Below are 288,358 nucleotides of genomic sequence, written 5' to 3'. Positions count from 1 at the left end.
CTATCTAGAAATAAATATATATATATAAAAAATAAACACACACATACATACACTGGCGTAGCTATAGCGGTCGCAATTGCGGTCGGGCCCCGAAGCCAGGGGGGCCCACAGCCCCCCGCACCACATCAATAAAAAGTTACTATAGTAACTCGGTCCGCGGGCCCCTGTTAATATAGTAACAGACTGTACTTACCTTCCTGGTTCCGGATCGCAGCGGAGGTCCTGACGTCACAGCGCTATGCGCCGCGCACAACATCGAGAGGACAGGACTTCCGCCGCGGCTGAAGAGGAAGGTAAGATTAGTTGCCCTGACTGGCGGGGTCCGACTCCTGGGACCCGCCAATCAGCTGTTGTGAAGGGGAGCAGCACTCGTACGAGAGCTGCTCCCCTTCATTCCTGCCACTTCATTCCGGTCACACTGTGAATCCGTGTCGGCGATTCATAGTATGAGCGAGTAGTTAAAAGAAGGGGAAGCAGCTCTCGTACGAGTGCTGCGGCCCCTTCACAACAGCTGATTGGCCTATCATCTATTGATGGCCCGTCATCTATTGATGGCCTATCCTGAGGACAGGTGATCAATGTTTAGGGACTGCACAACCCCTTTAAAGGAACAGTGTCATCACAAATTATTTTTTTATATGTTAAAGATGTTAGTGCTTTATTAAAAACGTTTATATTCATTTGTGTGTTTGTGTTTTACTTTTTCTTATTTTTACACTTTTTCTTCCCTATGGGGGCTGCCATTTTTTGTTCCATTTCTGTGTGTGTCGATTAACGACACATACAGACATGGAATACGGCAGCCACAGTCCCATAGGGACTGCGAACGGCTCCCGTCCCATTGACTGCAGTGTACGGCGTCTGTGTGGGAACTGCGCATGCGCCGCTCCCACACAGTCCTATTCGAAATTGGCGCCGTCCGGCGCCATTTTCCTGTGGACCGGAAGTCGCGGCCGGACAGTAATATTACTACTTCCGGTCGCGGCTTCCGGATTTGTGCACTTGCACCAGCGACAGCAAACGGAGCGGACGGGCCGGAGGGAGCCGCGGCGGCAGGAGCAGGTAAGAGATTTCAATGTATGTTCGTGTTTGTGTGTGTTTACTACTGTATGTAAACCTACTACACTGTGGGTTAGCTCAAAAAATGGCGACACACAGTGTAGGAGGTTACATCGTTCAAACCCCTCGTTTATCCCAGCACTAGCCAGGATAAAGGAGGGGGGGATGCTGAGAGCTCACTAGAGCGAGGGCTTTTAACCCAATGTTGCAATGCTGCAATTTTGGGAACAGCTCCATCTAGTGACCAAAAATGGGTAGTATTATAAATTAGAAATAATTTATAATATTTCCTGGACTCGTGCAAAAAAATAAAAAAAATGTGAACAATGTTTAATCACCCACACACTAAATGTTTAATTTTTTTAAAAAAAACATGTTTTTCTGGCAACACATTCCCTTTAAGCCTACGATGTAGCAGGCTTAGGGGGCCCATGAGACAGGATCACAGATTGTGTGATCCTGTCTGCTGGGCCCTGTATCTAAGACAATCACATGGTAGGTTAGATACATGGCCCATGTGTGATCCTGTCTGTGGGACCCTGTATTTAAGCCTACCACACTGTAGGCTTAGATACAGGGCCCCGGCACACAGTAATCTTATACTGTATAACATTACTGTCTGCTGGACCCTGTATCTAAGCCTACCTTGTGGTAGGCTCAGATACAGGGTCCCACAGACAGTATCACACATGGGCCCTGTATCTAAGCCTAACACGTGTTACTAATCGTTTTTTTTGTGTGTTTTCTTACAGGTTCGGTCGTTGGACTACGTCGGATTCCAGGACTACTTCGATGACGGCTTATTTTTTATCAATAAAATGGTTAACGAGGGTTGTGTGTTTTTTTTTTATTTCAATAAAATATTTTTTCTATGTCTTTGTGTTTTTTTTTAAACTATATTACTACCGCCTTAGTAATGGCCGTCGGCTGATTGACAGCGTCCATTGCTAAGGCGGGGCTTAGTGTTAGCCGATGCAGAGGCTAACACTAACCCCCTTTATTACCCCGGTACCCACCGCCACCAGGGGTGCTGGGAAGAGCCGGATACGATCCAGTACCTGACCATCTATAGTGATGGTCGGCCACTGGGGTGGCCGCAGGCTGGTATTATCAGGAGGGGAGAGGCCAAAAACAGTGGCCCTTCCCACCCTGGTGATGCTAGGCTGCTGCTGCTTTATTGTATCTGGCTGGTTATGAAAAATGGGGGGGACCCCACGTCATTTAAAAAATAAATAAATAATTGGAAAGAACGATGTGGGGTCCCCCCCAATTTTCATAACCAGCCAGATACAACACAGCAGCAGCAGGCAGCATTACCAGGGTGGGAAGGGCCACTGTTTTTGGCCTTCCCCAGCCTAATACAACAAGCCTGCGGCCTGCCCGTCACTACAGATGGTCGGGTACCCGGCTCTTCCCAGTACTCCTGGTGGCGGTGGGTAAAGGGGTAATAATGGGGGTTAGTGTTGGCCTCTGCACCTGCCAACATTAAGCCTCACCTTAGTAATGGAGGTTGTCAATCAGCCAGCGGCCATTACTAAGGCGGTGATAATAAAGTTTAAAAAGATACAAGCACATAGAAAAAATATTTTATTGAAATAAAAAAACACAACCCTCATTAACCATTTTATTGAGAATAAAAAAAACGCCGTCATTGAAGTCCTCGAATCCGAAGTCCAACAACCGAACCTGTAAAAAAAACACAAACACACAAAAATAATTAGTAACTCATAAAGAAGCTAAATTATTATTCTTACCTTTCCTGGGTCCAGCGCTGGAGACGCAATGTCAGCGAGCTGGGCCCTGTATCTAATCCAATCATGTGTGATACTGTCTGCTGGGCCCTGTATCTAATCGTATCTTGTGTGATACTGTCTGCTGGGCCCTATATCTAATCCGATCATGTGTGATACTGTCTGCTGAGCCACTGTATCTAATCCTATCATGTGTGATACTGCCTTCTGAGCCACTGTATCTAATCCTATCATGTGTGGTACTGTCTGCTCAGCCACTGTATCTAATCCTATCATGTGTGATACTTTTCTGCTGGGCCACTGTATCTAATCCTATCATGTGTGATACTGTCTGCTGAGCCACTGTATCTAATCCTATCATGTGTGATACTGCCTTCTGAGCCACTGTATCTAATCCTATCATCTGTGATACTGTCTGCTGAGCCAATATATCTAATCCTACCCATAGTTCATAGGGTCGTAGTGCTATAGATATGCTATGCTGTCTCCTATACACACATTTTTTTTGGGTGGACACATATGTATTGGGGCTATTTCCCCTGACATTTTAAGGCCTGAGGGTATGTTCACACGGCATATGGCCACACTACATTGAATAGTATCTGCGTCCTTGAACGCAGATACTATTGAACAGTATGGTATAGCAGGGAGGATTCTCCCTGCTCTGCCATAGGCTAGAGGCCATGTTTGTAATGCATTCTTTATCATGCGCAGATACAGGATCCCTGCGCCGGCCGGCGTGATGCCATCACTGCATCACGCTGGTCTATGCAAGGGTCCCGTTGTCGTTGATGTTGTGGATCAGCTTAGTTCATCGCCTATTTGAGTATAATGTTTTTTTGTTTTATTTGGGTGGTGTGGCTGTATGATGCTATCTAGAGTGGGATCTGTATGGCTCTATCTACAAGAGGTAGGTGGGGTGCGCTATCCACAAGTGGGTTGTGACACTGTCTTCAGGGGGGCTGTTATGGCTGTTTGATAGTGGTGAATGTAAAAAGTTAATTTAAACTTAAAAATTCTTAACCCATTGTGATTTTTTCATTACAGCTATCCTGAGAAGTTTTTAGATTTTATTCGATTAACTATGAGCGTATTTTTTTCTAATAATAAAGGACTTTTCTATTATTTGGAGAGTTTACTTTTTTATTCTTGTACAACATTTTTTTTTACGTTTTTTAATGTTCTTTTTTTTTCTGTTCCACTAGGGACTTGAAGATCCAACTATTTGATTATTTTTATAATACCCTGCAATACTTTCACACTGACAGGCAGCATATTAGGTCCTGCCTCTGGGCTTTGTTAAGCCTCAAGTTGCCATAGCAACCATCGGCAACCCGCAATCGCTAGGGGACTTGAACCAGCGATCATTGAATCGCTTGCACTATATATTGCAATACCAGGGCCATAGCTGTGTTATATCAAGTCCAGAGTTAGCGCAGCCGTCTACCAGGAAATTTTAGAGCACTTCATGCTTCCCTCTGCTGACAAGCTTTATGGAGATGCTGATTTCATTTTTCAGCAGGACTTGGCACCTGCCCACGTTGCCAAAAGTACCAATACCTGGTTTAATAACCACAGTATCACTGCGCTTGATTGGCCAGCAAACTCGCCTGACCTAAACACCTTGACTCTTGTCAAGAAGAAGATGAGAGACACCAGACCCAACAATGCAGACGAGATGAAGGCCGCTATCACAGCAACCTGGGCTTCCATAACACCTCAGCAGTGCCACAGGCTGATCGCCTCCATGCCACGCCGCATTGATGCAGTAATTCATGCAAAAGGAGCCCCGACCAAGTATTGAGGGAATATACTGTACATACTTCTCAGTAGGCCAACAGTTCGGTATTAAAAATCATTTTTGAAATTGGGCTTATATAATATTCTAATTTTCTGAGAGACTAAATTTTGGGTTTTCATTAATTGTTAGTCATAATCATCAACATTAAAATATATGAGTTCCACTTTTTGAATGGAATTACTAAAATAAATTAACTTTTTGATGATATTCTTATTCATTGAGAAGGACTAGTGTGTGTGTGTGTGTGTGTGTGTATATATATATATGTGTATATATATATATGTGTGTGTGTATGTATGTATATGTATATATACAGTGAAGTAAATAAGTATTTGATCCCTTGCTGATTTTGTAAGTTTGCCCACTGTCAAAGACATGAACAGTCTAGAATTTTTAGGCTAGGTTAATTTTACCAGTGAGAGATAGATTATGTAAAAAAAAAAATCATTGTCAAAATTATATATATTTATTTGCATTGTGCACAGAGAAATAAGTATTTGATCCCTTTGGCAAACAAGACTTAATACTTGGTGGCAAAACCCTTGTTGGCAAGCACAGCAGTCAGACATTTTTAGTAGTTGATGATGAGGTTTGCACACATGTTAGATAGAATTTTGGCCCACTCCTCTTTGCAGATCATCTGTAAATCATTACGAATTCGATGCTGTCGCTTAGCAACTCGGATCTTCAGCTCCCTCCATAAGTTTTCGATGGGATTAAGGTCTGGAGACTGGCTAGGCCACTCCATGACCTTAATGTGCTTCTTTTTGAGCCACTCCTTTGTTGCCTTGGCTGTATGTTTTGGGTAATTGTCGTGCTGGAAGACCCAGCCACGAGCCATTTTTAATGTCCTGGTGGAGGGAAGGAGGTTGTCACTCAGGATTTGACGGTACATGGCTCCATCCATTCTCCCATTGATGCGGTGAAGTAGTCCTGTGCCCTTAGCAGAGAAACACCCCCAAAACATAATGTTTCCACCTCCATGCTTGACAGTGGGGACGGTGTTCTTTGGGTCATAGGCAGCATTTCTCTTCCTCCAAAAACGGCGAGTTGAGTTAATGCCAAAGAGCTCAATTTTAGTCTCATCTGACCACAGCACCTTCTCCCAATCACTCTCAGAATCATCCAGATGTTCATTTGCAAACTTCAGATGGGCCTGTACATGTGCCTTCTTGAGCAGGGGGACCTTGCGGGCACTGCAGGATTTTAATCCATTACGGTGTAATGTGTTACCAATGGTTTTCTTGGTGACTGTGGTCTCAGCTGCCTTGAGATCATTAACAAGTTCCCCCCGTGTAGTTTTCGGCTGAGCTCTCACCTTCCTCAGGATCAAGGATACCCCACAAGGTGAGATTTTGCATGGAGCCCCAGATCGATGTCGATTGACAGTCATTTTGTATGTCTTCCATTTTCTTACTATTGCACCAACAGTTGTCTCCTTCTCACCCAGCATCTTACTTATGGTTTTGTCCCCATTCCAGCCTTGTGCAGGTCTATGATCTTGTCCCTGACATCCTTAGAAAGCTCTTTGGTCTTGCCCATGTTGTAGAGGTTAGAGTCAGACTGATTAATTGAGTCTGTGGACAGGAGTCTTTTATACAGGTGACCATGTAAGACAGCTGTCTTTAATGCAGGCACCAAGTTGATTTGGAGCGTGTAACTGGTCTGGAGGAGGCTGAACTCTTAATGGTTGGTAGGGGATCAAATACTTATTTCTCTGTGCACAATGCAAATAAATATATATAATTTTGACAATGTGATTTTCTTTTTTTTTTTTTATATATAATCTATCTCTCACTGGTAAAATTAACCTAGCCTAAAATTTCTAGACTGTTCATGACTTTGACAGTGGGCAAACTTACAAAATCATAAAAGGGATCAAATACTTATTTCCTCCACTGTGTATATATACACACACGCATACATATACACACACTGCCTCCATTTTTGATCTAGCACTCCTCCCATTCTGCCCTGGGTGATTTTAATTAGTTTAATGCTGGTTCCTACCATCCCCAGGTATATATGTAGGCTTATTCCCAGTTCTGGGTGTATGTGCATCGTAGGTTCCCACCTTATAGAGGTCGCCTTGTCGTGGCAGGTGGGCTCAAACATTTTGATCAAAATGTGCGCTAAGAACTTCGCTATTGTAAGTAGGTTTAGCAGTAATGCATATTTATTTATATTTACCGGCTTAGGTGGCATTAGTGTTCGCAATGTGTTGTCACCATTTTCTTGTCTGATGTACAAATTTGCAGTCACAGGCATTCTTGCACCCATATACACGCTTTGTTTCATTTTGTTGGAATGTGCTGTTCAAATTTTTGTGTTTATGTGATTCATATATGTGGGGTTTAGTGACTGCCTCCATTTTTGATCTTGAACTACTCCCATTCTGCCCTGGGTGATTTTAATTAGTTTAATGCTGGTTCCTACCATCCCCAAGTATACGTAGGCTTAGTACTAGTTCTGGGTGTATGTGCAGCGTAGATTCCCACCTTATAGAGGTCGCCTTGTCGTGGCTGGTGGGCTCATAGAATTTGATCAAAATGTGCGCTAAGAACCTCCCTATTGTAAGTAGATTTAGCAATAATGCATATTTATTTATATTTAGCGGCTTAGGTGGCATTAGTGTTCGCAGTGTGCTGTCACCATTTTCTTGTGTGCTATATATATATATATATATATATATATATATATATATATATATATATATATATATATATAGAAAAAGTCCCCAAAAGGTGCAGAATGTTACAAAAGGGGGATAAGAAGGAAAACTGTTTATCAGTGCGACACCGGCCTGTGCATAATGGATCGCTTCACAGCGTAACACACATCTATGGATAATTGTATTATTTACCCCATTATTATACCCTCTTATTATGCCCTGATGTACTAGGCACAGATTACATATGCCCTACATTATAAACTGAAATACCAGCAAAACTCAAACAAAACTACCAAGCAAAATCCATTCTCAAAATGGCGGTCTTTCCCTTCTTAGCCCTACAGAGTGCCCAAACAGCAATTTATGTCCACTAGTAAGGCATTACCATACCCGGTAGAACCAGCTTTACTATTTATGGGGTAAGATTCTCCAGTGACACAAGCTGGGCACAACATATTGTGTGGTGAATTGGCATATCAGTGGAAAAATTGCAATTGCAATTTTGCAATTGCACCATCCACTGCGTATTCATTTCTGAATAACACCTGTGGAGTCTAAATTCTCACTACACCCCTTGATAAATGCCTTTAGGGGTGTAGTTTCTAAAACGGGGTCACTTTTGTTTGGTGCATTAGGGGTTTTGCAAATGCAACATGCTGTCCGCAAACCATTCCAGCAAAATCTACTCTCCAAAAGTTAAATACCGCTCCTTTTCTTCTGGGTGCTCCCATATATGTAAACAGCCGTTTATAACCACATATGGGGTGTTACCGTACTCGGGAGAAATTACTTTACAAATTTTGGGGTGCTTTTTCTCCTTCAGTCCTTGTGGAAATTAAAAAAAATTAGCTAAACCTACATTTTCTTTGAACAAATTTAGATTTTCATTCTTACGGCCTACTTCCAATAAGTTCTGTAAAAAACCTGTGGAGACAAAATGCTCACTATACCCCTAGATAATTTCCTCAAGGGGTATAGTTTCCAAAATGGGTTTACTTGTTGGGGGTTTCCACTGTCTTGTCCCCTCAGGGGCTTTGCAAGTGTGACATGGCCACCGCAAACCATTCCTGCTAAATTTGAGCTCCAAGAACCAAATGGCGCTCTTTCCATTCTCAGCCTCGCAGTGTGTCCAAACAGCCGTTTATGACCACATGTGGGGTATTGTTTTACTCGGGAGAAATTTTTTAAAAATGTTGTGGTGCTTTTTCTACTTTAGTCCTTTTGGAAATGAAAAAAAATTATCTAAAGCTACATTTTATTTGAAAAATGTAGATGGCGGGTCAAAATGCTTGCTACACCCCTAAATAAATTCCTCGAGGGGTGTAGTTTCCCATATTGAGTCACTTTTGGGGGGTTTCCACTGTTTTAGTACCACAAGACCTCTTCAAAGCTGACATGGTACCTAAAATATATTCTAATAAAAAGAAAGTCCAAAATCCACTAGGTGCTCCTTTGCTTCTGAGGCCGGTGTTTCAGTCCATTAGCGCACTAGGGCCACATGTGGGATATTTCCTAAAACTGCAGAACCTGGGCAATAAATATTGAGTTGCATTTCTCTGGTAAAACCTTCTGTGGTACAGAAAAAAATTGATTCAAAATGAATTTCTGGAAAAAAAAATGAACTTTCTCCTCTACCTTGCTTTAATTCCTGCGAAATGTCTAAAAAGTTAAGAAACTTTCTAAATGCTGTTTTGAATACTTTGAGGGTGCAGTTTTTAAACTGAGGTGACTTATTGGGGGTTTCTAATATATAAGGTCCTAAAAGCCACTTCATAACTGAACTGGTCCCTGAAAAAATAGCCTTTTGAAATTTTCTGGAAAATGTGAGAAATTGCAGCTAAAGTTCTAAGCCTTGTAACGTCCTAGAAAAATAAAAGAATGTTCAAAAAATATACAAACATAAAGTAGACATATGGGATATGTGAAATAGTAACTATTTTATGTAGTATTACTATCTGTCTTACCAGCTGATACATTTAAATTTCGAAAAATGCAAATTTTTGCAATTTTTCGCAAAATTTTGGTGTTTAAATACTGAATGTATCGACCAAATTTTACCACTGACTTAAAGTCCAATGTTTCACGAGAAAACACTCTCAGAATCGCTTGGATAGGTAAAAGCATTCCGACGTTGTTACCACATAAAGTGAAACATGTCAGATATGAAAAATGAGGCTCTGTCAGGAAGGTCAAAAGTGGCCAAAGCGGGAAGGGGTAAACAAGTTGGAAACGTTGTATACACGTGGAGCTGGTCTGTTTTTTAGTGAGCAGCCCCCCTGCAGGACTCTACTAAATGTTAAATTTTTGTGATGCTTTTGACTATGTGTTACTGTATTGTATATCACGTTTTTGAAATGGTCTTGTCCTATTTTAGGAATTGTTATATATTCTGATGTTCTTATCCTATTTTAGACATTATTGTGCGCATTGAAGTGGGGCTCTTAGATGAGCTTCACAGATTATCAGGCAGGTCTGATTCAGTTTGGGGTTCGTGCACTTCACAGTGTATCCTATTGTGGATCACTGTTTGTTATCCTTGTATACAACGTTTTTAACTTGTTTGTCTTTATGGTTTTTAATAAACATTTTGGCTATTTTTTATATCTTTTGGATGTGCGTGCCTCTCTTCTTTCTATGGTAGTTTCATAGGGATCAGGCCGTGTAATCCGAAGGCCCTATTCACACGACAGGGATTCTTGGACGTGTGATGGCCGTTCTTTGAAATGGGGCTCTTCACACGGCCGTTTTTTTTTTTGACGGCCCGGTTCTCCCGGCCACACGGCTCCTATAGAGGTTTATGGGGCCGTGTAAAGCACGGCCGTCACTCGGACGTGATCCGAGTGACGGCCGTGCATTCTGCCGATCGCTCTGTTCCCCTCCTCACAGTGCGAAGTGCATGTGAGGAGGATGAGGAGGGTATTTTGTTGCTCCCTGTAGGATCAGAATCCCTAATGCCCAGCCACTGTTTCGGCCAAAGCTGTGGCCGGGGACTCCGCTCCAGGAGAAGTCCGACTTCAATGTCCATATATGGACAGTGACGTCAGGGACTTCTGAAGCGGAATCCCCGGCGCAGTGGCCAGTGATTCCAATCAAGGAGAAGTCTCTGACTTCACTGTCCATATATGGACAGTAAAGTCAGGGACTTCTCCTGATGCGAGCCCCTACAGGAAGGTAGAGAGGGTGCCATCTATGGGGGGTGGTTATGTACAAGGGTGCTGTGTAGCACTACGTACAGGGGGGCTGTGTGGCATTACCTAAAGGGGAACTGTGTGGCACTACCTACAAGGGCTTCTGTGAGGCATTACCTACAAGGGGGTCTATGTGTCCCTACTTACAAGGGGGGGCCTCGTGGCACTACCTACAAAGGGGGCTGCAGCATTATCTACAGAGGGCAGTGTGTGGCATTATCTACAGAGGGCAAAGTGTGGCATTATATACAGAGGGCAGTGTGTGGCATTATCTACCTAGGGCAGGGTGTGGCATTTTCTACAGAGGGAAGTGTGTGGTATAAAATTTACAAATGAAATTCATCCGTTTTTAAAACGGACGGGGAAAAAAAGTATGCAAAACAGGTCAAAATCGGCTGTTAAAAACGGAAACTTGGCCCAGATCGGAAACAGATGCAAAACAACCTGAGAAAAATGAACCAAAACAGATGTTTTGGTCCGTTTTTTTCGGCCGTTTTGCATCCGTTCCGTTTCCTCTTTTAACGGCCGATTCCGACCCGTTTTACATCAGTTTTTTACCCTGTCCATTTTAAAAATGGATGAATTTAATTTGCCAATTTTTTGCCACACGCTTCCCTATGTAGATAATGCCACACAGCCCCCTGTAGATACTGTCAGTCATCCTGTAGATATTACCACAGTCCCCCTGTAGATAATGCCACACACTGCCCTCTGTGGATACTGCCACACAGTCCCCTGTAGATAATGCTACACACTGCCCTACGTAGATAATGCACACAGCCCCCTGCAAATACTGCCACAGCCCACTGTAGTTACTGCCACAACCCACTTTAATTACTGCCAGACACTGCACTCTGTAGAAAATGCCACACAGCCCCTCTCTAGGTAGTGCCACACAGCCCCCTTGTACATAGCTCCCCCGTATATGGCACACCCCCCCCCCCCCCGTAGGTGGCACCCCAATTTCCTGTAAATAGCTCCACTATAGGGGACCGCTCGAGGAGAAGTCCCAGACGTCACTGTCCATATATGGACAGTGACGTTAGGGACTTCTACCTAAGCGGAATCCCCGGCCACAGCGGAGTAAAAAGACACTGTTTGAAGGCGTTTTCCTAGTGCTTTTCAAGGCGTATTTTGGGGCGTTTACTACATGTGAACATACCCTTAGTCTGGAATCCAGGACAGGAGTGGTTTGTGTGTGGACAATATGATTTACCAGCACCTCTACTCAATGAGATTGATAATGCAAGAGCATGGAGATTAATAGTCAGCATGTACAAAAAAAGGGTCACTTACATATTATCTACAGCTGTAATATATAGATGTAGCAGAGCTGAATTTATCATTTAACTTTTCATTTTGTAGACAGTGATAACAGTTAATATAACTCTCTAAGTTTTACCTGCAGTCCTGTGTAAAACCACAGATGTGATATCACCTGTGACTTCTGTATGTGACTGTTAACATAATCAATGTTACCTTCTAATGTATTCTTATTGTTGTATTCAGATACATGATATCTATTACATTTTATCATGTCCTGTTGCGCTATTATCCAGGAAATTTGAATGCCCTGCCAACATTTGAAGACGGGTTATGTCAAAGCTGGCAAAAAGAAGTATGGTGCAGGCTCACGGGCATACTAAGCGGGTTTCAGCTGTATGTTACTGCCGGCACTTCACTGCAATCCCTTTTTACACTGCAACCTCTGTTTAACCTCTTAAATGTTGTGGTCAAAAGCCATTAGAAAAAGGGGCGGCCCCCTCTGACAGCCCATCGACCTCCCGTGATGCGATTACGGAGTGCCAATGGTTGTCATAGCAGCCTGGGGCCTAATGAAGGCCCCCAGGTCTGCCATATTTCTACCCTTATTAATCCCTGACAGATGGCGTAAAAAAAAAATCTAAATTCAAAATGCCAGAATTGCTGATTTTTGGTCACCTCATAACCCACCAAAAAAATTTAATAAAAAGTAATCAAAGTCTCATGTACCCCAAACTTAGTATTCATAAAAATTAAAGCTCACCCTTTCTAGTTTCCCAGTACATTATATGGTACAATAAATGGTGCAGTGAAAGAGCTACAACTACTTCCGCAAAAAACAAGCCCTCATATTGTTAGATCAACCTAAAAATAAAAAAAATATGGCTTTTGGAAAGTGGGTAGAAAAAAACAAGGGGTCAAGGGGTTAATTAAGCTCAAATTAGTCTAAGCGTTGTGTCTATGTCTGAATAAGTCTGGGCGGTAGAGCTCGTAGACTCGTTCTGAGAGGCTTTGACCAAACACATTCCCTGTTACTCAACACATTACATGATAGGCCAGTCAAGTGCAAGTACATAGTGGAATATACTATATTATACATTCTAGGGGGAACGGAAGGGGTGTGTCCTCTTATGAATATTTATAAGAAGTCATTTTAATTTAAAAACTGGTGAAAATGAAGAGAATCCCCCTCACATTGTATAATATATAATTATCATATCTTGATTGGTTTTAAAACATCCAACCATATTTGATGACAAGGGCTCTTTAAATAAGACAATACATCCCTGCAGAAAGTAGTTCTGGCCAGTAAGCGGTGACATCACAAACAGTCTCTATGATGTAACTTTCTAAAAGTTCTATCTCTATGGAAACTAAACATTCCGCCAGTAACCAATATACTTACATAGTGACAGTTTAATATAGCATCACTTCATTTTTACGTCACTGTGAAGTGAGGAGCCAAATACCTCCAGTCGCGATAATGACCGGACGTAGAACTGCCAGACCTAACAAGGGGGCCAGATACCAGGATCTTGTATCCGATGGTTTATTGACCCTTTATTTGGAGAGGGAAAAAAAACGTAAGTGTAAAACATTTTTTAATCAGGTATGAATAGGACCAAAAGCGTAGCTGGCAGGGGGCCGGTGACCCTGGGGCCCTTTATATGGTAATGCCCACCCACCAAGGCTCTGAATAGCAATCAAAATGCTTTCCAATTGCAACAAATAGTTCTGCCTTGTCGCCCTTAGTAACTAGCACCACTGCCTCGTTGTTGCTTTACGACAAAACAAATTGTCCCTGCATCTAGCAGGCGCACCGCACACTAGGCACATCTGCTAGGGGACCTGGACCTGAGGCACGCGCTACCTGCCAGAGATGAGCAGGAGACGAGTGGGGGAATGCCCCCATGTGTTGAACCCTTAGCTGTGCCTTTGTGTGGAACGTAATATGTCTCAGATTATCAGATATTACGGACTACCAGGTGGTTATAGAAAAGTATATAGAACTCACTTATTAGGGTAGAGAAGAATTTCCTAATACTCTCCATTTTTTCCACTATTAGCTGCTCATCCTTATAAACTAAAATTCATAAAGAGAAGACGGAGGCTAAAGTATTATTTAGAATGAGCCGCCATACATCCAGAGATCGGGCAGCCAGGGCTAGACATAGAATGCCTCTACACATTATAATTCCCCAATAGTTGCCCGCCACACAGTATAATGCCCCCATAGCTGCCTCTACCTAGTATAATGCCCCCATAACTGCCTCCACGCTGTATAATGCCTCATAAAATAATAATATACATATTCACTTAAGCCCGTTCCAACGACGAGAAGAGGAGACCCCTATACTCCTCTGGTCTGTGTGGCACGGCGAAGATAGGCGCGATGACATCACTGCCTAGTGTCTTGCGATACATAGTGAACGAGCATAGGAACCTTTCGGTTCCCTGCTCTATCATTGGATTTGACTGTATCTGCGTCCTGAAGATGCAGATACAGTTAAAACCAGGAAAAAATAATTGATAAAACCGAAATTCGCAAGATGACGTTGATTAATTGCGCTGAATTTTTTTTGTTTAATTGCCCAGCCCTACTTCACACTATAACATAACAAGGTCCTGAAATCCTATTTCTTGTCTATTATTCCTATAGAACATTAGGGTTTTTTCTTTTCCAGGCCTGAAAACCAAAAAGGAGAGAAAAAAGAGCCAGGGAGAGCAGCAAGTACCACCAGCGAGCTGCCCCCTGAGAAGAGGACAAAACGCCACTATTAATGATGAGGTGATACAGAGCACTAATAATGTCTTCACATCTGTGCGGGGGAGGGGAGATGACGACGCCACTGTAAAAGCCCACCTGGACAATTACTTGAGCTGATGTAGTCAGGAAACATTCACAAACAGCTCAGTGTATATATCAATAGGAGGAGAACGTATCTTTAACCCCTTAAGGACTGAGTCTTTTATTTATTTTTAATTTCCGTTTTCACTCCCGCTTTCCAAGAGCCATAACTTTTTTGTTTTTCCGTCAATAGAGTGGTGTGAGGGCTTATTTTTTGCGAGAGGAGTTGCAATTTCTAATGGCACCATTTAAAGTACCATATAATGTATTGAAAAAACTGTCTTTGCGGGCTGAAATTAGCAAAAAAACTGCTGTTTCTTCATTTTTTTGTTGTTATTTTGTTATTCTGCAGCTCAATAAGATTACGGTGATATCAGATTTATATATATATATATTATATATGGTTTATTTTATACTTTATAACTTTTTTTTTTTTTAACTTTTTGTTTCATCACATTCCGAGTCATAACTTTTTTATTTTTCCGTGGATTGAGTAGCGTGAGGGCTTATTTTTTGCGGGACGAGCTGTAGTTTTTATTGCTAACAGTTTTTTGTACATAGGACATTTTGATCACTTTTTATTACATTTTTGTTAGCGTTAAGGTAACCAAAAAACAGAGATTTTGGCGGTTTTAATTTTTTGTTTGTTACCGCTTTCACCGTGCGAGTTAAATAATGGTATATTGTAACAGTTCGGACTTTTACAGACTCAGTGATACCAATTTTGTTTATTTTTTACATTACTTTAGAAGAAAAATGGAAAAAGGAGTTCTTTTGAATTTTTAATAGTTTTATTTTTTTTCACTACTAAATAACTTTATTTTGCACATTTCATTAGTACCCCTAGGAGACTTGAACCAGCGAGATGACTGGTACAATACACTGCAATACTAATGTATAATTGTCATTTGTACAGGCTTCTGTTAAGCCGTGCCATACGCAGGGCTTAACAGCGGCAAACAAAAGGCAGTCCTGGAGGCCTTCATTAGGCCCCTGGGCTGCCATGACAACCAACGATCGCATTGTAGGCGGTGACGATCAGCGCAACATTTGAGGGGTTAAATGGCCAGGAACAGCGCGATCGCTATTCCTTCCCGTTAGTCCCGGGTGTGAGCTGTAAGGGTATGTTCACACGCAAACTAAAAAACATCTGAAAATACGGAGCTGTTTTCAAGGGAAAACAGCTACTGATTTTCAGACGTTTTTTAAGCCGCTCGCGATTTTCGCAGCATTTGTTACGGCCTTTGTTACGGCCGTTTTTGGAGCCGTTTTCTATAGAGTCAATGAAAAACAGCTCCAAAAACGACCCAAGAAGTGTCCTGCACTTCTTTTTCGCGGCCGTTTGTTTACGCGGCCGTAAAAAAACAGCTTATCAGAACAGAACGCAGTTTTTCTCATTGAAATCAATGGACAGATGTTTGGAGGCGTTCTGCTTCCGATTTTTCGTCCGTTTTTCGGGCGTTTACAGCCCGGAAAACGGCCGAAAATGGGCCTTGTGAACATACCCTACAAGACAGCGGACACCTGCTGTGTATGGAGTGTGCTCAGCCCGTGGGCACGCTCCATACTTCCCTGTGACGCTTATCACGTACATGTACGTGATAATGCATCAAGAGGTTAATAACAGGTTGTGTCTGATTGGATAAACATAAGACCGTGATATCTTATTAAGCATAAGTTAACAATGGCTGACATCAGAGGGGTCAGGATAGACAATCATAAATATAGATCTGCAGGGAATAAAGGTTTAAGTAAATTGTCTGTAATATGTTTTCTTGTTCCAGGTGGTGACCTCCCCGAAACATCAGGGAGGAAAATCCAAAGTCACCTTAAGTCATACCAACCACCACCTGTCACCATCAAAAACTACCAGACGCCACCAATTATCACCACCACTCAACAGCAACTACCACCAAATGCCACCAATTGCAACCGGTCACCATCAAAAGCTACCAGATGCCATCAATTATCACCACCACTCAACACCAACTACCACCAAATGCCACCAAATGCAACCTGTCACCATCAAAAACTACCAGATGCCACCAATTATCACCACCACTCAACACCAACTACCACCAAATGCCACCAATTGCAACCGGCCACCATCAAGAACTATCAGATGCCAACAATTACCACCAGTCACCAAGAACTACCACCAGATGCCACCAATTTCAACCACCAGTAACCAACTTCGACAAACCAACCACAATGTACCATCATCAGCTACTACTATGTTTGAACTATTAACTATCATAAGCCTTCAAAAACCACCACTACCTGCCATCCGCCAACACCATTTGTAATCAGCTGCTATCAACTTCCAGCAGAAGCCATCACATACCAACAGGAAACATCAAATATCATCAGCTGCCACCACAAAATGCCAGTCAACAGCCGCCAGTCAGCCATCACCTGCTGCCTTTATTTTATTTTTTTGTTTATTTATTTTTTATATTTTTATCTATATATATATATATTAATTTTTTTAATCATTTTTTTACATAGTTCTATATTTATTTTATTATTTATTTAGTTACATTTTTATGTATTTATTTTGTTATTTTTTATAGGTATATATTTTTATCATTTATTTTTATGTATTTATTTGTATATTCATTTTTTTATATAGTTATATATTTATTTTTTATAATTTATTTATTTTTATATTTATTTATTTAGATATATTTTTGTATATAATGTACATATTGTATATATTGTAAATAAGATTTATATATTTTTATACCAGCTCTGGAGTCGGCTGTGTTTATAATATTCCTGTATAAAGCTTATCTGGCCCAGGAGATGGTGATCCTGTTGTCTGATCCAGTAACAAGCATTGATCTACTTCCTGACAAATTGTCATATCGTTTGCCTTCAGTCAACACTACGGGGAGCTTACTCTAAAAAGATTCAATGAGAACTGAAAAAATCCCTATGCAGTTAGCTCTCCCTACTGGTATCTACTTTATCTGAAATCACAGTGAAATATTAATTTCAAATCCACATTAGGCCATGTTCACATCACATTTTGTAAAGTCCACTCAGCGTGTGCACCAGGAAGGTATTAGGTGTACAAGCTAAGCATATTGATCTAGCAACATTAGCCTGACAAAGGCCAAAAGAGTGCCCTTTTGGCCTCTGTCGAGCCTGTAAAACATAAAGTATGGAATAGTTTAATAGACTGTGCTACTTCATGCAACGGGATCAAGTAATAAACATATATACCATGCACATAAAAAACGTATATACCATGCACATAAACGTTATGTGCCGAGCGGCACGGGTCCCCTCATGCCCGGTGGCGTCGCTAGCACCGGAGGGTGCCCCGTTGCTAGCAACTGAGACATTCATTTGTATCTGCATGCTCAGAACGCAGATTCACCTGAATAATATAGGCTGCAGGCCACGTTAATCCTGAAGCCTATCAGACGCTGGGACGAAGTCTCTGTTCAGGCCGGCATTATGACGTCATTGCATCACGCTGGCCTACGCAAGGATCACTTCTTAGACGGTAGAGCGACCCGTCCGTCGCTGGGCTAGGCAAGTAAAGACATTTTTTTTGGGGGGGGGGCTGGCTGTGTGGCACTATCTACTAGGGGGGCAGTGTTGCACTATTTACTAGGGGGCTGTGTGGCACATTCTACTAAGGGGGCTGTGTGGCACAATCTATTAGAGGGGCTGTGTGGCACAATCTACTAGAGGCGGGCTGTGTGCCACTACCTACTAGGGGGCTGTGTGGAGCTATCTAATAGGGGGTTGTGTGGCACTATACAGGGGAGGCTGTGTGGTGCTAACTACTAGAGGGGCTCTGTGGCACTATCTACGGGGGGTCTGTGGCACTATAAAGTAGGGGGCTGCGTGGCGCTATCTACTGTGGGGGCTGCGTGGTGTTATCTACTAGAGGGGCTGTGTGGCACTATCTACTAGGGGGGCTGTGTATTGCACTATCTACAGGGGGCTGTGTGTGGCACTTTCTACAGGGGGCTGTGTGTGGCACTACTATTATTGTGGGGCCTAAAGAGGGTACTATTATAGCGTGTGGCATCGAGGGGGCATTATTTCCATTTGGGGCACTGTAAATGGTGAGGTTTTTGTAGAGTATGGGGAGGTGCTAGAAAAGCGAGAAGCCATAGATGTTTGTGTTGCAAATTCTGCAGAGGCGATGTGTAGTTGGGAGAAGGTGTCAGGGCAATCCGGGCCGGATGAAGAAAAGGAAAAGTGAGCAACTCCAATCTGAGAAGACGTCACTGGGGAGTCACTGGATTTTCCCATCTTAGACATTTATAGCATATCCACAGGAAATGACAAAAACTTCTGATAGATGCGGGTCCCAGCTCTGGGACCTGCACCTATATCTAGAACTGACCGCAGAATCCAGACGGAGACTAGTGTAGTTAGGGTCACGCGTGCACGCAGATCTCATTATTCTGTTGTATGGTTGTTATAAAAACAGCCGAGCAGCTCTCTCTGTGAAGGTGGTAATGTATGGCAGCTCTAACACCGCTAACAATCAGATTTGCACCACTCTAAAGCCCATTCTACCTTCATCAGGTGGAAGAAGATATACCCCATGTCACACCTTTACTTCAAGCCATCACTAAATCCTAGTGACACTTGTTTTTGGAACGTGTCATGGAGATGACACTACAAATATGCCACAGGTCATACTTAATGCCACACAAGTGGCACAGAATGGGTATAAATAAGACAACGGACTGCTTCAAATGTAAGTTCCAAGCTGCAGGGAAATATGATTGTTTATAGAACTGTCCAGTGATCAGATATTTCTGGAATAAAGTCATTGCCATTACTAACTCCTATTTGATCAGTTAATGCCCCCCCTCTATATGGCCCCAACCCATTGTGGACCATATCCGGCTACATTGATCCTGGCAATTTTATTTTCAAACCGATCTGCTGCCGTAAAGTACTGAATTTTATAACAGCAGCCAGAAACAAAAAAAATTTGCAAACGCGGCTTCACCCCACAGCCCCCCATTCAAACTCATTCCAGAAAAACTATATTACAGGAATAGCTTTCAGCTTAACCTCCGAAGAGGCGCATGGGAACAGCCAACCCAAAGCAGCAGCGGAGAACGAAGGATATCGTTCGACCTCTGCTGCGTGGTAAGTGTACTAGACTATTCCCAGAGTACCTCTCTACTATGCCCCATAGGGACAGGAAAAACACTTGATTGAGTTAGGATGAAGAGGGGCTTTTAACCTCTCTGTTTCCTGTCCCTATTAGGGTGTGGAGTCAACCTCCTGTGGTGCTGTCATGGAGGATGACTGGAGAAACCTATGGTTTCTGTTTGTTTCAGTTTGGGTTCCGTTCATGGGTTCCCCTGACAGAAAGCTCAGACGGAACACACGACCGGAGCCCTGACGCAGATGTGAACGAATCCTAAAACAGGAGATAATTATTACAGATCTGAGGCTGGCGCTGTGGCCCACTGCCCCCCTTCCTCTGTGCCCCATGCAGCTGCCCCAGAGCGGGCAGACAACATGTACTCTCACCTTCTAGTTCCTGCAGGGTACTGATGTCTACAGGTTCAGCGGAGGCATCAGTCTGAACCTGCAGTTCTGGTGGAGGACCCCACTGCTCCTTATTGGTGGAGTTCCCAGATGACCTCGCTTTATTCTGGCCCTGGTCATTATATACTATATAGTAATAGGAAAAAACACCAGCAGAAAAAATGGGACATAGATAAATTCAAAACCACAAAAAAGGCCATACTTACTAAGTGGGTGGGTGAAAACCCGTTCCCAGCAGGACGCAGACAGGTCAAAAAATGCTGCAGAAGGAGGGTGCATTAAATAGTGATAGCCACTCCCACTAGATCATACAGGGGTCTCTCAGGTTCCAATGGCCTCAGGTTATGATATTTTTAGGTTACATTGATTTAAAACCAGAAGTGAGACATCTTTATTGACGTGTTTAAGGATTGAGGAGTGCCCTCTCATGCAGCAGGGCCTGGGTGGGGCCGCGACCTTCGCACCCCCTACAGCTTCACCCCTGACCAGAGACATGTGTTGTGTGGAAGACATTGCTGCAGGTTGGTTTTTCGCCACTTTTGCCAGTGTAGGACTTATTTAGAGGAGCTTATTAGACATCCGTGTGCAGTCTGTTAAAAAACCGGACGGCACATGGACCCATGCAATTCAATGGAACTATTCACAAGTCTGTGCTTTTTCACGCAGCGTGTCCTTTGCGTGACATTTCCTGCATGTCCTATTTTAGTCTGTTTTTTGCAGACCACGTCGCCTATTGAAGTCAATGTGTGCGCGAAAAACACGGACTGTACACGGACGACATCTGTGAGCTCTGCGTGTTTTTCATGCACCAGTTGCTAAAGAAATGATGAGAAAAAGAAATAACAGGAACACTGATGCCCCACGGAAAGCACACGGATACCACACGAAATGGAAAAACATAAAGATGGTTTAAGATGGTGATGTTCGCAGTCATGCTTTGGATGGAGATCTGGGGTTCCTTGTACATAATAGGAAGCGATGGAGATTTTTTTCATTTATGGAACAAGAGGAAGAATAAAGGAAACTGACACTTACCTTACCTTATCTGCCATGTCCTTAGTCTTTCCTGCACCTATAAAATAACTGGAATATAGCACATGTATTATCCAGCCCTGAGTCCATAATCCATAAATACACACTGCGCCGCATGTAGAAAATCTTCTAATAGATGTTGATGTTTATAAGGACCAATCAGTCCTCAGTTAACTTTTTGTTGGACAGCTTTAAAAAATGCAGCGAAAAACGCTTGATTTCAATGGGGTGTCAGAGGCGGAAACCACAGAAAGAAAGGACATGCCGCTTTTTTTCCCACGCGAGCGGCTAAAGGCTGCCCGGGAAAAAAAAACACCTTTGCCTCCCATTAAAATCAATGGGGGGGGGGGCGATTTCTGATGTTTTTTGGCGCTGATTCCGACGCAGTGTCCGCGTCAAAATCCGCACCAAAAAACGGTGTGAACTGGGCCAAAAAAATTAGGCCTAATTCTGCACTGCCCTGATTTACATAACACACATATATGACATTATATTATCCATTCTGATGTAGGAGCATAACTACAGGAACATGAAATTTACGAGATGTTAAAATGGGAATTTTATTTACGGAAGTCGTAGACGTGGTTCCGCTATATGAGCCAAAATGAGGAGTCGCTAACAAGCAGCAGCTCCGCTGGACCCAGTCAGTACATGTATTTAACATGGCTGCATGTAATAGGACTTCCCCGACCACTGCAGAAAAATGTATAGCTGGCTGTATCATCGCGTGGAAAATCAGCTGTTTGCCAGTGGTCTCAGGAGCTAGACCCATGGCGATCAGCTGATCACCGCAGCAACTCTTACATCAAGGGGTTGTTTGTGCTAAGGGACCCTTTTAAGTTAACTTATCTAATTTCTGTATAGAACTTTGTCTTGACCTACTGATGTGAGAAGCAAAGGGAAAAAAAACAAAAACACAATTCATGTTGCATACTGTCACTTTATTAACTGTACAATGTGCACACAAAAAGACACAGTATTTCCTGCTCAGTTATTAGATATTGGTTACATAATTATACACCGAGAAAGAAGACAGATTGTCCATTATATAGGTTGGAAAACGCAGCATGACATTTTACACAACAGCTGACACATGCCGTCCACTATCTCATAGGATATCCAGAAAATCTAAGGCTATTTTTGTAGGTGGAATTTCCGCCTAGTAAAATCTGCTCCGATTTTTCCTGAGAGTTTTTTACAGTTGACGCGTTTTCTGAAGCGGTTTCGACGTGGTTTTTTAAGACATCACTCAGGAAGGCTGTACTTCCAAAGAGGGCAAAAACTCCTCCCAGTCTTCATTATACAGATTACTGCTGGAGAAACTGCTATGGACCAAAATCCTGAAGAGCGCAGCAGTGTGGCATTACCACATCCGCGAATAAAGGTGAGGAGGCGTGAGATGCGCCTCCTCATGAAGGTGGTGATCAACGTTGTGCGTCGGCGTAGGTTGGGTCAGGTAAGTTTTGACCAACAGTTTTTCTACACTCTATAAGCTAAATTTAGACAAAGCATTCATTTCTGTTCAACACTTCATTTTTCACAGAAGGAAGAACGACGGAGAGAACGCCACCGTCGGTACTGGGTACACCCCATTAACCCCTTCCCGACATTCGCCGTATATATACGGCGCTGCCAGGAAGGTGTTCCCGCAAAGCGCAGTACAGTTACGGCGCAGTGATGGTGCGGGCTCAGGAGCAGAGCCGGCACCATCACCGCGGGGTGACAGCTGTATTATACAGCTGACACCCTCCTGTAACTGCCAGGACCGGAGCTATTCTCCGATCCGGCAGATTAACCCCTCAGATGCTGCGCTCAATAGAGCGCAGCATCTGATAGGTTTTAACCCGACCGGCAACCCAGTGACGCAATCGCTGGGTTGCTGTGGCAATCGGATGCCAGAAAATGGCGTCCGAGTCTGCCTTGTACGGGAGCCGATGAGGACCCGCCTGCGGCGCGTCCTCATAGGCTTACTGTCAGTGAATAACTGACAGCGCTAATACACTGCACTACATATGTAGTGTAGTGTATTAGAGTAGGGATCGGGGCATCAGGCCCTCATGTCCCCTAGTGGGACAAGTCAAAAAAGTAAAAAAAGTAAATAAAAATGTGGTAAAACAATAAAAACACACACATTTCAAATAAAAATAAAGCTAAACTGACTTTTTTTCCCATTGTAAGTCTTTTATTATGGGAAAAACCGTAAAAATTAAAAAAAAACTATACATAATTGGTATCGCCACGTCCGTAACGACCCAAACTACAAAACTATTATGTAATTTATCCCGCACGGTGAACACCACATTTACTCCAAAATAGTACTAAGAAAAACTACAATCCGTCCCGCAAAAAATAGTCCCTGACACCGCTTTGTGCACGCAAAAATAAAAGTTATGGGACTTAGAATATGGCGACACAGAAAACAAATGATTTTATAAAAAAAGTGATTTTATTGTGCAAAAGCTGCAATACATAAAAAAAACTATATAAATTTGGTATCTCCGTAATCGTATCGACCCGCAGAATAAAGCTAACATGTAATTTAGGGCGCACTGTGGATGGCGAAAAAAAAAAACAATAAAAAACTATTCCAGAATTGCTTGTTTTTGGTAATTTCCTTTACCAAAAAATGAAATAAAAAGTGATCAAAAAGTTATGTGTTCTAAAATGGTACCAATAAAATCTACAGCCCGTCTCGCAAAAAACAAGCTCGCACACTGCTCAATTAACTGAAAAACAAAAAAGTTATGGCACTAGTAATGCGGTGATGAAAAAACATCTCAATGCGCAGGCCGGAGGGGAACATTCCTTCAGTTTCAGGGCCGTAGTATTTAGGAACTAGGAAAGGGAAGGGACATAGCACATCCGCTAGGAAGCGAGGGTGCCCGTATTATACCAGCGCAAAACTTTCCCAGTGATATTTCCCAAACTACGAAGGAGAAAAAGTCCCCAAAAGGTGCAGAGAGTTACAAAAGGGGGATAAGAAAGAAAACTGTTGATCAGTGCGACACCAGCCTGTGCATAATGGATCGCTTCACAGCGTAACACACATCTATGGATAATTGTATTATTTACCCCATTATTATACCCTCTTATTATGCCCTGATGTACTCCGCACAGATTACATATGCCCCCACATTATAAACTGAAATACCTGCAAAACCCCAAACAGAAATCCATGCGCATAATGGCGGTCTTTCCCTTCTTAGCCCTACAGTGTGCCCAAACAGCAATTTATGGCCACAAGTAAGGCATTACCATACCCGGGAGAAGCCACTTAACAATTTATGGGGTAAGATTCTCTAGGGGCACAACATATTGTGCGGTGAATGGGCAGATCAGTGGAGAAATTGCAATTTTCACTTTGCACAATCCACTGCGTATTCATTTCTGAAAAACACCTGTGGAGTCTAAACTCTCACTACACCCCTTGATAAATGCCTTTAGGGGTGTAGTTTCTAAAACGGGGTCACTTTTGTTTGGTACATCAGTGGTTTTGCAAATGCAACATGGCGTCCGCAAACCATTCCAGAAAAATCTACGCTCCAAAAGATAAATACTGCTCCTTTTCTTCTGAATGCTCCCATATATGTAAACAGCTGATTATAACCACATATGGGGTGTTACCGTACTCGGGAGAAATTACTTTACAAATGTTGGGGTGCTTTTTCTTCTCTATTCCTTGTAAAAATGAAAAATGTTGATCTAAAACTACATCTTGTTGAAAAAAAAATATTTTTCATTTTCATGGCTTAATTCTAATTAATACAGCAAAACCTTTGGGGTCAAAATTTTCACTATACCCCTAGATGATTCCTCAGGGGGTGCAGTTTCCCAAATGGAGTCACTTTTGGGGTGTTTCCACTGTACTAGTACTACAGAGGCTCAGCAAATGTGACATGGCGCCCAGAAACCATTCCAAAATCCAAATGGTGCTCCTTCCATTCTGAGCCATACCGTGTGTCCAAACAGATGTTTGTGACCACATGTGGGGTATTGTTTTACTCGGGAGAAGTTGCTTTACAAATCTTACGGTGCTTTTTCTCCTTCAGTCCTTGTGGAAATAAAAAAAAAAATACCTAAACCTACATTTTCTTTGAAAAAATGTAGATTTTAATTTTTACGGCCTACTTCCAATAAGTTCTGTAAAACACCTGTGGGGTCAAACTGCTCACTGTACTCCTAGATAATTTCCTCATGGGGTGTAGTTTCCAAAATAGGGTCACTTGTTGGGGGTTTCCACTGTTTTGTCCCCTCAGGGGCTTTGCAAATGCGACATGGCCTCCGCAAACCATTCCTGCTAAATTTGAGTTCCAAAAGCCAAATGGCGTTCTTTCCCTTCTCAGCCCCGCCGTGTGTCCAAACAGCCGTTTATTACCACATGTGGGGTATTGTTTTACTCGGGAGAAATTTATTTACAAATTTTATGTTGCTTTTTCTCCTTTAGTCCATGTGGAAATGAAAAAAAATTAGCAAAACCTACATTTTATTTGAAAAAATGTAGATTTTCATTTTCACAGCCTACTTCCAAAAATTTCTGCAAGGAACCTGTGGGGTCAAAATGCTCACTATACCCCTAGATAATTTCCTCAAGGGGTATAGTTTCCAAAATGGGGTCACTTGTTGGGGGTTTCCACTGTTTTGTCCCCTCGGGGGCTTTGCAAATGCGACATGGCCTCCGCAAACCATTCTTGCTAAATTTGAGCTCCAAGAGCCAAATGGCGCTCTTTCCATTCTAAGCCCTGCCGTGTGTCCAAACAACCGTTGTTTACCACATGTGTGGTATTGTTTTAGTCGGGAGAAATTTCAATACAAATTTTATGGTGCTTTTTTTCCTTTAGTCCTTGTGGAAGTGAACAAAAATTAGCTAAACCTACATTTTATTTTAAAAAATGGAGATTTTAATTTTCATGGCCTAGTTCCAAAAATTTTTGCAAAAAAACTGGCCGGTCAAAATGCTTGCTACACCCCTAAATAAATTCCTCGAGGGGTGTAGTTTCCCAAATGGGGTCACTTGTTGGGGGTTTCCACTGTTTTAGTTCCACAAGACCTCTTCAAAGCTGACATGGTGCCTAAAATATATTCTAATAAAAAGAAAGTCCAAAATCCACTAGGTGCTCCTTTGCTTCTGAGGCCGGTGTTTCAGTCCATTAGCGCACTAGGGCCACATGTGGGATATTTCCTAAAACTGCAGAACCTGGGCAATAAATATTGAGTTGCATTTCTCTGGTAAAACCTTCTGTTGTACAGAAAAAAATTGATTCAAAATGAATTTCTGGAAAAAAAAATGAACTTTCTCCTCTACCTTGCTTTAATTCCTGCGAAATGTCTAAAAAGTTAAGAAACTTTCTAAATGCTGTTTTGAATACTTTGAGGGGTGCAGTTTTTAAACTGAGGTGACTTATTGGGGGTTTCTAATATATAAGGTCCTAAAAGCCACTTCACAACTGAACTGGTCCCTGAAAAAATAGCCTTTTGAAATTTTCTTGAAAATGTGAGAAATTGCAGCTAAAGTTCTAAGCCTTGTAACGTCCTAGAAAAATAAAAGAATGTTCAAAAAATAGTAACTATTTTATGTAGTATTACTATCTGTCTTACCAGCTGATACATTTAAATTTCGAAAAATGCAAATTTTTGCAATTTTTCGCAAAATTTTGGTGTTTAAATACTGAATGTATCAACCAAATTTTACCACTTAAAGTCCAATGTGTCACGAGAAAACACTCTCAGAATCGCTTGGATAGGTAAAAGCATTCCGACGTTGTTACCACATAAAGTGAAACATGTCAGATATGAAAAATGAGGCTCTGTCAGGAAGGTCAAAAGTGGCCAAAGCGGGAAGGGGTTAACACCAAAAAGATAAACAAGTTGGAAACGTTGTATACACGTGGAGCTGGTCTGTTTTTTAGTGAGCAGCCCCCCTGCAGGACTCTACTAAATGTTACATTTTTGTGATGCTTTTGACTATGTGTTACTGTATTGTATATCACGTTTTTGAAATGGTCTTGTCCTATTTTAGGAATTGTTATATATTCTGATGTTCTTATCCTATTTTAGACATTTTTGTGCGCATTGAAGTGGCGCTCTTAGATGAGCTTCACAGATTATCAGGCAGGTCTGATTCAGTTTGGGGTTCGTGCACTTCACAGTGTATCCTATTGTGGATCACTGTTTGTTATCTTTGTATACAACGTTTTTAACTTGTTTGTCTTATGGTTTTTAATAAACATTTTGGCTATTTTTTATATCTTTTGGATGTGCGTGCCTCTCTTCTTTCTATGGTAGTTTCATAGGGATCAGGCCGTGCAATCCGAAGGCCCTATTCACACGACAGGGATTCTTGGACGTGTGATGGTCGTTTTTTGAAATGGTGCTCTTCACACGGCCGTTTTTTTTTTGACAGCCCGGTTCTCCCGGCCACACGTTACTCCTATAGAAGTTTATGGGGCCGTGTAAAGCACGGCCGTCACTCGGACGTGATCCGAGTGACGGCCGTGCGTTCTGCCGATCGCTCTCTTCCCCTCCTCACAGTGCGAAGTGCATGTGAGGAGGATGAGGAGGGTATTTTGTTGCTCCCTGTAGGATCAGAATCCCTAATGCCCGGCCACTGCTTCGGCCGAAGCTGTGGCCGGGGACTCCGCTCCAGGAGAAGTCCGACTTCAATGTCCATATATGGACAGTGACGTCAGGGACTTCTGAAGCGGAATCCCCGGCGCAGTGGCCAGTGATTCCGATCAAGGAGAAGTCTCTGACTTCACTGTCCATATATGGACAGTGAAGTCATGGACTTCTCCTGATGCGGGCCCCTACAGGAAGGTAGAGAGGGTGCCATCTATGGGGGGTGGTTATGTACAAGGGTGCTGTGTAGCACTACCTACAGGGGGGCTGTGTGGCATTACCTACTAGGGGGCTTTGTGGCATTACCTACAGGGGGGCTGTGTGGCATTACCTAAAGGGGAACTGTGTGGCACTACCTACAAGGTCTTCTGTGCGGCATTACCTACAAGGGGGTCTATGTGGCCCTACCTACAAGGGGGGCCTCGTGGCACTACCTACAAAGGGGGCTGCGGCATTATCTACAGAGGGCAGTGTGTGGCATTATCTACAGAGGGCAGTGTGTGGCATTATCTACAGAGGGCAAAGTGTGGCATTATCTACAGAGGGCAGTGTGTGGCATTATCTACCTAGGGCAGGGTGTGGCATTTTCTACAGAGGGAAGTGTGTGGCATAAAATTTACAAATGAAATTCATCCGTTTTTAAAACGGACGGGGAAAAAAAGTATGCAAAACAGGTCAAAATCGGCCATTAAAAACGGAAACTTGGCCCAGATCGGAAACAGATGCAAAACAACCTGAGAAAAACGAACCAAAACAGAAGTTTTGGTCCGTTTTTTTCGGCCGTTTTGCATCCGTTCCGTTTCTTCTTTTAACGGCCGATTCCGACCCGTTTTACATCAGTTTTTTACCCTGTCCATTTTAAAAATGGATGAATTTAATTTGCCAATTTTTTGCCACACGCTTCCCTATGTAGATAATGCCACACAGCCCCCTGTAGATACTGTCAGTCATCCTGTAGATATTACCACAGTCCCCCTGTAGATAATGCCACACACTGCCCTCTGTGGATACTGCCACACAGTCCCCTGTAGATAATGCTACACACTGCCCTATGTAGATAATGCACACAGCCCCCTGCAAATACTGCCACAGCCCACTGTAGTTACTGCCACAACCCACTTTAATTACTGCCACACACTGCACTCTGTAGAAAATGCCACACAGCCCCTCTCTAGGTAGTGCCACACAGCCCCCTTGTACATAGCTCCCCCGTATATGGCACACCCCCCCCCCCCCCCCCGTAGGTGGCACCCCAATTTCCTGTAAATAGCTCCACTATAGGGGACCGCTCGAGGAGAAGACCCAGACGTCACTGTCCATATATGGACAGTGACGTTAGGGACTTCTACCTAAGCGGAATCCCCGGCCACAGCGGAGTAAAAAGAGACTGTTTGAAGGCGTTTTCCTAGTGCTTTTCAAGGCGTATTTTGGGGCGTTTACTACATGTGAACATACCCTTAGTCTGGAATCCAGGACAGGAGTGGTTTGTGTGTGGACAATATGATTTACCAGCACCTCTACTCAATGAGATTGATAATGCAAGAGCATGGAGATTAATAGCCAGCATGTACAAAAAAAGGGTCACTTACATATTATCTACAGCTGTAATATATAGATGTAGCAGAGCTGAATTTATCATTTAACTTTTCATTTTGTAGACAGTGATAACAGTTAATATAACTCTCTAAGTTTTACCTGCAGTCCTGTGTAAAACCACAGATGTGATATCACCTGTGACTTCTGTATGTGACTGTTAACATAATCAATGTTACCTTCTAATGTATTCTTATTGTTGTATTCAGATACATGATATCTATTACATTTTATCATGTCCTGTTGCGCTATTATCCAGGAAATTTGAATGCCCTGCCAACATTTGAAGACGGGTTACTTCACAGCTGGCAAAAAGAAGTATTGTGCAGGCTGACGGGCATACTAAGCGGGTTTCAGCTGTATGTTACTGCCGGCACTTCACTGCAATCACTTTTTACACTGCAACCTCTGTTTAACCTCTTAAATGTTGTGGTCAAAAGCCATTAGAAAAAGGGGCGGCCCCCTCTGACAGCCCATCGACCTCCCGCGATGCGATTACGGAGTGCCAATGGTTGTCATAGCAGCCTGGGGCCTAATGAAGGCCCCCAGGTTTGCCATATTTCTACCCTTATTAATCCCTGACAGATGGCGTAAGAAAAAAATATCAAAATTCAAAATGCCAGTATTGCGGTTTTTTGGTCACCTCATATCCCACCAAAAAATGTAATAAAAAGTAATCAAAGTCTCATGTACCCCAAACTTAGTATTCATAAAAATTAACGCTCACCCTTTCTAGTTTCCCAGTACATTATATGGTACAATAAATGGTGCAGTGAAAGAGCTACAACTAGTTCCGCAAAAAACAAGCCCTCATATAGTTAGATCAACAGAAAAATAAAAAAGGTTATGGCTTTTGGAAAGTGGGAAGAAAAAAACAAGCGGTCAAGGGGTTAATTAAGCTCAAATTAGTCTAAGCGTTGTGTCTATGTCTGAATAAGTCTGGCCGGTAGAGCTCGTAGACTCGTTCTGAGAGGCTTTGACCAAACACATTCCCTGTTACTCAACACATTACATGATAGGCCAGTCAAGTGCAAGTACATAGTGGAATATACTATATTATACATTCTAGGGGGAACGCAAGGGGTGTGTCCTCTTATGAATATTTATGAGAAGTCATTTTAATTTAAAAACTGGTAAATGAAGAGAATCCCCCTCATATTGTATAATATATAATTATCATATCTTGATTGGTTTTAAAACATCCAACAGTATTTTGATGACAAGGGCTCTTTAAATAAGAGAATACATCCCAGCAGAAAGTAGTTCTGGCCAGTAAGCGATGACATCACAAACAGTCTCTATGATGTAACTTTCTAAAAGTTCTATCTCTATGGAAACTAAACATTCCGCCAGTAACCAATATACTTACATAGTGACAGTTTAATATAGCATCACTTCATTTTCACGTCATTGTGAAGTGAGGAGCCAAATACCTCCAGTCGCGATAATGACCGGACGTAGAACTGCCAGACCTAACAAGGGGGCCAGATACCAGGAGCCTATATCCAATGGTTTATTGACCCTTGTATTGGAGAAGGAAAACAAACGTAAGTGTAAAACATTTTTTAATCAGGTATGAATAGGACCAAAAGCGTAGCTGGCAGGGGGCCGGTGACCCTGGGGCCCTTTATATGGTAATGCCCACCCACCAAGGCTCTGAATAGCAATCAAAATGCTTTCCAATTGCAACAAATAGTTCTGCCTTGTCGCCCTTAGTAACTAGCACCGCCGCCTCGTTGTTGCTTTACGACAAAACAAATTGTCCCTGCATCTAGCAGGCGCACCGCACACTAGGCACATCTGCTAGAGGACTTGGACCTGAGGCGCGCGCTACCTGCCAGAGATGAGCAGGATACGAGTGGGGGAATGCCCCCATGTGTTGAACCCTTAGCTGTGCCTTTGTGTGGAACGTAATATGTCTCAGATTATCAGATATTACGGACTACCAGGTGGTTGTAGAAAAGTATATAGAACTCACTTATTAGGGTAGAGAAGAATTTCCTAATACTCTACATTTTTTCCACTATTAGCTGCTCATCCTTATAAACTAAAATTCATAAAGAGAAGACGGAGGCTAAAGTATTATTTAGAAAGAGCCGCCATACATCCAGAGATCGGGCAGCCAGGGCTAGACATAGAATGCCTCTACACATTATAATTCCCCAATAGTTGGCCGCCACACAGTATAATGCCCCCATAGCTGCCTCTACCTAGTATAATGCCCCCATAACTGCTCCACGCTGTATAATGCCTCATAAAATAATAATATACATATTCACTTAAGCCCGTTCCAACGACGAGAAGAGGAGACCCCTATACTCCTCTTGTCTGTGTGGCACGGCGAAAATAGGCGCGATGACATCACTGCCTAGTGTCTTGCGATACATAGTGAACGAGCATAGGAACCTTTCGGTTCCCTGCTCTATCATTGGATTCGACTGTATCTGCGTCCTGAAGATGCAGATACAGTTTAAACCAGGAAAAAATAATTGATAAAACCGAAATTCGCAAGATGACGTCGATTAATTGTGCTGAATTTTTTTAGTTTAATTGCCCAGCCCTACTTCACACTATAACATAACAAGGTCCTGAAATCCTATTTCTTGTCTATTATTCCTATAGAACATAAGGGTTTTTTCTTTTTCAGGCCTGAAAACCAAAAAGGAGAGAAAAAAGAGCCAGGGAGAGCAGCAAGTACCACCAGCGAGCTGCCCCCTGAGAAGAGGACAAAACGCCACTATTAATGATGAGGTGATACAGAGCACTAATAATGTCTTCACTTCTGTGCGGGGGAGGGGAGATGACGACCCCACTGTAACAGCCCACCTGGACAATTACTTGAGGGGATGTAGTCAGGAAACATTCACAAACAGCTCAGTGTATATATCAATAGGAGGAGAACGTCTCTTTAACCCCTTAAGGACTGAGTCATTTGTTTATTTTTCATTTCCGTTTTTCACTCCCGCCTTCCAAGAGCCATAACTTTTTTGTTTTTCCTTCAATAGTGTGGTGTGAGGGCTTATTTTTTTGCGAGAGGAGTTGCAATTTCTAATGGCACCATTTAAAGTACCATATAATGTATTGAAAAAACTGTCTTTGGGGGCTGAAATTAGAAAAAAAAACTGCTGTTTCTAAAAAAAAATTGTTATTCTGCAGCTCAATACGATTACGGTGATATCAGATTTATATATATATATATATATATATATATATATATATATATATATATATATATATATATATATGGTTTATTTTATAACTTTTTTTTTTTCAACTTTTTGTTTCATCACATTCCGAGAGTCATAACTTTTTTGTTTTTCCGTGCATTGAGTAGCGTGAGGGCTTATTTTTTGCGTGACGAGCTGTAGTTTTTATTGGTAACACTTTTTTGTACATAGGACATTTTGATCACTTTTTATTACATTTTTGTTACAGTTAAGGTAAACAAAAAACAGCGATTTTGGCGGTTTACATTTTTTGTTTGTTACCGCATTCACCGTGCGAGTTAAATAATGGTATAATGTAACAGTTTGGACTTTTACGGACACATCGATACCAATTTTGTTTATTTTTTACATTACTTTATTAAAAATTCAAAAATAACTCCTTTTTCCATTTTTCTTCTAGTTTTATTTTTTTTCACTACTAAATAACTTTATTTTACACATTTCATTAGTCCCCCCAGGGGACTTGAACCAGCGATTGTGAGATCACTGGTACAATACACTGCAATACTAATGTATAATTGTCATTTGTACAATCTTCTGTTAAGCCGTGCCAGAGGCAGGGGTTAACAGTGGCAAACAAACGGCAGTCCTGGAGGCCTTCATTAGGCCCCTGGGCTGCCATAACAACCAACGATCGCATTGTGGGGGGGGCCAATCAGCGCAACATTTGAGGGGTTAAATGGCAAGGCACAGCGCGAACGCTATTCCTTCCTGTTAGTCCCGGGTGTGAGCTGTAAGGGTATGTTCACACGCAAACTAAAAAACGTCTGAAAATACGGAGCTGTTTTCAAGGGAAAACAGCTCCTGATTTTCAGACGTTTTTTAAGCCGCTCACGATTTTCACAGCGATTTTTACGGCCGTTTTTGGAGCCGTTTTCTATAGAGTCAATGAAAAACAGCTCCAAAAACGACCCAAAATGGCCGCGTAAAAAAACAGCCCATCGGAACAGAACGCCATTTGTCCCATTGAAATCAATGGACAGATGTTTGGAGGCGTACTGCTTCCGATTTTTCGGCTATTTTTCGGGCATTTACAGCCAGAGAAATGGCCGAAAATTGGCCGTGTGAACATACCCTAATACACAGCGGACACCTGCTGAGTATGGATCGTGCTCAGCCTGTGGGCACGCTCCATACTTCCCTGTGACGCTTATCACGTACATGTACGTGATAATGCATCAAGGGGTTAATAACAGGTTGTGTCTGATTGGATAAACATAAGACAGTGACATCTTATGCTGCATAGGTTAACAATGGCTGACATCAGAGGGGTCAGGATAGACAATCCTAAATATAGATCTGCAGGGAATAAAGGTTTAAGTAAATTGTCTGTAATATGTTTTCTTGTTCCAGGTGGTGACCTCCCCGGAACATCAGGGGAGAAAATCCAAAGTCATCTTAAGTCATACAAACCACCACCTATCACAATCAAAAACTACCAGATGCCACCAATTATCACCACCAGTCAACATCAACTACCACCAAATGCCACCAATTGCAACCGGTCACCATCAAAAGCTACCAGATGTGACCACCAATTATCACCACCACTCAACACCAACTACCACCAAATGCCACCAAATGCAACCTGTCACCATCAAAAACTACCAGATGCCACCAATTATCACCACCACTCAACACCAACTACCACCAAATGCCACCAATTGCAACCGGCGACCATCCAAAACTATCAGATGCCAACAATTTCCACCAGTCACCAAGAACTACCACCAGATGCCACCAATTTCAACCACCAGGAACCAACTTCGACAAACCAACCACAATGTACCATCATCAGCTACTACTATGTTTGAGCTATTAACTATCATAAGCCTTCAAAAACCACCACTACCTGCCATCCGCCAACACCATTTGTAATCAGCTGCTATCAACTTCCAGCAGAAGCCATCACATACCAACAGAAAACATCAAATATCATCAGCTGCCACCACAAAATGCCAGTCAACAGCCGCCAGTCAGCCATCACCTGCTGCCTTTATTTTATTTTTTTGTTTATTTATTTTTGATATTTTTATCTATATATATATAAATTTTTTGTAATAATTTTTTTACAGTTATATATTTATTTTATTATTTATTTAGTTAATTTTTATGTATTTATTTTGTTATTATTTATAGGTATATATTTTTATCATTTATTTTTATGTATTTATTTGTATATTCATTTTTATTTTTAGCATTGATTTATATTTATTTTTATGTATATATTCAGAAATATTTTTTTATTTATTTTCTTATATAGTTCTAGATTTATTTGTATTATTTATATTTATTTTTTTGATGTATTTATTTTTTATCATGTATTTTTAATAGTTTTATATTTATTTGTTATGTATTTATTCATATATTTATTTTTTTTAATTTATTTATTTATATATATATATTTTTATATATAATGTACATATTGTATATATTGTAAATAAGATTTATATATTTTTATACCAGCTCTGGAGTCGGCTGTGTTTATAATATTCCTGTATAAAGCTTATCTGGCCCAGGAGATGGTGATCCTGTTGTCTGATCCAGTAACAAGCATTGATCTACTTCCTGACAAATTGTCATATCGTTTGCCTTCAGTCAACACTACGGGGAGCTTACTCTAAAAAGATTCAATGAGAACTGAAAAAATCCCTATGCAGTTAGCTCTCCCTACTGGTGTCTACTTTATCTGAAATCACAGTGAAATATTAATTTCAAATCCACATTAGGCCCTGTTCACATCACATTTTGTAAAGTCCACTCAGCGTGTGCGCCAGGAAAGTATTATAAGCTAAGCATATTGATCTGGCAACATCAGCCTGATAAAGGCCAAAAGAGTGCCCTTTTGGCCTCTGTCGAGCCTGTAAAACATAAAGTATGGAATAGTATTGTAGACTGTGCTATTTTATGCAACGGGATCAAGTAAAAAACATATATACCATGCACATAAATAACGTATACACCATGCACATAAATGTTATGTGTCAAGCGGCACGGGCCCCCGTCATGTCAGGTGGCGTCGCTAGCACCGGAGGGTGCCCCGTTGCTTGCGACTGAGACATTAATTTGTATCTGCATCCTCAGAACGCAGATTCGCTTGAATAATATAGGCTGCAGGCCACGTTAATCCTGAAGCCTATCAGACGCTGGGACGAAGTCCCTGTTCAGGCCGGCATTATGACGTCATTGCATCACGCTGGCCTACGCAAGGATCCCTTCTTAGACGGTAGAGCGACCCGTCCATTGCTGGACTAGGCAAGTAGAGAATTTTTTTTGGAGGGGGGGGGGTGGCTGGCTGTGTGGCACAATCTACTAGAGGCGGGCTGTGTGGCACTACCTACTAGGGGGGCTGTGTAGCGCTATCTGATAGGGGTGCTGTGTGACCCTATCTACTAGGGGGCTGTGTGGCGCTATCTACTAGGGGGCTGTGTGGCACTATACAGGGGAGGCTGCGTGGTGCTATCTACTAGAGGGGCTGTGTGCCACTATCTACGGGGGGGGGGGGCTGTGTGGCACTATCTACGGGGGGTCTGTGGCACTATAAAGTAGGGGGCTGCGTGGCGCTATCTACTAGGGGGGGCTGTGTATTGCACTAAGAGGGGGCTGTGTGTGGCACTACTATTATTGTGGGGCCTAAAAGGGGTACTATTATAGCGTGTGGCATCGAGGGGGCATTATTTCCATCTGGGGCACTATAAATGGTGAGGTTTTTGTAGAGTATGGGGAGGTGCTAGAAAAGCGAGAAGCCAAAGATGTTTGTGTTGCAAATTCTGCAGAGGCGATTTGTAGTCGGGATCCAATCAGAGAAGACGTCACTTGGGAGGCACTGGATGTCACTCTATTGTATTAAAGGAGTTTTCCCATCTTAGACATTTATTTCATATCCACAGGAAATGCCAAAAACTTATGATAGATGCGGGTCCCTGCTCTGGGACCTGCACCTATATCTAGAACTGACCGCAGAATCCAGGCATAGACTAGTGAAGTGAGGGTCGCGCGTGCACGCAGACCTCATTATTCTGTTGTATGGTTGTTATGAAAACAGCCGAGCAGCTCTCTCTGTGAAGGTGGTAATGTATGGCGGCTCTAACACCGCTAACAATCAGATTTGGACCACTCTAATGCCCATTCTACCTTCATCAGGTGGAAGAAGATATACCCCAAGTCACACCTTTACTTCAAGCCATCACTAAGTCCTAGTGACACTTGTTTTTGGAACGTTTCATGGAGATGACACTACAAATATGCCACAGGTCATACTTAATGCCACACAAGTGGCACAGAATGGGTATAAATGAGACAACGGACTGCTTCAAATGTAAGTTCCAAGCTGCAGGGAAATATGATTGTTTATAGAACTGTCCAGTGATCAGATATTTCTGGAATAAAGTCATTGCCATTACTAACTCCTATTTGATCAGTTAATGCCCCCCCTCTATGTGGCCCCGACCCATTGTGGACCATATCCGGCTACATTGACCCTGGCAATTTTATTTTCACACCGGTCTGCTGCCGTAAAGTACTGAACTCTATTGTATTAAAGGAGTTTTCCCATCTTAGACATTTATAGCATATCCACAGGAAATGCCAAAAATGTATGATAGATGCGGGTCCCTGCTCTGGGACCTGCACCCAGGGCCTCCATCAGGGGGGTACTGCAGTGAGGGGCCCGGGCATAAATTTAAAAAAAAGGGGCCCGCACTCTGCCGCTGGAATTAATATACAGGGTGGGCCATTTATATGGATACACCTAAATAAAATGGGAATGGTTGGTGATATTAACTTCCTGTTTGTGGCACATTAGTATATGGGAGGGGGGAAACTTTTTAAGCTGGCTGTTGACCATGGTGGCCATTTTGAAGTCTGACATTTTGTATCCAACTTTAGTTTTTTCAATGGGAAGAGAGTCATGTGACACATCAAACTTATCGAGAATTTCACAAGAAAAACAATGGTGTGCTTGGTTTTAACGTTACTTTATTCTTTCATGAGTTATTTACAAGTTTCTGACCACTTATAAAATGTGTTCAAAGTGCTGCCCATTATGTTGGATTGTCAATGCAACCCTCTTCTCCCACTCTTCACACACTGATAGCAACACCACAGAAGAAATGCTAGCACAGGCTTCCAGTATCCGTAGTTTCAGTTGCTGCACATCTCGTATCTTCACAGCATAGACAATTGCCTTCAGTTGACCCCAAAGATAAAAGTCTATGGGGGTCAGATTAGGAGACCTAGGGGGCCATTCAACTGGCCCACGATGACCAATCCACTTTCCAGGAAACTGTTCATCTAGGAATGCTCGGACCTGACACCCATAATGTCACCCATAACTTGTAAATAACTCATGAAAGAATAAAGTAACGTTAAAACCAAGCACACGATTGTTTTTCTTGTGAAATTCTCGATAAGTTTGATGTGTCACATGACCCTCTTCCCATTGAAAAAACTAAAGTTGGATACAAAATGGCCGACTTAAAAATGGCCGCCATGGTCAACAGCCAGTTTAAAAAGTTTCCCCCCTCCCATATACTAATGTGTCACAAACAGGAAGTTAATATCACCAACCATTCCCATTTTATTTAGGTGTATCCATATGAACGGCCCACCCTGTACTCACGGCAGTGTGGCTCTTACGATTTCATTTCGGTGAAAGGAACAGGTCCCATCACGAAGCAGGGGCCTGTTCATTACATCAGAATAAAACCGTAAGGGCCCGCTGGAGAGTGAGATGTGCCCGCCCCTCCTCCTCCACAACAGCGTGTCAGCGTGTGGGGAGGAGACATCACAGCAGCGGGAGTTATGAGCTCAGCCTCGGAGGATACGTCCAGCAGCAGCAGCAGTCGTCGCTTTCAGTTAGTACTAAGTTGTGTCTGTGTCCGGCTGCTGCTGCCCGGAGCCTCCTGAAAAAATCTCCTCCTGCCCCCATAGAAAGTAAATATCTTCCCCACGTCTGTATTATGTTAACACCGCAGCATAGGATTGTATCAGCTCTGCGGCTCTTATCTCCCGTCCTGTGTAACGTGGCAATAAACCTGTCTTCTCCCTCTGTTTACACAGGACAGGAGAAAAGAGCCATCGTGGAGCTGATAGTGATACAATCCTATGCTGCAGTGTAAACTAATACAGACGTGGGGAAGATTTTTGCTTTCTATGGGGATGGGGTAGAGTTAGATGATAATGGGGGCAGGGAGATGATAATGGGGGCAGGGAGATGATAATGGGGGCAGAGAGATGATAATGGGGGCAGGGAGATGATAATGGGGGCAGGGAGATGATAATGGGGGCAGGGAGATGATAATGGGGCAGGGAGATGGCATTGGGTAGGGAGGGAAATGATGCTAGAGTGGGAAGGAGATAATAATTGAGGGAGGATGGCACTTGAGTAGGGATGCACAATGCATCAAAACTTCGATACTGTTTCGATACGGTGCACCCCCAAACGGTTCGATACCGTTATTTCATGTATTTCGATACTAAGTTGTGCGGCCGCAGAGCTCAATATTGTAATACATGAATGTATGAGAGCGGAGCTGCGGCTGTGTAATACAGTCACGGCCCGCTCAGGAGTCCTGACATGTGCGCGCCGCCAGGATTATGTGATGCGGCCAGCGCTGCACTAATGAGCGGCGGCACTGAAGACAGAACATGGCGGGCGCACTACAAAACACCCCCACATGTTCTGTCTTCAGTGCCTGAACCGCCGCTCATTAGTGCAGCGCCGCCCGCAGCACCTCGTGCTGACCGGGTGCGGGGCGGGGCAATGGTTGTATTACACAGCCGCAGTCCCACTCTATAAAGGCAGAGATCAAAGAAACCTCTCATCTCCGCCGCTATTCTCCTGAATACTGCGATCAAAGCTGACTGCAGCCTTCAGGGGAAAATGAGAAGTGGGATGCCCAGGGGCGTAGCTAAAGGCTCATGGGCCCCGATGCAAAAGTTCTTATTGGGCCCCCCCCCCTCGCAAACTTCTCATGGCCGACGGTCCGCAGCTTTCAGCTGCATTGCTGGGTCTAAGTGACCCAACAATGCAGCACTAGCAGCCGGGGGCGTCACTAAGGGCTTAAAATGTCAGGGGAAATAGCCCTAATACATATGTGTCTGCCCAAAAAAATGTGTGTATCTATAGCACTACGACCCTATAAACTATGGATAGGATTAGATACAGTGGCTCAGCAGACAGTATCACACATGATAGGATTAGATACAGTGGCTGAGCAGACAGTATCACACATGATAGGATTAGATACAGTGTCTCAGCAGACAGTATCACACATGATTGGATTAGATACACAGCTCAGCAGACAGTATCACGCATGATAGGATTAGATACATTGACTCAGCAGACAGTATCACACATGATAGGAGTAGATACAGTGGCTCAGAAGGAAGTAACACACATGATAGGATTAGATACACAGCTCAGCAGACAGTATCACACATGAGAGGATTAGATACACAGCTCAGCAGACAGTATCACACATGATAGGATTAGATACACAGCTCAGCAGACAGTATCACACATGATTGGATTAGATATAGGGCCCAGCAGACAGTATCACACATGATCGGATTAGATACAGGACTCAGCAGACAGTATCACGCATGATAGGATTAGATACATTGGCTCAGCAGACAGTATCACACATTATAGGAGTAGATACAGTGGCTCAGAAGGAAGTATCACACATGATAGCATTAGATACACAGCTCAGCAGACAGTATCACACATGAGAGGATTAGATACACAGCTCAGCAGACAGTATCACACATGATAGGATTAGATACACAGCTCAGCAGACAGTATCACACATGATAGGATTAGATACAGAGCTCAGCAGACAGTATCACACATGATAGGATTAGATACAGTGGCTCAGCAGACAGTATCACACATGATCGGATTAGATACAGGACTCAGCAGACAGTATCACACATGATAGGATTAGATACAGAGCTCAGCAGACAGTATCACACATGATAGGATTAGATACAGTGGCTCAGCAGACAGTATCACACATGATTGGATTAGATACACAGCTCAGCAGACAGTATCACACATGATAGGATTAGATACAGTGGCTCAGCAGACAGTATCACACATGATAGGATTAGATACAGTGGCTTAGCAGACAGTATCACACATGATTGGATTAGATACACAGCTCAGCAGACAGTATCACACATGATAGGATTAGATACAGTGGCTCAGCAGACAGTATCACACATGATAGGATTAGATACACAGCTCAGCAGACAGTATCACACATGATAGGATTAGATACAGAGCTCAGCAGACAGTATCACACATGATAGGATTAGATACAGTGGCTCAGCAGACAGTATCACACATGATTGGATTAGATATAGGGCCCAGCAGACAGTATCACACATGATCGGATTAGATACAGGACTCAGCAGACAGTATCACACATGATCGGATTAGATACAGAGCTCAGCTCGCTGACATTGCAGCTCCAGCGCTGGACCCAGGAAAGGTAAGAATAATAATTTTGCTTCTTTATGTGTTACTGATTATTTTTGTGTGTTTGTGTTTTTTTACAGGTTCGGTTGTTGGACTTCGGATACGAGGACTTCAATGACGGCGTTTTTTATTCTCAATAAAATGGTTAATGAGCGTTGTGTTTTTTTATTTCAATAAAATATTTTTTCTATGTGCTTGTATCTTTTTAAACTTTATTATCACCGCCTTAGTAATGGCCGCTGGCTGATTGACAACCTCCATTACTAAGGCGGGGCTTAACGTTAGCAGGTGCAGAGGCTAATACTAACCCCCATTATTACCCCGGTACCCACCGCCACCAGGGGTACTGGGAAGAGCCGGGTACGAACCATTACCCGACCATCTGTAGTGACGTGCAGGCACCGGGGTGGCCGCAGGCTGGTAGTATTAGGCTGGGGAAGGCCAAAAACAGTGGCCCCTACCACCCTGGTAATGCTGCCTGCTGCTGCTGTGTTGTATCTGGCTGGTTATGAAAATTGGGGGGGGGGGGGGCCCCACATCGTTCTTTCCAATTATTTATTTTTTTTTTTTTTTTAAATGACGTGAGTTCCCGCCCATTTTTCACAACCAGCCAGATACAATAAAGCAGCAGCAGCCTAGCATTACCAGGGTGGGAAGGGCCACTGTTTTTGGCCTTTCCCCTCCTGATAATACCAGCCTGCGGCCACCCCAGTGGCCGACCATCACTACAGATGGTCAAGTACTGGATCGTACCCGGCTCTTCCCAGCACCCGTGGCCTCTGCACCGGCTAACACTAAGCCCCGCCTTAGCAATGGATGCTGTCAATCAGCCGGCGGCCATTACTAAGGCGGTAGTAATATAGTTTAAAAAAAACCACAAAGACATAGAAAAAATATTTTATTGAAATAAAAAAAAAAAACACACAACCCTCATTAACCATTTTATTGATAATATAAAAAGCCGTCATCGAAGTAGTCCTGGAATCCGACGTAGTCCAACGACCGAACCAGTAAGAAAACACACAAAAAACTATTTGTAACACATGTGTAAGGCTGGGTTCACACGACCATGTTACGTCCGTAATGTACGGAACGTATTTCGGCCGGAAGACCCGGACCGAACACAGTGCAGGGAGCCGGGCTCCTAGCATCATAGTGATGTACGATGCTAGGAGTCCCTGCCTCGCTGCAGGTCAACTGTCCCGTACTGTAATCATGATTACAGTACGGGACAGTAGTTCCACGCAGAGGCAGGGACTCCTAGCGTCGTAGATCACTATGATGCTAGGAGCCCGGCTCCCTGCACTGTGTTCGGTCCGGGTCTTCCGGTCGAAATACGTTCCGTACATTACGGACGTAACATGGTCGTATGAACCCAGCCTTAGGCTTAGATACAGGGCCCATGTGTGATACTGTCTATGGGACCCTGTATCTAAGCCTACCACATGGTAGGCTTAGATCCAGGGTCCAGCAGACCGTAATCTTATACAGTATAAGATTACTGTGTGCTGGGGCCCTGTATCTAAACCGACAGTGTGGTAGGCTTAGATACAGGGTCCCACAGACAGGATCACACATGGGCCATGTATCTAAGCCTACCAATGTGATTGTCTTAGATACAGGGCCCAGCAGACAGGATCACACAATCTGTGATCCTGTCTCATGGGCCCTCTAAGCCTGCTACATCGTAGGCTTAAAGGGGTTGTGCAGTCCCTAAACATTGATGGCCTGTCCTCAGGATAGGCCATCAATAGCTGATGTGTCTGGGTCCGACTCCCGGGACCTTCCTGGATCCGGATCGCAGCGGAGGTCCTGACGTCACAGCGCTATGCGCCGCGCACAACATCGAGAGGACAGAACTTCCGCTGCGGCTGAAGAGGAAGGTAAGATTAGTTGCCCTGACTGGCAGGGTCCGACTCCCGGGACCCGCCAATCAGCTGTTTTGAAGGGGCCGCAGCACTCGTACGAGAGCTGCTTCCCCTTCATTTCACTACTCGCTCACACTGTGAATCGCCGACACCGATTCACAGTGTGACCGGAATGAAGGGGAGCAACTCTCGTACGAGTGCTGCGGCCCCTTCAAAACAGCTGATTGGCGGGTCCCGGGAATCGGACCCCGCCAGTCAGGGCAACTAATCTTACCTTCCTCTTCAGCCGCGGCAAAAGTTCTGTCCTCTCGATGTTGTGCGCGGCGCATAGCGCTGTGACGTCAGGACCTCCGCTGCGATCCGGTACCAGGAAGGTAAAGTCAGTCTGTTACTATAGTAACAGGGGCCCACGGCCCGAGTTGCTATAGTAACTTTTTATTGATGTGGTGCGGGGGGCTGTGGGCCCCCCTGGCTTCGGGGCCCGGTGGCAATTGCGACCGCTGCGACCCCTATAGCTACGCCAGTGTAGATATGAGATAGATAGATAGATATGAGTTAGATAGATAGATAGATAGATAGATAGATAGATAGATAGATAGATAGATAGATAGATAGATAGATAGATATGAGTTAGGCCTCATTTACACGAACGTGATATACGTCCGTGAGACTCGCGTGCTTTTCACGCGGGTCACACGGACCTATACAAGTCTATGGGGACATGCAGACAGTCCGTGAGTTTTGCTCAGCGTGAGTGCGCTGAAAAAAACTAACAAAATGTTCTAAAAATCTGCGTTTTTCGCGCATCACGCACCCATTGAAGTCAATGGGTGCGTGAAAACCACGAAGGTCGCACGGAAGCACTTCCGTGCGAACTGCGTGATTCGCGCAAGAGCTGTCAAACTGAATGTAAACAGAAAAGCACCACGTGCTTTTCTGTTTACAAACATCCGAACGGAGTGTCTTAGACATGAGCGAACCGAACTCGTTTTGACCGAACCCGGCAGGAGACAGTCACTGTGCAGGGTGCTGAAAGAGTTAAACTGGTTCAGCACCCTGGACAGTGACTTCCGATTCCAATATACGTGAACGTGTAAAAAAAAAAAAAGTTCTGACTTACCGATAACTCCCGGCTTCTTCCTCCAGTCTGACCTCCCGGGATGACAATTCAGTCCAAGTGACAGCTGCAGCCAATCACAAGCCAAGCACAGGCTGCAGCGGTCACATGGACTGCCGCGTCATCCAGGGAGGTGGGGCCAGATGTCAAGAGTGGCGCGTCACCAAGCACGCATCACCAAGGACGCGTCACCAAGGCAACGGCCGGGAAGTTCTCGGTAAGTACGAACCTCTTTTTTTTTAAACAGGTTACTCGATATGGTGATCGGAATGCACTGTCGAGGGTGCTGAAAGAGTTACTGCCGATCAGTTAACTCTTTCAGCACCATGGACAGTGACTGACGTCGACTAGCCTCATCTCTATGATGGCGGCTGCGCGAAAATCACGCAGCCGCGCATCATACACGGATGACACACAGAGCTGTCAAGTGCCTTTTGCGCACGCAAAACGCTGCGTTTTTTGCGAGCGCAAAAACGCACACGGTCGTGTAAATGAGGCCTTAGACAGATAGATAGATAGATAGATAGATAGATAGATAGATAGATAGATAGATAGATATGAGATAGATAGATAGATAGATAGATAGATAGATAGATAGATAGATAGATAGATAGATAGATAGATAGATAGATAGATAGGATAGATACTTTGTCTGTTATGCTAAACGGTCAGCCCTGAGGTGTGACTGCTCAGCATGACAGACATACACACAGTGAAGGGGTTAATAGCTGGATTACTAGTTGCTACTTACATCTGCTGTGGGGTCAGCAGCTCGTACTGCAGGGGAGCAGCAGACATGAACACGATCTTCTTGCTGTAGCCATTCCTTTCCCTCTGAACAGGTCACGAGGAAGAGGGAAACAGCAAGAAGTGAGCTGATTGGGTGGACAGTGCAGTGGGCGGGCCTGGGTCTCGTAAGATGAGTGGATTCATCTATCATTCATTTTCCACCCTCTTGTTCCCCCTCCACGCAATGACTCTATGACAGCTGAGCTGCCACCAATGCTTTAAGCCAGAGGCGTAGCTAGGTTCTCCAGCACCCGGGGCAAAGATTCAGTATGGCGCCCCCCCCCTCCAACCTCTTTCCCGACATCTCCTTCCCCCTCGCCGTGTTTGTTTTCTCTACCAATCGACGTGTCATTTCTTTTTATGTAACGCGAGCATAAAAATATTTGTACATTTCACAAGCAATATAATAATATATACAGCACCAGAACCAAGCTCGGTACATATATACAGCCCCAGAACCAAGCTCAGTACATATATACAGCCCCAGCACAAATACAGCTCAATTTAGTGCAACCGCTGCCGTATAGGTTTGTATGGCGTAAAACTACAGCTCCCAGCATGGCCCGAACAATGGTAAGGATATGCTGGGAGATGCCGTTTCACAAAAAATAAATCCTATCATTATCATACCACCCATCATCTCGCTGCAGATCATACAGTGACTACAGTGCTGATTAGAGGCAGAGTGAACATTTACATTAAGTGACTCACCGGTGACGTCTCAGATTCTAGTTATTTTTCTCCATTTGGTCCAGACCACTATGATGACTTCTCCCGGTCCATTTCTGCAGTTTGCCGCTCAGATGTCTTCAGCTTCTCACTTTTCCAACATTTCTGCACCTATAAATAAATATAAAGTTATCATTATACCACACACTACACCCCTAAATATAATAGCGCCATACACTGCACCTCTAATTATAATAGCACCATACACCATGTCCCACACACACACACTGTGCCCCCTGTAGATAGTGCCTGCCATAGAGCCCCCTGTACATAGTGCCTGCCATAGAGCCCCTGTAGATAGTGCCCCCATATAGACCACCCCTGTATATAGTGTCCCACAAATAACTCCCCCTATAGTGCTCTACAGATAGCCCACCCCTGTATATAGCCCCCTGTAGATATAGCCCAGCCCTGTATATAGCCCCCTGTAGATATAGCCCACCCCTGTAAATAGAGCTCTACAGATAGCCCAACCATGTATGTAGCCCCCCTGTAGATATAGCCCACCCCTGTATATAGTGCTCCACATATAGTGTTTCACAGATAGCCCACCCCTGTATATAGCCCCCCCTTGTACATATAGTCCACACCTGTATATAGTGCTCCACTAGATAGTCCACCCCTGTATATAGTGCTCCACAGATAGCCCACCCCTGTATATACTATATACAAGGGTGGGCTATCTGTGGAGCACTATATACAGGGGTGGACTATATGTACAAGGGGGCTATATACAGGGGTGGGCTTTCTGTGGAGCACTATTGGGGGAGCTATTTGTGGGATACTATATACAGGGGTGGGCTATATCTACAGGGGTGGGCTATATCTACAGGGGGACTATATCTACAGGGGGACTATATCTACAGGGGGACCATATCTACAGGGGGACCATATCTACAGGGGGACCATATCTACAGGGCTGGGCTATACACAGGGGGGCTATATCTACAGGGGTGGGCTATACATAGGGGGGCTATATACAGGGGGAATATATCTACAGGGGGCTATATCTACAGGGCGACTATATACTGGGGTGGGCTATCTATGGAGCACCATATACAGGGGTGGGCTATATCTACAGGGGGCTATATACTATATAGCCCACCCCTGTATATGGTGCTCTATAGACAGCCCACTCCAGTATATAGCCCCCCTGTAGATATAGTCCCCCTGTATATAGCCCCCCTGTAGATATAGTCCCCCTGTAGATATAGTCCCCCTGTATATAGCCCCCCTGTAGATATAGTCCCCCTGTATATAGCCCAGCAGATATAGTCCCCCTATATATAGCCCAGCCCTGTAGATATAGTCCCCCTGTATATAGCCCCCCTGTAGATATAGTCCCCCTGTATATAGCCCAGCAGATATAGTCCCCCTGTATATAGCCCAGCAGATATAGTCCCCCTGTATATAGCCCCCCTGTAGATATAGTCCCCCTGTATATAGCCCAGCAGTTATAGTCCCCCTGTATATATAGTCCCCCTGTATATAGCCCCCCTATAGATATAGTCCCCCTGTATATAGCCCAGCAGATATAGTCCCCCTGTATATAGCCCAGCCCTGTAGATATAGTCCCCCTGTATATAGCCCCCTATAGATATAGTCCCCCTGTATATAGTCCAGCAGATATAGTCCCCCTGTATATAGCCCAGCAGATATAGTCCCCCTGTATATAGCCCCCCTGTAGATATAGTCCCCCTGTATATAGCCCAGCAGATATAGTCCCCCTGTATATATAGTCCCCCTGTATATAGCCCCCCTGTAGATATAGTCCCCCTGTATATAGCCCAGCAGATATAGTCCCCCTGTATATAGCCCAGCCCTGTAGATATAGTCCCCCTGTATATAGCCCAGCCCTGTAGATATAGTCCCCCTGTATATAGCCTCCCTGTAGATATAGTCCCCCTGTATATAGCCCAGCAGATATAGTCCCCCTGTATATATAGTCCCCCTGTATATAGCCCCCCTGTAGATATAGTCCCCCTGTATATAGCCCAGCAGATATAGTCCCCCTGTATATAGCCCAGCCCTGTAGATATAGTCCCCCTGTAGATAGACACCCCCCGTAGATAAAGTCCCCCGTGTAGACAAAGTCCCCCCCGCAGATACAGCCACGCGTCTATTACAATTAAAAAAAAAAAATGTCAAACTCACCTTGTTCCCGCTCCCACGCCGTCCGGCAGCCATGGAGACGTGCTCTCTTCCTGCTCTCTTCCTGCTCTCTTCTGCGCAGGTCTCCAGGGGGTTGAACGCGGCGTCTATGAAAGGCGCTGATTGGCTGGGCAGGATGACTTTCCCTGCCAGTCAGTCAGCGCCTTTCATCGACGGAAGCGTCACTGGTACAAAAGGTACCAGTCGCTTCATTCGTGGAGAGGCGCTGAATGGCCGGGCACGGAACGTGCCCGGTCATTCATTGCTTCTAATTGTACCTGTGTCCTTGCGACACAGGTACAATTATAGTGCAGGAGGAGGGGGCGCTGGCGCACCCTCTGAACTGCGCCCGGGGAACATGCCCCGCTTGCCCCCCCCTAGCTACGCCCCTGCTTTAAGCTACATTACTGGGTCTCTTTTGTACCACAGCAGGGACCCAGCAATGTAGAGTAATCATTGCAGCGCTAGTGTGGTGAGGGGGGCCTGCGGGCCCCCCTAGCTACGGGGCCCGGTCGCAGTTGCGACTGCTGCGACCCCTATAGCTACGCCACTGGCAGTACATTAGTATTGCAGTATATCGTGCAAGCGATCTAACGATCGCTTGTTAAAGTCCCCTAGGGGGACAAGTAAAAGACAGTAAAATAAAGTTTTTTTAACAAATAAAAAAAAAATTAAAAATTAAAAGCTAAAAAAAAAACCCTTTTCCCATTTTCCCTCAAGCACAATGTAAAAAAATTTAAACGCTAACATAACTGGTATTGACGCGTCCGTAAAAGTCTGAACTATTATAATATATCATTATTTAGTCCGCACGGTGAACGCCGTAAAAAATTAAAAACATCAGAATTGCTGTTTTTTGGTCCCTTCTCCCACAAAAAATGGAATAAAAAGTGATCAAAAAGTCTCACGTACCCAGAAATGGTACCAATATAAACTGCAGCTCGCCCCGCAAAAAATAAGAGGAGGGAAGGGGTTAAAGGGTTATTCCCACCAGATGAGTAAACTTTACAAAATTTGGTTTACCAGTTATTCTCTGAATCTGGCCTTTTGGTTTGATTCCAGTGGCGTTGCTAGCACCGGGCTCAGGGAGCCCAAGCCCTGGATTTTTGGCCTGGTTCCCCGGGTGACTGCCACATTCAAGTGTAGCTGCATCTTTAGGACGCAGATACAATTAAATACTATGGCGGAGCAAGGAGCTATCAGCTCCCTGCTCCACCAGTCACTAGGCTACAGGCGATGTTAGGCCTGCAGGCTATAAGACGCTGGGACAAGATCCCTGCGCAGGTCAGCGCGATGCAGTGACGCCATTGCGCTGGCCTATGCAAGGGTCCCATCTTGGCGTCTCATAGGCTGCAGGCTTAACGTGGCTGAGGAGGCCTGATGTACAGCTCAGTTTGTTGTGGGAATGGGGCTAGGTGAGAACAAATTTGTTTAATTTGTTTGGGGGGCACTATTACTTAAAGGGGCACTATCTAAGTGCAGGTGTTTGGCACTATCTACAAGAGGGGTTTGTGGCACTATCTACAGTGGGCACTGTGGCACTATCTACAAGAGGAGGGGGGTGTGGCAATATCTACAGGGAGCACTGAGGCACTGTGAAACCCCTGCAGATATTAGCTGATTACAATTTGGGTCTGGACACCGATGAAAGGGGAAATGTACAGTAGTATTGTTTATTCTTTCATTTGATTTCTATAGCAAAGTCCCAAAGGATTGGCTTTCCAATAGTCATCCCTCTCTTTTATGTCTTAGATGTACTGTATTGTCTGCAATCAGACAATAATGCTGTTTACCCTACTGAACAGTGCTGGGGACAAAGTATCAACACCATTCTGTTTTCTATAATTTAATTGTTCTGTATTTTCATCAACCCGGTCACTTTTGAAATGTTTGCCAGTGGCAGATGAAAGATCAGAGTGTTCTTCCTCTAGGTGTAGTAGTACTTGAATAGCCGATGATATGGAACACTCTTTTGCAGGGTTCAGGAGACCCTTTAATAAGCATAGTATGAACAAAAATGGGATTATAACCCTCTGTACACTGATAGGACTTTTTTTAATTTCTGGAAACACCTTAAAAATATCTGTACCACCGGGCTGAGCATCGGAGCAAAACAAGGAGCCCATGTTAGTTTCTGAAAAGTAGAGCAGAGAATTTTTTTTGCCATTGTTATTTCCCAGTTTGTGGGGGATACAAGCTGGAGTCTGGCTGCTTAGCGAGGACCTATCCGTTCTGAGAAAAACACAGTAAGTGATAGTAGATTAGCTTATAAGACTTTTCTCTAAAATATATCATTAGAAAAACAGAGGATTTCCATCGGTATTACAGGGACACAGTTCTATCTCGTGAGATTTTGACTGCACTGTGAGATTTCCTACTCTGGGAGGTACCAACTATGAGGAAAAGGAACTGATTCTATACAGCATCTAAATGTTAAAATGGAGCTTTGTGTCAGGAGTATATGTAAACAAATGCCTGTTTTACCTTTTTGTCGATTCCCTGATTCCACAGAATCGAATAAGAGAATCAAACTATTATTTTTCTCAAATTCTCCAAAAGCTAATCTCAAACCTGGTAAATATAAATAATCGAATTTCTTGAAATTTATTTCGGGGCCAATACTGCTGAATTGGCTGTATAATTCGATTCGGTCTGAATAAATGTATCACAAATCACAAATGCCTGAAAAGCTATGTTCGCTTTCTGTTGAGGGGTTCACCCGACGGAAACCTCAGACGGAACCCCTGAACGGAAACCGAACGCTGACGTGAACCGGCCCTTTGGCTATTACTTAATGTAAAACAAACACCATGACTGACGCCATTGCCATTACTAATTTTGTCCCATCTCCATCTACCAACGATCTAGCAGTTGCGCTAGTATCCTCCTCATTCCCTCCTAGTTGTAGAAATCTTTATTCTCATCATCACTTTCCATATGTTGATTGAGAAGTGTTTGTCCTTTTTCTACCAACATTTGCAATATGGGTTGTTCCTATACCAGTCTCAGAGGCACTACCTGTTTTAATGCAGGCCAGTCAGTGGGCTTTAGACTCTCTTAGGCTCCATGCACACGAACGTAAGAACGGCCCGTTTTTACGCGCCCATGGACTTCTATTGGCCACGGGTACCTCCCCGTATGCTTACGGGACGGTGCCCGTGCCATTGAAAAATATAGAACATGTCCTATTTCAGGCCGTAATTACGGCACGGGCAGGCCCGTAGAAGTCTATGGGGCTTATATAGAAAAAGATGTGGTTATAACTAAACCATACCCAATATGAAAACCCAAAAATGCAATGATAATATAGCACGGTGCCATTTCTGATAGGAAATTATGAAAAAAAACTCCAGATATAATCGGAAGTATAAAATACATATACACAAATTTTAAAAGAAAATCTCCTGGCCAAGAAAACCATACAATTAGAACTTCTGTACATAGATCAAGTTCCCTAGGATAAATAACATTCACAATGTATATATATTATTTCAAAAGGATTTCAGTAAAACCGCTGGGTTATATTCACACTTGCGGTTTTTGACAATATATATTTTTTATCCTTGTAATGGCCAGAGTTCCCATTTCATGTGGTTGGAAATAATTTTTTGAAAAGAATCTTGTTATATAGTATGGTACTTATCACAAGAGGATGGCCCTCGTATATTGGGGAACCAGATTTTGCAGCCGTTTTTTTTTCCCCTCCATTTCAATAAAGAGATCCTTGATTTTTGTAAGGATCTATAGTGGTAAGCAGTCTATTCATAGACCCATAGGTCAATATAGCCTTCCAGATTTTATATTCGGCAAGCCCAATTTTTATTCCTTTATATAGGTTTTACCTCCAAACATTCAGCAAGCCCCAGGGAACCATGCGGGGAGGCAGCCAGCCAGGCAGGTGGAGTAGAGGGCCTTCAACAGGTAAGTACCGACATGTATGGCCATATATTTCCTTTAAAGCCTCCAAAACTTCCACCGTCACCTCAGATAAAGCTTTTCTTTCCAGTGTGGTAGGCATTCCACATCGTACGCCGGAAAGTGCAAGATCCAAAAGGACAAGGGCGCATGCCGGTAACCAGGTAAGTTCCGAAATTGTATGATATCCTCTTTCCATGTGATGTCTCCAACATTGGACAGGGATTTGCAAGGCAGGAATTAGACGTCACTATCCGCCCTGTTTGATTAGGTCAGCTGACGCGTTTCATCCCGGAACGGGATTTCCTCAGAGCTGTTTGACAAATGCAACTGAATCCGTTGTATTTATAATGTCCCAAAAATTCACTTATTGGTTCCAAATAATATAATATTCCATCAAGATAATTTTAACTTGTTGCAAAGAATATATATAAATCTTTTATGAAATGCAATAATTATGATTTCTATTTTAACAGTAAATAATGCACTTTATAAACACCGACAGTTAACTCATGTTTCAATTAATCCGTATCCATAAAGCATTAATTCAAGTATCCATATAGGAAGAAAGGTCTATCAGTGGTGTGTCCCACCTGGATTTAATTTAATTTCCAAGTCGTAGTGATAGTATTGTGAAAGAAAAATGGTCATTCAGAAAAACCCCCTTGCTATATAATTTTCAATTATCAATTTATATATTTATTTGTACATAGATGAAGTTAGCAGGAAATATTATTAGCATCCAAATATGACAATGATATAGAAAAATATAATTCTTCCCATGGTACCCATTGCTATACAATTTTAGTTATTGAATATATGAAATTCATGGAACACTCCAGGGGAGGCAGGGAGGGGGTTCCACGCTTACTCAAGCATCAGAACCCGGGTCCCCACCTACCCCGGGGATTGTCCCAAGAACCCCACAAATCAACATAAAAATAAGAGAGTCTCATAAGTATAGTTTTAATAATCAGATTCATTGTAACTTCTATATGCAAAGATTGTGTATGAGAAGAGTTATCAAGGCACCACAGGGGAGGCTGGGAACACGGTCTCATGCCATAAAGGCAATGGGTCCCGGGTCCCCACCACCCATGGGGAGCCAAGCGACAACTCCTCCCAACACCAAGGGGCTAAAGAGAATAAACTTGCTACTGCTCATTCACCCAATGGGTTGAAAATTCCATGTAAAGAGCAACATTACTCCTTCTCATTATACATTTTGATTATTCCCTATACATAGGAAATGGGATATTCAGACAGAGCACACATTCTCTATATCAAAATGATTTTTGATTTTTTAAGATTTTAAAAGAAGAGGGAATTTTTGGAGTGAGAGCATAGAGTCATATGTTTTTTATATACTAAATTACATATTTTATTCAGGGAACAGAAGTTAACCCCGTACTTTTAAACTTGCTAATTTTCGTTTATGTATTTATTTAGAACATAAACTATTAGAAAGAAGTTCACACAATCCATTCTCAATCTAATTCAATATTTTATTGCAAGGGGAATCCAAAGAAAAATATATAGTCAGGTGTAATTCAAAATAACATTAGATATCAATAAAAGGAGAGAGCAGGTGGAGACTACTGCAGACGCTGGTAATACAGCCATCCCAGTAGAGATCCATCAGCCCTCAACGATTTAGGCTCAGAGAAACATGTTAAATTTTATTTCGTTATTTAGTCCTCTAGAATTTAGGGTTCCCAATGTGTAAATCCACATGGTTTCTTTTTGAAGGAGTATACGATTACGGTCACCTCCCCTCCTATCCCCAAATAATTGGTAAATCCCCATAAATTTCAAGCCAGTTGGTGACTGTTCATGATATGTTTTAAAATGTGCTGCTAAAGGGTTTTTCATTTCCCCCTTGGTGATATCCAGAATATGCTCATTTATGCGTATATGCAGTTCTTGCTTCGTTTTCCCAATGTATTGTTTCCCACAAGGGCAAACAATAGAGTAGACAACCATGGTTGAGCGGCAATTGATAAAGTTAAAAACTTTAAATTCCTTCTTATGTTCACTGTCAAAAAAAGTGTCTGTTTTCAAAACATACTTACAGCATCTACATGAGCCGCACATGAACATTCCTTTCGGACGTTTCTGTAGCCACAAGTCATTTTCTGCGGTCCTTCTCTTAAACTCGGAACTAACTAGCATGTCCCTCAAGGTAGGGGCCTTTTTGGGGACCCAAATTAAGGGGATCCCGATAAGTGAATTTCTTAGAATTCGTCGTAATTGTACTGATTTCGAGGATTTTAAAAATGAAGCACAAGACTTATCATCTCGCTTTGAAAAGAGGGGATACTCCAAAAAATCTATTAAGAAGGGATATAATAGGGCATCCATACAGAACAGAGAGGAAATCCTCAAAAGAGGTAAGAAGAACAACAGTGATAATAGGGTGAGATTTATTTCGAGATATGGGTCCCATTGGGATATACTTCGAAATTTAATGATAAAAAATTGGCCACACCTAACCTTGGATAAAAGAATTAACTCAATAGTGGGGAATATACCAAGTATGGTCCCCAAAAAGGCCCCTACCTTGAGGGACATGCTAGTTAGTTCCGAGTTTAAGAGAAGGTCCGCAGAAAATGACTTGTGGCTACAGAAACGTCCGAAAGGAATGTTCATGTGCGGCTCATGTAGATGCTGTAAGTATGTTTTGAAAACAGACACTTTTTTTTGACAGTGAACATAAGAAGGAATTTAAAGTTTTTAACTTTATCAATTGCCGCTCAACCATGGTTGTCTACTCTAATGTTTGCCCTTGTGGGAAACAATACATTGGGAAAACGAAGCGAGAACTGCATATACGCATAAATGAGCATATTCTGGATATCACCAAGGGGGAAATGAAAAACCCTTTAGCAGCACATTTTAAAACATATCATGAACAGTCACCAACTGGCTTGAAATTTATGGGAATTTACCAATTATTTGGGGATAGGAGGGGAGGTGACCGTAATCGTATACTCCTTCAAAAAGAAACCATGTGGATTTACACATTGGGAACCCTAAATCCTAGAGGACTAAATAACGAAATAAAATTTAACATGTTTCTCTGAGCCTAAATCGTTGAGGGCTGATGGATCTCTACTGTGATGGCTGTATTACCAGCGTCTGCAGTAGTCTCCACCTGCTCTCTCCTTTTATTGATATCTAATGTTATTTTGAATTACACCTGACTATATATTTTTCTTTGGATTCCCCTTGCAATAAAATATTGAATTAGATTGAGAATGGATTGTGTGAACTTCTTTCTAATAGTTTATGTTCTAAATAAATACATAAACGAAAATTAGCAAGTTTAAAAATACGGGGTTAACTTCTGTTCCCTGAATAAAATATGTAATTTAGTATATAAAAAACATATGACTCTATGCTCTCACTCCAAAAATTCCCTCTTCTTTTAAAATCTTAAAAAATCAAAAATCATTTTGATATAGAGAATGTGTGCTCTGTCTGAATATCCCATTTCCTATGTATAGGGAATAATCAAAATGTATAATGAGAAGGAGTAATGTTGCTCTTTACATGGAATTTTCAACCCATTGGGTGAATGAGCAGTAGCAAGTTTATTCTCTTTAGCCCCTTGGTGTTGGGAGGAGTTGTCGCTTGGCTCCCCATGGGTGGTGGGGACCCGGGACCCATTGCCCTTTTGGCATGAGACCGTGTTCCCAGCCTCCCCTGTGGTGCCTTGATAACTCTTCTCATACACAATATTTGCATATAGAAGTTACAATGAATCTGATTATTAAAACTATACTTATGAGACTCTCTTATTTTTATGTTGATTTGTGGGGTTCTTGGGACAATCCCCGGGGTAGGTGGGGACCCGGGTTCTGATGCTTGAGTAAGCGTGGAACCCCCTCCCTGCCTCCCCTGGAGTGTTCCATGAATTTCATATATTCAATAACTAAAATTGTATAGCAATGGGTACCATGGGAAGAATTATATTTTTCTATATCATTGTCATATTTGGATGCTAATAATATTTCCTGCTAACTTCATCTATGTACAAATAAATATATAAATTGATAATTGAAAATTATATAGCAAGGGGGTTTTTCTGAATGACCATTTTTCTTTCACAATACTATCACTACGACTTGGAAATTAAATTAAATCCAGGTGGGACACACCACTGATAGACCTTTCTTCCTATATGGATACTTGAATTAATGCTTTATGGATACGGATTAATTGAAACATGAGTTAACTGTCGGTGTTTATAAAGTGCATTATTTACTGTTAAAATAGAAATCATAATTATTGCATTTCATAAAAGATTTATATATATTCTTTGCAACAAGTTAAAATTATCTTGATGGAATATTATATTATTTGGAACCAATAAGTGAATTTTTGGGACATTATAAATACAACGGATTCAGTTGCATTTGTCAAACAGCTCTGAGGAAATCCCGTTCCGGGATGAAACGCGTCAGCTGACCTAATCAAACAGGGCGGATAGTGACGTCTAATTCCTGCCTTGCAAATCCCTGTCCAATGTTGGAGACATCACATGGAAAGAGGATATCATACAATTTCGGAACTTACCTGGTTACCGGCATGCGCCCTTGTCCTTTTGGATCTTGCACTTTCCGGCGTACGATGTGGAATGCCTACCACACTGGAAAGAAAAGCTTTATCTGAGGTGACGGTGGAAGTTTTGGAGGCTTTAAAGGAAATATATGGCCATACATGTCGGTACTTACCTGTTGAAGGCCCTCTACTCCACCTGCCTGGCTGGCTGCCTCCCCGCATGGTTCCCTGGGGCTTGCTGAATGTTTGGAGGTAAAACCTATATAAAGGAATAAAAATTGGGCTTGCCGAATATAAAATCTGGAAGGCTATATTGACCTATGGGTCTATGAATAGACTGCTTACCACTATAGATCCTTACAAAAATCAAGGATCTCTTTATTGAAATCGAGGGGAAAAAAAACCGGCTGCAAAATCTGGTTCCCCAATATACGAGGGCCATCCTCTTGTGATAAGTACCATACTATATAACAAGATTCTTTTCAAAAAATTATTTCCAACCACATGAAATGGGAACTCTGGCCATTCCAAGGATAAAAAATATATATTGTCAAAAACCGCAAGTGTGAATATAACCCAGCGGTTTTACTGAAATCCTTTTGAAATAATATATACACATTGTGAATGTTATTTATCCTAGGGAACTTGATCTATGTACAGAAGTTCTAATTGTATGGTTTTCTTGGCCAGGAGATTTTCTTTTAAAATTTGTGTATATGTATATTTATACTTCCGATTATATCTGGAGTTCAAAATAAAATACTTTTGATAATTTTCTATTAACCCAAGAGTGCCTAGTCACATTTCTGGAATATTTTTCTTTTTTTTTTTTTTTCATAAGTCTATGGGGCTCCCATAATTACGGGTGACTACGTGTGTGCACCCGTAAGTACGGGAGCATTGCTAGGTGACATCAGGGGATAGTCACTGTCCAGGATGCTGAAAGAGTTAAACAATCGGCAGTAACTCTTTCAGCACCCTGGACAGAAACTACCGATCACAATATAGATCAACGTGTAAAAAAAATAGAAGTTCATACTTACCCAGAACTCCCTGCTTCTTCCTCCAGTCCGGCCTCCTGGGATGACGTTTCAGCCCATGTGACCGCTGCAGCCAATCACAGGCTGCAGCGGTCTTATGAACTGCCGCGTCATCCAGGGATGTCACCAAGACAACGGCCAGGTAAGTATGAATTTCTTTTACTTTTACTGCGGAAATGGCTGTCCCTTCTCTCTATCCTGCACTGATAGAGAGAAGGGGCTGCCGATTAGTGCAGTGCAATTTTGCAGCGAAAACGTGCCCGTAAATACGGGTGGAATACTGGTGATACCGGATCCGTATATACGGGAATGGGTCCGTAAATACTGGTGCAATACGGGTCGAATACGTGTGACCAAGGACCCGTATTTACGCCAGTATTTACGGGAGGAAAAAAATACGTTCGTGTGCATCGGGCTTAAAAAGTGTCAAACGGTGGAGATCAGAAGTTTCTACGGTCTTTGCTGTTAGAGCAGGACAACAGCTACGTATTCCAATTACTGTCTTGCTCAGATCACATGAGCACAGTCGCAGTCATAGTGCCCACATGAATTGTCACCGTGTGGGAGCTGATTCCCTCCCATAAGGAGCACTCTCATCATGGTGTGTCAACAGGTTAAATTTTTTTATTTAACTCAGAAAGTATTCAGTGTAACAAATATACAATTGAAGATATCTGGGAATGGCAATATACGTGTTCACAGAACTTATTTAATGTATTCAGATAACATTTATTTAAAACATGTTTAATTATTAGTAGCATTGTTAGTATTATACTTGTAACTGCCTGACAGCATAAAATCTGTAAAACCATAAAAAGATTACAGTATTCCGATCACATGTGATATGCGTTGTCATTCATTAGCATGTGCTCTTTAAATCATGAATGGGTTACCTAAGCTTCGTATGTCTTCAGAGCCAGCTCTTTCTCTTTGTTCCTGCAAGGGCTTGAGAAAGCGTTGTACGCGAAGCGGCTGTTGCCTGACACTGTCTTCGCCTTCCCCCAACACCTTTTTTTTTTTTTTTTTTCAAAGTTGTCTTTATTCAATTTTCAACATTTAAACAACAACAATACAGTATCCATTCCAAACGTCAAATTTTATAAACGTCATAATAAGGCATAGTGGAGCACCAGACACGCGTACCCAGATCCGAACCTCCAACATTAAGGTCGCTACCTGCAGGTCAATTGGCTGGGGCATCTTTTATATCAAACCAAACTGTCTGATGTATATGTGTCCGCTGAGTATAAAGAGGCTCTGTCACCAGATTTTGCAGCCCCTATCTGCTATGGCGTTCTGAAGAGAAGTGAATGATACTTCTCGTCAGAATGCCCAGCTAGTAAAAGTAGTAAAAATGCCCCAATGTACGCACATAATACACGCCCAGTTGTACTTTTACTTTTCAACACGCCCAGTTGTACTTTTGCAAGCCTCATTTGCATAAATACAAAAATGGTCATAACTTGGCCAAAAATGCTCGTTTTTTAAAAATAAAAACGTTACTGTAATCTACATTGCAGCGCCTATCTGCTGCAATAGCAGATAGGGGTTGCAAAATCTGGTGACAGAGCCTCTTAAGTCAGCGGCTCCAGTTTCTTGAACCCCAGCACAGCAGTTAGTTCCCTGCATGGCTACCACTCCCCCCGCCACAATCCCATAATCTCACAAGCCAACAGCTATACTTTTACATTATATGCCAAATCACAGGAAATAGGCTGAAGTGGATATCTATTAACTTAACAAAAATCAACACATATTAGCCCGCTGCCTCTCTCATCCAGAAATGTTGTTTCCCTCTACCCCACATCTACAATTCCTGTCAGTTTTCTCCACTCCATTCCCCAGAAAGTATCCCCTTCCATGTCCTCCGGTGTACGTTTCTGTGCATCACAACGGAGTTTCCCCCATTAGTATTTGTTTCTGGTGCCACGTTGTCGGATGAAAACATGTGCGCATCTTATCTTTGATATGGTGAGACAGTAATGTTATGTATCCCCCCCATATCTTAAAAAATGTTTGTACCTTTTTTAACTTATGATGTGATGCTTCCACCCAGTATATTTTCATCATAAAGGAGATAGCTTATCCAAAAAGATGCACAAAGTCGGTGCCTGTGAATGATTCCATACCTGCAATATTGCTTTCATACCCGCTGCTGCAATTATGTGTAGTATGCGAATCTCCTGTTTGGTGTGCTCCCGTGTATCCAAATCTATATGTCCCAAAATCGCCCATGTGGAGTTTAAAAGGAAAGGTCCCGACATATTATCCATTGAAAATTTTTTAACTCTCTCCCAAAATCCCTGAATCTGCGGGCACATCCACATGCAGTGGTACAGGTTGGCCTCCGATTGTCCACATTTAAAACAGTTGGAGGATGTGTATATTCCCATTCTGTGTCCCCTCTGTGGGGTCAGGTATGCCCTGTGTATTACTTTAAGCCACATCTCAATATACCACGCTGAAGGCAGGAATTTATGAGCATCAATAGTATCTTGTAAGATTACCAAAGAAGGGGTTAACCTTAGTCCATTTTGCCAGATCTAGATTTGTTGTGTTATAATCTAAGGACATATGGAACAATCAATATGTTTTTGATATCTGAGCAGACCGAGACATAGGCCCAAGTATCACTTTTTGAAATGAGGATGTCCATTCATTAGGGGAGGTTTGGCCTAATACTGTTTTTGTATAACTTTGCGCCTGCAAATAGTTAAAAAAGGCTATAGGTATATGTGGGAATTTAATCTGAAGATCTGAAAGAGAAAGCATTGTATGCTCTGCAGGATGTAGCAAGTCAGATACTGAGATAATGCCCACGCTATGCCAAGTGACAAATGTGCGGTGAGAACTGCCCTCTTAAAATTATTTTATTTTTTTACCAGAGTAAGGGCTGGTGAGAACTGTGTATCCAGGTGCACCATTATACAAATTTTATGCCAAGTTTTCCATATTGTAATTAATAGTGGGTTTGTTTTGGACCCCTGAGGTAATTGATCATGAGGGAGGTGCAAAAAAATCATGAGTGAAATATGTGGGATAAACGCTTGGTCTATCTGTGGAGTGGTATAGTATGCTGTGTTTTGTGCCCAGTCAGATAGAACCCTGGCAAGTGCAGCCAAGTTATAGACTCTAATGTTGGGAGAGTTTAAACCCCCGTTGAATTCATGCTGTTGTAGAACGTGAAACGGAATTCTCGGTCTCCCCCTGCCCATATGAATCCCCGATAAAGTTGATTGATGAATTTTTCATCTTTTGGTCTGAGGTATATGGGTAATGATTGGAAGATATATAGGAGTTTCGGGAATTCTGCCATTTTCATGATATTAGCCCTACTCATGAAAGAGAGGGAAAAAATGTTTCAAGGTTTGTTCTAAGGTAGAAATATATGTAGTGACATTATTCTTGTATAGGTTTACTGGCAGTGTTGTAATCTGTACTCCTAAATAATTAACGTAGGTTGAACACCATTTCAAGGGTGTCCATAATGGTTTAGAGGGGCGCTTCAAAAGTAAAGCCTCGCTTTTATCCACATTTAGAGTATAGCCAGAGAGTTTCCCAACTATCTGAGGTTCATCCAGAATCTGGGCCAGCTTGTTTTTGGGATACTCAATTACGAGCAGTAGGTCATCTGCATATGCTGTGATCTTTAGCTCATTGTTCCCGATATGTATACCTCTAAACAAGGATGAAGACAATATATGATAAAGTAGGGGATCTAACGACAAGTTAAATAAAAAGTGGCGAAAGGGGACAGCCTTGTTTCGTACCTCTGAATATATCTATGGTTTTGGAAAGATGACCGTTTATAAGTATATTCATATTGGCCTGTGATTGCTGCTTATGTAGATACTTTAGAAACGTGTGGCCAAAATTAAGTCTGCACAGTGTCTCCGCAAGAAAGGGTCAGGAGACTTTATCAAACACCTTTTCGGCGTCCAAACTCAGCAGCATGGCTGGGGGTTGTCCATCCTCCTGTGCTACCATTATCGCTGCAATCACAGAGCGAATACTTTTGGAAGTGTACCTGCCAGCAACAAAGCCCATCTGTAAAGGGTGTGCAACACTGGGGGGGGAGTCTGTATTCTAGTTGCCAGGATCTTTAACATGAGGTTGTAATCCAGGTTGACCAGGGATATGGGTCTATATGATTGAGGCAATGTTGGGTCTTTATTTGGGAGTAGTATAGTTCTGGCGTCAGCAAAAGTGTCGAGAGTGAGGTTGTCATGGTAAATTCTGTTAAATAAACATTTGAGATGTGGGATAATGTCTGGGGACAGTAGTTTATAGTACTCGACGGGAAAACCATCAGGCCCAGGGGATTTTTGATTATGTGTGGAGGAGATAGTTAGGCGAACCTCATCTTCCGAAATAGCAGTCTCTAATAGGATCTTCTGTTCCTCTGATATCTTAGGTAACTCAAGCGTATCCAGAAATGTGTCAATAGCCGTCATGTCCGTCGGCTCTGCTCTGTAAAAATACTCAAAGTAATTAGTAAAAATAGATTCTATTTTGACCATTTCCACGAGGGGGGCGTGTTAGTTGCGCCAAAAGAGACCCCACCCTGTTACCCCATCTATAGTATGTGTTTTGGGTGGACTTTACTTGCCACATGGCATTTCCCTTAAGGAAAGTATTTAATAAACCCTGTGCTTCCAAAAATTATCTTTTTGATTCTGGTGTAGGATTAACCGCGTGCAATGATTATGTTCTCAGCAAATTTGCTTGTAAGTCAAGCAGTTGTGTCTTCGCCTTTTTGCGTTTCAAATATATGTGTTAAGGATCTGCCAGGCACAGCTTCTGTATCCACGCCCATAGGTAATCAGTCTGCACCTGCTTCTATGTCAGGATGGCAGGCTTAGGAGTGGGAGAGCTTATCACAGCCTGGCCAGACGGAGCTAGCTCCCGCCCTCTGTCTATTTATACCCGCCTTTCCTGTTCCTCCTTGCTTGTGATTCTTCTCTGTTGGTTTCCTGGCCCTGCTGCAGCTTCTTGAACTACTTGTCCCTGCTTCGTATTGACCCTGGCTTACTGACTACTCTTCTGCTCTGCGTTTGGTACCTCGTACACTCCTGGTTTGACTCGGCTTGTTCACTACTCTCCTGCTCTGCGTTTGGCACCTCGTACTCTCCTGTTTTGACTCGGCTCGTTTACTACTCTTGTTGCTCACGGTGTTGCCGTGGGCAACTGCCCCGTTTCCCTTTGTTCTGTGTTTCCTTGTCTGGTTGTCTGTCGTGCACTTACTGAGTGTAGGGACCGTCGCTCAGTTGTACCCCGTCGCCTAGGGCGGGTCGTTGCAAGTAGGCAGGGACTGAGTGGCGGGTAGATTAGGGCTCACTTGTCTGTTTCCCTATCCCTGTCATTACATAATCACAAGCCCATATACCTACTCTACCCTGGTCCCTCACACCATAATGGACCCCCTTGAGACCCTGGTTCAGCAAATGCAGGGTCTCTCCCTACAGGTCCAGGCCCTGGCTCAGAGGGTCAACCAGCCTGATGCTACCATGGTAGTGCCTCTCACCTCACCTCTTGAACCCCACCTCAAGTTGCCTGACAGGAAGACTTTTCTCTCCTTTCGGGAGAGTTGTAGGCTCTATTTTCGTTTAAAGCCCCACTCCTCAGGTTCCGAGAGCCAGCGGGTGGGTATAATTATGTCCCGACTCCAGGAAGGGCCCCAAGAATGGGCCTTCTCCTTGGCTCCTGACGCCCCTGAACTTTCCTCCGTTGATCTTTTCTTTTCTGCTCTCGGACTCATTTATGACGAGACTGACAGGACTGCCTTTGCCGAGAGTCAGCTGGTGACCTTACGTCAGGGTAAGAGACCTGTTGAGGAGTATTGTTCTTACTTTAGGAAGTGGTGCGTAGCTTCTCGGTGGAATGACCCTGCCTTAAGGTGCCAGTTTAGGTTGGGTCTGTCGAACGCCCTGAAAGACCTGCTAGTTAGCTATCCCTCTTCTGACTCCCTAGACCAGGTTATGGCTTTAGCGGTACGACTTGACCGACGTCTCAGGGAACGACAACATGAACGTTTATGTGTTTTCTCATCTGACTCCCCCATGATGCCTCCCGAGGTTCCGTTGCTTCGTTCTTCCACGGAAGGTACCTATGCAACTCGGGGCCTCCGTGTCCCCCCAACAACGTAGAGAGTTCCGCAGGAAGAATGGTCTCTGCTTCTATTGTGGGGATGACAAGCATCAAGTGAACACCTATCCTAGGCGTAAGAATAAGCAGCCGGAAAATCATCGGGGAGGTCACTTGGGCGCACAGGTATTTCCTGTAAATATGAAACGTAATAAAATCTTGCGTCCCTTTCGGGTCTCTTTTGGTGGTAGGTCTGCTACCGGCAGTGCCTTCGTGGATTCAGGGTCGTCTGCTAATATCATGTCTGTGGAATTTGCTATGTCTCTAGGTATGCCTTTGATTGATTTGCCTAAACCTGTCCCGGTAGTGGGTATCGACTCCACTCCTCTTGCTAATGGTTATTTTACACAGCATACCCCTATTTTTGAACTCCTTGTTGGCTCCATGCATTTGGAACAGTGCTCTGTACTGTTGATGCAGGGATTATCGTCCTATTTGGTTTTAGGCCTTCCCTGGTTGCAGTTGCATAATCCCACGTTTGACTGGAATACTGGGGATCTTACCAAATGGGGTAATGAATGCTTGACGTCATGTTTTTCTGTTAATTCTATTTCTCCCCCTGAGGAGGTGAACACGCTACCTGAGTTTGTTCAGGACTTTGCTGATGTTTTCTCTAAGGAGGCCTCCGAAGTGTTACCTCCTCATAGAGAATACGATTGCGCTATCGATTTGGTACCAGGAGCTAAGCTCCCTAAGGGTAGGATATTTAATCTCTCTTGTCCCGAACGTGAAGCCATGAGAGAGTATATCCAGGAATGCCTGGCCAAGGGTTACATTTGCCCCTCTACTTCTCCGGTAGGTGCTGGCTTCTTCTTCGTAGGGAAGAAGGATGGTGGTCTTAGGCCATGCATTGACTACCGTAACTTGAATAAGGTCACTGTAAGGAACCAGTATCCCCTTCCTTTGATTCCTGATCTCTTTAATCAGGTTCAGGGGGCCCAATGGTTCTCTAAGTTTGATCTACGGGGGGCGTACTACCTTATCCGCATCAAAGAGGGGGATGAGTGGAAGACTGCGTTTAACACGCCCGAAGGTCATTTCGAATTACTCGTCATGCCCTTTGGGTTGTGTAATGCTCCCGCGGTCTTCCAGAATTTCATAAATGAGATTTTAAGAGATTACCTGGGGGTATTTCTTGTAGTGTACCTTGATGACATACTTGTGTTTTCCAAGGACTGGTCCTCCCACATTGAGCATGTCAGGAAGGTGCTCCAGGTTCTTCGGGAAAACAAACTGTTTGCGAAGACCGAAAAATGTGTGTTTGGGGTGCAGGAGATACCATTTTTGGGTCAAATCCTCACTCCTCATGAATTCCGCATGGACCCCGCCAAGGTCCAGGCTGTGGCGGAATGGGTCCAACCTGCCTCCCAGAAGGCGTTACAGTGCTTCTTGGGGTTCGCTAATTATTACAGGAGATTTATTGCTAACTTCTCGGTCATCGCTAAGCCTCTTACGGACCTAACTCGCAAGGGTGCTGATCTCCTCCACTGGCCTCCTTAGGCTGTCCAGGCTTTTAAGGTCCTTAAGAAGTGCTTTATCTCGGCCCCGGTGTTGGTTCAGCCCAACCAAATGGAGCCATTTATCGTGGAGGTTGACGCGTCCGAGGTGGGAGTGGGGGCTGTCTTGTCCCAGGGTACCAGGTCCCTCACCCATCTCCGTCCCTGTGCTTACTTCTCCAGGAAGTTTTCGCCCACTGAGAGTAACAATGATATTGGCAACCGCAAACTCTTAGCCATTAAATGGGCATTTGAAGAGTCGCGCCACTTCCTGGAGGGGGCTAGGCACCAGGTAACGGTCCTTACCGACCACAAGAATCTGGTTTTCCTCGAATCGGCCCGGAGGTTTAAACCCGAGACAAGCTCGATGGGCGTTATTTTTTACCAGATTCAATTTTTTGGTTACCTATAGGGCTGGTGTAATGGCAGGAAGGAGGTGAAGGGAAAGTGAGCCGTAATCTACCCACCGCCCTGTCCCTGCCTACTTGCAACGACCCGCCCTAGGCGACGGGGTACATCTGGGCGGCGGTCCCTACGCTGTCTAAGTGCACGGGAGAACAAACAGGGAACACGCAAGGGAAGGGGCAGTAGCACACGGAACGCCGCGAGGAAACGGAGCGGTGAATGAATAGTCAGGACCAGGATGAAGTGGAGTATACCAACGTGAGCACGGAGAAGGAAGCAAGCCAGGGGCAAAGCGAAGCAGGTAAAGCAGAACTGCAGCAAGGCAGAAGCAGGCTGGAGCAAGCTGGAGCAAGCAGCAGTGGGGCCAGGAATCCAGAAGAATTACAAGCACTGAGGAAGAGAACACGGCAGGTAATAAAGGACAGGGGGCGGAGCTAACTCCGACTGACCAGGCCGCGATAGGCTCTCCCACTCCTGAGCCTGCCACCCTGGTTGGTGGGAGACGGTGTCAGTCTAACAGGTCTGGCCTCAGGTGTGGATTGATTAATCCCAGGAGTATATCTAGACGTAGTACCTGGCAGATCCCTAACAGTACTCCCCCTTTTATGAGGGGCCACCGGACCCTTACTAAGAGGACCCGGTTTAGTAGGGAAGAGAAGGTGGAACCTCCTGATCAATACCCCAGCGTGAACATCACGGGCAGGTACCCAAGTCCTCTCCTCCGGCCCGTATCCTCTCCAATGGACCAAGTACTGGAGGGAGCCCTGGACCATCCTACTGTCCATAATCTTGGCCACCTCGAATTCCACCCCCTCAAGGGTGAGAACGGGAACAGGAGGGTTCCTCGAGGGGGACCAGGACGGGGAGCAGCGTTTGAGGAGGGAGGCATGGAAGACGTCATGTATGCGAAAGGATGGGGGCAGCTCCAGACGGAAGGATACAGGGTTGAGGTCTTCAATGATCTTATAAGGTCCAATAAATCGGGGAGCAAACTTCCTGGACGGGACCTTAAGGCGCAAGTTCCTGGACGACAACCAGACCAAATCCCCGACGACAAACTGGGGGTTAGCAGAACGTCTACTATCAGCCTGAATCTTTTGTGCGCTCTGGGACGCCTCTAGGTTCTTCTGAACCCTGGGCCCAGACTGTGCACAGTTCCCGATGAACATCCTCTACCTCAGGATTATTGGAACAACCAGGGGAAACGGAGGAGAACCTTGGGTTAAACCCGAAATTACAGAAAAACGGGGAGACCCCTGACGAGTTACTGACCCGGTTATTCAGGGAAAATTCAGCAAGGGGAAGGAATGAGACCCAATCGAATTAACAGTAAGAGATGAAACACCTTAAATATTGTTCCAGGGATTGGTTAGTCCTTTCCGTTTGGCCATTAGTTTCGGGATGGAAGGCGGAGGAGAAGGACAGATCAATCTCCAACTTTTTACAAAAAGCTCTCCAAAATAAGGAAACAAATTGTACCCCTCTGTCAGAAACGATATTGACTGGGGCCCCATGGAGACGCAGGATGTGTTTCACAAACAAAGAAGCTAACGTCTTGGCGTTAGGTAGCTTCTTAAGGGGCACAAAGTGGCACATCTTGCTGAAGCGGTCTACTACCACCCACACCACCGACTTGCCCTGAGATGGGGGCAAATCGGTGATAAAATCCATGGAGATATGGGTCCAAGGTCTCTGGGGAATGGGCAAGGAACGTAGTAGGCCCGCAGGTCGGGACCTAGGGGTTTTGGACCTAGCGCAAACCTCACAAGCGGCGACGTAAGCCCTAACGTCTTTAGGCAACCCAGGCCACCAATAGTTTCTGGTAATGAGGTGTTTGGTGCCCAAGATGCCAGGATGACCAGATAGAGCGGAGTCATGGTTTTCCCTGAGTACCCTTAGCCGGTATTGCAGGGGAACAAACAGTTTGTCCCCAGGGACGTTCCCGGGAGCTGAACCCTGATGAGCCGCAATATCAGAAGCTAAATCAGAATCCGTGGCAGAAACGATTATACCAGGGGGTAAAATATAAGCAGGATCCTTCTCGGAAGGAGGATTGGCCATGAAACTACGTGACAGTGCATCAGCCTTAATATTCTTGGACCCAGCCCTATAGGTAACCAAGAAATTAAATCTGGTAAAGAATAGTGCCCACCGAGCTTGTCTAGGATTAAGCCTCCGGGCCGATTCTAGGAAAACCAGATTCTTGTGATCCGTAAGGACCGTTACCTGGTGTCTGGCCCCCTCCAGGAAGTGCCGCCACTCTTCAAAAGCCCATTTAATGGCTAGAAGTTCGCGGTTGCCAATATCATAGTTACTCTCCGTGGGCGAAAACTTCCTAGAGAAGTAAGCACAGGGGCGGATATGGGTGAGGGAGCTGGTACCCTGGGACAAGACGGCCCCCACTCCCACCTCGGATGCGTCAACCTCCACAATAAATGGCTCCTCTTGGTTGGGCTGAATCAGCACGGGGGCCGAGATAAAGCACTTCTTGAGGGTCTCAAAGGCCTGGACGGCCTCAGGGGGCCAATGGAGGACATCAGCACCCTTGCGAGTAAGGTCCGTAAGAGGCTTAGCGACGACAGAGAAGTTGGCAATAAATCTCCTGTAATAGTTGGCGAACCCTAAAAAACACTGTAACGCCTTAAGGGAGGCAGGTTGGACCCATTCCGCCACAGCCTGAACCTTGGCAGGGTCCATGCGGAATTCATGAGGAGTGAGGATTTGCCCTAAAAATGGTATCTCCTGTACCCCAAAGACACATTTTTCAGTCTTAGCAAACAGATTATTCTCCCGAAGGACCTGGAGCACCTTCCTGACATGCTCCACGTGGGAGGACCAGTCCTTGGAAAACACCAGTATGTCATCAAGGTACACAACAAGAAAATTACCCAGGTAATCTCTCAGGATTTCATTAATAAAATTCTGGAAGACAGCAGGGGCATTACACAACCCAAAGGGCATGACCAGGTATTCGAAATGACCCTCGGGTGTGTTGAACGCAGTTTTCCACTCATCCCCCTCTTTGATGCGGATAAGGTTATATGCCCCCCGTAGATCGAACTTAGAAAACCATTGGGCTCCCTGAACCTGATTAAAAAGATCCGGAATCAAAGGAAGTGGGTACTGGTTCCTTACGGTGACCTTATTCAGGTTACGATAATCAATGCATGGCCTAAGACCACCATCCTTCTTCCCCACGAAGAAGAAGCCAGCACCTACAGGAGAAGTCGAGGGGCGAATGAAACCCTTGGCCAGGCATTCTTGGATATACACCCTCATAGCTTCACGTTCAGGACATGAAAGATTAAATATCCTACCCTTAGGAAGCTTGGCACAAGGCACCAAATCGATGGCGCAATCATAATCTCTATGGGGGGGCAACACCTCGGAGGCCTCCTTAGAAAACACATCAGCGAAGTCCTGAACAAACTCCGGAAGTGTGTTTACCTCCTCCCGGGGAGAAATAGAGTTAACAGAAAGACATGACATAAGACATTCATTATCCCATTTGGTAAGCTCCCCAGTATTCCAATCAAACGTGGGATTATGCAGCTGCAACCAGGGAAGACCTAATACTAGATCAGACGATAATCCCTGCATCACCAGTACAGAGCACTGCTCCAAATGCATGGAGCCAACCAGGAGTTCAAAAACAGGAGTATGCTGAGTAAAATAACCATTAGCAAGGGGGGTTGAGTCGATACCTACTACAGGGATAGGATAAGGTAAATCAATAAAAGGCATCTTTAGAGACATAGCAAATTCCACAGACATGATATTAGCAGATGAGCCAGAATCCACGAAAGCACTGCCCGTGGCAGACCGGCCAGCAAACGAGACCTGAAAGGGAAGCAAAATTTTATTGCGTTTCACATTAACGGGAAATACCTGTGCACCCAAGTGACCTCCCCGATGATCACTTAGGCGCGGAAGTTTTCCGGCTTTTTATTCTTGCGCCTGGGACAGGTGTTCAGTAGATGCTTGTCGTCCCCACAGTAGAAGCAGAGACCATTCATTCTGCGAAACTCCCTACGTTGTCGAGGGGACATGGAGGCCCCGAGTTGCATAGGTACCTCCGAGTCCTCCGTGGAGGGGCGAGGAGACGGGACCTCGGGGGGAATCGCAGGGAAGTCAGAGGGGAGCACATTGAAACGTTCAAGCTGACGTTCCCTGAGACGTCGGTCCAGTCGTAATGCTAGGGCCATAACCTGGTCAAGGGAGTCAGAAGAGGGGTAGCTAACCAGCAGATCCTTCAGGGCGTCAGATAATCCTAACCTAAACTGGCACCTTAGGGCCGGATCGTTCCACCGAGAAGCTACGCACCACTTTCTAAAATCAGCACAGTATTCCTCAACCGGTCTCCTACCCTGACGTAAGGTCACCAGCTGACTCTCGGCTAAAGCAGTCCTGTCAGTCTCGTCGTAAATGAGTCCGAGGGCAGAGAAAAAACGATCAACAGAGGAAAGTTCAGGGGCGTCAGGAGCCAAGGAGAAGGCCCACTCTTGGGGCCCTTCCTGGAGTCGGGATATGATGATACCCACCCGCTGGTTCTCGGAACCTGAGGAGTGGGGTTTTAGGCGGAAATACAGTCTGCAACTCTCCCGGAAGGAGAGAAACGTCTTACGGTCCCCTGAGAACCGGTCAGGTAACTTGAGGTCGGGTTCTAGAGGTGAGGTGAGGGGTACTACTAAGGCAGCGTCACCCTGGTTGACCCTCTGGGCCAGGGCCTGGACCTGTAGGGAGAGGCCCTGCATCTGCTGGGTCAGGGTCTCAAGGGGGTCCATGATAGCGTCAGCGTAGGAGAATGGTAGACTAGGTATGGGCTTGTAATTATGTAATGGCAGGAAGGAGGTGAAGGGAAAGTGAGCCCTAATCTACCCATCGCCCTGTCCCTGCCTACTTGCAACGACCCGCCCTAGGCGACGGGGTACAACTGGGTGGCGGTCCCTACGCTGTCTAAGTGCACGGGAGAACAAACAGGGAACACGCAAGGGAAGGGGCAGTAGCCCACGGAACGCCGCGAGGAAACGGAGCGGTGAATGAATAGTCAGGACCAGGATGAAGTGGAGTATACCAACGTGAGCACGGAGAAGGAAGCAAGCCAGGGGCAAAGCGAAGCAGGTAAAGCAGAACTGCAGCAAGGCAGAAGCAGGCTGGAGCAAGCTGGAGCAAGCAGCAGTGGGGCCAGGAATCCAGAAGAATTACAAGCACTGAGGAAGAGAACACGGCAGGTAATAAAGGACAGGGGGCGGAGCTAACTCCGACTGACCAGGCCGCGATAGGCTCTCCCACTCCTGAGCCTGCCACCCTGGTTGGTGGGAGACTGTGTCAGTCTAACAGGTCTGGCCTCAGGTGTGGATTGATTAATCCCAGGAGTATACCTAGACGTAGTACCTGGCAGATCCCTAACAGCTGGGTCTAAAAATATTAAGGCTGATGCACTGTCGCGTAGCTTCATGGCCAGCCCTCCTTCGGAGGAAGATCCTGCTTGTATTTTGCCTCCAGGTATAATCATTTCCTCTATTGAGTCTGATTTAGTCTCTGAAATTGCTGCTGATCAAGGTTCAGCTCCCGGGAACCTTCCTGAGAACAAGCTGCTTGTTCCCCTGCAATTCCGGCTAAGGGTACTTAGGAAAAATCAGGACTCCGCACTATCTGGTCATCCAGGCATCCTGGGTACCAAGCACCTCATTGCCAGAAACTATTGGTGGCCTGGGTTGCCTAAAGACGTTAAGGCCTACGTCGCCGCTTGTGAGGTTTGTGCTAGGTCCAAGACTCCCAGGTCCCGACCAGCGGGCTTACTACGTTCTTTGCCCATTCCCCAGAGACCTTGGACCCATATCTCCATGGATTTTATCACCGATTTGCCTCCATCTCAAGGCAAGTTGGTGGTGTGGGTTGTAGTAGACCGCTTCAGTAAGATGTGCCACTTTGTGCCCCTCAAAAAACTACCCAATGCTAAGACGTTAGCTACCTTGTTTGTCAAACACATCCTGCGTCTCCATGGGGTTCCTGTCAATATTGTTTCTGACAGAGGGGTACAATTTGTTTCTTTGTTTTGGAGAGCCTTCTGTAAAAAGTTGGAGATTGATCTGTCCTTCTCCTCTGCCTTCCATCCTGAAACTAATGGCCAAACCGAGAGGACTAATCAGTCTGTAGAACAATATTTAAGGTGTTTTATCTCTGACTGTCAATATGATTGGGTCTCATTCATTCCCCTCGCCGAATTTTCCCTTAATAACCGGGTCAGTAACTCGTCAGGGGTCTCCCCCTTTTTCTGTAATTTTTGGTTTAATCCATGGTTCTCCTCCGTTTCACCTGGTAGTTCCAACAATCCCGAGGTAAAGGTCGTTCATCGGGAACTGTGCACAGTCTGGGCCCAGGTTCAGAAGAACCTAGAGGTGTCCCAGAGCATACAAAAAACTCAGGCAGATAGAAGACATTCTGCTAACCCCTTGTTTATGGTCGGGGATCTGGTGTGGCTATCGTCAAAGAACTTGCGCCTTAAAGTCCCGTCCAAGAAGTTTGCTCCCCGGTTTATAGGGCCGTACAAGGTCATTGAAGTCCTCAATCCTGTCTCCTTCCGACTGGAGTTGCCCCCATCTTTTCGAATACACAACGTGTTTCATGCCTCCCTCCTTAAACGCTGCTCCCCGTCCTTGGCTCCCTCGAGGAAACCTCATATCCCCGTTCTCACCCCTGAGGATACGGGGATACGGGCCTGAGGAGAGGACTTGGGTACCCGCCCGGGATGTTCACGCTGGGGTATTGGTCAGGAGGTTCCACCTTCATTTCCCCAATAAACCAGGTCCTTCTAGTAAGGGTCCGGTGGCCCCTCATAAAATGGGGGGTACTGTTAAGGATCTGCCAGGCACAGCTTCTGTATCCACGCCCATAGGTAATCAGTCTGCACCTGCTTCTATGTCTGTGAGACTGACTCCATCTTCCACCACTCAGGATGGCAGGCTTAGGAGTGGGAGAGCCTATCACAGCCTGGCCAGACGGAGCTAGCTCCCGCTCTCTGTCTATTTATACCCGCCTTTCCTGTTCCTCCTTGCTTGTGATTCTTCTCTGTTGGTTTCCTGGCCCTGCTGCAGCTTCTTGAACTACTTGTCCCTGCTTCGTATTGACCCTGGCTTACTGACTACTCTTCTGCTCTGCGTTTGGTACCTCGTACACTCCTGGTTTGACTCGGCTTGTTCACTACTCTCCTGCTCTGCGTTTGGCACCTCGTACTCTCCTGGTTTGACTCGGCTCGTTTACTACTCTTGTTGCTCACGGTGATGCCGTGGGCAACTGCCCCGTTTCCCTTTGTTCTGTGTTTCCTTGTCTGGTTGTCTGTCGTGCACTTACTGAGTGTAGGGACCGTCGCCCAGTGTTACCCCGTCGCCTAGGGCGGGTCGTTGCAAGTAGGAAGGGACTGAGTGGCGGGTAGATTAGGGCTCACTTGTCTGTTTCCCTATCCCTGTCATAACAATAAGTAGCTAATTATGTGTCCCCTCATCACCGCCTTGGACGTGGGCCATATGAAAGCCACATGAACTAATTGGTTCTGATGATCATGTATGTAATTATTCCAGTGTGTTGTTAAGTAATTTTTAACCCCTTCCCGACATACGCGCACGCCGGGTGGGGGAATATGGAGCGGGCTCACGGGCTGAGTCCGCTCCATAGAGAGAATGTGTCGGCTGTGTGTTACAGCCGACACTTCCGGGTTACGAGCGGGATCGCTTTTTAGCGCGATCCCGCTTGTTCAACCCGTTAAATGCCGCGTTCAATAGAGATCGCGGCATTTCAATTACTAAAAACAGGGGGGTGACCCCCTGTAATGTCTCAACGGCCCCCCCCGTGGCGAGATCGGGGGGAGCCAATGGTTCATGCGGCTGCCTGGGGGCCTGACGAAGTCCCCCAGGTCCGCCATCTTGGTACTCCTACGAAGCTCTGCCTCCGGCAGGGCTTCATAGGAGACGGTCAGAATCACGATATACTGCAATACATTAGTATTGCAGTATATCGTGCAAGCGATCGAACAATCGCTGGTTGAAGTTCCCTAGGGGGACTAATAAAAAATGTAAAAACAAGTTAAATAAAGTTTTTTTCTGTGTAAAAAAAAAATTCTAATCAAAAGTAAAAAAAAAAACCCTTTTCCCATTTTCCCCCTAGAGCATAGTAAAAAATTAAATAAATAAACATAATTGATATTGCCGCGTCCGTAAAAGTCTGAACTATCACAATATATCATTATTTAACACGCACGGGGTACGCCGTTAAAAAATAAAATTGTAAACTTCAGAATCTCTATTTTTTGGTCACCTCATCTCCCACAAAAAATTAAATACAAAGTGATCAAACCGTCACATTTACACCAAAATGGTATTATTAAAAACTACAGCTTATCCCGCAAAAAAATAAGCCCTTATACCACTTAATCGAAAAATAAAGAAGTTACGGCTCTCGGAATTTGGCAAAACAAAATAAATTTTCTTTTTTACACTTAGGTTTTTACTTGTAAAAGTAGTAAAATATAGAAAAAACTACACATATTTGGTATCGGCATAATCGTATTGACCCATAGAATAAAATTAACATGTTATTTTAATTGTACAATGAATTCCGTAAAAATGGCGCACAAAAAACCTTGGAGGAATCGCAGTTTTTTTCATTTTCTACCCCACAAATTTTTTTTTTCCCATTTCCTTGTACATTATATGGCAAAATAAATGGTGCTACAAAAAACGACAACTCGTCCCGCAAAAATCAAGCCCTCATAGTACTATATAGACGGAAAAATAAAGGCGTTATGGCCTTTGGAAGGTGGGGAGGAAAAAACGAAAATGAAAATCTGGAAAAGGGCTGCGGCGTGAAAGGGTTAAAGTCTTCAGACTCGTATAGGTAAGATGGGAACCACAATATCCTTTTGAGAGTCCTAGTAGGTTGTCCACCCAGAGTCATTGAAATCAGTGCGTGGTCTGATATTGTGATAGGATGTATGTCTGTGCGCATAACTTCTGGGAATAATTATGTGGAAAGAATGATGAGGTCTATTCTTGAGAACGAGTCATGTACTGCTGAGTAAAAGGTGTTCTCCCTATCTTTTGGCTTGTGTAGTCGCCACGGATCACACAAAGACAGTTGATCCATAAAAGTGGCTATATGTAGGTTAGGAGGTAATTCAGCGTGTTCCGAGCCTGATCTGTCTATGGAAGGGTGAGGGGTTAAATTATAAACCCTGGCCACTATTAATTTGTGGTGGTCTCTCTGTTCTAAAAAGTCTATAATTTTAGGGTAGAAGTTGTCATTGGGTTGGTTGGGGGCATATATATTCATAAAAGAATATGTGAGCTGATGGATTTTGATTTGTATATAAACAAAGCGGCCGTTCTGGTCAACATGTTGGTCAGTTATGGCATATGGCAGGCCTTTTCTAAAGTAAACAGCCACACCCCTTGACTTAGAGGAGTATGTAGATACCACTGGGTCATCAAGCCAGGAGGCCCGCAGAGGCACATAATGACCGGTTTGCCAGTGCGTCTCCTGGAGAAGTATTATATCTGCCTGTTGACATTTTAGGTGAGTGAGCACCTTGCGTTGTTTCTCCGGGTCGTTCAGACCTGCCACATTCCATGACACCATGAGTAGGGTTTGGGGTTGAATGAAACTCCTGAGATGTTTGCAATAAGTTACTCATCCTGAATCTAGGTGTTCGACATGGGTATGCAGATCTTGTTTTCTGTTGTGATGCCACCCCCGTCCCAGCGAGCGTGGAGGACATCTAGTAGGTAAGGGGGAGGGGACCTGTTCCGGTCCGTGATGCACAGTCTCATCCCATAAAACACACAATCAAATCAAAATACAGTCGCACACATGTTTGCATAATTTAACTGGCAGAAGCCTGTGCCTAGAACACTCTATCAACAGGAATCAAGGTCCAAAGACCTTATAAACAGTAATAAAGCCTCTCGGCTAAGTAAAAATCAGTCTCCTCCACAGGAAATTTGAAATAGATCAGACCGCCGCATTAAGGCAATATTTTCTGAGTGCATCTTCAGGCGTGTCATATAGTCTGGTTTGACCATTCTCCACGACTTTCAGCTGTACCGGGTACAGTAATTGGAAGCGGATATTATTCTCATGGAGATGTTTGCAGACTGGCGTGAAAGTTTTTCGCTTTTGGAAGACTTGCATAGAGAAATCCTGAAACATCAAAATTTTGTGCCCGTTAATCCTGAGCTCCGAGGTTTGTCTGAAGGCCCTCAGAATTTTTTCTTTAACCGTGCAGTTATGATATCTGGCTATGACTGCTCTTGGTCTTCCGCCTCTATCTTGTTCTCTCCTGAAGCCTTGGTGGTGGGCTCTTTCTATGGATAAAGGGTCCTCCGGCAGCTGCAAGTGCAAGGGCCCTTGGTAGGTCTGTAGACAAATAGGTAGTAAGTGACTCATTCGTCACATCCTCTGGAATCCCAACAAACCGTAAATTGTTTCGCCGTTCGCAGTTCTAAAGATCGTGTAGTTTCTCCCGTAACATATGTATGAGACCATCTTGTTGAGTCATTAGAGTTTCCAAGCGGGAGACATCCATTTCACACGTCATAGTTTTATTTTCCAATTCCCCGATTTTCTGCGAATTTATCGGGGTTTGTATCAGATCCAAACAGCTCTCAAATATAGGGATGATGAGACGAGAAACCTCCCGAGCCACCTGTGCCTGGGATTGTAAAGCAAGATGTTGAGATGTCGGGCTCGGGGGTCCCGAGAGGTTCGGTGGAGTTATGTCTTCTGACATCAAAACCTCCGCTGATATCTCACACCGCTGTGAGGGGTTGGACAAATTTTGACCCTTGGACAATCCTTTCCCTTATTTTCTCTGTGCAGATTGTGTTGAAAAAGACTGAGATGTAGATGAGTGCGGCATCGAGGAGGAGCGGGTGGATCTGGATTTCCCAGAATTGTGTAAATATTTGTCCATTTATTCAGTGGCCCAAGTCTATGCGGGCTGTCACTTGGCGTTTTAGGTATGCATAATCTGTGGAGGGGTAATTACAAGCTCACATGGGTAGTATCATGGTATCAATCATAAGAAAAGAGTCATTTGCACTTGAGCTGTGACAGTGGGTGAAGAGTACTTTTGCACTTATTAAAGTCAATATCTCCGCAGTGACCTGTGGCACAGACACAGGGACAGTGGTGTCCAAACATGTAGGTATCCCATATCAACCGCCCTGCTGTATACACGTGAAGGAGGGGTTATCTTCATATCCCAATTTGGAGACTGCACAGTCTGTCCTTTTTTAAATGTATCCCAGAAAATCTATCTCCACCTCGGGCTTATAACAGATCATTCCTCCGAGAAGCACACTCTGGGAGGTGTTCTAGGCATCTAACACTGACTCACAAAGTCATCAATAAACAAGGTACTTATCTGTCCCGGTGTTTCTCTCAAAGGTTGTGTATCCTGTCTGTCCAGTAGTCACTGCGCAGACTGTGTTGGATCTGTGCACGTATCATCTTCACTGCTATGGCGAGCCCCAGCCCTCACACCTCACGCCACAGCCCCTCCTTTGCTCGATGGGACTTCAGGCTCCAGTCCCTCCACACCGCTCAGAGTCTCCGCTGCCTTTCCCTGTGTCCTCAGTATGGGACTTTAAGACTGAACCAGCTCTGTGATCTGGCTGCTAAGATGGTGGATCTCGGCCTCTTCTTCTCTCGCGGTGCCCCTTTTGCTCTCCGTGGTGTGTTATATGGCACTCCCGAGTTAAGTCTCACTTGTCCCCAGCCGTTTAACTTCTTTTGAGGACTGTCTCTGTAGGGATGCCTGAGATTTAGGCTAGATTATACGACAGTCCTCGGGAGCAAAGTTAAAACGCGGCCATCCGAGATGTCCCACTCACAGGTAGCCCCCCCACACACCTTTTTTACAAGCATTAAAGAATTTTCTACGTCAGACCGGGTGACTTTTTTCTCTCTACTTGCATTGTGTTATATTTATTTATGTAACCCATAATCTAGAATCCCTTTCTATTAGGCTGGATTCACACGAACGTTGCGTTTTTGCGCGCGTGAAAAACGCGCCGTTTCGGTTGCGTTGGAGTTGCGTGTGGCATCCGTTTGGGCAGCGTGATAGCGTATTTAACGCGCGTATGGCATGCGTTTTTTACGCGCGTCAAAACAACGGAGGGTGGAGTAATGGAGAGGGCAGCCTACAAAAAGACACCTTCTCCAACACCTGCTTGCTGTGAGCACATGTTCGCATCAAGATTTCACGTTACCTCACACTTTGGCCCGTGTTTGTTGTTTTTGGGTGGTTTTACAGGTTAAAAAACTACTATTGCTGCAGATGTCAGTTTAAACTGTGCGCATGTGCTCAGAAAGTGAAAAGCCACTTCCTGGTTTGTAGTTTTGTCTAGTCTGCTCAACTCATTTACATAGACTTAACAAGTGTTGCGTGAAAAACGCTGTGCGTACGGAGGTGCTTCCGTGTGCCCTGCGTTGTTTTCACGCACCCATTGACTTCAATGGGTGCGTGATGCGTTGAAAACGCTGAATCAACGGACATGTCGTGCCTTTTTGGCAACGGAGCAACGCTGCGCAAAAACCACGCACATGTCTGCACGGCCCCATAGACTAATATAGGTCCGGGCAACGCGCGTGAAAATCACGCGCGTTGCACGCGCGTATTTTACGTTCGTCTGAATAAAGCCTAAAGCCTCATAACTTGTCGATGACATTTCTACCATAGTGAAAAGAATGTTGTAGAGGTATATAATGGAAACAAAACAGAACTGTCCATTCCTATCGTTAGGTTAAATGTTCTCCTTTGTGTGACCATTGTAATGTATATAAAGAGCACCAACTGCCTGTGTTTGTTTGTAGCGGGGGCTTATTGGTGTTACAACTTGTATAACACATCAACAAACAGTCAAGGTAAAATTAAGTGAGACATTTTATGTAGAATTTTGTATTTAGAAAATGTATTATGTTTTATTTGTTTTTTGAAAAAAAGGAACAATATAATCCTCACACTCTTCTATTTATAGCGATACCAAATACGTGTACTTTGCACAACATACATCGTTGCTATAACAAATAAGAACAAAGGTCAACACATTTATACTAGCTTCTTCACAACCATTAGTGCAGAGTACATGTGTACAAACATTTTATTTTAGGAGTAAGGCTGGGTTCACACGACCATGTTACGTCCGTAATGGACGTAACGTATTTCGGCCGCAAGTCCCGGACCGAACACAGTGCAGGGAGCTGGGCTCCTAGCATCATAGTTATGTACGATACTAGGAGTCCTTGCCTCGCTGCAGGACAACTGTCCCGTACTGTAATCATGTTTTCAGTACGGGACAGTAGTTCCACGGAGAGGCAGGGACTCCTAGCATCGTACATAAATATGATGCTAGGAGCCCGGCTCCCTGCACTGTGTTCGGTCCGGGACTTGCGGCCGAAATATGTTCCATCCATTACGGACGTAACATGGTAGTGTGAACCCAGAATAAGGCTGTTCACACATCGCAACTTGTTGTAGAATTTGAAGAAGATTTTTGAGCCAAAGCCAGTAGGAAGAACTGATGGCCACGTTCACACGTGGCAGAATTTTTCCGCTGCAAATGTTGGTGAAGATTCGGGGGAAATTACACAGCGAATCTGCACCCACATTTGCATATTTGACAGGTAATTCAGAGATTGCAGATATCACAGCAGACTTGCCACAGATTTCAGTTTTTGCATTGCAAAGGCTGAAGTACGCAGTGAAATTCCGCTGCTTCTCCGCAACATAATGAGCATGCTGCGGAGGGAAAATTCTGCACTGCCGCCTAATTTCCACACAGTTATTTTCTGCAACATCTGAACTACGTTTCCTAAAAATGTATAGAAACAAATGTAAAAAACGGCTGCTGCAGAATTCCACTGCGGACTGTCCACAGCGGAATTCAACAGCAATTCCGCCACGTCTGAACGTGGCCTATACTTCTCCCTTCTGAATCTGCTTCTGGCTTTGGCTCAAAAATCGGCATCAAAATCATGTGTGAACATAGCCTTAAGGTCAAATAGGCTGGAGGGACAAAAATTATAAAACTGCTCTGAGAATACTTTGAGGGTATGTGCACACACACTAATTACGTCCGTAATTGACGGACGTATTTCGGCCGCAAGTCCCGGACCGAACACAGTGCAGGGAGCCGGGGCTCCTAGCATCATACTTATGTACGATGCTAGGAGTCTCTGCCTCACTGCAGGACAACTGTCCCGTACTGTAATCATGTTTTCAGTACGTGACAGTGGTCCTGCAGCGAGGCAGGGACTCCTAGCATCGTACATAAGTATGATGCTAGGAGCCCGGCTCCCTGCACTGTGTTCGGTCCGGGACTTGCGGCCGAAATACGTCCGTCAATTACGGACGTAATTAGTGTGTGTGCACATACCCTTAGAGGGGTAATTATCCCTTTCTATCCCATTCACACCTAACTTCTGTAATAATACATTTAACAGAAGAACATGACTTTAATGCGAAGATGAATTCTTATACAATATTGGAATTGTAATAAGACTAAAATTACAGGGGCTATCCCTAAGGCGAAAAAGGGATTTCTTCATCACTTTTTTGATGCTACTAGAGCCACGATCGCACAGTATTGGAAGTTGTGCTCGATCCCTTACAGAATGGAACTTGTGGATTGTTTGAACCGTATAATGCATATGGAAGAAATAACTGCAATTGATAGGGATTGATATGACTCCTATACTTAGACGTGGTATTACTGGGTCGCTTTTCATTCCTCAACCAACATACAGTCTTGAATTGTTAAATAATTGTAACGGCATGTTCAGACGTGGCAGAATTTTTCCGCTGCAAATGTTGATGCAAATTCACGGCAATTACGCTGCAAATTTGCAGCAACACTTGCATATTTGACAGCTATTTCAGACGTTGCAGATACCACGCTCGGACTTGACCACAGATTTTAGTTTTTGCATTGCAAAGGCTGAAATCTGCAGTGAAATTCCGCTGCTTCTCCGCAACAGAATGTGCATGCGGCAGAGTGAACATTCTGCACCGCAGCCTAAATTCCGCACTGTTATTTTCTGCAACATCTGAACTAAGTTACCTAAAAAAGCATAGAAACCAATGAAAAAAACGGCTGCTGCAGATTTCCTCTGCAGACTGTCTGCACCAGAATTCCGCGGCAATTCAGCCACGTCTGAACATGCCCTAAGAGGGTTATGGTCAGATATATTTTTGCTACTTCTTCTTCCTTGTTGTACCCCTTGTTGTACCCTCCCTGTGTGTGTGTGTGTGTGTGTGTGTGTGTGTGTGTGTGTGTGTGTGTGTGTGTGTGTGTGTGTGTGTGTGTGTGTGTGTGTGATCCTGGCCTTACTACTGGTCAGTTTCTTTTAGGTATTGTTTGGGATTATAATTGACTGTGTCTGGAGTCTGCATTGCAGATACTTTTGATAAAGTCATGTACTATAATTCTCATGTATGATTGTTTATACTATGACATTCCTGTAATTGGGTCCCATTGGTTCTTTCTTATGTTTGTTGTTATTATCTTTTTCAATAACAAGTGATTCACCAGTAGAATAGTAAAATTAGTTTCTCAGCGATATCAGTATATAAAATATTTTGTCTGACCTCTTTTCCCTTGTAGATGCAGATATTCATGTATGAAGATAAACATTTTCAGGGTCGCTACTATGAATGTGGTATGGACTGCCCTAATTTGAATTCTTACATAAGTCGATGCAACTCGGTTCGAGTTATAAAAGGATGCTGGATGATTTATGAACGTACCAACTATAGGGGAAACCAATATTTTCTCAAACGAGGAGAATATCCAAATTTTCAAGACTGGATGGGATTTAATGATTCCATCAGATCGTGTGTAGCTATTCCACTAGTAAGTGTCTTTATTTCTGACAATATTTAAGTAACAATTTAACATTTAGGGTTGTAGTAATATACGTTATACTTTGCAGTGTAATTCAGCTTTTGATTAAAGGGATCATTCCCATTGAACGTCCTTTTTGTCATTGGGCTAATCCCTTATTGTAGCGTTAGACAATGTCCATTGAAACCAGTGGGTGTTTGTGTTATGTACATGTGTCAGTGGCCCTGCAGAGCTGGTTTTTGCTTCTATTACCTTAATATGCCTAAGAGGTCATATGGAAAGTAGTTGTCCAAAAAGTACAGTATTGTTTAAACATCACCAAATACTCACTACCTGGTCTTATCTCTTCTATAACTGTTGCTCGTGGTTTGTGCCTCTTTGGACCTTTCAGTTAATATATAAATAGCATGATAAATCTTATCATCTTAAATGTATAAAAATTTGATTGAAGAAAACTAGAAACCTGCTAACCACAGCTTCCCTTTGAAGCAAATGAGGAACAGCTTTGTCGGGTTTCCAGTATTTGACACAATTTCCAAAAAAAGACGTGAGCTCTAGCAAGTAGTTTAGTAAATAGAAGATAAACCAGAATAACTGTTAAAGAAAACTGAAGAGCATCTAGCAAAATCTGAAATGTCATGTCTCAACAGACTGATCCTACATGAGGAAGTAGTACTATACTTACCAAATAGTTCATCTATGCATATGCACGGGACAACACCAAGTACAGGGGAGCACAGAAATGGGAGTATGCTAGTTTATATTCCATTGCCTAGCTTCAAATTATCTTCATAAAAATACATATAGTGGATTCACTAAGCCTTAATCGGCTTGGCACTGGCTAGACCAAGGTGAGAAGGCTAAGAAAATTTGCCGTTCTTTATCCTTAATCCTCTTGAGGAGGTATGGACTTTCCTGATTAGTTGTCAGATAGTAGCAAGCAGGAGAATAAGACATATCCAAAGTCAGGAGTCAGGCCAAGAGTGGATACCAGGAGTAGAACAAGGATCAGGTAAAGGTTAGGGTCAGGATCAGAGTTAGGAACACAGACAAATAGCAATGGGAACAATAGCCAATCAAAGGATATACATTGATCTGAATGCAAGGCATGGCTGGCTGATTCCCCCTTAAATCGGCTGCCAGGCCTGTCATCAACAACTGGTGTTGGTTGCGATTCTGCAGGGCTGCCAATGAAAATGGGACTAGCGAAGGCATCCGGTTGATAGCTGCGCCACTCACCGGGACTCGCCGCTGAAGCCGGACGAGGGGAGAATCAATACACAATTGCAAATTTCTCTTGTACAGTTTTCAACATAGACAAATCCAATGGTAAATACAGCTCTGCCAATATAAGGAGAAAATTGCATTGTTCAAGATCTAGAACATCCATGCATACTGTATTATCTTTTACATTTAATTTAATGTAAGCATTTACTAATAAATCTTTTAATAAAATACTAACCCTTCAAAAACATTTCGATATAATGCTAATTGTGAATTACAGTCAATTATAATCAATGATTTCATTTGGTTTTGTTTTAAAATCAATACTGTAGCTTGCCTGTCATAATTCACATTGGTGTTTTATTTTTACATCTCCTTTTTACTCTTCCATTACAGTATAAAGGATCTTACAGACTGAGGCTTTATGAAAGAAATAACTTTGGTGGTAAAATGCTGGACGCAATGGATGATTGTCCTTCAGTTTCTGTTTTAACCACCATGACATCCAGTCCTGCAATGTATTTGATGGCTACTGGATTTTCTATGAACTTCCCAATTATAAGGGTCGCCAGTATTGCCTGAGACCGGGAGAGTACAGAAGATTTACTGACTGGGGAGCTCTGAATGCCCGGGTTGGCTCCTTCAAGCAAATTTCAGAATTTTCATAGATTAATTTAATAAAATAATAGAAAAATGTATCTTCTATTTCTGTATTTTGTACCAGAAATAATATTGTAATTTTACTAAACTATCTCTATTTAACCTCTAGTCTATGAGATACAGAAATGAGGTCTATCTATCTATCTATCTATCTATCTATCTATCTATCTATCTATCTATCTATCTATCTATCTATCTATCTATCTATCTATCTATCTATCTATCTATCTATCTATCTATCTATCTATCCATCCATCTATCTATCTATCATCTATCTATCTATCTATCTATCTATCTATCTATCTATCTATCTATCTATCTATCTATCTATCTATCTCTATATAACTATAACTATCATCTCATATCTATCCATCCATCAATAACTGTCAAGTAAACTATGCACAGTGAGTTTCAAAGACAGCAAAACATTCAAAGAAGATCTGCTGTAAAAATGTACTGTATATAGTGTTTAAAGGGGTTATCTCACAAAACAACTTATCACCTATCCCCAGTTTTTGATCGCTGGGAGTCCCATCGATCAAGAGAACGTGGGTTCCAAGTCCCCGGAATGTACAGATTATCAATCATGCATTATTTATTCTCTTAGGGACTGCTGTTCTCGGCTATCTTCAGCAGTCCCATAGAGAATAAATGGAGCGGAAGTGCACATTCAGGGGACTTAGGATCCCCGTTCTCTTGATCGGTGGGAGTCTCAGTGGTGGAACCCTTAGAGATCAAACAGTAATTACCTGTCCTGTAGATATGTGATAAGTTGTGTTGGTAGGATAACCCCTTTAGACAATGGTAAGTATAAAATCATACGCTTTATGTAGCAATCCACTTAAGACTTTTTGTGGCCCACCAACATCTGTGCACTCCTTCAAAGTTAAGTGGGGGTGCAGGCAGTGTAGAGGTCTGCTCAGCTGTCTGCTGTTATGGGATAAGCGGTGTGCAAGGAATAGTGGGATTGAATTCAACCCCTCTGTGGGAGCAAAGTAAAAAGTAAGCATTATTATAATGAATATTGCACCAATGTTTTTCCAGTCAGTAATTTGAAAATATAATAAACTGATAAAAATATTTACAAGTACTTATGTCACTATATTAAATTGCTACTAAAAACATTTAAATAGCAGATGTAACGCCTTTTGCCAACATTTACTATAGCTCATCTATTGAAGAACTACCCACGTTCCGTTTGGAAGGAGTGTGACATCAACAACTCCTTTAATATATGAACATTAAGTACTTTGAAATAATTCATATACTGTAAACTAGGATTCTCTTGGAACTAGAGATTAGTGAATTTCCCAAAATGTTTTCCGGTCTAATTCTGTTTCAACTGGCCCTCATATTTGATTTGGTCCAAATATTTGAAAGTGCCCTGATTGCCCTGAAAATATGTGAATGACACTCTGAGGTCTTTTAGTACTGTGTTTTACCACTTTTAAGCTCTTTAACACCAATATAGCATTAGTAATGTATTTTAGTAATTAGTAATAACATCTGTATCAGCAAGCAGCAACAAGCATTAGGATTTTAAGTTAAATTACAATCGACTTATTTGAAAATGAATTGTCTCTTGGACACAGACAAGTATTTTGGAGCTGTATAAATGCTTGGCCTGGAACAATATGCCTGTTTTTGGTGGCACTGTTAGATATATGCAAAATAATGAGTGGTGTCATGTCTGCGAAGTCATGTGAGCGATGTCCGTTTCAGAAGGCAGCGGCAAGCTATCAGCACCGGAATTAATAATATTGATGAAGATTTGTGAATGATGTGATGAAGATTGGTGATTCACAAATTAATATAAGAATTGTATAGCTGCATCATCACTCACTTACAGCAATACCTGCCTGTGCCTGCCTATTAAACACACTGACACTGACTGACTCCTCTCGCTCTCAAAAATGTATCTCTATCAAATTACTATGACTATCTATTCTCTTCTCCTCACTATGAAACACATTTACTGACAATGATCCACTATCTACTGTATTCTATTGCTGATAAAAAAAAAATGTTTTTATTAATACATAACATAAAAAACTCACATGTTAAAATCAAAGATGACTACCACAGTGTGGAAAAATGGAAGCCAGACAACTGTAAGTAATTGTATATCTGCTATGCATGTACATTGAGTGTATCATACAAAAATAAAAAGATGAATAAATGACACCTGTAAAAAAAAAGGGATGGCGGGCTGTAAGGCATTATAGGGAAGACCGCTGGGCTGCCTGAGGTCATGTGATAGTTCTTCTCTGTCTTCATTTGATGTGCAATCTGGCAGCCGCTAATTTGAGTAGGACCAATCCAAAGCTATTAGGAGATTTGTAACAAATTCAAATTGGGAAAAATGTATTCACTCATGTCTAGTTGGAACCACAGGTCTGAAAATGGTTGTCACGAAGGGTCTGTGGACCCACTGGGCCGTACCGCCTTGGCGGTAAGGCAGCTGACCAACAGGGAACAGGTGAATGTCTATAGTTCTATAGGTACCTGTGGCAGCTCAGACAGCAGCAGGGCAGGCTCGGCTGGGACTTAGGTAGCAGGCGAACGTCAGGCGAGGTGAAGTAGGTCAGACGTGGATGTAGCACCAAACGACTTTGGCACAGCTCAGTGCTAGACCAGGAAAGTATGGATTGCTAGGAACAGGAACTGGAAACAGGTATAGGTGCAGGGACAGGGACTGGAACACTGACTGGAATAGGAAACACACTAGGAGGCCATCACATAGACAAACTAGGAAACACAACAACGCTCAGGCATAGAACTAGGGGGCTGGACCCCTCTTATAGTCCTGGGTACTCACAGGTCAAAGTTCACCCATGAGGTCCGGTGCGCACGTTGCCCCTTTGAGAGAGGGCACGAGCGTGCCCACGCACCCTACGGGATCTGGCAGAGGTGAGTGGACGCGAGCGCTGGCGTCTCCTGAAGAGGAGGCTGGGGCCAGTGCTTGCCAACTCGTGGCTGCGGCTGTCAGGGGGAGGTTGGAGCTGACAGCCCACAGCCACGGACATTACAATGGTACATTCTTGTCAGGAACCAAACATCTATAGCAGACAAGGCTAGGACTTGATCAGCTGGAGTGCATGGTAAACTGATGACCTATGGTATCAGGGAATAGCCTACCAATGCTCCAAAAATTACAAATTTCCCTTCTTTCCCTTAGTCATAATGCAGTTAGAGTCAGTCTATCCACAACTGACTGGCTTAAGATACAGGCAGACACATCGGTACACATCTTGAGGAAGATAAGGCCTACAGTGAAGCAGGTCACACAGCACTTGGATGATTAAAATACATAGATAAACTCGAATTGTTTTAGGCCTAGCCTCTTCAAAAGCTGTGTAGACATAATAAGGAGGTAGTGTTATTTGTTCTTAAACTGGTCATCTAATCCATACCGTATATAGTTGAAGGGTTTAAACCATACAATAGGAGGAATCTACTTAATCTTTGACTACTGTAGGCCTACTGGAATTACACTGGAAAACATCTAAATGATATCATTAAAGAGGCTCTGTCACCAGGTTTTGCAACCCCTATCTGCTATTGCAGCAGATAGGCGCTGCAATGTAGATTACAGTAACGTTTTTATTTTTAAAAAACGAGCATTTTTGGCCAAGTTATGACCATTTTTGTAGTTATGCAAATGAGGCTTGCAAAAGTCCAAGTGGGTGTGTTTAAAAGTAAAAGTCCAAGTGGGCGTGTATTATGTGCGTACATCGGGGCGTTTTTAATACTTTTACTAGCTGGGCGCTCTGAAGAAAAGTATCATCCACTTCTCTTCAGAACGCCCAGCTTCTGGCAGTGCAGATCTGTGACGTCACTCACAGGTCCTGCATCGTGTCGGCCACATCGGCACCAGAGGCTACAGTTGATTCTGCAGCAGCATCAGCGTTTGCAGGTAAGATCGACTTTTTTTTTTTTTCCACAAACTTTATTTAACTGTTTTACATTTTTTTTTTAGTCCCACCAGGGGACTTCACTATGCGATGTGCCGATCGCATATATAATGCTTTGGTATACTTAGTATACCGAAGCATTATTGCCTGTCAGTGTAAAACTGACAGGCAACCTATTAGGTCATGCCTCCGGCATCGCCTAACAGGCAGATGCTGAAGGCAGACCTGGGGGTCTTTGTTGGACCCCCGGCTGTCATGGAAACCCGACGGCGACCCGCGATTTGTTTGCGGGGGCGCCGATCGGGTGACAGAGGGAGCTCCCCCCTCTGTCAAACACATTAAATGCCGCTGTCACTATTGACAGCGGCATTTAATGGGTTAAACTGCCGGAATCGGCGCGCGCTTCGATTCCGGCAGTTGCAGCAGGAGCAAGTGCAGGGGACGGCGCGGTGACGTATGGAGAGGGGGGCGGCGCGGAAGTGGGCAGGAGGCGGCAATACCCCCGTGTTTCCCCGAAAGTAAGACATATGTCTTACTTTCGGGGTACAGCTTATATTAGCCGACCCCCCTGAAACCCCCGACACGTCTTACAATCGGGGGTGTCTTACTATCGGGGAAACACGGTACTAATAATAGGTATACATTTTATTGAATACAAAACATAAAATACATATTAAAATCAAAGATGATTGCCACAGTATGATAAATAGAGGCCAGACAGCAATTAATCTTGGACAAAATGTAAATTTCTACAAGACATACGTGATAAAATATCATATATCAAACAGAGGGTAACTATGCAAATGAAACAGAGCAAGTATCATTCCCATAGAATTTACAATATGTATATAAAAATGATAATAAAGACACAATGCAAATTATAAATAACTGCAATAGTTACAGACAAGTAACAAGATATATGTGTGTGCTTTAATCAACGTACAAGATCAGCATACACATGTATAGAACGTGAGTGCATAATAGCAACTTACCCAGATGAAGGCTTTCAGCCAAAACGCGCATCGGGTGTGACGCCAGATATCCAGTCATTTGCTTATGGGTAGGTTGCTACCATGTACATACATGTATTACTAATGCAATTATTTGTTTGGGTAAGTTGCTATTATGCGCTCATGGTCTATATGTGTGTATGCTGATCTTGTAGGTTGAATATAGCACACACACACACACACACACACACACACACACACACACGTGTGTGTGTGTGTGTGTGTATGTGTGTGTGTGTGTGTGTGTGTGTGTGTGTGTATCTTGTTACTTGTCTGTTACTATTGCAGTTATGTATAATTAGCATTATGTCTTTATCATTTTTGATCTGCATATTGTAAATTCTATGGGAATGATACTTACTCTATTTCATTTGTGTAGTTACCCTCTGTTTGATATATGATATTTTATTAGGTATGTACATTTTGTCCAAGATTAATTGCTGTCTGGCCTCTGTTTATTATACTGTGGCAATCATCTTTGATTTTAATATGTAATTTATGTTTTGTAATCAATAAAATTTATACCATTTATTAGTAGTAGTGTGCTATTGACTCTATTTGTAGGTCTTTATTCTAATTTCAATGAGTCACCACCAGTGATATCATGTAGTATTGGGCTTTTATACATGCCCTCCTCCCCCTATATATGATATATGTCACATGAAGTATCTATTAGATTATGATTAAGAGGGGTATTTAGGTCGTCTTCCATATTGGTTCAGTTCTTTACAAATAAGAAAGCGTCTGCCCACTAAGGTTCATACACCAACTCTTGGTCACAAGGTTCAGCGTCTGAGTTCTTACCATCTGGCCCAAAGAGGGAGAAATTTCTGCAATAGAGAATGTTATAGTATTAGAATTAACCTGGACATAGTTTGCCTCCACAGAGAATCCACAAGCTCAGTCACTTGACCCAAGAAGACATAGTGTGCCTTCAATTCTAGCTTATTTTGTAGGGCCCAGGTCTCTGCACAGTGACTCCTCAAACTTATGACTCCCATTCCATTTATATATGCTACTAATATTCTGTTGTCCCTCTGAACTAAGGCTTGATTAACTCGAGCGCTGCGCATCTCGGACTTGAAAAACTGCAGTTTTTCACGTCTGAGGTGCATCCGTGCTCAGCGCTGCGGGACGCGATTTCACACATCCCCCATAGTTGAGAGTCTATGGAGGGATGAGTGATGCTTGAAAAGAACGGACATGTCCTATTTTCACACGGTCCATTGAAACAACGGCTGTGTGAACAGCCACATTGAATTACATAGGTCCGTGGGCGGCCGCTGTTTTAACATGTTCGTGTAAATAAGGCCTAACTCTGACTGACAATGAAGAAGTTTTGTAAACCAAACCCTAGAGAGCTAATCAGGCTGCTCTCAAGACTAGGAGAATGGTATGTAGACAGGTTTACTTTGTGACCATTTCACCATATAACCTTGCCATTAAAAAAGTTTATTCGTCTTACAAAAAGTATCTGATGATAGTCAAATCTGGTATGAGAGGGCAAATGGGAGATGGAGGCGTTTGCAACAGTATGTGAATTTTTAACAATTTCACTACTAATGTATAAGGAAAGAAAATTACATTATTTCAATCTAGAATTGCTGTTTAGAACTTGGCTTTAGGGCTAATATCCTCTGTATCAAGTCTCGATTTCCTCAAAGGCACCAAGGAGCCCGAACAAAGTAAAGGCTATTTGAGAAAGAAATTGTATCTTTAGAAACCCAATAAACAACAGTGAATGTGAAGGTTGAAAAAAATAAAATAAAAAACGCAAGAATTGCTGTATTCTGATCATCTTGCCTTCCAAAAATGAAATAAAAAGCGATCGAAAAGTTATATGTAAAGACGAGTGAACCAATTTGGCACAAATCGAATTCAGGACGAATTTTCCAAAAACTTTGGATTCGCGGAATTCTGAAACTTTTTGGGTTTGTGGCATACAAATTGTCAAAATGGCGGCCGCTGGCAGCATTTTGCAGATTATAGAAAAAAAAAAGAGGTGAGGAGAGATTAAAAAAAATCAAATACCATACTCACCACTTCCCCTGGTCTCCCGTAGCGACGCGTCCCTGCCGGAATCCTGGGATGGCGTTGCATTGTCCTATGTGATTGCTGTAGCCACATTGGACAGAACTATGCCCTATCAGGAGGCTGGCAGATGAGTTGATGAAGTTTTGTCCCATCTGACTGCTGCAACCAATCACAGGTTCTATTTGAGGCCTCCCTGTACCACTGTACAGCATTCCCAGCTCTGCAACATTCCTGACTGCTGTTTATGAACTGCATACCCGGCTCTGCTACATCACCATTACTCAAACTAGGCTTATCTGACTACCCTCCTGACTACCGCTGCTGTACTGTGTACCAGCTCTGCTTGATAACTGTTTTCAAACCATTAGCTACCCGACAACATATGCCTTACTCCTGGTGCCGCATCTGTGTCTATCTGACTCCCATTGCCAACACCTATAGTGCCTGACCTCGCTTCAGTTCCATTTCCGTGCTACCCTTCGCGATATGTTCATATAGAATTTTGTTTGCTGTTGTCGTTAGCAACGATGTCTCCTATCACTGCTAGATTGACCTGGTTTTCCCCTCAGCTCGTGTTAAAGGCGCCTAAGTCCTGGGGCCAGCTGAGTACTTCAATCATAACCAAAGTCATTGGAAAAGGTGGTTCTATAGGGGAAATTGTGCTCTTTTCTGGACATTGCAGGACTCAGACTGTTATGAAGGCCTATGAAGTGGAAATTTAAAGGACCAAGGTGGTGACCAGGAGAAGAATGTCTGAATGGAGCTTAGGACAATACCTTCTTCTATAAAAAATATGACTTCTAAATTTCACTTTTTATATTAAAATATGATGAAATAAAGAGAATATTTTGATTTCCAAAATTCGAATTTTCAAGCTAATGATCTTGAGGAAGGCATCATTTTTGTCTATAGTTATTACATATTTCTTTTTTTTTACAACCAATTACTTTAATATATGAAAATACTAACAAATAAAGCTCATTTGATCTAACAATTACATTTCAAGCACCTTTATTTCTATTATCTTTGTCTGTATTCAACACTTTTCATTCAGCTGAAAAGAGCAATGCCAGCCGTGTTAGTGTAACAGTGCAGCCTATTGTTTCTTTATGTACAGTATAATGATAATGGACACGTTTTATCAAGAGAGATTACATTGCCAGATCTTTCTTCCCCATTACTGAAAGGGTACTGCTGCCTGCAGTGGTCTGCTGTCATTTACAGGGCGATGACTACTAGGTCTAGAGAACTAATATGTATAGTACTGCATATATTTTAATTGCATGACATAAAAACATGACTAGAAATACAGGTGAGACTAAGCACACCTATTGCACTATACTTCTATGTGTAAAATATTCAGTACAGCAATAACTGCCATAGAATACATTTAAGCCTCAGCCAATTTGTCATTGTGGCATAGATCGGGTTAAGATACCCAAGGTTTGTAAATTTGTGACACAAAACTCATAGACAGTAGTTGTGATTGACTACAGAGATTACTATTAGGTGGAAATTACTGATTATCAATAAAGTATGGGATAATATTCCTGTATTGTAAATGAGAAAAATAAAAAATCACAAAGAAGTTTTATGACCATATAAATACACAAAGGTGCAGGGTCCAATATATAGTAGACTGGCACATAATACACACCTAAACCACTGCAGAATCTCGTTTTAAGCTTAAGGTTAATCACAGAATAAATAGCATGAACCGCTACTTTATAAAAATGAGGGTATGCACCAGCTAAGATAGCCTGACAGGGGCGTAGCTAGAGGCTCATGGGCCCCGATGCAAAGGTTCTTCTTGGGCCCCCCCCCCAAACTTCCCATGGCTGATGGCCCGCAGCATTCAGCTGCATCGCTGGGTGTCACGAAGCGGGTTAGTGGACCCACTAGGCCGTACTGCCGCAGCGGGGAGGCAGCTGGCCAAACAACAGGACACCCCAGAAATACAATGTCCCACACAAGTGTACCTGAATAGTCCAGATGGTGGCCACAGCTCGGGCACAGATGAGATGTGTGCAGCAGATGGCGCCAAACGTGGCGGATGACACAGGAGCCGCAAGTTGCGCCAGACGTGGCGGACTCCTCCGGGCGTGGCATAAGACACAGGACGTGGTGGATTCCTCCGGACGTGGCAGATGACACAGGACGTGGTAAATTCCTCCGGACGTGGCAGATGACACAGGACGTGGCAGATTACACCGGACGTGGCAGATGACACAGGACGTGGCGGATTCCTCCGGACGTGGCAGATGACACAGGACGTGGCACGACTCGATACTAAGGCACAGCACGGGAAACAGGAACTGGTAACAAGGCACGGGTAACAATTGGAACGGGAAACACTAAGGGACCATTTGCAAGACAGACTGGGAAAACTAACAATGCTCAGGCAAGGATTAGAAGGCCAGGAGCCTTCTTATAGACCAGGAAATCGTGGCAGTTGATGATGATGACGATTTCCTATTTGCGCGCGCTGGCCCTTTAAGGCCGGGCGCGAGCGCACGCACCCTACGGGACACAGCCAAACGGAGCGGAAGTGATCGCTGGCATCTCCTAGGAGGGAGAGGGGGACCAGCGCTCACGGATCCATGGCCGCTGGCGTCGGAAGGTGAGTGAACCCGATGGCCCGCGGCCATGGATGCTACAGTATCCCCCCTCTTATGCCCCCTCTTCTTGGGGCCAGAGCGAGAGAGGAATTTTTTAATGAGAGCAGGAGCGCTGAGGTTCTCTTCTGGCTCCCATGACCTCTCCTCAGGACCAAACCCTCTCCAGTCCACCAAATACAAAGTCCTTCCTCCTACCCCTTTGCAGTCCAGGATCTCTTTTACCTCGAATACATCAGCAGGACCGCTGGGGGCAACTGTGGAACTAGAAGTCTTGCTGTAGCGGTTCAGGACCACTGGTTTCAGGAGGGACACATAGAAGGAGTTAGGGATTCTGAGGGTAGGAGGCAGCCGCAGCTTGTAGGAGACAGGGTTGATCTGTTGCAGGATCACGAAAGGACCAAGGACCCTGGGAGCAAACTTGTATGAAGGCACCCTCAAGCGAATGTTCCGAGAGGACAGCCAAACTTTAGTCCCAGGAAGATACTGAGGCGGCTCTCTTCTCCTAGTATCCGCCTTTCGCTTCATGCGATCTACCGCCAGCAAAATAGAGGACCGGGTCTGTTGCCAGATTTGCAGGAAGTCCCCATAAGCAGAGTCAGCAGCGGGTACCTGAGATGAAGTCGACACAGGAAGAGGGACTCTGGGATGTTGACTGTACACGATGTGAAACGGAGTGGAGGTGGTGGACTCACTTGTGTGGTTGTTGTATGAAAACTCTGCCCATGGAAGAAGCTGTACCCAGTTATCATGCTGTGAAGAGATAAAGTGGCGGAGATAATTCTCCATGATCTGGTTGATCCTTTCAACTTGCCCATTGGACTGGGGGTGATAGGCTGAGGAAAAGTCCAAACTCACATCCAGGAGTTTACAGAGGGCTCTCCAGAACTTTGACGTAAACTGAACACCCCGATCTGACACGATGTGAAGAGGCAGGCCATGCAAGCGAAAGATGTGTAGAATGAAGAGACTCGCCAGACGAGGAGCAGAAGGTAGGCCGGTCAGCGGGATAAAATGTGCCATCTTAGAGAAACGGTCCACCACCACCCAGATGGTGTTGCATCCTGCTGAGGGAGGAAGGTCTGTGACGAAGTCTATTGCAATGTGCTGCCAGGGGGCACTGGGTACAGGCAGAGGTTGAAGCAGGTCGGCAGGCTTGGAGTGAGTCACTTTGTTAGAGGCACACACCGTGCAAGCAGAGACAAAGTCCAGAACATCTTTAGGTAGCGTGGGCCACCAGAAGTGACGAGCAATCAGGTCTCGGGTTTTACGGACACCAGCGTGCCCAGCCAGTTTAGAACTGTGTCCCCAGCGGAGAATTCTTCTCCTGTCTGCCAACCGAACAAACGTCCTCCCAGGAGGGATGTCTCTAATCTGCAGAGGATAAGCAGTGACAATGCAGGACGGGTCTATGATAGTCTGAAGGGACTCCACTGTGTCTTCCGTCTCAAACGATCTGGACAGGGCATCGGTCCTCACATTTTTGTCCTCGGGATGGTAGTGGAGCAGAAATTGGAAACGGGTGAAAAACAGCGACCACCTGGCTTGACGGGGATTCAGTCGTTGTGCAGACTGAAGGTAGAGGAGGTTCTTGTGGTCGGTGAAGATCAGGATGGGGTGAGCAGCGCCCTCTAGAAGATGTCTCTACTCCTCCAGGGCAAATTTGATGACCAGTAGCTCACGATCTCCAATGGAGTAATTGCGCTCAGCAGAAGAAAACAGTCTTGAGTAGTAGCCACATACCACTGCCTTTCCTTTGGAGCTCCTCTGGAACAGAAGTGCACCTGCACCAACAGAGGAAGCGTCCACTTCCAGAGAGAACTGCCGAGATACGTCAGGATGATGGAGGATCGAGGCTGAAGTGAAGGCTCTCTTGAGGCTAATAAATGCAGACTCTGCCTCTGGAGTCCACACTTTGGCGTTCACACCCTTCTTGGTAAGGGACGAGATGGGGGCTGTCAGAGAAGAGAAATTAGGAATAAACTGCCGGTAGAAATTGGCGAATCCCAGGAACCACTGTATGGCCCTTAAGCCTTGAGGATGTGGCCACTCCAGGACAGCTTTCACTTTCTCAGGATCCATCTTGAGGCCTTGATCCGAGATTATGTAGCCCAGGAAGGGCAGAGAACTCTTCTCAAAGACGCACTTCTCCAGCTTGGCGTATAAATGATTCTCCCTTAATCGAAGTAGAACCTGACGGACATGCCTCCGATGAGTCGTTGGATCTGGGGAGAAAATCAAAATATCATCGAGATAAACAACAACACAGACATAGAGTAGATCTCGGAAGATATCGTTAATGAACTCCTGAAACACTGCGGGAGCGTTACACAGTCCGAAGCGCATCACCAGGTATTTGTAGTGCCGGTCCCGGGTGTTAAAAGCCGTCTTCCATTCATCACCCCGGCGAATCCGGACTAGATTGTAAGCCCCCCGCAGGTCTAGCTTAGAAAAAAATTTGGCTCCTCGTATGCGATCAAACAGCTCAGAAATGAGTGGCAACGGGTATTTGTTCTTGACTGTGATCAGGTTGAGGCCCCTGTAGTCAATGCAGGGACGAAGGGATCCGTCCTTCTTTTTAACGAAGAAGAATCCAGCCCCGGCCGGGGAGGAAGACTTTCGTATGAAACCCCTCTCCAGATTCTCCTTGATATAGGCCGACATGGATAGAGACTCTGGCAAGGAGAGAGGATATACCCATTCACGGGGGAGAGAGGCACTAGGAACCAGTTCAATGGGACAGTCATAAGTCCGATGTGGAGGCAGCGTCTCAGCCTCCCTTTTGCTGAAAACATCTGCATACTGAGCAAATTGGGAAGGCAGTCCCGCCAACGACTGAGGCAGAGAAGGCTTGACAGGATGGATCTGCAACAGACAAGGACCATGGCACTTGGAGCCCCATTGGAGAACCTCTCCAGAATTCCAGTCCAGGATTGGGGCATGTAGTCGAAGCCAAGGCAGGCCCAGCAAAAAAGGATTGATGGCCTTGGGCAAAAGAAGGAAATAAATAAATTCAAAATTCAGGACTCCAACTTGGAGCTTCAAAGGCTTGGTCTTAGAAACGATGGGATCAGGCAGAGGCAGTCCATTAACTGAGGCAACAGCCAAAGATGTCTCCAGGGGAACTGTGGGCAGCTGAATAAAATTTGCAGCAAAGCCAGAGTCAAGATAGGCAGAGACTTGATGCGTCCTGTCGCCGGATACTAGGGTCACAGGAATAGTCAATTTGGAACAGAATGCTCTGTTAGGTTCCGTTCCACCTACGGTTGTCTCTCCAACCAATCCTAGGCAAGGGGGTCTCTCTGGCTTCTGGGGACACAGACGCACAATATGGCCTCCACGGCCGCAATACAGACAAAGTCCAGAAGTGCGTCTGCGTTGACTCTCCTTGGTAGACAACTAGACATAATTCCTCTGCATCGAATCCTCTGGTGGAATGACTGAGGGGGATTGCGGGACAGCAGAATCCAGCCTGGGAAGTTCTCTCTCCCGGAGAACCTCTTGGGAATGTTCCCAGATCCTCATGTCAACTCGGGAGGCGAGTAAGATAAGATCGTCCAGGGTACATAGCAGATCGTGAGCAGCCAGCTCGTCCTTGATCCCTGAAGACAGTCCCTGCCAGAATGTAGCCACCAAAGCCTGGTTGTTCCAGGTCAATTCAGCAGCCAGGATACAGAACTGGATGGCATACTCGCCCACGGAGAGGTCTCCCTGGTGTAGGGTTAGCAAGGATGGAGCAGCCGAAGAAACTCTCCCAGGTACCTCAAAGATCAAGCGGAAGGTCTGTAGGAATTACTGCAAGTGCCGAGTCTCTGGTCCCCTGATGTTCCCACAGAGGATTAGCCCATGCCAGGGCTTTGCCAGTAAGGAGAGAGATGATGAAGGCGACCCTGACATCATCCGAACAGAAGGACCTGGCATGTAGTCTGAAATGGATCAGGCACTGATTAAAAAATCCCCTGCAGGACCTCGGATCTCCGTCATAGCATGGAGGTAGCGGCAAGAAACACAGGGGGTTGGTACCGGTACAGACAGGAAGTGTAGCAGGCGGAACCGCAGGAACGGGTGCGGTGATGACTGTGGTTGGAGCAAGCAGCCGATGGGCTATGGCGTTCACCGACAGGAGGAGCTGGTCTTGTCATGACTGGAGATCTTCCATCTCGCCCAGCATGGCTTGTGTCGTCAAAGTCTCAGGTTGACCAGCGGGGTCCATGGCCTGAGCGTACTGTCACGAAGCGGGTTAGTGGACCCACTATGCCGTACCGCCGCAGCGGGGAGGCAGCTGGCCAAACAACAGGACACCCCAGAAATACAATGTCCCGCACAAGGGTACCTGAATAGTCCTGATGGTGGCCGCAGCTCTGGTACAGATGAGATGGGTGCAGCAGATGGCGCCAAACATGGCGGATGACACAGGAGTCGCAAGTTGCGCAAGACGTGGCGGACTCCTCCGGGCGTGGCAGAAGACACAGGACGTGGCGGATTCCTCCGGACGTCTCAGATGTCTATCCTCCTAAGGAGTCGGTAATAATGGACCAGTGTAAGTTATCCACCCAGGAGAGACAACGCAGACGCACGTCTGGACTCTGTGTTTATTGTGGCCTTGGTGGCCATCTTGTGCGCCTGTGTCCCCAAAGATCCCGAAACCTAGGGTTGCTAGGAGTGACAACTTTGGGTAAGAATGGACTTTTAGATTGACCATAGTGTACAGGACACTATGGTCAATCTAAAAGTCCATTCTTACCCAAAGTTGTCACTCCTAGCAACCCTAGGTTTCGGGATCTTTGGGGACACAGGCGCACAAGATGGCCACCAAGGCCACAATAAAGACAGAGTCCAGACGGGGTCAACGGACACCGGCGTGCCCAGCTAGTTTAGAACTGTGTCCCCAGCGGAGAATTCTTTTTCTGTCTGCCAACCGAACAAAAGTTCTCCCTGGAGGGATATTTCTAAGCTGCAGAGGATTGGCGGTGACAACGCAGGATGGGTCTATGATCGTCTGTAGGGACTCCACTGTGTCTGCCGTTTCAAATGATCTGGACAGGGCATCGGCCCTCACGTTCTTGTCAGCGGGACGGTAGTGGAGCAGAAATTGGAAACGGGTGAAGAACAGTGACCACCTGGCTTGACGAGGATTCAGTCTTTGAGCGGACTGAAGGTAAGTGAGATTCTTGTGGTCGGTGAAGATCAGAATGGGGTGAGCAGCGCCCTCCAGAAGATGTCTCCACTCCTCCAGGGCCAATTTGATAGCCAGTAGCTCCCGATCTCCAATGGAATAATTGCGCTCAGCAGAGGAAAACAGTCTTGAGTAGTAGCCTCACACTACTGCCTTTCCTTTGGAGCTCCTCTGGAACAGAAGTGCGCCTTCACCAACAGAGGAAGCGTCCACTTCCAGTGAGAACTGCCGAGATATGTCAGGGTGATGGAGGATCGAAGCTGAAGTGAAGGCTTTCTTGAGGCTAATGAATGCGGACTCTGCCTCCGGAGTCCACACCTTGGCGTTCACACCCTTCTCGGTAAGGGTAGAGATGGGGGCCGTCAGAGAAGAAAAGTTCGGAATAAACTGCCGGTAGAAATTGGCGAAACCAAGGAACAGCTGTATGGCCCTTAGGCCTTGAGGACGTGGCCATTCCAGGACAGACTTTAACTTCTCAGGGTCCATCTTAAGGCCTTGATCCGAGATGACATAGCCCAGGAAGGGCAGAGACCTCTTTTCAAAGGTGCATTTCTCTAACTTGGCATACAAGCGATTCTCTCTTAGTCGCAGAAGAACTTGACGAACGTGCCTCCGATCGGTCATCAGATCTGGGGAGAAGATTAGAATATCATCGAGATAAACTACAACACATGTATAGAGGAGATCTCGGAAGATGTCATTAACGAACTCCTGAAATACTGCGGGAGCGTTACACAGTCCGAAGGGCATCACTCGGTATTCGTAGTGCCCATCGCGGGTGTTAAATGCCGTCTTCCATTCGTCACCCCGGCGAATCCGGATTAGATTATAGGCCCCTCACAGATCTAGCTTGGAAAAAATTTTGGCTCCTCGTATGCGATCAAACAGCTCGGAAATGAGTGGCAACGGGTACTTGTTCTTGACCGTGATCTGATTGAGGCCACGGTAATCAATGCAGGGTCGGAGAGATCCATCTTTCTTTCTAACGAAGAAGAATCCTGCCCCGGCCTGGGAGGAAGATTTTCGAATAAAACCCCTCTCCAAGTTCTCCTTGATATAGGCTGACATCGATAAAGTCTCTGGCAAGGAGAGAGGATATACTCGTCCACGGGGAAGAGAAGCATTGGGAACCAGTTCAATGGGACAGTCATAATTCCGATGTGGAGGCAACGTCTCTGCCTCTCGTTTGTAGAAGACATCCGCAAAACTGGCATACTGAGAAGGTAGATTGGAGTGTGACTGCGGCAGAGGGGGCACAACAGGACGGACTTGTGACAGGCAATGGCTATGGCATCTGGAACCCCATTGAAGAACTTCTCCAGAACTCCATTCGAGTCTCGGGGCGTGTAGACGGAGCCATGGCAGACCCAGCAGGATAGGATTGATAGCCTTGGGTAGTACCAGGAAGGAGATCTGTTCTGAGTGAAGAGCTCCGACCCGTAATGTCACCGGCTCAGTGATGAGCATGATTGGATCAGGCAGCGGTAGACCATTCACAGAGGCAACAGCCAGGGGTCTCTCCAGACGGACTGTGGGTAGTTGAAACTGATCCACTAGATCTTGGTGGATAAAATTAGCAGCCGCTCCAGAGTCAATATAGGCGGAGGAAGGATGTGATGCCTGTCCGGTGACGATGGCCACAGGTATCGATAATTTGGAAGAGGTTTTACCGTTTGGAGACGTTCCACCTAGAGTTGCCTCTCCAACCAACCCTAGGTACTGGAGTTTCCCGGTTTCTGTGGGCATTGACGCACAAAATGACCCTTGAGGCCACAATACATGCAAAGTCCAGAGGAGCGTCTGCGCTGCTTCTCCTGTTCAGATAACCGGACTCTGTCTACCTGCATGGGTTCCTCAGGAGTGGACAATTGTGGTCTCTGGGCAGGGGGTACTGGTCTGTGGGCCCGGCTCTCCTGACGAACCTCTTGAGAGCGCTCCCGGATTCTCATATCAACCCGGGTGGCTAACAGGATGAGGGCATCCAAGGCAGAAGGAAGGTCGCAGGCTTGATGTGAGAGGACAGTCCCTGCCAGTAGGTCGCCACCAGTGCTTCATTGTTCCATGCCAGCTCGGCTGCTAGGGTACGGAAGGAGATCGAATACTCCCCTACTGTGGAGCCTTCTTGCTTGAGGGTCAACAGAGTGGCTGCGGAAGAGGATGTTCGACCCGGCTCCTCGAACACGGCATGAAAGGACTGCAGGAACAAGGCTAGGTCCGCGGATACAGGTCCTTGTTGCTCCAAGATTGGGTTTGCCCATGCGTGGGCCTTGCCAGCGAGGAGGGAGATAATGAACGCTACTTTAGCCTCCTCGGAGGGGAAGAGATGAGGCCGTAGCCTAAAATGCACCGTGCAATTGATTGAGAAATCCTCTGCCTGCTCTGGGGTCACCGTCATAGCGAGGAGGAAGAGGCAGAGGAACTGAGGATCCGGAACAAACAGGTCGAGCAACAGGCAGTGGCATGGCAACAGCTTCTGGAGGAAGAACCGGGGGTGGAACAGCGAGTAGATCCAGGCGGACAAGAATAGAATTCACTGCCTCAAGGAGTTGATCCTGACGAGTGCGTAGGTCATGCATCTCTGTCTAAATCTTAAACCAGAAAGAGAAGAAAAGTCACGACCAAGTATTTGCAAAATTACAAACAATCTTTATTTCAGTCAAAAATAAACAGAAAACACATTACAACTATACACAGTAAAAAGAATGAACCCTCATAAAGAGATGGAATCCGAACATAAAAGCAGCCTTGTCCCCCAGATGTTAAAATGGTCCCAAGATCCCACAAAGAGCATAAATCAATATTATTAATAAGCATAGTACATTTGAACAGATAGATACCTAAAAAAATATACATGCAAAGTGCAGTCATAGGCAAACTAATGAGCAGTATACCTACACCTACGTAGTGGAAAATGAGCAGGAGATCAGGACCGGGAGGGGAGACCGCTGCCAGACCCTGTCTAAATCTTCTGTACTGGGGTCTTGGGCTGGCCAGCGGGTTCCATGGCCTGAGCGTACTGTCACGGACACTGGGTTTGTGGACCCACTAGGCCGCTCCGCCATAGCGGGGAGGCAGCTGACCAGGTCACAGTCTATGTGAAAGTAAGATAGCAGACAGTAATGCTTAGGTACCTGAAATAGTCCGGACGGTGACTGTGGCTTCAGCACGGATGGAGGCAGGTGCGGAAAGTGGCGCCAGACGTGGCGGGCAGTATCCGATGAGCAGATGGCACTTGACGTGGCAGATGGCACTTGACGTGGCAGATGACACTTGACGTGGCAGATGGCACTTGACGTGGCATATGGCACTTGATGTGGCAGATGGCACTTGACGTGGCAGATGACACTTGACGTGGCATATGGCACGTGACAGATGACACTTGACGTGGCAGATGGCACTTGACGTGGCAGATGGCACTTGACGTGGCAGATGACACTTGACGTGGCAGATGGCACTTGAACACGGGTAGGCACAGGAACAATGCGGAATACAGGAACGGTAACAGGGCACGGGTAACAGCTGGAACGGGAGACACTAAGGGACCATTTGCGAGACAGACAGGGAAAGACTAACAACGCTCAGGCAAGGATCAGAAGGGCTGGGGCATTCTTATAGGGCAAGAAATCATGTGGGTTAATGAACATTGTTTTCATGTGTGCGCGCTGGCCCTTTAAGAGCGGGCGCGAGCGTGCGCGCCTGCGCACCCTACGGGACCCGGCCGGACGGAGCGGAAGTGAGCGCTGGCATCTCCTAGGAGGGAGACGGAGGCCAGCGCTCACAGATCCATGGCTGCGGGCGTCGGGAGGTGAGTGAACCCGACGGCCCGCGGCCATGGGCGCTACACACGGTCGTTGCCTGGTGCAGATTCATTCTGCTCAGCCTTCGCTACCTCGGTCATTGGCAGGATTGCTGAGTCATTATGCTGCATTTTCGAACGTCTTCAGCAAGAGGGCGGCAGAGACATTGCCTCCACATCGGGCTTATGACTGTCCTATCGAGCTGATTCCTGGTACATCCCTTCCCTGTGGTAGGGTATATCCTCTCTCCTTGCCAGAGACTATGTCCATGTCCGCCTATGTGAAAGAGAACTTGGGGAGTCTTCCTCCCCAGCAGGAGCCGGGTTCTTCTTTGTCAAAAAGAAAGATGTTTCTCTTCGTCCTTGTATCGACTACTGAGCTCTCAACCAGATCACGGTGAAGAATAAATATCCGATGCCACTGAACTCTGAACTGTTTAATCGTATACGTGGTGCCAAGATTTTTTCTAAACTAGACCTGCGTGGGGCTTACAACCTAGTCCGGATTCGCCAGGGTGATGAATGGAAGACTGCATTTAACACCCGTGATGGACACTATGAATATCTAGTAATGTCATTCGGCCTGTGTATTGCTCCCGTGGTCTTCCAGGAGTTTATGAATGACATTTTCCGTGACCTCCTCTATGTTTGTGTAGTAGTCTACCTTGATGACATCTTGATTTTTCCTCCAGATCTTATGACACACCAGAGACATGTCGTCAAGTTCTGCTACGGTTAAGGGAGAATCGTCTGTACGCCAAGTTGGAGAAGTGCATGTTTCACAGAGATGCTCTACACTTCCTGGGCTACATCGTCTTGAATAGAGGTCTCGAGATGGATCCTGAGAAGGTAAGGTCTGTTCTGGAATGGCCACGTCCTCAAGGCTTGAGGGCCATACAAGGCTTTTTGGGATTCGTTAATTTTTATAGGCAGTTTATTCCAAACTTCTACTTACTGACTTCTCCCATCTCTAACCTCACTAAGAAGGGTATGAACGCCAAGGTGTGGACTCCCGAGCCAGAGTCCGCATTCAATAGCCTGAAGAGTGCCTTCACGTAAGCCTCTATCCTCCATCATCCGGATGTCTCTCTGCAGTTCTCGTTGGAGGTGGACGCATCCTCTGTCGGTGCTGGTGAACTCCTATTCCAGAAAGTTCCCAAGGGCAAGTCAAGGGTATGTGGATATTTTTCTAAGCTCTTCTCTTCTGCAGAACGCAACTACTCGATTGGGGATCGGGAGTTACCGGCCATCAAATTGGCCCTGGAAGAGTGGAGACATCTACTAGAGGGCGCAGCTCATCCGATCCTAATTTTTACAGACCACAAGAATCTGACCTACCTCCAGACGGCCCAACGGCTGAATCCTCGTCAGGCCAGGTGGTCACTGTTCTTTACCAGGTTCCAGTTTGAGCTCCATTATCGCCCGGCCGACAAGAATGTGAGGGCCGAGGCCTTTGTCCAGGTCTTTTGGGACGGAAGACACCTTGGAGAGTCCACAGAATATTATTGATCCGTCTTGCATTATCTCTGTTAATCCCCTGCAAGTTGCGGACATTCCTCTGCTGGGCACACTCCTCTAGACTGGCAGGTCACGCGGGGGTCTGTAAGACCCGGGATCTGATTGCTCGTCATTTCCTGTGGCCCATGCTGCCCAAGGACATTATGGACTTTGTTTCTTCCTGTTTTGTATGTGCAGCCATATAGCTATGGACTTTTTTATGGTCCTGCCTTTCTCTGCTGGATGCAGTGCTATCTGGGTGGTGGTGGACCGATTTTCGAAGATGGCCCACTTCATTACTCTGACCGGTCCTCTGTCTGCTCCTCAGCTGGCCAAGCTGTTCATCCAGCACATCTTCCGCCTGCATGGCTTGCCGCAGCATATTGTGTCTGATCGGGGGGTTGTTTACCTCGAAGTTCTGGAGAGCCCTCTGCGGACTCCACGGTGTGAAATTGGACTTTTCATCAGCCTACCATCCTCAGTCCAATGGTCAGGTTGAGAGGATTAATCAGATATTGGAGTACTACCTACGCCACTTTATTTCCAAGCAGCATGATCACTGAGTGCAGTTGCTCCCATGGGCAGAGTTCTCCTACAATAATCACACCAGCGAGTCCACAAGTAATACGCTGTTCTTCATGGTTTACGGCCAGCACCCACAAATTCCTATTCCGGTGCCCGATACTTCCGTGGTTCCAGCGGCTAACTCCACCTTTAGAGACTTCCTACAGATTTGGCAGCAGACTCGGTCCTCCATCCTAATGGCAGTCGACTGCATGAAACGGAAGGCTGACACAAGGAGAATAGAGCCTCGACAGTTTCTTCTTGGCACGAGGGTCTAGCTGTCTTCCAGGAATATCCGACTAAGGGTGCCATCATGCAAATTTGCTCCCTGGTTCCTCGGACCCTTCGAGATCCTACAGCAGATCAACCCTGCCGTCGATAAGCTTCGGCTGCCTCCTACCCTCATGATCCCCAACTCCTTCCATGTCTCCCTCCTGAAGCCGGTGGTTCTGAACCGCTTCACTAAGACTCCTAGCCCTGTGATTGCCTCCAGCGGCCCTTCAGACACCTTTGAGGTTCAGGAGATCCTGGACACCAAAAAAGTGAGAGGAAAGACCTTTTATTTGGTGGATTGGAGGGGGTTTGGTCCTGAAGAACGGTCTTGGGAGCCAGAGGAGAACCTCAATGCTCCTACTCTTCTGAAGTTTCTCTCTCGCTGTGGTCCCAAGAAGAAGGGGCGTAAGAGGGGGGATACTGTAATGTCCGTGGCTGCGGGCTGTTAGTTCCAATCCCCTCCTGACAGCCGCAGCCTCCTCCTCAGGAGACGCCAGCGCTCGCTTACACTCACCTCAGCTGGATCCCGTAGGATGCGCGTGCACGCTCATGCCTGCTTTTAAAGGGCCAGCGTGCATACTGGACTTTTCATGAACTTTGACCCGTGAGTACACTGGACTATAAGAGGGGTCCAGCCCCCTGCTTCTATGCCTGAGCGTTGTTGATGTTTCCTAGTTTGTCTATGTGATGGCCTCCTAGTGTGCTTCCTGTTCCTTTACCTGTACCTGTTTCAGTTCCTGTTCCTTGCATTCCATACCATCCTGGTCGAGCACTGTGCTGTGCCAAAGTCGTGCCATGCTGTATTCCATGTCTGACCTGCTTCACCTTGCCTGACGTTTACCTGCTGCCTAGTCCTAGCCGAGCCTGCCCTGCTGCTGTCTGAGCTGCCACAGGTACCTATACGAACTATAGACATTCAGCTGACTTATCGCCAAGGCGGTACGGCTCAGTGGGTCCACACACCCTTCGTGAGACTTATACAGTATATACGGTCTGTTGGGGCCATGTATCTAAGCCTAACACACGGTAGGCTTAAAATGGGTTGTCCAGTTCCTAAACTTTGATGGCCTATCCTCAGAATAGGCCATCAATAGCTGATGGGTCAGGGTCCGACTCCTGGGACCCCCGAGTTCAGCGGTTTTGAAGGGGTTGCAGTGATCATACAAGCGCTTCTTCCCCTTCATTTCCCTTACTTGCTCACACTGTGAATCACTGACACGTCCTTGTTGGCGATTCACATTGCGAGAAAGTGACATCGCTGTAACGTCAGAACCTCAGCTGCGAAAGAGGGGGGTAAGTACTGTCAGTTACTGTAGAAGCAGGGACCCATGTAGTTTATTACCTAGGCCCCAGTTACTATAGTAACTTTTCATTGATGTGGTGCGAGGGGCCGCGGGCCCCCCTGACTTCGAGACCCGGTCACAATTTCGACCGCTGTGACCCCTATATTTACGCCACTGGCACCTGGTACAGTGCCAGGCACATTTTGCCCCTTATACAGAATTAGAGTTAGCCCCAGTGTCTTTCAGCCAAATGCAACCTGATATTTATTGCAGTCTGTGTTCTGAATTCTGTATTCCTGTAAAATAAGGCTAATATTTGGCCAGCATTGCCCAGTGCGGCAATGCCCGGCGGTGAAGAGAACCCGGGAACAAGAAGAGGTATGTGATGCCGGATATTATCAATTGGATTTTATGTAAGTACAATCCAATAGATAATGGACGATATATAAAAAAAATCTTTAGGTCATTTCAAACCCGTCAGATTTCCCATTCAGTGCACCATTACCAACATATATTACAGCACACTGCAAATCAGTCTTTTTCACCATTATGCCTCACAATCTAATTTCTCTATCTCAACATACACACCAGGACCAATTTCATAGGAGGCCAATTAACCCAAACATACAAACTCCATGCAGATGTTGCCATTGGTCAGGATCAAACCTACGACCCCAGTACAGCAGGGCAAAACTGTAAGGCCCCATGCACACGAACGTATTTTTGCTGCAGCAATTCATTTCAATGGGCCCATGCACACGACTGTGGTTTTCACGGTCCGTGCATTGCACGGGAGCCTGACAAAACGATAGGACATGTCTTATTACGGCCGCATTTTGTGGTCCAGGCTCGTTGAAATTAATGCACACGGCAATGTGCACGGCCCGTGATTTGAGGGCGGTAGCGGGTGACACTCTGTGGCCGTCCGAGCTGCAAATCATATCCCGTGCACACCACTACGGGCCTTAACCACTGCTGCCAATATAAAGAAATATATGTCTAACTATCCACCCTCCAGAGAGGGTTTTCTCTCTGGTACGGGAGCTGGTGAGTGGAATCAATATGTCATACCCACCCTACTGCGCTATTTTTATTTTCTAAAACAGCAGAAAACTGTTGGAAACCAGATAAAGGAACTAAGTCAATGAGATCTGTAAGGATTCCTTGGGATCCATTTGAAAATGTATCCGTCGTATAAGCAGTCTTATCTCATTTAAGAAAGAAAGCAATGACTCTAATGTGAACAGAGCATAAGACTTAAAGGGGTCATCTGGGGACCATAAAAAAATAAACACACAAATATAATACATTGATAAATGTAGTCTGCTTGCACAAAAACATATTTTATCGTTACTTACCGCACTTCAGTGAAACTCTATTGCCGTTCACAAACTTCCGGATAATAGGCGGTACTTGCAGATTCAGCACCCTAAGGATATGTTCACACGACCTCTTTTCAGACGTAATGGAGGCGTTTTACGCCTCGAATTACACCTGAAAAGACAGCTCCAATATGTCGGCAAACATCTGCCCATTGCTTGCAATGGGTCTTACGATATTCTGTGCAGACGAGCTGTCATTTTACGTGTCGCTGTCAAAATACGGCGCGTAAAATGACGGCTCGTCAAAAGAAGTGCAGGACACTTCTTGGGACGCTTTTGGAGCCGTTTTCTCATAGACTCTATTGAAAACAGGTCCAAAAACGGCCGTAAAAAAACCCAGTGAAAACGCTGCGGAAAATGCCGTGAAATACGTCTGAAAATCTGGGGCTGTTTTCCCTTGAAACAGCTCCGTATTTTGAGATGATTTTGACTCTGCGTGTGAACATACCCTAGGTCCTAAATACCATCACCCACTTCTTTCCCCTCAGCTCCTTCATCTCCACTCTGTTCTTACAATGCGCATGCGCTGGTAGAGGAAATGCCAAGACAGCGCTGTGGAAGAAGAGGGCTGGCTTAGTTCTTTTGCATCATTTCACTACCAGCTCCCTTGCGGTCAAATGCTTTGATGACACACGAACACCAAAGAAGAGGAGAGTGATCTTGGTCACATGGGCCTGTATCGGCGTGTGGTCAAAATGAAAAAAACCGACTGAACTTCTGAGAACTCGTGACTGTGTTCTCCGACGGGGAATCAGCGCACAACAGTTATAAACACTATATTAATAAGTCACCTAATTTTATGTGATTAGATGATTGGCATAACATTTTCTGGCTCTGGATAACCCCTTTAAGTCTAATTGCTTAGATATTTGAATTATAACTATTATATAATATTTACATATGAGAATATCAACTTTTAAATGGTCTAAATAACAGCTAGAATATCTAAAAAGTACTTTTTATTTCAATTGTTCCACCTAATTGTAAAGATAGAGCGTGGTGAGAAAATTTCCCTGACTGCACAGAAAATGTTCCCCTTTGTTCAAATTCTGCAGATCGAGCATGGTTAGAGATGTACATAAGCGCTACAAGGCAGTGCACTATGTACTGGGAATTGTATCCAGAGTCCAGCTAAAATGGGAAAGGTAAAAAATATATACATTTTATAATATATTCTAAATTGTTTTACAATGTAATATTTAAGTAATTTTTCTGAATGTTGAAAATATATATAACTGGAAAAGTAATTTAGAAGATCTATTTGTCAATATAATACTTTTCAAAATGTGCTTAAATACACATCATATTTTATCAGTATTTAAAGCATTTGTCTTTAACTTAGATCATCTTCTACGAGGACAGGAACTTCCAGGGTCGCTGCTATGAGTGCAGTGGTGACTGTGCTGACCTCCATTCCTACTTCAGCCGCTGTAATTCCATCCGAGTAGATAATGGCTGCTGGATGCTGTATGAGCGGCCTAACTATTTGGGTCACCAGTATTTCCTTAAGAAGGGAGAATATCCTGACTATCAGCAATGGATGGGATTCAGTGACTCCATCAGGTCTTGCCGGGCTATACCACAGGTAGGTTTTTGCATAATATGGTACATGTCCTATACTGTATTTTAGCTATCAGTTTTTGTGATTTTGATTTGATTGTGTGTAAAGTTAACTCAACATAAGTAAAAAATAAACAAAATAAAAAAGACAAGTGTCTATCTATCTATCTATCTATCTATCATCTATCTATCTATCTATCTATCTATCTATCTATCTATCTATCTATCTATCTATCTATCTATCTATCTATCTATCTATCTATCTATCTATCTATCTATCATCTATCTATCTATCTATCTATCTATCTATCTATCTATCTATCTATCTATCTATCTATCTATCTATCTATCTATCTATCTATCTATCTATCTATCTATCTATCTATCTATCTATCTATCTATCTATCATCTATCCTATAAACATATATAAAACAATGCATGAAGTTAGAATGAATCTTTTATCTGAAAATATTATTTATATTATTTTCTGCTACTATAGCAAAGAGGACCTCACAAACTGAAGATCTATGAGAAAGAAGAGTTCAGAGGTCAAATGCTGGAAGTTTTAGAAGACTGTCCTTCTGTCTTTGAGCTCTTTAAGAATCATGACATCAACTCTTGTAATGTGCTTGAAGGTCATTGGATCTTTTATGAGCAGCCCAACTACCGGGGAAGACAATATTTTCTGAAGCCTGGAGAATACAAGCGCTTCAGCGATTGGGGATCCCTCAATGCAAGAGTGAGCTCCTTCAGAAAAGTACAGGATGTCTGCTAAATTGCCTGATTCTGATTCAGAGATGATATTTCCTCTTCAAATATAATAAAAATTAAAGATTCTGAAACCATTCATAATGTATTTTTGATTATTTATACCACTGACGATGTATTAAAAGATATAATTTTTTTAGGCACTATAACTAACGAAATTTCGAGGTTATATGTTTTGGCTGTTAGATCTGTTAGTAGTTAAAGGAATACATTGCATATGTTACATTTTGATTAGGATTAAATACACACAGCAACCAAATAAAGAGTCCTTAAGAAATAGTGCATACAACGCCTGTCAGAGGGGGTGCCCCCTTGTTTGTAACATCTTAGTTGCTGCTTGATTGCAGCATCTAAGGGGTTAACCAGCCAGGAACAGCACAATCGCTTATTACCTGGTGTCAGCTGTAAAACACAGCTGACATCTGCTACGTAGGGAGCATGCTCAGTGGATGAGCCCTCTCCGAAAACCACGACTCGATAGTACATCGTGGCGCAGGAAGAGGTTAAAATTACATTGTACATCCGATTGTCTGGTGCAACCTAAATTTTATACTTTACAAATAATATTAAATTATGTTGTATTTTCCTTCTTATCCCACTATGATTTCACTTAACTCATCATTAACTTTTCAAATATTCTTGGGCTATTTTACCCCTGATTCCACATTTCAAAGACATTTACAGTGTAAGGCCCCTTGCACATGGCCGTGCCCGTAATCACGAGCCGTAATTACAGGCAAGGCCGGCCGCAGACAGCCACCAGTATTTTCGGCCTGTGTTGCCATACAAAGTATAATTACGGACAAAGTCTATGTTCATGTGCATGGGGCCTAAAGCTCCTTTTCACACAACAAAAAGGGTAAATATTCATCTGTATTTTCCATAGCAAGAAAGACTAAACATAAATATGCAGCTCAGGAACAAAAAAACTGAATTGTATCAGACAATGTTGACATAGATGTATTAGCTTTTGTTGTGGAAGTCAATGGCTCAAAATATATTAGACTGAAATCTAGAGGAGTGTTCCAACCGGCACTCACACCAAGAACTTTATCCAGCATCCTAATCAGGAGATTTCATATCGATATGAGAGAGGACAAATAAAACCCACAGACATTGCTGGTATGCTCGAAATACTCCTCTGAGGTTTATTGCCAAACTCAATTACAATAATATCATTCAAAAGGGGTGTAGGCTTGAGGTTAACCAATCAGAGGCAATCTGACAATAACTCTGATTCAGCCAATAGCAGACCATGAGAATATTTCAAATGCATTAGTAGAATTCTTCATTAAAATGCTGACATCAGGTAACACCTGGAGACAAGCATACAATAGAGTGGTGTAAGCTATTCTTTCCCATGGACAAAGTCTTAAGGAGTACATAAGATAAAAATAAATAGTTTCATTTTATGTCTGGGCGTTCAGCCGGACTGCCATTTGAACATTTTGAAGGACATAAGAATAATACACAATAATAACATATTTTTGCAGACTCAAGCAGAACTATGTAGAAGAAAAGTCATTCGAAAATGGAGAATAAATATCTTCGTAATTCGGCATGCTTGATATTTAATAATGTAATTTAATACAGAGAATATAAGCAAATTGCCCATCCATCATACATGTGTGTGTAAGAGCGGGGGACGTGTGTGTGAGGGGGTAGGTTGGGGGGTGGGGTTTGAGCCGGTGCGTGTTTGGTGGGTTTGTATGGGTGGTGGGTGTGTGTGTGGGGGGGGGGTTTGTGGGGTTGTATGTGTGCGTGCCTGTGTGTGTTTAGTGTTTTTTGTGTCTGTGGGGGGAATGTGTGTGGCAGTGCGTGGGTGTATACATGTGGGGGTAAGTGGGTGTGTGGGGGGTTACGTGTGTGCGTGGGGGTGCGTGTGGTTTGTGTGTGGGGGGGATGTGTGCGGCGGTGCTTGGGTGTGTACGTATGGGGGTAAATTTGTGTGTGTGGGATAGTACGTGTGTGTGTGTGTGTGTGTGTGTCTGGCGCAGGGTACGTGTGTGTGTGTGTGTGTGTGTGTGTGGGGCGTTTGCGGGTGGTGTGTTGTTTTCTTTTGGAGCAACTGCCTGTATAACTATATGCCTAATAACTATTAATATTTCTGCTGCATCTCTAGTTCCTGTCCCAATTCATTAACCTCTAGTTTCATTTGCGCCGCAGGGGAGAAGACAGATGTCTGTTGTAGGTGAGTATAAGGGTGTGTACACATGGCTTATATTCTGCCGTTTTTCGGGCCGTAAACGGCCGAAAAATGGCCGAAAAATCGGAAGCAGAATGCCTCCAAACACCTGCCCATTGATTTCAATGGGAAAAATGGCGTTCTGTTCCGATGGGCCGTTTTTTTCCACTGCCGTTTTGAAATAACGGCTCGTAAAAAGACGCCCGTGAAAAGAAGTGCATGTCACTTCTTGAGATGTTTTTGGAGCCTATTTTCATTGACTCTATAGAAAAACAGCTAAAAAAACGACCCTAAAAAATGCAGCGAAAACGCAAGTTTGTTTAAAAACGGCTGAAAATCAGGAGCTGTTTTCCCTTGAAAACAGCTTCATATTTTCAGACGTTTTTTAGTAAGTGTGTGAAAATACATTATGTCTGCGTTTTTTTTTAAATACTTTATTAGCGCCTTAGTAATGGCAGTTGTCAGGGGCTTAGTGTTAGCCAGCAAAAAGGCTAGCAGTAAGCCCCCATTATTACCCCGGTACCCACCGCCACCAGGGGTATGGGGAAGAGCTGGGTACAATCCAGTACCTGACCATCTGGAGTGATGGTCGGGCACTGGGTTGGACGCAGGCTGATATTACGAGGCTGGGAAAGGCCAAAAACTGTGGCCCTTCCCACCCTGGTAATGCTAGGCTGCGGCTGCTTTATTTTGTCCCTGGTGGCGGTGGATAATAATGGGCGGTTAGTTGCATCCTTTTTACTGGCTAACACTAAGACCCGGACTGAGTAATGGACGTCGTCAAACAGACAACTGCCATTACTAAGGCGCTAATAATTCAATTGAAAAGCAGAGCCAGAACTCCCTGTTCACACAGAGATTTTTGGCGCGGAAACCGCGTCGGAATCAGCACCATAAAACCCCCGAATTAGCCCTGCATTGATTTCAATGTGATGCAGAGTCATATTCTTCCCGTGCGGCTTTTGGCCGCTCACGGGAAAAAAGCGCGGTGTGTCCTTTCTTGGTGCAGCTTCAGCCTCTGACCTCCTATTGATTTTAATGGGAGGCAGAAAAAACCTGCCAGTGTCTAAGAAAATATTTTTTTATTGCAATAAAAACTCCCCCACACAACCCTCAGTAACCATTAAAAAAAAACAAAAAAAAACAACGTAGTAGTCCAACAAATATATGACATATGACAAATATATGACATAGTATAAACGTTTTAGCGGAACCTGCAAAACAAAAAAAGTTAGTAATATGAAAAATAAAAAAACTTACCTACAGCAGTCTTCTGTCTTCTTCCCTGCAGCACAATAGAAACTAGACATCAATGAAAAATAATTTCCTTAAGGCATGTTTACACAACGCTCAAACAAAACCTGATGTGTAAACGTGTCAAATACACTAGCGTTTCTTGTGGAGCGCTTTTTAAAATACAGGCGTTTTTCGTGTGTTTTGACACGTTTTGTAAACGCCTTTTGCACATTTTTCGGTGCATAATTAGTACTCCCACTGACTATGGGAACATTTTGAGAATTCTACGCACAAAAGAATTGACCCGACTCATCTTTTTCGCGCAGAAAATCGCATTGTATGTACTAACAGCGCGCTTTACCATTCATGAAATGGGAAGTTTAATCAAGCGCTTTTTTTCACGCGTTTTTTGGTGCATAAAATGCCTCAAAAACAGCTCAAATACACGCCGTGTGAACCTGTCAACTGAAAAGTCATTCACCACAGTGTCTTCCACTTGACTTTCATCATTCTTAGCCTTTTGGTGTGTCCTGTAGCTGCTGCCAGCTACCATTTGTAAAACCACTCCCAAAATGGCAGTTGTACACTGGTTGACAATTTGAAGACACCTCTTCTTGGCTTGTAGTCACAAATAGGGAGGAGGTGAGTCTCCCTCCCACATTTACAGCAGCTGTGAGTCAGGTTGCTTTACCTGATTCACCTTGCTGTAATTCTGGGAAGTGCTCCCTCTGGATGCCAACATTGGAAAACTTGTCAAATTATTATTTAATTTTTAATATCTCCCACCTTGTGGAAGAAAAAAATACACCAAAATAACAAAAAAAAAAATGCAATAAAAATAAGTAACTTTCTTAAAAACGTTTTTTAATTTGCGACCCATTCCCTTTAAGGTCCTGGCAGAGTTATGTGCTATACAACACCAAGTTCTGCTCTGGCAAATTCTCCAGTAACACCCGCAACTCATCTGAATGAGTTGGGAATACCATGACCTCTAGGGCCAGAGCGGTATGATGGCTTTTACCATGGCCTGGTCTTGCCGGATTTTCATCAATACTCTGGGTATCATGGAAACCAAGAGGAAAACTTAGGCCGGCCTGAACCTCCTAGGGTTGGACAGGGCATCCACTGCCAAAGGATTGTCTCTCTGATAAAGTGAGCAAAATGTTTCTACCTTGGTGCTGAACCTGTTCGCCGTGAGATCGATCTCTGGCACTATCTACAGGGGGCTGTGTGTGGCGCTATCTACAGGGGGGCTGTGTGTGTGGCGCCTTCTACAGGGGACTCTGTGTCGAGCTATCTACAGGGGGACTGTGTCTGGCACTATCTACAGGGGGGGCTGTGTCTGGCTGTTTACACACAACCCCCCCCCCCCCAACTTTATTTTTTGATACTTTAATAGCGTCTTGGTAATGGCAGATGCCTGACCGCGTCCATTACTAAGGTGGGGCTTAGTGTTAGCCGGTAAAAAGGCTGCAACTATCCCCCCATTATTACCCCGATACCCACCGCCACCAGGGGTGCTGGGAAGAGCCGGGTATGATCCAGTACCTGACCATCTGTAGTGACGGGCTGGCACTGGGGTATCCGCAGGTTGGTTTTAGGAGGCTGTAAAGGGCTAGAACCCGTGGCTCTTCCCACCCTGGTAATACTAGGCTGCTGCCGCTATGTTGGATCTGGCTGGTTATGAAAAATGGGGGGGGGGCTCCACGTCGTTTTCATAACCAGCCAGATACAACACAGCAGCAGCCTTGCATTACCAGGGTTAGAAGGGCCACTTTTCCTGGCCTCTCCCAGCCTAATAATGACAGCCCACGGCTGCCCCAGTGTCCGCCCGTCACTACAGATGGTCGGGTACTGGATCATACCTGGCTCTTCCTAGCACCCAGCAAAATATTTTTTATTGAAATAAGAACTCTACCACACAACCCTCTTTCACAATTTTATGTAAAGAAAAAACGTAGATCATTGCAGTAGTCCAACGAATCTGCGTCCAAACAGTCCAGCGGAACCTGCAAAACAAAAAAATAAAATTAGTAAAACTCTGATACCTGTCAGTTGAAAAGTCATCCACCACAGGGAAAAATGTCTGATTCCCAGGTGTTTCTTTGTGGTATTCCGCCATGGGGAAAATTGTTTCCTCTGGTGGATGATTTTTCCATTGACCGGTAGCAGAGATACACAACTGTAAAAAAAAAATCCCAATCATGTAACTCTGCTACCTGTCAATTGAAAAGTCATCCACCATAGGGTCTCCCTCTTGACTTTAATAGCTCTCAGCCTTTCGGTTTGTCCTGCCGCTGCTGCTGCCATGATGAGAAAATATTATACCCAAGTTAGGAAAAGTAACACAAAGACGATATAAAATGACCCATAATATCTGTGATATCCATACAGTCTAGAGATCCGCAGTGAGAATATGCGCTTGTTATTTGAAGAAGTATCTTGCCATGATTTGATGTGTTTCTTGCGGGATATTGGGCGTGGTTAGGGGGCGTGGCTTAAAATGTGCCTCTTTTCTGAATTCAAAAGTTGGGAGGTATGCCTGTTACACGTTGTGTATTTTGCTGCTGTAAATACATACCAAAACCGCAGCAATATGCACGAAATTCGCAGGTAAAAAACACACTTAATCGTGCGTTTTTTATGCGTTTTTCAGTGCGGTTTTTACGTTTTGATGCGTTTTTTGGAGCATTTTCATGATGCGGGTTTTGGTGCTTTTTTACACAGCACTAGGCAGATACAATTTTCAAGCGGAAACGCAAGACAAATTGACATGCTGTGGATTTTAAAATCTGCATCGCAGGTCAATTTACGTGCGGAAAAATACTGCAGCGTATACATGAGATTTCCTGGAATCTCATTGACTGTGTCGGTACTCTATTACGCAGTGGTTTTGCCGTACGCAAATACATGCGGCAAAGCCACACGTAATATGCATCGTGTGCATTGACCCTGAGGGCCAGTTCACACGTTGAGTAAATACTGTGGATTTTCCGCAACGGAATTTGTGGCGGAAAATCCGCAGCAAATACAGTAGCAGCAAAGTGGATGAGGTAAATCAAATCTCATCCACACGCTGCGTAAATGCTGAGCAGAAAAAACGCTCAGAAATTGACCTGCGGTGCAGAATATTATTATCCGCAGCATGTCAATTGTCTTTACGTAAACGCTGCTTATATGTTACGGGATTCCCTCATTGAATTCAATGGGGATGTAATTCCCGCATCAAATAGCATTTGTTCCGTTTTTTGCGGCGGGTTTGCATCGATCCCGCCGCAAAAACGGAATTCATAAATAAAAAAAAAATTAAACTTACCTAGTAGTCTGTGTTTCATCCTCCTGGGATGACGCTTCATCCCACGTGACTGCCGCTGCAACCAATCACACGCAGCGGTCTCCTGGGATAAGACTTCAGTTTTTCGCAGCGGACATTCGGGGCGAAAGACTGCACTACAGTGCGCTTTTTCGGACGGAATTCCCTGCAGCGCACAGAGCGGATAGGCTACGTGCTATTACGCAGTGTATCCGCCCCGTGTGAACTCAGCTTAAGGCCTGGTTTACACGAGCGTGTGCGTTTTGCGCACGCAAAAAATGTGGCGTTTTGGGTGCGCAAAAGGCACTTAACAGCTCCGTGTGTCATCAGCGTATGATGCGCGGCCGCGAGATTTTCGCGCAGCCGCCATCATTATGACACTCCGATTGGATGTTTGTAAACAGAAAAGCACGTGGTGCTTTTCTGTTTACATTCAGAGTTTGACAGCTGTTGCGTGAATCACGCTGTGCGCACGGAAGTGCTTCCGTGCGACCTGCGTGGTTTTCACGCACCCATTGACTTCAATGGGTGCGTGATGCGCGAACAGCGCACAAATATAGGACATGTCGTGAGTTTTTTTCAGCGGACTCACGCTGAGCAAAACTCACGGACTGTCTTACATAGGTCCGTACGACACCAGTGAAAATCACGCGCGTCGCACGGACGTATATCACGCTCGTGTAAACGTGGCCTAAGGCTGGGGCTAAATAGACTTTTTTTTGTAAGGAGCAATTAATCACTTTCCATGAGGAATGCATGGAGTAGCTTGAAAATCTCTTTAAAATCTCTCCTGACAAGTGTGTAGCTGTAAAATCATGGCATGTAGTGATTAAAAAAAAAAAGTACAAAAATAAAAATCATTAGCAAATCTCTTGACTATAGCGGTATTCAAGAGATTTTCCAGCCACTCAGTGATATCACAGCTTTTTTATGAAGCGCCTTATCCTAATGAATTCCTAGAAAGAGCAATTTATCGTCCACTACATAATAAAGTCTAGCTCTAGCTCCAGCCTAACTCAATGAATTCCTGAACTTGCAGCAGCTGAGGCTCGTGAGCGGCTGAGTGAAGGGGCCGTCACCCTGTGGCTATAAAGCTCTTCCTATGGCTGCTTTGGATTGTGTGCAGGAAGCTGTGGACTGGTGAGTAATAGAGGTTAATGGGTGGGTAGAAATTTACTGCATGCCCTGGTCTGGTCCATTTTTTGCAGTTCTGAACTGCAAAAAAATGGACCAGAAAAGGACATGCAGTGATCTTCTTAGGGTATGTTCACATGCAGTGTATTTTGGGGTGTTTACGCCTCGAGAAACGCCTGAAAAAATGGAACCTGAATGCCTACAATCATCTGCCCATTGAACTCAATGGGAAAAAACGTATTTAGTTCATACGGGGCGTCTTTTTATGCAGCCGTTTAAAAAAACTGAGTGTAAAAAGATGCTCTGTAAAAAGTGCATGTCACTTCTTGAGGTGTTTTTTGGTGCTGATTTTCCATTGAACACTATGAAAAATGCCTGAAAAGAAGCTCCAAATTAAAAGAAGCTTCAAAAAATGCCTGAAAATCAGAGCCTGTTTTCTCTGAAAACGGCTCTGTATTTTCAGGTGTTTTTGTTAAGCATGTGAACATACCCTTACAGTGGACACCCGCTCAGTGAATGGCCCCATTGAATCGTATGGGTCAGTGTATTGTTAGGCTGGGTTCACACGACCTATTTTCAGACGTAAACGATGCGTATTATGCCTCGTTTTATGCCTGAAAATAGGGCTGCAATACGTCGGCAAACATCTGCCCATTCATTTGAATGGGTTTGCCGACGTACTGTGCAGACAACCTGTAATTTGCGCATCGTCGTTTGACAGCTGTCAAACGACGACGCGTAAATGGACTGCCTCGGCAAAGAAGTGCAGGGCACTTCTTTGCCACGTAATTTGAGCTGTTCTTCATTGAACTCCATGAAGCACAGCTCAAGATTTACGAGCGTCTCAGACGCCTCGTAAATTACGAGAAGCATTTACGTGTGAAACGAGGCAGCTGTTAATAGTCTGTCTTTTCACACGTAAATGCCTCTCATCGTGTGAACATACCCTTAGAATGGATAGTGCATGGATGAGAACTGTGTGAATATGGCCTAATAATGTCAGTTACAGGGAATCTGCCACCTGACTGGGCACCATTGTGTGCATCAGGGGCCACATTCGGTGTGTATATTTTAAGTAATGTTAGTACCCGTTGGGTATCTGTCTTGCTCAATCAGAAGTGCTGGGTCAATTATAGGGCGAGGGACTGTAGTGTAAATACTGTGGATTTTCCGCAACGGAATTCATTGCAGAAAATCTGCAGCATATTACAGTAGTAGCAAAGTGGATGAGATGTGAAAACATCATCCACACGGTGCGGAAAATAAGCGCAAATTGACTTGCGGTGCAGAGTTTTAATCAGCAGCACTTCAAGAGAAAACAGCTCCTGATTTTCATACAGCTTTTTTTGTGCCACTCGCGATTTTCGCTGCGTTTTTTGCTGCGTTTTTTATGCCCGTTTTTGGAAATTTTTTCATGAGTCTATGGAAAACTGCTCCAAAAACTTCCCAAAAAGTGTCCTGCTCTTTTTCGTGTGAAAAAATAAATAAAAAATGCCGCAAAAAATGCTCCGTCGGAACAGACCGCCGTTTTCCCATTGAAATCAATGGGCAGATATTTGGAGGCGTTCTGCGTTCGATTTTTTTCCGGTGTTTACAGCCCGAAAAACATCTGACAATAGGCTGTGTGAACATACCCTTATGGTATGTGCACATGACAACGCCAAATACGTCTGAAATTACGGAGCTGTCTTCAGGAGAAAACCGCTCCTGAATTTCAGACGTTTTTACAAGTGCACGCGTCTTTTACGGACGTAATTGGAGCTGGTTTTCATTGGATTTAATGAAAAACTGCTCGAATTACGTCCCAAGAAGTGTCCTGCACTTTGACGCGGGCGTGATTTTACGCACCGTCTTTTGACAGCGACACGTAATATTACACCTCGTCTGAAGAGAACATCGTAAGACCCATTGCAAGCAATGGGCAGATGTTTGCCGACGTATTGGAACCATCTTTTCAGGTGTAAAACGCCTCCGTGTCCGAATTGAGGTTGTGTGCACTTACCCTTACAGTGGCGCGCTGATGCTCGGAATGAGTTCCTATAGATCAAATCCCTCCCCGTTAGCCAGATCCCAACAATGTCACTGCTGACGTGCGGCCGTTCAGGGCAGGTCAGACATGTGATCCAACCAGCCAATTACCGCCAGCCCAACCTAACTGCGACACTGGCGTACAGATCGCTACAGGGAATACCTCCTCAGATTTACTCGTCAGTAAGGGGGAGTACCCCATTACTAGCGCAATGTAGGATGCTATACATCCTGGTTGCCTATGCTAGTGCATGATGAATATCATGCTAATCAATCACTATAGGGATGGAACACCGAAGCAATTTCTAGGATAGGCTTTTCAGTAAATTGTTTATTAACGGAGATAGGGACATGCTTTTTAGTATTAGCTATCATAAACCTGATGCCATTACAATGATCATTAGTAGCTATGATAGATTAATTATAAGGGTGACCAGTAGGAGAATGGCACACCACATGGATGTGAGAGCTGCAGGAATATCATAATGCTCATAACATTCTGTACAGTTATGATCATAATTAATAGTATGGTAGAATTATCATAAGGGTGGCCATGTAAAAAAACTGGTGCAAAGGCAATCCTCATATGAAGCATGTGTAGTTGATCTGGTCATTTAAGCTATATGGCTGTATAAAAGCCATTCTATAGATCCACTGTGCCTCCTTCCTCAAAATCAAATTGTCCCAATCACCACCCCTCTTTGGTAGACGCACCCATTCTATTGCTTGAAAGCGGAAGCACTCTGCTTTTTCTTTCATGCTTTTCATGCACCTGTTTAGAAATGGGGGTATCTATTTTGTTTACGATGTCCCTTACATGGTCTCTGGTTTGGCGACTGAATTGCCGAGTAATCTTGACCACATAATTAAGTGGGCATTGACAGGTGATCAAATAAATAACACCCATCGTACTGTAATTCACAATCTTGACTATTCTATTCTGTCTCATTCGTCACACTCTAATATTTTACCTTTCTTCATAAAGCCACATGTTCTACAGCTCTCACATCTGTGTGCCTGGCACCATTCGGTCCAGTCATGTTCCCACATGTGGTATTGGGTCAAAACGGCTACGGGTAATTTACCCCTTCTGTAAGTAACAAGTTTCCTCGTGATCCTATCTGCTATGTACCCATCTTCATTCAAGATGCGCCAATACTTCAAGGATCTCAATTACCTCAGGTACTTTTGACTCTAAACAACCAATCAGCCTAGTGGTATTGGCCTGCTCTCTTTGCCTAGATACCAACAGATCTGATCTCTCTAATCCTCTCATGCTCTGTATCTTTTTAGGAAAACCTCTCTCCTTGAACCTCTTTCCCAAATCAAATGATTGTCTCAAAATCCTCAACCAAGCTGCAGTTGCGGCGAATCCTGAGGAATTGTCCTTTAGGGATCCCTTGCTTAAGGGGATATGGATGACTGCTATTCCATTGGAGAATCATGCGCTGTAGCAGCTGTCACATGGTATGAAACGTCATCCCAGGAGGCCGGCCTGGGTAATGCCAGAAGATGTGTGACCACAGCTTCAGCTAATCGCTGGTGGTCTCCTGGGATGAAACATCCGCAGAGTACATTCTGGGTGAAAAACTGCACCACAGTTTGGTGCGTTTTTTTTTTTTTTTGGGCCAGAATTCCCTGTGGTGCACAGGACAGATACGCTGCGTAAAAGCATGCAGCGTATCTGTCCCATGTGATCTCAGCCTTAGGGTATATACATGTTGTGTCAAAACCAATTTATTTCTTTTTTTCCATGCAAGTTTTATAACTTACAATATACGCTGTTTCAACATGTTTGGTCAATGAATGAGAATTTTATTTTTCTCCTTTGACACCTACTTCTGGTCCCAGCTAAGGCTTCGTTCACATCTGTGTCAGGGTCCCATTCTGACGTTTCGTCGGAGCTGCCCGTCCGAACAGGACTCTGACTGAGACAAACGGAAACCATAGGTTTCCGTTTGCATCACCATTTATTTCAATGTTGACGGGTCCAGTGCCAATAGATTCCGTCTCCCTGTTGTACAAGGGTTCCGTCATTTTGACGGAATCAGTGTCGTAGTCTACTACATTATTGATTCCCTCAAAACAACAGAACCCTTGCACAACTGAGATAAACGGAAACCTATGGTTTCCGTTTCTCAGTCAGGGTCCCGGTCTGACGGAACATCAGAACGGGACCCTGACGCATATGTGAAGGAAGCCTTAGAAGTGGATACAATGCTCTGAGATTAACAGCCTGGACTTCAGGCTGATACATTGTAGCAAACTACCAGAGATCTGTGCAGCTGAGGTTTATCTCAGAGCATTGCCTGGACTGATACAATTGTAACCACTTCTCAACTGGGAGCAGGACTAGGTGCCTCAACAAAAGAGAGAAATTCCTATTAACTGACGTTGAGTAGAGATATATAACACCATGTATATTAGAAAGTTACAGAACTCTTAGTTCCTAGAGTGACCACTTTTATTTACAGAAACCCTTTTAGAACAGTTTTGTCTCTTTATTGGACTTTTCTAGTGGGTGCCGCTCTATGTACTGCCATGGTTTTATTAGTGTCCTATTGTGCTGGCTGTTCCCAGTGCCCAGGGTTTATATTGTATTACAGTCCTGCTGAGTGTTCACAATGCAGCCCCCATAATTCTGTTGTACCTCTTTTGTGCAGCTCATAATACTGTAGATCAGCAGGACTCGTCTATTAAGGTTTGTAATATTCTAGTAGCCAGAATGAAGGCCACATTGGAGGTGAAGCGCCACAGAAGATCCAGTGCTGGATCTAGGAAACTGCAGAATGCCATAGAGAAATCCAAAAAGCACTATAAGCGGCACCTGGTTAGTCCTGCATGAGGTAAGACTGCGTAGTGTCGTGTGACGATGTGTATACACTGGTTCCAGATTGGGGGGAGCGGGTTGTTTAGTTTCTGCGCTGCTGTAATCTTGGGACCAAAACTTTAGAATGGAGAAGAAATTAAGGGGAGGTGCTGAATCTGTACCAGACTATTTCTGAAGGTGGCCAGGAAACTCTATTACACCACCTTAACTTCTTCTTTGCATTAGGTTTTTTTTTTTTTACTTGGAAACTGGTTACTTCCTTTCTCCACAATCTATACACTAGTAGGATTGTGATTTTAGTAGTTTTGCCAATTTTAGATCTATTAGGGGTCAGTCACTGTGGCCTTGGCTGGGGGAAGGGGTGACTTTGGGGTGGTGCAAGTATATAAATGCTTATAGGTGGTGGGAGGATGTCCAGCCATACAGATGACTCTGAATTTTCTGCTTTGTCTGGAGTGTATCTTTAATTCCCTGATCTGTAGAATATGAAGTGTTGGATGGTAAAATCATGCAGTGGGGTTTGTCGCTTGGTATCACTGCTGTAACCAATGCCCGCTCTGTCCTAGGTACAGCAGACTACGAGCCGGCAGCTTTGGGCCCTTGATATGTTGAGCAGAGAAGGATCCCGTGGTGGTGGTTTCCCCCTGATAGCAGCAGAAGCTGCACGACTCTCCCATTACAAACCCAGAAGAGCCATCGCCAGTCCTGAGATCTGCTCTGCACTGATGACTGTAACCGGCTGGGCGGCTTGGAGAGGAGAGCGCTGATGAGACTGATCAAACCTAGAACCTGATTACTGCAGGAGGAGCAGGAGTTGTAGCCTCTGTTTTTATTTATATGGAAATAAATTTATTTTTTATTTAGTTTGGCTGTATGTAGATCTTTCTATGCTCCATTCTCAGATTAGTTTATGGTACGGGGTGCTCTTGTCTGCACTTGGCCAATCTAGAGATTCTAATGTAGCAGAGCATCCGCATGTAGCTATTTGTCACCGCACCCTGCTTCTCAGTGAGCACCACCCCTTCCAGATCATGTGAGCAGGATTTAAAGCAAAGAATGGTGTATCATTAGACCAGGGAGATTTTTCCCACCACAGAGTGCTCTGCTGTCAGCAAGATGCTCAGGACTAACCCCCCCCCCATGCAGTATATTCCCCCCCCCCCCACCCAGCGTTGGCCGATAACTTTTAAATTGGTTTAGGATGAGTGCAGTATAATCCTTCCCCATAGAGCTCTCAGTCAGATGCTCAGATCCCCCTTGCAGTATAATTTCCACAATAGTGCTACTAGTAATTACTATTAGGGAGGGGGGGGGGGTGTCTGACTGATTCAACTGTAAATAAACTCAAACTTCTGAGAGGTCATAGTGACATGTCAGAAGTTTTAATCGGTGGTGGACCGAGCACTGAGACCACCACTGATAACTAATACAAAATGGTAGAAGTGCACGGGTGAGTGCTGTGAAGATTAATTTCTGAGTCTTTCCTTGGAAAACCGAGCAGCTGGTGTATAGGCTCACAGAGCTGCTATTGAGCCTGTACACCACTCTAAGACAAGTTCACCCGATCACTTGTCGCTCCGTTATAGTGATTAGTGGGGGTCTCATTGCGCAGACCCCCACCGATCAAAACTTTTGACATGTCCCTATGACATCTCAGAAGTTTTTTAAAAGTTTAGTTACCCTCTAAAGGAAAGGTGTTAGAAATTTAATTTTTCTGCATTCGCTCTTTCTGGCGCACAGGACCTCCCAGGTGCACCAGAACTATTAATATTTCTGGCGCATCTCTAGGTCATGTTTGCCACAATAGAAATTGGAGATTGACGTCTAGCTTCTATTGTGGCACAGGGCAGAAGACTTCTGTAGGTGAGTAAGATTTTTTTTTTTCTTTTGCAGGTTCTGCAGGACTATCTGGACTATGTCGAAGATAAAGTGTTCTACTTCAATTTACACTTTATTTAAATAAAAAAAATTATATTTTTTAAATACTTCATTAGCACCTTAGTAATGGTAGTTGTCTGATAATGTCCATAACTAAGGGGCTATCGGGATGAGCCAGGTACAATCCAGTGCCTGACCATCTGTAGTGATGGCTGGGCACTGGGGCGGCCGCAGGCTGGTATTAGGCTGGGAAGGGACCAACTGTGGCCCTTCCACCCTGGCAATGCTAGGCTGTGGCTGCTTTATTGTAGCGGGCCTGTTATGAAGGAGAGATTATTTATATATATATATATATATCTATCCACCCCGTTCAAAAGTTTGGGGTCACCCAGACAATTTTGTGTGTTCCATGAAAACTCACACTTATATTTATCAAATGAGCTGCAAAAGTACTAGAAAATATAGTCAAGACATTGACAAGGTTAGAAGTAATGATTTTTATTTGAAATAATAAATTTCTCCTTCAAACTTTGCTTTCATCAAAGAATGCTAAATTTACAGCAGCACAGACCTTTGGTGTTCTAGATGTTAATTTGCTGAGGTAATCGGGAGAAATTTCACCCCATGCTTCCAGAAGCCCCTCCCACAAGTTGGATTGGCTTGATGGGCACTTCTTGCATACCATACGGTCAAGCTGCTCCCACAACAGCTCTATGGGGTTGAGATCTGGTGACTGCGCTGGCCACTCCATTACAGATAGAATACCAGCTGCCTGTTTCTTGCATAATTTGGAGGTGTGCTTTGGGTCATTGTCCTGTTGTAGGATGAAATTGGCTCCAATCAAGCGCTGTCCACAGGGTATGGCATGGCAAAATGGAGTGATCGCCTTCCTTATTCAAAATCCCTTTTTACCTTGTACAAATCTCCCACTGTACCAGCACCAAAGCAACCCCCAGACCATCACATTACCTCCACCATGCTTGACAGATGGCGTCGGGCACTCTTCCAGCATCTTTTCAGTTGTTCTGCGTCTCACAAATGTTCTTCTGTGAGATCCAAACACCTCAAACTTCGATTTGTCTGTCCATAACCCTTTTTTCCAATCTTCCTCTGTCCAATGTCTGTGTGCTTTTGCCCATATTAATCTTTCTTTTATTAGTCAGTCTCAGAAATGGCTTTTTCTTTGCCACTCTGCCCTGAAGGCCAGCATCCCGGAGTTGCCTCTTCACTGTAGATGTTGACACTGGTGTTTTGCGGGTACTATATAATGAGGCTGCCAGTTGAGGACCTGTGAGGCGTCTATTTCTCAAACTAGAGACTAATGTACTTGTCTTGTTGTGCAGCGGGGCCTCCAAATTCTCTTTCTACTCTGGTTAGAGCATGTGTGTGCTGTCCTCTGAAGGGAGTAGTACACCACACCGTTGTAAAATCTTCAGTTTCTTGGCAATTTTTTACATGGAATAGCCTTAATTTCTAAGAACAAGAATAGACTGTAAATTTTCACATGAAAGCTCTTTTTCTAGCCATTTTGAGATTTTAATCAAACCCACAAATGTAATGCTCCAGATTCTCAACTAGCTCAAAGGAAGGTCAGTTTTATAGTTCCTCTAAACAGCAAAACTGTTTACAGCGGTGCTAACATTATTGCACAAGGGTTTTCAAGTGTTTTCTAATCGTCCATTAGCCTTCTAACACAGTTAGCAAGCACAATGTATCATTAGAACACTGGCGTAATGGTTGCTGGAAATGGGCCTCTATACACCTATGTAGATATTGCATTAAAAACCAGACGTTTGCAGCTAGAATAGTAATTTAGCACATTAACAATGTATAGTGTATTTCTGATTAATTTAATGTTCTCTTCATTGAAGAAAAACTGCTTTTCTTTAAAAAAAAAAGGGAATATCTAGGTGACCCTAAACTTTTAAACGTGTGTGTGTGTGTGTGTGTGTGTGTGTGTGTATATATATATATATATATATATCTCTATTTTATTTTTTTAAATGCAAAAAAATGTTTTTGGGGTCTTGCTCCCCCCCCCCCCACCCACTTTTCATAACCAGCCAGATCTAAAATGGCAACAGGCTAGCATTGCTACAGATGGTCGGATACTGGATTGTACCTGGCTTATCCCAATACCCCTGCTGGTGATGGGTACCAGGGCAATAATATGGGTTAGCTCTAACCTTTTTACTGGCTAACGCCAAGCCCCAGCCTTACTGAAGGATGTCGTCAAACAGACAACTGCCATTACTAAGGTGCTAATCAATTAAGAAAACATTTTTTTTATTGACCTAAACTCCCCCACTCAACCCTTTCACCATTTTATTTAAAAAAAGAAATAAAAAAAAAAAGTAGTCTAATGAATCTATGATCTGATCCAGAGGAACCAACCAAAAAAAGAAAAGTTAGCAGTATGAAATTAGTTGTGTTTTTTTTTTTAATACATAGTTTAAATTTACAAGTGTGAATGATCCAATAGAGGTTGGCACCATTTAAATTTTCACCTCCGGAAGATGAAAAGCCAGAATAAGCCCTGCATTAGGCGTCTTATCTATCGTCTGTATTCTGGTAGAAGTGTTATACCAGCCGCTCTCAGTCTACCCCTCCGCTATGCACAGCCGCCCTGAGATGTGTACCTGGATAGGAAAATGTGGTGCTGGTGACTGGTTCACAATGTGTCTGCGGGTAAAGCTCCCGTCACACATCCAGTGATGCTGCATTGCAGTCTCTTCCATCCTTGGGACTGTATGCTACTCGCTGCAAAAGATGTGTCTGTAGGATAAAGTGGATTCCCCTTTATCTGTTTTATAGCCACCCTTTCGGTTTTGGCTGCTGTATCACTCGCATGTTGTGGTTTTTACTTTATTTTTTAATCACAATTTTGCGCAAGAAAAAACCCGGCCGCCATATATGAATGTACTTTCGGTGAGCACTGTATATGTGGTGCATCTGCTATTGGTTAGATGCTTTCCCCTCTGGGTTCTATTCTTGTACTGGTAGCAGCTGTAGTTCTTCCCGGGTGTGTTCTTTGTACCTGTAGAGGAGAAGACTTTTATGCTGCGTCAGGTGTAGTACATGATAGTTATTGCTGGGGCTAAGTCTGCCTGTATATCTGGGTCTACATCTCTGTATAATACTCATGTCCCGGCTTCCTCTCAGCAGATCTGGGGACTGGACATTTGTAGAAGAGAAGCTCCAGGATTCCTAGCACACAAGGTCTGTATCTGTTGTCACAAAAAAAACCATCTCTGCAATCTCACGTCCTTGTATACTTAAAGGCAGTGGCGGATTATCATTAGGGTGGTTCGGGCGGCCGCCCAAGGCTCCAAGGGGGCCTATAGCCACCCGAACCCCTTCATGTCCAGTGGCGTCGCTAGCACCGTAGAGAGCCCCGGTGCCAGGACCGCACCTGTCATGAGACGAGGGGAGCTTCGCTCCTACTTGGCAGCCGTGGTCTCTGCTGCTTTAGAAGCTCCCCCTCCAGCCCCCCTTCCCTGCTCTAAACATCTCTCCTCCTCTTGCTGCTAGCTGTTGGGACATGGGGGAGGGGAGACTGTCGTCGGGCTGTGAGCAGAAGAGCTGAAGTGAAGACTCATAAATATCCTACATAAAAGGTAAGTGCATGTGTTTACAATGTGTACTTTATATGTGTATAATGTGAATTTTCATGTGTACTTTATATGTGTATACTCGTGTGTGTGTGTATATGTATATATATATATATTCTCTGCAGCAATTCCGCAGAAACTAGCAGAAATTCCGCTGCAGAAAGTGGTGTGTATTTTGGTGCGTTTTTCTCAATATTGGGGGATGGTGACGTCTCCTCTGAAAAAACGCAGCAATTCTGTCCACTTTCCGCAGCAGGAATTGACATGCTGCAGTACGAGAAATACGCACCGCAGGACAAAATGTCTGGTCGGAAATTTTACGCAGCGTCTGGATGAGATTTGTTAAATCTCACTCACTTTGCCACTACTGTATTCTGCGTATTTTCCTAGCGGAAAATACGCAGCAATTCTATTAAGTGTGGACAAGCCCTAATACAGTAGCAGCAGAGTAGATTAGATTTGAACAATTCTGATTCACATGCTGCGTAAATGCTAAGTGGGGGAAAAAAAATCTCATTGACCTGCTTGCGTTTTTTTTTTATTCCGCAGCATGTCAATTGTATTTGCGTAAACGCTGCTAATTTTGTTTCGGGTTTTCCCCATTTAATTCAATGGGAAGGTAAATCCCGCAACAAATAGCAGATGTTATGTAAAAACGCAATTTAGAAAAAATAAAAATCTTCTACTTGCCCAGAATTCTGTTTATTTGTCCGGGCTGGCCTCCTGGGATGATGTTTCACCCCCATGTGACCACTGCAGCCGATCACAGGCCAATCACAGGCTGCAGCAGTCATATGGGATAAAATGTCATCCCAGGGCTGCAGTGTAGCGACGCTGTGTAGCACTATATACAAGGGGGGGGGAGCGCTGTGTGGCACTATATAAGGAAGGGAGCGCTCTGTAGCACTATATATAAGGAAGGGAGCGCTGTGTGTCGCTATCTATAGGGGCTGTGTGACACTATCTACAAGGTTTGTGTGTGTGTGTGGCGCTGTCTACATGGGGGGGGGGGGGGGGGGTTGGCGCTTTGTCCCTGCACAGTGTGATATTGTCAGTATGTAGGGACACAGCCCTGTGAAAGGAGAATCGTAACACCCATTTGTTAATGCTTGTGCAAAAAGGTAGTGTTAGCAATAGTTACAACGCGGCAGGGTGGCGGTGGAGAAGGGGGGGGGGGGGCCCCAAGTTTGGGTAACAGTCCAGGGCCCATGGTCTTCTTAATCCGTTACTGCTTAAAGGGCATCTGTCACCAGGTTTATACCTCTCCATCTGAGGGCAATGACCCTGATTCCAGCGCTGCATTACTTTACAAAGATCAGTGGTTTTATCAAATTCATAATCTCCTGCAGCCTGTACTTGAGCTGTGGCTTGCTCTGCCCATTTGTTTGTCCCATCCTCCGCTGAGTGTAGGCCAGCGTAATGATGTCACTGGACCATGCCGGCCTATGCAAGGACCCTGTTGGCGTTGAGGATGCTGTGGAGCAGCTCCGTTCGTTGTGGGAACAGGGCCTAGGTGAATATAATTGTATTTATTTGGGGGTGCTATTGACAAGTATGTGGGGGCACTATCTACAGGGGGGCAGTGTGTGGCACACAGCAGAGGGGGGAGTGGGCCCCCCCCCCCAGTCAAATGGTTTCTATGGGGCCCAGTCTTTCCTAGTTAGGTACCTGACTGTGGCTCGTGAATACAGGCTGTGGGAGATAGTGAGTTTTATAAAACTACTGATCATTGTAAAGTAATGCAGTGCTGGAATCAGGGTCTCTGCCCTCAGATGGAGAAGTAGAAACCTGGTGATGGAGTCCGGTGAAAGTATTTAAGTTAATGCAGGGAAAGTTCCCAACTCTGAGGCTTGATCTTCATTAAATAAAAAATGTAATATAAAAGTGTGAGCTGAGGCATGATGATATAAAAGGCCAAATTGCAGTGCCCCCTGAGCAGCGCTCCCTCTATGGGAGGCATAATGACAAAAACCCATTGTAGTGAAATAAAACTGACCTTGGCTCTGTCTGTACTGTTTCTTATTCAGATTAACTGGAGAAATTAAATGGTTAATAATTTTCTCTGTCATGATGGAGCTGATGGTGCAAGAAATCCCAATGGGAAAACCCCCTGGAAGAGTCTTGGTGTCTGAATTTGGGGATTATGTTCTTTGAAATTGATTTGTAATTAATGGTATCGGATGAAACCCAACAGAATGTGAATAAAACCAATCTCTATAAGACGGAGTGTGTGGGCTTTTTTTTTTTTTTTTTTTTGTCTATGGGGAGTAGACTGGTCGTTGTCTGCCGTGAGCTCCCCCTAGTGGTGGTTGCAGGAAGATACAAATTTACAATTTGTCTACCTTTAGGGAGTTTTAAACTCTGACCACTATAAAGATGTATATTATGAAATGGCACAGAATTATGGGCTGACTTTGATTAAAAGACATGTAGGTTAGAGAAACTTCATGTAGACAGTCCCCAGTCCCCTATATACTGTACCGAGGACACTTTCTGTACAGTGTCACTGTCCTCCAATACAACTGTATTCATAAAGCCAAAGTCTTGGAGATTCAGCACAAAATTTTATAATGTCTTCACGTCCCGGATTCCCCCAATACACCAGCTTTCTTTAGGAATTTTGTTTTATTTGCCTTCTATATATTTTCATAATTATACTTTTTCGTCATTTATTAAACTTTTTATATTTTGTGTATGCTTTGGTACTCTAGTGCGTTTTTTTCCCCCCCCCCCCCCGTCTGGTATAAATTATTGCTGAGTTTTTGCTGTCACTTGGATTTAATGTCGGTGACATTGTTGGTCATTGTACCCAGCCCCGCTATAGATGTCATGTAAGTGCATTTGTGTTGAGTATTTTCTTTCACTGTTGCCAAACCAAACTGCGCCAGAGGTCTGCTACGTCTGTGTCCCCCATAGCTATTCCCCTACCAATTAAAAAAAAAACTTTGCAAAACAAAACTAGTTAGGGGGGGGGGGGGGGGGCGGGCGGCGGTGGTCTTCTTTTCCTATTACAGGAGTGAGCAGCAGCACATCTAATCATTCCCTGCCAGTGGTGGATTAAAGGGGTTCTCTGGGCATTTTATATCTGGACTGTTCCTAGCTTAGGTAATCAATATCAGAATGATGGGGGTCCAACTCCCAGCACCCCCGCTGATCAGCTGACTGAAGGGGCAGCAGCAAAGAACTCCGTGACCTCTTCAATGGTCACCATGCACAGCACCGTACACCGGGCTGCCATCAGGCATTGCTGGGCCCCATACAGCCAAGATTTCTGGGCACCCCCTCAATTAGCGAGGGTGGGCAATGGAAAGTGTGGCGCTCACATTTGTACGTTATACGCATTAACTCATTTTGGTACTGATGTCTATTACAGTGAAGGAAACCGTGGAGCAGGCAGTGACCGTTTAATGCTCTGGATTTTGATCCATTTAGCCAAAACTTATCCGACTGTATGGCATATAGTGGGATATGTCACCCGGGGAATGGCCCAGGGGAAACACCTGAAGTCACTGTCCATGAACAGGGCTGGAGCCTTCTACTAGTGTTCTGACAAGGGACTATGGTGTTGTTCCTGATGTCCATATAAGTATAGTGAAGTCTGAAGCTTTGCAAAGCCTGAGTACACGGCTGGAGCGTCGGCAATGCGCTGGCCAGGGATGCTGGCCCTGGAGAATTGCCTGATGTCACTTTGCATATATGGACAGTGATGTGAGGAGGTTTCCCAGGGACAAAGTCCACGAGTAGAGCACTTGTGATGCTGCCTGGGGACTCCGGAATAGCAAAGTCTACTCTGCTATTCCATCCTTCAAAAAATAAGGTCAACCGAGAATGGAGCCCTGTGAATTTTCGTCTATGTTGTTTATAGTGTACGTTAGGAGATTTCCTGACGTACACGATAAACTTAGGGCAACAACACGATGTGAAGGAGCCTTAAGGGAGGGGGTTGCGCTTGTGATGATGTAAGCAGAACTAATGCTCCGTTCAGTGGCGTAACTACCGCTATAGCAGCTGTAGCGGCTGCTACGGGGCCCGCGGCATGAGTTGGCCTGTGTTGCCCGCCGGCACGGGCCCCCACCATGGCCGGAGGCTCCGCTAGCAGCTGCTACAGCGCGATGCCACTGAACACGACTACGGCAGAGCAGGGAGGTATCTCCCCGCTCTGCCGTTAAACAAAAGATATGTATCCCCTATCCACAGGATAGGGGATACATGTGTGATCGCTAGCATTGATAGGGAGAACGGGGGACTGAAAGTCCCCCTGAAGTTCTCCATCACAAACCTCGGTCTTCCGGGGTCTGTGTCGGCAGCTCTGTAGAAATGAATGCGTGACCAGCGCTCCTTTCATTTTTATTGAGCTGCGCAGACGCCGGAAGTCAGAGGTTAGTCATGGAGAACTTGGGGACTTTAGGTTCCCCGTTCTGCCTATCGCTGCCATGGTCACATTTTTTTGGGGCGTTGGGGACGCTGTATGGCGTTCCCTACAGACCCTCTGTAGATCACGCCACACAGCCCCCTCTGTAGATCACGCCACACAGCCCCCTCTGTAGATCACGCCACACAGCCCCCTCTGTAGATCACGCCACACAGCCCCCTCTGTAGATCACGCCACACAGCCCCCTCTGTAGATCACGCCATCTACAGGTGGGGGGGTTGTGTGACACCCAGGGGAGGGGGGCCCAGTCTTTCCTAGTTACGCCCCTGGCTCCATTCTTACATTGCCATTAAAGTTCAATGTGTTTTTTCACAGCAAAAATCTGAGGCTTTCCCTTTGATTTCTGAAGCAGATGTGCCACAAGCGTGTAGCAGATCCGCACAAGAATAAGGCCCTTTTCACACAGTATTTTGCTGCGTTTTTTGCAGCGAAAAACAGGCGAAATCGCCTCCTATTGATTTAAATGAGAGAAGGCGTTTTTTTTTTTCTCCCCGCGAGCGGAAAAAAATGCTCGCGAGAAATATAATCTACATGCCCTTTCTTCGGGCATTTCCGTCTTTGACCTACCATTGACATCAATGGGACGCAATGAAAGCCTTAGGGTATGTTCACACGAGGGCGTCCGTAACGGCTGAAATTACGGGGATGTTTCCGCCTGAAAACATCCCCGTAATTTCAGCCGTAACGGCATGTGCAGGCGATTGAACGCCGCGTCCATTACGAACGTAATTGGCGCTGCTATTCATTGGAGTCAATGAATAACGGCTCCAATTACGGCCAAAGAAGTGACAGGTCACTTCTTTGACGCGGGCGTCTATTTACGCGCCGTCATTTGACAGCGGCGCGTAAATATACGCCTCGTGTGAACAGAGAAACGTCTGCCCATTGCTTTCAATGGGCAGATGTTTGTCAACGCTATTGAGGCGCTATTTTCGGACATAATTCGGGGCAAAAGCGCCCGAATTACGTCCGTAATTAGTGCGTGTGAACATACCCTTAAGGAATTTCGAGGCACATTTTTCTGCCTGCAAAATACTGTGTGAGCAAGGCCTAAGTCCCATTGTCATTCAAAGCTGCTTATCCTCTGCTTTTGCATGTAATATAAGTCGCTTGCTACTTAGTGCTGTGATGGATTTCTTATCATGGTGCGGACAAAAATACACGCAGAAAATTTTTCGCAGCATGTGAACTGGGTTGCGGAAACCTCATATGCACGGGATGCAGAATCATCGGCATGTCATCACAATCCGTGTCAAATCCAACGTGTGAACGGGGCCTTAGGGTGAGTTAAAAAAAAACTGTTAGGCAAATGCACACGATACTTATTACATGCAAATTTGTTGCGGGTATTTTAGTGTGGAAAATCCGCAGTGTAATACAGTACCAGCAAAGTAAATGAGATCAAGAAATATCATCTACGTCACATTTTCTGCACAAAAATTGACCTGCGGTGCGTATATGAAAATATGATACATGTCAATTTATCTTGCGTTTCTGCTTGCGAATTGTTTCTGACTAGTTTAAAAAAAAAAAAAAAAAAAACTGCAGCATAAAACCTCCACTTATTTCCGCATCAAAATGTAAAAACCACACCTAAAAACGTATAAAAAAAAAATGCACTATTAGGTGCAGATTTTACCTGCGGAATTACCCGTGGTTTTGATGCGGATTTTGATTCTGTGCACCAGAATCCGCAATGTGTGCATTACAGAATTTGCTCGGGATTTACAGCAAATTAACCCTTTACATTGTAAAGGATGGTATACGTTACAATTCTGCAACGTAATAGTCATGCAGTTGATTTAACCCCTTCCACCCCCCCCCCCCCCCTCAGCCATTTTTGGGATTTTCACTTTTGTTCTTTCCTCCCCACCTTCCAAAAGCTATAATTATTTTTATTTTTCCGTCTATATAGCGATATGAGAGATTGTTTTCTGCGGGACAAGTTGTAGTTCTTCATGGCATCATTTACTGTACCGCATAATGCACTGGGAAGCTGAAAAAAAATATATTTTTTGGGTAAAATGGGCAAAAGACAGCGATTGCGCCATTTTTGGGGGGGGTTATGTTTTTACGGCGATACCAAATTTTTATGTTTTGTTTTATGTTTTACCACTTTTTAAAAAATAAAACTATTTGCTAAATTAAAAAATCTTTTGTGTCGCCAATATTCTAAGAGCCAGAACTTTTTTTTCTTTTTCCATCAATTTTGCAGGGCGAGCTGTAGTTTTCACCGATACCATTTTGGGGTGTATGCGACCATGTGATCACTTTTTTTGGAGCGCTAAGGTGACCAAAAACCAGCAATTTGCGGGTTAAACAACGCTATATGGTGATAGTTCAGACTTTTAAGGACGCGGCGATACCAGTTATGTTAACTTTCTTTTTTTTTTTTTATATTGAGTTAGGGAAAAAATGTGAAAATGTTGTTTTTTTTAAACTTTTAATATTTTATTACTTTATTTTTTTGGAACATAAAAAAAACACTTTAACAGTTTTTTTTTCTTCCCCTTATTTCATTAGTCCCCCTATGGAACTGGAAGCAGCGATCCACTGCATGATATACTGCAATACTAATGTATTGCAGTATATCGTAATACTGACAGTCTCGCCATCCACAAGTCGTGGGCCGTGCACATGCGCCTGGACCGCAGAACACGGCCGTAATAAGACATATCCGTTCTTTCTGCAGTCCAGCCTCCTGGGCCATGCACTGTTGTGTGCATGGGCCTATAGAAGTGAATGGGGCCACAATTCTCCCATGAATTTTCGGCTAAATTGCGGCCGCAAAAGAACGTTTGTGTGCATGGGGCCTTAAGGTGTTAAACGGGCAGAATCAAAGTGATCTTTGATTCCGCCCGATGCAGTGAGGTGTCGGCTGCGTAACACAGTCATCACCCGCTGTGTATGGAGCGAGCTCAGCCTGTGAGCTCGCTCTATACTGCCCATACATACCTGACCCTTATGTACAGTTACGTGATATTGCGTTAAGGGGTTATAAATCAGCAGCACGTCCTAAATTCCATGCAGATTTTTTTTCTGCTGCACGTGCATGAGGTTTTGACAAACCCTATTCACATGAGTTAGAGCTTATTCATACGAACATGTTAATTGTCCGTGTGAAGGACGTTTTTTTTTTAATGGCCGTCACAGGGCTGCGTGTATTTCTATGGGGTTATTCACATGGTCGTTGCTTTAACCCCTTAACGCTCAGCGACGTACTATTCTGTCATGCTGACCTCCCCATTCGATCTCAGTGACAGAATAGTACATTGCGGGAATAATAATAGCGATTGCGGCTTTTTAGGGGTTAAGCTACCACGCCGGCGTGCTACATGATAGCGGCCTTCGATGGTGACTATGGCAAACGGACACCTAACAATGGCCCCCGGCTATGCCATCGACGGAAGCCTAGTGGGTCCTGACAAAGTCAGGACCCTCTATGCTTGCTGTCAGTGAGTAGCTAACCGCTCTAATACACTGCGCTATGCATGTAGTGCAGTGTATTAGAATTGCGATCAGGGCCTCCTGCCCTCAAGTCACCTATTGGGACAAAGTAATAAAGTTAAAAAAAGATGTGTAAAAGTGCTAAAAGTAAAAATCCCCCTTGTTTCCCTTATCAGTCCTTTTATTATTAATAAAAATATATAAACAAACTATACATAATTGATATTGCCGTGTCCGTAAGGGCCGGAACTACAAAATTGATCCCACGCGGTAAACGCTGTAAAAGAAAATAATATTAAACCGTACCAGAATCTCAATTGTTTGGTCACTTCACCTCCCAAAAAATGGAATAAACGGAGATCAAAAAGTCGGTGGACCTAAAAATAGTACTGATCGAAACTACAGTTTGTTACGCAAAAAACAAGTCCTTGCACGGCTTTCTTGATGGAAAAAGAAAAAAGTTCTGGCTCTTAGAATGATTTTTTTTACAAAAACTATTTTATTGTGCAAACGCCATAAGACATAAAAAAATAACTATAAGCATATGGCATTGCTGTAATCATATCGCCCCGCAGAATAAAGTGAATGTCATTTATAGCGCACGGTGAACGCTGTAAAAAAAAATAAAAAATTTTATGAAAAAACACTAGTACAATTGCTGTTTTTTAGTCACCACGCCACTTAACCCTTTCCCGACATTTGACGTATCCATATGTTACAGCCGACACTTCAGAGTAATGAGTGGCATCCCGCTAGTTTAACTCGTTAAATGCTGCGGTTAACACTGACCGCAGCATTTAAATCGTCAGAAGGGGGCGACACCCTCTAACAGCTCATCACGCCCCCCGCAATGCAATCATGGGGGGGGCAGCGATGGTTGCTATGGCTGCCTGGGGGCTTAATGAACGCCCCCAGGTCTGCCATCATTGCCTCCGGCAGGGCTTAAAAGGTGCCTGTCAGAATTACGATATACTGCAATACATTAGTATTGCAGTATATCGTACAAGCGATCTAATGATCGCTGGTTGAAGTACCCTAGGGGGACTAATAAAAAAAGTAAAAATAAGTTAAATAAAGTTGTTTTTTTTGGTGTAAAAAAAAAAAATAAAAAAATATTCAAAGTTCAAAAAAAATATTCAAAGTTCAAAAAAACCCCCCTTTTCCCATTTTCCCCCTAGAGCATAGTAAAAAAATAAATAAATAAATAAACATAATTGGTATTGCCGCGTCCGTAAAAGTCTGAACTATTATATATCGTTATTTAACCCGCACGGTGAACGCCGTAAAAAAAAAAAAATTGTAAACGCCAGAATGTCTATTTTTTGGTAACCTAATCTCCCATAAAAAATGAAATAAAAAGTGGTTAAACCGTCGCATTTACACAAATGGTATTATTAAAAACTACAGCTTATGACGCAAAAAATAAGCCCTCATACCACTTAATCGACAGAAAAATAAAAAAGTTGTGGCTCTCGGAATTTGGCGATGCAAAATAAATTTGCTTTTTTACAATTGGGTTTTTACATGTAAAAGTAGTAAAACATAGAAAAAACTATATATATTTGGTATCACCGTAATCGTATTGACCCACAGAATAAAGTTAACATGTTGTTTTAATTGCACAATGAATTCTGTAAAAACAGCGCGCAAAAAAACATGGAGGAATCGCTGTTTTTTTTTTTTTCATTTTCTACCCCACAAATTTTTTTCTCGTTTCCTAGTACATTATACGGCAAAATAAATGGTGCTACAAAAAACTACAACTCGTCCCGCAAAAATCAAGCCCTCATAGTACTATATCGACGGAAAAATAAAGACGTTATGGCTTCTGGAATTTGGGGAGGAAAAAACGAAAATGAAAATCTGAAAGTTGTTTATGACGGGAAGGGGTTAAAAATAGAATAAAAACTGATCAATAAGCCGCATGCACCCCATGAAAACTACAATGAATTCCTCAAGGGGTCTTGTTTCCAAAATGGGGTCACTTTTGGGGGGTTTCCACTGTTTTGGCACCACAAGACCTCTTCAAACCGGACATGGTGCCTAATAAAAAGGAGGCCTCATAATCCTCTAGGTGCTCCTTTGCTTCGGAGGCCGGTGCTTCAGTCCATTAGCGCACTAGGGCAACATGTGGGATATTTCTCAAAACTGCAGAATCTGGGCAATAATTATTAAGTTGCGTTTCTCTGGTAAAACCTTTTGTGTTATAGAAAGAAATGGGATAAAAAGGATTTTCTGAGAAAAAAAAAAAGTTAATTTCACCTCTACTTTGCTCTAAATTCCCGTGAAACACTTAAAGGGTTCATAAACTTTCTAAATGCTGTTGTGAATACTTTGAGGGGTCTAGCGTCTAAAATGGGGTGTTTCATAGGGGTTTCTAGTATATAGGCCCCTCAAAGCAACTTCGAACTGAAACCTAAAAAATTAAAAATTATACTGATAATGAGCAGCTCCCCCCCGAGATGACCCCAGTTTTGACCGCTTGTATAAATGGAGACCCCTATTAGACCGTTTTAGTGCCAAGTTTTCCTATGCATACACCCTCGAGAACTGTATCTCTATTCATGAGTATTTGGTACATTTTAAAGGGAGGCTTCAATTCCGCCAGTACCTGCCGGGTAAGAGGTCAAGGTATGGCGTGAAGATGTATAAGCTGTGCGAGAAGGCATCAGGGTATACCTACAAATTTAGGATATATGAAGGAAAGGACACTAGTATTCAGCCTGCAGAATGCCCCCCCCCCCTTACTGGGAGTTAATGCAAAAATTGTGTGGGATTTGGTGCACCCACCGCTGGACCATGGTTACCACCTCTACCTGGATAATTTTTATACCACTGTCCCACTCTTCAACTGACTCGCTTCCAGAAGTACTGTGGCATTTGGCACTGCTAGAAGAAATCTGAGAGGCCTCCCTTTGACTCTGCTTGGGCAAACACTCAGAAGGGATGAGAGGCCAGACGGGAACTTTCCTGGAATTTCAAGAGGTGGTTATCCAGAAACTAATTTTTAGGGGCCTAGAAGGGGGGGCTCCCAGTACTCCTGGAAGCGAGGCCACACGCATTGTACCAGGGCAACACTTTCCAGGAGAAGTTCTCCAAACTGGCAAGAAGGGAAAAAGTCAAAAGAGGTACAAAGTCTGCTATAAGAGGGGGATAAGGGAGAACACAATATATCAATGTGACACGTGTCCCGAAAAACTAAGGCTCTGAATGAAAGGGTGTTTTAAAACGTATCATACCGCCCTTGATTTTTAATCTACCCCAGTTTTACTTACCCTGATGCACTCTGCACAGCTTATCCCCCTCATCTTTCCCTTCTGAGCCCTGCTGTGTGCCCAGGCAGCTGATAACAGCCACATGTAGGGTATTGCCATACCCGTAAGAACCCACATTACACTTTATGGGGTGTATGTCTCCGGTCAAAATGCTCACTACACCTCTAGATGAATGCCTTAAGGGTATAGTTTTTAAAACGGGGTCACTTCTTGGGAGTTTAAACTGTACTGGTACCTCAGGGGCTTCTGCCTACATGACCGCACCAGAAAATCCCCAAATGGTGGTCCTTTCCTTCTGAGACCTCCCATGGGCCCAAATGGCAGTTTATCACCACAAATGGGGTATTGCTGCACTCAGGACAAATTGGGCAACAAAATGGGTTATTTTGTTTCTTGTGAAAATAAGAAATTTTCAGCCAAAACTACATATTATTGGAAAAAATTTAATTTTGTCTTAATTCCCAACCCAATTCAAATAAGTTCTGTGAAAAAACTGTGCCGTCAAAATGCTCACAACACCCATAAATGAATTCCTTGAGGGGTGTTGTTTCCAAAATGGGGTCACTTCTGGTGGGTTTCTATTGCTTTGATACCTCTGGGGCTCTGCAAATGCGACACGGCACCCGAAAACAAATCCAGCAAAATCTGCACTCCAAAGAACACACAGCGCTCCTTCCCTTCTGAGGCCTCCCATGGGCCTAAACAGCAGTTTATCGCCACAAATGGGGGTATTGCTGCACTCAGGAGAAATTGGGCAACAAAATTTGGTATTTTTTTCCTTGTGAAAATAAGAAATTTTGTTGAAAAATGACATCTTATTAATCAATAAATTTTTTACATTTCACAGCCCAATTCAAATACGTGCTGTGTAAAAACTGTGGGGTCAAAATGGTAACAACAACCATAAATTAATTCTGTGAGGGGTGTAGTTTCTGAAATGGGGTCACTTTTGGGGGATTCCTATTGTTTTGGCACCTCAACACCTCTTCAAACCTGGCATGCTGCCTAAAATATATTCTAATAAAAAAAGAGGCCTCAAAATGTACTAGGTCCTTTTTTGCTTCTAGGGCTTGTGTTTTAGTCCACGAGCGCACTAGAGCCACATGTGGGACATTTCTAAAAACGGAAGAATCTGGACAATACATATTTAATAGTGTTTCTCTGGTAAAATCTTCTGTGTTACAGAAAAAAATGTAATACAATTGAAATTCAGCAAGAAAAATGAAATTAGCTAATTTCACCTCTACTTTGCTTTAATTCCTGTGAAATGCCTGAGGGGTTAAATAAACTTTCTAAATGCTGTATTGAATACTTTGAGGGGTCTAGTTTTTAAAATGGGGAGTTTTATGGGGGTTTCTAATATATGGGCCCCACAAAGCCACTTCGGAACCGAACAGGTACCTTAAAAATAAGGCTTTTGAAATTTTCTTAAAAATATGAGAAATTGCTGTTTGTTCTAAGCCTTGTAACGTCCAAGAAAAAGAAAATAATTTTCAAAAAATGACGCCAATCTAAAGTAGACATATGGCAAATGTGAACTAGTAACTATTTTGAGTTGTATAACCATCTGTTTTAAAAGCAGATGCATTTAAATTCAGAAAAATTAAATTTTTTATAAATTTTCTCTAAAATTTGCAATTTTTCAGCAATAAACACTAAATATATCATCCAAATTTTACCACTAACATAAAGCCCAATGTGTCATGAGAAAATAATCTCAGAATCGCTTGGATAGGTTTAAGCATTCCGACGTTATTACCACATAAAGTGAAATATGTCAGATTTGAAAAATGGGCTCTCAGCCTTAAAGCCCAAACTAGGCTGCATCCTTAAGGGGTTAACGGACCGTGTGAAGGGCCTGTAAAAAAAAATAGGGCATGTCCTGTTTTTGTGTGTTTTCACGGATCCCTCAATAGACTCAAGCTTATGAGGGATCTGTGATAACGGGTCTCGCACGGGTGCAAAACGGACGTTCTTCACGGCTGATTTCACACATGTTCTGAATAAGCCTTATATTGTAGTTTGTAATGAAGTTTCAGTGCGCAATCCGCACCAAAAAAAGAAGTAAGTGGCCTCATTCAGAGGTCCATGTTCGGTCCGTGATACACGGACCGCGTATCGGCCATATTTCCCAGACCGACCACAGTTCAGGGAGCCGGGTTTCTAGCTTAACCGTTATCTATAATCATAGGAGTCCCTCCCTTCCCGTGGGAACACTGTCCCCGGTCCTGCACTGAAAACATAATTACAGTATGGGACAGTATTCCCGCGAAAAGGCAGGGACTCCTAGCAGCATTGATAACTGTGATGCTAGGAGTCCGGCTCCAGGAATTATGGTCGGCCTGGGAAATACTGCCGATACACGCTCCTTATAACACGGACCGAACATGGCTATCTGAATAAGGTCTTAGTCTAGATACACAGTGCGGTCAAATCCTATATTTTTTTTTGCAAAATCGCCGCAAAAACGTGATTTGGCCACACTGTGAGAATATAGCCTAAAAACACAATTTTTTTTCATGTTTTCTATCCTTTTTTTTTTTTTTTTTTTTTTTTATGCAATTTTCGTATTCGCAGCACAAATCACGTTGTTTTGGCGCGATTTTTAGATAATCGCGGCAAAACTGTGGCATTTTTGCCGCGATTGTGAAAATCGCGGCAAAAAAAACGGTAGGGGTCAGGAGAGAGGAGAAGCAGGATTGAGAGGGGAGAAACTCACCAGCCTGCAGGTCCGGTCATCTGTGGAGAGGAGCTGGGGGGCGGGATCTCCACACGGAGCTTCTGCTCAGTCCAGAAGATGAGGAGACACATACAGGAGACTCCACCATGAGGATCTTATAGAGAATGGTAGAAGCTTCCGGAGTTTGTGACGTCACCAGACTGAATCCAGAATGCTGGAAACAGAGAACTTCATGGACGAGACGCATGGCAAAGGCAATTACAAAACCAGCACCTGGGATTGTGGCTTATACACATGGTAATAAGAGGTCCTGTCATTAACTTTCAGGTTTTGGGACCAATAAGAAAATCTTTAATGTGGAGGAAAATCTGCGGTCATTATACCACCAATTTCCAAGCATGGAAGGTATGCACATACTATATACATTTACTTAATCTGAAGACATGGGATATTTGGGGTTGTTACACATTATGTCCCACATTTACGCAAACTGCGCGAAAGGTGACGTGCAACAAATTTCCTGTACAATTTGACTTTATTTCTTGTCAAAGTGGGCATGGTCTCCATGGAGACATAGTTTAAGCCACATTTATTCTAAGTAAAAATGCCGCAAATTTTGCCTTTTTTATCGCAGGGAGGAGATCTGGACGGGCGACTGAAGATGAGGACGAGTACTGTGAGATTAGTCACAATCATATATAACCTGACAATTTTATTTATAATTCTAGTTATAAATTTTGTTGATTTCCTCGTATAAGTCCTCCATGTCACAAATGCTAAGATTAAATGTTATCCCATAGCATCCCATGGTTGTGTTCTGCTGGACCCTGGGCCTTGCTTGGTCTGCATAGAGACTGAATAGTCCTCAGTGGTCCATGACTATGAGCCCCTCCATGATGGGACAACCGGGAACAATGTTTTCCCATACTTCATGCAGAAGACTTGAAGACGTGCTATATGATATGTACACCAGTAAGGAAACTCCAAGCTAGGAAGGAGGTAACTGCATGTAAAATGTGGCCTACTAGGAGGTGAAAAAAGATGAAGAGGGAGGACATCAATTGTGTAAAAAAATAGCTTCCAGTTCAAAGGACTAATTCCTGCCCTCCTGGGGTTGGCCAATTGCTTTATGACACATAAGGGACCTAGTATAATGTAACTGGTCTTTTCCTGTGACATAGGAGGGCAGTGTTTTCTTTCTCTTTCATCAGCAGAGATGACCATAGTCGCGCTGTGATCTCCAGGGTACGATCAGTGGGCGAGCGGCCTGCTTGATATCAGGACATCTAGGAGAACATCTGTGTTCGGACACCTTCTACATAACCCTATATGTTACTATGGTATGGAACATGTCATAGCATTCAATGATGCATATTTAGTTAGTTGCATGTAAAACTTTGATCCTGGGTTTTCGGACTGATTGCCTTTTCTCGGGGCCAACAAGAAGTTTTTCCTCTAGTGCACAAATTGGCTAAATGTGTGCAGGGTTTTTGCCTCCTTCTGGATCAACAGCTCAGAGTAGGAATTGTATTTAACCCCTTACCGCAGCGGTACTTCCTGTATTGCAGTGTTTTAAGGCACTGGGACGTACCCGTGCGTCCTGGCTAAAAACTGTCACCCTATCAAAGGACAGGGTGACAGAACTGTGCCATCAACTGTTTATGACAGTTGATCGTCACAGTAAGACGGCAGGGGACCAATCACAGCAATCCCCGGCCGGCGATCGCTGTGATTGGTCAGTCCCAGCAGACTGACCAATCACAGCTCCTTTAGAATGTGTATGTGATGGAGCTGGCTCAGAAGCTGAGCCAGCGCCATCACCGCCGGGTATCGGCTGTCCAACACCCTGCTGTCACGACCAGGACGGGAGCTAATTAAATCAAAAGTGATCAAAAAATTGCATGTACCCCAAAATGGCACCAATGAAGACTACAGATTGTCCTGCAACAAATAAGCCCTCACACAGCTCCAGGAGAGAAAAAATAACAAAGTTCTGGCTCTCAGAATATGGCGATGCAAAATGTGGTGTTCCAAAAGCGGATAAGATTGGGCACCATTTATCAGTGCGACATCGGCCACATATCTATGAATTATTATTTATTTACCAAATTATTATAGCCTCTTATTATACCCTGATGTACCCACCACAGCCTACATATGTCCCACACATCATAAACTGAAATTCCAGCAAAACCCCAAACAAAACTACCACTAAGCAAAATCTGCGCTCCAAAAGCCAAATGGCGCTCCCTCCCTTCTGAGCCCTGCAGTGTGCCCCAACAGCAGTTTACGTCCACATATATGGCATTGCCATACCTGGGAGAACCCGCTTAACAGTTTGAGGTATTTGTATTCAGTGGCACGAACTGGGCACAACATATTGTGCACTAAAATGGCAAATACCTGTGTAAATTAGCAATTTTCACTTTGCACCATCCACTGAGTGCTCATTTCTAATAATAAAAGAAAAACCTGTGTGGTCAAAATGCTCACTACACCCCATAAACAAATGCCTTCAGGGGTGCAGTTTCCAAATTGGGGGTCACTACTTGGGGGTTTGTTTTACTATTTGACCCCAGAGCCCTGCCATTGTGGGCTAATGCTGTGAAAATCACCAAAATAGGCCTCACATGCGCCTTTCACTCCTAAGCCCTGTCATATGTCCACGCAAATGATAAATGCCTTGAGGGGTGTAGTTTACAAAATGGGGTCACTTCTTTGGGGCTTCCACTGAACTCTGGTAACTTAGGGTTTTGCAAATGCAACATAGTGCCCAAAAACCAAATGGCGTTCCTTACATTTTGAGCTCTGCCATGTGCCCAAACAGCAGTTTAGTGCCACACATGGGGTATTTCCGTACTCGGGGGAAATTGGGTAACAAATTGTGTGTTGTTTTTTCTCCTATTACCCCTTGTGGGGAAAAAAATTGGGGGTCAAAACTACATATTTTTGGGGAAAAACTGTTTTTCATTTTCACTGCCTCATTCTAATACAATCTATGAAACACCTGTGGGATCAAAATGCTCACTACACCCCTAGATTATTACCCTAAGGGGTATAGTTTGCAAAATGTAGTCACTTCTTAGGGGTTTCAACCGTACAGGTACCTCAGGGGCTCTACAAATGCGACATGGTGCCCAAAAAATAATCAATCATAATCTACATGCCAAGTAGCACTCCTGCCATTCTGAGCCCTGCAGTGTGTCCAAACAGCAGTTTATGACCACATATGGGGCATTGTCGTACTCATGAGAAATTACTTTACAATTGTTGGGTTGCTTTTTCTCCTTTTATTCCTTGTGAAAATGAAAACAATCCAACATTTTAGTGGAAAGAATGTAGATTTTCATTTTCACTACCTAATTCCAATAAATTCAGCAAAAAAGCTGTGGGGTCAAAATGCTCACTATACTGCTAGATAAATTCCACGAGGGGTGTAGTTACCCAAATGGGGGCACATTTGCGGGGTTTGCACTATTTTGGCCCCTCAGTGGTTTTGCAAATGTGACATGGCGGTGCAAACCATTCCAGTAAAACTTGAGCTCCAAAAGTCAAATGGTGCTCTGTCCTTTCTCCGCCCTGCCGTGTGTCCACACAGCAGTTTATTACCACATATGGGGTATTGCTGTGCTCAGAAGAGTTTGCTTTACAAATGTTTGGGGGCTTTTTCTCCTTTATCTATTGTAAAAATGAAAAAATATGAGCTAAAACTACATTTTATTAGAAACAATATAGATTTTCAATTTCACGGCATAATTCCCATAAATTCTGCCAACAAACGTGTAGGGTCAAAATGCTATCTATACCCCTAGATATATTCCTTGAGGGGTGTCGTTTCCAAAATGGGTCACTTTTGGGGGGTTTCCGCTGTTTTGGTCCCTCCAGGGCATTGCAAACACGACATGGCACTGAAAACTAATCCAGCAAAATCTGCTCTCCAAAATCGAAATGTTGCTCCTTCCCTTGTGAGCCCTGCAATGGGTCCAAATAGCAGTTTATTACCACATATGGGACATTGCCGTAATTGGGAGACGATGCTTTACAAATGTTGTGGTGCTTTTTCTCATTTATTCCTTGTAAAAATGTCACTTTTTTTTTTTTTTTTTTAAAGTAGATTTTCATTTTAACAGACTAATTCCAATAAGTTTAGTAAAGAAACTGTGGGGTCAAAATGATAACTATACCCCTAGATAAATTTCTTGAGGGATATCGTTTCCAAAATGGGGTCACTTTTGGGGGGTTTCTACTGTTTTGGCACCACAACACCTCTTCAAACCTGACATGGTGCCTAATATATATTCTAAAAAAAGGCGGCCCCAAAATCCACTAGGTGCTCCTTTGCTTCTGAGGCCTGTGCTTCAGTCTAGTAGCACACTAGGGCCACATGTGGGATATTTCTAAAAACTGCAGAATCTGGGCAATAAATATTGAGTTGTATTTCTCTGGTAAAACTTTCTGTGTTCAAGAAAAAAAATATATTACAAATGAATTTTGGCAAAAAAAATTATGAAATGTTAAATACTTTTGTGTCAAAAAAGACAAAAGTATAATAGGTATGATACCTTTATTGGCTAACCATAAAAGTTATATATGCAAGCTTTCAGAGCGCAGAGGCCCCTTCTTCAGGCAGTTTACAAATGAATGACTTAGAAAAAAGCACAACATTTAGATGTTACACAAAGACAATTAGTACATGAGGTGCTTTTTTCTAAGTCATTCATTTGTAAACTGCCTGAAGAAGGGGCCTCTGCGCTCTGAAAGCTTGCATATATAACTTTTATGGTTAGCCAATAAAGGTATCATACCTATTATACTTTTGTCTTTTTTGACACAAAAGTATTTAACATTTCATATTGTCTCTGGCTAACACGGTACTACACTATTTTTTACTGTACTTGGCAAAAAAAATTAAAATTAAAAATTTCCCCTCTACTTTGCTTTAATTACTGTGAAACGCCTAAAGGGTTAAGAAACTTTCTGAATGCTGTTTTTAATGCTTTGAGGGGTCTAGTTTTTAAAATGTGGTGATCTATGGGGACTTTATAATATATAAGGCCCTCAAAGCCACTTCAGAACTGAACTGGTCCCTGAAAATATAGCCTTTTGAAATTTTCTTGAAAATGTGAGAAATTGCTGCTAAAGTTCTAAGCCTTGCAACATCCTAGAAAAATAAAAGGACTTTTCAAAAATGATGCAAACATAAAGTAGACATACGGGGGATGTTAACTAGTAACTATTTTGTGTGGTATTACTATCTGTCTTACAAGCAAATACATTTAAATTGAGAAAAATGCTTATTTTTGCAAATTTTGGGGTTTTTCACAAATAAACACTGAATATATCGACCAAATTTTACCGCTAACATAAAGCACATTGTGTCACGAGAAAACAGTCTCAAAATCTCTTGGATACATAAAAGCATTCCAGAGTATTACCACATAAAGCGACACGTCAGATTTGAAAAAAAATGGCTGTGTCCTTAAAGAGTCTCTGTCACCAGATTTTGCAACCCCTATCTGCTATTGAAATATTGAAAAGTAAAAGTACAACTGGGCGTGTATTATGTGCGTACATCGGGGCGTGTTTACTACTTTTACAAGCTGGGCGTTGTGTATAGAAGTATCATCCACTTCTCTTCACAACGCCCAGCTTCTGGCAGTGCAGACACAGCGTGTTCTCGAGAGATCATGCTGTGTCGTCACTCACAGGTCCTGCATCGTGTCAGACGAGCGAGGACACATCGGCACCAGAGGCTACAGATGATTCTGCAGCAGCATCGGCGTTTGCAGGTAAGTCGATGTAGCTACTTACCTGCAAACGCTGATGCTGCTGCAGAATCAACTGTAGCCTCTGGTGCCGACACGATGCAGGACCTGTGAGTGACGTCACAGATCTGCACTGCCAGAAGCTGGGCGTTCTGAAGAGAAGTGGATGATACTTCTCGTCAGAAAGCCCAGCTAGTAAAAGTTGTAAACACGCCCCGATGTACGCACATAATACACGCCCACTTGTACTTTTACTTTTCAACACGCCCAGTTGTACTTTTGCAAGCCTCATTTGCATAAATACGAAAATGGTCATAACTTGGCCAAAAATGCTCGTTTTTTAAAAATAAAAACGTTACTGTAATCTACATTGCAGCGCCTATCTGCTGCAATAGCAGATAGGGGTTGCAAAATCTGGTGACAGAGCCTCTTTAAGGAGCTGAGTATTGAATGGCAGTTACGGAAGCAGTGTAGCATGCCAGCTACGCTGTATCCGTAATAACTATTAAATTCTATAAGAGTTATGGAAATAACGAGAGGGGGGGCTCACTTTATAATTTTACTACATGCTGGTATTAGGGCATCTCCAGTTCATAATTTAACAATCTAACTACTTAGGAGTTCTCTGCTACATCGGTGACCTCCTGAATCTGCCTGTCTGCAGTCACAGACGGCAGGAACACGTTTACATTGTTACAGCCACCAACGGCCACTGACCCTATCCATGCATTGGAAATTTTAACTATTCATGTTGGTTTGTCTGTATGTCTATTTGCTACAATAGCATAATAAAGATTATAATTTAAAAATTCAAAAAATTTAATCAATCGAATGGTAGCTGGGAAATAAGGCTTCCTTGCCTCTGGCATTTGTTTTTCAATTGTTGTATTAGGCCTGCCAACTACCATGGGTCCTAACTCCTTCTATTATGGAAATAACGTAGCTCATCAAGTTATGCTGTTTCCTTAACTCCCGACCATGTAATCAGTAAGTGGCCGAGGGGGCAGTGTGAGCACAAAAGCTAGAACGGGGTTTAGGGGCCCCGTTCTAGAGATAGGTGTGGTTACCAGAGGTGGGTAGCATGTCATAAATGTCCTGTGGATATGTCATAAATGTCCTACATGGGAAAACCCCTTTAAGGCCATTTTATATGGGCCAATGTTGAGGAGAACGAGCGCTCAAACGAATGCTCATTCCCGATCATTCACCCATGTTAACATGACAGTGATCAGCCAACGTCACCTAATCAAATCTTTTATGCTGGCAGAAAAATAATCGTTTTGTCGCAAACACATCTCCCCATGTAAACAGGGGATGTGCTGCTGGCAATTTGCAAACTGTATGGGAATGAACAATCGTATTAATGATTGTTTGTCCCTATATACTGTAGCCATGATCATTGCTCCATGTAAATGAGGCAAGCGGGTGTCGATTAACATCTCATTATCATTGATTGAAGCTCGTTACTGGGCAGGGATCTGCCCATGTAAAAAGGGCCCTTACTTGTAATAATTTTATGTTACCTCACATAATCTATCCCAATCTTATTCTGATCTCTCTTTACGATTCTAACAACCACACTTAGGCCTCATGCACACGACCGTAAAAACACCCGTTATTGCGGGTCGTAATTACGACCCGAAATAACGGGCCCATAGACTCCTGTTAGCCACGGATACCTTCCCGTTTTCTCACGCGAAGGTGCCCGTGCCGTTAAAAAAATAGAACATGTTCTATTTTTTTATTTCACGGGCAGTGCTGCTATACTTTATAATGGGAGCATGGCTCGGAAAAGCGGCCGGCTGCCCGTGGCTGGCCGTGCTCGTAATTACGAGTCGTAATTACGAGCACGGTCGTGTGCATGAGGCCTTAGGCCTCATGCACACGACCGTATTTTTGCACACCTGTAAATACTGGCGTAAATACGGGTCCTTGGTCACACGTATTCGACCCGTATTTACGGGCACGTTTTTGGCTGAAAAATTGCACTGCACTAATCGGCAGCCCTTCTCTCTATCAGTGCAGGATAGAGAGAAGGGACAGCCTTTTCCATAATAAAAGTTAAAGAAATTCATACTTACCCGGCCGTAGTCTTGGTGACGCGTCCCTCTCTTCACATCCAGCCCGACCTCCTTGGATGACGCGGCAGTCCATGTGACTGCTGCACCCAGTGATTGGCCTGTGATTGGCTGCAGCGGTCACATGGGCTGTAATGTCATCCCAGGAGGCTGGACTGGAGGAAGAAGCAGGGAGTTCTGGGTAAGTATGAACGTCTTTTTATTTTTTATTTTTACAGCTTTATCTATATTGTGATTGGTAGTTTCTGTCCAGGATGCTGAAACAGTTACTGCCGATCGTTTAACTCTTTCAGCACCCTGGACAGTGACTATTTACTGGCATCGCCTAGCAACACTCCCGTAATTACAGGTGCACACACGTAGCCACCCGTAATTACGGGAGCCCCATAGACTTCTATGGGCTGCCCGTGCCATAATTACGGCCTGAAATAGGACATGAAATAGGAGGTACCCGTGGCCAATAGAAGTCTATGGGCCCGTAATTACGGGCCGTAATTACGGCCCGTAATTACGGGAGTTTATACGGTCGTGTGCATGGGGCCTTACCAATAGACTTGTTTCTATCAGGTTACATCAGATTATTCTAAAATGCCCAGTGTAAACATCAGTGACATTACCAGACCCGGGTATCATGGGCTGTTGATAGTCACTATCAATTAAATCTACGGATACCATTGAAAACTAGCAGTGGAAGCTGCTACTGCAATTAGGTCGCAGCAGCTTCTTTGTCTCATAGTAACTGACATTAGAGCTAATGTCAGTTACTATGTCTTTTGTGTGAACGTGCACCCAGCAGATTTAGGGAGAAACCCGCTTGCACAATTTGTGCATGGGCTGGGCTTAGAGTAGAGGGGAGACAGTGTTGCTGGCATGGGGCATTGTGGCTAGTAAGGAGGGCATAGTGGCTATCATATGACTATTTTGAATGGCATAGAGGGCAATGTGGTTGTAACGGGGGCGTCGTGGCTGGTATGGGTCATTGTGGCTAGCAAGGGGGCATTGTAACTGAGGAATGGATTGCAAAATACAGTTTTCATTTAGGGCAACACGAAGGACAGGAAAGGATTGATTTTTCAAGGATATATTGAACAACGCGTTTCAGGACGGAACTAATCCCTTCATCAGGTCAACATTAACCCCTACCCACATGAGGATGCAACTGTACATCCTGCCGAGAGGTTACATCCCGCACCAGGATGTACAGTTACTGAACCGTTCCCGATGCACACTGCCAGTGACAGTGTGCACCGGGAAACCAGCTGTCCCTGACAGCTGACACTCCCTTGTCACCGACAATGGACCCATAATAGCGGTCCAATGCCGGCTTTCGATGTGATCGGTGGATCCGTACAGATGCTTAGACCCACCAATCCCAGTGCATTTTCACCCAGAGTGGGTGAAAAATAACGGTCTCCGGCTCTGATCTCTTAGTAGGTGAAGTGAAGGATAAGAGTATATAATAAATATAGAATAAATAATACCTCGTTAAATATAGTGAAGATATGTTTTCCCTCCTCATATCCATGATAAATTGTCTCTAAAAAAAATTTGTCCTATTAGTGTAATATTCTCCTTTTTCTTCTTTGGCATTTCCATATCAATTTATCTATTATAACTGCTATGTCTATAACACATTATTCTATACTTTCGTTCACTGTACAGTTCAAAAAACAACATAACAACATCATTTATGACCAAGTTCTCGTGCTGTACACAAACATGTACATACAGTTATTCTGTTAAGCGATCAGTTGCACACATGATCAGCAGCCCACTACAGGCATTTAGATATACATCAATGTTTGTCACTTTTTACCCATTTTAATCATTTCTCTTCATTTAGTATTCACATTATTTTTTCACTCCTATACAATATTTCTGACATGCTGGGGTCTTCAATAGGAGAAAAGAAAGAAATGATCCAGCGCTGAGTCGTGCTTCAAGTTAAAAAGGAAACGATATTCCCACCTTTATTCGAGTATAGAGGTTAAAAATTTGTGGGGAAACGCCGTCCCAGAACGAGTGTGAGTAGTAGGTAGTTGTGCCTTGGCCTACGCGTTTCGAGCACCTCCTGTGCTCTTACTCATGGCAAAAGAATTCTTTTGCCATGAGTAAGAGCACAGGAGGTGCTCGAAACGCGTAGGCCAAGGCACAACTACCTACTACTCACACTCGTTCTGGGACGGCGTTTCCCCACAAATTTTTAACCTCTATACTCGAATAAAGGTGGGAATATTGTTTCCTTTTTAACTTGAAGCACGACTCAGCGCTGGATCATTTCTTTCTTTTCTTCCATTACACACCGCCAGCCGTAGCGGGGATCCGAGCAGCGAGTCTGGGGACGCATCATACTGGTGAGCTGGAGGTTTCCTCCCTTCTTTACTGTCTTCAATAGGAGTTACCTCCGGTTTAAAGATAATAAAATATCATTACTTATTATTAGGATTAATTTCCTTCTTGCGACTGGAACTGATACCAAACCACCGGTTGGGAACAAGTATACAAATAAATTAATTATTTACCTTGTGCAGATCGCGTCGGCAAGAGCTGTCGCGTGCCGGGGTACTTGCGCGTCCATGGTTACCAACCTGTCGATAATAGACATATAAATAAATGACTTACCTGCCATATAGTGATTCCAATGTGGTAAATTATTCCACAGTATTCTTAGGCTTAAAATTTGATATTTGACAAACCGTAATATCAGTCCAATCACAATTTTAGCGTTCCACTCGGTTTTCGCTTTGAGCCGCAATCAATTTCACCTGTTTAGAACCGGATATAGCCCCAACCCCAGCTGTCAAACCTTTCATTCTCAGCCATGACTAAGGACGAGGCTATCGTCTGAAACACGTAGGCTACGCATTCATTTTTCTTCCATCTACATCCACCTTACCCGCTGGGGGAATAAGACTCCCTGTTTTTATGTTTATTTATCCAATAAAATTGGAACTAGATTCCATTTTAACATATCTTTGAACAACTTCCATTTTTTGCGCTGGATCTCAACCACTTCTCTGCTACAATTTCACCAACGTGTGCCGACACGAGGATCCGTGCGCAACAGGCATTTGAAATTCTTCTGCCCTAAGGTGAGCTGGAGGTCCCCTCCCATTTACTTTCTGAAGGATAAGAGGTCAGAGCCTGTGCCGTTTTGTATGCCCCTACGCCCCTCATCTCCAGCTCCCTGTTCCCAGTGTCTGATCCCACCACCTCCCAGTGTATAAGGGAGAATTTTTCTAAAAAGAAAAAAGAATTAGACTTACTTGTTAGGTAGTTGTCAAGTTTGTCTACGTCAATTAGTTGCGTCAGTTGTCAATTAGTCAGCGTCAATCCGTCGTGTCAGTTCATCAGTGTCAAACTGTTGTTTCAGTTGTCAGTGTCACTCCGCTGCATCACTTGTCAGATTGTCAGTGTAACACCCATGGCCACGGACCGTCGGGAAGACTCACCTCCCGACGACTGCAGCCATGGCCGGCCTTAGATACGTTCGACCAGTGCGGTCGCACAGGGCGCCCGACTGCAAGAAGGAGCGCCAGCGGGTGTGTGTATCCCCGTGCCGTTGCAACTACCAGCGGGTCAGGTGCCACTCGCTAACTGCACCCAGGGCCGGCCTTAGGCAGTCGCCTTTCCGCCCGGGCGGTTTTTGACTTAGTGGCCATTGCAAGCGCTGTAGCAGCCATAGCGGCTGCTAGCGGTGACACTGGGCATGAGGGCGGTGGCGCCTCTAACAGCCGCTGCGGCTGCGATAGCGGTAGTGACGGCACTATAGCAGAGCAGGGAGGTATCTCCCTGCTCTGCTGTCTACTAGTGCCACTGTAGCTTGCTGAAGGAGCGGAATCCCCATGTGTCCGGGGATTACGCTCCTGGAGCACTGCTTGATGTCTCTGTCCATATATGGACAGTAACATCAGGGGAAACTCCTGAAGCGCAATCCCCGGTCACAGCGTTGCAGACGCTATGACCGGGGATTCCACTCCAGGAGAAGCCAATGACGTCATGGACACAGACGACAGGAGCTTCTCCTGGTGTGGAATCGACGGTCACAGTGTTGGCAACGCTGTGGACCGGGATTCGGCTTCAGGAGTTTACCCTGATGTCACTATCCATATATGGACAGAGACATCAAGCAGCGCTCCAGGAGCGGAATCCCCGGCCACACGGGGATTCCGCTCCTTCAGGGAGCTACAGTGGCGCTATCTATACTTCAAGATGGTGGGGTTTGCTATCTACAAGTGGGCTGTGTGGCACTACCTACAAAAAAGGACAACTGTGCAGGAGCACACAAAATACCCAGCTTTCCCGGCTATCAAATAAATGTGTGGAAATAAAGTAAGATATAAGTTTTATTTAATCTAGCTAAAAGGATTAATCCTTTAGCTAGACTAAATAAAAGTCATATCTTAGTTTATTTCTACACATTTATTTGGTAGCTGGGAAAGCTGGGTATTTTGTGTGCTCCTGCACAGTTGTCCTTTTTTTGAATGTCTATTGCCCTCCAGCTATCAGGGTCATTTCGTAGTCCTTGCACTACCTACAAGGGGGCTGTGGTCAGTGTGGCACTACCTACCAGGGGGTTGTGGGCTGTGTGGCACTACCAACCAGGGAGCTGTGGGCTGTGTGGCACTACCAACCAGGGGGCTGTGTGGCAGTACACAACCAGGGGGCTGTGCGGCCCTACCAACTGTGCGGTCTGTGCGGCACTCCCTACTTGTGGTCTGTGCGGCACTGCCTACCAGGGGGCTGTGCGGCACTCCATAGCAAGGGGGCTGTGTGGCACTTCCTACCAGGGAGCTGTGTGGCACTTCCTACCAGGGAGCTGTGTGGCACTCCCTACAGGGGGCTGTGTGGCACTCCCTTCTGGTGGCTGTGTAGCACTCTTTACAGGGGGCTGTGTGGCGCTATCTACAAGGGGGCTGTGTTGCGCTACCTTCAAGGGGGCTGTCTGGCGCTACCTACAAGGGGGCTGTCTGGCGCAACCTACAAGGGGGCTGTGTGGTGCTACCTACAAGGGGTTGTGTGGTGTTACCCACAAGGGGGCTGTGTGGCGCTTCCTACAAGGGGCTGTGTGGCGCTACCTACAAGGGGCTGTGTGGCACTACCTACAGGGGGAATCTGTGAGTGGTGAACTGGGTAATTTTACTTTGAGTGGGGGGCTGATGGTCATTTTACCGTGAGTGGGGGGCTGATGGTCTTCAAGTGGTTTCCGCCTCTGACCTCCAATTGAAATTAATAGGAAGCAGAAAATACCTGCGGCGCTCGTTTAGAGCTTTTTTGCCTGCGTCTTTTGCATTCGCTTTAACAGCTTAAGAAAAAACACAAAAAAGGTCAAACAACTCTGTTAGTTGCTGAAGGAATTTTGAGGCAGATTTTTTTTGCCTTACAAAGAACGCGTGTGAACATACCCTACGAGTGTAGTGCTTGTTCTTAGCCGTTTTCTGTCTTTCTCGAAACAATTTTTGGTAGGGGGGCCCTGAGGAAATAAAAATTTTCCAGTGCTGCCTCGAGTCCGAAAAGGTTGGGAAACTCTGTACTAGGCTACTGGATCCTGTCATGGAGCAGCTCAGTTCGTCATGGGAACGGGGCCTAGGTGAGTACAATTTTTTTTCTTTGGGCGCACTGTCTACAAGGGGGAGGTGGGGGGGTCTGTAAGGCACGATCTACAAAAAGGAGGTGGGGGATTATGGTACTGTCTACAGGGAGGCTATATGGCAAAATCTACAGGGGGCGCTATACTGTGTGGGGGTACTACAAGTGGCATAATACTGTGGGCACAATTAGAGGACAAAATACTGTGTCCTTGAAGGGGTTGTAATATATTATTATTCTACTGTATGGGGGCATTATAATTTTTTTTATGGGGCATTTTTTTTTTTATGAAGGGGTGGGGCGCCGAAAGATCATTTTGCACAGGGCGCCATCTATCCTAGGGCCAGCCCTGGCTGCAGCCATGTACCTGTGAGCGCTGGCCCACATCTCCTCCAGCGTTCGTTCCGCTTCACCCTGCGGTGTCCCGTGGCGTGCGCACGCTCATGCCCGGCCTTAAAGGGCCAGCGCACGCACCTGAAAAGTATGTAAAATTAGCCCACGATCACCCTGGACTATAAGAATGGCCCTGCCCCTTCCTTCATTGCCTGAGCATTGTTGTGTTTACCTGTGTTAGTCTATGTAAATGGTCCCTTAGTGTTTTCCAGTTCCAAGTATTCCCGCACCTGCTACCTGTATCCCGTGCTACCTTGTTCCTGTGTCGTAGAGAGTTGGAGTCAAGTTCTGCCATATACTACGCCTGCTCTGTTACACCATGCCTGGTGTCTGCCTGCTGGCAGGGTCCCATCCGAGCCTAACCATCACTACTGTCTGAATTACCACAGGTATCCTTATTCGAACTATAGACATTGACTTGGTATCCTGTTGGCCAGCTGCTATACCGCTACGGCGGTACGGCCCAGTGGGTCCACATACCCACAGATCGTGACAGTCAGTGTAAATCCGTCACTGTCAATTAGTCGCGTCATTTGTCAGCGTCAGTGCTTTAGCTTGTCAGTCCATTAGCTTGTCAGTTAGTGTCAGTTAGTAAGTGTATTAAGTGTTACTAAGTGTTATAAAAAAAATAAATGTAATAAGATGTGTTTGTCATTGTTAAAATCTATGTAAGGGCCTGTTCACATCACCGTTCATTTCCGTTCCGTCGGAGAGTTCCGTCGGGTGAACCCCGCAACGGAAAGTGAAACTGACAGCACAGCTTCCGTTTCAGTCACCATTGATCTCAATGTGACGGAAACATCGCTAATGCTTTCCGTTCGTCACCATTCCGTCTGGTTTCCAGTTTTCCGACGGAATCAATAACGCAGTCGACTACGCTATTGATTCCGTCGGAAAACCGGAAACCAGACGGAATGGCGATGAACGGAAAGCATTAGCGATGTTTCCGTCACCATTGAGATCAATAGTGACTGAAACGGAAGCTGTGCTGTCAGTTTCACTTTCCGTTGCGGGGTTCACCCGACGGAACCCTCCCACGGAACCCTGGAACGGAAATGAACGGTGATGTGTACAGGCCCTTATACAACTATTTTTTACAGTTCACTACAGTAACTGTAGTGTCAGTTGTCAGTTCGTCAATTAGCACTGTCAATTAGTCGCGTCACTTGTCAGCGTCCGTGCTTTAGCTTGTCAGTCTGTGTGCTTGTCAGTTAGTAAGCGTCAGTAGGCTGAATCTAGAGCTAGACTTTATAATGTAGTGGGTGATAAATCACTCTTTAAAGGAATTCATTAGGATAGGGTGCTTTTCTCACTACAAAAAAATCGCTGTGCCATTGCTGTAATAAATCGCGATTTGTTTTTCTATGGAAAGTGATTTATCGCTCACAACAAGAAAAAGTCTAGGTTTAGCCCCAATCTTACGCTCCATTCAGACGTCTGGTAGATGAGATTTAATGGCTCCCTGCTCTATTTATTTATTCTGATGCAGCTCCGTAAAAAGGATATTGCATCGGAATAAAGCCCGTTAGTGGCCGCCATAAAAACACTAATGGGCGGTCACTAACAGGTTAAGCGGTTTCCATAACTCTCGACCGTTTCCCAACGATGTAATCAGGAAGTGGCCAGGAGTCAACATAAGCACAAAAAGCTAGAACAGGGTTTAGGGGGCCCCGTTCTAGAGATAGATGCGGGTCCCAGAGGTGGGACTCACATCTATCTGACATTTGGATGGATATGGTGGATATGTCATAAATGTCCTTCATGGGAAACCCCCTTTAAGGCTAGATTCACACAACATTTTTGCATCTTGTTAAAAGTACTGTTTTTTCTTTTATTAGAAAAAAACCCAATTAAAAACAGAATGCAACAGGATGCCTATACTACTGCATCCTGTTGCCATCAACTTTATTTAAAAAAAAAATCTGTTCTTCCACAGGACTGAAAAAATGAGCTTGCATGATTTTTATCTCCAGTTGCATCCTGGACCCACAAAAACTTTAAATATCAACAAAATGCCAATTGTGATGTGATCTTATCCTTAACCAAAGATAATATTATATAGGTAGCCGGACCCTAATATAAGCCTTGGCTTGGGGCCCACACAGTTATTTAGACTCAATTATTTCTTTTTCTATTACTGATATAAGCTCTATGATTAATTCCAGTTGTCCGGAGTTTCCGATAATCTGGCAATTTTATGAATTTGAGAATACTGGATTAGCACATTTTTACAGTACGGAACAAATAAAAAAAGAATAATTAGATATTTTACATAATTTCTTTAGAGATCCAACATGCATACTATAGCTTTTTTCTAATGATTTAGAATGACCTTGTATGTTATGCTATTGATGTCTCTGTCATTGTTGCAGTTCACTAGAAAAATACCTTTATCCAAACTTTACCTACACCAGCAATACTGGAACACAAATAGGGGACAAACGAAAAAAAACAATAATAGCAGCAAACAATGGTAACATAGTAAAGAATTAAAAGAACTGTGTATCATTCTTACTGTGCAGAAATTTATTTTGGTTCATGCAGTTTTGCCAGTCTGCAATACATATATAAGACTGCTGCCAGGCCGCCTGAAAGCAAACATTGAAGATAACACATGAACAAGAAAATGGGAAAGGTATGTATTTTCCCTCAATACCGTACATGTGCTACTAAAACTTATCGCATGGATTTATATTTATTGACCAACATTTATCAATATGTATATTTACATTTTTGCCAAATTTGCAAGATGTTTTTTGCAACTTTTCTACTCCCTTCTCAAATTTGAAACAAGACTAAACATGTGGGTGTGGTCTCACAGGAGGCATAGTTTAGGGCAACTTTTTAAATTGAAGTAATGGAAAATGGTGTTAGTTTTTAGCGCAAAACTATATCTGCTCATAGAAGGCACAGAAAAGTTTTTTGCCTGTCAGAGAGGTCAAAATTTATGAGGTGTATGCCTTTAAATGAATGTGGTGCAAATCTTGCCAAATATCCTCTTTAATTTAACTGGCATGAAATAAGGTATTATTAAGGATACGATATACAAAGAAAGGTATCACAGCACCGGAAAAATTGCAGCAAGGAGTGCACGCCTCAAGACTGGACCGGGTCCAGGGTCCCTGGGAATATACACAAAAAGGGAAGCGAGGTAGTACATCCAAAAAAGGAACTTTTTATTCACCCAATGTGACGTTTCAGTCCAACAGGACCTTTTTGAAAGGTCCGGTTGGACTGAAACGTTGCATTGGGTGAATAAAAAGTTCCTTTTTGGATGTGCTACCTCGCTTCCCTTTATGTGTTTATTAAGGGTACAAACACACACATCGTAAACACTGCGGATTTTCAGCAATGGATTAATCAATGCAGCATATTATAGTAGCAGCAGTGTGGGTGAGATTTCAACAAATCTAGTCCCCACACTGCGGAAAAAATGCAGCTGAAAAAACGCACTTAAATTGACCTGCGGTGCGGTTTCTTCAACCGCAGCATGTCAATTAATGCTGCGGATACGCAGCTCTTCTGTTGCGGGTTTTCACATTGAATTAAATGGAGTTCTTAAACACACAACAAAGTGATTTGTGTTGCGATATTTGCGGTGGAATCACAGCGATTCCACCTCAAAAATCGCAAGTAAGAAAAAAAAAAAGCCTGTGATTGGCTGCAGCAGTCACTTGGCCTACTACGTCATCCAGGGAGGCGGGAGCGAATGTCAGAGGAGGGAGGGGGTAAGTATGTGCAATAATTTACGCAGCGAAATTTAAGACCGAATAAACGCACCACAGTGTGGTACGGGTTTTCTGGCGCATTCCCTGCAATGTTCAGGGCGTATACGCTGCGCAGCTTGACTCCGTGTAGCAGCACAGGATACACTGTGTGTGTTCCTACCCTCAATGTCCATAACTCTAACGTCTAGTCTTCACACTTTATTCATTTTAATGTATTTTCCATTGGGACTGGTGTATTTTTTATTTTTTTTTGCTACTGATGCAACTCAATATGGGACTTATGTATACTTTGACTAAGGAATGCCTAATTTTAATTTAAAAAAAAGTCTGTTATTTTTTTACACATCGTGGTCATGTAGCAGTTTTTGCCACATTGTTAACGAAATTGTGGCAAAATGCTGTGGTCTTTCAAAATTTGGGAAGCAAACACAATATGATAGCGATGTGTGAACAGACCCTAATGCAATTTATGCATGATATTCATGTATGAACCAGTTTTCACATGTTCACATGCTTCTATTCTAGATAATCTTCTATGAAGACCGTGATTTTCATGGGCGTTCCTATGAATGCAGCAGTGACCATAGCGATTTACAATGTTATGTCAGCCGGTGTAATTCAGTTCGGGTTTTGAATGGTTGCTGGATGATCTATGAACGTCCGGGTTACACAGGATTTCAGTACTACCTGAAAGGAGGAGATTACCCAGACTACCAAAACTGGATGGGATTTAGTGACTCCATTAAGTCATGTCACATGATTCCTCAGGTATGATACAACAATTAGTTACAATTTTAAAGTTTATATTTAATTAGAAAAACATTTTACATACTGTACTTTCTTACCATTACTTTGGCTAATCAGGCTAGGGCTACATGGAGAATGTTTGTAGCACACATTACTATCAACCTAAAGCTGCAGCCCAGAGGAATACTTTGAGTGGCATGTAACTGAGGGCACTCCTGTAGACTGCAGCTGTCACTCGGTTAAAATAAGAAAGTCGGGCTACATAAAGTCTCCTACAAGTGTTGCCCTAGTCTAAATAAATACTTTTACAGAGGCACCAACACAATCCCTGTAATGCAATATAATAGACGGGAGAGCTGTTATTTATCTTACAAGGTAATAGTTGGCCAATTTGCTTAAAAGGCTCCTGTGCAGTGGCACATATGGTATGTCCAACCTTGATGTGTCTGACTTTAACAAGCCTACCAACCATCCTATCTTTTTGACAGTTTTGTACCCCCACTCTAAAAATTGGCAGCGCTTCGAAAAGAGTGGTTTAAATCTCACAGAGAAATGTGAATGCAGTTTGATGGAATTTTGTGAGGTCAGGTTAGGCTGGATGCAAATAGAAACTCTGGAGATGTTAAAACAGGATAGGGGAAAACATAATATTTCTCACTTATTAGCTAACTAAAATTGGGCTAACCATCTTACAAAACTGTCATGAGATTCTACAATTGGAAAAAGGTCACTGCAGTTAAAGGATAAATTCTCTATTGATGCTTCCATTATTTTAGAACTCTGTGTCATACTTTGTTTTCATGTCACAAGAGGAGTTCAGTAAGGCTGCGTTGGTAGCCTCGGTATCAGATTTCATCAAAATATCCGGATGAAATATAATATTTTGTCATTGCTATTGATGTGTGATGTGACGGATCTTGCACTGCCATCCTTCTTATTGTTCAGCTCCTATGACCGAGAAGAACAACGGAAACAAACAATGCAGATACCTTAGCCCTCATTCACACAGTAGTATTTTAGTCATTATTTTGCAACAGTATTTGTAAGGCTTCGTTCACATCTGTGTCAGGGCTCCATTCCGACCTTCCGTCTGAGCTTTTCGTCGGAACGGAGCCCTGACTGACACAAATTTAAACCATAGGTTTCCGTTTCCATCACCATTGATTTCAATGGTGACGGATCCGGTGACAATGGTTTCAGTTTGTCTCTGTTGTGCAAGGGTTCCGTTTTGACGGAATCAATAGGGTAGTCGACAACGGTATTCATCCCGTCAAAATGACGAAACCCTTGTACAACAGAGACAAACTGAAACCATTGAAATCAATGCTGATGGAAACAGAAATCTCAGATGGAACGTCGGAACGAAGCCCTGACACAGATATCAACATAGCCTAAGCTAAAACCAGGAGTGGCTTGAAACACAGAGGAGGTACTAAACTTTCCATTATACTTTTCCTGTTTATTTACCACTTCTGGTTTTGACTTCTAAATACTGATCAAAATACTGCTGAGTGAATGAGGCTTAGGTTTGTTTTTCGTTCCCTTGCAGTATTTGTTTTAGTTTCAATCCGTTACAGTTTTTTTGTATGGACACCTTTTGATTTTTATTTCATTGCATGTATTATGGGTTTTAAACAACGTTGTTTTTTTACATTGCAAGTTGCTTGATGCCATTCACCATCAATTTCGATATACAGTTACCTTACGGTTTAGGCTGTGTTGACATCAGCGCTGGTTTTTCATTCATGGGTTCCGTTGGAGCTTTCTGTTGAAAGGAAAGTCAAACTGAAACTAAAGCTTCCGTTTGCATTACCATTGATTTCAATGGTAATGCTTCCATTGCAAATGGTTTCCGTTTGTTTCCGGTCCATAAGGTTTCCATAGTCGACTACGCTACTGTTTCTGCTAAAATAACGAAAACCTTACGGAATGGAATCATACGTAAACCATTTGCAACAGAAGCATTACAATTGAAATCAATGGTAATGCAAAACGGAAGCTATGGTTTCCGTTTGCCTTTGCGTTCATGGGTTCCTCCAACAGAAAGCTGCAACAGAACCCATGAACGGAAAACCAACTCTGATATTGAACAGGCCCTTACTCTACAGGCCCTGTTTTCTTCTGAATGCTCATCTAAGATTAATTCTGATTAAATCAAAGTTAATCAACTTTGATTTGATCAGAATTCAGCTTACATGACCATTCTGGAAAAGACAGGAGGGCTGGAGAGCAAGCCAATCGGTAGCTCATCTGGGATGAGCTCTAACCGGCCTCGAGCAGATTGCATTGTATTGGAATACATGCAAGCTGCAAAGGAAAGTTGTCCAAAGCCTTTAAAGTCGATCTGTCACCTCAACATAATGCCCTATGAATGGACAAAATATTCCAGGGACAGGTCTGTTTTTGCTAATATCGAAGAATACAATGAATTCATAGTTAAAAGTCCGCTGTATTGATGAGGAAAGGGATTGACGGCTGATCTGCATATACAGCAGCCCAACAAGCACTGACTGAGAGGGGCAGGGGGAGCTTGCTCCTAATACACCAAACTCATAACTATGTGTGCCCAAAAGATTGTATTTTATGAGAAATTTAAGAATTTTATAAAACAGATATTTTAGGAGAACAGACCATAGTTTTTTCTCAAAGGTTCACATACAGAATAACACAAAAAACACAGAGCGCAGCTAATAGCGCAAAGTAGCATTAACATATCAGTATTTCAAGATCTTGTATCTAGCTGTACATAGTGTATCTAAAACTGTAGGCCATTTGAAATCCTTAACATTCCAAAAAGTTTACTCTGGTACAGGTATCTCTGTATGTGGCATGTTTATAAAAATGGCATTATTTATTTTTTTAAATTTTAAGCATCTCGGACCTCACAGGATTAGACTTCATGAAAGTGAAAACTTGAGAGGGGAGATGATGGAGTTCACAGAAGATTGTCCTCATGTTTTTGAAAAATTTTATCACCATGAAATTCACTCGTGCAACGTGCTTCAAGGATATTGGATATTTTATGAACAGCCCAACTATCGGGGTCATCAGTATTACGTGAAACCTGGAGAGTATAGGAGATTCAGTGACTGGGGTGCATTAAATGCCAGAGTGTGCTCCTTTCGCAAAGTAATACATTTCTTGTAGAGATCTTTTTTGCAATTTTCATAAAGCAATTAAATAAAATGCATTTATTATATGATACATGATGTTTATTTGTCTTTTTGAACATTAATAATATTTAAGTATATCTAGTTTTCTGTTGCAAAGAATTAAATTTGTGTGGCTGCCTAGCAGCAAGACCATCTCTTGTAGGTGGAGACCAGTGTGGTCACTTAATATATAACACAATTGCTGGGATTGTGCAATTCAGACACGCCACCAGAACCTCTTTATTTTACAGGTGAAGATGTCTGCTGATTAGAGATGAGCAAATCAATTCTAAATAAATAAAAAAGCTGAAATCCAAAACTTTTCGGGGTTCACTGTGCACAAATTTGCAAAATGCTGGCCGCCATTTTGCAGATAAGAAAGAGGAAGCGGGGCTAGAGGAGCTAAGAAAAATATCATACTCACTTGGTCTCCCATAGCATTGTGTCCCTGCCAGCCAGTCATCTCAGGAGGCCAGCACGGATGTGTCGCTATAGCAGACAAGTGGAGGTTAGTATGGTATTTGTTTAATTTTAGGGGTGGAATCGCAAGTGCCCCAATTGCCCTGTTTGAGTCTCTGATGTCTTCTAGGATTGTATTCAACCGTACAGTAGACATCAGATACAGTAGAGATCATTTACAGTACTAGAAGACAGAGAGTCAGACAGGGCATATTTATTCTGACCAATTCGAATTGGACAACTGACTCGATAGAATTGGCCCTGACACAAATTTTGGGAAATTCACTTTTCTCTACCACTGATCTCCAGTGCTGGACAGGGGAAGTTAAAGGGGTTGCCCACTACTGAACAACTGATGACCTATCCACTGGATAGGTCATCAGTATATCATCGGGGCGGGTCCTGCACCCGGACCCCACACCGTAAAGCTGCTCCGGCTATCTCCCGGCTCCGTACAAAGCATAGCAGCCGTGCTTCCGAACTGCAGCTCTGCTCCTATTCACTTGAATAAGAGCAAAGCTGCAGTACGGCAGCTTGCAGCTATTCAGTGGCTGGAGCCATCTTCCGGCATGTACGTCCGGTGCTCAGAGGCAGCCAGAGCGGTTTAATGGTGCGGGGTCCAGGTGTCGGACCCCCACAGATCACGTACTGATGACCTATCCAGTGGATAGGTCATCACTTGTCCAGTAGTGGACAACCCCTTTAAGGAGCAATATTTTTTTCCAAATGTGTGGTGTGGGAGATTAAAGAGCATGGACCAACAGGGAAGAATTTATTTTTTTCATTTTCTGTTATGGAACATTGTTATCCAGCACCTATATTACCCATGTGAAAAAGTTACAGTCTTCTTAAGCTTGATAACTATTTAAACAATCTTTAAAGAGATGTCCCATTCTAGACACCTTTATGACCTGCCCCTATATCTAGAAAGGACCCCCTGACATCCGTCCTCACTGCTTCCCAGCCACTATCTGAGGAGGAGGTCGAGCGTACGGAAACAGCCAAGCTGGTTGAGCTACGCTATTTCCATAACTCCCATAGAAGTCAATGGGAGTTCTGGAAACAGCATAGTACGGTGAGCTACTCTGCTTCTGTAGCTTCTGAACAACAAATGGATGGCCATTTGGGATAACATATTATAGATGGATTAAAAGAGGAACTCTTTGGATAAAATACGTCCCGCTATGTCTAGTTTAAACCAAATACTATTCACCAGTAAGAACACTAATGTTGAAAGGATACCCATCTATCTCAGGCAGCATAAAGTAGTGACAGACACACTGATTATGTGTGTGAAGATGTTTTAGTTTTGTAGAACTTTCAGGGAAGCAGCAGCTCATAAATACATCGGCCTCCTGCCTCTCAGCACTGGTATCGTGCCGCAACTAATAAACTGTATGTTTCACCATTGTCAAACATAACTGACACAAAACTGAAATCAGGGTATCTGTCACTACTTTATGCTGCATTCAGGGAGTGAACTGACAGGTTCATTTTGTGGTCTAGGATAGCTTTCCATCAAGGAAGCAAAAAGCTTAATTGTCCAATATTTTTATGAAATTGCATTATGCAATAAACTCCAAAGTTCTCTCTAGTGGAGGCTTCAGGCAGCAAGAATTTTATCCATAAACCAAAAACGCAGTAAGGATCCAAAACCCCAAATGCAAGTGCACAGCATCAATTTCTTGTAAGGGGTGATCCTGTCAGGGCTAAAACTTCCATTTTTCCCTGTTATCTCACACCGAATAGCCACCTATGTAAATTGAAAACTGGTCGCATACATGTATGGAAACGGTCTTCGGAAACGGCAACCACGAGATGCCCAGGGCGGAAACACATGAGAACATCACCTGACACGCTCACGTGTGTCAGCAACCCGGCACGTCATGGGTGATGAGTCAGGGGCCAGTCAGTCACAGCCAATCAGAATGCAACACATTGATAGAAGTCATGAAGAGGTCATGAAGAGGTATCAGGAGGATATTAACCCTATATGGGCAACCCGATGGTGTTAAGGCTAAACCCAATATACAGAGAGACCAGATAGTTATACAGATATATTGCACATGTATCATACAGACACCTATTAAGGTACAAACAAAAATACAAAAATAATACAGTTTTAGTACAACATAAAAGAAATAATGCCTGAAAACAAATATAGTGCAAAAAATATACATACAATGTGATATGTAACAAATAGTGTCAACTCATGTAGAGTAATCTTATGTGAAACACTTGTATCGATTATAATGTGTAAAAGAACCAGTACATACAGTGAAGGAAATAAGTATTTGATACCTTGCTGATTTTGTACGTTTGCCCACTGTCAAAGACATGAACAGTCTAGAATTTTTAGGCTAGGTTAATTTTACCAGTGAGAGATAGATTATATAAAAAAGAAAAACAGAAAATCACATAGTCAAAATTATATATATTTATTTGCATTGTGCACAGGGAAATAAGTATTTGATCCCCTACCAGCCATTAAGAGTTCAGCCTCCTCCAGACCAGTTACACGCTCCAAATCAACTTGGTGCCTGCATTACAGACAGCTGTCTTAAATGGTCACCTGTATAAAAGACTCCTGTCCACAGACTCAATTAATCAGTCTGACTCTAACCTCTACAACATGGGCAAGACCAAAGAGCTTTCTAAGGATGTCAGGGACAAGATCATAGACCTGCACAAGGCTGGAATGGGCTACAAAACCATAAGTAAGACGCTGGGTGAGAAGGAGACAACTGTTGGTGCAATAGTAAGAAAATGGAAGACATACAAAATGACTGTCAATCGACATCGATCTGGGGCTCCATGCAAAATCTCACCTCATGGGGTATCCTTGATCCTGAGGAAGGTGAGAGCTCAGCCGAAAACTACACGGAGGGAACTTGTTAATGATCTCAAGGCAGCTGGGACCACAGTCACCAAGAAAACCATTGGTAACACATTATGCCGTAATGGATTAAAATCCTGCAGTGCCCGCAAGGTCCCCCTGCTCAAGAAGGCACATGTACAGGCCCGTCTGAAGTTTGTAAATGAACATCTGGATGATTCTGAGAGTGATTGGGAAAAGGTGCTGTGGTCAGATGAGACTAAAATTGAGCTCTTTGGCATTAACTCAACTCGCCGTGTTTGGAGGAAGAGAAATGCTGCCTATGACCCAAAGAACACCGTCCCCACTGTCAAGCATGGAGGTGGAAACATTATGTTTTGGGGGTGTTTCTCTGCTAAGGGCACAGGACTACTTCACCGCATCAATGGGAGAATGGATGGAGCCATGTACCATCAAATCCTGAGTGACAACCTCCTTCCCTCCACCAGGACATTAAAAATGGCTCGTGGCTGGGTCTTCCAGCACGACAATGACCCGAAACATACAGCCAAGGCAACAAAGGAGTGGCTCAAAAAGAAGCACATTAAGGTCATGGAGTGGTCTAGCCAGTCTCCAGACATTAATCCCATCGAAAACTTATAGAGGGAGCTGAAGATCTGAGTTGCCAAGCGACAGCCTCGAAATCTTAATGATTTACAGATGATCTGCAAAGAGGAGTGGGCCAAAATTCCATCTAACATGTGTGCAAACCTCATCATCAACTACAAAAAACGTCTGACTGCTGTGCTTGCCAACAAGGGTTTTGCCACCAAGTATTAAGTCTTGTTTGCCAAAGGGATCAAATACTTATTTCTCTGTGCACAATGCAAATAAATATATATAATTTTGACTATGTGATTTTCTGTTGTTTTTTTTTATATAATCTATCTCTCACTGGTAAAATTAACCTAGCCTAAAAATTCTAGACTGTTTATGTCTTTAAAAGTGAGCAAACTTACAAAATCAGCAAGGGATCAAATACTTATTTCCTTCACTGTACGTACCTAATAAATAATCCAGTACACACAACCTGGATCGGATATAAAGTGATGCTAAACTATGAAGTTGTTTTATACGCAACAGGTCAGTGATCATACTGAAAACACAATATAGTTATGTATATATAAAACATAATTATATGTGAAAAAAGCAACGGAAAAATCAATGGATCTCTAATATAAAACCAGAGTGCAGTACAAATAGTACGGTGCCGCCAGGATGTAAACGAATCAAGAGAAGAAAAAAAAACGGGAAGAAAAACCTGGTATAGAAGGGCACTCGACTCAATGTCAGTATCAAAACATCCGCCATGACGGTAGTCCTATATAGCGGGAATAAAGGACGCACACCCGGCCGGGTCAAATATATTACTAGCACCTTTACTATATTTTGTAATACTTTGCATATACCGCCATTTCTAAGGTTAAAAACTCAGGTTACAATTTTACACACTTTGTATGATTGGTTTCATTCATAACCCTTTTTTTCATTGCTAGTATAAACCTTTATTGGGTATTATTTTGCAATCAGTGCTTTATTAAATTTTTGCTAATTATTTGATACCATCATACTGGTTGCAGATATATATCGTTCTTTATCATATAGGTATGTTAGTTTTTTTTAGTTTATTTAATTTTCTCTACCCCAACCCCCTCCCCCCTCATCCCATGTGCTTTACATATTTCTTTTTTATTTCTTTTTTTATTCCTCTGGAAAAGCAATATTCCAGCGAGCAAAAATATCTTGGAATGTTATTCCGTAGCATTGCTTTAAAAAATGTCCCCAGTTCTCTTGGAGGAGAATATTTCCATCTCTTTTTTTTTTACCTACATGATCAAATAGACCCTTTACCCATACTAACCCCTTTTGCTCCCATCCCCCAATTCTTCTTTTATGACGACTTCAAACCTTCCAGGACATAGTGTATCATCGATGGCCGTGGGCCATCGGGATTACTCACCCCCTGGTGGCCACAGCCATGGATCTGTGAGCGCTGGCCTGCACTGGTCCACTGTGTCCCATAGGGTGCACACTCACGCTCGTGCCTGGCCTTACATGGGAATTATCACTAATAAGACCATGATCACCCTGGACTATAAGAAGGACCCTGCCCCTTTGCTCATTGCCTGAGCGTTATTGTGTTTTCCTATGTTAGTCTTGCAAATGGTTCTTTAGTGTTATCCTGTTCCTGCTGTTTCCCGTGCCCTGCTACCTGCATCCTGTATCCCTTGCTATTTGTTCCTGTGCCTTAAACCTGTTGGAGTCGTGTTGTACCACCGGTTCCGCCTGCTCTGTTATACCACGTCTGGTGTCTACTGTCAAGGTCCCATCTGTGCCTAGTCGTTGCTACTGTCTGAACCACTACAGGTACCCCTGTGCTTGGACTATTTATATATTGACTCGGTACTCTGTCGGCCAGCTGCTATCCCGCTATGGCGGTACGGCCCAGTGGGTCGACATACCCACAGATTGTGGCACATAGTAAGTTTTTCTCTCAGCCGCTTTCCCCTGTCTTGACCTGCTCTCGCCACCTCCTCCTCCCATCTTATATTGTTATTTTTATACGCCTTTAACATTAACAATGTGTATATATTGTTAATTTATTTATTATTATTATTTTCCCCTCTCTTTGGTGTCTCTTATATTCCAAGTATAAAACTGTATTATACTGTGCCCCATTTTTTACAATTTTATTATATATATATATATATATATATATATATATACCCATATTTTGCCATATTTCCCCCATATATATGTATAAATTGAGAGATTATTTTTTTCTCATGTCTTTATATTATATAGTTGTGGGATTAATCCCAATTCCCTCTAATGAATTGTGATATATGTTTGATATTCTGTATTTATTTACATTTCTCTTCTTTTTTTTTTTCTTCTTTTTTTTTCCTTTATCTATGTCTTTTTTTTTTCTCCCACTCTCTTTTACTTATCCCCAATTATTTTTCTATATAGGGGACACAAGATATATTGACAAATCGGTATGTTATCACACAATTCCCCATTCCTTTTTCACAAAAGACTCAGCTTCTTTAATTTCAAAAAAAGTGTCCATTCCCCAGCCGTGGTTTACTATTCTAAGTGACCCTGCAAGGTAGGCCAGGAAGAATTAATTTTTCTTCTCAAACAGTTTTGAGCAGATCGGTGAGAATATTTTTAGTTTGATTTCTGTCTCCGCGGAGTAGTCAGAGATAATAAGTAGTGTATGACCGTCAATTATAAGAGGTTGCATTTTCCTGAAAGCCAACATTAACTTTTGTTTATCTCCAAAATCGGCTAATTTAGCTATGACCGGTCCTGGTCCCCTGTTATCTTTCATGGGCCCAATCTTTTGTACTCATTCCACTTTCATATCTTCAATGATGTTTGACAGTTTAGGAATATCCTTTGTTGCCATAATGTCTTTTAATCTTTCTGAAGTGACCGATTCAGGCAAGCCAATTATTCTTATGTTGTTTTGCATTGATCTATTTTCAAGGTCATCAACCTTTGATTTTAGCTATTTATTATCTTTGCTGAACCCCTCTAGTAATATGTAATGCCTCAACCTCGTCTTCCATAGTTACTTTTTTTTTTGTTCCAAAAAATCCAACCTGGCAGATTGTGCACCCACTTTTTTTTAGAGCTGAATAGATAAGGTGATGGATTTCTCTACGGTTTCATGTAGTGATGGTAACATGCCTTTTATAGCTTCCTGAATACATACACTTGCATTGTAATAGTAAAAGCCCCTTTTTTACATCTCCTCCTCGCATAACAGTTTTAATGTGATCTATTCCCTTAACTCTCAAAAGTCTAGCGTTAAATGCATGATTCACGCAAAAATATTTGGGAGTCGTCTTCAACTGTTTCACATCCTCTGTTGTTTTGGCATTTTCGATGTCTCTGACATGTTTCCATCCGCGAATGCGCAATTTTTGGGTTGTCATGCCAATATAACTTTTGGGACAAGGCCAGGTTGCATGATAGATCACACCCATAGTGCCACATGTAATTGGCCAAGTGATCTTAAAAACTTTGCAACCCACTTGAGTCGACAAATTCTTGAGAGCGTTCAATATTGGGGCAACTAATACAGTCGCCGCAAGGTTTACAGCTCCACTTAGGACCAATCGTTCCAAAGCATTTACCCGTTTTTTTTCAGCGTTCGATAGCTATGGACTTTTGTATCATGATACAATAATTTTTTTGTAGGGTGAAGAATTTTATCCATTAGATTTGAATTTGATATTTGGAGCTCTGTATCAGAAAAACAGATCTCCGGTCGCTAAAAATAATATATTATGAAATTGATCAGCACAGAATTTTGAACATATTCAGATAAAAATAAATAGTATTCAAGTGTGGACATTCACTTTAAAGGGGTTTACCAGCCGATAAAAATTGATGACCTATCCTCAGGATAGGCCATTAATAGCTAGTGGGTCCGACTCCAGAGACCCCCGCCGATCAGCTGTTTTGATCCCAAATTCAAATCTAATGGATAAAATTCTTCAACCTATAAAGACTTTAGGCCATCAATAGCTGGTGGGTCGGCGTTCGACTCCTGGGACCCTGCCGATCAGCTGTTTTGAAGGGGCCGCAGCGCTCATAGGAGCGCTGCTTCCCCTTTATTTCCTCTTACTCACTGTGAATGTTTGACACACATTTAGTGGTGATTCACAGGTATTGCAGCGGTCTCTTCCATCCACTTCAATGCGAGAAAGGGCTGCAATACCTGCGACTACGCTGCGACCCCTTTAAAACAGCTGATCGGCGGGGTCCCGGGAGTCGGACCCCGACCCATCAGCTATTGATGGCCTATTCTGAGGATAGGCCATACATTTTTATCGGTTGGGAAACCCCTTTAAGTAAAAAGTGGTTGCTATGCTTTATGTCATAATAAATATACTGTCTAAAAAAATAAATAAAAATAAACAGTTTAAATGTGCAAAAATTAAATCATGATTTATTTAGACTCACATACGCTGTATATACTTCTTACTATTCATGCTATCTTTCATGTTGAATTGGTTTTGCTGTCTGACTAAGTGCATTCAATGCGGGAGAAAAAACATTGTCAGCACAAGTCTAAGTCCTACATTAGCAGACTACACAGTTTATTTATTGAACCATACAGCAAACATTCACATGCTAATTCTGTGGGTTCAAAAAGAAATCAAGAAGTACTATATAAAGGAGAAATTGGTTAGTGATTTGTTGCACTTTGGTTTAGAACTTCATCGATAAACCATCATGGGAAAGGTAAGTTATATAAATATTCTGAAATCTGACTCTATATATTTTTCAAATCATTTTTGGAAAGCTATATGGCAGTTGCATTTGTTCAAGCCTATCAATATACATGTATTCATATATAAATATATATTTATTTACTTACATGCATATAATAAAAAGTTCACTTTTGAACTGCAATTTGTATTTGTGGGGTTTTTTAAATAAAAATTCCTTTAAAATGTATGTTTTTGGTTAATGTTCTAAAGGGCTTTCTTCGAGCTAATAAAAAATACGGAAAAGTACCAATATGTGTCTGAATGCTCACCAGATGTGCCACCACAGCTCGGAATTGGTTACTTTTCATTTTCATCTTGCTAGGCACTAAGCTTGAATACACTCCCCAATAAAGGTCCATTTACCAGGAATTGTGATGATAATTGATTAGTGTTAACAAAGTAGTAGATTAATGGTAAAACTATTGTTTATTATTGATCATTAATTGTGATGTTGTAAAAATTATTGCTATCAGTGGCACGATAGATAAATGTAAATGCCGCCCAGTGCATTTAAACAAGGCATTGGCGACTAGCACACAGCCAGGTCCTGGTGTTCAGTGGTGTGGATTGTGTACACCAAAACTTATGTGCACTATTGGGAAATACAGGGCACACCATGCTGTATCAAAATCTGGAATCTGCATACATAGATTAGTCCTATCCCCAAATAATAAAAACGCAGTAATTAAAAATAACCCCCATACAGTGGCTAAATATTACTGCGTTACAGTGATTAAATAATACCACCGTACTGTTACTAAATAATGCTGCCATACCATGTATAAAATAACTTCACTAAATGGTGCCTAAAAACCTTCACCTATAATAACTGAATAATACCACCATACAATAACTGGAAAATACCACCATACCATGACTGGATAATACCACCATACAATGACTGAATCATACCACCATACAATAACTGGATATTACCACCATACCATGACTGTATAAAACCACCATACCATGACTGAATAATACCATCATACTGTGACTTAATAACACCACCATAACGTGACTGAATAATGCCTCCATGCCATGACTGAATAACACCACCATACTGGGACTGAATACCACCAACATACCATGACTGAATAACCATCGCTTGGAAAAAGGAACAAAAAGAGAGATGGCGCTCCTCTTGGGTGATATTGTTTCTAATGATGGTATTTTGTATGCAGTGAAGTTGTAATCGACTCACCTGATAGAGTTGTGCAGGATTGTCAGCACAACTTAAATTTATTGCTCGTCTGGTGAAATTTCCGGTACACTGTGCTAGCCTCTGGAGCAGACCCAAGGTGGATACCTCCTGTGCTGGTGTTTCTTCGACGTGGTCATCAAACGTACTTATCTGGATAACAAATTGCTCCTTGTATCGGGCGCTTCTGTGTAACTGATGCGATGATCACCATGGACCCATTAGGTAAATGTTTAAACAATTTATTGGATAACTCGTATTAAAACAATAAAAGAGATGGGAGTGGAACTGCTGCAATGCGTTTCAAACTTCGTCAGGCATAGAAGACCTCAGGTCGAAGTTGAAACGCGTTTCAGTAGTTCCACTCTCATCTCTTTTATTGTTTTAATACGAGTTATCCAATAAATTGTTTAAACATTTACCTAATGGGTCCGTGGTGATCATCGCATCAGTTACACAGAAGCGCACGATACAAGGAGCAATTTTTTATCCAGATAAGCATGAACAACACCATCATACTGGGACTGAATAATACCATCATACCATGACTGGATAACACCACCATACCGTGACTAAATAATATCACTGTAGCGTGACTGGTTAACACCACCATACCTTGACTGTATAACACAATAAAACCACCATAAAATATAAAAATATAATGCTAACCAATCCTTTGCCTCCAATTGGATATTGTATCCTTGTATGTTCGGAGTACAGGGATGCCTTGCTGTCTTTCAAGGTCATTGGATAACGCAAAAAGAGTGGGATTAATCTAGTTTTTAGCCTGTTCTTATGACTAAAAAAATGGTGTGTTGGAAAGGCAAGGTGCCGCTCTGGGCACTGGATTTCCAGTGCCTAGAAGCTAATATGGCCTTGCTCCAGCCTCTACTGTCTTCTGAAATGCAAGCAAATATGATTAGAATTGAGCTTAGATGAGCATTCAGGAGTAGACAGGCGGGATTAGAGAGTGAGCCGACAGTAAGCCCGGCTGTCAGGATAGACACTAAATGGCATTGAGCAGCTTGCAATGTATTGTAATACATGCACATTGCAGAAGAAAAACAGTGCCAAAGTTTTTAATAAAACCATATCCAAAAACATTTCTCTGCAAAACTCGCTTATCAAGAGATGAAAGATTATGGCGACGGCCTGAACATTTTAGGGACCATTTTTTATTTTATTTCTGTATTATTTTTACTAGATCTGCTAATCTTCATATAGCCTTGTGCTCTTTTGCTTAATGAAATATTTTTTTTATCTTAGGTTGTCAGACGATTCTCTCCCATATGCAGCATGAAGTAGTGACAAACACCCTGATTTCAGCAGTGTGTCTGTTCTGTTAATATGCAGTAGTTTAGCTAACCAACAGTTTCATCTTTGCAATGCCCTGCGAGCACTGTGGGGCAGCAATCAGATTAATTCATGAGATGTGGGCTCCCCTTGCGCTCCAGCCGCTGATAGACAGCTTTCTTCCTATTCACAGTAATTGGGAGAAATCTGTCAATCAGTGGTGAGAGGGCGGGGGTAGCGCACATCTCATACATTTATCTGACTTCTGCCATTCAGCGCTCGCAGCGTGCCTCAACGATTAAGCTGTGAATGTAGCAAAACTACTGCATATTGTCAGAACAGACACATTGCTGAAATCTGGGTGGTTTTCACTATCTCATGTTCCCCTTAGATAGATCAGTTTCCTTTAAAGGGGTTGTCCACATTACCGGACAACTGATGACCTATCCACCGGATAGGTCATCAGTATATCATCGGTGTGGGTCCGGTGGCCTGCGTGCACTGGATGTTATGCACATTATGAGACGTACGGAGCCAGAAGCAGTTGGCTCCGTACATTGCATAGTGGCCGTGCTGCAGAACTGCAGTTTTGCTACTATTCAGTTCAATAGGAGCAGAGCTGCAGTACTGGAACTCGGCCGCTATTCTGTGGCCGGAGTCAACTGCTTCCGGCTTGTACGTCCAGTCAGGTCCGGCCCTAGGATAGATGGCGCCCTGTGCGAAATGATCTTTCGGCGCCCCACCACATCATTTAAAACAAATGCCCCATAAAAAATTTTTAATGCCCCTTTAGTGCCCCCATACAGTTTAATAACAATATTTAATAATATATTACATCCCCTTCAAGGACACAGTATTTTGTCCTCTAATTGTGCCCACAGTATTATGCCACCTGTAGTACCCCCACACAGTATAATGTCTGCTTAGTGGCCCCCACACAGTATAGTGCCCCCTGTAGATTTTGCCATATAACGTCCATGTAGACAGTGCCATAAACCCCCACCTCCTTTTTGTAGACAGTGCCATACAGCCTCCCCCTTGTAGACAGTGCCATACAGTTCCCCACCTCCCCCTTGTAGACAGTGCCCCCAAACAAAAACAAAAATTGTACTCACCTAGGCCCCATTCCCATGACGAACTGAGCTGCTCCATGACGGGACCCTGTAGCCTAGTACAGAGTTTCCCAACCTTTTCGGACTCGAGGCAGCACTGGAAAAATAAAATTTCCTCAGGGCCCCCCTACCAAAAATTGTTTTGAGAAAGACAGAAAACGGCTAAGAACAAGCACTGAACTCGTAGGGTCTGTTCACGCATGTTTTTTGTAAGACAAAAAAAATTTGCCTCAAAATTCCTTCAGCAACTGACAGCGTTGTGTGACCTTTTTTTGTGTTTTTTCTTAAGCTGTTGAAGCGAATGCAAAAGACACAGGAAAAAAAGCTCCAAAACGGGCGCCGCAGGTATTTTCTGCCTCCTATTAATTTCAATTGGAGGTCAGAGGCGGAAACTACTTGAAGACCATCAGCCCCCCACTCACAGTAAAATGACCATCAGCCCCCCACTCACAGTAAAATGACCATCAGCCCACCACTCACAGTAAAATGACCATCAGCCCACCACTCACAGATTCCCCCTGTAGGTAGCACCACACAGCCCCTTGTAGGTAGCGCCACACAGCCCCTTGTAGTTAGCGCCACACAGCCCCTTGTGGGCAGCGCCACAGCCCCTTTTGTGGGTAGCACCACACAGCCCCTTGTAGGTAGCACCACACAGCCCCCTTGTGGGTAGCGCCAGACAGCCCCCTTGTAGGTAGCGCAACACAGCCCCCTTGTAGATAGTGCCACACAGCCCCCTTTAGGGAGTGCCACACAGCCCCCTGGTTGGTAGTGCCCCACAGCCCCTTGGTTGGTAGTGCCACACAGCCCACTGGTTGGTAGTGCCCCACAGCCCCTTGGTTGGTAGTGCCCCAAAGCCTCCTGGTTGGTAGTGCCACACAGCCCACAGCCCCCTGGTTGGTAGTGCCACACAGCCCACAGCCCCCTGGTTGGTAGTGCCGAACAGAACCCTGGGAGGGAGTGTGACACAGCCCACAGCCCCCTGGTAGGTAGTGCCACACTGCCCACAGCCCCCTTGTAGGTAGTGCAAGGACTACAAAATGACCCTGATAGCTGGCGGGCAATAGACATTCAAAAAAGGACAACTGTGCAGGAGCACACAAAATACCCAGCTTTCCCAGCTATCAAATAAATGTATGGAAATAAACTAAGAAATAACTTTTATTTAGTCTAGCTAAAGGATTAATCCTTTTAGCTAGATTAAATAAAAATTATATCTTAGTTTATTTTCACACATTTATTTGATAGCCGGGAAAGCTGGGTAATTTGTGTGCTCCTGCATATTTGTCCTTTTTTGTAGGTAGTGCCACACAGCCCACAGCCCCGCTGTAGATAGCAACCCCCACTCATCCAGTATAGATAGCGCCACTGTAGCTCCCTGAAGGAGCGGAATCCCCGTGTGTCCGGGGATTCCGCTCCTGGAGTGCTGCTTGATGCCTCTGTCCATATATGGACAGTGACATCAGGGAAAACTCCTGAAGCGGAATCCCCAGTCACAGCGTTGCTGACGCTATTACCGTCGATTCCACTCCAGGAGAAACTCCTGTCGTCTGTGTCTATGACGTCATTGGCTTCTCCTGGAGTGGAATCCCCGGTCATAGCGTCTGCAACGCTGTGACCGGAGATTCCGCTTCAGGAGTTTCCCCTGATGTCACTGTCCATATATGGACGGAAACATCAAGCAGCGCTCCAGGAGCGGAATCCCCGGCCACACGGGGATTCTGCTCCTTCAGGGAGCTACAGTGGTGCTAGTAGATAGCAGAGCAGGGAGATACCTCCCTGCTCTGCTATAGTGCCGTCGCCACCACTATAGCAGCTGCAGCAGCTGCTAGCGGCGCCACCACCCTCATGCCCGGTGTCACTGCTAGCAGCCGCTATGGCTGCTACAGCGGTAGCGACGGCCACTTAGTGAAGAAGCGCCCAGGTGGAAAGGTGACTGCAGTTAGTGTGTGTATCCCCGCTGGTAGTTGCAACGGCGCGGGGATACACACACCCGCTGGCGCTCCTCTTGCAGTGTGGCGGCTGGCGCACTGTGCGACCACACTGGTCGAACGCATCCAAGGCCGGCCATGCGTCCAGTGCCCAGAGGCAGCCGGAGCGGCTTAACGATGCGGGGTCCAGGTGTCGGACCCGCACAGATGATATACTGGTGACCTATCCAGTGGATAGGTCATCACCTGTCCGGTAGTGGACAACCCCTTTAACTCTAAAGTTTCATTAACTCTAATAGTGGGTTAAAGAGGCTCTGTCACCAGATTATAAATGCCCCATTTCCTACATAATCTGATTGGCGCTGTAATGTAGATAACAACAGTGGTTTTTATTTTGAAAAACGATCATTTTTGAGCAAGTTATGAGCAATTTTAGATTTATGCTAAAAAGTTTCTTAATGACCAACTGGGCGTGTTTTTACTTTTTACCAACTGGGCGTTGTACAGAGGAGTGTATGACGCTGACCAATCAGTGACCAATCAGCATCATACACTTCTCATTGTACCAGCCCAGCTTCTTTCACTGCACAATCACACTGTGCACAATCACGCTGTTCAGTGAAAGAAGCTGGGCTGGAACAATGAGAAGTGTATGACACTGTTATGTTTAGGAAAGATTTGAAAGAGTTACCTAACTTCCACCTGACATTCAAAGATTACTGAAAATAAACATAATATACTGTCTAATAAAATGAAAATAAAAAAATACTGCTTTACTACTCTTCCCTCTTTAGATCATCTTCTATGAGGACAGGAACTTCCAGGGCCGCTCTCATGAGTGCAGCTCTGACTGTTCTGAACTGAACTCATACTTCAGTCGCTGCAACTCCATCCGTGTAGAGAATGGAAACTGGATGCTGTATGAGCACCCCAACTATAGGGGCAATCAGTACTTCCTAAAAAGAGGAGAGTATCCTGACTTTTCTCACTGGACAAGTCATAACGACTCCATTAGGTCATGTCGCATAATTCCACAAGTAAGTTTTAAATGTAAATATAATGCAAGGGATTTCAGAAATTTATTCCTTGAGTTAACTAACTGCTCATAAATAACTATGTTTACAATGTGATTACAACATGATAATAGAATATAATACTAGATGGAACGGTACCAATAATGATAGAAATTTATCCCTTAAAGAGGATCTGTCACTAGTTTAGTAATGCCCAATCTCCTAGCTCATCTAATAGGCGCTGTCACACTGATAATGCTAGTGAAAATTGTGTCCCAAAACGTTTATTATTTTAAAAGTTATGAGATTTTTTTCTAAATAGGCAAATTAAGCTATACTTGACAAATGGGTGTCAACACTAGCGATTCTCCTGAGGTGGAGCTGCCTCACAGCCTCTGACGCTGTACTATTAGCATAAAGCTGCTTCACACAGTCTGAGAGTCTGAGGCTGGAGTGAAGGTGAATCACTGCAAATAGCCATATTTCAGGCTGTGGACCACCTAGAACAGCGGTGCTAATCTTTCATATGGCACCAGAATTGCAGTTCTAGCTGTGAAACAACCGGAGGTATCACCAGTTGAAAACACAGTCGGGAATGGAAGTTGTATACTATATGATCACACTGGGCTGGGAAGAGGAGAACTGATTGGACAGCGTCATACAGAAAACATTACACTACCTAAAGTGAAAAGAGTTACCTCCCATTTGGCAAGTATAGCCAAATTAGCATACTTAAAAAAATTCTCAGAACTTTGCAAATAATAAACGTTTGCTGTGAGAGACTCGGCGCAGACAGGCACAATGACGTCACTACATCGCGCCTGCCTGCCCGAGCCGCTCACGGCACAGTGAATGCTGGCTCAAGGCTCCAGCATTGTATTGAACTGTATCTGCAACCTGAGGACGCAGATACAGTTGGAAGCGGGACCAGCACGGCCAGCGCTGTGTGGCAATGGGGGCCCTGTGGGCCCCCCAGGCTTAAGCACCCAGTCGCAACTGCAACCGTTGCAACCCCTATATCTATGCCACTGGGCTTCCCAGTGATTATGTGGCCGGGCACATGAACACCGGGACCAATATCTTTAAGCGCTGTGAATAATATAAAGAGATGTGAATATGTTACAGAATCGTTGCAGCCTCGGAGAAAATGGCAATATATAGAAACAAGCACTCTTGAGGGTAAATTATTAATCATATATTAATGTGTTCTTATTCTTTTAAGCACCGTGGTACATTCCGAATTAGGATTTATGAGAAAGAAGAATTCAATGGTGCAATGTTGGAATTTACTGAAGATTGTCCACATTTACATGAAGAATTTAGACATCCTGATATATGTTCCTGCAACGTTCTGGAAGGTCATTGGATCTTTTATGAAGAACCCAATTATAGGGGACGTCAGTATTATCTGAAACCACGGGAGTACAAAAGATACAGTGATTGGGAAGCTACTAACTCTAGGGTTGGATCCTTTAGGCGTGTTCAAGAATTCTATTGAATATCAGACTCTACAGTCACTTTTTAGCTATTAATAAACAATTTAAAAAATGAATCTGTTTTTCTATGTTTCTTTTATACTTTCTAAAAAAAAGGTGTATTTGTTTGTGGTTTTCTTAAAAGCTATGTACTGCTCTGAAATCATTTGTTTTTTTTAAACAAAAATGGGTATCAGTGTGTTTTATGCAACTTTCTAATTCAATTTTATTAAAAAGAACTTTTACTTTTTGAGATACAGCTGCTTTGTAGCCTGTATAGAGAGCAGCTGTATCTAGTGCTGAGACCTGAATCAATCAAGTCAGTGACACTATCGGGTTCAATCACAGCCTGTCCTGCGTGCCTCTGACACGCATGATCCACCTGTTATCGATCACATATAAGATATGAACTTAGATGTGATCATTAACAGCTCGATCCTGGGTGTCACAGACAAGCAGGACCCGCTGACACTGAACATGTGAGGGCCGCTGACCTGATGGCAGGGCCGCCATCAGGGCAGTACTAGTGGTACTGCCGTATGGGATTCGGATGCAAGTGCAATAAGAAAGGTCCCAGTGGTGTAGCTATAGGGGTCACAGCGGTTGCACTTGCCCCTGACGTTTTAAGACCTTAGTGATGCCCCTGGCTGCTACTGCTGCATCTTTGGGTCACTTAGAAGACCCCACGATGCAGTTACAAGCTGCTGGCTGTCGGCCATGAGAAGAAGTTGTGGGGTCCAAGAAGGACTTTTGCTCCGGGGCCCATGGCCAGTGTCTGCTCTCATCTCCTTATGGCTCCTCCTACCCCCTCTCCAGTGGTGTGACATTCGTTTGCATCTCTAGAAGGTCGTTGAGCTCCCTTTGTGGCGGGCCGCAGCGGCAGGAGTCTTTAGTGCCTGCTAATGTCATCACCAGCCCTCAGCAGCAGTGCCAGTGAAGCCAGGCCATAAGGACAGCCTATGTAGCAGTGACAGGTAAAAAAACTGTGACTGCCTGTCACATTGTGTCCCCCCTGCCATTCCAAATATCCCCTATAACCCTTCCTCCACAGAATGCCTTCCACCATCTGTGTACCTCTTCCCTACCACCACAAAGTCAATGCCACTTTGTGTGCCCCCACACCCTCAAAGAGCCCTTGCCACCATGTGTCCCATACCCCAACAGACCCTAGGCATCTTTCCCCCCCTGCTTCCCACAGAACCACCACCACATTCTGTCCCCTGTAACCTAACATCCACACTACTTCTACCACCAGGGACGTAGCTAAAGGCTCATGGGCCCTGGTGTGAAAATTCAGCTTGGGCCCCCCTACCCCTCCCCAAAACCACCAGACTCCTGCCTGCACCTATGCCCAGTCGCCTTGACCAACAGCCCCATGTATGCCCCCACAGTATAATGCCCGCCATAGCTGCCCCCACAGTATAATGCTCCCTATAGCTGCCCTCATACAGTATAATGCCCCCATAGCTGTCCCCCACACAGTATAATGCTCCCCATAGCTGCCCCCATACAGTATAATGCCCCCATCGCTGCACCTATACAGTATAATGCCCCCATAGCTGCCCCAATACAGTATAATGCCCCATAGCTATCCCCATACAGTATAATGCCCCATAGCTGCCCCCCACACAGTATAATACCCCCATAGCTGCCCCATATAGTACAGTGCACCTCATAGCTGCCCCAATACAGTATAATGCCCCATACAGTATAATGCTCCCCATAAATGCCCCATACAGTATAATGCCCCCATAGCTGTCCCCCACAGTACAATTCTCCCCATAGCTGCCCCATACAGTATAATGCCCCCATCACTGCACCTATACAATATAATGCCCCCATAGCTGCCCCAATACAGTATAATGCCACCATAGCTGCCCCCATACAGTATAATGCCCCATAGCTGCCCCCACACAGAATAATACCCCCATAGCTGCCCCATACAGTATAGTGCACCTCATAGCTGCCCCAATACAGTATAATGCCCCATACAGTATAATGCTCCCCATAAATGCCCCATAAAGTATAATGCCCCCATAGCTGCCCTCACACAGTATACTTCTCCCATAGTATAATGCCCCCATTAGTTGCCCCCACACAAAATAATGCCCCCATAGCTGCCCCACACAATATAATGCCCCCCAAAGCTGCCCCCACGCAATATAATGCCCCCAATAGCTTCCCCAAACAGTATAATGTTCTCATGGATACCTCCACAGTATAATACCCCCATAGCTGTCCCCCCAAGGTATAATGCCCCCATGGATGCCCCCACAGTATAATTCCCCCATATCAGCTCCCCATACAGTATAATGCCCCCATATCAGCTCCCCATACAGTATAATGCCCCCATATGTGTATAATAGAAAAATAATAAAATTACTTACCTATCCCCGTTCCCATGATGGGTGTAAGAGATCCGTCTCCTCCTCTGCGCTGTGCTGTGTGTTGAGAAAACACCTGTTCCCTTAAGGTCGCTATGACAACCTGCCAAGATTCTGGGCGGTTCTTCATTTACCTTGAGCTTATCTCTCTTCTCTGTCCTTCTGCCAATCAGCTGTGGGGCTGTATTTATACCTGTCTTTTCCCACCTGTCTTTGCTTGTGAAATTTCGTATCTCCTGGTTTCTGATCAAGCTCCTGACTGCTCCTGCACTTTTGATTTCTGTACCTCGTGTATACTGACCTTGGCTTGGCGATTGTTAACCCTCTGTGTACCGATTCTGATTATCCGCTCCCGGATGGTTTTGATCGTGGCTTGTCTGATTAACTCTACTCCGTTTCTGGTTTCCAGCTCAGGTTTGCCTGCATTGCACCTCATCCAAATCTACACTCTGTTAAGACAACCTAGTTTCTAAGCTGCAAAGTCCATCCCACCTTGTGGTCGGCTCTGGCGAACACCTTAGAGTAGCCTTTGACTCTGTCGATCAGAGTGGTTACGGATTTGAGGTTGCAGGTTTACGTGCACGCTCTCTCCTGGCAGACTCCAGCAGCCTTGTGGTACTGCTTAAATTGCATTTCCATAACACTGTGAGTGACTCGGTGCAGACAGGCGCGATGACGTCACTATATCGTGCCTGTCTGCGTTGAGCCGCTAATGGCTTACGGTGAATGCTGGAGGAAGGAGCCGTTAGCTCCTTGCTCCAGCATTGAATTCAACTGTATCTGCATCCCTGAGGATGCAGATAGAGTTGCAACCGAGACCTCGGGGAATGCCTCGTAACTTTCGGAGGTCTTCACACGACCTCCCAGGGGGTCGCGACCCACAGTTTGTAATCTATTGTATTGTGCAGTTTGCGGTGGAGAGAGGAGAAAGGGGTCTGTAATTTAAAGGTCCCCTCTCTTCTCTCCACCGCAAACACAAACAGTACAATACATATACATTACGTGACCCCTCTGCAGCTCACCTGGTGTCTTCCAGGATCTTCCGCATTGGCTCTTCCACACTGGCTGGAACGCCCCTCACGTGACGTCACAGTCACATGGTACACTGAGTGTACCATGTGTCTGTGACGTCAAAGGAGCCCGACCCATTACCAGGAAGTGGCGGCGTTACGGCACAGACAATTTATTAAATCATTAGCATGCTATGTGGCATCAGGGGCCCTGTGTGCCCCCAGGCTTAGGGGCCCGGTCGAAATTGTGACCGCTGTAACCCCTATAGCTAAGCCACTGTCTACCACCTTCTTTGTCCCCCTTACCCAACAGAGTCCCTGCTACCTTTTGTCATCAATGCCCATGCCCCCACAGTGCCCCTGCCACCTTGTCCCCCAGTCACATGTCCCCAACCGTACCCTTACCACCTTCTGTATCCGTCTCCCCTAGAACACCTGCCATCTTTTGTCTTACATTTCCCTGATCCCCCTCACAGAGTGCCCCTTCCACCTGCTTTACACCTCTACCATAACAGAGCCCCTATCTCCTTCTGCACCCCTGCTCCTACAGAGCTCATACCACCTTATGCCACCCTCGTCCCATGCAGTACCCCTTCCACCTTCTGTGCCCTTCCTTCTCTGAGAAAGCCTTTTCAACCTTTGGTCTTCCACATCCTTGCCCTCCCACACAGAACCCCTGTCTCTTTCTGTATTTTCTGTCATCTCACAAAGCCCCTGCCACCCTACCTCTCGCAAAAGCTCATTCTACCTTGCATCTGACCCACCTGCAAACTTGTGTTTCCTCCTAACCACTCTGCACCCCCCACAAGGGTGGCCCAGATTTCTTCGCAGTATGGCGCCCAGGAATTGCTGGTGGCAGCCCTGCCGGACGGATATAGATTTGAGTGATAGATAAAGCTGCTCTGTATACAGGATACAAAGCAGCTGTATCTCAAAAAGTAAAAATAATTTTTAATAAAAAGTATTTAGAAAGTTGCACAAAACACACCGATAGACATTTATATTCTTAAAAAAAAATATTTCAAAGGTGTACATAGCCTTTAATAGCACTATGAATAAGGAAAGTAATTGTGATTTTTTTTATCACATTTGTTTTTATTGAATTTTATAAGTAATGTAATGATTTTACAAAATCAGTGAAATTCAAATAATGAGTTACAATCACTCAAAAGCAAATGAAAATTGAGTAAAAAATAAAATATATACTAAACAAATATAAACATTTCAACAGTTCCGCAATCTTCTGCACTTAAGTTTTACATAGACATAAAAGTCTGGGTACAAATATGTGCATTTGTAGTAATGTTAGTCTTTAAATTCAAAGGCGACAGATTCAGTAGTAAAATTATCATTGTAGTACTGTACAATAACGACTTGAAATTCACACATCCCAGTTATTATCAAATACTTTTTTCCTATTCAAAGAGGAAGCAATCATGGATTCAAACAAACAATTGTTATTTATTCCCTGTATGATTTCCGACAAGGTAGGAATTTTGTTGGACTTCCAGTTTTGGACCTTAATACAATTATAGTATGTAGAATAATCGTTCTATGTGTACGGTCAAAGTTATCAGCATCCATGGCTAAGTCAAAGGTGCATCCAAAATTATCGGATACCCACATATGGAAGATAATAATTTACCTATTCTCTTCCAAAAAAAGGTAGTATAGGGGGACAGTCCCACCACATGTGTTTCATGGTACCTATGTCGTCGCATCTCCAGCAAATATTGGAGACTTTATAGTAACTAAAAAGTTTTGAGGGGGTATGATACCATCTATACAAAAGTTTTCTATCTGTTCGATATGATTGGTACATGTAGAAATGGAAGAAATAGCAGTAAACGCTAAATGCCATTAGTTTTCTGAGGGAATGGTATTCAAATCCTGCTCCGATTTCTGAATATATTTATGAAGATCATTTGGGTATGTGCTTTATGTCAGTTAATAACATTGTGAAATGTTGCCTTTGGAAGTAGAATTGTAAGTTAGCCATTTATAGACGGGTGAGCATGTGGAGGGGAGAGGGAAGGATAAAGATGAGGCCGCATGCCTGATCTGCAAGTATTTATAGCAGACAAGTTTATGTATCATATAAATCTGAGCAAGATCTTAAAAGGACAAGAATAAATCTTCTTTCCAGAAATCTGACATTATATGTAGACCATTGGCCATCCAGTTTGATATGTCAAGATCTGGTATACGAGCCATTAAAATTGTAGCATTTGATGTGGAGTCTATGAAGATACATTTCTTTCTACTTATCAATTAGTATCTCAGTAACTCTTTCAGCATGGGAGATGACTTGGGTGCAAGTATCCTCTAGGTTTTGAATTCCGTGAAAAGCTTGTCATTTCGCATTTCTGATATTTCTGCTTTCACAGTCTGAGTGAATTATTTTAACATGTCCCTAATACAATCTGTTGTAAGAAGAGTTTTGATGTAATCCTTAAAGAGGCTCTGTCACCAGATTATCAAATCCCTATCTCCTATTGAATGTGATGGGCGCTGCAATGTAGATAACAGCAAAGTTGTTTGTTTTTTAAAAACGATAATTTTTGCCCAAGTTATGAGCAATTTTATATTTATGCAAATGAGCTTTTCAATGGACAACTGGGCGTGTTTTCTCGTATTTCCAACTGGGCGTGTATTGTGTTTTTACCAACTGGGCGTGTATTGTGTTTTTACCAACTGGGCGTGCATTGTGTTTTTACCAACTGGGCGTTGTGAACAGAAGTGTATAAGGCCTCATTCACATGACAGGGTTTCCCGGCCGGGTGCCCGCCGTTCATAAATCGGCCGGCACCCGGCTGCATTAGGAATAATAGACCCCTAATGGGGCTATTCACACGACCGATTTTTTGACGGCCGGGGAAACCGGCCGTCAAAAAATTGGACATGCTCTATTTTCGGCCGGGTACCCGGCCGCCCGGCTCCCATAGACGTCTATGGGGCCGGGTAATACACGGCCATCACTGGAATGTGTCCCGAGTGATGGCCTGGTTTTCCGTCGCTTGCGCTCTATCAGGAGTTTATGCCATTCGGACGAATGGCTGTACGCTGTACACTGTGTGGCGGGGCCGGGGTGTACAGCAGGTGGAGGGAGCACTGCGCTGGCTCCCTTCCCCTGCTTGTTTTAAAAGCGCCCTGGCCCGGCGACACCTTCCATGGCGCCGCTAGCAGCTGCTGCTGCTGCTACTACTGTAGCGACGCCACTATAGCAGAGCAGGGAGGTATCTCCCCGCTCTGCTATGTGCTAGCCCCAATTTAGCTCCTTGAAGGAGCGGAATCCCCGTGTTTTCGGGGATTCCGCTCCTGGACAGAGCGCTTGATGTCTCTGTCCATATCTGGGCAGTGACATCAGGGGAAACCCCTGAAGCGGAATCCCCGAACACATGGGGATTCCCCTTCAGGAGTTGCCGCTGATGTCACTGTCCAGATCTGCCCGGCCCGGAACGGATGCAAAACTTTATGCAAATCGGCAGGGCAAAATGGCAGATTTTACCGGCCGACACTCGGGCTCGGGCGGGACCCGGTCGTGTGAACCCAGCCTAACACTGACAAATCACAATAATACACTTCTCATCGTTCCCACCCAGCTTCTTTCACAGCAGACAGCGTGACATCACCCACAGGTCCTTCAACCTTTTCGTCGGGAGTTGTAGTATTACAACTGATGGAGTAGCGAAGGTTGCTTTCCCCTGATCTAGGATATATTATAAATGCTTTATAGAGTATATGTCCGACTAATAGGGAGTCTATGGTTTTGAATGACATCTTGAAGCATACGGGGGTACGGGGGTGTTGAAATGAAGTGAGCTACACTACATATGGTAATGAGCATGAGGCGTCACTCTACTCCGATTCTATTAAAAAAAGATCATGCGAGTCGATTGAGGACTAAACACAGCGCCGCGCCTGTCCATGTCAGGTGATCATCTCAGTGTGACTAAGCTGCAATACCAGACACCACCCATGCACAGGAGAGGCGCTGTTTCTGAATGAAAGCAGTCATGTTTTTGGAAACCTCAAAACCCCCTTAACATATGCTGCCACCTTCCCGTCAGCCCCGTTCTGAAATTAAGGATTTCACTTACAGGGGGCATTGACGTCCTGATTTAAAGCGCTCTCTACTACTCTAAGTGGCTTCAATAAGAGAATACAGGTACAACAAATATGGCTGCCATCTCAGCTCCCACGGGGCTCTCCACAACTCTGAATGGCCACTCGACATTTAAAAATTGCCATGTATAGCATCACTATATAACTAAGTAGATTTGCTCTTCAGGACCCTAGAAAAGCTGGGTGACCGCTGTAATGTGGGTCATGTTGGGTATTTTTCATTTTCTCCTTATATGACTTGGCCTCACAGACTCAGACAATCCACGGGGCTGAGATCTGATGATGGATTTGCAAAATATGAAACCACATCTGAGGTAAATGGATTTTCCGTATAAAGTAACAGTAAATGCGCCTTTATCTGCTCGCTGCGCGTCTGCGAACATGGATTTAATGGCTCCCGCTGCAAGACAGGAGATGTGTAAAAATAGAACAGAGCGACCATCCTTCACGCTGGGAGATAGGCAGCGCTGGAGAAATGCAGCTAAAGAGTGGCAGCCCTGGGGGAGCTGGGACCCCCGCACCGTAAATTGTCAGTCAAGGTGACCCCCCCTCTACCCATATTCATGGTGACTGCGCCACATTACATGCGGCCAGCACACGGAGGACTGTCCAGCGCTTCTAATGACCTGATCCTACAGTTGCGCCTGACAGTCCTCCGTGTGCTGGCTATAGATAAAGGCGCATTTACTGTTACTTTATATGGACTGCAATATATGGTAGAATTTTGTAGGTCTAAGAAAATAGGAACCAAGCTCCCAAAAGTAGTGGATGTTGTCCTAGAAGGGCCACAAATATTTTTTTGTTCTGGTATACCATTTGCTAATGACTCCAAGCAGCTTTACCCTCTATGTCCCCCAAACTAAGATGTTGATTAAAACAGCTCTCTCTCTTTCCTCCTCCCGTGTCTCCGTGTTTGAGGCTTGGTAATGTATGTGGAGGTCCTGCAGCGACAAAGGAAGGGAGCGAGGAACCCCCGGCATGCTACGTGTATGTGTCACTGCTGTTTGGGGCAATCTCAATTAACCCCGGCAATGGCAAGCGGCTACTCGTGAAAATAAAGTCCCCGGCCTTTGTTGACAGTGCTTTAGGAAAGACTAATTCACCAATCTTCGCCCAGAGCCCAAGACCGATCCTCAATGCGGTCGAATAGCTGACCAGAGCTCATCCCGATGAGCACAGCATCCTTCGGCTTGTGTAGAGGCCCTGTCGGCAGTTGTTGAGATGGAACTTTAGGCCAGTGCTTCCAGGCCTCGAAGGATGAATCTCGTATATGAGATGGAGGGCACCAGAAACTCACCACTTCGTGTGAAGCCGGATTTAGTGATGTTTTGATTAATATTGGGTGGGGTGCTGGTTGTAAATATGTAATCTCGTCAAAAAAGAGTGACTGCACTTTCATCAAATTTTTGATATGTCATAGAGACATATAAGAAGTTTTGATCAGTGGAGGTCCGGGGGCTAAGAACACAACTGTCTCTGAAATGAATATACAGAAGCGCTCAGCTGAGCATCTTTAGATGTGATAGGTGCTACCTGTTAGGCTGAAGACAGCTGACATAGAACATCTATGTGAGCCGTCTTCAGGCTGTCGAGGGGTGCTGGTCACTGCTGAAGATGCAGGGTTCTCAGTTGAGCGCTTCTGCACCTTCATCTCTATGACATATCAACTGCCATATTCAACTGTATCTGCGTCCTCAGGATGCAGATATAATTAAATAATATGGTAGAGCAGGAAACTTTTTGCACCCTGCTCTGTCATTCACTCCCCCTGGAGTAAAATCCCCGATTAGAGCGTTGCCAACGCTCTGGCCAAGGATTCCGCTCATTGAGGACAGTGGACAGTGAAGTTAGGGGCTCCTCCAGGAGCAGAATCCTCGGCCTGAAAATTGCTGACACTCTGGCCAGGGATTCCACTTCTGGAGGAATCTCTGCCATCACTATCAATATTTTGAAACGGACATCAGGGGCTCCCTGTAGGAGCGTAATCTCCGGCCAGAGTGCCGGCAATGCTCTAAAGGAAATCCCTCACGTCACTATCCATATATGGACAGGGACATCAGGGACTCCTTCTGTAGCGGAATCTCCGGCCAGAGCATCGGCAATGGGGATTCCACTCCTAGAGGGAGTTCCAAATGTGCTATCTAAAAGGGGGTGTGTGTGGCACTGTCTACAAGGGGGTGTGTATGGGACTATCTGCAGAGGGCAGTGTGGCATTATCTACAGAGAGCACTGTGGCATTATCTACAAGGGCCCTGTGTCACACTATCTATGGAGGGCACTGTGGCATTATCAACAAAGGGCACTGTGGCATTATTTACAGGGGTGTGGCACTATCTACGGAGGGCACTGTGGCACGATCTGCAGAGTGCACTGTGACACTACTGTATCTAGAAAAAGAGTGTGTTTCACTATCTACAGAGGGTCGTGTGGCACTATCTACAGGGGGCACTGTGGCATTATCTACAGTAATCTACTGGGGGCAGTGTGGAGCACCATCTACAAGGGGAACTGAGTTTGGCACTATCTAAATTTTTTGTTTGCTTGTTTGTATGCAGAAATTCTAGGAAGAAAGCCATGCCCATTAGTCACAACCACCAGATAAGCCGCACCTCATACAACACACCCACCAAGGAAGCAAAACCCCTAGTGTCCCTGGGAAAAAAATGAATGTTGGCAACTATGAAAGTCTTCCTGACCTCCTAGGAGAAATATTTGTTCTTTCAAATAGATAAAAAACATTACATTTATATGGTGATTCTACTTGTCATACTCGAGTTGTAGAAAATATACTACTTGCTGTGAAATATGTCCTATTGGGGTTAAATTTAGCAATGGGCACAGGTTGGTGGAGGTTAAAGGGGTTTTCCAGGACAAATCAACTATTTTCAAGTTAACTAAGTTGCCGTTTTTGCAGCTTTCAACAACAGCCAGACATTGTGGGGGAAATAATATAAATTTTTACTTGGGACGAAAAACAACCATTACATATAACAACATCAAGATGGAGAATGCAGGACATAACAATTATGGGCATGAGTTGGCTGCATGTTGTTGCGGGTAAAACGCCTATTTGCCTGCAAAATTGTGCAGCCATTAATTGATACACCCTTTATGGCCGCATGATTTTGCAGGTAAAGTGCCCTTTTACCCGCGAAAACATGAGGCCATTAACAGGGTATATGACAGCCGCACTGATCCTTCTGCTGACGCGGTTGTTGGCCCCATCACAGCTGGGTCAGTGTCTCTCTGTGTGGCCTTACCATAAGTCTCTTTCTGACATTCACATGTGCCAGAGTATTATGCCCCACCCTGACTCCAGCACTCTTGTTCTAGTACATGTGATTGACTATTTGTGTACCTGACTGTGGCTAGTGACACCGTTTCTGAACCATTGCTTGTAAAAGTGACCTTGGCTTCATTTGGCAATTTTCTTGCATCTCGAAAAGGCACTGCATCTTCTAACAGTCATCTACCAGTCCTCAACTAGTCAAGTTAAGGCGACAGTTAGAGGGCCTAACCTGCAGGTCCCTAGCAGCTAAGTCCATACTTCCTTGCGGTGGTTCCTGGTGAAGATTGTGTTAGGCTCTGCGCCTCGACACTGCCAGCGCTAACCCTAAACTAGTAAAAATGAATCCAACAGGACCTGCCGTGTTCATGACAGTTTATGGGTAGAACAGTATACTAACCTAACAGTTCCCTACACTATTGCTAGCGGAAATAATACATTAAATAGAGACTGCTCCCTAATTATGATAATACGTTTCATTAAACATCCCTGCAATTGCTGACACTAGGTAACTGGGTATGATTTAATTCCCAGAAGATATACATTAATTTATGAAAGAATATATGCCCTTGGAATACGGCAGAGCCCTTGCTTAGTCCCTCCCTGACATTGAGCTATTTTGATATATCGTTAGTGATGTGCACATGATAACTCCTAGGTAGCACACCTGCTCTCTTGGGGTTATGTTTGATTTAGATTTTTCCTTTATTCCTAATATTTAATCAATTACACGCTCCTGTCACCTTCACCTCAAAAGCATCTCCAGAATTTGCCCTTTTCTTACTGTGTCAAAACTCCCATTGTCACACTGTTTTATTCTCCAAAGATTAGAAGGGAAAAAGCGGCACAGGTGTAAAGGATCTGCCAGGCACTACGTCTGTGGATACTCCCAGGATTAATCAATCGACACCTGAGGCCGGACCTCTTAGACTGACTCCGGCTCCCACCAATCAGGGTGGCAGGCTCAGGAGTGCCTATCGCGGCCTGGTCAGTCGGAGTTAGCTCCGCCCCCTGTCCATTTATACCTGCCGTTTTCTCTTCCTCATTGCTTGTGATTCTTCCTGGTTTCCTGGCCCTGCTACAGCCTTGCTCCAGCCTGCTACTGCCTTGCTTCAGCCTTGCTACAGCTTCCGCTTATCCTGCTTCGCTCTGACCCCGGCTTGCTTCCTGCTCCTTGCTCTGCGTTCGTATACTTGGTGACATCCTGATTCTGACTGGCTCGTTGACCACTCTGGTTTCCTCATGGTGTTCCGTGGGCTACTGCCCCTTCCCTTGCTTGTTCCCTGTTTGCATTCCCTTGCACTTAGTCAGCGTAGGGACCGCCGCCCAGTTGTACCCCGTCGCCTAGGGCGGGTCGTTGCAAGTAGGCAGGGACAGGGCGGTGGGTAGATTAGAGCTCACTTATCCCCTCCTTCCTGCCATAACAACAGGTCCCGAGTTTAAGGGATGGTGACACGCTGTCGAATCGAACGAGCCCAATCCGATGTTATTAATGCCAAGAAATAACAGTATGGACAGCACCACACATATCCAGACGTAGCAGCAAAAAGGTGAAGTTTATTGTCAACGCATCAGCATAGTAAAAGCAACATTTCGACCCGTGTTACATGAAGGGCTTGAGAAAGACCCTTCATGTAACATGGGTTGAAACGTTGCTTTTGCTATGCTGATGCGTTGACAATAAACTTCACCTTTTTGCTCCTACTTGTGGAGATGTGTGCTGCTGTCCATACTTTTATTTTTTGACCTGTTTTATTCTTGTCTTGACTACTGTAACTCATTACTAATCGGTCTTCCCCTCACTATACTCTCCCCTCTTTAATCTATAGTATCCTTAACGCAGCAATCAGGCTAATCTTTCTGACCAACCGCTACACCAATTCCTCTACCCTGTGCCAGTCACTGCACTGTTGCCCATTCCCTATAGAAAACTAATTAAATGTATTATTCTCACCCACAAAGCTGTCCACAGTGCTGCACCTCCTAACATCATTAGATTAGCATCCCCTATAATCCAAACCTCCTACTCCCGTCTCCAGGATTTTTTTCGTGCTGCACCAGTCTTTTGGAATGCGCTACTCCGGACCATCAAATTATTTCCCAACATTCACAGTTTTAAATGTACCCTGAATATACATATATTCATACAGGTTTATCACATAATCTGACTCCTTTCCTTTACCCCCCTATTACATTAGTCGTCAGAACCTGAGCTCTTCATTCAACAGTATCCCTCACACTCCTTGCACCCTAATGCACTTCATATGCACTTCATATCTGTGTGCCTATATATATATATATATATATATATGCTATACAAAAATGGTGACAGCACTCTTCCAACACCAATGTCACTTAAGCACTATAAATAAATATGCATTACCGCTGAATCTACTTACAATAGTGAGGTTCTTAGCACACATTTTGATCAAATTGTGCGAGCCCTCCTGAGGTGGTTCCCTTTGCTACATATATATATATATATATATATAAAATATATATATATATATATATCTATATATATATATATATATATATATATATATATAGATAAATAGATAGATAGATAGATAGGCACACAGATCAGCCATAACATTAAATCCACTTGCCTGATATTGTGTAGGTCCCCCTAATGCCACCAAAACTGCTCTGACCCATCAAGGCATGGATTCCACAAGACCTCTGAAGGTGTCCTGTGCTACGGATGTAGCCATCTTTATCTTCATTCTGATAACTTGCCACATCGTGATATCACACAACAAAAGCCATTGAAAAGCCATTGAAAAAGTAATGTTAAAGTTGCTTGACACTGTGTATTTAATGCGTTAAAATTCGGGATAAAGATGGCTACATTTGTATCTGGCACAAAGTTTTAAGCAGCAAATCCTTTAAGCAAGGCCTGTAAGTTGCGAGGTGGGGCCTCCATAAATCGGACCTGTTCTTCCAGCACATCCCACAGATGCTAGATCAGATTGGGATCGGTGGAATCTGGAGGCCATCAATACCTTAAACTCTTTGTCATATTCCTCAATCCATACCTGAAAAATGTTTGCAGTGTAACAGGCAGTTGCCGATTAAGCAGATCATAAGCCCTGAGCTGTTTTCCAAATGGGATCCTTTTCCCCAGTACCGCTCTGACATGCTGTTTCAGTAGTCAACACCACCTTCCTGGGCTGGGATTGACAGCTGGCTGTTAACATTCCCCTTGTCAAATCGGTCAAATCACTGATAGCATCGGACTGTGTAGGGACATATCCTATTTGCAAGGGGAATGGTAACGCCCAGTTGTCAATTAGGTCTGGACTACTAGAAGACTTTATGTGGAATACAGGAATTTACTATAATAGTTATGTGAGGCGAGATGACAGCTCCTCTATAAATCCAGTGAATCACAGGTGACATCTTCTGATTGTAGACATTCTCTTTCCTTTTCTTCTCCATCCGGCCCAGATCACCATAACTACTTCTCATGACTACTACAAAGTTTTCTGCTGAGAAATCTTTGACCCCTCATTTTTACAGCCACCCTCAGCTTTTATAGTAATACATATAAATTCAGACACCAGACCACTAAATAAATTTAGAACGCAGACTAGATCCTTAAATTCAGACCCCAGATTAGACCACTAAATTTAGACCCTAGAGCAGACCCTAGAATGAATATAAACCAGGAATAAATACAAACCCCTATACCTTGCGAAACTATTACAGTTCCCAGGCCAGAAGCCCCTAAGAAAATACAGACCCCAGACTAGACCCCTAAGTACAAACCCCTGACCAGACCCCTTAAATACTAATACAGACCCCCAAACCAGACTAACTAAACTAATATAGACCCCAGACCGGACCCCCTAAACTAATATAGACCCCAGACAGGAACCCTCTAAACTAAAACAGGCACCAGACCAGACCCACTAAACAAATACAGACTCCAGACCTCATATACTTACACAGCACCTCACACTCTCCTCCTGTGAATAATTGCTGCCCTGCCCGCTTGCTTCAATACTTTCACATACACTACCGTTCAAAAGTTTAGGGTCACTTAGAAATGTCCTTATTTTTTAAAGAAAAGCACAGTTTTTTTCAATGAAGATAACATTAAATTAATCAGAAATACACTCTATACATTTTTAATGTGCTAAATGACTATTCTAGCTGCAAACGTCTGGTTTTTAATTCAATATCTACATAGGTAGCATGAAATTGAGAAACAAGAGTCACAAGGCTACACATCATGTAAAAGAAATACATTTTATTGCATATAATATATAAACACATAACATAATAATAAAAACAGAGCGAGGTTTCTAAAAAGGAAAATTATGTATGGATCACTCCAAAGTTACATATAAGCACGGGGATGATATAAATGCTACACCATAGCAGAAGGACATATAAGTAATAGACAAGAATAATCCAAAAAAACACTAAATCAGCGGGTTAGTTGCAATAATGCGTTATCAACAGAGTCTGCTGTCTATCGCAATAGAATGTCACAATATCATATCTATACATATCACATGAGTACCACATGACATTTCAGAGATAGGTACTCAAAAACACGGTACCATACATCCAAAAGGAATATACCGTGAAAAAGTCCTATGGTGTAAAAAGCTACCAATCTGGAAAACACCAGAGGGAGCCAGTAAATAAGATCTTACCCATGGAAATAAAGGTGAGCCCGTGATCCACGTGATCCACACAAAGAAAATAATGTTATTTGTTATTTTCTTTGTGTGGATCACGTGGATCACGGGCTCACCTTTATTTCCATGGGTAAGATCTTATTTACTGGCTCCCTCTGGTGTTTTCCAGATTGGTAGCTTTTTACACCATAGGACTTTTTCACGTTATATTCCTTTTGGATGTATGGTACCGTGTTTTTGAGTACCTTTCTCTGAAATGTCATGTGGTACTCATGTGATATTTATAGATATGATATTGTGACATTATATTGTGATAGACAGCAGACTCTGTTGATAACGCATTATTGCAACTAACCCGCTGATTTAGTGTTTTTTTGGATTATTCTTGTCTATTACTTATATGTCTTTCTGCTATGGTGTAGCATTTATATCATCCCCGTGGTTATATGTAACTTTGGAGTGATCCATACATAATTTTCCTTTTTAGAAACCTCGCTCTGTTTTTATTATTATGTTATGTGTTTATATATTATATGCAATAAAATTTATTTCTTTTACAAGATGTGTAGCCTTGTGACTCTTGTTTCTCAATTTCATGCTATGATATAGTAGAGTCCGCTATTTTTTGAATAGATATTTTGGGGGTGCTTTGAACAAATGTGTTGGTCGTACCTAACCACTTATTTTCTCCTGTGAGACATTTATTTATAATAATATCTACATAGGTGTATAGAGGCCCATTTCCAGCAACCATCACTCCAGTGTTCTAATGGTACATTGTGTTTGCTAACTGTGTTAGAAGGCTAATGGATAATTAGAAAACACTTGACAACCCTTGTGTAATTATGTTAGCACCGCTGTAAACAGTTTTGCTGTTTAGAGGAGATATAAAACTGACCTTCCTTTGAGCTAGTTGAGAATCTGGAGCATTACATTTGTGGGTTCGATTAAACTCTCAAAATGGCTAGAAAAAGAGAGCTCTCATGTGAAACTCGACAGTCTATTCTTGTTCTTAGAAATGAAGGCTATTCCATGCGAGAAATTGCCAAGAAACTGAAGATTTCCTACAATGGTGTGTACTACTCCCTTCAGAGGACAGCACAAACAGGCTCTAACCAGAGTAGAAAGAGAAGTGGGAGGCCCCACTGCACAACTGAGCAAAAAGACAAGTATATTAGAGTCTCTAGTTTGAGAAATAGACTCCTCACAGGTCCTCAACTGGCAGCTTCATTAAATAGTATCCGCAAAATGCCAGTGTCAACGTCTACAGTGAAGAGGCGACTCCGGGATGCTGGCCTTCAGAGTGGCAAAGAAAAAGCCATATCTGAGACTGGCTAATAAAAGGAAAAGATTAATATGGGCAAAAGCACACAGACATTGGACAGAGGAAGATTGGAAAAACGTGTTATGGACAGACGAATCGAAGTTTGAGGTGTTTGGATCACACAGAAGAACATTTGTGAGACGCAGAACAACTGAAAAGATGCTGGAAGAGTGCCTGATGTGGAGGTAATGTGATGCTCTGGGGTTGCTTTGGTGCTGGTAAAGTGGGAGATTTGTACAAGGTAAAAAGGATTTTGAATAAGGAAGGCTATCACTCTATTTTGCAACGCCAATCCATACCCTGTGGACAGCGCTTGATTGGAGCCTATTTCATCCTACAACAGGACAATGACCCAAAGCACACCTCCAAATTGTGCAAGAACTATTTAGGGAAGAAGCAGGCAGCTGGTATTCTATCTGTAATGGAGTGGCCAGCACAGTCACCAGATCTCAACCCCATAGAGCTGTTGTGGGAGCAGCTTGACCGTATGGTACGCAAGAAGTGACCATCAATCCAATCCAGCTTGTGGGAGGAGCTTCTGGAAGCATGGGGTGAAATTTCTCCCAATTACCTCAGCAAATTAAGAGCTAGAATGCTAAAGGTCTGCAATGCTGTAATTGCTGCAAATGGAGCATTCTTTGACGAAAGCAAAGTTTGAAGGAGAAAATTATTATTTCAAATAAAAATCATTATTTCTAACCTTGTCAATGTCTTGACTATATTTTCTAGTCATTTTGCAACTCATTTGATAAATATAAGTGTGAGTTTTCATGGAAAACACAAAATTGTCTGGGTGACCCCAAACTTTTGAACGGTAGTGTATATGGTCATGTGACCTTCTCTGTACAGGTCCTTTAACAGTAAATGAACTTGCACACATATGCTCATGTGACCTAACCTGTGCAAGTCCTTCTGCAGGTCCTGCACAAAGCAGTTTTGTCATTGTTTTTGCACAACATTGCCCAGAACATCACACTGCCTCCACCGGCTTGTTTTCTTACCATAGTACATTCTAGTTCCATCTTTTTCCCAGGTAATCGACGCATATACACTCGGCTGTCCACATGTTGTAACAGAAGACAAATTGGTAGAGGCAGTGTGATGCTCTTGGCAATGTTCTGCTGGGAAATCTTGGGTCCTAGCATTTATGTGGATGTTACTTTGACGCATAAACATTGTTGCAGACCAAGTACCCCCCTTAATGGTAATAATATTCCCTAATCACAGTGTCCTATCTTAGCAGAATTTTTGCCACACTGCAAAAATTGTTCAGGAATGATTTGAGAAACATGACAAAGAGTTTAAGGTGTTGACTTGACCTCCATATTTCTGAAGGTTTTAATCTGATCGAGTATCTGTGGGATGTGCTGGAAAAACAAGTCTGAATGATGGAGGCCCCACATTGCAACTTAGAGGACTTAAGGACCTTTTACACGTCCCGACGAGGGCCATGTAAACGAGCACTGATAAACGAGACAGCTCATTGATCACCGCTAGTTTGCTCCTTTCACAAGAGCAAGTATGGGGATGAGCGCTCGTTTATCGGCTGATTGTTGCCCTGTTTACACAGGGCAATTATTGGGAAAGAGAGTTCTGTGAACACTCATTTGCCCGATAATTGGCCAGTGTAAAAGGACCTTTAGAGGATCTGCTGCAAACATCTTGGTGCCGGTTACTACAGGACACCTTCAAAGGTCTTAAGAAGTTCATGATTGATGAATCATAGCTGGCTTGGCGGTATGAGGGGGACCTAGATTTTTTAAGTTTAGGGCTGATCGGTGTGTCTGTACAGACATAGTGTATATATATATATATATATATATATATATATATATATATATATATATATATATTTATATCTATTTATATAAACCCCTATTATCCCCCTATATAGGCCCTAACCCTAATCCAAAATTGCCAATCTCTAACATATTTATACAGTTACATAGTTGATAATGTTGAAAAAAGACACAGGTCCATCAAGTCCAACCTGTAATGATACCATGTTAATCCAGAGGAGGGCAAAACCCCCATGAGGTTGGTGCCAATTGCCTCTTTAGGTTAAAAATTCCTCCCTGATTCCAAATACGGAAATCAGAATAAATCCCTGGATCAACGCACAATCTCCAGAATCTAGTACTCATAACCTGTAATATTATATTTTTCAAGAAAGGCATCAAGTCCCTTCTTGAACTTGTTCAAAGAATCAACCATCACAATATTCTTGGCAAAGAGTCCCATGGTCTTACAGCACTCACAGTAAATAATCCCCGTCTGTGACGGTGGCAAAACTTTTTCTCCTCTAGACGTAGAGGATGCCCCCTTGTCCTTGTTACAGGTCTAGGTGTCATTAGAAAAATCTCTGTACTGTCCAATTATATATTTGTACATTGTAATTAGATCGCCCCTAAGCTGTATTTTTTTCTAAACTGAATAGCCCCAAGTTTGTTAGCCTTTCTTGGTACTGCAATCCTCCCATTTCCTTAATTATCTTGGCCAGCCTTCTTTGAACCTGTTCTAGTTCAGCCATGTCCTTCTTATACAGAGGTGCCAAAAATTGTACACAATATTGCATATGTGGTCTGACTAGTGATTTGTATAGAGACAAAACGATGTTCTTGTCATGAGCATCTATGCCTCTTTTGATGCATCCTATGATTTTATTTGGCTTGGCAGCAGCTGCCTGGCACTGGTTGCTAAAGGTAAATGTATCCACCAATACCTCCAAATCTTTTTCAGTGGTAGTTTTACCCATTGTTTTACCATTTAATGCATAATTGTAAAATATGTTTCCTTGGCCTTAGTGCATAATCTTACATTTATCCACATTAAACTTAATTTGCCATTTCTCTGCCCAAACCTCCAGCTTCCCCAAATCCCTCTGTAGTATTACATTATCCTCCTCTGTGTTGATTACTTTACAGAGCTTAGTATCATCTGCAAATACTGAAATTATACTCTGTAATACCTCTACCATGTCACTAATAAGCATATTAAAAAGTAGAGGGCCCAACACTGACCCCTGTGGAACCCACTGGTAACTGTGACCCACTCTGAGGATGTACCATAAATAACCACCCTCTGTCTTATATCACTGAGACAGTTGTTGACCCAATTAGACAAATTTTTCCCCAGTCCCAGAATTTTCATTTTATATGCCCACCTTTTAAGCGGCACATTATCAAATGCTTTAAAAAGTCTAGATACACAACATTCACAGCCTTACCCAGGGACAGTCTAGAACTTACCTCCTCATAGAAGCTAATCAGATTGGTTTGCCAGGACCGATCCCTCCAGGGTCTCTGTTGGTGTCCTTTGATGTTATGTCCCTCTATACCTCCATTGGACATAGTGAGGGTATAGAGGCAGTTAGACGAAAACTTATGAATTCACACTATGATGCCCGCAGTTGTGAATTTATTATATCCTTACTTGAGCTTATCCTGACATCTAATTATTTTACCTTTGATGATAAATATTACATTCAGCTTAAAGGCACCGCAATGGGGTCCAATGTGGCTCCCACTTAAGCCAATATTTTTATGGACATGATGGAGGAGATGTTCGTCTATGTATCCTACCACTTCACTCGTGTCTTGGGGTGGTGGCGATAAATAGATGACATCTTCCTTATCTGGACAGATACAGAAGATTATTTGACGTCCTTTTCTTAATTCAATTGATGAGAATATACAGTATACGATGTCCTTTTCAACAGATAATATTCAATTTCTTATCAACCAACTGTTAATGTTAAGTTGGTTGATAATTCCTTGACCACAGGGTTGTACACTAAAGATACAGACCGTAATACACTCTTGAGTTTTGAGAGTAGCCATCCTAAGAATATGTTGCGATTGTTACCATACAGTCAGATGGTAAGAATCAAGCGTATAGTTGACGATCCTATTGAACTTAATTCATCCTTGGATACGATGATTACAAATTTTTTACAGAGAGATTACCCCAAACAGCTGCTGCTAACACATAGGAATAAGATCGATAGCATACCTAGAGAAAAAAATAGTAAAAAGGGCTAAACGCACAGACAAAAAACGGATTCCTTTTATCTCCACCTATAACGATCTTAGTGGAGATATCTCAAGAATTCTAAATAAACATTGGCCAATTATTAGCAATAGCTATGACCAGATTAGTGAACTTAACAGTCCGCCATTGATGTCATATAGACGACCACGTAGTTTACGTGATAAATTGGTCAAGTCAAGGATGAGCAAACCATCATCTAGTGGTAAACAAACTTTACTCAGATCACTGAAGCCTAGTAATTTTCCTTGCTATAAATGTATAAATTGTCCACTTATGTACAGGGGCAACACATTTAATCATCCTTTTACACATAAACAATACAACATTAGACAACATTTTACTTGAGACTCGGATTGGGTAATCTATGTCTTATGGTGTCCCTGTCATCTATTATGTGGGTGAAACGACCTGTGACTTTAAAACCAGATTAAATAATCATCGGTATTCCATTAGGAAAAAGAAACGTGATCTGCCGGTAGCGAAACATTTTTTGGAAAAATGCCATACTGAAAAGGATTTAAAGTTAATGATTTTGGAATATATTCCACCACCTCATAGTGGTGGAAATAGACACACTCTGCTACATAAATGTGAATTGAAGTGGATTTTTTTACTCGACTCATTGAGACCTAAGGGTCTCAATGTGGAGTTTAATGTGGCTAGAGGTACTCTCTGACTTCTCCCTTTTGGGTCTCTTTCTTTCTTCTAGCGATGTCCTCTTACATGTATATGTTATGTGATACGTCCACGTTTGCACATTTCTTATGATATCCTTCTTATTTCTTTAGCTCATATGGTGAATGAAGGACCACTACAGACCATTTACGATCAATTCGACCCTTATGAAATAGAAGATGGAAGCTATACTTACCTTATTTCACTATGTCCTGTGACGAGTATTTTTATATTTATTCTCGACATTGTATTATTTATTGAGTGAGATTGAGCTGCAGTAAAATTCCAATATTATTGTATAAACCCGTGTGCTTACATACTGCTGTGGAATCATCCAGGGGGGTTCGATACATGAGTGCTGGTTGTAGTGGGCGACGATACACACGGGAGTGTGATATGGTAGTCTCACCAACCTTGGTGTTGGGTGTCATTGGTTATATAACAGTGGCCTTGAATCCTCCCCCTCGTGTGAACTCCTGTTTATGTCCACCTATATATCATTATGATACTTATCTTATAAAAAAAGAAAAAATTTAAAAAATGGTTCTCCGTAAATATTTCCTTAATGTATTTAGATTATATTCTTTTGGTCTTTTGCTGATTCTCATATTTACATTCATTAATTTTTATAGGTTTATTTACCTTCTTTGATACGGATCCAGGACATTCCTGAATTTATATATATGTATATATATATATTATACATACCCGTATTAGGGCCTTTTTATTTCATTCTTCTATCCTATGAGGGTTCAATTAGATTGTGCTTGTTCGCAATCTATATACATGGCAGGCCTTAGCTATGTTCGACCAGTGCGGTCGCACAGGGCGCCAGCCGCCACACGGCAAGAGGGGCACCAGCGGGTGTGTGTATCCCCGTGCCGTTGCAACTACCAGCGGGGATACACACATCGCACCCGCGCGCTTCTTCACTTAGTAGCCATCGCTACCGCTGTAGCAGCCATAGCGGCTGCTAGCGGTGACACCGGGCATGAGGGCGGTGGCGCCGCTAGCAGCTGCTGTGGCTGCTATAGCGGTAGCGACGGCACTATAGGAGAGCAGGGAGATATCTCCCTTCTCCTCTGCTATAGTGCCGCCTTGTAGATAGCAGCCCCCCCTTCCAGGATAGATAGCGCCACCGTAGCACCCTGAAGGAGCGGAATCCCTGTGTGGCTGGGGATTCCGCTCCTGGATCGCTGCTTGATGTTTCTGTCCATATATGGACAGTGACATTAGGGGAAACTCCTGAAGCGGAATCCCCGGTCACAGCATTGCAGACTCTATGACCGGGGATTACACTCCAGGAGAAGCCAATGACGTCATGGACATAGACGACAGGAGCTTCTCCTGAAGTGGAATCGACGGTCATAGCGTCTGCAACGCTGTGGACGGGGATTCCGCCTCAGGAGTTTTCCCTGATGTCACTGTCCATATATGGACAGAGACATCAAGCAGCGCTCCAGGAGCGGAATCCCCGGCCACACGGGGATTCCGCTCCTTCAGGGAGCTACGGTGGCGCTATCTTTACTGGAAGGAGGGGGGGTTGCTATCTACAGGGGGGCTGTGGGCTGTGTGGCACTACCTACAAAGGACAACTGTGCAGGAGCACACAAAATACCCAGCTTTCCCGGGTATCAAAAAAAAAGTGAGGAAATAAACTAAGATATAACTTTTATTTAATCTAGCTAAAAGGATTAATCTTTACTCAGACTAAATAAAAGTTATAACTTAGTTTATTCCCACACATTTAGCTGGGAAAGCTGGGTATTTTGTGTGCTCCTGCACATTTGTCCTTTTTTGAATGTCTATTGCCCCGCCGGCTATAAGGGTCATTTCGTAGTCCTTGCACTACCTACAAGGGGGCTGTGGGCAGTGTGGCACTACCTACCAGGGGGCTGTGTGGCACTACCAACCAGTGGGCTGTGTGGCGCTACCTACAAGGGGGCTGTCTGACGCTACCTACAAGGGGGCTGTCTGGCGCTACCCACAAGGGGCTGTGTGGCGCTACCTACAAGGGGCTGTGTGGAGCTACCTACAGGGGGAATCTGTGAGTGGGAGGGCTGATGGTCATTTTACTGAGTGGTGGGCTGATGGTCATTTTGCTGTGAGTGGGGGGCTGATGGTAATTTTACTGTGAGTGGCGGGTTGGTGGTCATTTTACTGTGAGTGGGGGGCTGATGGTCTTCAAGTGGTTTCCACCTCTGACCTCCAATTGAAATTAATAGGAGGCAGAAAATACTTGCGGCGCCGGTTTGGAGCTTTTTTTTCCTGCGTCTTTTGCATTCGCTTCAACAGCTTAAGAAAAAACACAAAAAAAAGGTCACACAACACTGTCAGTTGCTGAAGGAATTTTGAGGCAGATTTTTTTTGCCTTACAAAAAACGTGTGTGAACAAGCCCTACGAGTGGAGTGCTTGTTCTTAGCCGTTTTCTGTCTTTCTCAAAACTATTTTTGGTAGGGGGGCCCTGAGGAAGTTTTGTTTTTCCAGTGCTGCCTCAAGTCCGAAAAGGTTGGGAAACTGTACTAGGCTACAGGGTCCCGTCATGGAGCAGATCAGTTCGTCATGGGAACGGGGCCTAGGGGAGTACAATTTTTGTTTTTGTTTGGGGGCACTGTCTGCAAGGGGGAGGTGCGGGGACTATATGGCATGATCTACAAGGAGGAGGTGGGGGACTGAATGGCACTGTCTACAAGGGGGAGGTGGGGGACTGTATGGCACTGTCTACAGGGAGGCTATATGGCAAAATCTACAGGGGGGCACTATACTGTGTGTTGGCCACTAAGCGGACATTATACTGTGTAGGGGTACTACAAATGGCATAATATTGTGTGCACAATTAGAGGACAAAATACTGTGTCCTTGAAGGGGTTGTAATATATTATATTATTAAATATTATTATTATACCGTATGGGGGCACTAAAGGGGCATTATAGTTTTTTTATGGGGCATTTTTTTTTTAATGATGGGGTGGGGTGCCGAAAGATCAATTCGCACAGGGCGCAATCTATACTAGGGCCGGCCCTGTCTATATATACTAAGTTCGTAAACACTAATGATGTATTTCTCGTTGCTTGTAGCCTGGCAACGATTAGTTGATGCCGCTTTTGGCTATCGTCCGCTCGGCGCATTCGAGGGTTGGTGATGCTGGCGTACCAGCATTAGGTATCCTAGTGACTGATTACACTCTTCACTTCCGGTTTTCGTCAGCCGGCTCAGTACGCGCTTGAGGGACATGGACTCCGTGAACAGTGAGCACTATTTAAATATTTAAATATATGAATTACCTACCATGGTCTCAAATTATTAATGGTCCTACATGTAATTTACGACACAGCTTTTTGAATATTTGATTATCATATAATTATGTCTGTATCATGTCTTTTTCTCATATTTATTATTATTTTAATTGTTGAATATGTCACTTTACACTTTTGTATCAATGTTGGAATGTTTTGATACCCTAAACATGATTTTACACTTTTACATGCTCTATATATTTTTCTAATTATTGAAATTATTCTAATGAGATATATTGCCTTGTTTTTTGCGCATGCTTTATAAACCTTGGATTGTGTATGTATCACCATGCTTGAAAAAATTCCTAATGTTGGACAGAAACATCACACTTTTTCTATGTTGGCTTGAATAAAAAAACACAGTTTTTAATCTATTCTATCGGAGTGCTGCAAGATTTATTTCTTTGGGATATCAATATAGTCTCTATATTTGAGATTCTTATTATTTATGGGTTACTTCTAATTTCTTTGGCAACGAGTCTGTTTCAATCTTTGCTGCCTTTATTTGTCTTTTACACAACCTATGTTTTTTCTTTAGAATTATTTAATTCCTTGTCACTACCTTTTTGCTTTAGTAGTTTGAACCCTTTATTTTTATCTTTTATTGCCCCCCTCACTGTTTTATGTAACCACATCGGTTTCATCCTGTTTCTAGCCTGTTTATTCCCATAAGATGTATATAAGGTCCCATTTAGTTTGTGTATCTTTATTTTTAAGGACATTGTCCCAGTTTATGCCCTTAAGGCCATCCCTTAGCCCATGCAAATTGGCCTTTCTGAAGTTTAGTTGATTTGTAGGTACTCTATCAAACATCTTATTAACCCCTTAATGCAATATGACATACTATTACATCACATGCGTTGTCCTGTTACCGCAAACAGACATAATATTATGTCATTGCGTTAACAGGCACCTGTGTCTGCAAACACAGTTTTAAAGCAGTGAGAGTTTAACGCTATCACTGCTGCAAGGTCAGGGCCGGTGCTAGCCTCTGATCCGGGCGATTAACCCCTTAGATGCATCGCTCAAAAGCGAGCGCTGCATCCATGGTGTTACTAGCATATCGGAACCCCGCGATACAATCGTGGGGTTCGGATGGCTGCTTTGCCAACCGGAGGCCTAACAATGGCCTTCTGTCTGCCAAGTACATAGGCATGTTAGGCCCCGCCCAGAAGCAGGGCCTGAAAGGCCTCCGATCGCAAAAAGAAGATGGCACAGGCTCAGGAGATAAGCCTGCGCCATCAGACGGAGGTGTCAGCTGTATGTTCCAGCTGACCCCATGCTGTAACGGCCTGCCATTAACCACTGAAAGCAATCATGGCATCTCAGTGTTTGTAAACAATCGGAATCGCCACGATGCCGATGGTTGCTATGGGAACCGGAGGCCTAACGATGGCCTCCTGATCTGTCACCTACGGAAGCCAATTAGCCCCCATCTGACAGCTCTAATACATTGCACTATGTGGGTAGTGCAATGCATTAGAGTAAAGCTCAAGGCATTTATGCCTTCAAGTCCTCTAGAGGGGGAAAATAAAGTAAGTAAAAATTTTGTACAAAAGTATAAAAATAAAAGCTATAAGTTGAAAAAACAAAAACTGCCTTTTTTCCTATAATAAGTCTTTTATTATAGGAAAAAAATGAAAACATACAAAAGTACACATATTTGATATCACTGCGTCCGTAACGACTCAAACGATAACACTATAATGTTATTTTTCCCGCACGAAGAACACTGCAAAACAACAATTAAATAAAACAATACAAGAACCACTATTTTTTGGTCACCACCCCTTCCACAACATAGAATAAAAAGTGATCAAAAAGTCGCATGTACACCAAAACAGTACCAATAAAAACTACAAACCGTCCCGCAAAAAAAAAAAAAAGCCCTTACAAAGTTTTTTTAAATGAAAAATAAAATAAGTTATGGCTTTCAGAATATGGTGACAAAAAAAATTGCTTTTATTGAGAAAATGCTGCAAAACATAAAAAATACTATACGGATGTAGCCATCTTTATCTTCACTCTGATAACTTGCTGCAGCGTGATATCACACAACAAAAGCCATTGAAAAGTCATTGAAAATGTCAAGATAAAGGATCTTAACACTGTGTATTTAATGTGTTAAAAGTCAAGATAAAGTCGGCTACATCTGTATATATATGGTGTCGCCGTAATCGTATTGACCCGGTGAACACTGTAAAAAAAAAAAAACATTGTCAAATTTGCTGGTTCTTGGTCACCTTCCTTGGCAATAAATGGAATGAAAAGTGATAAAAATAAAATCGCATGTACTCCAAAATTATACCAATGAAAACTACAGATTGTCCCGCAACAAATAAGCCCTCACACAAATCCGGTGGAGAAAAAATAAAAAAGTAATGGCTCTCAGAATATGTTGACGCAAAATGTGCAGAGTGTTGCAAAAGCGGATAAGATTGGGCACCATTTATCAGTGCGACACTGGCCACATATCTGTGAAATATTATTTATTAACCCCATTACGGTGCCTTTTTATTATGTACTTTGCCCAACTTACATATGCCCCCACATTATAAACTGAAAGATCAGCAAAATCCCAAGCAGAACAAATACCAAGCTAAATCTGCGCTCCAAAAGCCAAATGGTGCTCCCTCCCTTCTGAACCCTACAGCGTGCCCAAACAGCAGTTTACGTCAACATATATGGCATTGCCATACCCGGGAGAACCTGCTTAGCAGTTTAATAGGTGTGTGTCTTCGGTGGCACCAACTGGGCACAAAATATTGTGCACTAAAATGTCATATTAGCAGAAAATTTTCATTTTTACTTTGCACCGTTTGCTGCGAATGAATTACTAATGAAAAAACACCTGTGGGGCAAAATGCTCACTACACCCCTTAAAATGCCTTAAGGGGTGTAGTTTCCAAAATAAGGGTCATGTCTAAGGGGCTTGTTTTACTATTTAACCTCAGAGCCCTGCAATTGTGGGTTAATGCTCTGTAAATCACCAAAATAGACCTCAAATGCGCATGTTGCTCTTCACTTCTGAGCACTGTCATTTGTCCAGGCAAATGATAAATGCCTTAAGCGGTGTTGTTTCCAAAATGGGCTCCCTTCTTGGGGGCTTCCACTGTACTCTGGTACCTTAGGGTTTTGTAAATGCGACATAGCGCCCAAAAACCAATCTAGCAAAATCTGTGTCCAAACAGCAGTTTATGACCACATATGGGGTTTTGCCGTACTCGGGAGAAATTGCTTTACAAATGTTTTTCTCCTTTATCCCTTGTGAAAATGAAAAAAATCAACTTTTTAGTGGAAAAAATTTTGATATTACATTTTACGGCCTAATTCCAATAAATTTGGCAAAAGACCAGTGGGGTCTGAATGCTCACTTTACCCCTAAATACATTCCTTAATGGGTTTAGTTTCCCAAATTGGGTAACTTTTGGGGGGCTACTACTGTTTTGGCCCCGAAGTGGCTTTGCAAATGTGACATGGCACCCGAAAACCATTACAGCTAAATTTGAGCTTCAAATGGTGATGCTTCCCTTTTGAGCCACGCCGTGTGTCCAAACAGCAGTTTATGACCACTTATGAGGTATTGCTGTAATCGAGAGAAATTGATTTTCAAATGTTGGGGTGCCTTTTCTACTTTATTCCTTGTAAAAATGTAAATTGTCCACGTTTTATCTGAAAAAATGTAGCTTTTCATATTCATGGCTTAATTTCAATAAATTCAGCGAAAACCCTGCAGCGTCAAAATGCTCCCTATACCACTAAATCAGGGGTGTAGTTTCTCAAATGGGGTCACTTTTGGGCGGTTTCCACTGATTTGATCCCGCAGAGGCTTTGAAAATGTGACATGGCGCCGCAAACCATTCCAGCAAAATTTGAGCTCTAAAAGCCAAATGGTGCTCCTTCCATTCTAAGGCCTGTCTCGAAACAGCATTTTATTGCCACATATGGGGTATTGCTGTGCTCAGAATAAGTTGCTTTACAAATGTTAGTGTGCTTTATCTCCTTTATTTATTGTGAAAATTGAAAAAGCTGAGCTAAAACTAAAATTTATTAGAAAAAACATAGATTTTAATTTTCACGGCCTGATTCCACTAAATTCTGCAAAAAAACTGTGGGGTCAAAATGCCCACTATACTCCTTAATAAATTCCTTGAGGGGTGTAGTTTCCCAAATATGGTAACTTTTGGGGGTTTTCCACTGCTTTGCAAATGCCACATAGCACCCGTAAACCATGGCAGCAAAACTTGAGCTACAAAAGCCAAATTGTGCTCCTTCCCTTCTGAGCCCTGCCATGTGTCCAAACAGCAGTTTATTACCACATATGGGGTATTGCTGTAATTGGGAGAAATTGCTTTTCAAATGACGGGGTGTTTATTGTCCTTTATTCCTTGTAAAAATTTAAGTTTTATTGGAAAAAATGTTGAATTTCATTTTCACTGCCTCATTCCACTAAATTCATCCAAAAAATTGTGGTGTCAAAATGCCCACTATGCCCTTTGATAAATTCATTGGGGCGTGTAGTTTGCCAAATGGTGTCTTTTTGGGGGTGTTTCCACTGTGTTGGCCCCACAAGACCTCTTCAAACCTGACATGGTGCCTATGGAATATTTCTAAAAAACGGCAGAATCTGGGCAATAAATTTTGCGTTGTGTTTCTCTGGTAAAACCTTCTGTGTTACAGAAAAAAATGATTAAATACGAATTTCTGCAAAAAAAAAATGAAATTTGGAAATTTCACCTCTACTTTGCGTGAATTCTTGTGAAAAGCCTAACAAACGTTCTAACGGCTGTTTTGAATACTTTAAGGGGTCCAGTTTTTAAAATGTGGTGATTTATGGGGGTTTGTATTGTATGCCCCTCAAAGCCATTTCACAACTGAACGGGTCCCTGAAAAAACAGCCTTTTGAAATTTTCTTGAAAATGTGAGAAATTGGGGCTAAAGTTCTAAGCCTTGTAACGTCCTAGGAAAATAAAAGGATGTTCAAAAAACAATGCCAATCTAAAGTGGACATATGGGAAATGTTAAGTACCACCTATTTTGTGTGGTATTACTATCTGTCTTACAAGCAGATACATTAAAATGTATAAAAATGCTAATTTTTGCAATTTTTCGCAACATTTTGGTGTGTTTCATAATTCAATACTGAATGTATCTACAAGATTTTACCAGTAACTTTTACCAGTAACATGAGAAAACAATCTCAGAATCGCTTGGATAGGTAAAAGCATTCCAAAGTTATTACCACATAAATTAACACATGTCAGATTTGAAAACTGGGGCTGCATCCTGAACCTGCCAACTAGTCCACATCCTTAGGGGGTTAAAGCAGGGGTGTCAAGCATGCGGCCTCTAGTACAGGCTCTGCTCCGGGACTCTGTGTAATTCCCTGACATCGCTGTCCACATATGGACAGCGATGTCTGGGGCTTCCCCAGAGCTGGATTCCGTGCAGATCGCTAGTATCGGATCTGCTTCGGCACTCTGTGGAATTTCCTGACATCGCTGTCCATATATGGACAGTGTTGTGAGGGTCTTCCCCAAAGCGGAGTCCCGAGCAGAGCGCTAGTACAGGCTCTGCTCTGGGACTCTGTGGAATTCCCTGACATCGCTGTACATATATGGACAGTGTTGTCAGGGTCTTCCCCCAAGAGCGGAGTCCCGAGCAGAGCGCTAGTACAGGCTCTGTTCCGGGACTTTGGGGAGTCCCCTGACATCGCTGTCCTCATATTGACAGCGATGTCTGGGGCTTCCCCAGAGCCTGAGTCCCGTGCAGAGCACTAGTATAGGCTCTGCTCCGGGACTCTGGGGAATCCCCTGATAACGCTGTCCTCATATTGACAGCGATGTCTGGGGCTTTCCCAGAGCTGGAGTCCCGTGCAGAGCGCTAGTATTGGCTCTGCTCCGCGACTCTGTGGAATTCCCTGACATCGCTGTCCATACATCGACAGTGATGTCAGGGGCTTCCCCAGAGCAGGAGTACCAGTGATGTCAGGAGCACAGCTGGAGTCCCAGGAAGAGCCTACTAGCGCAGCATATCTACAGAGGGCACTGTGGCAGCATATCTACAGAGAGCACTGTGGCAGCATATCTACAGAGGGCACTGTGGCAGCATCTACAAGTGGGTGTGTGGCAGTATCTGCAGAGGACACTGTGGCATTATCTAGGGGTGTGTTGCATTATCTACAGAGGGCACCGTGTCATTATCTACAGAGGGCACTGTGGCATTATCTACAGGGGGCACTGTTGCATTATCTACAGAGGGCACTGTGGCAGTATCTATAGAGGGAACTGTGGCAGTATCTACAGAGGGCACTGTGGCATTATCTAAAGAGGGCACTGTGGCATTATCTACAGAGGGAACTGTGGCATTATCTAAAGAGGGCACTGTGGCATCTAAAAAGGGGCTGCCCAATCTTGACATGTGTGTCTGCCAAACGCTGCCAACGGAGCCGCCGGACTGCATTTAGCGACACAAACTGGAAAACTGGATTGTTGAAATAAGCACGTGAAGAATTATCTCAAAATTTAAACCTAGCTGTATTATTATAGTAATGTAGTATTAGTATTATAGTAATATAGTGTTATAGTAGTTCAAATAACTGATTAACAATAATTTTGTATTGTATCAAATTTGAAAGTAATGCGGCCCGTCAACTTCCCATTTTTTCTATATGTGGCCCACTTACCCAGCCAAGTTTGAGACCCCTGGGTTAAAGGATACATGAAAACTTATTATGTTGTGGTCATTATTACCTAGGTCACCCCCAACCTGTACTTTCGATATCGTGTGTGGCCTAACACTAATCTATAATCACTGACTCATACACATTTTTTGTGTGCAAATAGTTGAAAGCTATCGTTCATGGCGACAATCAGTAAGTTTTTACTATATACTATAAATTGTGTACAGACTGGGATAAGAATAGGGTAAAATGTGTTATTGTGTTTGTTTGAGTCAGTAATAGTTTAAATATATATAGGCATATATGAAATACTCAAGGTTAGTTTGAATAGTGGGCACAGAAAAACCTCTGTAAAGCCTGCCAAAACAAAAGTTTGGGAGTACTGGCAGTTGCTTGCTCAGTCCCTTGAAAAAGACGTGGGTGCAGCGTTTCTGGAGGAGAGCCCTGTGACTCTCCTCCAATAAATGGTTCTAAGCCGTTTTAGCAGCACCATTAACTGAAGGAAAGCCGTTGACTGACAGGCTTTTTAGTGGACACTCTGCACTTGCTTTTCTAAATACTTTTAGGCATCTCAAAGATATCTATATCTAAAGTGACACCGTCCCGCTACAATCTCTCCATCAGTGTCTGGACAACAGCACACATCTCCAGTATGGTCCAAATGATATATATTAGTCATACATCAATGTAAAAAAGCAACATTTCCACCCATCATAATTGTAGGGTCTTTCTCATGACTGTCTTGCTATAGTCAAACTTCACAGTTAGGGCAACAAGCCAACTTCAGTCACATGTTAAGAAGAAAAAAAAAAAAGAGAACACTTTAACATCAAGTTTGTTTCCCTATATGATTATATAAAATGCTTTACTACAAACACGAACACACTTAAAACTATATACAGTATATGCATCTTGTCGCTACTTTTCCAACCTTTATTAGGAGTTATCCAATGACAATAAGGTGAATCATAAATAATTGCAAGTAGGAAAATTCTGACATTATTATTATTATTATTATTATTATTATTATTAATCTCACATATAACCAATGTGTAAATGATACATGATGAGAAATTAGTGTTTTCCTTCTCTCTTTATTTACATAATGAGTTTTTGCTACAAATTATCCTGATGTAACCTGAAAGGTTATTTTACAGAGAATGCATTTTATGTCTAGTACAACAGAAAGGCTTCAATAGAACTCGGGAAATTAATACTTATCATTGTAATAGCAGAAAAGACTGCAATCCAGTTTATTGTGAATGTGCTTGCACTTTTTTTCTTTAGAAAGATTTTTCTAGACAAAGGTTTAAAGGGAGTTTCATAGTCCAGTTAAACCATTATTATCTGGGGTTGCTGTCACAAGCACATGCAGCATGTGGTGTATAGACAGGATCTAGAAGGCAAAATTGGCTTAATATATGCAAATGCTGGTTTTATGGTTGTACCGTTAAATAGAGGTTGAGAATATCCCACAAGATATATAAAGGACAGTCTGTGAAATCCACCCAAAATGGGGAAGGTGAGTAAGAGAATATTTGTTTGATACCATATATTTTTTTAATTTAACTAAATAATCAAATGTAAAACAATGTACACCTGATAATTTTGCTTATGAATAATATGTAATTAACAAATTCAGTATGTACCAGGGTATCATCAAATTAACAAGATCGCATTCTTTATATTCTCAGCACATAGCTTTATCATCCAGATTAAAATATACATACACAAAAATACAATATGTTGACATTTATTAACAGCAAGCAGAAAAAAAAAAGAAGTGGAGGAATTGAAAAACAAAGTATAATAGAAAGTTTTACAACAAAGCCCCATCAAGCTTAGGTTGTATCTGCTACTTACATTTTACAGACAATATATTTGCAATCTAAAAATATACTTCCATAAAAGACTAAGCAATGCATTTAAATGCAGTATGTTCTAAAAATGTGCAATAACCTTAAAAAGGAATATACTATTGGGGATCTAAAAGCATTACTCTACAAAATTGACAAATGAAACAGTAAAAAAGTTTGTAAAAATATTTTTTAGGGGCGAACACAGGGGGGTGGCCCCCAGAGCAAAGTTTAAAATGGAAACTTTGTTTAACACCTCTAACCGCATGGGACAGAAGGGCTTGTTGCTTTTTCTGGATCCTTGGTTTATTTTCCAACACTTGATGCAAGGCCTATCGAGAGGGAATTCCGGCATAAGTTCTCACCACTTATTAAAATAAGGGATTCCGCTATTCCCCCTCTTCTAGGGTCCCATAGCAGCCACATGTAGTACCTTTATAATATGTTCAGCCTTGGAATAATCTTTTAAGTTACGCTTTTTTTTTTACATATCTCTCCTGTACATTACTATTTATTTATAGATGAAAAAATATGATATGTATATCCTCTCTACAAATAATAAAAAATAAAATACAATTTCCTATCTTTACAGATCATCTTTTATGAAGATAAAAACTTCCAGGGCCGCTCTTATGAGTGCAACTGTGATTCTGCTGATCTACACTCCTTCTTCAGCCGCTGCAATTCCATCCGTGTGGAGAATGGCAACTGGATGATCTATGAACATCCCAACTACAAAGGACACCAGTACTTCCTGAAGAAAGGGGAATATCCTGATTATCAACAATGGCTGGGATTCAATGACTCCGTGAAGTCCTGTCGATTGACCCCACAAGTAGGATATTTTTCTGTTATATCAAATTTATAAAAAAATATTAGATAAATATAAGCATTGCTCTGTGTTCATACATTTGATTTGAATGGGCTGTATATTAAAGTTATAAACATAGATTAATATGCATTTATCTGTTCATACTTCATAAATAAACAAGAAAACAAAACTAGAATATATTGTCAGATCTATATTTTAGATAAAACAATTACATTTGTGCTGAAAATGTATATTTAAATTTATTAAGAATGATCAAGTTATTCTTGCTTCTAGCACCGTGGCACCTTCAGAATTAGGGTCTATGAGAAAGAAGATTTTGGTGGTCATATGATGGAATTTACAGAAGACTGTCCACATGTCCTTGAGAAGTTCCGTTACAATGACATCTACTCCTGCACCATACCTGAAGGCCATTGGATCTTCTATGAAGAGCACAACTATAGGGGACGTCAATACTACCTTAAGCCTAGCGAGTACACAAGATATTCTGAATGGGGTGCAAACAGTCCCAGAGTTGGCTCCTTCAGGAGGGTTCAGGACCTCTTTTAATGCCTTCACATGAGACATAATTGTAATTGCCATTAATAAAATTACCATTGTTATCTTTAATATATCCAGTCTAATTACTTTTCCAGAAGTCATGCCTAAGTGTCTCAGTACATTAACAAATGTACTTTTTTTTTTTAAATTATCTGAGAGCATAAATCCATTGATAGATTTGATTGAGAAAAAAAAGAGCATTTTATTTGATGTACAGTACCTTAGCATGGTCATTTCTTTCTAATCTACTAAGTAATATTTTTGGAAAGGATAAGCACTAAACCCTACTATTGTCCATTAAGAAAACAATGCTCCTATAGGAACCACAAAGTAAGATGAGCTATTTGCTAATTTATACATAAAGGCATATCTGGTACCTCAACTTATCATCATCAAGTAAAGAAAATAAAAATATAGTTATAACACCTCAAATAGCCAATAAGGCATATGATTAAACAATATACATGGATCACAGCAACAAAGACAGGGTAATCCCTCATGCCCAGAAAGACTGACATGAGATGTACGTTCTATCAAGGTAACATTTTGCCTTATTTCTCAGACATTGAGTCAAGTGGAAAGCTTGTAAAACGGAAAGAGTATATTTTGGTGGATATTTTTTGCTGTCATCTTGTAGTGTATCTAGTGCTTAGGAAACTTCATATTGTGATTGGAGACCAACACTTTAGTCAGCTATATACACCTCTATAATTTAGTGACACTGGTCATTAAATAAATGTGATAACTTCATATGAAATCACTCCCGTCATGCAGCATGCAGTAGTGTGATATCTAAATATCACAAGATTTTGACAGCTCTAAAGTTGTGAGCTGTTACCGTACAGCACCTATATGAGATCAAGGTAATTTTCGTAAAGCAGGATATTGTCATTTTAGAAGCAATATTAGATGATTTTATTGTGCATTATTGAGATAAGCTACAAGATAAACAATATACCTGTTGGTAAGGCCAGCCAAACACATTAGGCAGAGTTCATACCTGCATTTGGGGTTTTCGCCCTTCTGTTCCATAGCTAATATATGGAGGGCACAAGGGGGCTTAACTACTATATGGGTGGCTCAAAGGGGGCCTAACTACTATATAGGGGCACAAAGGGGACATAACGACTATATAGGGGCACAAAGGGAGACCAAACTAATATGAGGACTCAGAGGGCTCCTATATGGAAGCCCAATGGGGACCTAACTACAGATGTAGCCGTCTTTACCTTGACTTTTAACTTATTAAATAAACAATGGCTAGATCCCTTATCTTGACTTTTTCAATGACTTTTCAATAGCTTTTGTTGTGTGATATCACGCTGCAGCAAGTTATCAGATTCAAGTTAAAGATGGCTACATCTATTCTATATGGGGACACAAAAGAGGACCTAATTAATATAGGAGCACAAAGGGGACCTAACTACTAGGGTGGCATTCCTGTGTAGGGATGGCACTATGGCTGTGTGGGGCCTAAAGGAGGCACTATTACTGTGTGGGGCACCAAGAGTGAGTGTCATTTTGGTCTGGGGCAATTGGGATGGTTTTGTAGAGGGTGGGGAATAGATAGGAAGTGTGCTGGAAAAAAGTTTAATTTGCAAGTTCTGCAGAGGTGATTAGTGGCAGGAAGTAGTTGTCATGGTATTCTGGGCCGAATGAAAAAGAAAAGGGAAAGTGAATGACTCCAATCTGAGAATACGACACCTGCGAGTCACTGGATGTAACTGAAATGTAATTGCTTATATGGTGTAATGTCGGGGTAGGGAAACAGACAAGTGAGCCCTAATCTACCCGCCACTCAGTCCCTGACTACTTGCAACGACCCTCCCTAGGTGACGGGGTACAACTGGGCAACGGTCCCTACACTCAATAGGTGCACGACAGACAAACAGACAAGGGTACAAAGAAGCCAGGGAAATGGGGAAGTTGCCCACGGGAACACCGTGAGCAACAAGCGAGGTGAACGAGCCGAGTCAAACCAGGAGATGAGCGAGGTACAAAAACGCAGAGCAGAAGAGTGGTCAGAAAAGCCAAGGTCAATCACAAGCAGAGGATCAGTAGTTCAAGAAGCTGCAGCAGGGCCAGGAAACCAACAGAGAAGAATCACAAGCAAAGGAGGAACAGGAAAGGCAGGTATAAATAGACAGAGGGCGGGAGCTAGCTCCGTCTGGCCCGGCTGTGATAGGCTCTCCCACTCCTAAGCCTGCCATCCTGGGTGGTGGAAGATGGAGTCAGTCTCACAGACATAGAAGCAGGTGCAGACTGATTACCTATGGGCGTCGACACAGAAGTTGTGTCTGGCAGATCCTTTACTTATGGTCTGCAAAGCGCCTGTGAAGAACTGGTATCTACCACTATATGGTCACTGTATGGTGGTAATATTGTTCTTGGTTTTACTGCACAATTAAGAGTGGTCTTACATTATTTCTATATAGCTGAAGGGTGGGCCCCAAGAATTATATCCTCAAGGTACTCCAGTCCAACACTGCCTACCCACACTCACTACATTACACTTATTCATTATGCACATACCCACCCGCGCTCACTTTATTACACTAATCCATTATATACCTACCCGCACTCACTATATTCATTATAGACCTACCCACACTATATTACACTTGTAAGGTATTCCCAGAAGAGACTGTCCAGGACGCCTGTCACATTGTTTGAGTTGTTGTGATATTGCATATGACCAGTATACTTTTTTGTTAACATTTTCTTTGCAGACCAGTTAAAGATCCATGAATGCTTATGTGTATGATTTCCGTTTATTTGGTAACTGTATTTCAAAAGGCGGTTGCCAGTCAGTTGGTAACATGGTGGTGAGGATATTACTGCCCTTATGCGCGATGTTACTCTAGGTAGAAGTAGGGGTAAATTAGGAAACCCTGTGGATCTTTAGACAGGTCGCAGTTAGTTTGCACCAACATGTGAGTGGGAGGAGTTGCTGAGTCCATAAAAACGAGCAGATTTCCCTCCAGTTGTTGTTGAGCTCGTGAGCTGCAGAGATGGCTGTTGGAGGTGGAGACATAAGAGTAGTACTAGTAGTTACTGACACTGGGCCACGACCAAAAGTAAGGGGCTACATGCTTCTCTGAGAGAGGAGTACTAACAGAGTGGGACTGAGACTGCAAGAAAGGCTGCAGCAGAGAGGAAGCTGTAGTGGACTTCAGTGACCAGAGTACAGGCTTAGTAGGACGTGAGACGGGTACCAACAGCAGGAGACAGATCAAGCAAGGGTCTCATAGAGACTGAGAAATAACGCAACTGCAACCACTGGCTTGTGTCAACTGTACATTCAAGTCTGAAACTATTTGTGAGAACCGTTAAGCGTGTTGAACTGTGTGTATGGTATCCACCAAGCTCATTGCCTCTAGCAATTAAACTGTTGAGTTCATACTGCAACCGAACTGCATCTGTCATTACTGTGCCATTCCTCTTGCAGAGTAGTCACCCTCATTCCCCCTAAACTGTCAGAGGTTCCCTGCCTCCTGTTCACGTGCTCGGTCCAAATGTATCCATTATATACGAACCTACCTGCACTTATTATAGACCTATTAGTGCACATACACCGTGTTCCAAATTATTATGCACATTGGATTTAAGTGTCATAAACATTTCATTATTAGTTTTTCAATTAAACTTATGGATGGTATTGTGTCTTAGGGCTCTTTGGATCATTGTAATCAATCTCAGACACCTGTGATAATTAGTTTGCCAGGTGTGCCCAATCAAAGGAAAACTACTTAAGAAGGACGTTCCACATTATTAAGCAGGCCACAGATTTCAAGCAATATGGGAAAGTAAAAGGATCTCTCTGCGTGAAATAGTGCAATACCTTGGACAAGGTATGAAAACATTGGATATTTCAAGAAAATGTAAGCGTGATCATCGTACTGTGAAAAGATTTGTGGCTGATTCAGAGCACAGACGGGTTCGTTCAGATAAAGGCATAATGAGGAAGGTTTCTGCCAGACAAATTAATAGGATTAGGAGAGCAGCTGCTAAAATGCCATTGCAAAGCAGCAAACAGGTATTTGAAGCAGCTGGTGCCTCTGGAGTCCCGCGAACCTCAAGGTGTAGGATCCTCCAGAGGTTTGCAAGTGTGCATAAAGCTATTATTCGGCCACCCCTAAACAATGCTCACAAGCAGAAACGGTTGCAGTGGGCTCAGAAATACATAAAGACTCATTTTCAAACCATGTTGTTTACTGATGAGTGCCGTGCAACCCTGGATGGTCCAGATGGATGGAGTAGTGTATGGTTGGTGAATGGCCACCATGTCCCAACAAGACTGCGACGTCAGCAAGGAGGTGGCGGAGTCATGTTTTGGGTTGGATTCATGGGGAGAGAGCTGGTAGGCCACTTTAGGGTCCCTGACGGTGTGAAAATAACCTCTGCAAAGTACGTAGAGTTTATTACTGACCTCTTTCTTCCGTGATACAAAAAGAAAAACCGTGCCTTCCGTAGCAAAATTATCTTCATGCATGACAACGCACCATCTCATGCTGCAAAGAATACCTCTGTGTCATTGGCTGCTATGGGCATAAAAGGAGAGAAACTCATGGTGTGGCCCCCATGTTCCCCTGACCTCAACTATTGAGAAACTTTGGAGCATCCTCAAGCAAAATATCTATGAGGGTGGGAGGCAGTTCACATCAAATCAGAAGCTCTGGGAGGTTATTCTGACATCCTGCAAAGATATTCAAGCAGAAACTGTCCAAATACTCACAAATTCAATGGATGCAAGAATTGTGAAGGTGATATCAAAGAAGGGGTCCTATGTTAACATGTAACTTGGCCTGTTAAGTTTTTTTTGATTGAAAGAGCTTTTGATTTCTGTAAATATGACCTCCTGATGATGCAAATTCAACAAATTACCATTTTAGTTCTCTTTACAACCTTTAAAATGTTTTGATCTCTGTTGTGCATAATAATTTGAGACAGTGCCTTTTGAGTTTTTTACTTCTAAAAAAAAATCTGTTATCATTAGGAGATTTGTTCAATAAAATTCACATTATACTCCAACGGTTGATGGCTTGAAGATTATACTGACTGTCATTTGCATCAACTATTTAGGAAAATCAGCGAAAAATAACATTTGCATAATAATTTGGAACGCGGTGTATTAGCTTTATTGGCATTCACAGTTTATTACAATTTGCACTGGGAGAAGAAGGAGATTTGGGAAAAGTTTCCAACTTGTTTTTCCACAAGAACCAAGCTTAGTTCATAAATATGATACCAGAACAAAGAACAGTAATAAATATTATACAAGAACCAAGCACAGTAAATAAATACAGTACCAGAACAAAGCTCATTACATAAATACGGTACCAGTACGAAGCTCATTACATAAATACTATATCAGAACCAAGATCAATTCATAAATAGGGCACCAGAACAAAGCTCAGTACAGGGGCATAGCTAAAGGCTCATGGGCCCAGGTGCAAAAGTTCAGCTGCCTCCCCCAACCCCTCCACACTTTTCCTTGCAGATGCTGGACGCAGACCATCCTTACTGTCAGCTGCGTTACTGGATCTCTTAAGTAACCTATTGATGCAGCCTGGGGCATTGTCAGTCTTAAAAGATCAGGGGCACAAGATCAGGGGCACAAGCCCTACCTCATATGTTGTCATCCCTCCCCCCCCCACTAGAATAATAAATATTGGAGACAGCATATCCATAAGACAACTTTTATAACACAGCAGGCTTAGATAAAGTGGTGCAACTCTATGTATGATAGTATACCTAAATAATGCAGTCACCAAATAATGGTCATATACTAGTTCTACACAGTGAAAAGTGAATACAGTACAGTTAATCCAAGTGACACTCATGTGACGTCTTCTCTGATTGTAGCTGCCCACATTCCCTTTTCTTCTCCATCCAGGTCCAGACCACCATGATGACTTCTACCAGCCAAGACTTGTCTCTGCACACAAACTGCTCATAATGCTGCTATCCCCAAAGCCCCTCTCATTGCCCCTACACAGTAATAGTGTCCCCTTTGTTCCCCAGACTGTATTAATGCTCACTCTGTGCCTTACAAAGTAATAGTGACCCCCACCACACAATCATAATGTCTCCTTTGTGCCCCACAGTAAGCCCCCATGCACATGACCGTACGAACACATTCACTTCTATTGCCCACGGACACCTTCCCATATATTTATGGTAAGGTGCCGTGGCATAAAAAAGGCGCTGCAAACTATAGAACATGTCCTATTTTTAACTTTTTACAGACTTTATATGGGAGCACGGCCCGCAAATGCAGCGGCTGTCCGTGGCCGTCAACAGCCGGCCGTGAATGGGCACGATGGTGTGCATGGGGCCTAATTGTGTCCTCCTTTGTGCCTCACATTAATTGGGTCCTCCTTTGTGACTTACAGTAACTTTGTCCTCTTTTGTGCCTCACAGTAATTGGGTCCTCCTTTGTGCCTCACAGTAATTGTGTCATCCTATGTGCCTCACAGTAATTGTGTCCTCCTTTGTGCCAGACACAGTAATAATACCCCCTACGTGCCCCCACAAAGGGATTGCTGCCTCCTATGTCCTCCTACACAGGATAAATTTGGTTGAAGGCTGCTATCCATGTGGTGACTGTGTGGCATGTGCCAATATAGCACGGAAAACTTTTTTTGACTCCATTAAAAACGAACGTCGGTTTAAAATCCTACATTATATCTCGTGCAGCTCGACTCATGTCTTCTATTACGCAACATGCGGATGCCCAAAGGTTTATGTCGGTTTAACATCCAGACAACTCAGAATCCGTATTCGGGAACATGTATGGGATATAAGGGCCGCCAAGGAAGTTAATGATTTAACATCATTGAAAACGATCCCTAAACATTTTAAGTTACACCATGGATGTGACCCCAAAACCTTTTTGGCATTGGGCATAGACATGGTGCGTTGTGGAGTCAGAGGTGGTAATGCGAAGAGGATTCTTGAGCAGAAGGAATGTAGATGGATCACCACCCTGGGCACTCTGACCCCCTTTGGGCTCAATGAGCAATTGAGCTTCTCTGCCTTCTTATAAGATCTTATTAGTCCATTGCCGTTTTTTAAGTGATTTTAGAAAGCTGTTGTTACCGGTCCTACCCTTTATTTGACACTAATTGTTTGTTCTGTGTTCACGATTAGTTTTCGCTTGAGTATATCTATAGCATTCGATTCTTTGGATGTCTGTGAAGATACATTAAGGACAAGAATTTGACGGGTACCTGTCGGACCATCTAAGCAAGATGGTGACGAGAAGAGATATCTTTCATGCTAATTAATCATTGTGTCTTAAAACAATATCTTTGGTCATTTTGACTCTATATATGTATATATACACCAGTATAAAAATTCCCTTCTTTTTTTCCCATGTTTTGAATATAATTTTGTGCACCTTGATAGATTATTTACTTTTTGTCTGTGTCTTTTTACATGTTTTTCATGTACTTAACTCACTGTGTTATAGTAATTATTGATCGGTTTTATCCTATATAGATTTTGGTGTTGTTTGTTCACTTTACTCACGACTTTTTATTTATTTACTTATTTATTTATTTATTTAATTACTTTTTTACCTGCTATTTTGTATTTATTCCACATTTTGTGCAGGATGTACTGCTATTTATTCAACCTAGGTTGATCATATGTCACTGTATATTAGCCTAAATATTAGGGTTTCACTTTCACTTTTTCTTTTTGGCTCTGTATACGAAGCATGGGAAGATGCCTTTGAAATGACTGGTGTAGATATACACAGATAGACTCACTACGGATATTCTCCTCTCCCTGGGGATGCGCAGACTGCGGTGATGTCAAGTGCCCGCCTCTGTCTCCTTTCGTCAGTACACGGGCACTGCGCCTGCGCTGTCTCCCTAGAGACGCGTCCTCGGAGACGCGCACGCGCAGTGGCCTTGTGACAACTGGCGATAGAGGTCTCGCGACCTCAGATAATCCCGCGAATGCGCCGTAGACCAGGTAATTGGACAGACCGAAACACATTCACAGACGACTTGGGACACTACTTAAGAAGACAGGTTACACAGCACTTTACACCCCCTGAGGAAGCGATACCTGCGAAACGCGCGTCGGAGTGCTTAGCTACCGTGTGGACCACTTTACCTCCAACTTAATGGGTAAGACTTGCTACACTGGCCCCCCTGGTATTACCAGGTGGACGTAGTTTTTTCATTTCCGGCCATTTCAGGTTAATATCTCCCCTGACTTGTGTCCTGAACTATGTATAGAGTATTTATATACAGTTTTTCTAACAGGACCTAACACGTGTCTGATATCCTAAGGCTATGTATGGTGACATTTGAAACAAAGGATAGTAAATTCACTTAGCACTAATTGTACTAGACAGTATTCACCTAATGGTCCTGGTCATAAGCTAGTATAGATATTTGCAAGTGTTTAGCATTACACTATGCCTATGGTTGTACTATGGTTTTGTGAGTGATCCACACATAGACTCCATTTTTTAGAACCTCGTTTTGTTTTTATATATTCTGTGTTTATAATATTGTATGTAATAAAATGTATACATTTTTCTATGATCTGTGGCGTAATGACTCCTTGTTCTCAAGTGTTTGTTACAGGATAAATTCAACCTGGGCAGTTAATAATTTTATTAATTGCAACCTATTCAAAGGGTTTTCCCAGAATCATAAATTATCACCTATCCACAGGATAGGGGATAATCGTCTCATAGCTGGGACCCCATCAATCGTGGGAACAGGGGTCCCAAACCCCCTGATCCTCATCATGGTACTCCCCGCAGTGAGGAGCAGCTTAAATGGAGTGGTGGTTGAGCATGCGCCTATCGCCACATTCATTGTCTATGAACATGACTGAAACAGCCGAGTGCTGTACTCGGCTGTTTCCGTCATTCCCATAGGCTTTGAATAGAGCGGCAGCGCGCAATGCTCGACCACCGCCCCATTTAATGTCCTGCTCACAGTGAGGAGAAATGGTGGGTTCGGGACCCCTGTTCTTAGATCGGAGGGGGTCCCAGTGATCAGAAAATTATCATAATTTATGATTATGGGAAAATTAACCTGTTACTATATATTGTCTAATAAACCTGTAGGAGCAGCCTCTTTATTATCTATAGTTTCCAGTGGACACATAAACTGGCAGTGCTCTGTGTTTCATATTACATCACAGCTCCAGAACTCGTGTAATGTGCAAACATGACCCACAGTAACTTCTAGCCTGGAGGCTGGAGCTGCCCTGAAATAAATTAGGACTACTAATTAGTAAGCTCTGTTATCATACTGCCCCACACTGTCCCACTCTCAAAACGAACTTCTCCCATTCAGTCCTTTTATTTACGAGTGGCAGAACCAGGAGATAATTGTGGCATAGTAGATTTCTGTTAATATGGAGGGGAGAGGGGAGCTTTGGTTGCCGTCAAGTGGGAGCAGGTTGTAAAGCCGCCTCCAAACCCAGAAAGAACAGAGAGAAGCAGAAAGGATCCAACACAGTAGAAGTGATATCAAAAAGAAAAAAAACATTTATAACTATGTGAAAGAGGCTTGTCCTGCACTTCTGGAGAGAATGAGCTGTGATGAGACAACCCTGTCATGGGAGGAGGATTCTCGATACACACGCTGCTGCACATGCACTTTATAAGCAAAGAGTGTATTAAAGAAGTAATAATACATTCAGTCTTAGTGTGGCGAGAGGAGGCCTGTGGGCCCCTCTGGCTTAGGGGCCCAGTCACAATTGCGACCGCTGCGACCCCTACAGCTACGCCACTGGCTTAGTAAATACAGTACTAGAACAAAGCTGACTACATTTCTACTGTGTCAGATATAGACAGAGTAAATAAACACGGTACTAGATCTAAGCTCAGATCATAAAAATGTTACCACAACTAAGCTCAGTAAATAAAAACAGTAACAAAACCAAGCTCAGTACATAAATACTGTACCAGAAGAAAGCTCATTACATAAATATTCTATTAGATCCAAGCAGAGTAAATAAATACGGTACCAGGACGTAGCTCAGTTCATAAGTATGGTAACAGAACCGAGCTTAGTACATAGATCAAATACCAGGACAAAACTCATTACATAAATACCATATTAGAAACATGCTTAATTCATAAATATGATACCAGAACTAAGCTTTATACGTAAATACTGTATCAGATCCAAACAGAGCAAATAAATTCGGTAGCAGAACTAAACTCAGTAAATAAATATAGTACCAGAACCTAGTTCATTCCATAAATACAGTAAATATCCGAGCACAGTAAATAAATATGGTACAAAGAACTAAGCACAGTAATTAAATGTAGCACCAGAAACAAGTTCGGAACAAATATACAGTACCAGAACTAAGTGTAATAAATCAATGTGGCACCAGAATCACACTTAGTACATATATATAGTACAAGAACAAAGCACAGTAAATAAATATGGCACCAAAACTCAGTATACATATACAGTACTAGAACTCAGCGACGCTAATACATATGGTACCAGAATTATAATCAGTAGGGAGATAAACTATGAAGTCAGTGTAAACCATGCTGTGTAACAGTCATAATTGTATCATATATATATAAAACTGCAGCTCCCAGTATGGCCTGAACAATGGTAAGGATAAGTTGGGAGTTGCTGTTAGGGTATGTTCACACGCAGTGTTTTCAGACGTAATTTGGGCGTTTTACGCCTCGAATTACGCCTGAAAAATGCCCCTAATAAGCCTACAAACATCTGCCCATTGCTTTCAATGGGTTTTACGGTGTTCTGTTCCCACGAGCCTTAATTTTACGTGTCGCTGTCAAAATACGGCGTGTAAAAAGACGCCAGCGAAAAAGAAGTGCATGTCACTTCTTGGGGCGTTTTTGGAGGCATTTTTCATTGACTCCATTGAAAAACAGCTCCAAAAACGTCCGTAAAATACGCCACGAAAAACGCGAGTTTCTACAAATACGTCTGAAAATCAGGAGCTGTTTTCGCCTGAAAACAGCTCCGTATTTTCGGACGTTTTTGGTCACTGCTTGTGAACATACCCTTACCCATACAAGAATGTAACCACCCATTATAATTACATAGTTGATAAGGTTGAAAAGATACAAGTCCATTAATTCAACCTATAATCCTACTATGTTGATCAAGAGGAAGCCAAGGCTCCCTATGAGATGGATGCCAATTGCATCATTAGGGAGCAAATTCTTCCCCAACTCCAATATAGCAGTCAGAATAAATCCCTGGATCAACATAGCATCTCCAGAATCTAGTACTCATAACTTGTAGTATTATATTTTTCAGGAGAGGCTTTCAGGCTCTCCTCGAATGATGAACCAACCATCACAAAATCCATATTTATGGTGAAACCTTCTGTGCTCTAGACGTAGAGGATGCCCCCTTGTCATGGTTCCAGCGAGATTACGCTGTAAACTGTCATTTCAAACGAGATTACGCTTGCTGTGCTGTAGTGTCGGGATTGTATTAGCGAAGTGTCAGGATTCTGAATACACATCACGTCCTGACTGGAGGTAATGTATATTCATTGTCAGGACACTGCAGTAACGTTATAGTGTGTTTATGTGGCTGCACATAGCAATATAGCTATATCGCTATCTGCTGTGTAAATGAATGGGGAGAAGTGTATGACGCTGATTGGTTCCCCAAGGGGAAAGAAACGCCTCCACCTCTCATTGAAATCAATGGGAGGCAATTTAGGCATTTTTTTGCCGCAGGATCTGCAGCTGTTCCTGCGGCGGTTTCCGCGGCAAAAAAAGTGTCAAAACACTCAGTGTGAACAGGGCCTAACAGAGGTCCCGTCTAGAACTTATCTTTTCATAGAAGCCGTTCAGATGAGTTTAACAGATAAGTCCCTCTTAACCCATGCTGATACTGTGTTACCAGTTTATTTTCATTGAGATACTCGAGAATAGAATCTCTTAGAAAACCTTCAAATATTTTACCCACAATGGAAGTTAAACTTACAGGCCTATAGGTTCCATGTCGACTTTTCGACACCTTTTTGAATATTTGCGCCACAAATGCTATCGGCCAGTCCTGTGGAACAGACATGATGAAGTCCTTAAATATCAGAAATAAATTTCCTTTTACACCAGTCAATATAGTCCCACGAAAATGTGTGCCGATTAACGAGACAGCTTTCACAAGGAGCAATGATTTGATTGTAATGTATGGGGACATGCAATCGTTACTACACAGGGAGATTTAATATTTATTGTCGCATAAATGATACGATTAATCGATGAATGAGCGTTTGCACTACAGTCCACTGTAGTCAATAGAAGACCTCAGGAATCCATTTAGATATTAACAAAAAAGATTCTGTCTCCAACAGTGGAGGACGTTTCCTGTATACACCCTCTCTCTAGATTCCTTAATAAAGACTGATGTTGCCTCAGTTTCTCGTAGGGAAAGTGGATTCTCCTTCCCTTGGGGGAAATGTGGCCTGAAAGAAGCGGATCGGCACAATCATAGGAACAGTGTATCAAAAGAGTCTCTACATTCTGCTAAGAAAATATTCGCTAAATCCAGACATTGAGGTTATACACCAGACGAAGGAGAAATCGACATGAGCAGAAGTAAGAGATCTTGGAGACAGAAGTACCCCCAGCAAACTATCTGACCTAACAACTAATCTAAAGATGGAGAGTGTCTTCTGAGCCAGAGTAATCCCAAGGAGACTGGACTGCTGAAATGATGGAAGAAAAGCTCTTCAGTATGAAGAACTTCCTCTTGAAGCCGGACAGGGACCGTTATGTGACTAACCTGACCCTGTGAGATGAGCGATTATTTGACAGAGGTGAGAAATAGAGGTCCGTAAAGCAGGTTAAGAATCAGAAGTTTTTTGACGAGGGAATACTTGATAAAACTGTCTGCAGTACCAAAGTCCACAAAAGGCAGGACTCATGATGAGCCTTGAAGCTTACGAGTACCAGTCATTTAAAATTGGGGGAAAGGAAGTGGTAGGCCTAAGGTAATCTCCCTACTCTCAACAATATGTCTCTTATGTCAACAGTAAAGACACAGCAACTGGGTCAAACAGCAAAACCTCTCTAATTGAGACAGGGCTGTGGGACCCAATTGCATGGGCTCTTTCACAACTAAGGCTGGAGATTTATTGAAAGTAGGATCCAGCTTAGAATATTGGCAAGTGCACTCTTTTTTTTTTAAATCTCTCCAAGTAACAAAGATCCGCTTTGGTAGCTTGGGAAATAGGGTGGTCTAGGGCTGAGAGTAGATCTCACTCCACCAATTCGTCCTTGATATTGCCCCATAATTCTTCACAGAAGGCTGCCACCAAAGCCTCATTTGTTCCATGCCAGTTCTGATCCCAAAATTTGAAGACATATTGACTGACTGGATCCTCAAGAAAAGGCATAATATGATAAGTTTGCTTCATGGTCACACCCAAGCCCGAGCCTCTCCCGAGAGCAACAAAGTCACATAAGCCCCTTTGGTAAAGTCAGAATAGAATTGGTGAGGTCAGAATGTACAGTAAATCCTCGACAAATCCCTGGGAAATCATGGAGGTACAAGTAGATGAAGCGGAGGCACCAAAATGGAAGGTGCTAGTGGGGTGGTCACAATGGGGGTTTGCTGGACTACTGGAGCAGAGACTGTCGGCTGACAAGCATCGAAGTGACTAAAAATTCCTCCATGTGCTTGTATAATTTCTCGCTGGCAGACTTGCTGGGCCACTTGTTTAGAAAGTTTATAGCCAGACAGGCCGGCGAGTAGACATTTCAGCACTTTTGGGATTCATGGCCTGCAGATACTGTTACGAATACCACCAAAGATGTGGATCCTCTCAGCTGGCATAAGTTTGGGGCTAGCTAGACTGGTGTGCGGAGCCTAAGGATTCTCCCTGTTCTTCACCTTTAACCCCCGCAATGAGGTACGTAGTATGAAGGTAATCGTAGTATAAGAATTGTCTGAGGGTAAGAAAATAGTAGGGCAACAGGTAACAGATGACAAATTCAAGGAGCAAGATCCAAAACAGAGCCAAGGTTAGGATTAGGATCAGAAATAAAGAGCTAAATAAGTATGTAACTTAACCCGTTAGTGACCGCCCATTAGTGTTTTTACAGCGGCCACTAACGGGCTTTATTCCAATGCAATTGCCTTTTTGCGGCGCTGCATCGGAGAAATAAACGCCGACATGAGCAGTTAAATCTCCCTGCACTCAGCAACCTCCAGTAGCTGAGATATGGGAGCAGACCTGCTCGAATGGGCAAGATCGAAATAAGTATCGATCTCGCCTGTTTAACCCCTCAGATGCGGCGCTCAATAGTGAGTGCCACACCTGAGTGGTTAGGGAGAGAGGGGTCTCCGTCTCTCATCCCACTGGCACCCTGCTATGCGATCGCAGGGTGCCGGTGTCTTCTATGGCAGCTGGGGGCCTAATAAAGGCTCCCAGGTCTGCCTCTAGTTAATGCCGGCTAGGCCATGTCTGAGGCATGGCCTAGCAGATGCCTGCCCGTTTTACACGGACAGGCAGTAATACACTGCATTACAGAAGTATTGCAGTGTATTATAAAAGCGATCAGATGATCGCATAGTGAAGTCACCTAGTGAGACTAATAAAAAAGTTTAAAAAATGAAAAACCCAAAATTACAAAATGCTTTATTATTAAAAAACAGAAAAAAAGTTAAAAAGTTACACATATTTGGTATCGCCGTGTCTGTAACAACCCCAACTATAAAGTTATTATATTATTTAACCTGCTCGGCGGCCGCCGTAAAAAAATAAATAAAAAAACAATGCAAGAATTGCTGTTTTTCGTGAATCCTGCCTTAAAAAAAAAATCTGATAAAAAGTGATCAAAAAGTCGCATCTACTCCAAAATGGTACCAATAAAAACTACAAGTCATTTTGCAAAAGAAAGCCCTCATACAACTGCATCAACAGAAAAATAAAAAAAGTTATGGCTCTTCAAATAAGGAGACAGAAAAACATTTTTGAAAAAAAAGTGTTTTTACTGTGTAAAAGTAGTAAAACATACAAAATCTATATAAATTTGGTATTGTTACAATCGTAACAACCTGCTGAATAAAGTTATTGTGTTATTTATACCACACGGTAAACAGTGTAAATTTAGGATGCAAAAAAAGAGTGGCAAAAATGCTGGGGTTTTTTTCTATTCCCCCCCAAAAAAAGTTAATAAAAGTCAATCAATAAATTATATGTACCCCAAAATGGTGCTATTAAAAATACAACTTGCCCCACAAAAAAACAAGATTTTATACAGCTATGTCGACACAAAAATAAAAACGTTACAGCACTTTGAATGAGAAGATGGAAAAACGTAAAAAATAGCTTGGTCATTAAGGCCTAAAATAGGCTGTACACTAAGGGGTTAATATACAGATTAGGTGCTCAGGCGTGGGTCTGACAGCAGTGGAAAGGAGGAGACCCGCAGGATGAATTGACAACCTGATGCAGCCCACGGCTGAAGCCGTGGCCTACGGCTGTAACCGTCCCTCTAGCCGGACACCCCGCTGGAATGGGGAGAGTTCAGTAGCAGAGAGGAGAGCACAAGCTCTATTCTGACTACAGTGGGGAGGGGGCAAAATCTCAAGTGACGTGTATTTGTATTTCCATAAACTCCTTTCCAAGTAGTTGTGGCTCTACAATTTCCTAATTCTTAGGGTATGTGCACACGCTAGCTGTCATTTACGTGTGAAAAGACAGACTGTTTTCAAGAGAAAACAGCTGCCTTGTTTCACTCGTAAATGCTCCTCCTCGCATTTTGCGAGGCGTCTGAGACGCTCGTAAATCTTGAGCTGTGCTTCATTGAGTTCAATGAAGAACAGCTCAAATTACGTGGCAAAGAAGAGCCCTGCACTTCTTTGCCGAGGCAGTCCATTTACGCGTCGTCGTTTGACAGCTGTCAAACGACGACGCGTAAATTACAGGTTGTCTGCACAGTACGTCGGCAAACCCATTCAAATGAATGGGCAGATGTTTGCCGACGTATTGTAGCCCTATTTTCAGGCGTAAAACGAGGCATAATACGCCTCGTTTACGCCTGAAAATAGGTTGTGTGAACCCAGCCTTAGAGATGGATTTAATTTTCCTGTTTTTTTTTTCGTTTTCTGTGAAATTGTGTGATGTTTGACACAGGCTTCCTATTTGAGTCAATGCAGAATCATTCTGGTGCGATTTTCAGTGTGGAGACAGATTTGTGCTTAGCTCAGTATGTGTGTTAGCTCAGCCAGTGTGTTATTGTGCCGCCTTCTTTCCTGCTCTAGAATCTGACAGAGAAGTAGAACAAAACTTACTGTACCAGCAATCCAGATTCCCAGTAAGACATTTAACATACATTTAAAATAAATAAATAAATAAATTTTCATCAATGGTTGCCAACTGTCCATAAATTCACAGACACCATAAAATCGGGCACTTTTTTCCAGTGTACTTAATAAACGTAGATCTGCATCTGTAAAAAAAAATTTAAACTGGATGCGCTTCTTCAGGTATCATCAAGAATATAATCATCATAATTTTATAGTCTCCACTGTTCTTAATAATTAGGTTTATAATTATAATAATTTTTGGTTATCAAATCTGTAAAAAAAAAATCCAGAAAAATAAATAAATCATGAGGATGACAACCCTGGATTATATAATTTTTCCTTTTGTGAGAGAGAAAATTACAGTCCTCTACTTCTTCTATATTAGTACTATTATAATATTCTTTTTATTTTTTTCTGTGCAGGGCCTTTCTGAGTGCATTGGGTGCAGGTAATAAAAAATATATAATAAGACATCAGCCCATTCAGCCGGTTAAACGGAACCTGACAGTAGTTTTGACCACTAATAATTGCTGACAGCAGCATATAGAGAAAGAGGTGATAGCCATGCAGTTTGTTTGCCCGGGAAATTAAGGTTTTAATGTACTGTGCACCGTGTCACAAGTGCTACAGAGGTGGCCCATTCATGTGCAATATTCCGGCTCTTGTGTCCAATCAAGAGACTGCCAGATCTGTCACTCAGAACAGGGGGGAGAGGCAGAAGAGGGATCAGTGAAAGCCCAAAGCACTGAACAGAAAGGGGCCACCTCCATATACTCGTGGCGCCGGGGACATTTAAACCATGTACCATTCCTTGTAAGCTCCTTATACCTGTAAGGTACTAATGCCTATTTTTCCATCTATTTTGTTGTTTTTATTCTTTCAAAATAAAACGTTTTTGTACTGTGTTAGCCAGTTGTAAAAGTTTTATTGCTCTCAGTAAGAGAAACAAGACAGCAGTCTTGCAGATATGATACCTTAGTCAAAGACTATCATAAATTTGTTACCCCAGACCCTTCTCTCTTTTTGGGATTTGAGATTGCCTTTCAATATAACAACTTTTAAATGTTCTTCATTGTGTCCTGGGCTACAAAAATGGTTAGCGACAGGTAAATGTGCCTTTTTGTCTTTAAATGTTTGGCAATGAGACCTCATCCTTGCGTCCAGTTTCTGTCCTGTTTCTCCAACGACGAGACACCTAATAGGACATTTAGTGCACAGAATCAGGTACACAACATTGGATGTAGAAGCAGGGCCAGTATCAGCACCTGGCTAACCCGGGCAAGTGCTGGGGCCCACTACCCTTGGGGGGGCCTACTCGGCTGCCGGGAGCTGACACTGCCATCATGGCACCTCCAGGAGTGGAATCCACAGGCAGAACATTGCCGACACTCTGGCCAGGGATTCCGCTCCTACGATGGGGCTGTGGGCCACTAACTATGAGGGGGGCTGTGGGGCACTACCTACTAGGGGGGCTGTGGGGCACTACCTACGTGGGGGGCTGTGTGGCATTACCTACGAGGGGGCTGTGTGGCACTACCTATGAGGGGGGCTATGTGGCACTACCTACAGGGGGCACTGTGGCACTATCTACAGAGGGCACTAAATATATGGGGCACAAACTGGGGCCTAACTTCTACATGGTGGAATAAACAGGGCCTAACTTTTATATGGGGGCATAAACTGCCGTTTTCTGACATTTTTCTGCCGCTGTGAGTTCCAATGCAAAGGAGCCCACTAATTCTGCATCACCCAAGGGCCCACATAAACCCGGAGCCGGCCCTATGTAGAATATTTCGTATCATATCTGCAAGGGTATGTTCACATAGGGCAGATTAGCTGTGGATTTCCCACATCAAATTTCATTGCGGAAAATCTGCAGTGTATTACAGAAGCAGCAGAGTGGTTGAGATGTTATGTTTTTCTCTAGTAGAGTAATCCATTTCAATAGTAAAACCCATTAATTGAAGAAAACTACATATCCCTATTTTTACATACAACTTACAGGAACTTACATACTTCTTACAAAGAATAGCAATTCATTCACCGTAGGCACCTTTCCCATAGTGTCTCTATAATACAAATAGCTGGCTTGGGCTAAAGTCAAGCAAATAATTTCATAATTTTGGGTAAAAAATAGGCATTTTTTAAATCTAAAATTCATAACACAAAGATCTGGAATGTACCACTTTTTCCAAGTCGTGTGTGCTATTTTACTACACAACACAAATATCAACTGCAGTCTATTTTACATAAAAAAAATTAATTAATGATTTAATATATTTTAAATTCTGATCAATACAGCCAGTATAAAGTTTACTCCCTGGGATTATATTATTTTAAGTATGAACTATATCTCCTTATATACATTTTATTTTACTATATTTTGTATAAGGGGAGGAAATGCTGCATGCATTTCTGAACAAGTTGTGCTGATGCAAAGGTCATCAGAAAACCCATAGTATAGCAAAAAAATAAAATAAAAAGACAATGGTCATTATTCAAGCTACAATGAGAGATCACAAGTGAAAAGACCTACTCATTGTCTCATTGTCTTTGTTGACAAAAAAAATGAATTACAGTTCACATTTGCAAAATAGAAAAAGAAAAAAAACAGCACAGGACTCACAGTATATAAGGCAAGCGACAGAAATGCAGAAAAAGCATACAAAGTGTACATTTCCAGTGAAACCCTCCTGAGCCAAAATGGGAAAGGTAAAGGCTAAACTTTATATATCTTGCTCTCATTTGTAAATATAGAAAATTAAGATACGAGGTGACTTCAAAAAATGCGTTATAGGGTATTATTTACTGCATCTGATTATCTGATCTGTTTAAATAGTTTGAATACAATTGTTAATCTACTGTCAATGATACGCAGTGTCACTATGTTATTGTAGAAAATGATACAAGAGCAAACAGATATGATCATCCAATTTTTACATTTTAGTCAGTGGTATCTATATTAAGGCAGCAAGAGGGAAACATTTTTGAAGGGCAGCAAAAGGATAGATGATATGAAATTATATAGAGGAAAAAATAATTATATGAACTAGGCACAATTCGGAATGTATCAACTTTTTTTCCCCCTAAGTAAATCAAAATAGTAAAACGTAATGGAATTTAATCTTTAATCTGATTTTATTTTTTGATTGTAGATTTTTTTATTCTATTTTCTGTACAGCTAATAGAGATATACTTTACAGTTGTCACATAGACCATAGGAACCTATGAACAAGAGGGTTTTCTAGGCATGCTCAGTGACTTTATTTGCTGTTAACAGCATTTAAAAACATACTTTGCAGCAGCGACATGGATCATAGGGGCCTGTGAACCGGAGGGGCCACATTGATTTCTATGGGAGAATTTTCTAAGCATGCTCTGTGAACTATGCAGCAGTTAATACGCAGTAAGGGATAGCTAGGAGCTGTGTCCATCATCTGTTGTCATTGGTGGATCCTGTGTTATCTATATATAGGTGTTACCTGTCATTGTAATCTTGTATGTAATGATAATGAGATGACTGCTGAGAAGTGATCTCTACAGAACAGGAAGTGTCAGTCAGTAGTGAGGGTCAGGGGCCTGAGTGAAAACTGCAAGATTTTAGGATTATGTTTTAATATAGATATTGACATGAAAAAAAAATCACCAAAAATTCTTAAAATATATGTTTAACATAAAAACCTGATTTAATAAAAATAGGTCATTTTTTGATGACACACAAATGTAGTAATTTAGTTGCTGTCCTACCTAATCTTTTTCTTTTGTATATTTATTCTTTAGCAGCATACCTGGTTCTTAGATTGCTAAAAATGAACAATGTGAATAATCTACCTCTTTCTTCATTATTTCAGATCATCTTCTATGAAGACAAGAACTTCCAGGGCCGCTCCTATGAGTGCAGCTCTGATTGTTCTGACCTGCACTCATACTTCAGTCGCTGCAATTCAATCAAAGTAGAGAATGGAAACTGGATGTTGTATGAATTCCCTAACTATAAGGGACACCAGTACTTCCTCAGAAAGGGAGAATATCCTGATTTCCAACAATGGATGGGTTTTAATGACTCCATCAGATCTTGTCGTTTAACCCCTCAGGTGAATTGTAACATTAAGAAATAGAACTGCAGATGTAATAGAAATATTGGATTGCTTAAACAAACGTTTAGGGCTTAGCTACAGGTTATTCGGAGTTCATTGGAAAACTTAATGGTGTGTGTCTGTGGTGTGTCTGGTATAGCAGCTTGTCCCCTTTCATGCGTATGTGGCTGAGCTTCAATACCAGACACAGCCATTGGACAAGAGTGGTACTGTTTCTGGAAAAAAAACTTTATGAGCTGTAAAAGCAGCTTCCATTGAAGCTGATGGACTCGAGCTATCCATGCGTTATACGTAATACTACATGAAATACATAATACTATGCTGGCCATGACTTTTCCTTGCAAATTCTACTGTTTGCTGAAGGTACCCAAGACTCAGACTCACAGGAATAATTGCCGTGTTTCTAAGAGGAAATGTTGCCATGATGGAACAACCCCTATAATTATTATATGTCTATAGCTCAGAATACTAAAATGAAGACATTAGCAGAATTTATTGTAAACCTTAAAATAATCATAATTACAATGACGGTAACCTAATAATGCATCTATATTTTTTGTTATACTAGCCAAATATTCCCTATTTTTATGGACTGTATGTGAATTTATGGACGGTTGGCAAGGTGACGATCATGCGGTTGCTTATATTGTTAAACAAGTTTTTTTTCTTGATAATAATAGGCTGATCATGTTGAACCTTTTATATGGTTAACCCATAGTAACTATATAAATAATACTATCATTTATGCATATATTTTTTTTATAGCATCGAGGCTCCTTTAAGGTGAGAATCTATGAGAAAGAGGATTTTAGAGGACAGATGATGGAGTTCACCGAGGACTGCCCATATGTACATGAAAAATTCCATTTTCATGATATCAACTCCAGCCATGTCCTTGAGGGTTACTGGATATTCTATGAAGAGCCAAACTACAAAGGACGTCAGTATTACCTGAGACTAGGAGAGTACAGGAGATACTCCGATTGGGGAGCCATGAATAGCCGTGTCGGCTCTTTTAGGAGAGCCACAGATTTATACTGATGATGTTAATGTTGCAAAACTTCAATTCTGTTTTTGGAACATATTCAAATATTTTATTTTTGCTTTGCGCATGAGAAACCTAAATAAAAAGAATATAATAATAAAAAGTGTTATTTTTTTCATAACGTTGTAAACTTTGTAAAGTATTTAAATGGACCCACCACATTATGATACTATAGATTGGCTTAGTTTAAATTTTGATGAACACTATGGAATGCACACACATTGTATCCTCTTTTTTGAGATATACAAACAGCTTGCATTTATGTTACAAATTTCACATCAAAGCATGCTGTTTTATCTCACTGTTTATAATTAGAGTATACAGATGCCATAGACGAGGGTCTCTTGCTTCGCGTTTCCCCCTCTAAAAGCCAAAGTGGAAACTCAATGTGACAATACATTTTATGGTTGTATTTTATGGTTACCCATATATTTAAATTTGCACTATGTAATATCACATTTCATATATGCCCATAGCTTCCAACTGCAAAATCTGATGATTTGGGGGATTTTCAAGCAAATTTTTGGCAGCAGTCACCCAGAAAAGAAGAGGAGAGGAGAAGATGCAAAGAGACAAGGGCAGTGCTGTTCTTAGGAATACAGGGGACTCATAAGCATTTATTCTTTCTAATCAGCACAATATTTTTGTGCAGATAAACACTCAGCAGACCTGGTAATATAATATTCTGACTTTAACTAAGTCATATTTTAATTAAAAATATGCTTTAAGTGTAAAACTAAGTACAGTAAAAAATTGTGTAGTACCGTGTTAGCCAGAGACAATATGAAATGTTAAATACTTTTGTGTCAAAAAAGACAAAAGTATAATAGGTATGATACCTTTATTGGCTAACCATAAAAGTTCTATATGCGGCTTTCAGAGCACAGAGGCCCCTTCTTCAGGCAGTTTACAAATGAATGACTTAGAAAAAAGCACAACATTTAGATGTTACACAAAGACAATTAGTACATGAGGTGATACATCATTAAGATAAGCCGGGGCAATAAAACTGAGGTTATAGGGGTGATGACTTAGGAGTTAAGGCATCTGGAGTCAGTCTGATGGGGGACGTGACGTGTGTCCATGTAGTGGCTCATAAATCCAGGTGTTAGATTGAGGCCTTGTGTCAATGACTGGAATTTTATCATCATCTTGAATTCCCAAATTTTTCTTTCTCTGTTGTTTTTAAAATGACCCTTCAGAATGAGTACCTTTAAATCTGCCAAACTGTGGTCTGGTCCAGAGAAGTGTTTTCCCACGGGTGTATCCACCTCCTGTTTTATTGTATGTCTGTGAAGATTCATCCTGGTTTGTAGTTTTTGTATTGTTTCTCCAATGTAGATTCCTTTATTGATGCACCTTGTACACAGGATCATGTACACTACATTGGAGGATGTACAGGAGAACGTGCCAGTGATTTTATAGTCCTGCTGCGTGTTTGGTATCTGGATGGTGTTTGATGACCAGATGTTGGTACAGGTCTTGCATTTTCTACTGTTGCAAGGAAAAGTGCCAGTCTCTGATGGTGGTGAGAGGGCACTTCTGACCAGGAGATTCCTTAGGTTTGGTGGCTGTTTGTAGGCAAGGAGTGGTAAATCTGGGAATATTTCCTTCAGTTTATGGTCTTTGTTGAATACAGGTTGGAGATCAGCAGCAATTTTCCTCAAGATGTTCATTTGGGGGTTGTATATGACCACTAGGGGAACCCTGCTGTTGTCTTCCTTCTTTTTGTACTCCAGAAGATTGCTCCATGGAATTCTTGTTGCTCTGTAGATCTGATCATCTATAATCCTTGGATGGTATCCCTGTTGTAAGAATGTATTCCTCAGTGATAGCAGGTGTTGTTTTGTGTCTTCACAGTCTGAACAGATCCGTATGTATCGCAGAGCCTGGCTGTAGATGATGGATTTCTTTATGTGTCTCGGATGGAAGCTGTTCCATCTCCCTGCTGATAATCTGGACAGGCTCTGAACATGAACTGCTTTCTTTCCATAAAAACTTCAACAAGTTCCATCCTACCATCAAACTCACTCTCAACTACTCTACATCTCAAATACATTTTCTGGACATGACCATATACATGAGAGACAATACCATACAAACAACAATCTACCATAAACCTACAGGCCGTCCAGCATATCTGAGATGGAACAGCTTCCATCCGAGACACATAAAGAAATCCATCATCTACAGCCAGGCTCTGCGATACATACGGATCTGTTCAGACTGTGAAGACACAAAACAACACCTGCTATCACTGAGGAATACATTCTTACAACAGGGATACCATCCAAGGATTATAGATGATCAGATCTACAGAGCAACAAGAATTCCAAGGAGCAATCTTCTGGAGTACAAAAAGAAGGAAGACAACAGCAGGGTTCCCCTAGTGGTCATATACAACCCCCAAATGAACATCTTGAGGAAAATTGCTGCTGATCTCCAACCTATATTTAACAAAGACAATAAACTGAAGGAAATATTCCCAGATTTACCACTCCTTGCATACAAACAGCCACCAAACCTAAGGAATCTCCTGGTCAGAAGTGCCCTCTCACCACCATCAGAGACTGGCACTTTTCCTTGCAACAGTAGAAAATGCAAGACCTGTACCAACATCTGGTCATCAAACACCATCCAGATACCAAACACGCAGCAGGACTATAAAATCACTGGCACGTTCTCCTGTACATCCTCCAATGTGGTGTACATCATCCTGTGTACAAGGTGCATCAATAAAGGAATCTACATTGGAGAAACAATACAAAAACTACAAACCAGGATGAATCTTCACAGACATACAATAAAACAGGAGGTGGATACACCCGTGGGAAAACACTTAAAGGTACTCATTCTGAAGGGTCATTTTAAAAACAACAGAGAAAGAAAAATTTGGGAATTCAAGATGATGATAAAATTCCAGTCATTGACACAAGGCCTCAATCTAACACCAGGATTTATGAGCCACTACATGGACACACGTCACGTCCCCCATCAGACTGACTCCAGATGCCTTAACTCCTAAGTCATCACCCCTATAACCTCAGTTTTATTGCCCCGGCTTATCTTAATGATGTATCACCTCATGTACTAATTGTCTGTGTGTAACATCTAAATGTTGTGCTTTTTTCTAAGTCATTCATTTGTAAACTGCCTGAAGAAGGGGCCTCTGTGCTCTGAAAGCTTGCATATAGAACTTTTATGGTTAGCCAATAAAGGTATTATACCTATTATACTTTTGTCTTTTTTGACACAAAAGTATTTAACATTTCATAGTGTAAAACTAAAAAATTGCAAACCCCAGATTGACAAGAAAATGATGGAGTAGCCTAAGTGCACTACAGTAAAATATGGATTTACTTATAGACACAATAGTGGACAACAATATGGTCGAGCCGTTTACTTGAACCACAGAAAATTGATGATCCCCTTACAGACACGATAGTCTACAAGAATATCTTAGAGATACTGAAAGGCTATTTAAGAAAAGAATAGGAGGGTCATAGCAGTGGACAGAAGTCCTTGAAAATAAAATACATGACAATAAGTAAGTTATTTGCCAAATTCTAGACTGTTCAATAATATATATACAGTGGAGAATATTGTGCATATAAAGCATAAGACGTGAAGCTATGGCTGCTAGAAACCAAATGGTTACAAAAAGATACATGTCTTAACCCCTTAATGACCGGGCCATTTTGCACGTTAATGACCAAGGATTATTTTTTGTTTTTTCATGGTCGCATTCCAAGAGTCGTAACTTTTTTTTTATTACGTCGACATAGCCGTATAAGGGCTTGTTTTTTGCTGGACGAGTTGTATTTTGTAATTGCACCATTTTTAGATGCTTATAATATATTGATTAACTTTTATTAACTTTATTTTAGGAGAGAATTGAAAATAAGCAGCTATTCCAGCATTAATTTTCACGTTATAAATTTATGCCGTTTACTATGCAGCGTAAATAACATGTTAACTTTATTCTATGGGTCGGCACGATTACGGGGATACCAAATATGTAAAGGTTTTATATGTTTTCCTACGTTTGCACAATAAAAACCCTTTTAGAAAAAAAATACTTGTTTTTGCATCGCCGCGTTCCAAGAGCCGTCATTTTTTTATTTTTCCGTCTATGTGGCCGTATGTGGGCTTGATTTTTGCGGGCCAATGTGTCGTTTTCATCAGTACTATTTTGGGGTACATAGGACTTATAGATTAACTTTTATTTTATTTTTTATGGGGGGAATGGGAGAAAAGAGAGAATTTTGCCGTTGTTTTTTTGGACGCCGTTCATCCGGCGGTTTAATTAATGTGTTCATTTTATTGGTCAAGTTGTTACGATCGCGGGGATACCATATATGTGTATGTGTTATTTGTTTTGACACTTTTACTGAATAAAACCACTTTTTGGGCAAAAAAAGTTGTTTTATTTGATTTTGACTGTAATTATTTTTATTTTTTTTCAACAAACTTTATTTAACTGATTGACATTTTTTTTTTTAAGTCCCACCAGGGGACTTCACTATGCGATGTGCCGATCACATATATAATGCTTTGGTATACTTAGCATACCAAAGCATTATTGCATGTCAGTGTAAAACTGACAGGCAACCTGTTAGGCCATGCCTCCGGCATGGCCTAACAGGCAGTTGCGGAAGACAGACCTGGGGGTCTTTGTTAGACCCCCGGCTGTTATGGAAACCCGACGGCAAACCGTGATTTGTTTGCGGGGGCGCCGATCGGGTGACAGAGGGAGCTCCCTCCCTCTGTCAAACACATTAGATGCCGCTGTCACTATTGACAGCGGCATTTAATGGGTTAAACTGCCGGAATCGGAGCGCGCTTCGATTCCGGCAGTTGCAGCAGGAGCCAGGCTGTGTATAACAGCCGTGCTCCTGCCGCTGATCGCGTGGGTACACTGGCAGTACCCGCGCCATCACAGGACGGATATATCCGTCCTCCTGCGCGAACTAGCAGCTGCTGAGGACGGATATATCCGTCCTTCGGCGTTAAGGAGTTAAATGCAATAAAAAAAATATACTTCTCTTTATTGACTCTTGCTTGTAAAAAAACAAATACTTAAAAGAAAATTCATACACACTCTATAATCACTCTATAAAGTGAATCTATTCCACTTTAAACATTTCTGGACCACCACGTTGAGCATATGTGTAAAGCAGAATGTGACAGTTTCCTCATTGTCGCTGACTATATTGCTCGCCTGCAAAAGGGATTCCCTATGTTTTACCAGGCCTTAATAGTGCTCCAGACGGTAATAGTTCCCTACTTAATAATGTGCCTAACTTTGTGCTACCTTAGTGATATTAATACAGTAATAGCGCCCCTCTTTCTGCCCCCACACAGTAATAGTGCCCTCTTAGTGCCCCTTCATGTTAATGATGTTCCCTTACTGCCCGCTACGCCGTAATAATGTCTCCTTACTGCTCCTACGCAGTAATAATGGCCATTACTGCTCCTACACAGTAATGGTGTCCCCTTAATACCCCCCACTTAGTCAAAGTTCACCCTTAGTGCCCCCTGCTTAGTAAAAGTGCCCTCAGTGCTCTCCACACAATAATTGTGCCCCCTTAGTTCCCCTACAAAGCAATAATTCCCCCTAAGTAAGCCCCAACACAGCAAAAGGGCCTCTACTGTGCCACTGCCCCCACATAGTAATAGTGCCCCCTAAGTAAGCCCCAAAATATAATTTACTCCAAAAAAATAATAAAATGTTTTTTTCACCCAGAGCATCACCCTGGCAACATGACAACCCTGCTGAAGATGCAAAAAATATCTGACATCGGGATTCCCCTTCAATAATTTTAGCGCCAAAACAAATAGTGTAACTATATTTTATTTAAATATTATCATGGTAAATAGATTTTTATAATATGTGAGTTTATATTGTTTTTTTCTTAGTTGTTTAATGGAATCATATATCGGCAAAAAAGTGGAATATCATTATCCATAATCACTGAAAGCATTACAGCAATGCAGATTTTCATAATATTATGTAAAAAGCAACTGCAGAGAAGGGATTCAATTATGACTTAGGCCTCATGCACACGACCGTGTTTTTGCGTCCGCAATTCCCCCGCAAATCCACGGGAGAATTGCGGACCCATTCTTTTCTATGGGGCCGTGCACACGACCGTAGTTTTTGCGGTCCGTGCACGGCCCGGGAACCCGGACCGCAGAAAGTACGGACATGTCCTATTATGGTCCGGAGTTGCGGTCCGGGCTCATTGAAAACAATGGCCCGGCCATGTGCATGTGCGGGCGGCTTGCGGCTGACAGTCCGCTGACAGTCCGCAGCCGGCCGACACGAAAATCACGGGCGTGCACACGGCTACGGTCGGGCTACGGTCGTGTGCATGAGGCCTTAATTTCTGTCACTGATGCCTAGGTTGCCTAGTTTAAAAAAAACAAACATTTTTATATACTAGGAAATTCTGAGTTAATAGAGGGGGTTCCTTTGTTCAGGGTCCTCATCTATTGGCCAGAGTGGAGAGCGGTTACAAAGAGCCAACCCTATGATTTGAATAGACACTGTGTAATGCTTAATTTCCCCTGTGGTGGCGCTGCAGGGAAACACTTACTGACAGGTTTCCCCACAGATTGCTGATTACTGGGGGTCCTATCTGGAAGACACTTTGGGATCAGCTTATTGTTAAGAGACACTTTTAAAATGTAGAGATTGTCCAAAGCGGAGACCCCTTTAAGCAATTGATGTCATCTTGTTATTATTTCTCCATGGCTAAAGCATGGAAGAATGGGTAACTTTTCCCCCGCAAACTTCTCATGGCCGACAGTCTGCAGCTTTCAGCTGCATCGCTGGGTCTCCTAAGTGACCCAACAATGCAGCACTAGCAGCCAGGGGCGTCACTAAGGACTTAAAATGTTAGGGGAAATAGCCCCAATACATATGTGTCCCCCCCAAAAAAAAATGTGTGTATAGGAGACAGCATAGCCTATCTATAGCACTACGACCCTATAAACTATGGATAGGATTAGATACAGTGGCTGAGCAGACAGTATCACACATGATAGGCTTAGATACAGTGGCTGAGCAGACAGTATCACACATGATAGGATTAGATACAGTGGCTGAGCAGACAGTATCACACATGATAGGATTAGATACAGTGGCTGAGCAGACAGTATCACACATGATAGGATTAGATACAGTGGCTCAGCAGACAGTATCACACATGATAGGATTAGATACAGTGGCTGAGCAGACAGTATCCCACATGATAGGATTAGATACAGTGGCTCAGCAGACAGTATCACACATGATAGGATTAGATACAGTGGCTGAGTAGACAGTATCACACATGATAGTATTAGATACAGTGGCTGAGCAGACAGTATCACACATGATAGGATTAGATACAGTGGCTGAGCAGACAGTATCACACATGATAGGATTAGATACAGTGGCTGAGCAGACAGTATCACACATGATAGGATTAGATATAGGGCCCAGCAGACAGTATCACACATGATAGGCTTAGATACAGTGGCTCAGAAGACCGTATCACACATGATAGGATTAGATACAGTGGCTCAGCAGACAGTATCACACATGATAGGATTAGATACAGTGGCTGAGCAGACAGTATCACACATGATAGGATTAGATACAGTGGCTGAGCAGACAGTATCACACATGATAGGATTAGATATAGGCCCCAGCAGACAGTATCACACATGATAGGATTAGATACAGTGGCTCAGCAGACTGTATCACACATGATAGGATTAGATACAGTGGCTCAGCAGACAGTATCACACATGATAGGATTAGATACAGTGGCTCAGCAGACCGTATCCCACATGATAGGATTAGACACAGTGGCTCAGAAGGTAGTATCACACATGATAGGATTAGATACAGTGGCTCAGCAGACAGTATCACACATGATTGGATTAGATATAGGGCCCAGCAGACAGTATCACACATGATACGATTAGATATAGGGCCCAGCAGACAGTATCACACATGATTGGATTAGATACAGGGCTCAGCAGACAGTATCACACATGATCGGATTAGATACAGGACTCAGCTCGCTGACATTGCGGCTCCAGCGCTGGACCCAGGAAAGGTAAGAATAATAATTTTGCCTCTTTATGTGTTACTGATTATTTTTGTGTGTTTGTGTTTTTTTACAGGTTCGGTTGTTGGACTTCGTATACGAGGACTTCAATGACGGCGTTTTTTTATTCTCATTAAAATGGTTAATGGGGGTTGTTTTTTTATTTCAATAAAATATTTTTTCTATATGCTTGTATTTTTTTAAACTTTATTATCACCGCCTTAGTAATGGCCGCTGGCTGATTGACAACCTCCATTACTAAGGCGGGGCTTAATGTTAGCCGGTGCAAAGGCCAACACTAACCCCCATTAATACCCCGGTACCCACCACCACCAGGGGTACTGGGAAGAGCCAGGTACGAACCAGTACCCGACCATCCGTAGTGACGGGCAGGCACCGGGGTGGCCGCAGGCTGGTAGTATTAGTCTGGGGAAGGCCAAAAACAGTGGCACCTACCACCCTGGTAATGCTGCCTGCTGCTGCTGTGTTGTATCTGGCTGGTTATGAAAATTGGGGGGGGGCTGACATCGTTCTTTCCAATTATTTTTTATTTTATTTTTTTTAAATGACGTGGGGCCCCCCCCATTTTTCATAACCAGCCAGATACAATAAAGCAGCAGCAGCCTAGCATTACCAGGGTGGGAAGGGCCACTGTTTTTGGCCTTTCTTCTCCTGATAATACCAGCCTGCGGCCACCCCAGTGCCCGACCATCATTACAGATGGTCGGGTACTGGATCATACCCGGCTCTTCCCAGCACCCCTGGTGGCGGTGGGTACCGGGGTAATAATGGGGGTTAGTGTTAGCCTCTGCACCGGCTAACACTAAGCCCCGCCTTAGCAAAGGATGCTGTCAATCAGCCGGCGGCCATTACTAAGGCGGTAGTAATATAGTTTAAAAAAAAACACAAAGACATAGAAAAAATATTTTATTGAAATAAAAAAAAAAACCCACACAACCCTCATTAACCATTTTATTGATAATAATAAAAAAGCCGTCATCGAAGTAGTCCTGGAATCCGACGTAGTCCAACGACCGAACCTGTAAGAAAACAAACAAGAAAACTGATTAGTAACACGTGTTAGGCTTAGATACAGGGCCCATGTGTGATACTGTCTGTGGGACCCTGTATCTAAGCCTACCACAAGGTAGGCTTAGATACAGGGTCCAGCAGACAGTAATCTTATACAGTATAAGATTACTGTGTGCTGGGGCCCTGTATCTAAACCTAGTGTGGTAGGCTTATATACAGGGCCCATCAGACAGGATCACACATGGGCCATGTATCTAAGCCTACCATGTGATTGGCTTAGATACAGGGCCCAGCAGAAAGGATCAAACAATCTGTGATCCAGTCTAATGGGCCCTCTAAGCCTGCTACATCGTAGGCTTAAAGGGGTAGTGCAGTCCCTAAACATTGATGTCCTATCCTCAGGATAGGCCATCAATAGCTAATATGTCGGGGTCCGTCTCCCGGGACCCGCCAATCAGCTGTTTTGAAGGGGCCTACTCGCTCACACTGTGAATCGCCAACACTGATTCACAGTGTGACCGAAATGAAGGGGAAGCAGCTCTCGTACGAGTGTTGCGACCCCTTCAAAACAGCTGATTGGCGGGTTCCGGGAGTCGGACCCCGCCAGTCAGGGCTACTAATCTTACCTTCCTCTTCAGCCGCGGCGGAAGTTCTGTTGTGCGCGGCGCATAGCGCTGTGACATCATGCGCTGCGCACAGCGCTTGACGTCAGGACCTCCGCTGCGATCCGGAACCAGGAAGGTAAGTAAAGTCTGTTACTATAGTAACAGGGGCCCACGGCCCGAGTTACTATAGTAACTTTTTATTGATGTGGTGCGGGGGGCTTTGGGCCCCCCTGGCTTCAGGGCCCGGTCGCAATTGCGACCACTGCGACCCCTATGGCTACGCCAGTGGCCATCATTATGACACTCCATTTGGATGTTTGTAAACAGAAAAGCACGTGGTGCTTTTCTGTTTTCATTCATACTTTTCACTGCTGTTGCGCGAATCACGCGCGTCCCACGGAAGTGCTTCCGTGTGGTGCGCATGATTTTCACGCACCCATTGACTTCAATGGGTGCGTGATGCGCGAAATACGCACAAAGAACGGACATGTTGTGAGTTTTTCGCAGCGGACTCACGCTGCGTAAAAATCACGCACCTGTCTGCACGGCCCCATAGACTAATATAGGTCCGTGCGACGCGCATGAAAATCACGCGCGTTGCACGGACGTATATCCCGTTCGTCTGAATAAGCCCTAAGCCTAATGTTTTTTATGCATCTTGTACTACTTTTAAGCAATCTTCGAATTTGTGATATGAATGGTGTGGTTTGCTGCAAGTTTCATAATCGCGGCAAAACCGCGCCATTTTTGCCGCGATTACGAAAATCGCGGCAAAACCGCGCCATTTTTGCCGCGATTACGAAAATCGCGGCAAATCGCATGGTGAATTAAAAAACGTAACAAACCCTACAGGAGTTGGGGTCAGGAGAGACAAGTAAACAAGAGACAATGAGGTATGCAGGGAGAGAGGGGGTTAAGGAAGCGCTCACCAGGACCTGAGAGGTGGACGTGCCTTCTCTTCTCCCGACTCTGCTGCTGCTATACTCTGGTAGAAGGACCTGATCGGTGGGCGTGGCTTCTGTTCCTCAAAGGCGAATCAGGTCACATGGGCATGACGTCATTAAAGGTCCTTTAGCAAACGGCATCTGTCCAGCTTTAATGCTGCTTATGCAGCGTTTTTACATAAGTAACCTCACGAAAATGTGGTGGGGGGGCCGTGGGCCCCCCAGGCTTTGGGGCCCGGTCGCAATTGCGACCGCTGCGACCCCTATAGCTACGCCACTTTACATGCTACGTACGTACCATGCTAGGCCACACCCGCATTGCTGTGCAAGTAGGTAACATACATGCCTCCCTTCTATTTAAAGGAACAGTGTCATCACAAATTATTTTTTTATATGTTAAAGATGTTAGTGCTTTATTAAAAACGTTTATATTTATTTGTGTGTTTGTGTTTTACTTTTTCTTATTTTTACACTTTTTCTTCCCTATGGGGGCTGCCATTTTTTGTTCCATTTCTGTATGTGTCGATTAACGACACATACAGACATGGAATACGGCAGCCACAGTCCCATAGGGACTGCGAACGGCTCCCGTCCCATTCACTTGTGTGTACGGCGTCTGTGTGGGAACTGCGCATGCGCCGCTCCCACACAGTCCAATTTGAAATTGGCGCCGTCCGGCGCCATTTTCCTGTGGACCGGAAGTCGCGGCCGGACAGTAATATTACTACTTCCGGTCGCGGCTTCCGGACTTGTGCACTTGGACAAGCGGAGCAGACGGAGCGGACGGGCCGGAGGGAGCCGCGGCGGCAGGAGCAGGTAAGAGATTTCAATGTATGTTCCGTGTTTGTGTGTGTTTACTACTGTATGTAAACCTACTACACTGTGTGTTAGCTCAAAAAATGGCGACACACAGTGTAGGAGGTTACACCGTTCAAACCCCTCGTTTATCCCGGCACTAGCCAGGATAAAGGAGGGGGGGGATGCTGAGAGCTCACTAGAGCGAGGGCTTTTCACCCAATGTTGCAATGCTGCAATTTTGGGAATAGCTCCATCTAGTGACCAGAAATGGGAAATATTATAAATTAGAATTAATTTATAATATTTCCTGACTCGTGAAAAAAATAAAAAAAATTTGAACAATGTTTAATCACCCACACACTAAATGTTTAATTTAAAAAAAAAAAACATGTTTTTCTGGCAACACATTCCCTTTAAATACAGCATGCACATCATGTGACCATACACTACTGTGCCACACAAATAGCCTGGGCTTTACCAACTATTGCTTTGTCAGGTACTATAATCCAAGAAAAATGGAGTGAAGCAGCACAGGTCCCTGTATATGGGATCGTGTCACATCGTCCTATTTCGGATAAAAACCAGCTGATCAACTACAATACCTCTAGTGTTTGGACAACAGCACACATCTCCAATGGTATCCAAAAAGTAGCATTTATTTGTCAAACATGATAAGCAAAAAAGCTAAGTTTCAACCCATTGTGCATATAGGGTCTTTCTCAAGCCTAACATTATGTCTAAATGAACCCTCTTAAAAATGTGAATAGGAATCATGACGTGACTTGTGATCACCAATAGTATCAAAAATTGAAAAGTAATTAGCCCACAGATGTGTAAATAAAATGTATGTTACTTTAAACAGATCAATAAATCCTTACATATGTACAAAGAATACAATAAATGTAAAGTGTATCATATTCAAAAAATATTCCGAATTTATCCATGATCTTATCCATCCCAGACGCCAAATGGGCCGGCTCACCACATGACGAAGACTTTTTGGCATCTAACAAACACCACTGTGCATGCCCATATGTCATTATCACGCTATGGAGATAAAAGTAAAAACAAAGCGCACATCGTGCCTGAATCTGTTTAGGTGTGGAGGAAAAAGAAAAGGGGTCAAATATACTGACCTGGTGATGTTATGCTAGGAGCACAACATCCCAAAAGGTGTATTCAAAGGTGCCCTTATCAGAGCCGGTTGCAGCCACAGTTCCCGATCCGGAGATTTGGAGTACACAAAATCCGCTGAACGAATCCAGTAAAAAGGAAAAAAGGTCGGAGAAATCCAAGGGTGCAGCCGTATAAGGATGAGATACTTTAGACGAGACGAGACCCTTTATTGTTTTGTTCCTGGGCGCTCATGTCAGTAGGGGGACCACCAGTGGTTAATGTTGGATTTGCAAGCGGTGTCTGACATCAGTCCAGTACTAAGAGTTCCCATTCACCCAACACCGTACGGACTTTTTCCAGGCTGATTTGCAGGGCCCGGTGCGCTGCTCTCTCCCCTCAGCTTCTCAGCTATTCACTATGTCATTATGGCTGTCAAGGCATTCAATTTAAATAATATCATAGAAAAAGAGAGACTTCCCTGTCACACATCACCCCATATGAATAGAAGCGTGGGTACTAAGAACATTAAAGCCCTCATATCTATGGAGATCACTGCACTTTTTAGTATTACAATTTCCGAATCAGGGACACTATTAACTAGCAACCGGTCATCGCATAAGATACCACGTGACTCTAATGCACCTATCAATGCTCAAGGAGGTCCAGGTCGAATAGCAAACAATTGTACACACAAAAGAGACGTAGCCAAACATTTGTACTGGAGTGGGGAGGGAAGGGTAAGTCTCTCTGCCAATCCTACATGCCAAATCCAGGCCTGGAAAACAGACTTAACAAAAGCCTCACCAAACTAGGTTTTGCTGATAAACCCCACCTTCCTGGATTCCTCATCTCACCCATCTTAACCAGAAAGGGGAGGAATACACCCCCTCCAGTACTTTCCCAGCCACAACGCCTACAATGAATAAATAAGACACCCGCAAAACGTTTGAACCAAAATGATCAAAAATTATCTCTAGCATTATTGAATCACAAAATGTAGTTTGCTATTCAAACATAGTCAGAATTCTCTCAACAGATAAACAAACAGCTGTCTGTAAGTAATTACCGTATTTTTGGACTATAAGACGAACCCAGGTTTTAGACAACAGAAAATAGGAAAAAATTATTTCATATTTTACTACTTTTACAAAGAAAAAACAATTTGTTAACAAAAAATGAGTTCTGTTTCACCACATTCTGAGAACCATAACTTTTAATTTTTTTCATCAATTGAGCAGTGTGAGGGCTTATTTTTTTGCGGGACGAGCTGTCGTTTTTATTCGCACCATTTTTTAAGACATACGATATTTTGATCACTTTTTATTTATTTATGTTTTAGTGGTCAGGTGACCAAAAAACAACTATTCCGGTGTTTTAATTTTTTTTTTACGCCGTTCATGGCGCGACTTAAATAATGGTATATTGTAATAGATTAGACTTTTACGGACGCAGCGATACCAATTTTTTTTTATTTTGTACACTGTGCTTGGGGAAAAATGGGAAAAGTGTTTTTTTTGGAACTTTTAATATTTATTTTATTTTATTTTTACACTTCTGAGAATTTATTTAACTTCTTTTTACACATTGTTTTAGTTCCCCTAGGGGACCGTTCGATCGCTGGTACAAAACACTGCAATACACTGCAATACAAATGGGCTTGGTGGACTAAGTGACTTGTGAACAAGTCGAGTTATTAAACCAGAGTTGAAAAGAGGAATTAAAGTCCCTGTAAGTACTCTTCTTTTATTTACTTTAGGAATTGTTCGCTGTTTTTTGTAACTGAGATAATGGATAGCAAGATTGGATGTTTTTTTCAGGGCACAGTTTGCCATATGTATGCACAACTGGAGCAGGAATTCCAGGGTGAATACCTCTGTGGCAGATGTGAGCATGTTTTTCACCTGGAAGCTCGCATTAGAGATCTGCAGGAGAAAAATGCAGCACTGAGGGCGATAGACAATCTTGAGCGGAGCATGCTGCTCACGGAGCAAGCAGTTACTTGGGTATATCTGGAGGGTGAAGACATGGGTCAGCAGGATGAGGCAAGTAGCTGGTTTAATATAGTCAGAGACAGAAGAAAGGGATCCAAGAAAGGGAAGGACAATCCTGTTTCTGATATTCCAAGCAAAATTGCGAAGTTGGGTGATGATGCAAAGGTGTCAGTCTCAGAAATGGCAGCCCTAGTGAATACTGATCTACCTAATAGCCGGGAGAACAGCCCAGCTAGTAGTCGGCGGGATGGTAATTCAGGTAAGGCAAGACAATTGATAGTTGTAGGGGATTCTATAATCAGGAAGACGGATAGAGTAATTTATCGCCAAGACCGCCTCAGCCGAATGGTTTGCTATTTCCCTGGTGCCAGGGTTTGGCATGTGGTGGAACGGGTGGACAAATTACTGGGAGGGGCTGGTAATGATCCAGCTGTCGTGGTCCGTGTCGGTATCATCGACAGAATACATGGTAGGTGGAGGAGCCTTAAGAATAATTTTAAAGAACTAAGCTACAAGCTGAAGGGAAGGGCCTCCAAGGTAGTATTCTCAGGAATACTGCCTGTGCCATGCGCATCACAGGAAAGACAGTGGGAGCTCAGGGAGTTAAATGCATGGCTTATGTCTTGGTATAGAGGAGAAGGCTTTGGGTCCCTAGAGCACTGGGCTGATTTTTCATTGGGGTACAAACTGCATTCTGAAGATTATTTGCACCTAAATGGAAGGGGGTCTGCTGTGCTGGGGGAGAGAATTCTAGCAGGGGTGGCGGAGTATTTAAACTAGGGCTGAGGAGGGAGGTCAATGTAGAAAATAAAGGGGTAGTTAGGTTAGAGAGGGGTCAGACTTTATTGGTGGGAGGAGAAATAGACTTTGGGGAGATGACTAGGCAACAAGATAAGGAGTTCCTCTTGTTACAAAATAACATTGAAAATACAAATGCCCAAATAATGTCAAATAATCCCATTTCTGATACCGAATGTGACAAATTGAAACGCAAGTTAAAGTTTATGTTCACAAATGGCAGAAGTCTAGCAAGCAAAATGGGGGAGCTTGAGGCGTTGGTACTGGAGGAACATATTTATATAGTTGGTGTTGCTGAAACTTGGCTAGACTCTTCTCATGACTGAGCTGTAAATCTACAGGGTTTTACACTGTTTCGGAAAGACAGGACAAATAGGAAAGGTAGTGGTGTATGTCTGTATGTGAGAAGTGATATGAAGGTGAGTGTGAAAGAGACAATAGTGGGTGAAGATTTTGAGGAGGTTGAAACCTTGTGGGTGGAATTACAAAGGGAAGTAAACACTAAAAAAAATTACTTTTGGTGTAATCTATAGACCCCCCAATAAAAGTGAGGAGATGGAACGTGAGCTATATAAACAGATGGAGCGGGTTGCACAGCCGGGTACCGTAATGATAATGTTAATCACCCAGATATTAATTGGTGTCATGGTTTGGCTACAACTGCCAAGGGGAGACATTTCCTCAACCTGTTGCAGCTTCTTCGTTCTAGCGATTGTAGGGGGTCTCAGTGCTTGGACCCACACCCATCCAAACTTCTGACATGTCACTGTGACCTGTCAGAAGTTTGTCAAACGTTTAGCTACACTTTAAAATCCACTTTCTATAATTACAGTGCAAAATGTATTCGTATAGGTAACAAGTATAAACGATTAAATGAAACCCCTTATGGCTTACACCTTCTGTAAAAAGGGCAATATATGACAAAAAAAGGGCTTTCATAAATACAAATCTGTAGGTACAGCTCTAGCCTTTGAAAATTGCAAAGAGCTTAATAAAATCTGCAAAAAATTAATACAATCAGCAAAAATACAAAATGAAAGGCAGGTGGCCAAGGATAGCAAAACAAATCCCCAAAAATTCTTCAAGTATATAAATGCAAAACAGCCGAAGTCTAAACATGTAGGACCCCTAAATAGTGGAAATGGGGAGAAATAGTGGTAATGGGGAGTTATTAAATGCGTTATTTAGCTCTGTATATACAACAGAAGAAGGGGCAGCTGATGTAGCCGGTGTTAGTGCTGTTGATACATCAATTAATATACTGAATTGGCTGAATGTAGATATGGTCCAAGCTAAGTTAAATAAAATAAATGAGCACAATGCTCCGGGACCAGATGGGTTACACCCTGGAGTTCTTAAAGAGCTTAGTTCAGTTATTTCTGTCCCCCTCTTCATAATAAATAGAGATTCTCTAGTGACTGGTATAGTGCCAAGGGAATGGTGCAGAGCAAATGTGGTGCCTATTTTTAAAAAGGGCTCTAGGTCTTTCCTGGGTAATTATAGACCAGTAAGTTTATCATTCATTGTGGGAAAAATGTTTGAGGGACTATTGAGGGACTATATACAGTATGTCACAAAATATTGGTTTATAAGTGACAGCCAGCACGGTTTTACTAAGGATAGAAGTTGTCAAACCAATCTGATTTGGTTTTTATGAAGAGGTGAGTAGAAGCCTAGAAAGGGGCCGCTGTGGATGTAGTGTTTTTGGACTTTGCAAAGGTATGTCACACTGTCCCTCATAGACGTCTAATGGGTAAATTAAGGTCTATAGGTTTAGAAAGTATAGCTTGTAATTGGACTGAAAATTGGCTCAAGGACCGTATCCAGAGAGTTGTGGTCAATGATTACTACTCTGAAAGGTCACCGGTTATAAGTGGTGTACCCCAGGGTTCCATGCTGGGACCAGTGTCGTAACTACTGCTGTAGCAGCAATAGCGGCTGCTACGGGGCCCACCGGCACTGCCCCCACATGCCCGGAGGCCGTCAGCAGCCGCTATGGCTTCTACAGCGGTAGAATGCCACATTCAATAGTAGTAATAATAGGACGGGATCCCTGCACAGGCCGGCGTGATGAAGTCACTGGATCACACCGGTCTACGCAAGGTTACCATCGGCATTGAGGCAGCTGTGTAGAAGCTCCATTCATTGCAGGAACGGGACCTAGGTTTGTATAACGCTTTATTTGTTTGGGGGTGCTATCTACAGGCGGGGGCTGTATGGCACTATCTAGGGTGGGGGGGTTGCATGGCACTATCTACAGTGGGGGGGTTGTAAAACAGTATCTACAGCGGGGAGGCTGTGTGGCGCTATCTCCGGGTGGCTGTATGGTGCTATCTACGGGGGGCTGTTTAGCACTATCTCTAGGGGGTCTGCATGGAGCTATCTACAGGTGGCGGGCTGTATGGCACCATCTCTAGGGGGGCTGTATGGCACTATCTCTAGGTGGGCTGTATGGCGCTATCTACTGTGGTGGGGGTTGTATGACGCTATCTACAGGGGGCAGTATAGCACTATATACAGGGTGGCTGTATAGCGCTATCTACAGGGGGGCTGTATGGCGCTATCTACAGGAGGTGGCCGTATCACATTATCTACAGGGCGGGGGCTTTATGGCGCTATCTACAGGGGAGGCTGTATGGCACTATCTACAAAGGGGAGACAGTGTGGCACTATCTACACGAGGGAGGTGGGGGGCACTGTCTACAAGGAGGGCGATATCTACAAGGGGGGGTTGTTACACTGTTTAAAGAGGGGACTGTATAGTACTGTCTACAGGGGGCTTTATTGCAGAACCTACGGGGGGCACTGTCTACAGGGGGGGCTTTGTGTGACACCCAGGGGAGGGGGGCCCAGTCAAAAGTTGGCTATGGGGCCCAGTCTTTCCTAGTTACTCCCCTGGCTGGGACCACTATTATTCAACTTATTTATTAATGATATGGAGGATGGGATTAATAGCACTATTTCTATATTTGCAGGTGACACCAAGCTATGTAGCATTGTTCAGTCTATGGAAGATGTTCGTAAATTGCAAGCTGATATGGACACACTAATTGTTTGGGCATCCACTTGGCAGATGAGATTTAATGTGGCTAAATGTAAAGTTATGCATCATCATATGTCATCATAAATCTGTATGCATCATATGTCTTAGAGCAGGGGTCTCAAGCACTTAGCCTGCACTTAGCCTGCGGGCCGCAAGCGGCCCCTGGGGCTGTCATCTGCGGCCCGCGTGAAACAGATCCGACAGTACAGACTCTGCTCCAGGACTCTGGAATTCCCTGACATCGCTGACCACATATGAACAGTGATGTCTGGGGCTTCGCTAGAGCCGGACTCCTGTGCAGAGCACAAGTATAGGCTCTGCTCCGGGACTCTATGGAATACACTGACATCGCTGTCCATATATGGACAGTGTTGTCAGGGTCTTCCCCAGAGCGGAGTCCCGGGAAGAGCGCTAGTATAGGCTCTGCTCCGGGACTCTGTGGAATTCCACTTCTATTCCACTCCAATGGAGCTATCTACTTGGCGTGTGTGTGGTATTATCTGCAGAGGTCACTGTGGCAGCATCTGCAGAGGGCACTGCGGAGGGCACTGTGGCAGCATCTGCGGAGGGCACTGTGGCAGCATCTACGGAGGGCACTGTGGCAGAATCTACAGAGGGCACTGTGGAAGCATCTATGGAGGGCACTTTGGCAGCATCTATGGAGGGCACTGTGGTAGCATCTACAGAGGGCACTGTGGCAGCATCTACAGAGGACACTGTGGCATTATCTATGGGTGTGTTGCATTATCTATAGAGGGCACTGTGGCATTATCTACAGAGGGCACTGTGGCATTATCTGCAGAGGGCACTGTGGCAGCATCTACAGACTACTATGTTACAGCATCTACAGAGGGCACTATGGCAGCATCCACAGAGGGCACTGTGGCAGTATCCGCAGAGGGCACTGTGGCAGCATCCACACAGGGTACTGTGGCAGCATTCACAGAGGGCACTGCAGCACTAACAAAAAAGGGGCTGCCCAATCTTGACATGTGTGTCTGCCAAACGCTGCTCACTGAGCCGCCGGACTGCATTTAGCAACACTTAAACTGGAAAATTGGATAGTTGAAATAAGCACAAGGAGAAATCTCTCAAATTTTAAACCTAGCGGTATTATTATAGTAATGTAGTATTAGTATTATAGTAATATAGTGTTATAGTAGTTCAAATAACTAATTGATTAACAATCATTTTGTATTGTATAAAATTTGAAAGTAATGCGACCTGTCAACTTCCCATTTTTTCTATATGTGGCCCACTTACCCGGCCGAGTTTGAGACCCCTGTCTTAGAGGGAGCTACACTGGGAGAGTCACTTGTTGAGAAGGATCTGGGTGTACGTGTAGATCATAGACTAAATAACAGCATGCAATGTCTATCAGCTGCTTCAAAGGCCAGCAAGATATTGTCGTGTATTAAAAGAGGCATGGACTCGCTGGACAGGGATATAACATTACCACTTTACAAAACATTAGTGCAGCCTCATCTAGAATATGCAGTTCAGTTCTGGTCTCCAGTTCATTGAAAGGATGCCCTGGAGTTGTAAAAATACAAAGAAGAGCAACTAAACTAATAAGGGCATCAAGCATCTAAGTTATGAGGAAAAGTTAGAAGAATGAAACCTATTTAGCCTTGAAAAGAGACGACTAAGGGGGGGACACGATTAACTTATATACATATATGAATGGCGCATACTAGAAATATAGTGAAAACCTGTTCTATATAAAACCCCCTCAAAAAACAAAGGGGCACTCCCTCCGTCTGGAGAAAAAAAGGTTCAATCTCCGGAGGCGACAAACCTAGTTTCTTGTGGAATAGTCTACTGCAGGAGCTGGAATATAAGTGGTTAAACGAGTTAAACGATCCCAGCTGTTGTGGTGAGTATGGAGCCCGTGAGCCAGCTCCATACTTCCCCTTCCTGGCTATGACATAACTGTCAAATGTCGGGAAAGTGGTTAATTAATTACACAGATACGGTTTTTACCATGTATTTTTCACAGCAACTAAGGACCACATGAAAACCACTACAAAACTCAATCAAAACGCACTATGGATTTTCAGCCTTCTACTTACCTTCTATTTAGTATCCACACCTGGTTTTGGCTAAGAAAAGGAGCATAAAAAATGTCACTACATTAGTTATGTAAACCTGGTTTTGAGCCTAATTTATATTGTGGCCTAACAACTGTCTGGTGTCCAGGGCTTGATGCTTGACTTAGGGTGCCTTAACATTAGTCGATTGTGGTGTTACCCAAAGCCCAACCACTACTGCATACAAATAAAAGTCACAGCTGTTAAAAAAATTCTATAAAAATGTTACAATAACACACAAATCTGCAATACGCTACATCCATGTGCACAATATGTGGATGTGTCATCCTAGTCAAACACAATCATATATTGCAGCGACAAAATTTAAAGTGCCCCTCCAAATTCATTCTCCCTCCCGATCTGACCCCTGGCCTGGAAAGATGCAGGGTACATGGTGGACAGTACAGTAGTCGAGGTAAATATATGATGCTTGGTCAGTGTTGTTCACGGCTCCTTTAAATTAAAATAGGACCTGTGCATCCGGGCATCATACGTTTGGCGATGGAAAATGTAGGGTTATTTAACAGATTGGTGGATCCAGTGCAATGATAGGAAGGAACAAGGTCTCGATAGATTCTGGTGTAGGTTTTCGGTGCAGCCCTGTCGCCTTTCTGGTTCTACCTCATAGACAGATACCATAAGATTCAGTTGTTTAAAGGCAATGGACACATTTGAATCAACTTTTTTTATTGCATTGCATGTATTATGGGGGAAAAAACATTTACGTAATTGGTTTTAATGAAAACTTTTGCACGGTTTGACTTCTGCAACTTGCATATATACTAATACATTGCAAGCTGCTCAATGCCCTTTCACTATCAATTCCGTCAGATGAGCTACCTGTTGGTTTGTCTCCAGCCTCTCTCTCCGCTCCTGAAAGCTAATTTATGCTAAATTCGGATCAAATCAAATCAAAGAGGCTAGGGACGGGCCGACAGGAAACCTGTCTGACGTAATTGATAGTGAACGGCATCGAGCAGCTTGCAATGTATTAGAATACATGCTGGCTGCAGAATTCAAGTCCGCCCTCGAAATTGTAGAAATTGTATGAGAGGGACTGCCACATTTGCAAAGACCTGTATATAATGCCTGTAATATCTGACCAGGCTCAGAAACAAGCATACCTACGTCACAGTCCATGGCTCTGGCCACTCACACATTGCTTAAACCTTCACAGGGTCTGGGCCACCCTATCTTTGCTCACCACATAAACCAGGTAGTGTATTGTAGGTAACATGGGATCCAGAGTAGTGTAGATACAGTATATACTTGTAATGACGGGAATGGGGAGACAGACAAGTGAGCCCTAATCTACCCGCCACTCAGTCCCTGCCTACTTGCAACGACCCGCCCTAGGCGACGGGGTACAACTGGGCGACGGTCCCTACGCTCAATAAGTGCACGACAGACAAACAGACAAGGGTACACAGAGCTAGGGGGAGAAAGGGGCAGTTGCCCACGGCAACGCCGTGAGCAACAAGAGAAGTGAACAAGCCGAGTCAAACCAGGAGAGTACGAGGTGCCAAACGCAGAGCAGAAGAGTAGTAAACAAGCCGAGTCAAACCAGGAGTGTACGAGGTACCAAACGCAGAGCAGGAGAGTAGTCAGCAAGCCGGGGTCAATATGAAGCAAGGACAATAGTACAAGAAGCTGCAGCAGGGCCAGGAAACCAAACGAGAAGAATCACAAGCAAAGGAGGAACAGGAAAGGCAGGTATAAATAGACAGAGGGCGGGAGCTAGCTCCATCTGGCCAGGCTGTGATAGGTTCTCCCACTACTAAGCCTGCCACCCTGAGTGGTGGAAGATGGAGTCAGTCTCACAGACATAGAAGCAGGTGCAGACTGATTATCTATGGGCGTTAACCCCGAAGCTGTGCCTGGCAGATCCTTTACAGTACCCCCCCTTTTATGAGGGGCCACCGGACCCTTTCTAAGTGGACCTGGTGTACTGGGGAAACGAAGGTGAAACCTCCTGACCAATATCCCAGCGTGAACATCCCGAGCGGGTACCCAAGTCCTCTCTTCAGGCCCGTATCCTCTCCAATGGACCAGGTACTGGAGGGAGCCTTGGACCATCCTGCAGTCCACAATCTTGGCCACCTCGAATTCTGCCCCCTCAGGGGTGAGAACAGGGACCGGAGGTTTCCACGAGGGAGCCAAGGACGGGGAGCAGCGTTTAAGGAGGGAGGCATGGAACACGTCGTGTACTCGAAAAGATGGGGGCAACTCCAGTCGGAAGGAGACAGGATTGAGGACTTCAATGACCTTGTACGGCCCTATAAACAGGGGAGCAAACTTCTTGGACGGGACCTTAAAGCGCAAATTTTTAGACGATAGCCACACCAGATCCCCGACCATAAACAAGGGGTTAGCAGAAAGTTTTCTATCTGCCTGAGTTTTTTGTATACTCTGGGACGCCTCTAGGTTCTTCTGAACCTGAGCCCAGACTGTGCACAGTTCTCGATGAACGACCTCTACCTCGGGATTGTTGGAACTACCAGGTGAAATGGAAGAGAACCGTGGATTAAACCCAAAATTACAGAAAAAGGGGGAGACCCCTGACGAGTTACTGACCCGGTTATTAAGGGAAAATTCGGCGAGGGGAATGAATGAGACCCAATCATATTGACAGTCAGAGATAAAACACCTTAAATATTGTTCTAGAGACTGATTAGTCCTCTCAGTTTGGCCATTAGTTTCAGGATGGAAGGCAGAGGAGAAGGACAGATCAATCTCCAACTTTTTACAGAAGGCTCTCCAAAACAATGAAACAAATTGTACCCCTCTATCAGAAACAATATTGACAGGGACCCCATGGAGACGCAGGATGTGTTTGACAAACAAGGTAGCTAATGTCTTAGCATTGGGTAGTTTCTTGAGGGGCACAAAATGGCACATCTTACTGAAGCGGTCTACTACAACCCACACCACCGACTTGCCTTGAGATGGAGGCAAATCGGTGATAAAATCCATGGAGATATGGGTCCAAGGTCTCTGGGGAATGGGCAAAGAACATAGTAAGCCCGCTGGTCGGGACCTGGGAGTCTTGGACCTAGCACAAACTTCACAAGCAGCGACGTAGGCCTTAACGTCTTTAGGCAACCCAGGCCACCAATAGTTTCTGGCAATGAGGTGCTTGGTACCCAGGATGCCTGGATGGCCAGATAGTGCAGAGTCATGATTTTCCCTAAGTATCCTTAGCCGGAATTGCAGGGGAACAAACAGCTTGTTCTCAGGAAGGCTCCCGGGAGCTGAACCTTCATCAGCCGCAATTACAGAAACTAAATCAGAATCAATAGCGGAAATGATTATACCTGGAGGCAAAATACAAGCAGGATCTTCCTCCGAAGGAGGGATGGCCATGAAGCTACGTGACAGTGCATCAGCCTTAACATTTTTAGACCCAGCCCTATAGGTAACCACAAAGTTACCCACTTGGTAAGGTCCCCAGAATTCCAGTCAAACGTGGGATTATGCAACTGCAACCAGGAAAGGCCTAAAACCAAATCGGACGATAATCCCTGCATTAACAGTACAGAGCACTGCTCCAAATGCATGGAGCCAACAAGGAGTTCAAAAACAGGGGTATGCTGTGTAAAATAACCATTAGCAAGAGGAGTGGAGTCGATACCCACTACCGGGACAGGTTTAGGCAAATCAATCAAAGGCATAGCTAGAGACATAGCAAATTCCACAGACATGATATTAGCAGAAGACCCTGAATCCACGAAGGCACTGCCGGTAGCAGACCTACCACCAAAAGAGACCTGAAAGGGAAGCAAGATTTTATTACGTTTCATATTTACGGGAAATACCTGTGCGCCCAAGTGACCTCCCCGATGATCACTTAGGCGCGGAAGTTCTCCGGCTGCATTCTTACGCTTAGGACAGTTGTTCACTTGATGCTTGTCATCCCCACAGTAGAAGCAGAGATCATTCTTCCTGCGGAAATCTCTACGTTGTTGGGGGGACACGGAGGCCCGGAGTTGCATAGGTACCTCCGAGTCTTCCGGGGAGGAACGAAGCAACGGAACCTCAGGAGGCATCATGGGGGAGTCAGAGGAGAAAACATCAAGACGTTCAAGTCGTCGTACCGCTAAAGCCATAACCTGGTCTAGGGAGTCAGAAGAGGGATAACTAACTAGCAGATCTTTCACCACGTGCTTTTCTGTTTACAAACATCCAAACAGAGTGTCATAATGATGGCGGCTGCGCGAAAAGCACGCAGCTGCGCACCATATGACCATGACACACAGAGCTGTTAAGTGCCTTTTGTGCATGCAAAACGCTGCATTTTTTGCGTGCGCAAAACGCACACGCTCGCGTGAATCCGGCCTTATTTGTTTTTCTTCACATTGATCCTATCCCTGTACCAAACTAGCTAAATTCAGATCAGCAACTACAGCAACAGAGAAGGCAAAGAGGGAATAACTGTCCCCCACTTGATCTGTCTCTTTGATCAGAATGGAAGAATAACCTGGATGATTACATTTAGGTTATATCTTCCACTGGGAAATATAGAATTGCTAGATCTAATTAGAATTTATGATAGAGTACACTTCTTTGGAAATATAAGAATAATAATAATTTCAACATTTAGATTTCTTTATATGATAATCTGGTGTTGGTTAATATTAAAATTGATTAAGGCTATAAAATATTAAATGCTTTCACCATGGAGCTCCACGGAGTGGGGTTGTAGGTCTTTCAACTCCTCCTCAACTCATTTTGAGTTTTTTCCTCTGTAAACTTCAGAGGAACTGCCTTTGGGCATACAGTTTTTTTTTAAATTTTATTTTATTTTTTTGTTTTTTTTCCCCAAATAGGTTAATCCTTGGGTATACTGTCTTCAACCATGCAGACAGGCCTAATGGTAGGATCATTTAATGTAAAGGGTCTTCATAGTCCTGAGAAACACTCAATCCTAATGAATATGCTGAAGGAAAAAAAAATTACAGGTGGTTTTTCTGCGTGAGCGAAAACCATTTAACTTAACAAAACGATGGTTCCCCAAGGCATACAACAGTTATACACCAGATCCAAAATCCAAAGGAACTAGTATGCTGATTATCTCACTCCCTACCATGGGTATATCTTGACTCACGGAGTAATGGAGATGGCAGAATGCTTCTTCTAAAGGGTTCCATTGCTTCCCAGCTCTTTACCTTTGCCACTATCTATTTACCATATGTTGGACAGGGGAAGGTACTGGCATCTTGTTTGGAGACACTGGAGGAGATTGGAGAGTGAACTATAGTTATTGGTGGGGATTTTAATGTAGCACTAGAACCAAATTTGGATGTGTCAACAAGGTTGTCAGCTATGTCATTCTCCCAACATCGGCGTATTAGACGATTATTGCATGATCATCAATTGGTGGACACATGGCGTCTATTACATCCTGCAGAACGGGATTTTATTCCACAGTACATAACTTATATTCCAGACTGGATCTATTCCTTATCAAACACCAAAAGTTGCCATCCCAGCAAGATGCTACAATAGACACAATAACTTTTTCAGATCATGCTCTAATTACAATGACCATCTTACTAAAATCACTGATACCTTTCCAGTAGCAATGGAAGTTTAACACCTTATTACTAGAGGATGAGATAATAGCATGGAATTCTTCCTACTCAACGATAAAGGGGATGTAGACCCAGGTACACTTTGGGAAACTCATAAATGTGTGATCAGAGGGCTCTTTATTAACCCCTTAATGACCGCCGATAAGCCTTTTCACAGCGGTCATTAGTGGGCTTTATTCTTATTCAATAGCCGTTTCACGGCGCTGCATCAGAATAAAGTAAACAGAGCAGGGAGCCGATAAATGTCCCTGCTCTCAGCTGCAAGAGGTAGCTGAGGGCTGGGGGCGTCCCTGCTCGAACTTGGGAGATCGATATTAGTATCGATCTCACCTGTTTAACCCCTCAGATGCAGTGCTCAATATCGTGCACCGCATCTCAGTGGTTTTGGAGAGGGAGGGAGCTCCCTCTCATCCCACGACACCTGGTGATAAGATCACCGAGTGTCTGTCTCCGATGGCAGCCGGGGGCCTAATAAAGGCCCCCAGGTCTGTCCGTAGTAAATGCCTGCTAGGTCATGCAGTATTGCAGTGTGTTATAATAGTGATGGGAGGATCGCATAGTGAAGTCCCCTAGTGGGACTAGTAAAAAAGTTTAAATAAAGTTAATTTAAAAAAAAGTGAAAAAAAAAAATGAAAAACCCAGTTTTTCCCATTACAAAATGCTTTACTATTAAAAAAAAACACAATAAAGCAAAAAAGTTACACATATTTGGTATTGCCGCGACCGTAACGACCCAGACTATAAAGCTGTTACATTATTTAACCCGCACGGTGAACGCCGTAAAAAATTAAATAAAAAACAATCAAAAAATTGCTGTGTTCTGTTAATCCTGACTTAAAAAAAATTGATAAGTGATCAAAATGTCGCATCTACTCCAAAATGGTACCAATAAAAACTACAAGTCGTCCTGCAAAAAAAAAAGCCCTCATACAACTGCATTGGCAGAACAATAAAAAAGTTATTGCTCTTCAAATATGGAGACACAAAAACAAATAATTTTGAAAAAAAAAGTATTTTTACTGTGTAAGTAGTAAAACATACCAAAACTATACAAATTTGATATCTTTGCAATTGTAACAACCCGTTGAATAAAGTTATTGTGTTATTTATACCACACGATAAACGACGTAGAATTAGGACGCAAAAAAAGAGTGGCAAAATTTCAGGGTTTCTTCTATCCCCCCCAAAAAAAGTTAATAAAAGTTCATGAATAAATTATATGTACCCCTAAATGGTACTATTAAAAAGTACAACTTGTCCCGCAAAAAAACAAGACCTTATACAGCTATGTCGACGCAAAAATAAAGAAGTTATAGCTCTTCGAATGTGACGATGGAAAAACGTAAATAATGGCTTGGTCATTAGGGCCCAGAATGCAAGCAGGGGGAAGGGGTTAAACAAGGTACACTGAATAGAATAGTACTATACACTGTGCTCCTGAATATAATAGTACTATATACTGTGCTGAATATAATAGTACTATACACTGCGCCCCTGAATATAATAGTACTATACACTGCGCCCCTGAATATAATAGTACCATACACTGTGCCCAGGAGTTAAATTGTCAAACACTGTAAAGTAAAACAACACACTAACAATGCCCCCTGTACATAGCACCAGTCACAATGGCCCCTGTAGATAGTACCAGTTACAATACCCTCTGTAGATAATGTCTCCTGTAGATAGTACCAGTTACAATGCCCTCTGTAGGTAATGCCCCCTGTAGATAGAGCCAGTTACAATGCCCCTTGTAGATAGTGCCAGTCACAATGCCCACTGTAGATAATGTCCCTTGTAGATATTGCCAGTTACAATGCCCACTGTAGAAAATGTCCCCTTTAGATAGCGCCAGTTACAATGCCCACTGTAGATAATGCCCCCAACGCTGCAGAGAAAGAAACAAAACATTCTCACCTGTCACCGTTCCCGCATCTTCCTCCAGCACCGCAGGAGTGGTCAGAGACCAGACAGTGTCATCCATCGTAACGGCGCAGTCAACGTGATGACATAATCGCGCTGGCTTTGTCATTAGTTTATTGCCGAATGGGAAGAAGGGAAAGGATAGTTCCCTTTCTCGCCAGCGCTAATGTAAGCAACTGTATCCGCATCCTCAGGATGACGATACAATTGGGTGAGAGGTCCCGCTGTAATTTTAACAGCCGCTACAGGAGAAACAGGGCAAACTGGGTCCCCTTCCAGCCTCGGGCCCCGGGTACTTGCCCAGATTGCCCTTATTATAATCCTCCCCTGATTACCACGTATTTTATATCTATTTCAGACACTCCCAATTAAGATCCCAACCTCATTTTTTAAAATAATCAAAGCTATACAGACTATCTTTGTTTGGGCAGGGAAGGTTCCACGGATAGAACATCCACTATTGTGTAGATCAAGGGAGAGAGGAGGACTTGCCCTCCCTGACATAAAATCATACTATTTAGCTACCCATCTAGTTCGGGTATTGGATTGGTTTAGACATATGAAAGAAAAACCTTGGGTTGACTTAGAACAATCTTTTACAAAAATCCCACTTATGGCTTCCCCATGGATTGAACCTAAATACCTAAAAGATTTACAATCCCATCCAACTATAGGGGCAACACTGGCTTGTTGCTCGAATATAGTGGTGAGGACATAATTTCTGCCAACATACTCTCCTCTGTATCCTATTTTGGGGAATCCTCGCTTTGTACCTGGTTTAGAAGATCCAATCTTTCGAGTATGGATCTCATATGAAATTCCCGGACATCTGATTTAATTTCAGGTTCTGATTGGCTTACAATCCCGGAATTATCGGCTATTGAAGACCCTAGTCCAGTAGGTCCTTGGAGAGTACTCCAACTTCGTTACTTTTGTACCTCTCTAACTCAAAGCTTATTATTTACAGGTACAGAAACACCATTTGAGGCCCTTTGTGTAGGTTCAGGATTATTAAGACATACACTATCCATGATTTACTCGTTGCTTCAAAATCCTCCAGATCAATCGCCTCCGCCATATCTTCTTAAATGGGAAACAGATTTGGAACTATCCCTATCTCCGCCAAGGCGGATTCATATTCTTACATTAATACATAAATCGTCTATTAGTTCTCGATATCAAGAGACAAGTTACAAAATACTGACCAGATGGTATAGAGTAACATCTCGCTTACACACAATCTTTCCAGAGATCTCATCTATGTGTTGGAGATGTAATGAGGCAGAGAGTACTCTTCTACATATTTTTTTGTTCGTGTCCAAAGTTATCTTCTTTTTGGGAGAAAATAAGGTGTGTGATAGGGGAAGTAACAGATGAGACCATTCCATCAGACCGTGCACTACTTTTGCTTCATCACTGCGATGTACCAATCAAAATATACAAGCATTCATTGCTCTGCTCTTTAGTCTTGGCAGCAAGACAATGTATTCCAATTTTGTGGAAGAAAAACACAGCTCCCACTATATTTCAGTGGATTATTAAGGTTAAAGAAGTAATGCTAATGGAAAATCTGACCTCTTCGATAAAAGGTGGTTACGACAAATATTACAAAACATGGCAGAAATGGATAGAGTTTCAAGATACGGAAATATATGGAGTTCTTTTGCTAGAGATTTTTAGATAATTCATTAACTGCGGTTGATACCCCTGACTGTCTTATTTGTCTTCTTGTTTTTTTTTTTTTTATGTTTGTGTTTTTCTTGTTTTTTTTTTTTACTGGGCGAGCGGAAGAAGAGGGTTGGTGAAAATCATGAGAACTAAAGACTAAAGTGGAAATCTTAAATCATTATTTATTTATTTTTTCGAGATTGTGATATGTAATATATGTCTTTTGTTTTCACATTTCATTACTCTGGTTTTTGTATGATTAGAAACTTTAATAAAAAAGTTAAATATAAAAAAAAAAAAAAAGCTGAGGAGTCTCCTCAGTTACACTGCCATTCTACTACAGGGGCTCTGCTCTTTCCCTGACAGGGAAGAAAACTATTTCTCTTAGCTGCTCTGCAGAGAACAGAGGATCACTATTCTGATGCCTGTCTGTGGGAATAGTAACTGAGCATGCATGTCCACCAGTACTCTGCTCATTAGTTGGACGCAGTGGCGTAACTACCGATATAGCAGTCATAGCGACTTCTACGGGGCCCATGGCATGAGGGGGCCCATTGCGCCAGCCGTCACGGGCCTCCCCATGCTATGGCTGCTATAGCGGTAGCGGTAGCGACGCCACATTCAATAGCGCTTGCGTCCTTTGGATGCAAATGCTATTGAAGGCTACTGTACACAATGGCGTAGCTCTAGGAGTCGAAACGGTTGCAATTGTGACCGGGCCCCTAAGCCTGGGGGCAATATACTGTGGGGTCAGTTATGGGAGGCATTATACTGTGTTGGGGCAGCTATGGGGGCCAATATACTGTATGGGGCAGCTATGGGGGTCTTATACTGCATGGGGGCAGCTACGGGGCATTATGCTGTATGGGGGAATTTGATTGGGCATTGTACTGCATGGGGGCATCTGTGTGGGCATTATACTGTATGGGGCATCTGTGTTGGCATTATAATGTATGGGTCATCTGTGTGGATATTATACTGTATGGGGCATCTGTGTGGGCATTATAATGTATGGGGCATCTGTGTGGGCATTATACTGTATGGGGCATCTATGGGTCAGTATACCGTTTGAGGCACTATACTGTATGGTGGCAGCTATAGGAGCATTATACTGTGTCATGTCATCTGCCACGCCTGGTACCTCCTGCCACGTTTTGCATCACCTACCGTCAAAGTACCATCTGAGCCTAGCCTTGCTACTGTCTGGACTATTACAGGTTCCCTTGTGTTTGGACTTTGTAGAAACTTGGTACAATGTTGTTTGGCCAGCTGCTACTCCGCTACGGCGATGCGGCCTAGTGGGTCCACATACCCACAGATTGTGATACTCAGTACATACATACAGTACCAGCACATATACAGCTCAGTACAGAGATCATTTGCAAATTCAGTTTAACCCCTGCCATATAGGTTTGTACGGCATAAAACTACAGCTCCCAGCATTGCCCGAACAATGGTAAGGATATGCTGGAAGTTGCTGTTTCACAAAAAAAAATTATATGACCCGTCATCTCGCTGCAGATTGTACAGTGACTACAGTACTGATTAGTTAGACGCAGAATAAACATTTACATTTAGTGACTCATAGATGACTCCTCAGATTCTAGTCGTTATTTTTCTCTTTTCTTCTCCATCCGGTCCAGACCTCTATAATGACTTCTCCCATACATGCCCCATTTCTGCAGTTTGCCACTCAGAATTCTTCAGCTTCTCACTTTTCAAACATATCTGCACCTTTAAACAAAGATAAAATTCTCATGGTGCCACACACTAAGCCTGTAAATATAATTGCACCAAAAACTGTGTTCTTGAATATAATAGCCCCATAGACTGTGCCCCTGAATATAATAGTACCCTTCAATGGTGTCACACATTGTAAAGTAAAGCACGACACATACACACAGTGCCCCCTGTAGATAGTGCCCCCATAGAGCTCCCTGTAGATAGTGCCCCTCATAGAGCCCCCTGTAGATAGTTCCCCCAGAGATCCCCCTGTAGATAGTACCCACTATAGAGCCCCCTGTAGATAGTACCCCCATAGAGCCCCCTGTAGATAGTGCCCCTCATAGATCCCCCTGTAGAAAGTGCCCCCCATAGAGCCCCCTGTAGATAGTGCCCCCGATAGATCCCCCTGTAGATAGTGCCCCGCATAGATCCCCCTGTAGATAGGGCCCCAATAGAGCTCCCTGTAGATAGTGCCCCCATAGAGTCCCCTTGTAGATAGTGCCCCACAAAGATCCCCCTATAGATAGTGCCCCACATACAGCTCCCTGTAGATAGTGCCCCCATAGATCCCCCTGTAGATGGTAACCCACATACAGCCACATGGAGTTAGTGCCCGACAAACAGCCCCCTGTAAATAGTGTCCCATACATAGTGCTCCCATTTAGCCTCCTGTAGATACTACCCCCATAGAGTACCCTGTAGATTATGCCCCCATAGCGCCCCCTGTATATAGTGCCCCCATTGAGCCCCCTGTAGATAGAGCCCCCTGTAAGTAGAGACACTTACACTGTTCACTGAAAAAAACAAAAACTTTACATACTCACCTGATCTCGTTTCCACGCCATCCTCTAGCATAAGAGGCCTGGTCTTTTCTGAGCAGTTCTGCTGCAGGTGAATGATGTTAGCGGCATGATGACGTCATGGTGCCGGATGGGTCATTGAAAGGCGCTGAATGGCAGGGCAAGGAACTAATGAACCTCCTGTTTGGTGTTAGAGGCGCCCTTAATGCATATGGTTGAAAATGGATAGTACGGAAGCGCTTGTGCACTATTATATGCACCAGTGTGAGGTGTGATCAAACTGTAATAATAAAAAGATGAAACAATGTTTGAAATGTAGTAAGTTTACACCAAAATAAAATTATCTACATGTTACAGAGAACAAATCAGTTTTTGTTTTTCATTTTATTTGTTCTATACCTTTCAATATGGAACCCTTTGTAAGCAAATATAGACAATGGTCTCTTGTAACCACAGAAAAGTCTAAAAAACAATAAATGAAAGGGCCATATATTTACCTTACTAAACACAAAAACTGTTGACATAAGACTTAATGTATGCAGACATCAGCAGAGAAATGCATATATAAGAGTAGAGGCTATTTTGTTAGGAAGCATCAAGCTCTTAACCACATCATCCACAAAAATGGGAAAGGTAATGTATATTGGATTTTATTTATATATTTTTGTTTGATACCTGGTGGTTTAGAACTGGTTCTTCTATTGAATGCTATATTTTAATTTATCAAATCATTATTTTCTATTATAATCATTGCATACATCCTTTGTCTATAGTTTGCTTCCTTATAGCATAGTTATATAATCAGTGATAGGGAATCTGTAAAATTCCTCAATTTAAAACTATCCAAAGCCTGAAAATTCAGGACTGATTTTGTATTTTTTTTTTTTACATAAATTGATCACAAGTTCTCTGCAGTGACACAATAGGGGAAATTAAGCATTACACAACAACAGATGCTCTCTATAGCTGTTCTCCGTTCTGGCTCATATAATGTATGTCAATCCTTCATAGGGGACTTCCCTCTATTATCTCAATTCCCTGAGGGCTCATTCAGACGAGCGTGTATCTTTTACTTGTGCCGGCCTTTAAAACATATATGTTAAAACATGTATTTCAATGGGGCCATTCACACGGCCGCTGTTTCAACGGAGAAGGGTCCGTGAAAAAAATGGACATGTCCTGTTTTCCTGCATGTCACGCATCCCTCCATAGACTCTAGTCCATGGGAAAACCGTGACAATGCGTCCGCACAGGTACACCTCGGACGTGATAAACTGCAGTTTTTCACGTCCGAGGTTAGCTACTCTTGTCTGAATGTAGCCTAACAGCGTATTTAAATATTAGTATTGTCTCTTTATCTCTCATTAAAGAGGCTCTGTCACCACATTATAAGTGCCCTATCTCCTACATAAGGAGATCGGCGCTATAATGTAGGTGACAGCAGTGCTTTTTATTTAATAAAATGATCTGTTTTCACCACTTTATTAGCGATTTTAGATTTATGCTAATGAGTTGCTTAATGCCCAAGTGGGCGTATTTTTACTTTAGACCAAGTGGGTGTTGTACAGAGGAGTGTATGACGCTGACCAATCAGCGTCATGCACTCCTCTGCATTCATTTAGGCAGCGCATAGGGATCCTGTTAGATCGCTATGTGCTGTCTTATACTAACACATTAACGATACTGAAGTGTTTAGACAGTGAATAGACATTCCACGGGATGTCTATTCACAACCTCTGCACTTCGTTACTGCTTTTGTGGTAGTTACAGCAGAGCAAAGCGTAATCTCGCTGTAACCTGTCATTTACCGCGTAATCTGGCGAGATTACGCTTCCTCTGCTGTAACTACCACAGACAGAGTAACGAAGTGCAGAGATTGTGAATAGACATCCCGTGGAATTGCATGCCCCATTGACAGTTCAGGTTTTTTTTTAAATATCGGGCGCCAAATATAACAGCACCAATATCTAAATAACGGAGGGAGGTGGAAAAAAGTGTAATGTGCCCCAGGGTTTGTGCAGCCCTGCTCATTACATGGTGCACTCAGCTGCACATGTATGGGCAGATGAAAGGTTCTCTTTAAGGATCTCATAGGCAGGATGGTGCCATCCCTGAGGTAAAATGAAAACCTTACCTCTAGAAGCATGATCATGCCTTTCTGTCATAAGGAGCAGTCAAGCAATAAATTCTCATACAGTATCACTTTTGCCCTGACAAAAGAAATCTGTTAGAGATTTTTTTCTGCTGGACAAGATTCCTCAGCAAGCAGATGAGGACAAGGTCACAGTGAATGCAGTTGATGGCCGCTTACATATTAGTCCGGCTGGTGCAGAACAAAGCAGCATAGGAACATAAAGGAAATTTATTACCTGGACTGTACCAGAAACTAGAGCAGTGTGACCAGCAATTCTGTGCATCTTATTTTTTTAACGACACTAAGTCAGATATTTTTTGATAGGTGTTATGAATGATAATATTATATGAGCATCATGTCTGCTGATTCTTTTCATTATATGTCCCACTTTAAGTGTATCTCCACACGTAGCGTAAATACTGCGGATTTTCCGCAATGTATTTCATTGCGGAAAATCCGCAGTGTAATACAATAGCGGCTGAGTGCATGAGATTTGAACAAATCTCATCCACATGCTGCGTAAAAAAAGACATGAAAAAACATTCATAAATTGACCTGCGGTGCGTTTTTTTTAATTCGCAGCATGCCAATTTATGCTGTTGGGGTTTTTTCCCATTGAATTCAATGGGGAGGTAAAACCCGCAACAAATAGCAGATGTTGGGATTTTTGCAGCGGAAAAGCTGCGATTTCACAGCAAAAATCGCAACTCAGAAAAAATAAAGACATTATACATACCCAGTTCTCTTTGCTTCAGCTTCCAGTCCAGCCTCCAGGGATGAAGTTTCAGCCTATGTGACTGCTGCAGCCAATCTCAGGCTGCAGCGGTCACATGGGATGAGAACGTCATCCCAGAAGGCCGGGCTGCAGGATGTCAGAGGGACGCATTGCCTAGGGATAATTATTTTTTTTTTACCACTGTTTTCCACAGCAGACCTTCCAGCCGAAAAACTGCACCATAATTTGTTGCGCTTTTTCAGCTGGAATTCCCTGTGGGTTCCAGGGCGATGCTTTTACACAGCGTATCCGCCTTGTGTGTTGTACAATTTTAAGAATACAGGGTTTTTTGTTTGCAGGTTTCTCATGGGAATTTGTACTTAACTGACCTCAAGCTTGATAGTAACGTTAAGTTTAAAAAATGTTTGTTCTGGCAACAGATTTTCTTGAAAATTTCAACTTTTAAGCACCTGTTTGGACATGTAATATAACTCAGAAACAAAGCATAAAAAGCTCTAAAAAAAATTTAATCTACAGATCATATTTTATGAGGACAAGAACTTCCAGGGCCGCTCCTATGAGTGCAGCTCTGACTGTCTTGATATGACACCTTATTTCAACCGCTGCAACTCCATTCGAGTAGATAGTGGAAACTGGATACTGTATGAGCACCCCAACTACAGGGGAAGCCAATATTATCTAAGGAGAGGAGAGTACCCTGATTTCCAACAATGGATGGGATTCAATGATTCTATTAGGTCCTGTCACCTGACACCTCAAGTGAGTATCTGAAGCACAAATCTTTTTATATGTTATTACCACAATATAGCACTCAACATGTAAAGTAAAAGCGAGTACCAAAGGGTTTGTGCACTATATTAAAGGGCATGTTGCTGGCTCTGTGTATTGGAGAGAAAGGAGTTGGATCTTATGGTGGCATGTGGCAGGTACACTTTGTCATATGGAGGGTACTTTTATGGTCAGGTGTGGGCCATGCACTTATTTGGGGCATACACTTTGTAATTAGTAGGACAAGTGTCGGACACTTTGTATACTGAGGCATATTCCTGGCACTGTATTTGGGAGTCTTGTGGCTATTGTTGTACATTGAGGCATGCATCTATAATGGTATGAAGGGTAGTGGCTGTCACTTTATTTGTACCCTGTTGTTGACATTGTTAATGAGTCTGACAGCACTTAAAAAACAAAAAGAAAGAGAGAGAGAGAGAGAGAGAGAAAGAGAGAGAGAGAGAGAGAGAAAGAGAGAGAGAATTTTAGTCAATGTACCTAGAATTTTTTTTAAAGGAAAGTTTACATTTTTCTTTTACTATTAAATTCTATTATATTACAGGGTATATTAACTCCTTCCCGCCGGATCACGTATATTAACGTCAATAAAAACGGTGTCTTACCGCATTTTGACGTTACTGTACGTCATGGAGATGAAGCTGGCTCAGGAGCTGAGCCAGCGACATCACCGTCGGGTGACAGCTGTATGTTACAGCTGGCACGCTGAGGTATCGGCCAGGACCGGAGCTAGCCTCCAATCCGACCGATTAACCCCTCACATGTTGCGTTCAATAGAGATCGCAGCATGTGAGGAGTTTATAGCCACCGGCACCCCAGCAACGTGATCGCTGGGTTGCCGGTGGCTGCAAAGGCGATCGGAGGGCTAATGCTTACCTCCCGATCAGCCTGTAACGGAATCCTCCTTTGCCCCGTCGTCGGCGGGGCCCAGGAGGCTTCCGGTACCATCGGCAAGATGGCGCCGGCTCAGCTTCCGGCTCAGAAGCTGAGCCGGCGTCATCAGCAGTGGGTGTCCGCTGTATGTTACAGCGGACACCCCGATCTATCGCCAGGAACCGAAGCTAGCTCCGATTCCTGGCATTAACCCCTTCGATGCAGCGATCCATTGTGATCGCTGCATCCTAGAGGTTTGTAGAAAATCGGCAGCCTTGCCATGCGATGGCAAGGCTGGCGACTGTTACTATGGCAACAGGAGCCCTAACAATGGACTCCTGTCTGCCATTACGTAAGCTGATTAGGCCCCGCCCAGAGGCGGAGCCTGATCGGCTTGCTGTCAGTGAACAACTGACAGTTCCAATACATTGCACTACATAGATAGTGCAATGTATTAGAACATCAAACAAACAGTTGGACATTCAAGTCCCCTAGTGGGACTAAAGAAAAGTGTAAAAAAAAAGTGTAAAAAAGTCAAAATAAAAGTTGTAAAACATACAATAAAAGTTTCAAATAATAACACAAAACACAATCGCCCTTTTTCACTTATCAAGTCATTTATTATAGAAAAAAAATAATAAAGCCATACATATTTGGTATCGCTGCGACCATAACGACCTGAACTATAAAAATATTATGTTATTTATCCAGCGCAGTGAACGCCGTAAAAAAAAACCTCAAAAACACTGCCATAATTACTATTTTTTTGGTCACGGTCTTCCAAAAATTGAAATAAAAAGTGATCAAAAAGTCGCATGTATCCAAAAATGGTACCGATAAAATCTATACCTCGTCTCGCAAAAAACAAGCCGTCATACAGCTCCATCGACGAAAAAATGTAAAAGTTATGGCTCTCACAACTTGGCGACAGAAAAAATAAATTCTCTTTCCAAAAGTAATTTTATTGTGCAAAAAGTTATAAAAAAGTTCTATAAATTTGGTATCGCCGGAATCATACTGACCCGCAGAATGAAGGTAACATGTAGTTTATAACGCATGTTGAACGCTGTATAAAAAAAAAACAACTAAAAAAACTATGGCAGAATTTCTTTTTTTTTTGTCACCTTGCCTCCCAAAAAAAGGATAACAAGTGATCAAAAAGTTGATTGTACCCCAATATGTACCAATAAAAGCTACAGCTCGTCCCGTAAAAAAAGAGCCCTCATACCACTACGTCTATGAAAAAATAAAATAAGTTAAGGCTCTAATAATTCAGGAAAGAAAATTATCCAGTTGTGAAGGCCCGAGGGGAACGTTTCTTCTGTTTCAAAAGGCGATGTATCAAGGCACTAAAATTAGGGAATCAGGAAGGGGAGGGCCCAACCATATCCGCTGGAAGCGACGGTGCCCGTATTATACCAGGACAACGCTTTCCCGGCAAAATTCCCCAAACTGCAAAGGTGCGGAGTGTGGACCAAAAGGGGGATAAGGAAGGACGCCAGTTATCAGTGCGACACCGGCCTGTGCAGAAAGGATCGATCACAGCGTAATACACATCTATGGATCATTTTATTATTTTTTTTACCTTATTATTATACCACCTGACTATGCCCCTGATGTACTCTGCCCAGCTCAGATATGCCCCACATTATAAACGGAAACAACAGTGATACTCCAAACAAAACTATTACCAAGCAAATTCCACGCTCCAAAACCCAAATGGCGCTCCCACCCATCTGAGCCCTACAGTGTGCCCAAACAGCAGTTTACTTCAACATATATGGCATCACCATACCCGAGAGAACCCTTTTAACAATTTTTGGGTGTGTGTCCCCAGTGGCACAAGCTGGGCACGACATATTTGACACTGAATTGGCATATCTAGGGAAAATTTTTAATTTGTACCTTCCGCAGCGCAATCATTTATGGAAAAGACACGTGGGGTGAAAATGCTCACTACACCTCTTAATAAATGCCTTGAGGGGTGCAGTTTCCAAAATGGGGTCACTTCTCAGGGGTTTCTTTTATTATTTCACATCAAAGCCTCTGCAATTGTGAACCAATACTTTATATGTCGCCAAATTAGGCCTCAATTTTACATGGTACTCTTTCACTCCTGAGCCCTGTCGAATGTCCAGGCAAAAGATTAGGGCCACATGTAGGGTGATTCTAAAACAGGGAAACACCGCATAATAATTAGAGAGCGGTCTTATTATGGTGGCACAAGCCGGGCACCACATATTGGCGTATCTAAGGAAAAATTCCCATTTTCATTCTCCCACATCGTGTGCACACGAATTTCTGCAAAACACCTGTGGGGTGAACATGCTCACTACACCCCTAGGTGAATACCTTTAGGGTGTTGTTTCCAAAATGGGGTCTCTTCTGGGGGGGATCCACTGTTTTGGTCCCACAGGGACTTTGCAAATGCAACATAGCGACCAGAAACCAAATGCAGCAAAATCTGTACAACAAAAGCAAATGGCGCTCCTTCCCTTCCGAGCCCTGCCGTGTGCCCAAACAGCATTTTATGACCACGTGTGGGGTATTGCCGTACTCCAGAGAAGTTGCTTTACAAACGTTGGGGTTCTTTTTTTCCTTTATTTGTTGAGAAAATTTAAAATTTGGAGCTAAAGCTACGTCTTATTGAAGAAAAAGGATTTTTTTTATTTTCACTGCCCAATTCTAATAAAATCTATGAAACACCTGTGGGGGCAAAATGCTCACTACACCCCTAGATGGATTCCTCAAGGGGTGTAGTTTTCTCAATGGAGTCACTTTTTTGGCGTTTCCACTGTTTTGTCCCCTCAGGGGCTTTGGAAATGCGACATGGCCTGCTCAAACCATTCCTGCTAAATTTGAGCTCCAAAAGCCAAATAGCGCTCTTTCCCTTCTAAGCTCCGCTGTATGTCCAAACATCCGTTTAAAACCACATGTGGGGTATTGTTTTACTCGGGAGAAATTGCTTTACAAATGTTGCAGTGCTTTTTCTCCTTTAGTTCTCGTGGAAATTAGAAAAAATTAGCTAAACTTACATTATCTTTGAAAGAATGACGATTTTTATTTTCACGGCCTACTTCCAATAATTTCTGCAAAAAACCTGCGGGGTCAAAATGCTCACTATACCCCTAGATAATTTCCTCAAGGGGTGTAGTTTCCCAAATGGGGTCACTTTTGGGGGATTTCCACTGTTTTGGCACCGAAAGAGCCCTTGAAACCTGACATGGTGCCTAAAATATTTTCTAATAAAAAGGAGGCCCAAAATCCACTATGTGCTCCTTTGCTTCTGAGGCCGGTGCTTCAGTCCATTACCGCACTAGGGCGACATGTGGGATATTTCTAAAAACTGCAGAATCTGGGCAATAAATATTGAGTTGCGTTTCTCTGGTAAAACCTTCTGTGTTACAAAAAAAATAGATTAAAAATAAATTTCTGCAAAAAAAAATGACATTTGAAAATGTCACCTCTACGTTGCTTTAATACCTGTGAAACGTTTAAAGGGTTAAGAAACTTTCTAAATGCTGTTTTGAATACTTTGAGGGGTGAAGATTTTAAAATGGGGTGACTTTTTGGTGGTTTCTAATATATAAGGCCCTAAAAGCCGCTTCACAACTGAACTGGCCCCTGTAAAAATAGCCTTTTGAAATTTTCTTGAAAATGTGAGAAATTGCTGCTAAAGTTCTAAACCTTGTGACGTCATAGAAAAATAAAAGGACGTTCAAAAAACGATGCCAATCTAAAGTAGACATATGGGGGATGTTAATTAGCAACAATTTTGTGTGCTATAACGGCCTGTCGTACAAGCAGATACATTTACATTTAGAAAAATGCAAATTTTTGCAATTTTTCACAAAATTTTGGTGTTTTTCACTGGTAAATATTGAATTTATCGAGCAAATTTTTCCACTATCATAAAGTCCAATGTGTCACGAAAAAACAATCTCAGAATCGCTTTGATAGGTAAAAGCGTTCCGGAGTTATTACCACATAAAGTGAAATATGTCAGATTTGAAAAAATGGGTCTGGTCCTGAAGGCCAAAATGAGCTTGGTCCTGAAGGGGTTAAAAGAGAATGTTATAGGAAGATATTTGGTTCATCAGTAACATATACAAGAATGTCTATGGTTAATTGCTTCTATTTTCATGTTTTTTCTTCTAAAGCACCGTGGTCCATTTAGAATGAGAATATATGAGAAAGAAGACTTCAAAGGGCAAATGATGGAGTTCACTGAAGATTGTCCTCAAGTATATGAACAGTTCCGTTATCGTGACATTCACTCCTGCAATGTTTTTGATGGACAATGGGTTTTTTATGAAGAACCCAACTACAAAGGGCGTCAGTATTACTTGAGACCTGGAGAGCACAGGAGATATAATGACTGGGGTGCCACAAACTCCAAGGTTGGCTCCTTCAGAAGGGTCCAGTATCTTTAATAAACAAGAATAATTTAATTACATGCTTAAAATAAAAAAAATACGAAGATATTTCATTTGTATTTCCTATTTTATTCAGTGTGAGTACTGTTGCTAATTTTATTTAACACAATCACAATTTTTGACACAATGGGGCAGATTAACTAATGCTGTCTAAGAATTAGACAGCGTAAACTTATACCCTGTGTAAACAGGGCAACGATCAGCCGATGAACGAGAAAACGCTCGTTCATCGGCTGATTGTATCTTTTTAAATGCCGAAAGTATTATCGTTGTCGGCAGCACATCTCCCTGTGTAAACATGAGAGACATGATAGAAATGTATGGGGATGAGTGATCAGAGTAACGAGCGCTCGTCCCCATACATAGCTCCTTGTGAAAGGAGCAAATGAGCGCCAATCAACGAACTGTCTGGTTGATCGGCGCACGTTTACATGGCCCATGATGTAATACCACCTTTAGATTAGGCAGTCAGAAAATGCGCCAAATTTATTAAAGTGGCGCACACTGCTAGATCTTGCTAGATCTTGCTAGATGTTACACACTTTTCTCTTCCTTATACCACCTCTTGTTTGTCTTAGTTTACGCAATTATTTTGCAAAATTTTTATGCACAATGGCACTAGACGATGCCCCTTTCCCTCTAAGCCATGCCACTTGTTGAGCACAGCAGAAAGCATGTCTAAAGCAGTTCATAAATGTGGCCCAGGGCATGTGCACTAGAATTCTGGCGCCTTTTGAGATAGAATTCTTCTACATTTGGAGAAGCAAATCTGTGTCCTAAGTATAACAAACAAGCAGGTGCCTCATTGAAGTCCTGGTGCCATTCCTTTGTCCTATGTTTTTTTTCTAAAATTTGTTGACTTGTGTGCATGTATATATATATATATATATATATATATATATATATATATATATATATATATATATATATGTATATACAATACAGAAGAACATTCGATCAGTACATTCCAGCAAAATTATCAAAATGTGCGCTACTATTGTAGGTAGATTTAGCAGCAATGGATATTTATTTATTTATAGTGTTTTAGGTGGCATTGGTTTTCGCAGAGTGCTGTCGCCATTTTTGGACATTGTATTGTTTTGCAGTCACAGGTGTACTTGCACCTGTACACATTTTTTTTTCATTTTGCTGGAATGTGCTGATCAAACGTTCTTGCATATTGTATATATGTGGGGGTAGCATATATATATATATATATATATATATATATATATATATATATGGAATTTACATACCGTAGTTCAGGGGTCTCAAGCACGCGGCAAGTGGGCCGCATGCGGCCCCTGGGGCTGTCATCTGCGGCCCGTGGGACACAGAGCAGCTAGTATCGGCTCTGCTCCGGGACTCTGTGGAATTCCCTGACATCGCTGTCCACATATGAACAGCAATGTCTGGGGCTTCCCCGGAGCCGGAGTCCCGGGCAGAGCGCTAGTAGAGGCTCAACTCCGGGACTCTGTGGAATTCCCTGACATCGCTGTCCATATATGGACAGTGTGTCAGGGTCTTCCCCAGAGCGGAGTCCCGGGAAGAGCACTAGTATCGGCTCTGCTCCGGGACGCTGCGGAATTCCCTGACATAGCTGCCCATATATGGACAGTGTGTCAGGGTCTTCCCCAGAGCGGAGTCCCGGGAAGAGCACTAGTATCTGCTCTGCTCCGGGACGCTGCGGAATTCCCTGACATAGCTGCCCATATATGGACAGTGTGTCAGGGTCTTCCCCAGAGCGGAGTCCCGGGCAGAGCGCTAGTATCGGCTCTGCTCCGGGACTCTGTGGAATTCCCTGACATCGCTACCCATATATGGAGAGTGTGTCAGGGTCTTCCCCAGAGCGAAGTCCCGGGCAGAGCACTAGTATCGGCTCTGCTCCGGGACGCTGCGGAATTCCCTGACATAGCTGCCCATATATAGACAGTGTGTCAGGGTCTTCCCCAGAGTGGAGTCCCGGGAAGAGCACTAGTATGGGCTCTGCTCCGGGACGCTGCGGAATTCCCTGACATAGCTGCCCATATATGGACAGTGTGTCAGGGTCTTCCCCAGAGCGGAGTCCCGGGCAGAGCGCTAGTATCGGCTCTGCTCCGCGACTCTGTGGAATTCCCTGACATCGCTACCCATATATGGACAGTGTGTCAGAGTCTTCCCCAGAGCAGTGTCCTAGGCAGAGCGCTAGTATCGGCTCTGCTCCGGGACTCTGGGGAATTCCCTGACATCGCTGCCCATCTATGGACAGTGTGTCAGGGTCTTCCCCAGAGCGGAGTCCCGGGCACAGCGCTTGTATCGGCACTGCTCCGAGACGCTGCGGAATTCCCTGACCTAGCTGCCCATATATGGACAGTGTGTTAGGGTCTTCCTTAGAGCGTAGTCCCGGGCAGAGCGATATTATAGGCTCTGCTCCGGGACTCTGGGGAAGCCTCTGACATCGCTGTCCATACATCGACAATGATGTCAGGGGCTTCCCCAGAGCAGGAGTCCCAGTGATGTCAGGAGCACAGCTGGAGTCCCAGGAAGAGCCTACTAGCGCTCTGCCCGGGACTCCAGCTCTGGGGTTGCCCCTGACATCTCTGTCCATATATGGACAGTGATATCAGGAGCAGAGCTGGAATCCCGGGCAGAGTGCCAGAAGCGGCTCTGCTCCGGGACTCCAGCTCTGGGCAAGCCCCTGACATCACTGTGGTAGCATCTGCGGAGGGCACTGTGGCGGCATCTGCGGAGCGCACTGCGGCGTCATCTGCGGAGGGCACTGCGGCGGCATCTACGGAGGACTCTGCGGCGGCATCTACGGAGGACTCTGCGGCGGCATCTACGGAGGACTCTGCGGCGGCATCTACGGAGGACTCTGCGGCGGCATCCACGGAGGACTCTGCGGCGGCATCCACGGAGGACTCTGTGGCGGCATCCACGGAGGACTCTGTGGCGGCATCCACAGTAACTAATTGATTAACAATAATTTTGTATTGTATCAAATTTGAAAGTAATGCGGCCCGTCAACTTCCCATTTTTTCTATATGCGGCCCACTTACCCGGCCGAGTTTGAGACCCCTGCCGTAGTTCATCATGAACCCAATAGCATTTGTGGCAGGAAATGCTGTCATCTATAGTTCCAAAGGTCACCTGCCAGTAATAATATAATAATAAGGCGCTCTGTAGATCGGTGTGATTTGTGGAACTACATGCAACAGGGCCCAAGGGAGCATGTTTGGATACAGCAGTTATAGCAGTCCATAAACAGGAGACAATTTTCAGCCCCAATGTCGGGAAACAAATGTCGCAGCCAGAAGTGATGTAACAAATCGAATCTTTGCTGAAGGTGGACTACTCTTAGAAAGGCAGGACTCTTATAACGTTACACATGCAGGTAATACAGTCTTTTTCGACTAAAAATAATTATACTCCCTGTCGATGATAATTTCCCCAATTTTTGACACCTGCATACACAGCGAGCGTGTTTCATCAGCTTTTGACCCACTTGGCAACTCTGCTTTTAGGAAGCCTCAGCAATATTTTCCCTGCTTGGCAACTTGGATTCCAATCAGTCTTCTCATAGACTTCCGCTCTCTCAACAACTTTGCACTTCACACCTTGAGCTCTGCAAATACGGGTAGTCGACAACTGCGTTAACTCTATCCATATCTCAGAAACAACAGGCTCTCTTTGGACTTATTCTATGTCACACTCCGCAGAATGTAGGGGGAAATCTCTATCTGTTAACCGAATAACTCCCAACAACCTTGGCGCCACCATTCCCAACCATTTATTACGTGTTGTGTTTCCACCATCACCCCCAGACGTCAAACTACGTGCTTACTCCTGCACATCTCGGAAGCTTTTACACTACAGCACCTTGGACCTCCTATTATATGGTGCATGGAATAACATTTCCCCGCCTTACATCCTTGCTGATGTAGAGAAAGTCACATTCCCTAACAAGTTCACTACACAGAGGAAGTCATCAACACCCATCACACCCAAAACCTGCACAAACACATGGACACAAATTAAACAAAAGTTTCACCACTCTGGGAGAGCCCCATTGAGTGGCTGGTCAACAAATTTAAGTCTGAACTAATGTATACATGTTACTTAAATCTTGTTTGTTGATATTGACTGGTTCAGTAGTGTAACATGTACCCTTGTTCCTATTGTATCACCCCCATTCCTTGTAGATTGTAAGCTTGTGGGCAGGGTTCTCAATGCTTATATTTATATTGTAATATTGTATCTGAGCTTCATTGAATGTCACTGTACCCTGTTATTTATTTTGCAGCGCTGTGGAAAACTTTGGTGCTTTATATATAAAACGATGATGATTATCATTTCTGACACAATAATTCTGACATTTAGTGTGTACATAATAACTGTGATACAAAATTGTGCCATATATTAAGCAAGTAAAAAGCCATTATGCCTCACAGTCAGTGGCTTAGCTATAATGGTCACAGTGGTCGCAATTGCCCCAAAGCCAAGGGGGCCCACAGCCCCCCCCCCCCCACACCCCACCTATTTACAGTTATAGTAATATGTAATAAACGACATGGGCCCCTGTTACTATAGTGACAGTATGCTTACCCTCCTCGCTCCAGGTGTGGCGCTGTTCCGTACTTCTTTAGCATTGTGACGTCATGATGCTAAAGAAGTCCGGACCAGCGCATAACGCACAACGCACAACGTCATGGACATCAGGACCTGCGCTGCGCCCGGAGTGCAAAAAGAGGGTAAGTATAATATTTCTGGCTTCTGGGGCCCTGTTTCTAAGCCTAACATGTGGCATCTAAGCCTACCATGAGGCGTATGCACCGGAAATGCGCTAAAATTCTGGCACATCTCGGGTGATCCTAGGCCAAACTAAACAGTGACAGCTCTAAGCTGTTATTGGTTAGTTTATATCACGTGGTGCCCTGTTACCTCAGTTCATTGACCTACTTTTAAAAGTAGGCCAATGAACTGAGGTAACCTGGGACCACTTGATGTAAACTAACCAATGACAGCTTAGAGCTGTCACTGCTTAGTTTACTGTCACAGACCCAGGAAAGGTAAGTATAATAATTATTTTGCTTTTTTATGTGTTACTAATGGGGTTTTTAGTTTATATTACAGTTTCGGTTGTTGGACTACTTTGGTTTTGAGGACTGATTCGACGACTGCGTTTTTTTAATTCTCAATATATATATACACACATATACATAATTTTTGGGGGAGGGTATATGTGTTAGGGCTATTGTCCCTGATGTTTTAACACCTTAGCAACGCCGCTGACTGCTAGTGCTGCATCGTTGGGTCACTTAGGAGACCCAACGATGAAGCTGAAAGCTGTAGGCTGTTGGCCATGAGAAGAATTTGGGGTGACCCAAGAAGAACTTTTGCATTGGGGCCCACAATCCTTTAGCTACGCCCATGCTTAGAGAGCATAAATAATAATGTCATACAATGCTCAAATAATTGGTCAATATGTCTGCCATATAATACTGTGTACACAAAATAGTGCCCTAATAAGCCTTTTCTGCACATGTTTGACAGGTCTATGTCTGGATAACATTTTAGGGTATTGAATAGCTTAGTCTCCCCAAAAATGTATACACATTACTTTTATTTTACATTTTTTACAGTAAAAGGCAATACAAACATATGGTATACATATTCTTTGTGAGTTTCTTGAAAAAATTCCTTATAAAAATATATATTTCAGAATTTTATTTCTAATAATAAAGAAACTAAATTTCTTTAGATGCCAACATTGGTCATTACTAAAAACACAATATAGTCTGCAGAGCACTAAATAGTTCAGACTCTCCTGTTTCATATACACTATGTGACAATGAACAGTAGCTTCTAGTGTGACTAAACAACAGTATATAGAAGAGAAACAAAAAAACACCAAAAGCTATACATTTTCTTTTGTAGACAAAAGTTAGTGTCCCTTGAAATGCACAGTATGCAGGCATCAGCACTGCATACTGTGCTGATGCCTATATAAAGGCCTCTCCTCATGTTCAACCACTGAACTTTTGGCATTTAGCATAGTTCAAAATGGGCAAGGTAAATGTATTTTGATTAACTGCTATATATTGTTTTTTAAGTTTCTAGGGAAACTAAGTACTAGTGTATGGTTTATAAGACTCTATTGAAGCTTGTCTATGTAGTCAGAATGAGTCGTCTTCATCATACAACTGCATTTTCTATACTGACATAAAATGATTCACCCAATTTTTGAAGTTCTGATCAGACAAATAGCTATTTTTAAAGTTGTATTACAGTTTAAAATCAAATCTATCTATCTATCTAGAAAAAACAGTCGCACAGTGCAAGCCTACCAGGGTCAGGACCTTAAAACCCAGATCAGTAGTGTATCCATCCATCCATCACTTTTTTTTGTTGAACATGTCCTGAATTACAGCATTTATTGTAGTTAGTTGTCAATCAGTCACATAAAATTATGCTGGTTCTAATATAACATATTTAAAATTTTTTAGAAAACCTATATACGCCTCATATAATTATATCCAGAAAAAGAGTATTTTAGATATGTAAGTCCAAAAATAAAAATTGTATTATTCCACAAATTGGAAACCCTCCCAAAGATACCCATACATATACATACAAAATAAAAACATACTTAAAATTGAACAAACTCCGAGGTCATCAAATAACCACCATAGCCTAATTATTATAATAATACATGGTATACATCAGGTAACATAACAGCACAGGGCAAGAGCATGTAATCTTCAAATAGTAAGAGTTCCTAATAGTATCTGCCTCCACTTTACCTAGGTAAAGTCTGTTAAAGATGTTAAACTGGCTACCATACATAAGTAGTGGGCATGGTTACATATCTATTACATGTGGCTGACATAATGGCTGTTGATGGTCTCAGGAGATGAACACCTCGACGCGCGTTTCGCACCCTTCGTCAGGAGTCCACCTATAAACGTCAATGGGTTGATTTTAAAAACGCATGTTCTGTTTTTGCATAGATCATGTGTGTATTTTTATTATCCATATTTCACCAACATTACACAACTTTCCAAAAACAACAAAAAAATGTTAATAGTATAAAAAAAAATCTTAACGAATACAGATGAAAATGGTCAGCCCAGAACACAATACGGAACAAAAATGCATATAGTAGGGAATCAAAACGGAATAAATTGTAAAAAGAACCATCTGGATTGGATATCCGCATTTGAACCACATTGTCAATCGCAAGTCATAAACAATGGCCATACAGTAGAACTGAGCGGGCTAAATATTTTTTAATTATTAAAATTATTTTATTTCTACATTTTTGTTTTCAATGTGAACACAAAAAAGTATGTAATGTTTAAGGTGGTGTGTGATGGGGATTAACTATAGCCATACAATAGAGCAGTCATCCTAATTATTGGACTGGTAGGAAAAAGTTCACTGAAATTAAAATGATAGGTAAGAGGAGTACATTGAATATATCCATCTGAGTAGTGTTCTGTGTTTGGTGTCACCTTTTGCTTTCATTGCAAACTGTTAATTATTATTTTCATATTTTCTTCCTTAAAGAGGCTCTGTCACCAGATTCTCAAATCCCTATCTCCTATTGCATGTGATCGGCGCTGCAATGTAGATAACAATAAAGTTTTTGTTTTTTTTAAAAACGTTCATTATTGGCCAAGTTATGAGCTATTTTATATATATGCAAATGAGCTTTGAAATGGACAATTGGGCGTTTTTTTTTCGTTATGTCCAACTGGGCGAGTATTGTGTTTTTAACTGGGCGTGTTTTTACGTGTATGACGCTGACCAATCAGTGACCAGTCAGCGTCATACACTCCTCTCCATTCATTTACACAGCAGCGATCTGCAGCCACATACACAGAGATTAACGTTAATCAAGTGTCCTGTTAATGAATACACATGACCATCCAGCCTGGACGTCATGTGTATTCAGAATCCTGACACTTCTGACTCTTTTCTTTGAGATATCCAGCAAGGGAAACAAAATCTCGTTTACCTCCGTAATCTCGCGAGATTACGCGTGGCTTGCTGGAATCTCGCAGAAAAGATTCAGAAGTGTCAGGATTCTGAATGCACATGACGTCCAGGCTGGATTTCATGTGTATTCATTATCAGGACACTTGATTAACGTTAATCTCTGTATATGTGGCTGCACATCGCTGCTGTGTAAATGAATGGAGAGGAGTGTATGACGCTGACTGGTCACTAATTGTTCAGCGTCATACACGTAAACACGCCCAGTTAAAAACACAATACACGCCCAGTTGGACATAACGAAAAAAAAACGCCCAGTTGTCCATTTCAAAGCTCATTTGCATATATATAAAATAGCTCATAACTTGGCCAAAAATGAACGTTTTATAAAAAAAAATATAACTTTACTGTTATCTACATTGCAGCGCCGATCACATGCAATATGAGATAGGGATTTGAGAATCTGGTGACAGAGCCTCTTTAAGCATAATGGTCCTTATAAAATAAGGATTTATGAGAGAGGCGACTTCAAAGGACAAATGATGGAGTTGTCCTCATGTCTATGAGAGATTCCGCTACCATGATATTTACTCCTCTCATGTACATGATGATGGTCACTGGATGTTTTATGAGAAGCCCAACTATAAGGGACATCAGTATTACATGAAGCCTGGAGAATACAAGAGATTTTCAGACTGGGGAGCTTTAAATGCTAAAATTGGATCATTCAGAAGAGTCCATCAGCTTTTTTAAAATTTCATATCTAGCAATCTATAAAATTGCAATGACCAGAAACTGTGTAAGCTTCATTTTTATTAACTAAGAAATAAAAAAAATGCTTTTTATATATGTATATACATACAATATATATGCTCTCAAGATCCTTTGCTAAGACATATTTGCAAGGCAAACTAGGTGAGTCCAGGCCTATGCTCGTCTTTAGAATTTATTTGGGGCCAGGGTGCAGTCAACATAAGATCTAACCATTGCTTCTTCCTTCAGCGTCAAGGTCACCTGAGTCAGTGTGCTAAATCATCTAGAAGTATATCTCCATCATATCGACAATACTGAATTGGCTGCCGGTGTTGCTGCTACTGGCAGTGCTTGTCTTCTTTCTAGCAGTGACTGGGGAGCACACGGACACATCCTCTGAGACATCCTCCTGTTTTTCAGCAGCCCTACTTCACCCCACTTCCTGTTCACGCAGCTTGATGGTGTATGAATTTGATTTCCCTATGGGAAGCCAAAATAAAATATTTTTATAGCTGGGGTCCAAATGAGTGGCTCCCTGTTATTGATGTCTTGGATGCACTTATCACTCTCCGCTGGCAGCATGCAACTTACCATGGTTTACTGAGCCCCAAATTCTTAATCCTCTTTGTCATCCTTGTCACAGTTGCTATTTCTGCTAGAAGTTGATATGTGGTCCTCTACCTCCAGCTGAAGTGAATTTCAATAAAAATCACTCTCATAAATCACATAACCATATGCTGTCTCTCTGCATTCTCCTGCTACTAGCTGCAGGGGACATCTCTCCCAACCCTGGTCCTCTCTTTTCTTCTGCCAAGCTCAACCACTTACCTGCCACACATAGAAACCTTGCAAATCTTCTTACCATTTCTTGTACGTCTTCTCCTGTCTCTTTTACCTGTGCTCTCTGGAATTCTCGGTCCGTGTGCAACAAACTCACCTTTATTCATAACTTATTCATTTCTAACTCTCTCAACCTCCTGGCTCTTACTGAAACATGGCTACACATGTCTGACACTGCTTCCCCTGCTGCTCTATCTTATGGTGGTCTCCAGTTCTCTCATGCCCCCAGACCTGAGAACAGGTAGGGTGGAGGAGTAGATATACTTCTTTCCCCACACTGCACTTTTCAGGTCATTCCCCCGGTCCCCTCACTCACATTTCCCTCTTTTGAAGTCCACCCCCTCAGACTCTTTCACCCTTTTTCCCTCCGAGTGGCAGTAGTCTACCGCCCCCCGGGCTCACCCCGCCAATTCCTGGATCATTTTGCTGCCTGGCTTCCACAGTTTCTATCCTCTGAAACACCCACACTCATCATGGGTGACTTCAACATCCCCATTGATAACCCAATCTCCCCATCTGCCTCCCAGTTTCTATCTTTAACCTCGTTCCTAGGTCTGTCACAACTTACTAACTCTCCTACACATGAAGACGGGCATTCACGTGACCTGGTCTTCTTCCGTCTCTGCTCACTTTCTGACTTTATTAACTTTCCTCTCCCACTCTCTGACCACAACCTTCTCTCCTTTGCTATCAAATATTCTCTGCCTCCTCAGGTCATGCCTACGTATCAGATATACAGAAATATACATGCCATTAACACTCAGAAACTCATAGACAGTCTACAGTCCTCATTGTCCCCTATCTCTTCCTTCTCCTGTCCCAATCTGGCTGCCAAACTTTACAATAACACTCTCAAAAATAAATTGGATGAAGCCGCCCCCCCCTACACTCCGAACCACACGACAAAGACAACGACAACCCTGGCACACGCCTCAATCCCGCTTTCTTCAGCGGTGCTTGAGATGTGCCGAACGACTGTGGAGAAAATCGCATTTGGCTGCAGACTTCCTCCATTACAAATTTATGCTCAAAACTTACAACTCTGCCCTTCACCGCGCCAAACAAGTCTATTTCACTTCTCTCATCTCCACACTATCTAATAATCCCAAAGGCCTCTTTGATACTTTTCACTCCCTCCTTAGTCCTAAAGTGCAGACGCCAATCACAGATCTCAGTGCTGAAGACCTGGCCACTGATTTTAAAGATAAAATTGACAACATCCTGCATGATATTATCTCCCAGTCACCTAGTAACATCGATCCCCTTCACTCCCGCACTCCCTCTTCTTCACTTTCAGCATTTGACCCAATAACAGAAGAAGTCTCCAGGCTCCTCTCTTCTTCTCGTCCTACTACCTGCCCTCGTGATCCTATCCCCTCACACCTCCTCCAGTCCCTCTCCCCAGCTGTCACTAGTCACTTGACTAAAATATTTAACCTCTCTCTTTCTTCTGGTATCTTTCCCTCCTCTTTCAAACATGCTATTATAAACCCATTACTGAAAAAAACAATTCTTGACCCATCTACCTCTGCTAACTACCGACCAGTCTCTAATCTGCCCTTCATCACCAAACTCCTGGAACGCTTGGTCTACTCTCGCCTTATCCGCTATCTCTCTGCTAACTTCTTTCTAGACACCTTACAATCTGGTTTCCGTACTCTACACTCCACAGAAACTGCCCTTACTAAAGTCTCAAATGATCTTTTGGCGGCTAAATCGACGGTAAATACTCTCTCCTGATGCAGCCTTTGACACTGTAGACCACAAACTCCTACTTAACATGCTCCACTCTATCGGCCTCAAGGACGCTGTTCTCTCTTGGTTTTCCTCCTATCTCTCTGACCGCTCGTTCAGTGTGTTATTTGCTGGCTCTAATTCTTCTCCTCTTCCCCTTGCTATCGGGGTACCTCAGGGATCAGTCCTAGGTCCGCTCCTCTTTTCTCTCTACACAGCCCCTATTGGACAAACCATCAGCAGATTTGGCTTCCAGTACCATCTCTACGCTGATGACACCCAATTATATGCCTCTTCCCATTACATCACCCCTGCTCTAATACAAAACACCAGTGATTGTCTATCCGCTGTCTCTAACATCATGTCCTCTCTCTATCTGAAACAGAATTTTTCTAAAACTGAGCTCCTTGTGTTCCCACCATCTACTAACCTCCCTAAACCTAATGTCTCCATCTCAATGTGTGGCACTATCATAACTCCTAAGCAGCACGCCCGCTGTCTTAGGGTTATTTTTGACTCAGATCTTTCCTTTACTCCTCACATTAATTCACTTTCACGCTCCTGTCAATTTTACCTCAAAAACATCTCCAGAATCTGCCCTTTTCTTAC

General features: G+C 43.2%; 7 protein-coding genes, 1 long non-coding RNA gene, 1 other non-coding gene and 1 pseudogene across 15 annotated transcripts; 9 read left to right on the top strand and 1 right to left on the bottom strand.

Moving 5' to 3' along the window:
• Positions 1 to 13,164: 13,164 nt before the first annotated feature.
• Positions 13,165 to 17,146, top strand: LOC142656345 (uncharacterized). Its single transcript, XM_075831251.1, has 3 exons — positions 13,165 to 13,316; positions 14,418 to 14,521; positions 16,366 to 17,146. The coding sequence occupies exons 1-3, from the start codon at positions 13,217 to 13,219 to the stop codon at positions 16,885 to 16,887; spliced, it is 726 nt and encodes a 241-aa protein (XP_075687366.1). The 5' UTR covers positions 13,165 to 13,216; the 3' UTR covers positions 16,888 to 17,146.
• Positions 17,147 to 30,752: 13,606 nt separating this feature from the next.
• On the top strand, positions 30,753 to 83,079 carry LOC142656344 (gamma-crystallin 2-like; annotated as a pseudogene).
• Positions 83,080 to 107,751: 24,672 nt separating this feature from the next.
• LOC142656343 (gamma-crystallin 2) lies at positions 107,752 to 108,950 on the top strand. The gene is made up of 3 exons (XM_075831250.1): positions 107,752 to 107,760; positions 107,958 to 108,200; positions 108,675 to 108,950. The coding sequence occupies exons 1-3, from the start codon at positions 107,752 to 107,754 to the stop codon at positions 108,948 to 108,950; spliced, it is 528 nt and encodes a 175-aa protein (XP_075687365.1).
• A 5,347-nt stretch (positions 108,951 to 114,297) lies between these two features.
• Positions 114,298 to 246,061, bottom strand: LOC142655563 (uncharacterized). 4 transcript variants are annotated; one of them, XR_012849514.1, is made up of 4 exons: positions 245,923 to 246,061; positions 151,358 to 151,423; positions 150,317 to 150,372; positions 114,298 to 114,373 (listed from the first exon to the last, which is right to left on the bottom strand). It is a non-coding gene; the product is annotated as an uncharacterized LOC142655563 (long non-coding RNA). The 4 variants fall into 4 exon arrangements; XR_012849515.1 differs by lacking the exon at positions 114,298 to 114,373 and adding an exon at positions 126,034 to 126,584; XR_012849513.1 differs by lacking the exon at positions 114,298 to 114,373 and adding an exon at positions 144,759 to 144,964 and having other exon boundaries at positions 245,923 to 246,060.
• On the top strand, positions 129,049 to 129,160 carry LOC142656759 (small nucleolar RNA SNORD89). The gene has a single exon (XR_012849740.1). It is a non-coding gene; the product is annotated as a small nucleolar RNA SNORD89 (small nucleolar RNA).
• On the top strand, positions 157,295 to 162,496 carry LOC142655560 (gamma-crystallin 2-like). The gene is made up of 3 exons (XM_075829886.1): positions 157,295 to 157,452; positions 159,071 to 159,313; positions 162,164 to 162,496. Exons 1-3 carry the CDS (start codon positions 157,432 to 157,434, stop codon positions 162,437 to 162,439), a joined length of 540 nt encoding a protein of 179 aa, XP_075686001.1. The 5' UTR covers positions 157,295 to 157,431; the 3' UTR covers positions 162,440 to 162,496.
• Positions 171,032 to 179,117, top strand: LOC142656342 (gamma-crystallin-3-like). Its single transcript, XM_075831249.1, has 3 exons — positions 171,032 to 171,040; positions 177,401 to 177,643; positions 178,842 to 179,117. Exons 1-3 carry the CDS (start codon positions 171,032 to 171,034, stop codon positions 179,115 to 179,117), a joined length of 528 nt encoding a protein of 175 aa, XP_075687364.1.
• LOC142655561 (gamma-crystallin-3-like) lies at positions 212,094 to 213,817 on the top strand. Of its 2 annotated transcripts, none has more exons than XM_075829889.1 (3): positions 212,094 to 212,102; positions 213,029 to 213,271; positions 213,542 to 213,817. In XM_075829889.1, exons 1-3 carry the CDS (start codon positions 212,094 to 212,096, stop codon positions 213,815 to 213,817), a joined length of 528 nt encoding a protein of 175 aa, XP_075686004.1. The 2 variants fall into 2 exon arrangements, with proteins under 2 accessions (XP_075686004.1, XP_075686003.1); XM_075829888.1 differs by having other exon boundaries at positions 213,029 to 213,286.
• Positions 226,901 to 235,250, top strand: LOC142655562 (gamma-crystallin-3-like). 3 transcript variants are annotated; one of them, XM_075829890.1, is made up of 3 exons: positions 226,901 to 226,921; positions 233,964 to 234,206; positions 234,975 to 235,250. In XM_075829890.1, exons 1-3 carry the CDS (start codon positions 226,901 to 226,903, stop codon positions 235,248 to 235,250), a joined length of 540 nt encoding a protein of 179 aa, XP_075686005.1. The 3 variants fall into 3 exon arrangements, with proteins under 3 accessions (XP_075686005.1, XP_075686006.1, XP_075686008.1); XM_075829891.1 differs by lacking the exon at positions 226,901 to 226,921 and adding an exon at positions 232,816 to 232,824; XM_075829893.1 differs by lacking the exon at positions 226,901 to 226,921 and adding an exon at positions 232,816 to 232,824 and having other exon boundaries at positions 233,964 to 234,213; positions 234,982 to 235,250.
• A 17,421-nt stretch (positions 246,062 to 263,482) lies between the features above and the next one.
• Positions 263,483 to 276,458, top strand: LOC142656598 (gamma-crystallin-3-like). Its single transcript, XM_075831528.1, has 4 exons — positions 263,483 to 263,498; positions 264,132 to 264,184; positions 270,867 to 271,109; positions 276,170 to 276,458. The coding sequence occupies exons 1-4, from the start codon at positions 263,483 to 263,485 to the stop codon at positions 276,440 to 276,442; spliced, it is 585 nt and encodes a 194-aa protein (XP_075687643.1). The 3' UTR covers positions 276,443 to 276,458.
• Positions 276,459 to 288,358: the final 11,900 nt, after the last annotated feature.

Source organism: Rhinoderma darwinii, chromosome 6 (genome assembly GCF_050947455.1).
Source record: "Rhinoderma darwinii isolate aRhiDar2 chromosome 6, aRhiDar2.hap1, whole genome shotgun sequence".
Classification (NCBI taxonomy): Eukaryota; Metazoa; Chordata; class Amphibia; order Anura; family Rhinodermatidae; genus Rhinoderma; species Rhinoderma darwinii.
The sequence above is the reverse complement of the archived record's forward strand: the minus strand, read 5'-3'. Positions and strand labels throughout refer to the sequence as shown.

Excerpts from the sequence above, each read along its gene's own strand:
- LOC142656345 (XM_075831251.1), top strand. The coding sequence starts at position 13,217 with ATGACCGGACGTAGAACTGCCAGACCTAACAAGGGGGCCAGATACCAG. Across the intron at positions 13,317-14,417 it reads TTTGGAGAGGGAAAAAAAAC|GCCTGAAAACCAAAAAGGAG; the intron begins GTAAGTGTAAAA and ends TTTCTTTTCCAG. Across the intron at positions 14,522-16,365 it reads ACGCCACTATTAATGATGAG|GTGGTGACCTCCCCGAAACA; the intron begins GTGATACAGAGC and ends TTCTTGTTCCAG.
- LOC142655562 (XM_075829890.1), top strand. The coding sequence starts at position 226,901 with ATGGGCTCTTTCACAACTAAG. Across the intron at positions 226,922-233,963 it reads TGGGCTCTTTCACAACTAAG|ATCATCTTCTATGAAGACAA; the intron begins GCTGGAGATTTA and ends TCATTATTTCAG. Across the intron at positions 234,207-234,974 it reads CTTGTCGTTTAACCCCTCAG|CATCGAGGCTCCTTTAAGGT; the intron begins GTGAATTGTAAC and ends TTTTTTTTATAG.
- LOC142655561 (XM_075829888.1), top strand. Across the intron at positions 213,287-213,541 it reads CACAAGTAGGATATTTTTCT|CACCGTGGCACCTTCAGAAT; the intron begins GTTATATCAAAT and ends TCTTGCTTCTAG.
- LOC142655560 (XM_075829886.1), top strand. The coding sequence starts at position 157,432 with ATGAACAAGAAAATGGGAAAG. Across the intron at positions 157,453-159,070 it reads TGAACAAGAAAATGGGAAAG|ATAATCTTCTATGAAGACCG; the intron begins GTATGTATTTTC and ends CTTCTATTCTAG. Across the intron at positions 159,314-162,163 it reads CATGTCACATGATTCCTCAG|CATCTCGGACCTCACAGGAT; the intron begins GTATGATACAAC and ends TTAAATTTTAAG.
- LOC142656342 (XM_075831249.1), top strand. Across the intron at positions 177,644-178,841 it reads CATGTCGCATAATTCCACAA|CACCGTGGTACATTCCGAAT; the intron begins GTAAGTTTTAAA and ends TATTCTTTTAAG.
- LOC142656598 (XM_075831528.1), top strand. Across the intron at positions 264,185-270,866 it reads CTATTGAAGACCCTAGTCCA|ATCATATTTTATGAGGACAA; the intron begins GTAGGTCCTTGG and ends TTTAATCTACAG. Across the intron at positions 271,110-276,169 it reads CCTGTCACCTGACACCTCAA|CACCGTGGTCCATTTAGAAT; the intron begins GTGAGTATCTGA and ends TTTCTTCTAAAG.
- LOC142656343 (XM_075831250.1), top strand. Across the intron at positions 108,201-108,674 it reads CTTGCCGGGCTATACCACAG|CAAAGAGGACCTCACAAACT; the intron begins GTAGGTTTTTGC and ends CTGCTACTATAG.